Source organism: Scyliorhinus torazame, chromosome 15 (assembly GCF_047496885.1).
Source record: "Scyliorhinus torazame isolate Kashiwa2021f chromosome 15, sScyTor2.1, whole genome shotgun sequence".
Taxonomy (NCBI): domain Eukaryota; kingdom Metazoa; phylum Chordata; class Chondrichthyes; order Carcharhiniformes; family Scyliorhinidae; genus Scyliorhinus; species Scyliorhinus torazame.
In genome coordinates this window covers 95,857,056-96,145,413 of record NC_092721.1, presented here as the reverse complement: position 1 = coordinate 96,145,413, position 288,358 = coordinate 95,857,056, and the positions used below count along the sequence as shown (strand labels likewise).

Sequence of the window (288,358 nt, the reverse complement as noted above, 5' to 3'; positions counted from 1 at the left end):
TTGGGTGGGTATAGCATTCTCCTGAGAGCCCTACTCCACCTCCTCCCCTTTCAGCTGCTTGTCCTGCTCTCTTTCAGCTCACTCGCTGACATGCCTTAGTGTTAGGGGGATGTATATTATTATACCCAACGGCAGGATTTTCTGGCCCCTCCCACTGGTACGATCTTCCAGTCCTGCTGAAGTCAACAGGGAATTAAATGCATTCCCACATCTGGCACAGGAAAATTTACAGTGACGGGACCGGAAAGTCTCGGCGCAAGTATTTGAGAAAGTGATTTGTGCCAAATTCTGACAAAAGATTGGCTCTCCAAACACTTAATCTCCTGCCACAACACTTCCTGTAAGCCTGCCAACTTCATATAGACCTAGAAACCACCAAACACTTCTACTATTGCTTCACGGCCAACAGAAGTCAAATAATCATTAAACTGCAAATAGTTTATATGATCTCTTTAAATAGCACTCGTCTGGTTCCCCCCTGCTACTCAATGGTCTGTAACTTCCAAACTCTGGGAAAGTGTATCTGGGGGGCGGCACCCCAAAAATGACTGGGGAACCCACTCTCCAGACGTTTCCAGGTATGGGATTGCTTCACAATTGCTTGGGAAGTTTAAACTTCTGATGGTAATTTCCCGGCATTGCGACCCATTCAAAAATGCGATTTAAAACACAACCTTCGGATGTTTTTACAGTAATAGTTATCCAGAAAAAGATAGAAGAATTCAAACCACTTCTAACTTCTGGGTAACTCACGCACTGACTCACCACAAACCCTATGCCCTCCCATGTGCCGCAGGATTCCCCTCACTAAGTCCCAGTCCCTACCAACCCCCACTCAAGTGCCCCCGATCAGCCACAACCCCCCTAGAGGACCCTCTAACTATCACCGCCTCTGAATACATCCCAACCACCACAGGATCTCCCGGATCTCCACGGATCCCAGAAATTACACCCCACCCCTCCAGCTTCCCTCCCCACCCCTTAACTGTCCTCCCCATCCCAACTACACCCCAACCCCCTGACTACCCACTCCCCAGTACAGCACTCCATAACAACCAACTGCATCCCCAGATCCCGACTGCTCCCCGTAGATCCATCTCTTTGAGGGTAAGCAAGGGTGTAGGCTGGGGTGTTCGTTTTCCAAACGGCACTGCTGAATAAAATTAGCATGCCACACTTTTTGACAACACTATATGCCTGCTTTGCTTCTGGTTGTCATTAACTGTGCCTATGCAAATGCCCAAAACCAAATGTTTCCTGGTGTAACTCACAACAGAAATGTGTGTGTAGCACAGGTATCAATTTGGAGTTAAAACGGCCCTCTTAGCAGCAAAAAAAAGTCTAAGAAGTCGAATTCCACAGCCAGGACCCTCCACTTGAATACTGAGAGAAGAAACATTTAATTTACCTGATGGTGTGCTGAATGAGCAGAGACTTGTATTAAAAGGATCATGAAGCAGCAGGCTGAGAATTTGTACTGTAGGAAAGCATTAGGACTGTCAATACTGAAACTGTATGCCAAGTATATTTCAGGGAATTTGTTCAATGGTTTTCAAAAAAATTGCAAGATATTCTACACAGTGTGAGAGACTTCCTTCCCTGTAGTTTTAATCGCTGACCCTTGCCATTCAAATCACAGTTTCAATGGCTTGCATAATCACTCCAATTTATGTTAAAATTCAAATACAAATTTGAAAAATTCTACCTTGCTGTCATTCTTTTCATAAAAGGTATTATAGAATCTTTCCTTTTTCTGTAATTACAAGTCATTTGTCGAAAGATTTCAAGCTTAATAATATTTTAGCAGTACAAAGCAAACTGCCTGTAGAATTACCTGGTAATTAACTGCAAATAATTTATTGTAAAGCTTCCAGTAATCACACTGTGATCAGTAACCTTTTGACATAGCTATCATTATGCTTCAATGACAGAAAGCAGCCTCGTAATCCATCAGGTCAATCTTCTCCACCATATATTCATTATTTGCTATTTATAATATATCTCATCACCATATCACCGTGAAAAAAATTATATATATATATATATATATATATGAAATATATATCAGCTTGAGAAAAGAAGGTTCTTGAAATAATAGTTTGAACAGAAACACTTGATTGCTGGAAGGATGGGTCACATGAGAGGAAGTACTAATAAATAATCTTTCATGCTCAAAGCTCTGTGAAAATTATTAAACAGGAAAATGTATATGACTTGTGATGTTTGCATCAATCGTGGAGATTTTATAAATTGTTTCCTATGGCTGAAATCCTCCATCCGCAACCGTGGCTGGGATTTTCCGGTGCCGTCCACAGTGAATGGAGTTTTGGCTGGAACGGCAAATTTTACGTTCTTGTTCGTAATGTGTCCCGCTACAGATGGGACTGAGTTAATCAATAATGCTTATAAAAATCCACCAAATCTTTGGCCCTTGGCTGACCAATAATTACAGTTCCCAGGTCTGTACATTTAATCACAATTACTGTATATTTATATCAGGAGCTATCAAGAAATGTGCAATAAATACAACTGGAGAACAACTAGCTAATACCAACTACCCGCTTTAACTGTTCCACCCTCTACCCACAAAAACAAGACAGACAAACACAGAGGGATGGTAAGGAGTAAAACAATAATAAGGATGAAGGTCAAAAGATAAGAGTCGTCACTTCAAATGATGGTTATTTAGCACACTTTCCTCACAGCATGCTTACTGATTAAAGTCCCTGGTTTTCAGCTGGCAGTTGTCTTCTTTACAGAGTCACTCATTCAGGGTCCCCACAGGTTACAAATGGAGTGCTTACAGGCAGCAGGCTTTCTAAAGAGACACTTTATTTCTTATCAAACTGGGCCTTCAGCTTGAGGTTCACATTCAGGCCTGTATCTTCCTGCGTAGAGATTTTATTTCACATCAAACCTTGCTTTCAGCTCATGGTCTGACTTCAGGCCTCTACAGTCTCAAGAGAATGACACCCTGACTTGCTGGAAAGAGAGTCAGCCCTCATAGTGGCCTTCTGTAGAGGTTTAGTTGGATCTTTTTGGAGAAAACATTCCAGTGGAATCAGATCCAATCACCACCTGTTACCGGGCAGAGAACAGCCCTTTGGGCCAATTCATTGGCCATCAGCCAAATTAACCAAACCGAATCATCACTGACACTGGTCAGCCTATAATCACCAGTCTGAAACAGCACAGCTTTCTGGAATCTTCTGTTTGAATTAAAGGCACAGGCTACTGCTTAATTCTGCTAGAATTAAAGATACAAGCTGTCTTAAAGACACATGCCCATAAATCAGCCATGGATCCAAAATATAACCGCAAAAATAAAAGAAATAAGCGAATAAATAGGGAATGAGCAAGATAAAACAGGAAGGACCCTTACAACACAAACATTGGTGTCAAGACATTCCTGTTATGCCACAAGCTTCCACCCTCTTTATTGCCCCATTAATCTAAAGATTTCCACATTCTTAGTTTATACTCCACCCATGAGTAAGCCAGCCACCTAGAGGGTGCAACAACTGACATTCGTGGCTCTTTGATTTACAACCCTCATTTGCAGCAACATCATGGAAGCTTTTTCCTTGTTGCCAACATCAAGATGGTGGATTCTCATATAAGAAGATGTCAGGTGTTAATTGTCACCTCCATTATAGGCCTGATCTTAACTCTGAAAAAATGACATATTTTGAATAAGTTAAACTGTCACTCTATATCTCTGGTGGCAATAGGGAAATAATAGACAGCATTGGTGTATTGGCTACAAGACCATTTTGGGCATGATAAATGCTGATGTATCTCAAAACCTTTGTGATCTAACAGCTGCCATTAGACGAGACATTCCTACTGATTCAGGTGGCCACAGGCCCTTGGGATGGAAATGGTGGAAGTTCACCTGCCTGAATCTGCCATCTCTCAAGGCAGCTGCACATCCCAGACCTCTGATTTTTTTTCCCTCAGAGAATCACACAGAAAAATATAAAAGGTTGGCAGGGCACTTCACCAACAGAGAAAGCTGTAGTGGTCTCTATTTGTGCATGCACACAAGGGGTTAATGTGTAATCAGTAGCACCACATGATCACTAGAGGGCCGGACCAACAGGGGTATAAAAGGCAGCCACATTGGGTCTCGGGCTCTCTCGAGGGTGCACTGTGACCAGGGCAATAGCAGAGTAGTTCAGATGGCTAGTGGAGTTACATATAGTTACTGTAGTTAGATCTTGTTAACCTTATCACCAGTGTCAAAGTTAAAGTAAAGGACTCATGCAATTATTATTATAGTTACTCAATAAACCTTTTGTTACTACTGGATGAGTTTGAGTCTTCTTCATCGAGATTCAGAAGACATCTTCATTAGCCAAGGATTGAGTAGCACATGTTACTTACCACACAGGTAACAAAACATGGTACCAGGCGTATTGGCTTTAACAGAACTAGTTAGATTAGGTTAGACAAAAAGAGAAGAAAATTCAGACCGGATATTCGACTGTGGAAGAATTCACAGCAAATGGATCCTCGACGACTAACTATGAGACTCATTGGATCTCGAGGGCAGCTGGAAACAACCAGTAATTTAAGTTATAACTGGAAAAGATTTGAACAGATATTCCAAATATTTATCGCAGCTAATGATTTAAGCATGGTTTCTGATGCAACGAAAATAGCACTACTTCTCTCAATAGGAGGGCATGAAGGTAGCGAAATCGATAATTGCTTTAATTACTTAGAAGGTGAAGACAACACCAAAATAGAAGTGATACTCAAAAAGTTTAATGAACACTGTAAGAGTCAGTCTGGAGGGATGCTGGAAAGATTTAACTCTTGTCATAAATGCCAGAGAAATGGAGGGCCCATCACTGATTTTATCACAAATCTAAAGTTAATACCACAAGGCTGTGATTATGCTGATTTCAGAGACACTATGATAATGGATCAATTTCTGGACTATCTGACAAAAATATGAAGGAAGAACTTTCACACGATAAGTATCTAACTCTAGAAACTGCTATACAAAAATGCCTTACTTATGAACAAAAACAAAATCAATACTGTGAGTCTTTACAAACACAGAATCAGTATCTAGAAAATAAAATCGGTAAAAATGACGCAAACACTCACCATGAGGCAGAGGCAGGATCTCACTTGATGCAACAGTGCTTTTTGATAGGCAGCCATCTTGAGTGAGAGCGTTCCGGCCAGTATGCACATGCGCACTTCTCAAAAAGAAGAAAAACGGCAAAATACACTCGAGAAGCCGCGCATGCGTAGTTGCGAAAAGAGCGCACAGTAAAGGAAACTCGAATTGCGCATTCACAATCGATTCCTATGCATGACATCACGAGCATCATGATGTCAGAGGACCCGGACCACACCCACTTAAAAGGGAAATGCGCGAAAATGAACAAAAAGACATTTAAAGCTGCAAAACCAAATGTTCTTACATCAAAAGACAGAACAATACCCGAACTTACACCAGCAGTTTAAAAATAACCTCTGCAGCACCCTGGCACAAGCAGTTTGCACCACCCAAAGAGGAGAGCACAGTGATTTGTTCATTGAAGAATACTACTCAGATGATGATTTCTTCATTGGACAGAGAAAGAACAATGACAAATCCGAAACAAAAAGAGATGATTTGTTCATTGAAGACTACTGCTCAGACATGGATGAGTTATTCGGAATTGATGATCATTGCATCAGCAACACAGTTGAAACCCTCAACACGACTCTTCTCATGGTAGATGAATCCAATACCATGATGCCATTGCAGATCGTCGATACATTGGATGACAGCAATACCCAAGAAGAAGACGACGCCACACAGAGAGCACAGATCGACTCTACAGCGAGAACACTGCATGACTCCACAGAGAGAGCGATGAAAGACTCCACAAAGAGAGCGATGAAAGACTCCACGGAGTGAGCGATGAAAGACTCCACAGAGAGAGCGATGAAAGACTCCACAGAGAGAGCGATGAAGGACTCCATAAAGAGAGCGATGAAAGACTCCACAGAGAGAGCAATGAAAGTCTCCAGAGAGAGAGCGAAGAAAGACTCCACAGAGAGAGTGACACAAGCCTCCACAAAGAGAGCAACGCAAGTCTCCACAGACAGCTCGGTGACAGACACAAGAATGGAAGCAAGCAAACACTCCATAGCGAATGCCATGCATGAACAAGACTATGAATGTCTATCCACCTTATCTGCACAGCCAGCAGCAGACTATGAAAGTCTACAAAGCTCATGTGAACAATAAAAAGACTATGACAATCTACCCAGCTTATTTGAGCCACCAGAACCCAGCTCATTTAACCAACAAGAAGACAGTCTACCCAGCTTATTTGAGCCACCAGAAGAAGCCTATGAAAGTCTACTCAGCTCATTTAACCAACAAGAAGACACTGAATGTCTACCCACTGTATGTGAGACAAGTGATGAAGAAATCACAATTCCAATACAGGATGTGCAGGATCACAGCGAGACTGACAGATCTCAGCTCTTCTGCACAGACGCACTGAACAATCAGAGGAGGGCTACGCATGAGTCCCGAGAGACCACGTCAATTGAAATCTTGAAGATTTTGACTCCAGAAGAGGAGAACCAAGAAACCAATGATGATTCAAGTGAACCAGAAATGACTCTAGAAGAGGAGTACCAAGTAAGCAAAGAAGAGGAATCAAATCCACCACAAAGGACTGATGTCACCAACATCAATGCAACATCAGATCATTCTCACACTTCTCAAGAAGAAACACTCAGTGTAATAGATGCCACAACGGACACTGACACCAATAACTGTGACAATGACTCAAATCATCCACACGGAACACTCATTTAGTGCAACAAGAACAACAAACACTGCAAGCTGCACAGCAGAAACAAGAACAATGACAGCAACGACAAAAACAACTAGAACAACAAAGACAACAAGAAGCATAACAGAAACAACAAGCACAACAAGAAAAACGACATGAACAGCAACGAAAACAACAGAAACAGAAACAACAAGCATGACAAGAAAAACAACAAAAACAACAGCAAAAACAACAAAAAACAGAACCAACAAGCATGACAAAAACAACAACAAGAACAAGAACAACAACGAAAACAGCAAACACAGAAATGACAGAACAACAACAATGAAACAACGACCTATACAACATGGTAGAACTCTGCACATGAAGGACAATGCCACAGCACACTGCAAAACAATGACAAGACTAAAAACATGCCAAAGCATTACAAAGAATCTCACAAATTCACATCTGTTCCAGAACAAGCAAGCACGCCAGCTTTCAAGGCAGATGACACATGTCATGTGTGAGTACCTTTAAGAAATGGGTGTTTAAGAAATGTACCTTTAAGAAATTGGTGTTTATCAGTGATGTCAGAGTTTGGGTGGAACTGGGCTGTCTGTCAGCTTTTTACTTTTGTTTTAGGCTGTTTGCTGCAGGGTGTGTTTTAGTTTTGTTTTCAATGTTGGAGCTGAAGCCAGACAGAGAAGGTGTACTGTTGATCTCTCAGCCATGAAAGACTATCTCTTGATCATTTGGTGAATTCAGAATTATAAATGTTTTCAGTAGTGAATGTAAACTGATGTGCTTCTGTTAAAAGGTGTTTCTTCTGTCTTCTGGATGTTGTTTGGGAAGTTATTAAGGATTACTTAGTGTTGTATTCTTTGGGGGTTGTATTTGAATTGATGGTTGCTAAGATGTTCACTGTATGTTTCAAAAAGGTTAACTTGAGTTCACAGAATAAACATTGTTTTCCTTTAAAAATTACTTTTCCATTTCTGCTGTACCACACCTGTAGAGTGGACCGTGTGCTCCCCAAACCACAATCTATTAAAAGTTGTGGGTCAGGTGAACTCCATGATACACTTTGGGGTTCTCTAAATCTTGGCCCATAACAAATTGGGGGCTCGAGGGGGATAAAAGTCTATCTATTGGATTGGCTTAGGGAACTTAAAGACAGTGAGGGGTGAGCATATTGTGGTTTCTAGTTTAAGTGGGGAGTGTGTTGTGTACAATGGCTCTTTCAGAGGCTCTGATGTTTTTGGGGGTGGAGACGACCACACGCAGTACCTTACGGACAGAGACTAAACGCAGACTGTAAGATTTGGCAAAAACATTGCAGTTAACATTACCTGACAAAATGCGAAAAGATGAGGTAATTATGGTGGTGGCTAAGCATTTAAAGTTGCCTGAGATACAGTTTGACTCTTTGGAAATCGCACAAATTCAACTCAAACAAATGGAACATGAGAAAGAATTAAAGCAGCTTGAATACAAAAGAGATAGAGAGGAAAAAGAAGAAGAGAGAGAAGAAAGAAGAAAAGAAAGAATAGTCCTCGCAGAACAAAAAGAAAGAGAAAGGGAGATACAGATCAGGGAAAAAGATAAAGAGAGAAAGTTTGAACTTCAGAAAATGGCCATGAAACATGACAGTCAGTTAAAATTGGCAGACGTAAAGGGAAACGTACAGTTGGATGATAGTGATGGGGATAGTGAGAAAGAGCGTTATAGTCGAAGGCTTGGTGAGGATCTATTTAAATATGTCCAAGCATTGAAGCATTGCCAAGGTTTGACGAGAAGGAGGTAGAAGCCTTTTTCATTTCATTTGAGAAGGTGGCTGAACAAATGAAATGGCCACAAGACATGTGGGTATTACTGATTCAAACAAAGCTGGTAGGTAGGGCGAGTGAAGTGTTTGCATCACTACCAGAGGAGGTATCTGGGACGTATGAGGAGGTGAAAAAAATCCATCTTCGGTGCATATGAACTAGTATCTGAATACTACAGACAAAGGTTTAGAAATTTAAGGAAAGAATTTGGTCAAACATACATGGAGTTTGAAAGGATCAAACAGAGTAATTTTAATAGGTGGATAAGGGCTTTGAAAATAGACCAAACGTATGAAGCTCTCAGAGAAATTATACTTTTGGATGAGTTTAAAAAATCACTTCCTGATGTAGTGAGAACTCATGTGGAAGAACAGAGGGTTAAAACCGCGAGATAAGCAGCAGAAATGGCAGATGATTATGAATTTGTTCATAAATCAAAGCAGTTTCCGACATCAATTTCAGCCTGTGAGGGATAGAAACTGGGGACATGAGACATACTCTAGTGGTAAAAGTAAAGGTGATCTGATGGGCGATAATAAGGAGAGTGTACCCCAGATTAAAAAAGAAATCCAGGAGAGTGGAAGAGACGTGGAAAGTTTCAAATGTTTTCACTGTAATAAACTAGGCCATGTAAAGTCACAGTGTTGGTGGTTGAAGAAAAGCACTGGGAAGACTGTTGTGGTAAAACAGGATAAGACAGTGGGGTTTGTTAAAGTGGTAAAGGAAAGCCCAAGTGAAGCGAAGGAGGTCCAAAAGATTCAGTTCTATGTCTAAAAGATTGTACAGCCTAATATAGAGGTGATTGATAAGAAGATGCCAGATCTCTTTAAAGAATTTACTTGTGTGGGTAAAGTTTACTCATGTGTATCAGGAGGAGCAGGCAAAGAAGTCACAATTTTAAGAGATACGGGAGCTAGTCAATCTTTAATGGTAAGAAATGAGGAGTTATGTAGTTTGGGAAGAATGTTGCCAGAAAAGGTGGTAATATGTGGAATTCACGATGAGAGGAGTAATGATCAATTATATAAGGTAAGGTTGGAAATTCCAGTGAAGAGTGGTGAAGTGGTAGTAGGAGTAATAGAGAAACTATCTTGTCCAGCAATACAGTTTATCTTGGGTAATAATATAGCTGGATCGCAGGTGGGAGTGCTGCCTACAGTGGTTGATAGGCCAGTGGAAAATCAGACAACTGAAGTGTTGAAGGACGAATATCCTGGGATTTTTCCGGATTGTGTAGTAACAAGGTCGCAAAGTCACAGGTTAAGATAAGAGGAGAAATTAAAGAGTGAAGATAAAGGCAAAATGCAATTATCAGAAGCGATTTTTGATTAGATGGTTGAAAAAGAACAAGAACAGGTGGAGGATGAGGCGGATATTTTTAGTTCAGGAAAATTGGCGGAGTTGCAACAGAAAGATATAGAAATAAAACGGATGTATCAGACAGCAGATAAGGAAGAGGAATCTGAGTGTACACCAGAGTGTTATTGCCATAAAAGTGATGTCTTGATGAGGAAATGGAGACCTTTACATATGCAGGCGGATGAAAAGTGGGCAGAAGTTCATCAAGTAGTATTGCCGGTAGGGTACAGAAAGGAGGTGTTGCGAGTTGCACATGAGGTCATTTGGGAATAAGGAAAACACAAGCTAAAATGCAAAAACATTTTTATTGGCCTGCTCTACATAAAGATGTAGTTAAATTTTGTCAATCATGTCACACATGTCAAGTGATAGGGAAACCTCAAGCAGTGATAACACCAGCACCCTTAATACCCATTCCAGCATTTGAGAAACCTTATACATGGGTCCTAATTGATTGCGTAGGACTGCTTCCTAAAACAAAAATTGGGAATCAATATCTTTTGACAATAATGGATGTGTCTGCTAGGTTTCCAGAGGCCATTCCAGTACGTAATATTACAGCTAAAAGGATTGTGGAGGAGTTACTTAAATTCTTTACTAGATATGGACTACCCACAGAAATACAATCAGATCAAGGTTCAAATTTTACCTCCAGGTTCTTCAAAGTTATGGATAGCTTAGGAATAAAACAATTTAAATCAACTGCGTACCATCCAGAATCGCAGGAAGTGTTAGAAAGGTGTCATCAGACATTAAAGACAATTTTGAGGGCTTATTGTCACGATTATCCAGAGGATTGGGATAAAGGAATTCCATTCGTACTGTTTGCAATTAGGGATGCACCTAATGAGTCAACCAAATTTACTCCTTTTGAACTCATTTTTGGTCATGAGGTAAGAGGACCACTTAAAATGATTGAGGATAAATTTGTGAGTGAGAAATCGGAAATTACATTATTGGATAATGTGTCAAATTTTAGTGAACAATTAAATAGAGCAGGTGAATTGGCTAGACAACATTTAAAAGTTGCATAAGATGTGCTAAAACGGGTAGCGGACAAGAAATCCAAAGTTCGTAGTTTTGCCATTGGAGATAACGTTTTAGTATTGTTACCAGTGGTCGGTGAACCTTTAAAAGCAAGGTTTTGTGGACCTTATCAGATTGAAAGAAAATTAAGTGAGGTGAATTATGTGGTAAAAACACCAGATAGAAGGAAGACTCACCGAGTATGTCATGTGAATATGAAATGAAAATGAAAATCGCTTATTGTCACAAGTAGGCTTCAAATGAAGTTACTGTGAAAAGCCCCTAGTCGCCACATTCTGGCGCCTGTTCGGGGAGGCTGGTACGGGAATTGAACCGTGCTGCTGGCCTGCCTTGGTCTGCTTTCAAAGCCAGCGATTTAGCCCTGTGCTAAACAGCCCCGGCATATGCTTAAAAGGTACTTTGAAAGGGAAGGAGAGAATAAGCAGGAGGTTTTAATGATTCTAACTCAAAGTGACGAATCAAATCCAGATGACTGTGAATTTGACCTCAAATTAAATTGGGAAACGAGGATGTTCTTAACAATTGGGATACATTGTTGAGTTACTTTCCAGAGGAAACGCAGACTGACCTGAAAGAGTTATTGATGTCACGTGGGCAAGTTTGTAGAGATAAATTGGGAAGTACTAAAATGGCTATAAATGATGTAGATGTGGGAAATGCTGTTCCAATCAAACAACATCCATACAGACTTAACCCTTTAAAATTGGCACAGGTTAACAAAGAGATTGAAAGTATGCTTAAAAATGGCATAATTGAAGTGGGTTGCAGCCAATGGAGCTCACCCATAGTGATGGTACCTAAACCAGACGGTACCCAACGGTTGTGTGTGGACTATAGAATGGTTAATGCAATTACAAGAACGGACTCTTATCCTATCCCATGTTTGGAGGATTGCATTGAGAAAGTGGGACAATCAGCTTTTATTTCCAAACTGGATTTACTTAAAGGTTACTGGCAGGTACCTTTATCCGAAAGGGAAAAGGAGATTTCAGCTTTTGTGACTCCAGATGGTATATACCAATTTAAAGTTATGCCATTTGGCATGGAAAACACCCCAGCCACATTTCAACGGTTAACTAACAAAGTCGTTTCGGCATTACCCAATTCTGCGGTATACATCGACGATCTGGTAATTTTCAGCCAGACATGAAAAGAACATTTAAAACATCTGATGGAGTTATTCAATCGACTTCAGGAGGCGGGTTTGGTGATAAACCCAGCCAAAAGTGAATTTGGAAAAGCCCAAGTCACGTTCCTTGGCCACACAATTGGACAGGGTCAAATGGTCACACGGGATGTGAAACCAACAGTTATTGAGGAGTTTTCTATACCCTCAAGACGATGGGAAATAATGCGATTTCTTGGCATGAGTGGATTTGATCGAACATTTGTGCAAATGTTTTGTCGCGTGATTGCTCCACTGATGGACTTGCTGAAGAAACGTCAAATATTTCAGTGGACAGCGGACATTCAACATGCATTTGATGGCCTGAAAGCTGTGATAACCAATGCTCCTGTGTTGGAGAATTACAAGGGACTCTGTGATCAGATTGAACTAAAGTATCTGACTTTAAAGAGAAATGCCGAGGCGTAGAGAAATGGACGGATTGTGCAAGGACCTTCTTGTTCAAAGAGACTGCCAATCAGGAAGGATTTCAGTTGGAGGAAGAACAAAAATGGACTATATTATTGTCCCTGTTTGCGTGTTGTTTTATTTGAAACAAAAAAGTATATTTACTGTGTACATTTCTTAAAGGATAGTGAAAAGGTGAAAAATGAAACCATCTTGAAGTTGATGGTTTATTATTTTTCTTGGGGGGAGGTGTCATGTGAGAGTACCTTTAAGAAATGGGTGTTTCAGAAATGTACCTTTATGAAATGGGTGTTTATCAGTGATGTCAGAGTGCGGGTGGAGCTGGGCTGTCTGTCAGCTTTTTACTTTCGTTTTAGGCTGCTGCAGGGTGTGTTTTAGTTTTGTTTTCAGTGTTGGAGCTGAAGCCAGACAGAGCAGGTGTACTGTTGATCTCTCTGCCACGAAAGACTATCTCTTGATCATTTGGTGAATTCAGAATTATAAATGTTTTCAGTAGTGAATGTAAACTGATGTGCTTCTGTTAAAAGGTGTTTCTTCTGTCTTCTGGATGTTATTTGGGAAGTTATTAAGGATTACTTAGTGTTGTATTCTTTGGGGGTTGTATTTGAATTGATGGTTGCTAAGATGTTCACTGTATGTTTCAAAAAAATTAACTTGAGTTCATAGAATAAACATCGATTTGCTTTAAAAATTACTTTTCCATTTCTGCTGTACCACACCTGTAGAGTGGGCCATGTGCTCCCCATACCATAATCTAGTAAAAGTTGTGGGTCAGTTGAACTCCATGATACACTTTGGGGTTCTCTAAACCCTGGCCCATAACACACACTAGATCAATACCGCAAGCACAGGAAAAAGTCCAGGTCAGACGAAAAAGATGACATACAGAGTCAATACCGCAAGCACAGAAACAAGTCCAGGTCAGACAAAGGTGTAACACAGAATCGCTACCACAAGTATAGAGAAAAAAAGAAAGAAAGTCTAAATCGGACAACAAAGTGATTTGACCATTCGTACACCTCATGATGACTTGATGGTCACTTAAACACAAGAACATTGACGACGTTCACAAAGAAATAACGACATCAACATCACCCCTTCAACAACAGAAGACGAAAGCAACTCAAACGAACAAATTCATAAAGTTTGGACTCACAATTTTTTAAATTAAGATTGGACTCATAAATATTAATTGGCTTTGTATAATCCATCAAGATCATCACAACTTGTACATAACATCATTTGTCTACCTATTTCACGCAAGCAAAAAAACCTTAGAGACTAAATGTATTCACATCTGACAGACTAACTCATTGGTTTTATGTAATGCATTTGCAAACTGCATCCATTATGTTTGTTCAATTTTCTTCACAACATACAGAAAATATGTAACACGAAAAAAGGGGGGATGGAGTGATCTCTATATGTGCATGTACACAAGGGGATAATGTGTAATCAGTAGCACCACATGATCACTAGAGGTATAAAAGGCAACCATATTGGATCTCAGGCTCTCTCGAGGGTGCACTGTGACCAGGGCAACAGCAGAGTAGTTCAGATGGCTAGTGGAGTTACATGTAGTACTGTAGTTAGATCTTGTTAACCTTATCACTAGTATCAAAGTTAAAGTAAAGAACTCATGCAATTACTGTTATAGTTACTCAATAAACCTTTTGTTACTACTCGATGAGTTTGATTCTTCTTCATCGAGATTCAGAAGACCTCTTCAATAGCCAAGGATTGAGTAGCACATGTTACTTGAAATGAAAAATGAAAATCGCTTTTTGTCACAAGTAGGCTTCCAATGAAGTTACTGTGAAAAGCCCCGAGTCGCCACATTCCAGCGCCTGTTCGGGGAGGCTGGTACGGGAATTGAACCATGCTGCTAGATTGCTTTGGTCTGCTTTCAAAGCCAGAGATTTAGCCTTGTGCTAAACCAGCCCCTGATGTATGGTTACTTACCACACAGGTAACAAAACAAAAGCTTGGCAATCTGAGCTTGTGCATATAATTGCTCTATTTGAAGTCTTAGCAGGTGATATTACATTAATAAAAACAGTATTGTCTTGGCATGAAAAATCATTTCGTTCCATTTACTGGGCGAAAAAAACCAGCAGCCAAAATCAGTTTTGATTATCTCTGGCTATTAGGTGTTAGCATGGCAGAAACATCCCGTGAAGGTTTCCTTTGTTTGCTATTTCTCACAAAATCATAAAAGTTTTTTTTTGAAGGAGACAAAACTTCACCTCATAGTTCAAGCAATAACTAATGCTCTGGTAACATGCTCTCTCTTGTGGGAGCTGGGTCCAAAATAATGGGGATGAAAGTCTCTATATGATAGCTATAAAAAGCATGAATGAAATGATTTTGTACAATCTCCAACAGTCCCTTCTACACATGTGCCTGCAGAACAATTTGTCAAGAATTAATTGCAAGCTTGCAGTATCACAAGAGATTGTGAGGATATCTATTGTGGGAAATTCATAGTAATGATCTCACAAGGTTCAGGTCTAAAGCAGATTGTTGAGGCACAATTGAGTAAGTTCCGTCGTGGTCTGATAAATGTTATATCCATTCTGGGAGTTCTTAATGCAATGTTGATAAATGAGGTTGCTATTAGAAGCTCACCAGTCAAGTATTAGACCTGGCTGTGTAGATTAGAGTTAACATTCCTTCCTTAGCAGTAATATACCTCACTTTAATGAACACCAAAATGAAGATTGCAAAGCACATACCAATTACTCTTTCTTAAACATAAAAGAACTTTACAATTCACATATCTCGGAGAGTTATTGACTTCTCACTTTGCACAATACCATTTATCTCTTTGAAGTATTCGTAGTTAATAGGATCTGTTCATATGCATAGGAAGCAGAATAGTGCAGCTGTAATAGACTGGGCTAACAATCTAGGAATCAGAATGTCAAATATATTCTGTGAAGAGCAATTTGTGTTCAGCAGCAGTTTTTTGTTTAATTTATCTTTAAGGATAGGGAGTAACCTTTTCCTTGCAGGTGATTGAATGAGGAGGGTTCAATCAATGGTGGACACAAGGATAAGTTTAATGAAGTTGCACAGCTGTCCCCAGCGAGGCACTCTCCAGAAACATTAATTGGAGAACCAGGTGCAGAGTTTAATGTGTTCAATTCAAGATACGCTGCATTTTAGGCTTATTAATTAAATATTGTCCTCGTGTCCCACCATGGAGAGAGGAGATACTTATTAATATATTTAAATTGGGCTCCTAAAGTGCAATATGGAGTCCAATTAACTTGTGCTGCACAGGCCTCCTGGGGGTCAAGCAACTTGGCAGTGAAAGGGAAATAGCAACTGCCAGCTCCTTGATCTAAATGATTCATTCAGCACTGCTTGCAGCCCAGGAGGAGCCGGTTGTGTCCTTCTGCTGTTAGTGAACTCTTCCATTTGCTGGCCTAGCTGTCTATGTAATCAGCGCTCAGACAGAAAGTGGAGCTATATTAGCCTTGATCTTCCGAGGAGCAGCCAGCATCATCAGATTGCTGCTTTGCCTGAACCTAGATGATGCTCCGCATTTCCTACCGGGCCTTCTGAAGCCAGTTTCTACAGAGATGCAGAGTGTACAGCTCCTCAAACAGCTTCAGGGCAGCACTGGTGCGTTTGAGAGATGATAATGTGGTTGCATAGTGGCATTGTCACTGGACTGGTAATCCCAAGATCCCGGGTAATACTCTGGGGATCTGGGATCAAACCCCACCATGGCAGATGGTGGAATTTGAATTTGATTAAAAAGAAAATCTGAATTAAAAGTATAATGATGACTATGAAACCATGGTCGTAAAAGTCCATCTGGTTCACCTATGTCCTTCCAGGAAGGAAAGTTGCCATCCATCACGTGGGTTGGCCTACATGTGAGTCTACACCCATAGCATTGTGGTTTGACTCTTAAAATGTCGTCTGAAATGCTTGAAGCAAGCCATTCAGTCTGAGGGTAAATAGGAATGGGCGATAAACCTTAGTCCAGCCAGCAATGCCCACATAGAATAATAGAATCTTTACAGTGCAGAAGGAGGCCATTCAGTCCATTGAGTCTGCACTGACCCTCCAAAATAACACCTCACCTAGGCCCACGGCCCCACCCCATCCCCGTAACCCCACCTAACCTTTGGACACTAAGGGGCAATTTATCATGGCCAATCGCCAGCCTACATATTTGTGGACTGTGGGAGGAAACGGGAGCACTTGGAGGAAACACACATGAACACAGGAATAATGTGCAAACTCCATGCAGACAGTCACCCAAGGTCGGAATCGAACCCAGGTCCCTGGTGCTGTTAGGCTGCAGTGCTAACCACTGTGCCACTGTCTCCCCAAATCTCATGAATAAATAAATTTCAAAAATAAAAATGTTAGTGAATAGACAAATCTATGAATGAGTGACTGTGCAAGGTGGGTGATTGGATGAGCTGAGTGGGTAAGTAGGTAGGACGAGTGTGATAAGTTGGTGGGTAACAGGTGGGTAAGGTGGTAGGTGGGGTCAATGGATCAGGGGTAATTAGGTTGGGTTCAGAGCAGTGGTCAGGCCAGAGAATAGTCAGATCGGGATGGGAGGATAGTCAGGCAGTGGGGGGTGTATCGTGGTTGGGAACCATATTGCCAGTGGCCGTAGTTGAGTCATGTCGGAGGGGCAGTAGTCAGGTAGTGAGGGGATGGGGGATAGTCGGGGGGGGGGTGAGGGGGAATCGTGGATCAGTGTAACTGATTTGGTGGGGTTGGAGGGGGGGGGGGCGGGGTGCGGGGGAGTGCGGTCAGTTCTGTAGTTAGCCAGGAATTAGACTGGGAATTTTCTGTCTCTAAACATTTCCGAGATAATTATCCAGGTATGTCCAGCAGAAATGGCCTAATACTCCGTCTATAACTCAGAGTTAGAGACTTTTGGGGAGGGTCCTTGGCAGGCGGGGAATTGCCTGTCAGAAATTCCAATTTCCTGGGCATTTCCCGCAGAAGTCAGTGCATCAGGATTTCTGTGGAGTCCCAACATGAATTTTGGACTCCATGTCCGGTCTCCGATGATCCAGAGACTGGATGATCCACGCTTTTATGTTGACGAGGTTGATGTTACAATCAGGGCTGGCTGGATTCCATAGATGTTTTCGTGTTCCTTTCTCCTCCCTGCCTCCCGTGAGAATCAAGGCCTCTGGAGGAGCGAACACAAGATGGTACGGACAGAAATGCCACCAGGCTCAATCTGTTCAGGTTCATGCATAAAATCCTCTGCGACTACTTTTTAACTTCCTCCTGTCTTTGTTAAAACATCCATTTTTTTTTTGGTTGCTTCAATGAAGTCTGCTTTTATTCTGCTAGGTGCCAATATTAAAAGGAACTCTATCCTTTATCAGATCTGCAACTTCACATATGATATGAGTACTGTTTTTAGGATTCTAAAGGGAATTGATATTTAGACCATGACAAGCTGTTTCGCCTTCTCCAGAATAGTAGTACTGAAGGACACAGCTTGAGCTAAAAGAAAAGAATTTAGAAAATATTTCAGTGAGAAAGTAGTAAGTATATGGAACAGGCTTCCCAGCAAACAAGATGGATTGATTTCAAAAAATAATATTTCAAGATATAGTACAGATACCAGTAATTAGAGACAAGTGCTTAGGAGGAACAGTTGACGTTGGAGCTATGGCTCACAACACTTTGTCTCACCTCATCACTTTTCCAGTTGAGAGAACAAAGAAAGGAAACAATACCTTAGGATGTCAAAAAGCACTTCACAGCCCGTAAAAATGAGGGTACTATCAGCTAGAGAGGGCAGAGAATTCTTAATGACTAGCAGACTTCCGAGGAATCCATTACATTATGAATGGAATCACGTGGGGATCAAAGTCACATTCACCAACCTAAAGTATACATCAACGGGAAACGATTCCTAAGTGTCCAGGTGGCTTCTCACCAAACAAATCCTGCACATTGCTATCCATTACATTCATGGAATGTGGGTATTGCTGGCTTCCGGCATTTATAGCTCTTCTCTAATTGTCTTTTAGAAGATGGTGATGAGCAACCTTCTTGAACTGCTGCAGTCCATCTGGTGTAGGTCCACCCATGATGCTGTTAGGGATGGAGTTCCAGGATTTTGATCCTGCAACAGCAACATCGTTCCAGGTCAGGGTGATGAATGGCTTGGAGGGGAATTTGAAGGTTGTGGTGATCCTCTGCTGCCTTTGTTCTTCTAGATGGCAGAGATTATGGGTTTGGAAGGTGCTGTCAAAGGTGCCTTGGTAAGTGATTGCAGTACACCTAATGGATGATGCACACTGCTGACATTAAGCACCAATGGCAGAGGGAGCGACTGTTTAAGGTGTTGGATGGGATGCTGATCAAGCGGGCTGTTTTTTTCCTGAATGACATCAATCTTCTTTCATTTTTTGGGAGCTGCAGTCATCCAGGCATTCCATCACACTCCTGACTTGTGCCTTGTAGATGGTGGGCAGGCTTTGGAGAATCAGGAGGTGAGATACTCATTACAAAATTCCCAATGTTTGTCTGGTCCAAACGAGGTACTCATTGCAGAATTCCAACGTTTATCTGTCTGGTCCAGGCGTGTTCCTGGTCAGTGGTGATTCTCATGATTTTGATGGTGGGGATTCAGGGATTGTAATATCAATACCAAAGGGAAATTATTAGAACTTTATCTTCTTGGAGAAAGTCATTGCCTGACACTTAAATGCCACAAATTTTACTTGCCATGTACTAGCCCGAGCCTAAAGGTTTTCTGGGTTTTGCTGCATTCAGGCACAGAGCACTTGACTGTCTGAGGAGTTTCAAATGCAGTTGAATGCTGTGCAATCTTCTGTGAATATTTTCCCTTCTGACCTTATGATGGATGGAAGGATGAAACAGCTGAAGGTGGTTGGATTTTAAATTATGTTTTCCTTTGCATAAAGAAGTTGAGAATGCGTTATCTTTCTGTTATAACCTGCCTGCTTGCCATTGGCTGGGGACTAAGGGCAATCCCACAATCCTTAGGGAGTATGAACTTCCCCAATGAGGGGGGGGCAGAGAAATCATTAGCAGATTCCCTGCATAAATAGAGCAGGCCAGTTTGGAACCAGCTAGAGAGGAGTGAGCAGCAAGGGAGTTACTGCTGCTGTTGTATATGTTATTGTAAATAAATGTTATTTCTTTCTATCTTTCAACTCGTGCTGGATTCTTCATGGCCCTCGCAAAACTGGCGACGAAGGTTAAAGTGGATAGCTGACTATGCTGCTGAAGCCACCTCCCTGGATTTTTGTTGGATATAGGTTGGAAGTTTTTTTTCTGTTGCACCATGCCTCTTTATGGACGTTTGGATGTCTTTGATGCTGCGCTGGAAAGCTGGAATGCAACGGATGCATTACTATTTCCGGGGAAACATCACCGAAAATGAGCGCCAGGTGGTCATTTTGCTCACCGCCTGCGGCCCGCATACATCTGGGGTGATTAGGAGTCTTACATACCCAGCTGCGCCGGATACCAAGATATTTGATGAACTTGTGAACTTAGTGGGGCAACATTTTAACCCAACCCCGTCCACAATAGTCCAGCGTTACCAGTTTAATACCGCTGAGAGGACCCCAGGAGAATCCCTTGCAGAGTTTCTATCGAGGCTACGCAGGATTGCGAAGTACTGTAACTATGGTGAGACCTTGTCAGAAATGTTATGTGACCGTTTGGTTTGCGGCATTCACAATGCGGCCACCCAGAGAAAGTTGTTAGCTGAGCCAACATTGACTTTTTAACAGGCCAAATAGTATTGTCCCGAGAGAGTGCAGAACGGGGAGTGCAAGAGCTACAGGGAATGGAGGTGCATGCCTTGGGGTGCAACCCCTTCCGTCCAAAAGCATCTATCCACACCCCTGCGGTACCTTGAACGCCAGTGGCCGCCGGACATTTCTCCCCGAAGGGAGACTTCTCCAGAACCGATGTATGAGGAGCCACGTCAGTGTCAGACTTGTGGGTGCCGACCCCGTCACGGACGCCGGTCCTGGGGGCACCGAAGGCGCCATCGTTCTGATAGAAACTGGGGCCAGCCCAGGGGCCGTACCTTCCATTTGGATGAACCTGCGGCGACTACTCCCGAGGACGTGGAGACGGAGGACGACTGCCTGCAACTGCATTGTGTGACAGCTCCCTGTATGGCCCCCATTAAGGTGACAGTACGGGTCAATGGTCACCCGCTTGAGATGGAATTGGACACTGGTGCAGCAGTCTCCGTGATCGCCCAGAGGACATTCGACAGCATCAAGCAGGGTATACAGACCCTTACATTAACCGACACACAGGCCAGGTTGGCCACCTACACGGGGGAACCATTGGACATTGCAGGAACTATGATGACCCCTATTGTTTATGGACGCCAGAAGGGGTGTTTCCCACTTATCGTGGTGCGCGGCCATGGGCCCAGCCTGTTGGGTTGGGACTGGTTGCGCCATTTGCGGCTGCAGTGGCAGCAGATCCTTCAAACAGGTTTCTGGAGGGTTGATGGAGGTACTAGGGCGTTACCCAGATGTATTCCAGCCCAGATTGGGGAAAATAAAAGGGGCCATAGCCCATATTCAAATTGAACCAGGAGCCACACCGTGCTATTTCTGGGTGCGCCCGGCGCCTTACGCCTTGCTCAAGGAGGTAGAAGGGGAGCTCACTCGTTTGGAGTCCTTAGGTATTATCAGGCCCACCCGTTTCGCTGACTGGGCAGCGCCAATTGTACCTGTAATGAAGCCAGATGCCACAGTTTGCTTGTGCAGAGAATATAAACTTACAGTGAATACGGCTTCCCGGCTCGACCGATATCCAATGCCTTGCATAGAGGACCTCTACGCGAATCTTGCAGGTGGACTCTCGTTCACAAAATTAGATCTGAGTCACGCCTACGTACAGTTGGAGCTGGACCCTGCCTCCCGACCATATGTAATTATTAATGTACACCGGGGCCTGTATGAATATACATGGTTGCCCTTTGGGGTATCCTCTGCCTGCGCTATTTTTCAACATGTCATGGTGGGCATCTTGAGAGGTTTACCGCGTGTCGCTGTCTACTTAGATGACGTGTGACCAAAATGAAAATGTTGGCCCGGAGTTATGTCTGGTGGCCAAGCCTCGACACCGACATTGAGAAGGTGGCCCAAAACTGCTCCATTTGCCAGGAGCATCAAAAGCGTCCGCCGGCCGCGCCCCTACATCACTGGGAATGGCCAGGGCGGCCTTGGGCACGCTTACATGCAAATTTCGCTGGCCCTTTTCAAGGATCCATGTTCCTTCTATTAATCGATGCCCAGTCTAAATGGTTAGAGGTGCATAAGATGGTAGGCACAACGTCCTACGCAACAATCGAGAAGATGCGTTTGTCTTTCAGTACGCATGGCCTCCCCAAGGTGCTGGTCATGGACAACGGCACTCCGTTGACAAGTGAGGAGTTTGCGAGGTTCATGAAGATAAACGGCTTACGACATATCTGCACCGCTACCACCCGGCTTGCAATGGATTGGCGGAGCGCGCAGTGCAGACATTCAAAAAAGGCCTAAAGAAGCAGTCTTCCGGGTCCATCGACACGAGACTGGCACGTTTTTTGTTTTCATACACCACTCCACATGTGGTGACTGGGGTATCACCCGTGGGACTGCTAATGGGCTGGAGACTTCGCACCCACCTTAGCATGGTTTTCCCGGACATTGGCGCAAAAGTACACCACACTCAAGAATGGCAGGGACATGGCTTTTCTCGGTATCGGCCAATTCAACAGTTTGCGCCCGGTGACCCAGTGTTCATTCAAAATTTTGCTGTTGGTGCCCAGTGGATCCCTGGCATTATCGTTCGCTGAACGGGCCCTATCTCTTACCAGGTGCAAGCCCAGGGTCATCTCCAGCGCAAGCATGTAGACCGTGTTCGGTCCAGAAGACCATCCCTTCCAAAGATTCCCCGCCCCCGGAGATCATTTCTACAGCCACAGAGACCAGACACAGTGGAAAGTATTCCTCACAATCTTCCTCTGGTGCCGCACTCAAAGCCTGCGCAGGTCGTTGCAGAACCGCGTGGAGATAGAGACGCCGAGATGACGGGGGCAGCGGACTCCGACTCCGACTTCCACATTGTGGCAATCCCACAATCCTTTGGGAGTATGAGCTTCACCACTGAGGGGGGCGGAGAAATCATTAGCAGATTCCCTGCATAAATAGATCTGGCCAGTTTGGAACCAGCTAGAGAGGAGTGAGCAGCAAGGGAGTTACTGCTGCTGTTGTGTATATATATATATGTTATTGTAAATAAATGTTATTTCTTTCTATCCTTCAACTCCCGCTGGATTCTTCGTGGCCCTCACAAAAGTTTCCATCTTGTGTTTTAAAGCAAAGTGAATTTGCACAGGTTTTTGTTTTAAAGCTATTGACTGCTGGCATTCAAGGTGGATATTAAAGCCAGATGAGTCAATTTGTACATGAGCTTGTGTGTATGATTCTGTGCCAACTCCCGCCCACACCACTTCCCCCGCTCCTGTGCACACAGGCCTAGATTCCCACACTGATTGACACCCAACTATCAATCAATCTCCTCCTGATACTCATAACTTTTGGTGAGTCAGAAACCCTTGATTGTTTGATGAAATATACTGAAAACCACTGCTAACAGTGATAGTTCAAATAATGATTATTTGCTTGCTGCAAGATGATAACCATGTTAGACGAACATTATAAATTGGAAATCTTTACATCATTCTGTCATTTTCAATAATCATATTAGATCATTTCTGTTCATAAGAAATATGAAAACAACTAAACAGTTTGCATTAAAATTCAACCATACATTTTGTGTGGTCTAATAAACACCAGTATGCTGGTTAGAAACTCCATGCACATTTCCCCAAATATCAAAAGAACTGTAATGTCATAACTCCTACAAGGGATATGGCGTGGTCTATTATTTATATGGCAGTAGCGGGACCTATTCCTTTTGTTGTGTATCAAGGGCACTGTTTGTCAATTAGGCAACATTTAAGAGGGGTTTGAGGTAAAACCGTTTTACCCAGAGGGTGGTGACGGTCTGGAATGCACTGCCTGGGAGGGTGGTAGAAGCAGGTTGCCTCACAACCTGTACAAAAGTACATGGAAAGGGCGGCATGTGGCGCAGTGGATAGCACTGGGAATGCGGCACTGAGGACCCGGGTTCGAATCCCGGCCCTGGGTCACTGTCCGTGTGGAGTTTGCACATTCTCCCCCTGTCTGCGTGGGTCTCACCCCCACAACCCAAAGATATGCAGGTTAGGTGGATTGGCTATGCTAAATTGCCCCTTAATTGGAAAAAAATGAATTGGGTATTCCAAATTATTTTTTTTAAATTACCTGGATGAGCACTTGGTATGCCATAACATTCTATGGGCCAAGTGTTGGCAAATGGGATTAGGTAGGCAGGTCAGGTGTCTTTCATGCTTTGGTGCAGACTCGATAGACTGAAGGGTCTCTTCTATACTGTATTATTCTGTGACTCCGAAGAAACCTGGACTGCTTGGGGTGGGGTTGTGGTTGCTGAATTACCAAAAAGAAATCAACTCCTAGTAACCTTGTTTTTTTGAATCATAGAATAGAATCATAGAATCACTGCAGTGCAGAAGTAGGCCATTTGGTCCATCGAATCTAGACCGAGCCTCTGAAAGAGCAACCTACCTAGGCCCTAGCTCCCCACCCTATCCCAATAAATCAGCAACCCCACCTAATCTTTTTGGAACCTAACCTGTACATCTTTGGACTATGGGAGGAATGTGGAGCACCCGGAGGAAACCCACATAAACATGGGGAGAATGTATAAACTCCGCACAGACAGTGACCCGAGGCTGGAATTGAACCCGGGTCCCTGGCACTGGGAGACAGCAGTGCTCACCACTGTGCCACCGTGCCGCCCTTAAAAAGAACATGGACCATCACAGGAGGGCAGATACATTCAACTCAGTGGGTAGGCCATGGCATTTGGAATTGTGGTCATAATCTTATGAGCATATCACAGACATGCTGGAGCAGCTGATGGAGCTGCTGCGGTACATTCCAGCTGCCTCTTTGTTGGGAGGTATTATGAAAATTGTTTCAACATTGGTTGCTTACAGTTGAGCATGTGTTAATCTGTTCTCAGTGCAGTACACAAACAGAAAAGTGGCAACAAGGCTTGGATGGAATTCTTTTTACATTTATTTGAGAAATTAAAGACTGAAGTACGCTTTTCAGAACTCTTTAAAGTTTATTCTGAGGACGTTTTAGCCATTTGAAAAATTGCTGCATGTGTATATTGTCATGTGAGAATACCTTTAAGAAATGGGTGTTTATAAATGGGTGTGTATATAAATATCTGCAGTGAGAGTACCCTTATGAAATGGGTTTTTATTACTACAGTAATGTCAGAGAGTGGGTGGAGCTGGGCTATCTGTCAGCTTTTTACTTTTGTTTTAGGCTGTTTGCAGCAGGGTGTGTTTTAGTTTTGTTTTCAGAGCTGTATAGCTGCAGTCACAGCCAGAAGGTGTATGAATCTTTCTCTGTAATCTAAAGACTGTAAATCGATCCTGGTGATTTAAAATTAATTACAGTAGTGACTTTAACCTGATGTGCTTCTGGTAAAAGGTGTTTTAAGTCATATGGATGTTAAAAGGAAAGTTTAAAGGTTTACTTAGTGTTGTAGTCTTTGGGGGTTGTATTTGAATTGATGGTTGCTAAGATGTTCACTGTATGTTTTAAAAAGGTTAACTTGAGTTCATAGAATAAACATTGTTTTGCTTTAAAAAAAATACTTTTCCATTTCTGCTGCACCACACCTGTAGAGTGGGCCGTGTGCTCCCCATTCCACAATCTATTAAAAGTTGTGGGTCAGGTGAACTCCATGATACACTTTGGGGTTCTCTAAACCTTGGCCCATAACAATATCATGATCTGATATAGCTCAATGTGTCAGCATGGTAAGCAATTGGAAGAAATGGCACTGAAGTCATAATGGCCAAACAGATGACCTTTGGGATGGAAGGGTAACCCAGAAACCTGGCTTCCAGTAAGTGATCAAATGACCAAGCTGGCTGGGAGGTAAACAAAAGGAAAAGAATCAACAAGAAGTTATTTATCGGGCTGAGTAGATTGTGGATGTGGTCAGAGGCAGACTTACACTTTTGAGGGCCATGCACTCTCCCTCTTTTTGGGGGCCCAATATCACACATCACATCCCACCCCTGGTGACATGCTGGCCTGCTCCAATGACGTTGTGCCACACCCCCAATGACATTGAACCTCGCCTCAATGAGGACTGGTCCCACCCACTACGATGCCAGGCCCCACAAAAAATGACGTCAATGCCTTCCTGACCCCGCTCAACCTCAGCTCACACAATGCAAGGCACAGAAACCTAAAATCTCACCCTCGCTACCCAGTCCGGTTGCTGCCCAGCTCAGCCCTCTCACTCTTAGCCCTGCTGCCTTCTTGGCCTCTTGCCCTGGTCGAGTCGCCTCGAGACACAAAGCCGCTTGCCTGAGCTTCTTCGCATCTCCCGAAGAAGATGCTGCTCTGCTCACCTCTCGCTCAGGTTGCAGGACCTCGAGCCTCGACCCTTGATCCTCGATGACCACATGTGCTCCTGGCTGGCTGCCTTGCTGCTGCTTCTGGCTATCTAGCCTGGAGGCCTCTGTTCCTTTTGATTGCTTGCCCACCCACCCTCCTCAGCCCTGGCCTAGAAGTCAGGAGTTCCCCCACTGCTGCCCTCGAGGGCCATTGGCAAGTGATCCATCCTCAACTTTGCTGAAGACTTTGCAGTAGAGGCAGATTTACACTTTTCCAGGACAGACACAGCCACCGCTCAGTACGAGAGTCCCCCATTGGCAGAGGCTCCACACTGCAGCACTGTCTGTCTCATGGTAAGTCCACCTCTGGGTGTGGTTTTGTTTCAAGCAGGGTTTTTGAGGGGGGTTTGGCGATATCTGGGTACTGAACAGGGAATGTCTTTTCCGTGCTGAGTTCATTTTGGTTGCCTTATTTAAGAAAGGACATAATTGCATTGAAAACAATTAAGAGGCAGTTCACTTGACTGATTCATAGAATCCCTCGAGTGCAGAAAGAGGATATTCAGCCCATTGAGTCTGCACCAACCCTCCGAAAGAGCACCCTCCGTAGCTCCACATTCCCCCCCTATCCCAGTAATCTCACACATTGACCATGGCCAATCCACCTAACCCGCACATCTTTTGTCTGTGGAAGGAAACTGGAGCACCAGGAGGAAACCCACACAGACATGGGAGAACATCAAAACTCCACACAGATGAGGGGTTGACTACAGAGAAAAGATTATACAGTTTCGGTCTGCATCCATTGGAGTTTTGAAAAATGGGAGGTAGTTTGATGGAAGCATATAGGGCGCGATTCTCCGTTCCACATTCTAAGGGCTAGATTCTCTGATTCTACGGCTATGTCCGCAGGATCGGTCTGGCCTTACGACCAAAATGTCGGCGGCGCCCCCGCACCGATGCTCCATCTGGTGGGGGGCTAGCAGCCGTGCCACGTAAAACCCACCTTTACCTGCCGATACGGACGCAGAATGGCCGGGTCGGTGGCTGCGCTTGCGCACGGCGGCGGCCTGCGTCTACTGCACCGTACAACATGACGGCGGCTGCGTGCAGACCCAGCCTGCCAAAAGCTACCCCCCTATAGCCGCCCTCATCACCCCTGGACCACCGCCCACCAGCCCCTGCCGAAGCCCTCCCTGTCAGGGGGAACGGCACCCACCCCCGACTGTGACGCCGCTGGACACAGGCCGCAGCCACCAGGCGAGGTCCCCGAAAAGTGAGAGGACACACGACTGACGCCGTTGGGGACTCGGCCCATCGGGGCCGGAGCATCGGAGGAGGGCCTCAGGTGATGTCCTGAGGCGTACTCCTCGAGTATGCTGTTTTTAAGGGAGTAGAGCATCGGAAAACAGTGCTGTCCCCGGTTCCAGCGTAAAAATGGATTCTCCGGCCGATCGCCGAACGCGATTTCAGTGTTGGTGATCAGAGAAACCCGCCCTAAGTGTTGGCATCAGCAGAGAATCAGGACATATTAATGCTTCCACTGGGAGCGGCAACGAGACACGGATCATGGTTTTGTAATGGGCCAGCAGGGTAATGCATCCCGCACAAGTCCTGAATCCCCAGGCGTCTGATTTGCTGGTGTCGGGAATCCCATTGTGAGCCTATCAAGCTGGAGCAGCTTTTAAGTGCTCCACTCACATCAGACTCTCATTCTAGCCAAGAGGATGGCTGCTAAAAGACCAGCTTTTTCTGGATGCGGACATCCATAGGATACTGGACGCCATTGCGATGAGGAGGGACACTGTCTTCACCAGGGTGGGGCAGAGGCAGCAACCAGTGATCATGAACAAAGCTTTGGGGGAGGTGGCAGAGATAGTAAATTCTGGCATCCTCACCAAGAAGACCAGCACGCAATGCCAGGAAAGGATGAACAACTTCCTTCGAGCAGCTTGGGTGAGTAACCACCTGTGGGCTCCTGGCATTGCTCCTGTCCCTGACCCCTGAAAGCTTCCCCAATCCTCCAACTGCCTGTTACACTCCACCTGCCATCATGACCCTCACAGCTCACTGAGCAGGAACCCCAACACACATGTATTGCCCTCTATGGTCAGATGCCTTGACTATACATGCCACAAGCTAGAAACCCAACACTATCCTTTTATTTACATAATGGAAAAGGCCATGGCTGCACCTAACAGAGCACAAGTCCAAACCCGGGGACCTACAGAATACCTGAAGCAGTGGGTTTTAAACTCGCACCTCTTGCTTCCCATTAGGCAAACTCCCATCTGCTCAATAGGGAAGTTTAATCTCCACACAGCCCACAGGGCGATCTATTGTTGATCCCCAGTATCCTTTATGGCCACCATAACATCATCCCCTCCTTAAGTCAGTTTCTCCCCAAGTACCCACATTGTGAGGAAGTCCCTTCCACCGTTAGCGATCAGCCTGAACTCAGCTGACGGCGGGATCATGAATTCCAGCCGGTTCCCCCGCCACGCCAGGGCACAGGGTAGAGAGGTTGATCTCCACCTCACAGGATCTGCCTTTGGGTGATCAAGCTGTGATCACCAATTCTCCTGTATTGGAGAATTGCAAGGGACTCTGTGGTCAGATTAAACTAAAGTATCTGATTCTGAAGAGAAATGCCGAGGAGTGGAGGAATGGATGGATCGTGTAGAGACTTTGTTCAAAGAGACTGTCAATTGAGAAGGATTTCAGTTGGAGGAAGAAGAACAAAGAAAAATGGACTATATTATTATACCTGTTTGCATGTGTTGTTTTTTTAAAAAACGAAAAGGTATATTTACTGTGTACATTTCTTAATTGATGGTGCAAAGGTGAAAAAAGATGAAACCATCTTGAAGTTGATGGTTTTTTTTTCTTGGGGGGAGGTGTCATGTGAGGGTACCTTTAAGGCATGGATGTTTAAGCAATGTACCTTTAAGAAAACAGTGATGTCATAGAGTGGGTGGAGCTCAGCTCAGGTCAGCCATTTTGCAGTTTAATTTTTAGTTTCAATTTTGAAAAGAACATGGCTGGTTTTGCTGAGAGCAGCTAAAAAAAGAACCTGGCTGCTTTTGTTGAGAGCAGTTTAAAAAGCAGTTTGAAAAGCAGCTTGTTTTGCAGTGAGCTGGAGTTGCTGTGACCTCTGTCATAAAAGACCATCTCTGGATCATTTGGGTGATTTAAACTCATAATTGTAAAGCCTTTAACCTGATGTGATTTTGTTTAAAGGTGTTAAGTCTGTTGGAAGTTTGAAGGAACATTTTAAGGAATTATTTACTGTTGCAATATTTTCTAAGTTATTTTGAAGTAAGGGGTGTTAAGAGATCCAATGTTTATTCAAGATGTTAAGTTGAGTTCATGGAATGAACATTGTTTTGTGTTTAAAAACCCACGTGTCCATAATTGTAATCCCACTCCAAGGGAAAAAGCCGTGTGCTCGGAAAAGCAACAAATACATTAAAGGGAGAGGTTGGTTGAACTCCATGATACATTTTGGGGTTCTAAAAACGCCTCTCCCAGAACAGAAATAGAGTTTACCCAGTCTGTAGGCTCTTCTGTGCGCTCAGATACGCCTGAAGCTGTCATCCTCTCTAGCTCGGCCTTTAATTTATCTCTTAATGGAGCTGGTACACACCCCAGCCCGTGAATCATTGGCTTTGCGTTCTCCTTTAATTGGATTTTGTACATGTATGGTAAAGTACCAAAATCTTGGAAAATTTCAGGGAAATCATTTAGTATGGAGTCTCCTGAGGCATGTGGGCTTGTTGCAGAGCTGTCTGCACAGTTGACCCATTAGACTAGCTGCAGTTCCTCACACGCTTTTACACCAATCAAATATTTGTGTTCAACCGCCACAACAGGAAATTTCAACTTGTGAATATGACATTGAGCTCGCATGCTCCTAGCGTTGTGATTTCATTACCATTGTAATCTCTTAACAATACTGTTCTGTTAACTACTTTCAGTTCAATTCGCAGCTTTTTCCACATCGGACAGATTGATGAGGTTGGCCCTCGTACCTGCATCGAGTTTGATTGGTACAACTGTGTCATTTATCTTTAATGGCACTGCCCATTTATCCATTTGATTATTTGCCTTTAATTCATTATTGTTAAAAATTGTTACAAACGCATTGTTGTTTGGCCTGACTTGAGTCTCCTTGTCTTCACTGGAAATCATGGGCTGGATTCTCCGCACCCCGACGCTGAAATCGGGTTTGGTGATGGGGCGGAGAATCCAGTTTCACGCATGGTCTCGGGACCGGCGCCGGTTCGCCAATTCCTCGCCTCCCGAAAAGCTCCGTACTTGGGGAGTACGGCACGCCGCGTATCCACCACCTGAGGCCATTGCTAGAGGCCCGCCCCACTATTCTCCATCCCCGACTAGCTGAATTCCCAACGGCGTATTTCTAATGTGGTCCTGCCATTCGGGATACTCGCGAGGCAGCTGTGGATTCAGTCCGTGGCCGCCACAATCGGGGGGCGGGCCGATCGTAGGGCAGGGGGGGCCTCATTGTGGACAAGGCTTTTATTAAGTGGGCGGTCTGGGTTGGGCGCACGGCCGATCAGGGGCACTATTTCCGTTGTCCCGGTCGCCTCCGGCTGGAGGCCGCCATCATGCGCATGCACGGACTCTGATCCGGAAGTGCGGGGGTCCGTATTGACAGCTGGAGCTGCGAGCTCCACGACAGCTGCCTGCTAGCCCCCTGCAAGGCTGTGAATCTGTGGCCTTTTGATGCCAGTTTTTCTGGCGTAAAAGACCACAACTTTCACAACGGCGTGGGAACATAGTCCCTGAAACGGAGAATCCACAAAATATGTGTCCTCGAGGCACACTTCATCAACTGTGATAATAAGTTTTGTTTGTTCAGGCTTTCTTCTGTAGGTTTCCCCCCCCCCCCCCCCCCCCAAGTAACTCTTTCCAGTCTACCTTGGCCAGATCCTGCCTTATTTTGTTAAAATCTACTCTCCCCCAATCCAAAACCTTTTTTTGCAACTTATCTTTCTTTGTCCATAACAAATATAAATTGAACCACGTTGTGGTCACTATCACTAAAATGCTCCCCCACCAACACTCAACCACCTGTTTGCTTCATTCCTCGGAATTAGGTCCAGCACTGCACCATCCCTTGTTGGATCCTCTACATATTGAGATAAAAAGTTCTCCTGTATACATTTTAAGAACTCTACTCCATCTAAGCCCTGAACATGACGGCTATCCCAATTAACTTTGGGAAAGTTGAAATCACCTAATGTAATAACTCCCTTATTATTTTTACACCCCTCCAAGAATTGCGCACATATTTGTTCCTCAATTTTCCACTGACTGTCTGGGGGTCCATAATAAACATCTAGCAATGTAGCTGTCCCATTTTTATTCCTAAGCTCTAACCACAAAGCTTAATTTGATGCCTCCTCCAAGATATCATTTCTCCTTACCACAGTATCTGCTTCCTTAATGCAATGCCTCCTCCTCTTCTAGCCCCTCCTCTGTCTTGCTGGAAGATTCTATATCCCGGGATGTTGAGTTGCTCCTCACTCAACCATGTCTCTGTGATAGCTATTATGTCATAATTACACGTGTGAATCATTGCCCTTAACTCATTTGTTTTACCTTTAATACTCCTGGCTTTAAAGTAGAGGCCATCCAAACTTGTATTACGCTCTTGAAACTTATTCCCGCTGTATTCCCTCTGACCTGATTGCTTTTCTATGTTATACTGTGTCCCTATTCTGCTAACAGTCTGCGTCTCCCCTCCCTGCCAAACTAGTTTAAACTCTTCCCAACAGCACTAGCAAACCCACCAGCAAGGATGTGAGACCTGCTCTGGGTTAGATGTAGACTGTCCCATTTGTACAGGTCCCCCCTTCTCCCAAAACAGTCCGAATGGTCCAAGAATCTAAAGTCCTCCCTCCTGCACCAACTCTTAAGCCATGCATTCACCTGTGCTATTCTCCTATTCCTGTACTCACTAGCGCCCGGCTGCAGCTTGTCAGCCCTCTCAGTGTCAATCGCAAATCTGGAGAATCCAGCATTGTTTTTCTTTGGAATCGATTGTGTTCCACGTGGCGCCGGGGCTAGCCCCGCAATGGTTCCTGAATCGTTCCAGGTGCTGTGCCAGTTTTGCTATTGGGGAAGCCGATTAATCCCGGAGCATCTCAGGAACAGAGAATTCTGCCAAAAGAGTTTAATATTGTATTCATAATAAAATTTTGTTTGAAAAATACCAAATCCCTATTTATTCATGCAATCACTCCCTGAGCGAATCATTCTTTCTGCATAGTTTTACAAAATAAACCAAAATATTGGGGTTTTGGTCCAGTATCCTAGATACTGTTGGAGTCTGGTCTGAGATGATAATACTGGTAGTGGGTATACCTGCATGGTCTGGACCAGTACTGGCCTTGCCTTCTTCTCTGAATGGCACGCATTTTGCTTATTCCTATAACTTTATCTTGGCTTTGACCTTTGACAGTGCTTGCAATAACCCATCATCTGACATCTGCAACCTTCCAGGATAAGTTCACGAGCATCCTTGGGGCCGTCATTGAATTTTATTGACTGCCAGGTGATGCGAGCTCAGCTCTGATATTATAATGAACTATCTGACATATTACTAACACAAGCACCCACAGATAAGGAATGCTTACTGTTCCACAATGCCCCTCCCCTAAATAAAAGATATTGCTGTCTGACACCTGTTGTAGCTCCTGAGCCCCTTGTTCTGCATTTTCCATTGACGAGCTATTTCAATGACTTTTTTTAAATCCAGGTTGCGTTCTGCCAATAATATTTTTTGGTTGTCAAGTTGTTTACTCCACATGCCAATCTGTCACGTTACATTTCATTCAGGGATGGTCCAAATTTACAATGTTCTGCCAATTTTCATAATCTGGCCAAATATTCAGTGACAGGTTCCCCCAGGGTTCTCCCTGCTGTGTTAAAGCGGTATCTCGAGAGTATAACAGAGGGCTTCAGATCATAGTGCTTTTTTACCAAGTCTGCTAACTCATCAAAAGTCTTCAAGTCAGGGGCATCTGGATATGCCAAATGTGTTTTATCACACTGACTGTCAGGGCCCCGCATTCTGTCGGTAGGATCACTTTCTGTTTTTCATCTCCCTCAGTATTATTAGCCTGGAAGAAATAACGTATGTGCTCTATGTATTGGATCAATCGTCTAGGCTTACATCATAGGGCTCAAGTTTACCAAAGAGAGGCATTTTGTTTCTTACTGGAGAAACCGCTTGTTCTCAACAATGAAGGTTGTTAGGGAAAAAAACATTGATTACTCCTCGTCGCCAATGTAATAATCTCGCCGAGGCCAGCCTTCCAACCACACCCTTCTATTTACATAACAGAAAAGGCTACAGCCGTGGCTTACAGCACACAAGTCCAAACCCGGGGATCTATAGATTACTGGCCCAACTAAAAGCAGCAGGTTTTAAATTACTGCTGTTTGCTTCCAATTGGGTGAGGTCCCGCCTGATCAATAGGGATGTTCGTACTCCACGAAGTTCATATTGATTATCCCCTGTGTCATTTGTGGCCACCATAACACCATACAACTGGATTGCAACTTCAGCGTTGACTTATTGACACTCTTCACAGAGATTGACTGTCCAACCGCTTTGCAGGAGGATTTCCGGGAGGCGATAAGTCCACTCAATCATGATAAATGTACAGGGAAAAAGTTAGATCACAGAAAATACAAGAATGATAATGATCAGTCATCAGCCTGTAGTCTTACTGTGAAAGTGGAAAATGAAAATCTGGTGATGGAATACCATGTTCAAATATCACTTTCATCCAACAGCAGTCACCTTCTAGAAAGCACATCTGTACCTATCCATCCACCAAAAGGGTTGTCAAGGGTGCTAGCAGTCAAAGAAGTAAAAAACTGGACATGGAGCCAGTCATGCAACGTCCACCTTTTCGAAAAAAAATGAGCTTATTGAGAAATCATGTCTGCAGGATTTTGAGGGAAACCAAGGCATTGATCAAGTGGATCACTTCAGCTTCAGCTTCTTATCTTAACCAAATAATTTCTTCTGGGGATAGACAAATTAACAGTTCAAGAATGAAAAATTATGAAGAGTCATCATTCCAGAAGTAAGAAAGGACAGAAAAAATAAAACAAAGAAAAGAGGGTAAACTCAAGAAGAAAGCATAGAGAGTATGCAAAATGCAAAGAGTGGAATAAACCACCAAAATCAAATAAAGAGAGAACATAGAGCATACAGTGCAGAAGGAGGCCAAGCACCGACCTGCTTAAGCCCTCACTTCCACCCTATCCCCGTAACCCAATAACCCCTCCTAACCTTTTTGGTCACCAAGGACAATTTAGCATGTCCAATCCACCTAACCTGCACGTCTTTGGACTGTGGGAGGAAACCGGAGCACCCAGAGGAAACCCACGCACACACGGGGAGAACGTGCAGACTCCGCACAGACTGTGACCTAGAAGGGAATCGAATCTGGGACCGTGGTGCAGAAAAGACACAATGCTAACCACTATGCTACCGTGCTACCCCAAAGGAAATGCAATTGAGAAATGTATAACAGTAAAATAGGGAAGAAACTCAAAGTCCAGACCCAAAAGTTGAACCAAGGACAAATAAGGAGTAATAGTCCAGAGAAATGACGATGAGAGATTTTGGCCGGGATGCTCCAATAATGGGGCTATGTCTCCATGCCTGACAGAAAGCGAGCACGATCACTCCGGACTTTGTTCTAAAATGTCCGGGGTGATGCTTCATTTCTAAGGGGGTTTGCAGGGCCCCGGCATGCACCGCGCAGCTCCTGCTACCGATACCCGGCCCTGCACATCCGGCCACGGGTGCGGCGCCACCGCGCGCAACATGGCAGACCCACACAGCGGGCCGGCGTGGAAGAAGGTAGGACCCCCCCAGATCGCGCACGCCTGCCGATTGGTGGCCCACAATCGCGGGCCTTGCCATCGTGGAGGCCCCCCCAGAGACTGATAGCCCCGCCCCCCACTAGGGCAGTCACCGTAGCCGCGACACCGGGCTCCTGCCGGTGGAACCATGAGAGGATCACGCTGGCAGTAACTCGGCCTGTCGACCATGGAGAATCGCCACGGGGGCTTCTTTCAACGGCCCCCGACCAGCGCTGTGTTGACCGCACGCGCGCGGCTAGGGGCGAGTCTCCAGTCGCCGGAGAATCGCGCAAAGGCGTCGCGGGTCTGGGGCGAAATTCTCCGTAATCGGCGCGATGTCCGCCGACCGGTGCCAAAAACGGTGCAAATCAGTCCGGCATCACGCTGCCCCAAAGGTGCGGAATCCTCCGCATCTTGAACGGCCGAGCCCTAACCTTGAGGGGCTAGGCCCGTGCCGGACTGATTTCCGCCCCGCCAGCTGGCGGGAAAGGCCTTTGGCGCCCCGCCAGCTGGCGCGGAAATGACATTGTCGGGCGGCGCATGCGCGGGAGCGTCAGCGGCCGCTCACAGCATCCCCGCGCATGCGCAGTGGAGGGAGTCTCTTCCGCCTCCGCCATGGTGGAGACCGTGGCGAAGGCGGAAGGAAAAGAGTGCCCACAGCATGGGCCAGGCCACCGTGCGGGCACCCCCCGGGGCCAGATCGCCCCGTGCCCCCCCCAGGACCCCGGAGCCCGCCCGCGCCGCCTTGTCCCGCCGGTAAGAGAGGTGGTTTAATGCCGGCGGGACAGGCATTCCAACAGCAGGACTTCGGCCCATCTGGAGAATCGCCGGGGCGGGGCCGGAGAATTCGGCAACCAGCGGGGGCGGGATTCACGCCAGCCCCCGGCGATTCTCCGACCCGGCGGGGGGTCGGAGAATCCCGCCCCTGATGTCTCATTCTCCGCCCCCGCGCCTGGCGCGATTGCGGCATGGGGGCTCAGATTATCCCGGCCCACATTTGGTACATAGTTCAGAAGATGCTATACCGAGAAACTGGATTAATTTCTTTCTATTTATCAAATACGACAATCAGTCAATAATTTGGAAGAACCAGATATTAAGTCAGAACTTGATAAGAACCAGGCACTACAACTCTCAATGAAGAAGGTTGGGGCAGCACGGTAGCATAGTGGTTAGCACAATTGCTTCACAGCTCCAGGGTCCCGGGTTCGATTCCCGGCTTGGGTCACTGTCTGTGCGGAGTCTGCACGTTCTCCCACGTGTGTGTGCGTGGGTTTCCTCCGGGTGCTCCGGTTTCCTCCCACACCCCAAAGATGTGCAGGTTAGGTGGATTGGCCATGCGAACTTGCCCTTAGTGTCCAAAATTGCCCTTAGTGTTGGGTGGGGATACTGGATTATGGGGACAGGGTGGAGGTGTGTGCTCTTTCCAAGAGCCGGTGCAGACTCGATGGGCTGAATGGCCTCCTTCGAAAACCAGTATGTAAATATAAATGTAAAACATACGGACAAAGACTTGGAGGCGATGGAGTATCAGGGTTTGTAAAGGTTAACGTGTGGGATTGTGTACAAAGTGCCTCCCATAATGATTATTTAAGAGAATATACAACGAGGAGATGAAAGGGAGAATGTACATGACTTCAGCAGTGGAGCACCCAGTCATCGGTTTAGTTGTATATAATAAACCAGTTATTGTTGGACATACCAGTAATCATTCCAAAGCTAAATTAACCACATACAACAGGTGCTGCTGAGGAGCACTGGCACCCAGCTCTCTGTGGGTTATCATTAGCCCCTCCTGCCCTCGGCAGTGACCCTCTGGCAGTGCCGACACATCACCCTGGAGTGATGTCACACAGACTCTGCGAGGGTGGGAAATAGGGAGGGGGCGGGGGGCTGAGAAATGGAGAATGGGGCGGGAAGGGAGGGTTGGAGAGAGGGAAATGACGGATGAGGCCACATCCTCTGTGACGTGGGCTACGATAGGGGCCTCCCTCGCCTCTGCAGCCTGTCCTCCATCCTCTGGCTGGTCCTCCAGCCCACCCTGGTCCAGTGCCTCCTCGTCCTCGTTGTGGAGGACACAGCTGACCACCACAAAGCGGCAACCCTCTGGAGGGTATACTGCAGTGCACTACCAGAATGGTAGAGGCATCGGAACCGCACCTTGAGGAATTTGATGAACAGCTCAATGACAGCCTGAATGGTTATATGGGCCTCATTGTACCGGGTCTCTGATTCAGTCACTGACCTCCCTACTAGCATCCTTAGCCAGGCCCTCAGCAGGTACCCTTTATCCGACAAGAGCCAACCGGTCATGCTGGGGTGGAAGTCAAAGAGGCCAGGAATGTCCGACTGCCCTAGGATGCAGCAGTCTTGCACACTCCAATGCGGGGAGCACATGGGATGAGAGCACGTAGGGTGCACGAAGGAACAGTGCTCCGATAGCTAGTGTTTGAAACAAACCTGTTGGACTTTAACCTGGTGTTGTAAGACTTCTTACTGTGCTCACCCCAGTCCAACGCCGGCATCTCCACATCATGGCTACCACCGACACCGCAAACTGCCGGCTCAAAGTGGAGAGGATCTCCAGGAAGATCGCACATATAGACACTGACATTAAGTTTCTGCAAAGATGCAAGAAAGCAGACAAGATCCCGAAAGGGCTACAGATCACAAACCCACTCAAGTCGACCTACAACACAGACTACGCTGAGAGACTCTGCCGTCGCATCTCTCTCACACTCCTCAACCACCTCGTACGCCAGCTCTATAGAAGACAACGCAACCTTGAGACCAAGATAGAGGCCATATTCTCAACTTGCGCTCAGGATGCAGCAGACCAGCTGCGGAACACCGCCAAACAGATGAGACAACAATACTATGCCACCTATATGCACACCAAGAACAGGAAGCTTGAGAAACGCGGCATCACCACCAGCAGCAACCAAGCCACCCCCGGTGCCACAGTAGAAAACAATACAGGGAAATCTATGTCAACTTGTCGGATTATACCCTTCAACTAGATGAAATCGAAGTCCTCAGCAGAGGACTCAATTTCTGCACCACCACCAAAATGGACCCCATCAGTCTCGCGGCAGACACGGAGGAATTCATCAGGCGAATGAGGCTCCGGGAATTCTTCCACAGACCCCAAGAGGCTGGCAGCGAACCCAAGGAGACTACCAATGAACCGGAACAGCAGGCCGAGAGATCTGCGGTGCAGCAACCAAAGAGGAAAGAGTCGAATTGGACCCCTCCGGGAGGCTGCTGCCCTAGGCTCGACATGTATGCTCAAGCCGTCAGGAGTCGCGTCAATGCCAGATTCATCAGTCGCATTCACAAGACAGCCCCGAACATCACCCAAGCACAACGCAATGCCATCCGCACTCTCAAGACCAACCGCAACATCGTCATCAAACCAGCAGACAAAGGAGGGACCACCGTCATACTGAACAGATCGGACTACTGCAAAGAGGTATACCGACAACTCAACAATCAGGAACACTACAGACAGTTACCCGCACATCCGACCAAGGAACACATCCGCCAACTCAACAGACTGATTAAGACCTTGGATCAGAGCACCCTACGTGCTCTCATCCCACGTACTCCCCACATTGGAGATCTCTACATTGGAGATCCCGAAAATACACAAGGCCAACACACCAGGCCGTCCTATCGTTTCAGGCAATGGGACCCTGTGTGAGAACCTCTCTGGCTACATCGAGGGCATCTTGAAACCTATCGTACAAGGTACGCCCAGCTTCTGTCACGACACAACGGACTTCCTACAGAAACTCAGCACCCATGGGCCAGTTGAACCAGGAACATTCCTCGTCACAATGGACGTCTCGGCACTCTACACCAGCATCACCCATGACGACGGCATTGCTGCAACAGCCTCAGTACTCAACACCGACAACTGCCAATCTCCAGACGCAATTCTGCAACTCATCCGCTTCATTCTGGATCACAACGTCTTCACCTTCGACAACAAGTTCTTCATCCAGACGCACGGAACAGCCATGGGGACCAAATTTGCACCCCAATACGCCAACATCTTCATGCACAAGTTTGAACAGGACCTACTCGCCGCACAGGACCTTCAACCAACGTTATACACCAGATACATCAATGACATTTGTTTCCTTTGGACCCACGGCGAAGAATCACTGAAACGACTACACGATGACATCAATAAGTTCCACCTCACCATCAGACTCACCATGGACTACTCTCCAAAATCAGTTGCATTCTTGGACACATCATCTCCATCAAGGATGGTCACCTCAGCACTTCGCTTTACCGCAAGCCCACGGATAACCTCACGATGCTCCACTTCTCCAGCTTCCACCCTAAACATTAAAGAAGCCATGCCCTATGGACAAGCCCTCCATATACACAGGATCTGCTCAGACGAGGAGGAGCGTTACAGACAATGAAAGATGCCGTTGTACGAACGGGATATGGCGCTCGACTCATCGATTGACAGTTCCAACGCGCCACGGTAAAAAACCGCACCGCCCTCCTCAGAAGACAAACACGGGACACAACCGATAGAGTACCCTTCGTCGTCCAGTACTTTCTCGGAGCGGAGAAACTACGACATCTTCTTCGCAGCCTTCAACACGTCATCGATTAAGATGAACATCCTGCCAAGGTCATCCCCACACCCCCCACTACTTGCCGTCAAACAACCGCGCAACCTCAAACAAACCATTGTTTGCAGCAAACTACCCTGCCTTCAGAACAGCGACCACGACACCACACAACCCTGCCATGGCAATCTCTGCAAGACGTGCCAGATCATCGACATGGATACCACCATTACACGTGAGAACACCACTCACCAGTTACGCAGTACATACTTGTGCGACTCGGCCAATGTTGTCTACCTCATACGCTGCAGGAAAGTTTGTCCCGAAGCGTGGTACATTGGCGAAACCATGCAGACACTGCGACAATGAATGAACGGACATCGCGCGACAATCACCAGGCAGGAATGTTCCCTTCCAGTTGTGGAAGGTTCCTCCAGTCGTGGAACAGTTTAGCAGTCAAGGGCATTCAGCCTCTGATCTCCGGGTAAGCGTTCTCCAAGGCGGCCTTCAGGACACGCGACAACGCAGAATCGCCGAGCAGAAACTTATAGCCAGGTTCCGCACACGAGTGCGGCCTCAACCGGGACCTGGGATTCATGTCGCATTACATTCACCCCCCACCATCTGGCCTGGGCTTGTGAAATCCTACCAACTGTCCTGGCTTGAGACAAATCACACCTCTTTAACCCTCCACGTTGTGCCAAGTCCGGGAGGACATTGCACAGGTGCCGCACTATCCTCTTGTTGAGGCGGAGCCTCCTGCGGCACACGCTGTCAATATACCTGTCTACCTGCACACCTTGGGCAGTCGCGAGCCTCCCCCTCTGTGTCCCTCCCTGGCCTGTTGGGTGGCTGGGTTCATAGGGTATGGGGCAGGATGGAGCGCTGCACATGGGCCATTGCCTCGAGACTCTGACGACTTTGTTGCCGCTGCTTTCTCTGGCGCCTGGCCTCCTGGCTTGCCAGCACCAGCACTAGGGCAACTTTTACGAGGTCCAAAATGTTGTCCATACCGTTTAGTATCTGTAAAGAATTGGCAGAGGTGTGAGACTGACAACCAGCGGTGTCTTCCACCCCAGAGACCCTGTCCCCCCATTGCTTCCCCCAACCCGGCACGCCCTGCCCATGCACTGCAGCGGGGGCCCTGGCTCATCGGACCCAGACCCTGTTCCCCAGACACCCATACGCAACTTTACCTGGAGCACGCACTGGTCCCCTCCACGGTACACACACACACCCTCTGGTCGCCAAAATGTTCCCAGTACTGGCGCCCAGCTCCTGGGTGTTTGGACGTTGACCGCTGCATCCTGGGTGTTGCCTCCCACAGTGTTCCGGCACAGTGTCCAGTCATCATTGTTTGATCAGGATGCAAGACACCCACCTCCTCCCCCCCAGTTGAGGCTGACCACCCCCCACTCTGCAAACTACCCTCCCGATGGTCGCCCATCCCGACCAAGGTTGGACCCCCGCGGGGCTCTCTCACCCCCCTCCAAGCACTGGAGTAGAAACCCCAGTGCCCCCGGGCTCTTTGCTTGGGAGTGAAGATGGCTACTCACCTCCTCGACATGCCGCAGCAGCCCCTCTGCAGCTTCGCGTATTTGAAAAGGAGTACTAATCGGCATCTGTGTGATCACTTGCTGGGGTGGCCATTAGATCACCCTCTGGTCGCCAAAATGTCCAGAGGCTCACTGCCATTAATTGCATGGAGATTGGACTTAAGTAGTGATTATTGGTTTCTCGCTGTGCTATGGCGGAATCCCGTTTTCGCCAACGGAACTGGGATGGTTAGGTCGCAAACAGATCGGCGTCCGCATGCAGTTCTCGATTTTGGTCTCTCCCGTGACTTAGTGGCCTTGTTGCACTCTCACTTAAGCACAACGTGGCCATTAAACTGCTACGGTAGTGGAGAACACATTTCAGATAAACTCTATGGCCTAGGTTTTCTAGTCAACACTTTTGCGTTGTAGATTGTTGATGGGGATGGGTGGCTTGAAGTTGATTCTACTTTCATGTGTTTTTGCTGCAATTTTATTTGAAGTGCCGAGGATGAACAAGCATATCATGGAAAGTTAAACTGCTCTTCCATCCCCTGCAACGATGCAACACAATAATGAGAAAGTGCTGATGAAAACGTTTTCCCAGGCGGCATCTGCAATCGACATCCTGCTTCTCTAACACATAAGAAAGGTAACATAGCTCCAGGGTAATCCTATTCGCACTTTCAGAATGAAGTCTATAGTTGTTAATACTGTGAGAAAAAACTTCTTAACCCCTCTATCGTAACAGGCACCAACAAGCACCAACACAGTGATAGAGATCTGTTATCCTGACTCTCATTCCTCCATTTGCACACTAGTTTTATTGCCTAATTGCAGGGAAATTAACCTACACAGACACTGTTATAACCCTACAGGAGGTCAAGGGATCTGCAACCTCAGTGTCCCTAGGGCCTCACCGGAGTATGATCTCCCCAGAACAGGGGGGACAGGGCTACCTTCAGGTGCATCTGGGACATAAATACCCCAGCTCAAGTGTACGCTGGGCAGGAGACTCTTCAGGGAGCTGGAGGTGTAATATAGTAGGTATAATAAATATTTGAGTTTCTTAGTCATCGCTTCCAAGTGATCGCTTGTCTGGGACTTTAAAGACACATTGGGGGAGGAATTTGGGAGAACCCATCTTTCAGAGTGATTGAGTGTAAAGTGGAAATTGGAATATTGGGAGTTAATTCAAATTGACTTAGGCTCCCCCTGTGGTATCATTGAGACTTGAGGATTATACTTTCCCTACATACAGCTGAGGGAAGGGAGCACATCTCACTTGGCTATGGAATATTCAGTCATCTTTAAAGTGATCTTAAACCATTAGCATAAGAAATAGGAATATGTGCATCATTTGAATTAAATAAAAGTATTTACACTATTTAAATTTGCAATGTTTCATGCACCCTGAATTTCATTTGACTATCAATTAGCTGCTTTTAAATTCTATATTAATAACTATAAATATGGTATAATTGTATATAAACATGGTAATATTTTAAAACCACAAAACATCAATTGTGGAAGCAAGTTATTGAATTGAATATAGACTGCAACTAAAATGAAAGGTCATTGGTCTGAAACAATAGCCCTACTTTATTTTCTCCGTAGATACTGGCTAACCTGCCAAGTGTTTCCACCATTTTGTGCTTTAAGCAAGTAACTCTTACAAAATACAAAGCTTCTTCCTAGTGTCTATCTGTACTGCTCAGTCACTATAATTTCCCATCATGCTCCTGATAATATATTTGTCTAGATATTTGAAAGAGTTAATCTGCTTTCGGTGAAAAATAATTAGTCTCCAACCTCACTTGAGGCTTATTCATTTTAACCTGTCATCTTCTTCTGTACTCGATCTAAGTCAAATAGTGTGGTTACATTTTCATAATCGATATCTTCCAGCAGTCCGAAGACCCGAATTACATCTCCCTTCAATCATCTTTTTCCCTTTGGAAACAAGTTCAGCTCTGCAAGTTTTTTCATAAAACCAGTGCCTCAGATTTCACCTGTTCTTCATGCTCTGATATTGAGTAATCATAGCTGCCGATACTCTTAGGAATCATTTTTTATGCGTGCAATAAAAGAATGTAAAAACAGATGCTGTGATGTGAAAGGGTTTACAGTTTTTCTGCGTTTAAATGGAAAAAATAAATATCGGGATTTCTATCAAGAAAGGAATTCTATTGGCCATTTGCATTATAAAGCAGCTCCGGATCCAACCCGAGACTGCCTTTGGTAAGTACTGCATGAGCGCAATTGCTTTAGTATATTTTAAATTGGTTGAAATTTTAAGATACATAGGCCCGGACTTTCATTCCCAGGATGGGTGCGCAGAGTGGGACATATCCCAGCTGGATTCGAAGTCGGGCATGCCATTCCTGGGACAAAGATGCCAGATCCGGAGGCAAGCTAGCCGATTGGCCTGCTTCTGTGTCTAGGCACTTTGTTGATGTTATTTAAAAAATTACTTGATGTGTTCGGCAGGTCGGTTCGGTGTGGACTGCACTTGATGCAGCGATGCGAGAAACAGACCTCTAACACTGCAGAAGATCCAACACGGTTTTATTGAATGATAGAACTAACATACATATTTGACTGTGGGTCGACACTATACTGAACTGACTGGAGACTTCTGGGTAACTGGAGAAGTAGACCAGGAGTACTTAGTCACGCATCTTGGCGTGGAAAAGGTCTACACCGACTTTGGACCACGGAGAGGTCACAATCTCGTGCTCTTTGGGTTGAGCTGATGTAAACAATTGAGGACTGTATCGGCAATGTCCTGGCTGATGCCCGGCCAATAGACCGCCTCCCGAGCTCTGCGTCGGTATTTCCCGACCCCAAGGTGACCCTCATGGAGTTGGCCCAGCACCATAGCACGCATACTATGAAGAATTACGATTCTGTCGAGTTTCAGAAGGATTCCCTCCACCACCGTAAGGTCGTCTTTTACGTTATAGAACTGGGGATATTGTCGCTTCTGCCAGCCATTGCTGAGGTGCTGCATCACACACTGCAGCAGAGGATCCTTGGCTGTCTTCTCACGAATTTGGACCACCCATTATTCGGAGACCGCAAGGTTCGAGGCACACAACTGCACTTGGGCTTCTATATGGCAGATGAAGTCACTTTGTTCATGCGGTGTGGTAATGGACCTGGACAGGGCATCTGCAACGATCAGTTCTTTACCTGGCGTGTAGACCAGTTCGAAGTCGTAGCGGCGTCGCTTTAGAAGAATACACTGTAACCGAGGTGTCATGTTGTTTAAATCCTTCTGGATTATGTGGACTAGAAGCCTGTGGTCCGTCTCTACCGTGAATTTCGGCAGGCCATAAACATAGTCATGGAACTTGACTATCCCTGTTAGGAGGCCCAGACACTCCTTTTTGATCTGGGCATACCGTTGCTCAGTGGGCATCATGGCCCTGGAGGCATATGCCACTGGAGCCCAGGACGCAGAGTCATCCCGCTGAAGGAGCACCACCCCAATGCCGTCCCGGCTTGCATCAGTCAATATCTTGGTTTCCTTGGTTGGGTCGAAGAACACTAGGGCCGGGGCTGTTGTGTTTTTTGCTTTCAGATCGTGCCATTCCTCTTCATGCGTGGGCAGCCACTGGAGTTCCGTCGACTTTTTGACGAGATGGCGGAAGGCCATGGTGTGAGATGCCATATTGGGAATGAATTTCCCAAGGAAATTGACCATTCCGAGAAGCCGGAGGACTGCCTTTTGTCCTCCGGGGTCTTCATGGTGTTGATTGCCGAGACCTCGTTGGCGTCTGGCCGTACGCCCTGCTGCGAGATGTGGTCACCTAGGAATTTGATCTCCGATTGAACAAATGAGCACTTGGCCCTGTTGAGCTGAAGACCATGTTCATGGATTCTTTGGAATACCTGCTTGAGGCGAGCGATGTGTTCCTGGGGCGTTGTGGACTAGATAATGACATCGTCAACGTACACTCGCACCCTCTCAATGCCCTCCATCATCTGTCCCATGATGCGATGAAATACTTCGGAGGCAGATATGATGCCAAAAGACATTCCGTTGTAGCAGTAACGACCAAACGGGGTGTTGAACATGCACAACGTGCGACTGGATGCATCCAGTCGTATTTGCCAAAAACCCTTGGAGGCGTCGAGCTTAGGAAAGAATTTGGCATGAGCCATCTCACTGGTCAACTCTTCTCGCTTTGGTATCGGGTAATGCTCCCTCATGATGTTGCGGTTTAGATCCTTAGGGTCAGTGCAAATGCAAAGCTCCCCTGACGGCTTCTTGACGCAGACCATGTAGCTGACCCAGTCTGTGGGCTCTGTAACCTTTGATATGATATCCTGGTTTTGGAGGTCCTGTAATTGCTTCTTCAGACGATCGTTGAGGGGCGCCGGCACCCGGCGAGGTGCATGAATTACACGGGTGGCGTTCGGCTTGAGCAGGGTTTTGTATTGGTATGGGAGCGTGCCCGTTCCATCGAATATGCTGTGGTACTGCGTGATGATGTCATCCATGTCGGCTTGCAAGTTTCCATTGGGCGAGGCCGTCGCTGGTGATGAAGACATGGTGTGGACGCGTTGAATAAGGTTCAGGAGCTTGCAGGCACGAGCACCGAGCAGAAATGCTCTGTCAGGCCCGACGATTTCAAACCGCAGCGTCGCCTTGATCGCCTTATTGGATACCCCCAGTTGACACGAGCCACTGGCAGCTATGGCATTGCCAATGCAGTCAAGGAGCTGGCAGGCCGGTGGAAGAATGCTTGGTTTGGCGTGGATGGTGTCGCGGTCGGATATCGAGATGAGGTTCGCCGATGCGCCGGTGTCCAGTTTGAACCGGATGCGGGCCTTGTTCACTGTGAGGACAGCAGACCACTCATCGTCGGGATCCACACTGAGGATCGAGAGGCGTTGCGTAGGTGAGGTGGAAGGCAGCGCATGTGTAGTTATGATGCCCACCCGGTATGGGGACTTGAGGCACTCAGCATCAGGGTCCGTTGGGCTGTCGGGATCATAATCTTGCATGCCTTGTTGTATTGAGCGGACACTTCTGCGCCGCATCTGGGATCGCTGGCTGCTGAGCGGTGGGGCAGATCTGCAAAGGGCTGCCTAGTGGCCAAGCTTGCCACACTATAGACACCGGCGTCCTTTTGCCAGACATTGCCGTTTTAAATGAGCGGAGCCACAATTCGGACACGTCATGACACCGATGTCAGCGCGTTCCATGCATCATCGCGCATGCACAGTGCGGTCGGTCGACATATGCACCTGCGCAGTCAGGTTGTCGGGCTCGTCGTCCACTCGGTCGTGGCGCGCATGCGCAGGGACCCGTGAAAAGGGCGCGAACGGCCACTCTCCTCGATGTTCGGGCCCTGCATTTGTGTAATGGCCTGCACCCGTTCCGCCTCGTGGAAGGCCAGCTTCGCAGTTTCTGCCGCCCTGATGTGGGAGTAACGATTCTTAGCATGCTCATGGACAACGCACGTCTCGATAGCAACAGAGAGGGTCAACTGTTTGACTTTCAGGAGCTGCTGCCGATGGGAGTCGGAGTGGACCCCAAAAACTATCTGATCCCGGATCATGGAATCAGCCGTCGAGTCATAGTTACATGACTGCGCTAGGATGCGGAGATGGGTGACGAAGGACTGAAAAGGTTCATCCTTACCCTGAAGCCTCTGCTGGAAAACATACCGGTCAAAGCTCTCATTCACTTAAATGTCGCAGTGGCTGTCAAACTTTAGCAGGACTGTTTTGAATTTTGTTTTGTCTTCGCCGTCAGCGAACGTGAGTGAGTTGTAGATTTGGATGGCGTGGTCCCCCGCGGTGGAGAGAAATAGCGCGATCTTCCTTGCATCCGATGCTGCTTCGAGGTCGGGGGCCTCGATGTACCAGTGGAACTTTTGCTTGAAGAGCTTCCAATTTGCGCCGAGGTTGCCGGAGATGCGGAGCTGCGGAGGAGGCTGGATGTTTTCCATTTCACCGGGTGGCTGCTTGCTGGTCAATGCTGATTCACTCGAGGTAGGTCCGTCAGTTTTCAGTATCACTTCGTGGTACCATGATGTGTTAGGCAGGTCGGTTCGGTGTGGACTACACTTGATGCAGCGTTGCGAGAAACAGACGTCTAACACTGCAGAAGATCCAACACGGTTTTATTGCACGATAGAACTAACATACATATTTAACTGTGGGTCGACACTATACTGAACTGACTGGAGACCTTGTACTAGCCTGACCAGACTTACTAGCTACCGCATGGTGTTTGCACTGTGCTAGCTCGTGGACTCTGACTGTCTCAGTGGCTGGGTTCAGAGTGCGCGGGAAACCTAGTGCCCTCTGGCTTTATAGTGGTGGTGTCCTGTCTGGTGATTGGCTGCACTGTGATGTGTGCTTACTGGTCATTGTGTGTGTCAATCACTGCCTGTCTGCACTTCATTATATACATGCGTGGATATTATGACATTACTAAAACAAAAAACATTCCTTCAGCCCTCATTTCTCACACCCCATCACCGCCACCCCCACACATATACACACACATGCACATACTCCCGTTGTCCTCCAAAGGATCTATGCCATCCCATGCCCCCACCCACTCCCATGGTTGGTCATGAAACACATCAACTCCATGTTCCCAGGATGCCTAGATCCACTGAAATTTGCATACTGCTGCAACCGGTCCACAGCAGACGCCATCTCCCAGGCCCTACACTCATCCCTGGAGCATCTGAACAATGAGGACTCCTACATCAGACACCTATTTATTGACTACAGCTCTGCCTTCAACACCATAATCCCAGCCAATCTTATATGAAAGCTCCAAAGCCTAGGACTTGGCTCCTCACTCTGCCATTGGATCCTTGGCTTTCTGACCCATAGACCACAATCAGTAAGAATAAATAACATCTCCTCTACGACAGCCCTCAATACCAGGGCCCCACAAGGCTGCGTACGTAGCCCCCTACTATACTCCCTATGCACACACGACTGCGTGGCACAATTTGGTTCCCCCAACTCCATCTACAAGTTTGCTGATGACACGACCATAGTGGGTCGGACAATGACGATTCAGAATACAGGAGGAAGATAGAGAACTCTCCCTCAGTGTCAGCAAAATTAAAGAGCTGGTCATTGACTTCAGGAAGCAAAGTACCGTACACACCCCTGTCTGCATCAACGGGGCCGAAGTGAAGATGGTTGACAGCTTCAAATTCCGAAGTGTGCACATCACCAAAAATCAGTCCTGGTCCACCCACTTCACTTTCCACCTTTATCTCCCACCATGATGGTCTGAGGGCTTTCCACTTTCTCCTTGAATAGAGGCCTTACAATTGCCCTTCACCGCCATGCTCCTTTGATTTGCTGAACTTGTCTCTCATTGAATAATTTCTCCTTTAACTTGCATCACTGCTTCCATGTAAAAGGTGTTATGAGTGGATGATCCATCTTGGCATCCTCTGGAGTTCTCCAGCATCACAGATGCCAGACTTCAGCCAATTCAATTTACTCTACCTGACGTCAAGAATCTGATGAAGGCATCGGATATTGCAAAAGCTATGGGCCCTGACAATATCCCTGCAATAGTACTGAAGACTTGTCTTCCAGAACTTGCCGTGTCCCTAGCCAAGCTTTCCAGTATTTATGATCCCCACCACATTCTCTTTTCACCTTAGCAAGGTAAAAATATCCCTGCTAGACACAGTATTCAGGTTAAAACTAATTGCCAAATTTGGTCTGGACCATCTTTTCCAATGTAACAGTTCATTTGGACAAAGTAACGCGGTCTATTTGTCTTTCCCCTGGTCTGTGGAAATAGAATGTTCCACATTTCACACGTGGTCACACACGCTCAGGGAGTTTTATCTCTTTGTTCAACAAAAAGCTATTCCACTATTTTTACTGTTAATCTTTTTGAGGAAAATGTTATCCATTATTCCTAATCATCTGTGCACAATATATCAAAATCATTGTGTTGGATGCTGATATAAGTTCAATACACGTCACTTGGATCTCAAGCATCTCTACTGTACATAACATAATTGCACACCTAGATCAGAGCAGCTTTATTTTAATCAATTACCTGATCAACAACTTTTCCTGATTCATACAGATGTAGTGGGATGAATTTTAACAGGAGTGTCATGATATCCACATTAACATATCATGGTGCAATCACACACACACACTGATGGACGGGTAGTTGGACCAACCAACACACACACAACATCGCAGCCAATCATCAGTGAGAGCACACGCACTATAAAACAGGGAACACCACAGCTCCCGTTCATTCTACCAGGAGCTAGCTCAGAGCACAGAGCTCACAGTGTGCCACTCAGACATACACCATGGGCTGAGTGCCTCACTAAGATAGTGCTAGGGCTGGGTCCACAGGTTAGCTGGTGAAGTACGAACCACAGCCAGAAGTTAATAGTTATTATTGTAGAGAATAATAAAACAGAGTTGTACCATCCACAACCGTGTTGGTTCGTTTGTGTATCGGAACACCTAACATGACATGATACCAGGGCTGGAAACTCGCCAGCGACTGTGAGACCTACCTGCACCTGGTCAGAAACCCTCCCTCCTGCGCCATGGAAACCACCAGCCCGCCGCAGCCTCTCCGGATCACTGGAAATCTTGGCGTCAACTGGAGGCTGTTTAAACAGCGTTTCCAACTCTTCCTAGAAGCCACAGACACGGAGAATGCATCGGACACCAGGAAGATCGCCCTCCTCCTCTCCACGGCGGGGCAACACGCCACCCACATGTACAACTCCCTAGCATTCGCGGCAGGCGAGGACAAAATGAAGTACAAGACGGTCCTTCTAAAATTTGAGGAACACTTCAGCAAGTTAATGAAGCTTTGAGAGGTACCTCGTCCAGCAGCGCCTTCAGTGTAAGGATGAGCCTTTTCAATCTTACTTCCTGCAGAAACTCAGCACCCATGGACCAGTTGAACCAGGAACATTCCTCGTCACAATGGACGTCTCGGCACTCTACACCAGCATCCCCCATGACGACGGCATTGCTGCAACAACCTCAGTACTCAACACCGACAACTGCCAATCACCAGACGCAATTCTGCAACTCATCCGCTTCATTCTGATCACAACGTCTTCACCTTCGACAACAAGTTCTTCATCCAGACGCACGGAACAGCCATGGGGACCAAATTCGCACCCCAATACGCCAACATCTTCATGCACAAGTTTGAACAGGACCTACTCGCCGCACAGGACCTTCAACCAACGTTATACACCAGATACATCGATGACATTTTTTTCCTTTGGACCCACGGCGAAGAATCACTGAAACGACTACACGATGACATTAATAAGTTCCATCCAACCATCAGACTCACCATGGACTACTCTCCAAAATCAGTTGCACTCTTGGACACACTCGTCTCCATCAAGGACGGTCAACTCAGCACTTCGATTTACCGCAAACGCACAGATAACCTCACGATGCTCCACTTCTCCAGCTTCCATCCTAAACACATTAAAGAAGCCATCCCCTTTGGACAGGATCTGCTCAGACGAGGAGGAGCGTAACAGACTTCTACAGACGTTGAAAGATGCCCTCCTACGAACGGGATATGACACTCGACTCATCGATCGACAGTTCCAACGCGCCACAGCGAAAAACCGCACCGACCTCCTCAGAAGGTAAACATGGGACACAACCGACAGAATACCCTTCGTCGTCCAGTACTTCCCCGGAGCGGAGAAACGACGTCATCTTCTTCACAGCCTTCAACACGTCATTGATGACGATGAACATCTTGCCAAGGTCATCCCCACACCCCCACTACTTGCCTTCAAACAACCGCGCAACCTCAAACAAACCATTGTTTGCAGCAAACTACCCAGTCTTCAGAACAGTGACCACGACACCACACAACCCTGCCATGGCAATCTCTGCAAGACGTGCCAGATCATCGACATGAATACCACTATTACACGTGAGAACACCACCCACCAGGTACGCGGTACATACTCGTGCGACTCGGCCAACGTTGTCTACCTCATATGCTGCAGGAAAGGATGTCCCGAAGCGTGGTACACTGGCGAGACCATGCAGACGCTGCAACAACGAATGAACGGACATCGCGCAACAATCACCAGGCAGGAATGTTCCCTTCCAGTCGGGGAACACTTCAGCAGTCAATGGCATTCAGCCTCTGATCTCCGGGTAAGCGTTCTCCAAGGCGGCCTTCAGGAAGCGCGACAACGCAGAATCGCCGAGCAGAAACTTATAGCCAAGTTCCGCACACATGAGTGCGGCCTCAACCGGGACCTGGGATTCATGTCGCATTACATTCATCCCCCACCATCTGGCCTGTGAAATCCTACCAACTGCCCTGGCTTGTCACAATTCACACCTCTTTCACCTGGGGTTACCCCATCTCTGGATCTGTAAAGATTTAATCACCTGCTAATGGTCGCATTCCAAGCATTGTTTGGCATCTTTGAATCTGTCTATATATGTGTTTCTGGAACATACCTCTTCATTCACCTGAGGAAGGAGCAGCGCTCCGAAAGCTAGTGACATCGAAACAAACCTGTTGGACTTTAACCTGGTGTTGTGAGACTTCGTACTGTGCTCACCCCAGTCCAACGCCGGCATCTCCACATCAATCTTATTTAACACACCTCCGTATCCTTGCGCAGTCCTGCGGCTATGAGGCCACCTCCGACTCCATGATTCGTGATCTGATCGTTTTTGGGGTCACCTCGGATACCCTGCGCCAGCAGCTCCTCAAAATAAAGTGCCTCACCCTAGCCACCGCCATCGAGACCTACGTCCTCCATGAAAACGCAACGAGCCGGTACTCCCAATTCCAGGCGGCCGAATCGGCATGGCAGGGGTCCTACGGGGCCGAGCGGGTCCAGTCGATCGGGTTCATCCCAGCCCACGGCCCTGACGAGGGCAGCCATTTTGCGCGCTTACCGAGGCCTCCCGCGCTTGTACGCGCCAAAAGAGGGGACGTCGACGCAGAGGGACAGGATGCACAGGCGCGCTCTCCGCAGGACCGCACCGCGCATGCGCGGTGGTGCAACGAATGCCATGACATCACGACGTGCGGCAATTGTGGATCCGCACACTTAAAGCGGCAATGTCCGGCCAAAGCGCGACAATGCCTCCGCTATGGCAGGATGGGCCACTATGCTGCCTGCTGTCGAGCAGCTCAACCTGCCAACTCTCTGCAATTCCGCCAGCCTCGCAGGGACGTGCAGGCCATTCAGCCCCCATACACCGAGTCATACTCTGACAACGTGCAGACCAGTGATACCGACGACCGGGAACCCTTCCGCGTTGCGGTAATAAACAAGAACCGGATGTCCCCAAGTCGGACCCACCAGCCGATGCCAGTGCACAGCATTAATCCGGGCGATGAATGGTGTGCCATCCTAACGGTCAACCGATCACCAATCACATTCCGCTTAGACACTGGTGCCTCCTCCAATCTCATTGCATGGTCAGCCTTCCACACCTTGAAGGTTAAACCATCGATTCTGCCATCCCACTGTCAGCTGGTTGATTATAACGGAAACGTTATCCCGGCCATGGGGTCCTGCCAGCTCGAGGTTGCACACAATTCACATACAGCCGCACTGTCTTTTGAGATAGTTGGATCCTCGAAGGGCTCTCTGTTAGGCGCACAGGCGTGCAAGATCCTCCACCTCGTTCAGCGGGTACACACTTTGTCTCCAGATGGCACGTCCGATTTCCCAGATGCAGACTTTAGGACGCAGCTCCACTCGCTCCTCGCCCACAACCAGGAGGTTTTCGAGGGCATGGGCACACTGCCCTACACTTACAGAATACGGCTCAAAACGGACGCCACCCAGATCATTCACGCACCTCGTAGAGTCCCAGCACCACTCAAGGACTGCCTCAAGCAGCAGCTGCAGGACCAAGGAGTGCTTTCCCGGGTCACGGAGCCAACGCCATGGGTCAGCTCCATGGTGTGTGTAAAAAAGCTCTCCGGCGAGCTCCGGATCTGAATCGACCCGAAAGACCTGAACAACAACATCATGAGGGAACACTACCCCACACCCAAACGGAACGAAATCACGAGCGAAATAGCCCGGGCTAAAATTTTCACCAAGCTTGATGCCTCAAAGGGTTTTTGCCAGATTCAACTGGATCAGTCCAGCAGGAATCTGTGCACTTTCAGCACTCCCTTTGGAAGATAATGCTACAATAGGATGCCGTTTGGCATCATCTTGGCATCCGAGGTGTTTCATCGCATCATGGAACAGATGAAGGAGGGCATCGAAGGGGTACAAGACTATGTTGACGACGTCATCATCTGGTCCACCACACCACAGGAGCACATCAGTCGTCTCCAGCGTGTCTTTGCACGGATACAAGATCAGGGCCTACGCCTCAACCAAGCCAAGTGCTCTTTTGGCCAAACTGAGCTAAGGTTTCCGGGGGACTACATAGCCCGGTCAGGGGTGCGGCTGTATGCCGACAAAGTGGCAGCTATCACAGCCATGCCGCAGCCGGCAGACAAGAAGGCAGTGTTACGCTTTCTCGGGATGGTCAACTTCCTGGGGAAGTTTATTCCCTACCTTGCCTCGCACACAACAGCTCTTCGCTACCTGGTCAAGAAGACAACGGAATTCCAGTGGCTGCACGCACACCAGAAGGAATGGGAGGAGCTCAAGATCAAGCTCACCACCGCCATGGTATTGGCGTTCTTCGACACTACTCGAGACACAAAGATCTCGACTGATGCCAGCCAGTCCGGCATTGGGGCGGTACTCCTGCAACGGGACGACACTGCATCATGGGCCCCGGTCGCCTATGCCTCGCGGGCCATGACCCCCACAGAACAGCGCGATGCGCAGATTGAAAAGGAGTGCCTGGGTTTGTTGACCGGCATCGACAAATTCCACGATTATGTGTATGGTCTTCCGCAGTTCACTGTGGAGACCGACCATCGCCCCCTGGTCGGCATCATTCAGAAGGACCTCAACGGTATGACCCTCTCCTCCAGCGCATTCTGCTCAAGCTCCGGAGGTACAACTTCCAACTTGTCTACACCCCAGGAAAGGACCTCATCATCGCGGGTGCCCTGTCAAGAGCAGTGAACACACTGCCCGAATCGGAGAGGTTCATTTGTCAGGTCCATAAGACCATAAGACGCAAGGTCGACGTACAAGTAGCCTTCACATTGGACAATCTGCCGGCTACTGATGCACTTCTGGCCCACATTCGCCGTGAGACTGCAGCTGACCCCCTTCTACAATGTGTGATGCGCCACATGACGGAAGGGTGGCTCAAGGGGCAGTGCCCACAATTCTACAATGTCCGAGACGACTTGGTCGTCATTGATGGGTCCTCCTAAAGTTGGACCGGATTGTGATCCCACACAGCATGCACCGGCTTGTCCTCGAACAATTGCACGAATGTCATCTCCGAGTTGAAAAGTGCAGGCGGGGGGCCCGAGAGGCTGTGTACTGGCCGGGCATCAGCGACGACATCGCTAACATGGTGCTCAACTGCCCCACCTACCAGAGGTTTCAGCCAGCGCAACCTCCTGAGACGCTTCAGCCCCATGAGTCCCCTGGGCAAAGGTGGGTGTGGACCTCTTTCATGCGCTCGGCAGGGACTACGTCATTCTAATTGACTATTTTTCAAATTATCCGGAGGTCATACTCCTGCACGACTTGACATCATCAGCTGTCATCAGAGCATGTAAAGAAACCTTCGCTCGCCATGGAATTCCGCTCACCGTCATGTCTGGCAACGGGCCCTGTTTTGCGAGCCAAGAATGGTCTTCTTTTGCCGCTTCATATGACTTCACACACGTGACGTCCAGCCCTTTGCATCCCCAGTCGAATGGCAAGGCGGAAAAGGGCGTCCATATCGTGAAGTGGCTCCTCTGCAAGGCTGCTGATGCCGGATCTGATTTCTGTTTAGCCCTGATGGCCTATCGCTCGGCCCCACTGTCCACGGGCCTCTCGCCAGCCCAGCTGTTGATGGGTCGCACCCTCAGGACCACTGTGCCGTCCATTCATGTTCCGAAACCCGACCATGCTCCAGTACTGCAAAGGATGTGACAGCAGCGTGCTCAGCAGGAGGTGGCACATGACGCTCGGGCAACTGATCTTCCTGCCCTGGCGCCTGGAGACAACGTCCGCATACACCTACCGGAGGGTGGCTGGTCGGCAACCGCCGAGGTTCTCCGCCGCGTGGCTCCCCGCTCGTTCCTGGTTCGCCTGTCTGATGGCTCCATTCGCCGGCGGAATCGGCGGGCCCTTCGGCTGCTTCCGCACTCGCTACGTGATCATGCACTGGTGCCACGCCCTCCTGTTGTCCCTGATGTCGACTTCGTTGAGTTTCCTGCCACTCTGCCTATTCCTCTCTCGCCCGTGGCCATGCCTGTTCCTCAGCCGGTGGATCCTGACCCACTCTTGAGGCAGTCAACCCGAATTCGTCGCCCATCTAATAGACTGGACTTATGAGCCTGTATGCACATTGGACTCACTGAATTGTTTTGCAATACTGTTAACTTGTTTCTCTCTTGTCGTTCCAGAAGTTCTCTTTTGATATTTGATGATTGCACTTGTTTTGTTTATGGTACAACCTCGTTGCTCTGTTGCACCTGACACCTTCCTATGTGTATAGTTTAGCCTCATGTACATGTTGTAAATATTGCACACACATACTCAGATGCACTCAGTACACACCAATATTTATTACCATGTCGGCACATATTCTTGTGAAAAGGGGGATGTCATGATATCCACATTAACATATCATGGTGCAATCACACACACACACACTGATGGACAGGTAGATGGACCAACCAACACACACACAACATCGCAGCCAATCACCAGTGAGAGCACACGCACTATAAAACAGGGAACACCACAGTTCCCGCTCATTCTACCAGGAGATAGCTCAGAGCACAGAGCTCACAGCGTGCCACTCAGACATACACCATGGGCTGAGTGCCTCACTAAGATAGTGCTAGGGCTGGGTCCACAGGTTAGCTGGTGAAGTACGAACCACAGCCAGAAGTTAATAGTTATTATTGTACAGAATAATAAAACAGAGTTGTACCATCTACAACCGTGTTGGTTCGTTTGTGTATCGGCACACCCAACACGACAAGGAGGAATAAAGCCGAGGGTGAGGGTGAAAATTAAAACTTGAGTAGCCTGACCCCAATCTGGAATATTTATGGTGGCAGGTTGAGTGGAGTGTCTGTCCTGCAATCTTAAAATATGACAATTCATTATAAAATTTATAACAGACTCTCACATGCCGTGAGAGTCAAATTAAACATTGACTGGTGGATTTCCTCGAGTTCCGTAAGCCCAGCAGCAAAATGGACGACCTGCCAGATATAATAAAAACAAATAACTGCAGATGTGGGAGACTTAAAATGAAAACAGAAAATGCTGGGAAAACGCAGGCGGTCCGTCGGTATCTGTGGCGAGAGAAACACAGTTAAACTTTCAAGTCAACTTGAGAATTAAAAGATAAATCATTCAGAAAATAAACTGTGGAAGTGCTTTTTGTAGCACTGCACCCGATGTAGAGGAGGTGGAGGAGTGTTTCCTCAGACCTTCAAGCTAATCTTCTGCCAAGATCAGCTGCCAGTCTCCCTTCAAACTTTCAATTCAGCGCCCATTGCCCTACAATCTCTCCATCCATCCTGACTGCCACCCTGAAGCCCCCATCCCCTAAATCTTCTGCCCCATGATGTCTTCCGATAATCGTTCTCTCCCAATTGCTGGTCCAAATCCCCCTTCATCACTAACCCCCAATGTTTCAAAGCTGCCTGGGGCCTTCTGCCACTCTCTTTCCTGCCCCGCCAGTTGACAAGCCTGTCAATTTCGCTAACCACAGGATATGAACAGAGTAAAGCAGTGAAAATTAAGTCCCATCGTTAAGTTTTGTTCCCAGCCTTTCCTAGCTCCCCTCTGCAAATATGCATCCCCCACTCCCTCACTGTAAATAGTAAGGCTACTGTGTCCTACATCCTGAATCATGAAGATGTTTGTCTCCTATCTTCCAACCTGCAATGTACTAAAAAGAAATTAGCCTCAGTTTTAACTCTTGCTAGTTCAAGCTATATGAAACAGAAATTCCCATTTTTGTTGCAACTGAATTTACACATTTTGCACAAAATCAAACTATACAGTGATACAGCTACAACATTGTCTTGTTAAACATAGGGTTGAAGTGGTAATGTGATGCAGCTAATGTTGAATGATGGGAGACAGGTGTCATAAGGTGTTAAAAAATAAAACAAATGAAAAGAAAGCATTTAACAATATACACCCTTGTACAAACCTGACAGGAGGGTATACATTTGCAACAATTTATAATGAATTATGGACAGTTTTGTGGTGTGACTTAATGCATGGAAATGCAGCTTTCTCCGGTAGTGCATGAGTGCCTTATAAAAGCACACATGGCAAGCAAATCTGCCAAAAACAGATATTTGTAATACTGAAGTGCCAATCAAAAAACCGAGTATTAAAATTAGAATTTTCTGCTGTACAGGTTGATTATGAACACACCTGGGCGGGATTCTCCGTCGCCAACGCTGGAATCGGAAAACGCTACTAGGCGGAGAATCGGTTTTTGCAATGAAATCATAACAGGCGATGGTCTCACACCAAATCGTAATCCCCGGTGCCTTGACAGCAGTGCCAATGCGTTCCACTCTGCATGTACAGTAAACGCCATTGGCATATTAGCGGGCCTGACCCAGTATTCTCCATGATTCTCTGCCTCCACCGGGGCGAATTCCCGACAGCAAGGTTCACTTGTGCTTTTAAAAATCGAGAAACAGGCACCATGACTGATGAGGGAGAGAGAGGAGGTAGGACACGGTGAGCTGTGATTGTGGGCTGCCGGTCCTGACACTGGCCGGGCTGGCTGGGGTAGGGGGCCTTACCAGGGCCTGCTGTGACTGGGCCATGCTCAGAGCGCCGCCACATTGCCCAGGTGGCTCTGGCACATGGCTGCCTGTGAGAGGGTAATCCTGTTCTGAGCCTCGGTCATTGCCTGCACAGATTGCTCCAGGCATTGGACATGCTGATCCATAGCCAAAACCCTTGCCGCCAAGGCCTCCATCGTGGATGCCACCCATGCGGTGTTGGCCTGGGTGGCATGCCTGGCAGGCTGGATGCTCGCCGACAACCCCTCATGCAGTCCCTGACTCTGCAACTGCATCTCCACGATCAATGGGACTGTACATTCCAGCTGGAAGTGCCCAACTGAGGTGAGTGTCTCTGGGGTGATTGAGGGTGATGGAGACAGCTGTGACGGGAAATCCATGTCATCCTCGAACTCGAGCTCCGGGGTTTCCTGGGTCTCGGGTATATAGCTCCCCTTCGTGTCGGTGTCCTCGTCGCTGCTCGGAATCTGGGGCTCTGGTTGTGACTGGGGTGGGAGACACCAGAAGGACCCGCTCCACTCCATCACCAGCAGGTCCTGCAAGACACAAGACAGGGTGTATGATGGGTCCGGGGGGCGAGTGGGAGTGTGTGGAGCGTGGGTGAGCGGGTGTGGGGTGATGCGAGGGTGGTGTGGAGGTGAGGCTGGTGTTGGGGGGAGGATGACACAGATGTCACAGGGAACCGCAACCCGGCAAGGTCTCACTTCCTTGTCCACAGCTGATCTCCACCCCGGCGACTGTGCTTTCCTCGGGTCTTCCGATCACGTCCACGGTCCACCTCCGCCACAGTGAGGTGCCACAGGTCCAGCGGTCCTCCTCCAGTCTTTGCTCATTCCCAGGTTAAGTGCAGCCTTCTCCTGGGGGTGGGAACGAACAAGGAAACTAACAATGTTAGACCGTCCGACACATGCAGCCCAGGGGGTGGATAACTGGTGGCTTTGGTGCCCAGGGGACCCGTCATGGAGTCCGGTATGGGTGCCGGCATGTGGCGCAGGTTGGGGGTTTAGCCACTCTCTGGGTGGGGGGGGGGGGGTGGTAGGGTTACGGGTGTGTGGGGGGTTTTGGTGCCAGGGGCACAATACTGCCTGGCCACCCTGAGGAGGTCATGCAATTTCTTACGTCATTGCTGGCCGGTCCGGATGGTGTTGCTCGTGGCGCTGACGCAGTGAATGGCGGCAGCTGGTAGCCTCCTTACTGGGCTGGAGTACAGGGTGGCCTGCCTCTCCTCTATTGTGTTCAGGAGGGTCTCAAGCTCGGCATCAGTGAATCTCAGGGCTGATCTCCTTGCTGCCATCTTGTTGGCTGAGATGGTGTGCATTGGGAGTGAAGGGTGTATATGCGGCTGCAGTTTGTCAGCCTCCTGAGTGTCAATCGTGAACCTGCCGAATCAGACACCATTTCTCATTGGAGTCGATTGTGTCCCACATGGCACCAGTACTAGTCTCTGAATCAGTCGATGGAGCGGCGCCAGTTTTGCTGCTATGGAAGTCCACGAATCATGCCCCGGCATCAACACTTAGTCACAGGAACGGAGAATTCCGCCGATGATTTCCGCCGATTGTCTCCTTGGTTAGGAGTGGACCGATTCATTCATTTCAGCCAAGTAGATTGTATGGAGGAATTTATAAAATTATTTTTCCAGAATTTCCCAACAAAACGTTCTATTTTAATGAAATATAGTCATGCTTTAAAATAAGGTATTTTCACCCAGATTTATCACTCCTGTCAATTAGTCCAGCTGCTAGGCAGGAAGTGTAAAAATATAATGAGATCATATGTTTCAGCAAATGTGCACCAATGCCTGGCCGGAGCATTCCCTGTTGTGGGGATTGGTTCGTAATGGAGCAGGGGTGGGGGAGCAAATCGGGCTTCAAACCCATTAATCAAATGGAAATGAGCAATTTGCATCCTCCCGCCAGCACAGGGTGGGAATCCCACTGAGGACAGCAGTGGGGGAATCAAATCATCGCAGCAGGGGACCAAACCCATTTTTCCCTCGACGTTCCATCCTCCACCCGATCCGAAATCCCAAAACTGGCATCAGGCGATGGGGAATTCACCCAACGGCATTATAGGAAATATAGATTGGGCACAATTCTCTGGCCTCGTTGCACTCGAGTGAGAGCACAAAGAGGCCAGTGAATAGCGGGAGAGGCCAAGAACAAGAGCCATGCCAGGTGCCAAACAGTTTGTGTTCCAACCAGCCCGTCCCCATTGGCGAAGTGGGGATCCCACCATAGTGTGGCGAGAAGCCATTAATCCCCACTTCAGCCCTATTTCAGCCATTAATCCCCACTTCAGCCATCTCATATCCAACAGCCTTCCATGATCCAGCGGCCTCCCCAGCCAGTGGTCACGCTGACGCCGTGACCATTACCCATTCCGGGGCAACCTTTGTCCCTGTCCGTCTGCCCCGCTGACCACCCATAGCCCCACCGACTGCCGTGTGGCTGACGGCTATTGCAGAATTGGCAACCCTAGTTAAGTGAGCACTTCACACACCCCAAGTGGGTTTCCAATGGATAGGCATGCCATGTGGGAGTTATTGCCAAGCATACCAATCAGACCGTGATGCCTGGACATGGTGCTGAACACTGTGCGGGCGGACACACCACGGATGCAGCAGCCAACATTCGAACACCCAGGGGATGGGATTCAGCTACGGGGGCATGTCCATGGCCGGAGGATGGGTGAGTGCAACAGGGAGGAGACCAGCGCCCGGTCCAGGTAGCGTTATGTGCAGGGTGGGTATCTGGGGTACAGGGTCTGAGGTCCATAGCCCACAGGTGCATGCGACAGGTCACGGATGCCTTGTTTGCCCAGACGGACATGGATCAGGTCCAAAACGATGCCCAGGCAGCAGGATTTTCCGCCATCGCTGGGATACCCCCAGGTCCAGGGGCTGATAGACTGCACGCATGCCGCCTTGTGCGCACCAGGCCAGCTGGGAGTGTCCTACATTAACAGGAAGGGGTTCCACTCCCTGAACATACAGCTCGTGTGTGACCACCACATGCATGTGTGTGCGCGCTTCACAGAGAGTGTGCAAGACAGCTACATCCTGGGGCAGTCAGACATCCCCAGCCTCTTTGAAGTCCTGCCCAGGATGGTCGGCTGGCTCTTGGGGCATTAGGGGTACCCGCTGAAGACCTGGCTAATGACGCCAGTACAGAGGCCGGAGACTGAAGCGAAGACCCGATACAACAAGGCCCATGTGGCCACACCGGCTGTCATTGAGCGGTGCATCAGACTGCTCAAAGTGTAATTTCCCAACTGCTTAATATGCTGTTCTGATGCCTCATCCGCTCCGGTGGTGCTCTGCAGTACACCCCCCGGAGGGCCGCCTGCTTTGTGGTGGTCTGCTGTGTCCTCCACAACCTGGCACAGCAGCGGGGCGATGTTCTGGAGTTGCGGGATGAGGAACATGTAGCCAGCTCCGAGGAGGAGGAGGATGATGAGGAGGTGCCGGACCAGCAGGGGCTGGAGGACGATCACAGGGATGAACTGGGGTCCAGCCAGAGGTTGCAGGGCAGGCGGCAGCGGCGAGGGTCTGGCAAGCCTAGAGAGTCATGGAGGCCCTCATACTTGCCCGATTCACAAAGGACATGGCCTGGTCCGTTGTCAATACCTTACCCACACCCCTCGTACTCGTACACTGCCCCTCTGGCCCTCGGCAACTGCTCCACTGCTTCTCCGTGGACACCAACCCAAACTCCACCGTGAGCCTCTGCCTTCCCTTCAGCACTCCTGCCTCCTGGACCTCCGAATACCTTCTATACACCAGCAGGATCTCGTTCACCAGCCTTACCATCACTGCTCGCTCCACCTTTTCCCTGTGCGCCTGGATCGATATAAGCTTTCCCCGACCACTGCTTTGAGCGCCTCCCATAGCGGGATGGCCGAGACCTCGCCTGTACCATTCACTTCCACATATCCCCGAATGGCAGCCCTCACCCGCTCACACACCTCGTAATCCGCTAACAACCTCACGTCCAGTCTCCACTGCGGGCACTGAGCCCCCTCTCGATCCAATTGCAAGTCCGCCCAGTGCGACGCGTGGTCTGAAACCACGATCGCCGAATACCCTCAATCGACAACTCCCGCCAGCAGTGCCTTGTCCACCACAAAATAATCAATTCGCGAATACACCCTGTGCATATAATAATAATTGTTATTATTGAAATGAAATGAAAAAAATGAATGAAATGAAATTAAAATAGCTTATTGTCACAAGTAGGCTTCAAATGAAGTTACTGTGAAAAGCCCCTAGTTGCCACATTCCGGCGCCTGTTCAGGGAGGCTGGTACGGGAATTGAACCGTGCCACTGACCTGCCTTGGTCTACTTTCAAAGCCAGCTCTTTAGCCCTGTGCTAAACCAGCCCCGATTGTCACAAGTAGGCTTACATTAACACTGCAATGAAGTTACTGTGAAAATCCCAACATTCCGGCATCTGTTTGGGTACACAGAGGGAGAATTCAGAATATCCAAATTACCTAACAGCACGTCTTTCGGAACTTGTGGGAGGAAACCGGAGCACCTGGAGGAAACCCACGCAGATACAGAGAGAACGTGCAGGCTCTGCACAGACAGTAACCGAGGCCAGGAATCAAACCTGGGACCCTGGAGCTGCGAAGCAACAGTACTAACGACTATGCTACCGTGCAGGTGGGAAAAGTGCGAGAATTCCTTCGGCCCCGGCTTCCCAAACCTCCATGGATCTACCCCCCCCCATGTGGTCCCTAAACCCCTTCAGCTCCTTCACCTCCGCCGACACCTTCCCCAACTTCAGGCTCGACCGGTCCAGACTTGGATTAATGGCTGTGTTAAAATCCCCTCCCATGATCAACCGGTGTGAGTCCAGGTCCGGGATCTTCCCCAGCACCCGCTTCATGAACTTCACATCGTCCCAATTTGGGGCAAAGACATTCATCAAGACCACTGGCATCCCCTCCAGCTTCCCGCACACCATCACAAAGCTCCCTCCCTAATCTGCAACAATATTCCCCACCTCAAACGCCACCCGTTTGTTTATCAGCAACCCCCCCCCCCCCCCCCCCCAGGGTCTTCATATCTAATCCTGAATGAAAGACTTGCCCTACCCACCCCTGCCTTAGCCTAGTCTCATCTCCAATCCTCAACTGTGTTTCTTGCAAAAAGACCATGTCTGCCTTCAAGCTCCTCAAGTGCCTCAACACATGCGGATGGCCCATTCAGCCCTCTTGCATTTCATATGGCCAACCTGGTCGCCAACCCCCCCCACCCTCCCCCACTGCTGATCAACCATATCCCTTCTTGCACCAGCCCCCGGTCCGTATCACACGCCACCATCACACGATGGATACAGAACTGGCTAGATCATAGAAGGCAGAGAGTAGCAATGGAAGGGTGCTTTTCTGATTGGAGGGTTGTGACTAGTGGTGTTCCGCAGGGATCAGTGCTGGGACCTTTGCTGTTCGTAGTATATATAAATGATTTGGAGGAAAGTGTAACTGGTCTGATTAGTAAGTTTGCAGACGACACAAAGGTTGGTGGAATTGCGGATAGCGATGAGGACTGTCAGAGGATACAGCAGGATTTAGATCATTTGGAGCCTTGGGCGGAGAGATGACAGATGGAGTTTAATCTGGACAAATGTGAGGTAATGCATTTTGGAAGGTCTAATGCAGGTAGGGAATATACAATGAATGGTAGAACCCTCAAGAGTATTGAAAGTCAAAGAGATCTAGGAGTACAGGTCCACAGGTCACTGAAAGGGGCAACAGGTGGAGAAGGTAGTCAAGAAAGCAGACGGCATGCTTGCCTTCATTGGCCGGGGCATTGAGTATAAAAATTGGCAAGTCATGTTGCAGCTGTATAGAACCTTAGTTAGGCCACACTTGGACTACAGTGTTCAATTCTGGTTGCCACACTACCAGAAGGATGTGGAGGCTTTAGGGAGGGTGCAGAAGAGATTTACCAGGATGTTGCCTGGTATGGAGGGCATTAGCTATGAGGAGAGGTTGAGAAAACTCGGTTTGTTCTCACTGGAACGACGGAGGTTGAGGGGCGACCTGATAGAGGCCTACAAAATTATGAGGGGCATAGACAGAGTGGATAGTCAGAGACTTTTTCCCAGGGTAGAGGGGTCAATTACTAGGGGACATAGGTTTAAGGAGCGAGGGGCAAGGTTTAGAGGAGATGTACGAGGCACGTTTTTTGCACAGAGGGTAGTGGGTGCCTGGAACTCGCTGCCGGAGGAGGTGGTGGAAGCAGGGATGATAGTGACGTTTAAGGGGCATCTTGACAAATCCATGAATAGGATGGGAATAGAGGGATACGGACCCCGGAAGTGCAGAAGATTTTAGTTTAAACGGGCAGCATGGTCGGCACGGGCTTGGAGGGCTGAAGGGCCTGTTCCTGTGCTGTACTTTGTTCTTTGACCCTCAAGGCCCACCCTCGGATCTCCACCATCACCACCTCCCTTCTTGCTTCGTTTCAGCTTGACTTCTTTGTCAGCTGCCCCCCTCCCCCTCCCCTCAGCAAAACAACAATCCCATATCCCTCTGCTACACTAACCCCCTGCTCACCCCCCACCCCACCCCATTAACTAGTCCGCCCAGCTGGCTTGGCAGCACCTGCCCATGGTGCCAAATCTCCTACCCCCTTCCGAATCCCCCCCACCCCCGCTCGCACACCTCCATATCAAAAACAACATTGAAATAAGAAAAAGATGCACTCACCCTCCGTGTTTCCCAAATACCTCACCACAGAACCCAACAAGTCCTCTCAAAGAAGAGAGGTTTTCCCATAATCAACAAACAGAAGGCAACATAAACGTAAAAGACAGGGGAAAAAGGCCAACTCACCTCACACCTCCTCCACAGTTCAATGTCCACCTTCTCCTGCCAGTCTATTGTCCCTTAAAAATTCCATCGCCTCCTCTGGTGTCCCAAAATAATGTTCTCAGCTGTTGTGAGTCACCCATAGGCGAGCCGGGTACAGCATTCTAAACTTCACCCCCTTCTTAAAGAGGGCAGCCTTAATCCAATTAAACACGGCTCTCCTCTTCGCCAATTCCACGCCCAGGTCCTCGTACACCCAGAGCTCATTACCTTCCTAGGTGCACCTCCTTGTCTGCCTTTCCCATCGCGATATCTTCTCCTTGTCGAGGAATTGGTGGAGCCGAACCACTATCGCCCTCGGCGGCTCGTTCGCCTGCGGCTTCCTCATCAGCGCCCTATGCGCCCAGTCAACAACCAGGGGCCGGTCAAAGGCCCCCTTTCCATCAGCTTCTCCAACATCTTGGCTACATATGAGCCAGTGTCTGCTCCCTCGATGCCATTGGGCATCCACGCGATCCTTAAGTTTTGTCTCTGGGTGCGGTTCTCCAGATCCTCCACCTTCTCCTTTAGCCGCTTCTGGGTCTCCCGCATCTTCCCAATCTCAGCCGCCAAAGAGGTAAGCTGATCCTCATGCTCCCTGACTGCCTCCTCCACCTTCCGAGTAGACTGGCCCTGGGACTCCAGCCTCTGTTCCATCCGATCAATTCCTGCTTTTAGTGGTTCCACCGCCTTGGTTAAGTCTTCCTGGGCTTTTCTCCTCTGCCGGATGAACTTCTCATTTAAGAGGTCCACCAGCTGCTCCGTTAACCACTGGGCAGGCAGGACTGGCCCTTTACCCTCCTCTGGCGCACAAAGAATTTCTTGCTCCAGCAGCTCCCTTTTTCTCAACCGACTTCTGGTCCATGGATTCATCCACCAGCACCATCAGTGGACTTTAACTTCCCTCGACCACCTCTGCACATTTTCCACCAAAACATCCTCCCAACGGGGAGAAAGACCAAAAAACTGCCTTGAGCGGGAGCTGCCAAATGTGCGACCACTTATTCCATGGCCGCCACCGGAAGTTCATTTTTAACCATTAACACTCTTCAACTCCCCCAGCATTACATTCTCTCTTCACATGGTTACCGTCAGCAGCAAGTGGAGCTGAGGGTTCAATCCTCTCAGAGTTAGTTGACTTCACATGCACCGTTCCTTGTGTGACAACTTTTATCTCCTCATCAGAGTTTACGTAATCACAGTCCTTATGTCCATTTGCTAATATGGACTGAAACAATTTGTGCTTTCATGATTTCAATTGTCCTTTACTTACAGTGTCATGCACTTTCTGCTTTTTGTTAACAGATACGGTAGCAGAATCACTACATGGTCCTCCATCCACCTTCCTCCTAATTTTTAAAAGGAATTAATTGCTGACCATCTCCTATCCTTCGCTATTGGCTTATTTTACTTCGAAGAGACGCCGTGGACCCTTAAAAGATTGTGGGTTAACCAGCCGTTCACTTGATATCACTTCACAGTCCCTAATGCCCTCGTCCTGACTAACTAATACCATGCCACCATGTACACTTTCCTTCAGAGCAGGCATGCTCTGGGAAATATTTGCACCTAAAGTGAATGGCAATGGGTTTATTACAAGAGGCAGTAATAAATTACTTTTAGAAAAGTCCAAGTCACTTTCTTCCTCCAATTTGCTATCTTCTTTATTAGCTTTGGAAGAATTACTTGCCAATTGTTCAAGATTAGTTAGTGACAAGATCAGAGCTGTTTATCATTACTTCATAATCAGAACCAAGATCAAATTCAAAACTCTCGTCTGACTCTTCATCACTGTCATTACTAATGGATTCAGACTCCTCTTTCTTATGGCTACATTCAGTCTTAGAATTCTCTTCGAGGAATTATTCCCACGCAGATAATTTCATCTGTGTGAGCCGAATCACATTCACTACCATTGTCACTTGATATGTGACCAATGTCTTTCAACATTACCTTTGTTGAGTCACTTACTACCCAATGGGCTTTCTTAACTCCCACATGCCCTACCATTGGCATCTCATGTGCTAGCTGCAGAACCTTCCTTCAAACTCTCTGTTATCATGGTTGAAACTACAAACATTATTCCAGCCAAATCATTCCCCAAAAGTAAGTTTATTCCATCCACTGGGAATTTCTAACCACCCCGACCATTACTGGACCTGACACCAAATCACACTCCAGTTGTACTTTATAAAATGGAACTGGGATACAATTTCCTCCTATCCCATTCACTAATACTTCAGCTTTTGTTGAGCTCTGTGTAGGGAAAACCAAATCCTTCTCCAGTATGAGACTTTGAGTAGCATCTGTGTCCCTAAAGATTGTTCTGGGTTGGCCATAGAGCCATTGGCTATGGCGTTAAGAGCCTCTAGGAACTGGAAAGGGCTGGTTTGGGGGAGGGGCGGGTGGAGCACCTGGTCTCGCTTTACGCAGATGACCTGCTCTTGTATATTTCAGACCCGTTGGAGGGGATGGGGGAAGTAATGCGAATCCTGGGGGAATTTGGCAATTTTGGGGGGTATAAATTGAACATGGGGAAAAGCGAGATGTTCACGATCAAGTCAAGAGGACGGGAGAAGAGACTGGGAGAGCTGCCGCTTAGAATGGTAGGGAACAGCTTTTGATATCTGGGAATCCAGGTGGCCCGGGAATGGGAGGCACTGCATCAGTTAAACCTAACCCGGTTGATAGAACAAATGGAAGGGGACTTTAAGAGATGGGACATGCTCCGGCTATCACTGGCGGGGAGGGTACAGACTGTGAAAATGACAGTCCTCCCCAGATTTCTGTTTGTCTTTCAGTGCCTCCCCATCTTCATCCCAAAGTCTTTGATCAAGTGGGTGAATAAGGTTATTTTGGGCTTTGTGTGGGCGGGTAAAACACCACGAGTGAAGAAAGTTACTGGAGCGCAGTCTGGGGGAGGGTGGGTTGGCGCTGCCGAACTTCTGCAATTACTACTGGGCGGCTAATATAGCCATGATTAGGAAGTGTGTAGTGGGGGAGGGGTTGGCATGGGAGCGGATGGAGGCGGCGTCATGCAAAGACACCTGTTTGGGAGCACTGATAACGGCACCTCTTCCGTTCTCGCCGGCCTGGTACTCCACAGGTCCGGTGATGGTGGTGGCTCTGAGAATCTGGGGGCAATGGAGGAGATATAAGAGAGTGGAGGGAGCATCGGTTTGGACACCGATTTATAACAATCATCGGTTTGTACCGGGCAGGCTAGATGGTGGGTTCCGGAGTTGGCAATGGGCAGGAATTAGGAGGATGGGGGATCTATTTCTAGATGGGAGCTTTCCCAGCTTGAAAGCCTTGGAGCATAAATTTGAATTGCCAGCAGGGAACAGGTTTAGATATTTGCAGGTGCGAGACTTCCTGAGAAAACAGGTGCTGGCCTTTCCGCTGCTGCCATCTTGGGGGATACAGGATAGAGGAGTCTCCAGTACCTGGGTGGGAGAGGGGAAGGTTTCAGATATTTACCAGGAGCTTTCGGAGGTGGAGGAAACTCCGGTGGAGGAGCTTAAGGGCAAGTGGGAGGACGAGCTAGGAGGAGAGATAGAGGCGGGTATATGGGCGGATGCCCTAAGCAGGGTTAATAGCTCCTCATCATGTGCCAGGCTTAGCCTGATACAATTTAAGGTAGTCCACCGGGCACACATGACAGCAGCAAGGATGAGCAGGTTTTCGGGGTAGAAGATAGGTGTGCGAGGTGCGCGGGAAGCCCAGCAAATCATGTTCACATGTTTTGGGCATGCCCGAAGCTTAGAGGGTTTTGGCAGCAGTTTGCGAAGGCAATGACCACGGTGCTAAAAACACGGGTGGTGCCGAATCCGGAGGTAGTGATCTTTGAAGTGTCGGAAGAGCCGGGAGTTCAGGGGGCGAAAGTGTCTGACATCTTGGCATTTGCCTCCCTGGTAGCCCGGAGACGGATCTTGTTAATGTGGAGGGACTCGAAGCCCCTGAGCGTAGAGACCTGGGTTAGTGACATGGCTGGGTTTCTCAATCTCGAGAAAATAAAGTTCGCCTTAAGAGGGCCAATGTCGGGTTCATCCGGAGGTGGCAGCCGTTCGTCGACTTTCTCTGGGAATATTAAGATGTCAGCAGATGCAATATTCCAAGAGGTGGGGGGAGGGGGCGGATTGTTGTTTTATGGTTGGGGTGTGTGAAGATTGAGATGGGGGGGGAATGTTTATTATACCATGTTGATGTCATTGTCTATGTTATTTTTATAAACATTTTCAAATACCTTAATAAAAATATTTTTTTTTTAAAAAGATTGTTCTGGGTTTAGTTATATTGATGAGGAAAATGGGTGACATTCCCCTTAGACACAAACCTGGTATATCTCTCATCTGGCAGGTCTGAAATACCAAAAATTGTGACCAAAGGGCAGGGCGACATCTTCACCCCAACTATTTCTGTCAGACTCTTGAAAACCGATTCTCCCGGTCGTCCACTTTCACCCCCAACATCTTGCAGGCCTCCGCCAGCATTGCCATCTCTGCCTCCAACGACATTACTGAGTCACTATGATCCAACACCACCCTTTCCACCTCTTGGATGGTCAAATCTTGCAACTCCAGGCACTTCTTCACCCAGTCTAGTGTCTCGTGAAGAGGGGATACTCCTCCCTCATTCACCCTGGACTAGTCCCCCTGCATCTCTTATCGCCGTTGCCGAAACTTCCCTTTGATAAAGTCCATTACCTGCTCCACAGGCAGTGTGGCAGGTGACGGTGATACTTCCCCCTCTGCCATTTTCTCTGTTGCTGCTGTGCCATGTGTGTCCTCCAACATTTGAGCCAGGACACTTACCGACTTTTGCCGGGTGTGATAACCCGCTGATGTTCTACTCTGGGGGACAAACCAACACCCTCTTCACACTTTTTGCACAAAAATCACCCATTAATAATAATAATCTCTATTATTATTAACTGTGTAGAAAGGGCCAAAACGAATCCTCCAAGCAGGAGACACCTTGTGGGCTATCGATCATAGCCCCCACTGGAAGTCGGTGTCTCTTTTTAATTTATATTGTAACCCAAACTTCGCCATCTACTATTCCAAAAATCCAGGACCCAAACCCCAGTTTACATTACGACTCCCTGGGCTAGTGTATGGCCAATTCCAGCACACATGCCCCAGATTCACAACACAAGTGAACTAACTAATAATTTGTATAAAAATACCCCAAATCTTTGACCCTTGGCTGTCCAATAATTACAGTCACCAGGTATGTAAGTTTAAACACAACTACAGTTTATTTATAACTAGAATAAATATCACGTAGACAGTAAACACAGCTGCTTAATGTCGAACTAATCAAAGACCATTAAAAATGTATATAACCTATGCTCTCGTGTCTGTAAGCCGAGATAGGTTTTGTCTGTCTTCTTCCATGGAAGTCAGGGCAGACCTCTTCTCCTGGCCACCTCGCGATCTCTAATAAAGTCTATCAACAGAATTCATCCAGCCTGATCCTTGTCTACTTTTTTAAGTCTAACACCTTTACCTGCCCACCCTCTTTCCACACATACAAGACTGACAAACACAGAAGGGGGAAGGGGGAAAAACAATAAGGATTAAGGTCAAAGGATTCTGGGCTGGATTCTCCACCCCGCCCCGCCACATTTCTGCCCCGATCCGCCGGCGGGATTCTCCATTACGCTGGCCGGTCAATGGGGTTTCCCATTGTGGGGCAGCCCCACGCCTTCGAGAAACACCCAGGTGCCGGCAAAACGGAGAGCCCCGCCAGCGGAGAATCCCGCTCAAGAGTCCTTAGCAAAAATAAAAGAAGGGGGAAATAAGGAACTAAACAGGGAATAAACAGGAACAAACAGGAAGGACCCTTCCAACAGTTACTCAATTTTTCCATGTGCTTAAACAATCATATAGCCTGGGCCCACAGTTTCCCAATATGCGCCACTCGCACTCTAAAACTAGCCAAACAGAGAATTATCTTTCAGCTCTTCATATATTCTTTATGTGCAATGTAATTTCAGGGGGTGTGAAATGAATCACAGTAAAACTAAAAATATTTGAAAGCACTTTGGAGACAGTGAGAGTACAGAGAGATGGTTTTGGAGGATGAATTTGTTGAGAGTTTTCTCCACACTTTTCTTGAGGGTAAAGGGCATTTTGATCGGGCTCACATCATGATCCTGCTCATGCATTTCCAGTGGAAGTCACCAGAAACTGACGGACTGATTGATTGGTCAAGAATTTGATGCCTGGTATAAATTTCAAACAATTCTCGGCAGTTTGCTGTCAGTCACTTGGCGCATACTACATGGCAGCACCTCTACCAATCAAAGTCCACTTGCCAACTAATCAGCACTCCCTTCTCATACCATATAAATTTGTTGCCTTCCTTTACATTGGCATTATTGTGAATTGCCCAGATGAGAGCAAGATTAAAAGCTTCCACAAAAAATGTCTCCTTTTTTCAGAAATATTAAGGTTCTGTACTGCCAAACAACTATTAATATCACAGTCAAAGAACCATCAAGCAATAACCTTGTAGCTTAATAAACATGAAGGCTCTAATTCTGCAGCAAGCTGCTGATTCATTCAGTTCTTTATTTACTTGAGGAACATCGGCATAAGACTAGAGACCATTTAGCATTTTGATAAATGTTCTCTGTAAATAAAAGCTTGTAAATTGTGTATAATGTTATCCTTCACCACCTGGCTTTCTGGAGTTCAGCAAAGGCCATGATGTTAATGCAGTCTTCCACAATAACTTACGGAAGACAAAGGCCTTGTTCACAATTGAACAGATGATTTGAAGGGAGTTGTAGGGAGGGTGGTAATAGCTGCTTTGCTGGTGTGATCCATAGGGGTAAATGGGACAAGAGGGAGGTTAGGAAGATTAGCTCCGAGTGGTCCTGCTGGACAGGAAGGCTGATGAGAGAGCAGTTTGGAATTGTTGCTATAAGTGAAATGAGAACATAAGAACTAGGAGCAGGAGTAGGCCATCTGGCCCTTCTAGCCTGCTGATCTTTTGTGGACTCAACTCCACATTCCCGCCTAAACAACATAACCCTTTATTCCTTTATTCTTCAGAAAACTATCTGTCTTTATCTTGAAAACATTTAATGAAGGAGCCTCAACTACTTCACTGGGCAGGGAATTCCACAGATTCACAACCCTTTGGGTGAAGACGTTCCTCCTAAACTCAGTCCTAAATCTACTTCCCCTTATTTTGAGGCTATGCCCCTAGTTCTGCTTTCACCCACCAGTGGAAACAACCTCCCGCATCTGTCCTATCTATTCCCTTCATAATTTTATATGTTTCTATCAGAACCCCCCACGCATCCTTCTAAATTCCAAGGAGTACAGTCCCAGTCTACTCAACCTCTCCTCGTAATCCAACCCCTTCAACTCTGGGATTAATCTAGTGAATCTCCTTTGCACAGCCTCCAGTGCCAGTATGTCCTTTCTCAGGTAAGGAGACCAAAGCTGAACACAATACTCCACGTGTGGCCTCACTAACACCTTATACAGTTGTAGCATAACCTCCCTAGTCTTAAACTCCATCCCTCTAGCAATGAAGGACAAAACTCCATTCGCCTTCTTAATCACCTGTTGCACCTGTAAAACAACTTTTTGGGACTCATGCACTAGGACACCCAGGTCCCTCTGCACAGTAGCATGTTTTAAGATTTTGTCATTTAAATAATAATCCTTTTTGCTGTTATTCCTACCAAAATGGATAACCTCACATTTATCAACATTGTATTCCATCTGCCAGACCCTGGCCCATTCACTTAAACTATCCAAATCCCTCTACAGACTTCCAACATTCTCTGCACTTTTTGCTTTACCACTCATCTTAGTGTCGTCTGCAAATTTGGACACATTGCCCTTGGTCACCAACTCCAAATCATCTATGTAAATTGTGAACAAATGTGGACTCAACACTGATCCCTGAGGGATACCACCAGGGACTGATTGCCAACCAGAGAAACACCCATTAATCCCCACTCTTTGCTTTCTATTAATTAACCAATCCTCTATCCATGCTACTACTTAACCCTTAACGCCTTGCATCTTTATCTTATGCAGCAACCTTTTGTGTGGCATCTTGTCAAAAGTTTTCTGGAAATCTAGATATACCACATCCATTGGCTCCCCGTTATCTACCGCACTGGTAATGTCCTCAAAAAATTCCATTAAATTAGTTAGGCACGACCTGCCCTTTATGAACCCATGCTGCGTCTTTCCAATGGGACAATTTCCATCTAGATACCTAGCTATTTCTTCCCTGATGATGGATTCCAGCATCTTCCCTACTCTCAAAGTTAAACTAACTGGCCTATAATTACCCGCTTTCTGCCTACCTCCTTTTTTAAACAGTGGTGTCACGTTTGCTAATTTCCAATCCGCCGGGACCACCCCAGAGTCTAGTGAATTTTGGTAAATTATCACGAGTGCATTTGCAATTTCCCTAGCCATCTCTTTTAATACCCTGGGATGCATTCCATCAGGGGCAGGAGACTTTAGCCCCATTAGCTTGCCCATCACTATCTCCTCAGTGATAACAATCGACTCAAGGTCCTCACGTGTCATAGCCTCATTTCCATCAGTCACTGGCATGTTATTTGTGTCTTCCACTTGAAGACCGACCCAAAAAACCTGTTCAGTTCCTCAGCCATTTCCTCATCTCCCATTATTAAATCTCCCTTCTCATCCCCTAAAGGACCAATATTTACCTCAGACACTCTTTTTTTGTTTTATATACTTGTAGAAACTTTTACTATCTGTATTTATATTCTGAGCAAGTTTCCTCTCATAATCTATCTTACTCTTCTTTGTAGCGTTTTTAGTAGCTTTCTGTTGCCCCCTAAAGATTTCCAAATCCTCTAGTCTCCCACTAATCTTTGCCACTTTGTTTACTTTTTCCTTCAATTTGATACTCTCCCTTATTTCCGTAGATATCCAAAGTCGATTTTCCCTCTTTCTACCGTCCTTCATTTTTGTTGGTGTAAATATTTGCTGAGCACTATAAAAAATCGCTTGGAAGGTTCTCCACTGTTCCTCAACTATTTGACCACAAAATCTTTGCTCCCAGTCTACCTTTGCCAGCTCTTCTCTCATCCCATTATAATCTCCTTTGTTTAAGCACAGAACACTAATGTTTGATTTTACCTTCTCACCTTCCATCTGTATTTTAAATTCCACCATAGAACATAGAACGATACAGCGCAGGACAGGCCCTTCGGCCCACGATGTTGCACCGAAACAAAAGCCATCTAACCTACACTATGCCATTATCATCCATATGTTTATCCAATAAACTTTTAAATGCCCTCAATGTTGGCGAGTTCACTACTGTAACAGGTAGGGCATTCCACGGCCTCACTACTCTTTGCGTAAAGAACCTACCTCTGACCTCTGTCCTATATCTATTACCCCTCAGTTTAAAGCTATGTCCCCTCGTGACAGCCATTTCCATCCGCGGGAGAAGGCTCTCACTGTCCACCCTATCTAACCCCCTGATCATTTTGTATGCCTCTATTAAGTCTCCTCTTAACCTTCTTCTCTCCAACGAAAACAACCTCAAGTCCATCAGCCTTTCCTCATAAGATTTTCCCTCCATACCAGGCAACATCCTGGTAAATCTCCTCTGCACCCGCTCCAAAGCCTCCACGTCCTTCCTATAATGCAGTGACCAGAACTGTACGCAATACTCCAAATGCGGCCGTACCAGAGTTCTGTACAGCTGCAACATGACCTCCTGACTCCTGAACTCAATCCCTCCACCAATAAAGGCCAACACTCCATAGGCCTTCTTCACAACCCTATCAACCTGGGTGGCAACTTTTAGGGATCTATGTACATGGACACCTAGATCCCTCTGCTCATCCACACTTCCAAGAACTTTACCATTAGCCAAATATTCCGCATTCCTGTTATTCCTTCCAAAGTGAATCACCTCACACTTCTCTACATTAAACTCCATTTGCCACCTCTCAGCCCAGCTCTGCAGCTTATCTATATCCCTCTGTAACCTGCTACATCCTTCCACACTATCGACAACACCACCGACTTTAGTATCGTCTGCAAATTTACTCACCCACCCTTCTGCGCCTTCCTCTAGGTCATTGATAAAAATGACAAACAGCAACGGCCCCAGAACAGATCCTTGTGGTACTCCACTTGTAACTGAACTCCATTCTGAACATTTCCCATCAACCACCACCCTCTGTCTTCTTTCAGCTAGCCAATTTCTGATCCTCATCTCTAAATCACCCTCAATCCCCAGCCTCCGTATTTTCTGCAATAGCCTACTGTGGGGACCTTATCAAACGCTTTGCTGAAATCCATATACACCACATCAACTGTTCTACCCTCGCCTACCTGTTCAGTCACCTTCTCAAAGAACTCGATAAGGTTTGTGAGGCATGACCTACCCTTCACAAAGCCATGCTGACTATCCCTGATCATATTATTCCTGTCTAGATGATTTTAACTCTTATCTCTTATAATCCCCTCCAAGACTTTACCCACTACAGACGTGAGGCTCACCGGTCTATAGTTGCCGGGGTTGTCTCTGCTCCCCTTTTTGAACAAAGGGACCACATTTGCTATCCTCCAGTCCTCTGGCACTATTCCTGTAGCCAATGATGACATAAAAATCAAAGCCAAAGGTCCAGCAATCTCTTCCCTGGCCTCCCAGAGAATCCTAGGATAAATCCCATCAGGACCCGGGGACTTATCTATTTTCAGCCTGTCCAGAATTGCCAACACCTCTTCCCTACGTACCTCAATGCCATCTATTCTATTAGCTTGGGTCTCAGCATTCTCCTCCACAACATTATCTTTTTCCTGAGTGAATACTGACGAAAAATATTCATTTAGTATCTCGCCTATCTCTTCAGACTCCACACACAACTTCCCATCCCTGTCCTTGACTGGTCCTACTCTTTCCCTAGTCATTCGCTTATTCCTGACATACCTATACCTGCCAAATACTTCTCATGTCCCATCTTGTGGTCGCTCCTTCTGAGAGGATCCTTAACTATGAGATCATTAATCAATCCTGTCTCATTATACAGGACCAAATCTAGGATTGCACGTTCCCTCATAGGTTCCATTACATACTGAGTGGGATTCAACCTGATCCTCCATAGCACCGATGTCATCCCTCACTACTGCCCGGATGTCATCCTTAAATAACAGAGCTACACCACCTCCCTTACCATCCACTCTGTCCTTCCGAATAGTTTGATACACTTGGATATTTAACTCCCAGTCATGACCATTCTTTAACCATGTTTCAGTAATGGCCACTAAATCATATTCATTCACGATGATTTACGCCATCAACGCAAAGCTTCAGTGGCAAGTCCTCTAGATGATGCCAAGAAATACAGTGAGGGAAGCTGAAGGCATATCCAGGCAGACATCAAGGCAGGAACAGCAACAGGAGAGCAGGAAGACAGAGAACTGATGAAGAAGTGAGGTCGGAATTTTGGAGTGGGGTTTACCTGAGTGAGGGGAAATGAAAGGAGGCATGGCATCAGGAGAGAGGAGCTTTGGAAGGGGGAAAAGAACAGAAAGAAAATGGAAAATAGAAGTGATGGGTTTGGTCCTGAGTAGACAGAGGATAATTCATGATACATGGGCTGGTTGCTAAGTGGATGCGTCTGAGCCAGTGAGTGAATAATAATGATTTTGCGACAGAGCGCTAGATGCGCTGTTGCTTCACAAGGGAATGCTTTCTGCAGACTCTCAATAAATACAAGAAAAGAACAGTGTTATAAGAAGTAAATTAGTTAATAATAATCCTGAACTGGCGTAGGCAAGCTCATGACATAGTGTAACTTCTCAGAGAAAACCAAGTGTTTTTATTATAAAATGCTAAAGCACATTAAACCAAACATTAAATGCAGCTCCCAAAGCAGGGGCAAGCAATATAAAGCTTCAGACAGGTCGCAGTAAATTTTAGTCATTTACAACCTAAAGTAACATAACAAACCTCAAGGTCACTAAAGTCTGGCATTCAACACCAAGCTCTTCAAAAGATCTGGGCAGAATTCTCCATTGCCCAACACCGATATCGTAATCGCCGATTGGGCGGAGAATCAACTCTGACGGCCAAATCGGGGCCAGCGCCGGTTTGATGCAGGTCACCATGCTCCGCCACCTCGAAACGATGTCATTGCATTGCATGCCGTTGCAACAGCATTGGCATGTCATCGGCCGGCCCTCCCGTGATGCTCCGCTCCCGATGGGCCGAGTTCCCGACGGCACGGGACACGCGAGGTCCCAGCTGTGCAGGAACCCAACTGTGTCCAGCACCGCCACACTCGGCGGGATCCGTGCCACTGGCTGGGTGGTGGGTCGGATCTGCGCAAGGCCAGCGCCATGTTGTACAGCGCGACCGATGCAGATCGTCAGCATTCGCATGCACGGCCAGGGATCCGGCCATTCTCCAGCCGTTTTTTCCGCGGGAGCCGGGAGTTTCACCCGGCGCCGCTGCTAGCCCCACACCGGTCCTGGAATTGGTGAGGGTTTCACGCAGATTCTTTGGTCTTAAAAGACCACACATGCTCCGCTGGCATCAGCACTTAGCCGGTGAAACGGAGAATCCAGCCCTCCATCTGTTTTGTCTTTAAGAACCCCAAAATACCATGACCCTTCACTCAATAGTACATCACCTTTTACAGTCAATGCCCAATCATTGTGTTCAGTGTACACCCAGTGCAGTATCATGGGCAGGATTCTGTTGAGGCCGATGCAGAATTCGTGGAGGTCCATAACAGCGCCACACCTGGACCGATTCTGCGGCTGTTGAGAGGCTAGCACCGGCGCCACGTGGAACACAATCATTCTAATGAGGAATGTTCCGGGGTTCGCTGGTTTCACAATTGACATTCAGAAGGCTGACAGGCTGCAGCTGCATATAAAGTCTTCACTCCCCACACACACCATCCCAACAACAAGATGGCGTCAAGATCCGTGGCCCCACGTTTCGCGGACACAGAGCTCGAGACCCTCCTGGACGTTGTGGAGGAGAGACAGATGATACTGTACCCCGCCTGGGAATGAGACTGGTAGCCACCGTCATTCGCGCCGTTGGCAACAATGACCGGACCGGCTAGCAGTGTCGAAAAAAGCTGCATAACCTCCTCACGGTGGCGAAGGTGAGTAAGCAGCACTGTGCCCCTGGCACCAACACCCATCCCACACATCCATTACCCTACCCAGCCTACCAGGAGGGCGTCCGAACCCCCACACTTCACCACATGCCAGCACCCATTCGGGGTGGCATGGCCAGCTGCCCTGGCACTGAGGCAACCAGCCACCCACCCCCAAGGCTGCATGTCTTGGATTGTCTAACACTATCGTTTTCTCTTTCCCCCACCCCGCCCAGCAGAAGACTGCCCACAACTGTCGGGAGGGCGAGAAGACAGGAGGGGGACCGCCGGACCTGCGTCCCCTAACTATGGCAGAGCAGAGAGCCCTGGATGTGGTCGGCAGCCTGGAGGAAAGGGAGGTCGTCGGCATGGCGTTCGGCCGCTGGTGAGGAAGTGAGACCCCATTTAGTTGCGGTTCCCCTTGACACGTGTGTTAACCCCACCTCAACACCACCCCCACCCCACCTTCACCCCACCCTCACCCTCACACCACCCTCATCCCAACCTTACCCCCACACCACCCTCATCCCCACCACCCTCACCCTCACCCCCACTCTGATCCCCACACCACCCTCATCCCCACCCTCGCACTCACACCACCCTCATTCCAACCTCACCCCCACACCACCCTCACCCCCACACCGCCCTCATCCCCACCACCCTCACCCTCACCCCCACTCTGATCCCCACACCACCCTCATCCCCACCCTCACCCCACACCACCCCACACCACCCCCATACCACCCCCACACCACCCACAACCTACACCACCCTCTCACCCTACGTCACCCCCATCCTTACGAACCCTGAGCCCCACCCAGGCGCTGACTTCCACAATCCTCGGCGCACGGTCTAATAACGTGCCTTATCTTTGCATCTTGCAGGAGCTGCTGGTGATGGGGCGGGCCCATCCGGTGTCCCCTGCCCCCAGCCAGTGCCACAGCCAGAGCCTCCCTGTGAGCCGAGCAGTGACGGAGAGCAGCTCGGACAGCAGCCCTCTGCCCGAGACTCAGGAGTCCCCGCAGCTCGAGTCGGGGATGACACGTCTTTCCATCACAGCTGTCTGCACCACCCTCCACCATCCCAGAGACTATCACCTCGGTTGGGCACATTAGCGAGGAGGCTCCTGAGACACACTCTGGTGCACACTACACAGCTGCTCCGGGACAACAGGTGGAGGAACACCCGAGGGGGCGAACGGTTGGAGGGCAGGCCGACCCCAGGAACAAACTGCCATCCATACGGATTTCAGGCTTCTGGAATAGAAGGTCCCATCGATTGTGGAGATGCAGTCGCAGAGCCAGGGACTGCGTGAGGGGTTGTCGGTGAACATCCAGTTCCGGCCGGTGCAGTTGGAAGAGTCCAACCGCGTGCAGGAGCAGGAGGTGGTGCCGACAATGTGTGCCACCCAGGCCAACAATGCACAGATGGTGACCGCGGTGGAGGCTTTGGGGTGACGGTTTTGGCCATGGCCTGGGGCATTCTGTGCAGCTGCAGGCTGAGGCCCAGGACAGGGCTGCCGCCTCACAGGCAGCCATGTCCCAGAGCCACCTGGAAATTGCAGCGGTGCTCCTGAGCGTGGGCCAGTCACAGCAGGCCAAGGCTGGAACTGCATTGCCCAGGCTCTGGCCAACGTGGCACAGACGCAGAGGACACTGGCCCAGTCTCAGAAGGAGATGGACACAGACCCAGAAGGTGGTAGCACACTCAATGAGTGATGTGGCACAATCCCACATGGAGATGGTCCTCCCTGTGCTCCATGGCCGCCAGCGTGGTTGAGACCAGAGTGGGCCTCCAGGCCTGGCAGTGGCAGGTGGCAGGGAGCCTCAGGGGTTAGCTTCGCCCACATGGAGTAGCCTGGGGTCATCGTACTCCCCCCCCCCCCCCTCTCCTGTGCCTGTTGTATCTGGCGGACAGCGGAAGAACAGAGCAGCACCATGCCATCTTGGACACCTGAGCAGCAGCAGAGCGCATCCAGGCCCTATCGCCCCAGACGACGCCTGCCAATTGGGACCCAGGTCACAGGGCGGGAATCACAGCAGTCCACCTCCACTCCTGCTATAACATCTGGGGACCCACCTAGTCATAGAGTTAGGGTTCATAAGGCCTGAATGTTAGACACCAGCTACATTGGCACAGATGCAGGGCACAGTTTAGTTATAGGGGCTAGGGCACAAACCTGTATACATTATCACATTAAACATCTGTTCACACCGTTACAACCTGCCTCGGTTCTCCGTCTGATGGGTGTGAGGGGTGGTCTTGTCTGGGCTGGCCAGAGAGCGGGTATGGGAAGGGGATGGGTGCATGTTGTGGGTGGCACATGCTCCTCACCCTCCACCCCCGCCCACTCCGATTGTCTCCACCAACATCACCCCAGGGATCCGATGGGACCGTGTGATGGAATGGCCAGCTCACATGCAGGGAGCACCCAAGTGGATGGTGGAAAGTGCGACCGTGGGCAGGAGTCAGACTTCGTCATACGATGCGGAGCACCAGAGCTCATCACAGAGTGGGTTGTCAGCATTGTCCATCCCATTGACCATATCCACTGTTACTGTCAACCCAGATCCAACACCCCCATAAGTCGGCAGGTATGTATCACGGAGGGTGTTGTAGGTGGAGGGAGGCCAAGGGGGAGGAGTGAGGGGGTTTGGGGATGGGATGCGGAGTCTGTGCCCCTGTCGAGTACCCACCGCCCCCAGTTGGTGAACTTGGAGGCAATCAGAGTGTCCCATGCACCTTGGCCCTGGTGCACATGTTATGCGGCCTCCCGTGCCTGCCTGAGCCCTTTGTCCTGCCGATCCTACCCCTCCCCCTCCTCCTCTAACACGTCGCCCCTCTGCCGCTCGATGTTGTGAAGGGCGCAGAAGGCCACCACAATGCGGGAAAACCTCTCAGCATAATACTGGAGGGTTCCTCCAGAGTGTTCCAGGCATCTGAACCGCAGGTTGAGGAGGCCAAAGCATCAATCGATCACAGTCCTGGTCGCTGCATGGGCTTCGTTGAAGCGGTTCTCAGCTTCGGTCTGTGGCCTCCGGATAAGTGATATGTGCCATTAGCCACGACCGCGGCACATCACCCCAGTCACCCAGGAGTCAACCCCCCCCCACCCCCCCACCGGCGTCTCAAGCATGTCAGAAATCATTGATTGTGCCAGAATGAAAGCGTTGTGCACACTGCCCGGGTATCGGGCACAGACGTGTATGCAGCGCTGCTGATGGTCACATATCAGCTGCATGTTTGTCGAGTGGATCCCCTTTCGGTTTGTGAGGAATGGTCTGTTATCCACAGGTGCTCGTAAGGGAACATGTATCCCGTTGATCACTCCCTGGACCCGGGGCATCCTGTTGATGGTGGCGAACCCCGCTGCCCGGGGTGGACTCGGTTCACATTGAAGTGGATGTATTGAGTCATCTGGGCATATCGGGCCTCCATGACGGCGCAAATGCACCTGTGCACCGAGGTCTGTGAGATCCCGGATAGGTACCCACTCAGCACCTGGAAGAACCCTGTCGCTTAAAAGTCCTCTTGACGGCCACCGGGAGCAGGTGTCTTCCCCCATACCCCCGCGGTGCCAGGTGTGCCATGATCTGGCAGATATGTCACACTGTGTCTCTATTCAGTCTTCGATGGCATGCCCGGTCCGGCAGGTCCTCGAATGACAGGCACTGCCAGTGCACACGAGGCCTCAAGCGGCACCTCCTCCTCCTCGGTCTGTTGTGCAGCCAGCTCTCCATCCTGGGTGGCTGCCTCTTGACCCTCGACGGCACACTCCACTGCTGCAGCTTCCTCCTCCTCCTCGAGCAGCGAAAGCTCACATGGCTGCATTGGGCATCTTCCAGGGCTGCGGCGACTCGCAGGAAGGTCACCATTTCTGGTTGAATTCCAATATCCATTGTTTGCAGGGGGCAAAAGGCCAACACATTAGCATGGTGCATACCCCGTGCCAAACCTGGTCCAATGGACTCAATGGTGGCCCCGGTTGGCACTACGCACTCTGCACCTGCATGTCCACCCCCCCATCCCCGTGCCCCTGATCCCGTTCGTGCCTGACACTGTGGAGGCCTCTGGCCCTGGCACCCATCCCTGATGCCAGGAGTACCATCGGCTGGCACTTCCCTCGCCTGTCGTACGATTCACGGCCCCTGCCCAGCGCCCCCATATGGGCTACAGTGGACATTGCCCTGGGCCGGCCGCCAGTTGTCCCGGCAGGTGGCGGCTGGGAGGGGGTGTATGTCAGAACGTGATGTGCGAGGATGGGGGCACCCATATGGCCGGTGTCACTCTGCGGAACCAGGGGCTAATGTGATTGGTCAGTGAGGTGCGCAGCAAGGTGGCTGCCTTGCAAACGCGATAATAACGGTCCTTGATCACTCTGGCCACTCGGCCCATTCCTCCCTTACACCTCTTCCCCGGCCCTGGCAGGGCCCCATCCCCCCCACCCCCACCACCCCAGCCAGCCCGGCCAGTGTCTGCTCCGACAGCCTACGGTCACGCCTTTCCATGTCCTACCTCCTTTCTCTCACTCATCAGCCACAACGCCAGTTCACGATTTTTAAAAGCACAAGTGCACCGCGCCATCAGGAATTCGGCGTATCGGAGGCGGAGAATCGCAGAGGCTCCGGGGCAGGCCTACTAATGACTTGCAAATAGTGTTTACTGTACATGCGTTCCAGAAAGCATTGGCGCCACTGTCGAGGTGACGGAGAATTGTCAAATTGGCGTGCCGCCGCGATTTTGGCGACAGAACCGATTCTCCACCCAATCACGTTTCGCGGTTTCAGCGTCTGCCAATGGAGGATCCCACCCCACATGTTAAAAGTGGCCTGGTGAACCAGATCACCCCCAGGCAGCACTCTTACCGTACAATCAGAACTCTGTTCTTAAACCCATCATGCCACGTACTGGTTGACACTGAATAAATAAAAATACAGATTTTATTTCACCAAGTATCAGCATGGTTACAATAAACATTATTGTGTTATTTTGATGAACTAAGAGCTGCTTGAATCTGTTGCAGCATAAAATGTTTTGGAACATTCACTACAATCTTTCAGTCATGGGGCATTCAGGCAAAATGAATTGATTCTCATTCCTGCTGTACGAAGAAAGTAAATTCAGTATCTTGCTAAAACTCCATCATCTATTACACAGTATTGCATATTTTATAAGCTGTGAACATATATATCAACTTTAGAGACAGACAATCAGAAACAAGTCTCACAATATTAACAGTCAAATCACAAAAATCAGGGAGCAAGAAATTGGAATGAGTAAGCACAGTGCCAAGCTAAAGATTAAACCATGGGACCTTATTTAAAAAAGAAATGAGAAAGCTTCACATTTCTGCCTTTACCAGTGTGGCAGGTGGCATATGTCTGGTGTGTAATGAGCCAACACACCACAAGAAAACAAGAATTAAGAGTAAGATAGGCCACTCCGCCCCTCACGCCTACCCCGCCATTTGATAAGACCTGATTTAACTGATCTTACGGTGGCCTCAACTCCACTTTTCTTTGTGCCTCCCCATAATCCTTGACTCCCTCGCCAATCAAAAATCTGTCTAACTCAGCCTTGAATATATTCAATAGCCCAGCCTCCACTACTCGCTCTGGAATAGAATTCCACAGACTAACAATCCTCTGAGAGGAGGTTTTCTCCTTATCTCAATCTTATATGGGAGACCCATATTTAACATGTGGGCTGGATTTACCATCCCTGCGGTGTGTTTTCTGGCAGTGGAGGTGGCCCACTATTGGCCACCAGCAGGACCTTCTTGGTGCCGCAGATGTCTATGCCGTTTTCTGTGGTCCCCCGTCCCGTTGCTGGGGCAACCGCCATGCGGTGGAGGGGGAGGGGGGTGGGGTGGGGGGGGTCCTTCGGCAGGACTGGAAAATCCCACTGGAAGGAATGACTGGAAAATCCTGCCCTGTGTCTCCTCGTTCTCGGGGAATTATCATATTGTGTGCTTAGGCGTCCCATTTAATTTCGAGGTCAGGAACTCTTCTACTCTCAGCCCTTGAGACCCAAATTTCATATTCATATGTGACAAAAAAAATCAATCTGTTAAATCCATAGCTGCATGAGGCTTCAATCACGGGCAGTATCTGTTAATGTGTCATTTTCCTTTCCCCCGCCCCCATCCTCCTCTCTCTCCCTCACTCGCAGTAGGGAAGGCAAATTAGCTGTGGACGTCAGCTGATATATGGGTTTGAACTTGATATTATTAGGAGAGAAGTGAAGACTCATTGTTCACACTGAGATGTTTGGTCCACCTGAGATGTTGAATAAAATGGGAATCACAAATAAAGCAGCAGTGAGTTACTGCTGGTTGAACAACCTGAGTGAGGGTTATAAGGAACAAAACTTTGTATTAACTTTTCCTCTATCTCAAGTAACTCATTTTTATCTAATCAAACCAATAATCTAAAACAAATGAGCTGTCATGTGCCTATGTGCTATAACAGCATATAACTCTGCGCCGCGGTTTATTAAGTGTCGTGTTTTGTTCCTTGAGAATTGATGAGACTGTCTGACAAAGAATACTAGCCATTCACTGTGAAATTTATTACAAGACAAAAGGCTATCATGATACGAAGCTATTCTGAATTATCATTTTAATAATCAGTCTTGGCATTATTTGTCATTTTTTCGTGGCATCGTTTATTCAGAAGTCTTTTAGTGCCATTGTTTGTTCCCACTTTCATTTTGTCCCGCGAAGGCAGGTAATAAACAGTACAGAAAGAACAGCCTCAAAATAATTCAGTCATATCAGGCCACATAAATTATGACAATATTCCCAGTCAATTCAGCAGTATTCATTTGGAATTCTATTTAAAAGAAAATGAGAATGTAAATGAAACTCAAATGATTTTTTTTACCATTCCAGAAGTAGTTTGAGAAATTGCTAAGTGCTTGTCGAGATAAAGATGAAATCATCTTCTCTATTCACATCCTTTCCCTACCATAATCACCACCAGTACCACCACCACCCCTTACTGCCAAGGGAATCATAATTTATTGTTAGGCTTTGTTCTGCCCATATGAGAAGTATATCGAGCTAATAAAAGCAGCTTTTACAACAAGAAATGTTGGAAATAATATACCCTCCTTCAGTGAATGCCCTTGAATCAAATATAGTGATGCTCAGATTGATTTATTTTATATTTGAGCTTACATACGACACAAAATGTTGCCAGTCACAGAGATTTATGTAACCTTTTGAATACAAACACAGCATCACACCGTTTTAATTATTTGGTTATTCTAATAATTTGGGGGCCTTTGACTGCAGATTATAGTTTTTTTCAGATAGGCTGTGTTCCTGCAATAACAAGAAACATATTGCTCCATAAGCTCTCTTCAAACTACACTGGCTGTGCTGCAGAGACAGGTAGTTCTGTCCCGGTGTTATATCTGCAGCAGCAGGATTATCTGTAAAGTTATTAAAATCCTCATCCTGGTTTTCAAATCCCTCTAAAGCCCTTTCATCTGTCAGTTTATGCATTCCTACAAACTTTTGAGATCTTTGCACTCTCCTGATTTCGATCACTCCACAGTGGTAGCAGTCAACAGTCTTGGCCCTAAGCTGGGAAATCCTCTTTCTAAATCTCTCCACTTCCCTAGTTGTCTCTTCTAACTTCTGATGTTCCTTAAAACTGACCTCTTTATTTGTCCTAATATCCCCTCCTGTGTCTCGCTATCAAAATGTTTTTTTACTAATAACACACTTGTTAGGCGCCTTGGGACATTTTTCTCAATCAAAGGTCGGAGAATCGCTGGAGGGGGGGGCACGATTCACGCGACGGCGCTCTGACTATGGTCCGCCGATCCTCCGGTCACCCGAGAATCGGCGCCATTGACGCCGGCACGGTTGGTGCGGTGCCGGTCGGGGGCCACTCAACGCGGCCCCCCCAGCGATACACCCCGCGCGATGGGCCGAGGGCCCGCTGAGTTAGGCCGAGTCCCCCCGACGCCGTTCTTCTATGGTCCTACCCGCCGGGACCTTGGCACTCATGTTGCGGGGGGCAGCCTGGTGGAGGGGAGGGGGATCTGACCCCAGGGGGAGCCTTCACATTGGCCTGGCCCGCGATCGGGACCTATCGATCGGCGGGTGGGCTTATCCAGGTGGGGGCTTATATTCCTCCACGCCGGGCCCCTGTAGCTCTCCCCCGTGTTGCGTCGGGGCCGGCGCGGAGAAGGCAACCCATGCGCATGCGCAAACTCGTGTGGCCATAGCGCGCATACGTGGTCCCGCAGCGCCCGTTCTCCAGCTCATATCGGCAGCTGGAGCAGCATGAGGCTCTCCAGTGCCGTGCTGGCCCTTTGTGCAGCGCAGGATCACTGATCCTAGGGGCCAGGTGATGCCGTCGTAAAACCCTTCGGCGTTTATGATGGCGTCAACACTTAGCCCCAGGATCAGAGAATCCTGCCCTTGGTTTCTGAGCCAGGCACATAGAGCAGAATTAAATTCTCCCCCACCACATTGGGCTGGAAGGTGGGGGCAGAGCCATATAACGGAGAAGACTCAGGGTGGAGAGCTCCTCATTTCCCCAATTTCCCCTGATTAAGTGTGGAGAAGAAGGAACTGAGAATAGCCTTCCTACCGGAAGCCAATTCTGATGGTCCTCCACCCAACTACTGTACTGGCATATAGGATTTGAATGTTGTTTTTCAATGAAGTTTGATAATAATTAATATCAAATTCATACCCAGCCATGGGTAATTTGAGAATTCAAGTCGCTTTTCACAGCATGCAAAACTGTCCCTTTGGGCGGACTGGAAATTCATGCTCAAATTGTCCGTCCCATCTGCGACGATTCCCACGGAAATTCTGTCCCTTTATTAACGGGAGTATATTCCAGCCCCGCCCACCATTGGGTCATTCGGTCCCACCGAATGAACGTCTGGCTGGCCCGTTGAATCTCCTGAGCAATTCAGCTTTCGCCAGCAGCTTGCTCATTCAGAAACAGGACATTAAAAATAGCACATCAATTTGAAGTGTTTTCACCACTTGTTAAGGAACTGGCCAATTTTCAGCAGATTTTTGTCAATTTTTTTAGAGTCTATGAGCTAATAATGGAGCAATGCCAAACTAAAACCATCAGATTTGCAGAATCAGCTGGAGAACTATTTCTGCAGAAAGTGGACTAAGCAACTTAGTCCTTTTTAACACTCAAAGGCAACCAGTAAAGTGGCCAACACAGCATGGCAGAAGTTGACACAACATGAATTACTCAATGACCCTAGTATCAAATTCTGAAAACGTTTCCCGGTCTGAAGAAATTCGCCAAGGTAAAGCCAACCATTTGAAATGAAATGAAATGAAAATGAAAAAATGAAATGAAAATCGCTTATTGTCACAAGTAGGCTTCAATGAAGTTACTGTGAAAAGCCCCTAGTCGTCACATTCCGGCGCCTGTTCGGGGAGGCTGGTACGGGAAATGAACCGTGCTGCTGGCCTGCCTTGGTCTGCTTTAAAAGCCAGCGATTTAGCCCAGTGATTGGGCACATGACATGCATCAGCAAAGGGGCCTCTGGTGAATTTCCTCCCAGTAAGAGGTTTCACAACACCTGATGAAGGAGCAGCGCTCCAAAAGCTTGTGATTTAAAATAAACCTGTTGGACCTTAACCTGGTGTTGTGAAACATCTTACTGTGGTCACCCCAGTCCAGCGCCGGCATCTCCACATCATGGTGACCAGAATTTCCTCCTGGGAGTTCCAACATCTCATAAGAACTTAAGAAATAGAAATAGGACAAGAGTAGGCCCTCCAGCCTCTTCCTCCATTCAATAAGATAATGGTTGATCATCTGCATCAACTCTCCTTTCCTGCCTGCTGCCATGATTGTCTTATTGTGGGTATTGGAAGGGGCACCAGGGGTGTTGTTAAATGTGTATGCCCCAAATTGGGATGATGTGGGTTTTATGAGGGGGTTGCTGGCAGCAATAGCGGATTTGGCCACACACCAGTTGATCATGGGAGGAGATTTCAACTGTGTCCTAGAGCCGAGGGTGGATAGGTTGAGCCCCAGGTCGATGGGTAGGGTACGAATGGCGAGGGAGCTGGGGGGTTTATGGAGAGGTTGGGTATGGTGGATCCATGGCACTTTCAGAACCCAGGGGGAAGGGAGTATTCCTTCTTTTCACACGTCTATAAGGTGTATTCGAGGATTGATTACTATGTAGTGAGTCGGGAGATTTTGGTTGGGGTGGAGGGGGCAGAGTATGCGGGGATAGTTATCTCGGACCATGCACCCCACTGGCTGGATATTCGGTTTAGATTAGGATGAGAGCAGAGGCTGGGGTGGAGGTTTGATTTGGAGTTGTTGGCAGATGGAGGCTTTTGTGATAAGGTGCAGGCGGCGATTAAGGAGTATGTGGAGTTGAATCAGAATGGGGAGGTGTCGGCGGCCATTTTTTAAAGCACTGAAGGCAGTCCGGGGAGAAATTATTTTGTTTAAGGCTCATGCGGATAGGGAAAGGAGGGAGGAACATGACCGTCTCGTTAGCAAGATGGTGGAGGTGGACAGGGAATATTCGAGGGTGCCCACTGTGGATGGATGGGCGAGGAGGAAAAAGTTGCAGGGGCCGTTTGACAGGCTGACAACAGGGAGGGCTGAGGGAGGTGCTGGATAGTATCAGGGGCATAAAGTCGGGGAAGTCCTGTACCCAGAGGAATTATATAAGGAATCTGCGACTGGAGAAGGGGGAGTTGCCGGAGACGATGACTCAGGCAGTAATCACACTAATTCCGAAAAAGGGGAAGGACCTGGTAGAATGTGGGTCGTATAGGCGCATATCACTATTGAACACGGATGTGAAAGTATTAGCTAAGTTGTTGGCGGGGAGGATGGAGGAATGTGTCCCTGGGATGGTGTCAGAAGATCAAACAGGCTTCGTGAAGGGCAGGTAACTCGCGAGTAATATAAGATGGCTGTTGAATGTAGTGATGAATCCGTCAGGTACTCTGATACTGGAGGTGGTGGTGTCCATGGACGCGGAGAAGGCATTTGACCGGGTGTAGTGGCGGTACTTGTTCGAGGTTTTGGGAAGGTTTGGGTTGAGATTTGTGGCATGGGTGCGGTTGCTGTATGTGGCACCAAGGGCGAGGGTGAGGACGAATGATATGAGCTCACAAAGCTTTGACTTACACAGGGGTACGAGGCAGGGGTGCCCACTGTCACCGCTGCTGTTTGTGTTGGCCTTAGAGCCATTGGCGATGGCTCTCGGGGGTTGGCAGAGTGGCAGGGGATTATGAGGGGACAGAGGGAGCATCGGCTTGTCGCTCTATGCCGATGCCCTCTTGCTGTATGTTTCGGATCCGTTGGAGAATATGGGAAGGATTATGAGCCTGCTGGAGAGATTTGGAGGTTCCTCAGGGTACAAGCTGAATGTAGGGAAAAGCAAGGTATTCCCGGTGAATGGGCTGGCACAGCGGGCTAACTTAGGGGGGATGGCATTTACGGTAGCGAAGGATAGGCTTTGGTATTTGGGGATTCAGGTAGCGAGGGAATGGACGGGGCTCCATAAGGGGAACTTAACGAAGCTGGTGGAGGAGGCTAGGGAGGATCTTAAGAGGTGAGAAACACTGCACTTAACGTTGGCGGGGAGGGTCCAAGTGGTGAAAATGAATATTCTGCCAAGGTTCTTGTTTATCTTTCAAGCTCTACTGATCTTTATACCAAAGGCCTTTTTCGGAAAGTGGACATGATCGTTTCTGACTTTGTATGGGCAGGGAGGTTGGGGAGGACCCTGCTACAGAGGCAGAGGCAGCAGGGGGGTTGGCTTTGCCGAACTTGCTTCATTATTATTGGGCGGCGAATGTGGACAAGGTGCGGCCGTGGTGGGAAGGAGAAGGGGTAGAGTGGGTTAGGATGGAGGAGGAATCTTGTAAATGGTCTAGTTTGAGGACTATGCTGTCATAATATACACCAGTATATCATGATGCAGACACACACTGATGGACACAGTGGGACCAATCAACATACTGCAATTTGACACTCACTGCAACGTAGAGGTGAATGAAAATTTCGAACGCTACGTGTTCCAGCAGCGTTTGCAGGGTAAGGACGAACCTTTCCAATACTTTTTAACGCACCTCCGCATCGTTGCGCAATCTTGCAGCTACGGGCCCACCTCCGACTCCATGATACGCGACCAAATCGATTTTGGTGTTCAGTTGGACCCCCTACGTCAGCAGCTCCTCAAAGTAAAGCAACTCACCCTAGCGACCACCATCGAGACCTGTGTCCTACATGAAAATGCCACCAGTCGGTACACCCATATACAAGCAGCTGAAATGGCGCGGCAAGGTCTCCACGAGGCGGAACGGGTCCAAGTGATTGAGCACCTCCAGGGCCTCAGCCTGGATGAGGGCGGCCATTTTGCGCGCTTTGCACGGACTCCCGCGCTTGTACGCACCAAACGAGGGGATGGCGACGTGGAGGAATGTAATGCGCAGGCGCGCACTACGCAGGACCGCACCGCGCATGCGCAGTGGCGCAGCGAACGTGCTGACGTCATGACGTGCGGCAACTGTGGCTCCGCCCATTTAAAGCGGCAATGCCCCACAAAATCTCAACAATGCCTACGATGTGGAAGACTTGGCCACTATGCTGCCTGCTGTCGAGCAGTTCAGCTTTCCAATTCATATTGCTTCAGCCAGCCTCGCAGGAATGTTCGGGCAATTCAACCCACGGTCACCGAGTCCGATTCCGACCTCCCATACAGCAGTGACACCGAGGACCCGAAGGCGCCTTTTCGAGTCGGTGTCGTCACGAAAAACAGGCTGTCCCCGAAGCAAAGTCACCAGCCGCTGTCGGTATACAGCATCGATTCAGATGATGAGTGGTGTGCCACGCTGACGGTCAACCAGTCCCAAATACGATTCCGCCTGGACACTGGTGCCTCCGCCAATCTCATGGCGTGGTCTGCTTTCCAAAGCCTTTCCAAACCAACCATTCTCCCATCAGCCTGCCAGCTATTGGACTACAATGGCAACATCATTCCTGCTACTGGCTCATGCCAACTCGAAGTGACGCCCAAGTCACGAAAAGCCATCATTCCTTTCGAGAACGCGGGCTCCTCGAAGGACTCTCTGCTTGGCGCACAGCCGTGCAAATTGCTAAACCTCATTCAAAGAGTTCACTCTCCTCTCCTGATGACACGTCTGCCTTCCAGGATGCTGACTTCAGGGCGCAACTCAACGCCATCATCGACCAGCACCGCGACGTCGTCGAAGGCATGGGCACGCTCCCATATTCTTACAAGATCCTACTCAAACAGAACGCCACGCCTGTGGTGCATGCACCTTGCAGAGTCCCAGCACCCCTGAAGCACCACCTCAAGCAGCAGCTGCAGGACCTCCAAGACCAAGGAGTGATCTCCAGAGTTACGGAACCAACCGACTGGGTCAGTTCCATGGTGTGCGTAAAGAAGCCTTCCGGCGAGCTCAGAATCTGCATTGATCCAAAGGATCTGAATCGCAACATAATGAGGGAGCATTACCCAATCCCCAAGCGCAAAGAGATCACATGCGAGATGGTTCGGGCCAAGCTCTTCACCAAACTTGAGGCCGCGAAAGGATTCTGGCAAATTCAGCTAGACAGATCCAGCAGGAAACTGTGTACCTTTAACACCCCTTTTGGCAGATATTGTTACAACAGGATGCCGCTTGGGATCATATCGGCGTCGGAAGTATTCCACAGGATCATGGAACAAATGATGGAAGGCATTGAAGGTGTTTGCATCTATGTTGACGACATAATCATTTGTCCACCACCCCGCAGGAGCATATCAGTCGCCTCCAGCGCATGTTCAAACACATACGGGAGCAGGGCCTACGCCTCAACAGAGCCAAATGCTCCTTCGGCCAGACGGAACTCAAGTTCCTAGGGGATCACATCTCCCAGTTGGGTGTGCGGCCGGATGCGGACAAGGTGGCTGCAATCACAGGCATGAAAAAGCCAGAGGACAAGAAGGCGGTCCTCCGATTTCTGGGCATGGTCAACTTCCTAGGGAAGTTCATCCCTAACCTCGCCTCTCATACCACAGCTCTCAGGAACCTGGTGACATCGAAACAAACCTGTTGGACTTTAACCTGGTGTTGTAAGACTTCGTACTGTGCTCAGGAACCTGGTCAGGAAGACGACAGACTTCCAATAGCTTCCTGCCCACGAGCGCAAATGGAGAAAACTTAAAACCAAACTTACCACGGCCCCGGTATTGGCTTTTTTTGATCCAGCGAAAGAGACAAAAATGTCGACCGATGCCAGCCAATCTGGCATTGGGGCAGTGCTCCTGCAACGCGATGAAGCCTCATCATGGGCCCCCGTTGCATATGCGTCATGCGCCATGACCCCCACGGAACAGCGCTACGCGCAGATAGGAAAGGAGTGCCTGGGCCTGTTGACCGGTGTCTTCAAATTTCATGATTATGTGTACGGCCTTCCCCAATTCACCGTCGAGACCGACCATCACCCGCTGGTCAATATAATACAAAAAGACTTGAACGACATGACGCCTCGCCTCCAGCGCATTCTGCTCAAACTCCGGCGATACAACTTCCAGCTCGTATACACCCCGGGCAAAGACCTGATCATAGCCAACGCTCTGTCCAGGGCTGTCAACACCCTGTATGACCCAGCGGGATTCGTCTGCCAGGTTGACGCCTATGTGGCCTTCGTGGCCTCCAATCTACCAGCCACGGATGAACGCCTCGTCCAAATTCACCGCGAGACTGCGGCTGACCCCCTGCTACAGCGTGTCATGCGCCACCCAACAGACGGGTGGCTGGCTCTGAGTAGGTATTCAAGGAGCCCAGTGGTGCAGTCCACAGTAAAGATATGGAATCAGTTGAGGAGGCATTTTAGGATGGAAGGGACGTCGGTGCTAACGCCGCTGTGCGAGAATCACGAGTTTGAGCCGGGGGGGATGGATAGTGTTTACGCGAGGTAGAGGGAAGTGGGGTTGGTCAAGGTGAGGGATCTGTATTTGGAGGAAGGATTTGACAGTCTGCAGGAGGTAAGGGAGAGGGTAGAGTAGCCGAGGGGGAGTGAGTTCAAGTATCTTCAGGTTAGGGACTTTGCACGAAAGGTCTGGAGTGGGTACCCTAGGTTTCTGGGATACACCCTGCTGGAGCGACTGCTGCTTCCGCATGTGGAAAGGGAGGGAAGAATTGGGGATATATACTAGTGGGGATATATGCAAGTGGCTGGGGGAGCAGGTAGGCGAGCGGGTGATGAAGATCGAGGAGAAATGAGAAGTGGAGTTGGGAGGGGAGATCAATTGGGGAGTATGGAGTGAGGCACTGCGAAGGGTAAACGGGACCTCCTCTTCTGCAAGGATGAGCCTGATACAGTTTAAGGTGGTGCACAGGGTGCATATGACTCGGGCGAGAATGAATGGGTTCTTTCCGGGGGTAGCAGATGAGTGTGAGAGGTGTGGGCGGGGACCAGCGAATCACGCGCACATGTTTTGTGGTTGCGAAAAATTGGGAAGATTCTGGGCGGGAGTGTTCGCGGTCTTAGCCAGGATAGTGGAGGAGGAGGTGGACCCGGACCCTTTGGTTGCGATATTTAGGGTTTCAGAGAAGCCGGAGTTCATGATGAGGAGGAAGGCCGATGTCTTGACCTTCGCCTCTCTGATTGCACGGCGGTGAATTTTGCTGGAGTGGCGGTCGGCATCGCCACCGGGGGTAGCAGCTTGGTTGGGTGACCTGTACGACTTCCTGCGATTAGAGAAGATAAAGTATGTGTTAAGGGGCTCAGCAGGGGAGTTTGAGAAAAGGTGGGGGATATTTGTGACCGTGTTTGAGGGACTGTTCGTCGCGGGGGGCAGGGGGGGTGGGGGGGTGTGTGAAAAAGATGAAAAATCTGTACGGACTGTATAGCTGATTGTAGCATGTTTCCCGGGGTGTTGTTCACTGTAACCTGTTTTGATACATGTTTGTAATAAAATACATTTTTTTTTAAAAATGATTGTCTTATTGTCCAAACATCGGGCAATCTGGGGGCAGATTATCCAGCACTTCTAGCCAGCAGGTTCTTCTGGTCTCGCTGAAGGCGATGCCCCCCCGTGGCAGGTTCCCTGGTGGCAGATGAGTCATGCAAAATAGCGTAAACATCAACAGAACAGGGAGATCCCACCACCGAGCCGCCTCTTCCACCAGAAATCACACTAGGGGAGGGGGGGGGGGTAGAAATTCCTGCTTCAGTCTTGAACACGCCAATGACTGAGGTGGTGAAGGTGAAGTTGTCATATCCCAGATGACCATGGGCTGCTTTCCCCTTTGGGGGGGAGAGCTGACTGGTGGTGATTAACCTGACAATCAGCACAGCTCAGGCACGGGGCAAGGTTGAGAAGGTGGAGCCTCCATGAATAACTTGAGGTACGGGAATTGAACCTGCGCTGTTGGCCTTGCTCTGCATCACGAACCAGCTGTCTAACCAAGTGAGCTAAACCGGCCCCGGTTTAAACAAGGGGCAAACGGGGATTAACAGGAGGATCCTTACAGATATGCTACAATGTAAACTACTCAATGCATGCTTCAAGTTTTTAAAAGATAAAGGAGTGCAAAATAAGAGGGAAATGCTTAGAATGGGAGGTGGACCAACAAACCAGTATCTTCTCTGTATTTTTGAAGAATAAACCCACGAAATTAAACTTTGAAATAGCAGATGGACAAGTAGAAGGCCTGGCACCATCTAACATGGATTGCAGCGATTCAAGAAGACGGGTCACCACCACCAAAGGCAATTGGGAATGGGCAACAACTGCTGCCCTCACAGCAAAGCCAACAACCCATATTTTAATAACAAACAAGTGTTAATCATGAGGAAAAACTAGTATTTATGAAGCACCTTTCATTGGGCAACAAAAAACAATTCACAGCCACCAAAGCACTTCTGGAGTGCAGTCGCTCTTATAATGTAAGAAAATAGATGAGCCAATTTGTTTGCAATACGATTCCATATTGACAAAGAGATCAATGAGGAGTTAATTGGTTTTGTTATGATGTTGGTTAGAGGAAACATATTGGTTTTGTTATGATGTTGGTTAGAGGAAACATATTGGCCAGAGTCTCCATCTTATTGAGTCATACACTGAAGCATATATTGAACAACAGATCTGTGCCAATAGTTTAGATGAGGCTATGTGTCACCAAGTTGCAATGAAAAGATTGGGTCATACATAAGAACTAGGAGCAGGATTAGGTAATTCAGCTCTCGCGTCTGCTCCGCAATTCAGTATGATCATGGCTGATCTCATCATGACCTCAACTCCACTTTCCTGCCCATTCTCCATAACACTTCAACCCATTACTGATTAAAAATCTGTCTATCTCCTTCTTTCTTACATTGTACGAAGTCTTACAACACCAGGTTAAAGTCCAACAGGTTTGTTTTGATGTCACTAGCTTTCAGAGCGCTGCTCCTTCCTCAGGTGAATGAAGAGGTATGCTCCAGAAACACATATATAGACAAATTCAAAGATGCCAAACAATGCTAGGAATGCGACCATTAGCAGGTGCGTTAGCATTAGCATTAGCACCTCCCATTTCTTACATTGAACAATGCATCCCACCAATCTCCCACATTCTGACATGCCCATTTATCCCAGACAGTTTAGGAAGTGGACTTGAGAAGAGTTCAGTGGATGGAATGTGATGGAACACAAGTGATTTAGAGCAGATGGAGCTGGAACATAGAATGAAACATAGGAGGAGCATGAAGAAGCAGATCAGAGAATATGATCAATCCCATCTACCACTGATGAAGACAGCAATCCTGATCTCTAAGGTTCAGCCTTTAAAATAAGGATATATTTGAAGCTTTGATGAGTGTTCGAGCCACTGGGGATCTTTCCTTACCAGCAATTATCACATGACAGATAATATAATGTATCAATACTTTGGAGGGAAAGTATTCTGTCAATCTCGATTGTGTGACATCTCCAGGAATATTTGTTGCAGTTTCCCATGGCAGAGGCCGTAATGCCAGTAATAACATCTGTCATGAATACTCAGAATGCTGCTATTTAGGCATTGACAGATTAAGTGATTCATTCCAAATTGAATAAAAATATCCATATTTAGGAGCTTCAATCATCATAGAATTTACAGTGCAGAAGGAGGCCATTCGGCCCATCAAGTCTGCACCGGCTCTTGGAAAGAGCACCCTACCCAAACCCACACCTCCACCCTATCCCCATAACCCAGTAACCCCACCCAACACTTCGGGCAATTTTGGACACTAAGGGCAATTTAGCATGGCCAATCCACCTAACTTGCACATCTTTGGACTGTGGGAGGAAACCGGAGCACCCGGAGGAAACCCACACACACACGGGGAGAACGTGCAGACTCCGCACAGACAGTGACCCAAGCCGGGAATCGAACCTGGGACCCTGGAGCTGTGAAGCAATTGTGCTAACCACTGTGCTACCGTGCTGCCCAAAAAATTCATTATTGCCTTGAAGTCTGTTGGTTCACAGAGCAGAGTGAATGAACAATAATAATATTTATTGTCACAAGTAGGCTGACATTAACACAGCAATGAAGTTACTGTGAAAAGCCCCTAGTTGCCACATTCCAGCGCCTGTTCAGGTACACAGAGGGAGAATTCAGAATGTCCAAATCACCTAACAGCACGTCTTTCAGGACTTGTGGGAGGAAACTGGAGCACCCTTGGGAACCCACGCAGACACAGGGAGAACATGCCTACTCCGCACAGACAATGACCCAAGACAGGAATCGAACCTGGGACCCTGGAGCTGAGAAGCTTGCAGGACCCCACTGGAGCAACAAATGTAAACCACCATTGATGTTTCTCTTGATGACAATACATCTTTACTATTTCAGCATTCTTCTTCCATGACTTCACAAGTTTCAGAAATGGAAGAGTTAGACTATGTCGTCAACTGAATTTAATTACATAGGCTGGGATCTTCCAACCCCCCACATGGCAGGTTTTCTCATGTGGATGAGGCAAGCCATTGGTCCCACCAAAGTATACGGGCCTTTGCATGGCTCACGCGTGCCACCGCCGGGGAGCCAGCCGCAGGGGGATCAACGTGAGTGGAACTGGAAGATCCAGCCAGCCAGGAAGGCCAGAAAATCCTGCCCATGGAATTTACAGCACAGAACACAAGCCATCAGACAAACTAGCCCGTGCTGGTATTTAAGCTCCACATTCAAACTCCTTACGTCTTACTTCATCGAACCCTATTAATATTATCTTCTATTTCATTCTCCCTCATGGATTTATAAAGCTTCCTCTTCAGTGCATCTATGTTCATCGTCTCATTATAGAAATTATGCAGCAAGTAGGTAGGAGTATTATGGGGTTTGTGTGGGCTAATAAGACCCCGAGGGTAAAGAGAGGGTTCCTGGAATGCAGTAGGGACCGAGGAGGGCTGGCGCTGCTAAACCTAGGGAGCTACTACTGGGCAGCAAATGTGGCGATGATCCGCAAGTGGGTTATGGAGGGAGAGGGGGCGGCATGGAAGAGGATGGAGATGGCGTCCTGTAAAGGAATGAGCTTGGGGGCGTTGGTGACGGCACCGCTGCCGTTCTCGCCATCAAAGTATACCACGAGCCCAGTGGTGGTGGCAACGTTAAGGATCTGGGGCCAGTAGAGACGGCACAGGGGTGCAGTGGGAGCCTTGGTGCGGTCCCCGATCAGGGGTAACCTCCAGTTTGTCCCGGGGAAGATGGACGGGGGGTTCCAGGGCTGGCATCGGGCGGGGATTAGAAGAATAAGGGACCTGTTCATTGACGGGACATTTGCGAGCCTAGGGGCACTGGAGGAGAAGTTTGAGCTACCCCCGGGAAATGCATTTAGATATATGCAGGTGAGGGCTTTTGTGAGGCGACACGTCAGGGAATTCCCGCTGCTCCTGGCACAAGAAATTCAAGACAGGGTGATCTCGGGTGTATGGGTCGGGGAGGGCAAGGTTTCGGCAAGAGATGAAAGAAGAGGGGGGAGCCCTAGCAGAAGAGTTGAAGGGTAAATGGGAGGAGGAGCTGGGGGAGGAGATCGAGGAAGGTTTGTGGGCTGAGGCCCTGGGTAGGGTTAATTCCTCCTCCTCATGTGCCAGGCTCAGCCTGATACAATTTAAGGTGGTTCACAGAGCGCACTTGACGGGGGCGAGGTTGAGTATTTTCTTTGGGGTAGAGGACAGATGTGGAAGGTGTTCAGGGAGTCCAGCGAACCATGTTCACATGTTTTGGTCATGCCCGGCACTGGAGGGTTCTGGAGAGGAGTGTCGGGAGCAGTATCTCAGGTGGTGAAAGTCCGGGTCAAGCCAAGCTGGGGGCTAGCAATATTCGGAGTAGTGGATGAGCCGGGAGTGCAGGAGGCGAAAGAGGCCGGAATTCTGGCCTTTGCGTCCCTAGTAGCCTGGCGAAGGATCTTGCTATTGTGGAAGGAGGCGAAGCCCCCTAGCGTGGAGGCCTGGATAAACGACATGGCTGGGTTCATAAAGCTGGAGAGGATCAAGTTTGCCTTGAGAGGGTCTGCGCAGGGGTTCTACAGGCGGTGGCAACCGTTCCGAGACTACCTCGCGGAGCGTTAGAGGAAGGTCGGTCAGCAGCAGCAGCAACCCTGGGGCGGGCAGGGGGGGGGGGGGGGGGGGGACGAGAGATTGTTTGAGGGGATGGAGGAGCAGGAGATAACATGGAGGGTGGGGGAAACTGGCACGTGCGGGCGAGAGCCAGTGTATAAAACTATGTAAATATACCATTTTGCCATGTATATATCTTGCTCAGTTCGATTTTGTGTTATTTTGTTACGGGGGGGGGGGGGGGGTTATTGTTTATAAGGGGGAAAAAATTGTGTTGTTAAAAAACTTTAATAAATATATTTTTTTTAAAAAGAAATTATGCAGCATGTCACTGGACTATCTGAAGCCCATGGTCAGAGAGGTACAATGCACCTCAAGTTTAAGAGTAGCACATGGACACTTGGCTGTCAGTCATCTCACAGACGCACAGCACCAAGCAGTGAAAAGAGGCACAAGATTTCAGCAAGACACACACACACATAATATTTGGCACAATAGTGTTCAATGGAACTTGAGTGACAGAGTATGCAGAGAGTTTCAGTTTAATGGCTCAGGAAGCAGTTGAGGGGGAAAATGTGGCTGGTTAGCTCTTTAAATATAGCTGTGGTGATTGTTTTTTCCAGCGCAAAGTAAAAGATGCGGCAGCTGTTCATGCAAGGGGTAAATGGGTAATTGATGGGATAATTATTGAGAAATCTTTGTGAGAAACTGCCAAATGATTCTCACACTTGGCAAAGCTGTTTGTCCAGCTGAATTCCCCTGTTCCTCAAGCACCTGAATAATAGACTCGGTGATGTTCAGTAACATGTCACTCCAGCAAGTTCATGTTGATTCTTCATTGAAGAGCAAAGATACAAGTTATTCAGCAGATGGCAATTCATGATCTTTTCTCCAGGCTTGTTGTAGGACAGCTCCTGAACTAACCAAGCATCAGAAACATTGTTTGATCAGGTTTTTTTGGTGCGTTTGCTGATTTTGCTTGTGGCTTCATGCACATCATTGCATCTGTGTTCAGCAGCTGTATGCAGCTGCCATATTTCTGTCCTGTACGAAGATAATGGTCTCTTCTTCCAGGTCGCATCTTAAGGGAGAACAGGAACACTCATTAACAAAAGAAAGCAGCTGCCAAACATAGCACTCTTCCTGCTCCAAAGCAAATCCTCCTTATGGTTAATGAGATCATGCACTTTAGAACCAGTTTTCTGCAAATCAGTTATAGAAATGAACGCTAAATGTGCATTAAAGGATAGCCTTCATCTCTTCCAGCAGTCAGCTATGCACGTTTCTTTGCAAATAAAAATAAGAATGGGAATGAAAGATGAACAAGGAACAACAGATTGCCTTTAAATGGGGCCATCACTGTGTTACTAGTGAAAAAAACAGTTACCCGCATGATTCTGTTCACACAGTTGCAAGCTGCTAAAATATTGATCGCAAGATAACTATTTCAGTTGATTAATGTGTACAAGCGCTTTTATTTACAATTAATGATGTCCCGGACAATGGGAAATCCAACCATGTGGAAAATACGAAAGCTTTCTTGTGCTTAGATCAATTGCCCACAGGCAAAGTGATGATGTTTCTAGCTCTAACAAACTGAACACCAGTCACCTGCTTGATACATCCAGAGTCTGCAGACAGATTGATGTTACAGATGTCCCCTGCATAATCTGGGACGAGATAAAGGTGAAAAGGTTCAGGGCTAAAGTGACCTTGACAGCCATTGGCCTTACCAGCTCCAGAACTCAGCTGGAGATCATCTTGAAATATGTAACTCAACTCTATCACCACTTGGTGAACCTAAGGCTTTGCTTGTATTAGTCAAAAGACAAGCCAGACAAGTTTACTGTTATTGATAGATGTTGTTTGAAGGGTAGTGGAGGGTTAACAGCCATCCTTAACCTGTATTTCCTATATATTTCCCATCAACTTACTCTCTTTTTCTAAATAACACAGTAAAAGTAATAAAGACTTATCCAAAAGCAGTTCTAAAATAACTCTCTGAGCCACACGCCTGGGGAGAAAGAAAAAAAACACCCAAAGTTGAAGAAATTAAAATAAGTTGGTGGCAGCATCTCTGTGTAGCCCCATGTAACAGGAGCTTTGGATCCAGGGACTGATGGGAGCTTCACAACAGCAACAGGGCTTGGAAGTGATTTCAATTCACCTTTCATAGTTTTGTGGCCATCACAACAGTGCAGCTTCACTTTTGAATCTTGGCCTCAGAAAAGAAGAATTAATAGTTGCAATTTTACGAAAAAGACTGTCTTCAAGAGGGAAGGTGGGCACACCTTTGAATAAATAATGAGATACGCTCACTGGGAACCTCTAACAGTGAAATGGGCAGGCTTTCCAGGATCAAAATAGAATCGCTAAGACAACCCCATGAGGGTAGATTTATGGGAACACTGACTTAGGCAGTCGTTATCCCTAGCCCCATATTCTCTTTCAACAATATAAATTGCGGGCCTATGGATTTCAGCCATTCCCATGGATTTCTACCTAAGTCAGAGTTGGAGCGAGATGGAACAGCCGAAGATTTTCAGGGCCATTGTGATAGTTAAACGAATGTGGAAGTAAGACATGGAGTTTGTGGTCAAGTGAGGCAGTACAGCTTCCAAACCCCTTGGCTGAAGGATGGTGGCGGAAGTGCATATGCAGGGAGTACATTCAAGTAAAGTTGTTTTCTCTTCCCCTCAAATGCACCCTCCGAAGAGTAGTACATCTGGATGTAAGTGATAGCCAAGGTTAATGCATTGCACAGTGCTCACAGAATCCAGGAAGAATTGTGGAAGGAGGTGACTCAGCTTATAAAAAGGCTATGCAACAGTCCCGGAAGTCAGTAAGTGACCTAAATATGCTTACCTCAAGTTGTACACTGTTGTGTATTGAAACCAATGCCCTCTGTCTAATGTTTCACATGATTATGTTGTGACATCATCAGAGGCACTTGGGAAATTTTCCCTCTTTTCTATCTAGACTGTGAGCAAACATGACCTCTGTAAATAAAGTCTGACAACTGGTTAAGTAACTTACCGTAGGGGCGGCACGTGGCACAGTGGTTAGCTCTGCTGCCTACGGCGTTGAGGACCCGGGTTCGAATCCCGGCCCTGGGTCACTGTCCGTGTGGAGTTGGCACATTCTCCCCGTGTCTGCATGGGTTTCACCCCCACAACCCAAAGATGTGCAGGTTAGGTGGATTGGCCACACTAAATGGCCCCTAAATTGGAAAAAAAAATAATTGGGTACTCTAAATTTATTTTTAAAAAGTAACTTACCGTGCGGCAACCTGATTATCTTTTATCTCTACTGGGAAGTTAAAGCAAAACCCCTTAAAACATAACTGTAAAAGACAAATCTGGCGATGCAGATGTTTTTCCAGTAAAATAGTCAGAAGAAACAACTTAGACCTGGACCTCGAGGTGAAGATCGATTTTCAGGAGACTACTCCACCATCCATAAATGAGCGGTAAAACTGACCGTCGGGAATGATTAGTAAGTTTGCAGATGACACAAAGGTTGGTGGAATTGTGGATAACGATGAGGACTGTCAGAGGATCCAGCAGGGTTTAGATTGTTTGGAGACTTGGGCGGAGAGATGGCAGATGGAGTTTAATCCGGACAAATGTGAGGTAATGCATTTTGGAAGGTCTAATGCAGGTAGGGAATATACAGTGAATGGTAGAACCCTCAAGAGTATTGAAAGTCAGAGAGATCTAGGTGTACAGGTCCACAGGTCACTGAAAGGGGCAACACAGGTGGAGAAGATAGTCAAGAAGGCATACGGCATGCTTGCCTTCATTGGCCAGGGCAAGTCATGTTGCAGCTGTATAGAACCTTAGTTAGGCCACACTTGGAGTATAGTGTTCAATTCTGGTCGCCACACTACCAGAAGGATGTGGAGGCTTTAGAGAGGGGCAGAAGAGATTGACCAGAATGTTGCCTGGTATGGAGGGCATTAGCTATGAGGAGCGGTTGAATAAATTTGGTTTGTTCTCACTGGAACGACGGAGGTTGAGGGGCGACCTGATAGAGGTCTACAAAATTATGAGGGGCATAGACAGAGTGGATAGTCAGAGGCTTTACCCCAGGGTAGGGGGGTCAATTACTCGGGGGCGTAGGTTTAAGGTGCGAGGGGCAAGGTTTAGAGTAGATGTATGAGGCAAGTTTTTTTACACAGAGGGTAGTGGGTGCCTGGAACTCGCTACCGGAGGAATGAAAAATGAAATGAAAATCGCTTATTGCTTATCTTCAAATGAAGTTACTGTGAAAAGGAGGTGGTGGAAGCAGGGACGATAGTGACATTTAAAGGGCATCTTAACAAATACATGAATAGAGGGATACGGACCCAGGAAGTGTAGAAGATTGTAGTTTAGTCGGGCAGCATGGTCGGCACGGGTTTGGAGGGCCGAAGGGCCTGTTCCTGTGCTGTACTTTTCTTTGTTCTTTGTTCTTTGAATGGCGTTTTTAGCCTTGTTAAGAGTGCATATTAATTTTAGAAGTGATAGGAAGCACTCATGAGCATTCCTTAATTATTTTGTATGCAACCGTGGCCTGGGGACCCTCAGAGAGTCAGAAGCAGGAATAGAAAACAGTTTTTCAGGCAGAGCGCCAACTGTGGTGCCAGTCGATTTACGCAATCTGTGGGCACAGGAAACAAAACCTCCTAAAAAAGAGAAAGCCAGGAAATAAGTGGGGTAGGCTGTAAAAAAGTTATTTATCACGCTGGGGAGTTCTCCAGCCTTCGCACATAGCGGGCCACAACATCGATCCTCAAACTCGGGGGGAGAGAGAGAGGTCCGCTTTTGGGAAATAACTGCCCAAAAAGGAAAAATACAGCGATAGTAGCCAATATTAAGCTGGATAAAAGCTGAAACGGACGGGTGTTTTCAAAAGAAAAAAAAGTTTCTTCTTAAAGTCTCAGTCCAAACAAGAAAAGAAATGACCGAAGTCAAGGCACGACTTAAGATAAAACCTGATAGCACCTCCAAAGGCAAGAACTGTGCCATATTGCATATGCTGTCAGACCAAAAGTCGAAGGGGAACCTAATCAAAGATGAAATGATCGTGACTTTGATGACTAGTAATTGGGCAACCCCAATTGTTCCAGTTATCAAGCCAGATGGTGACTTTAAAATGACAATCAGCCCACAATGTGCTGACCGATATCCTTTACCATTAATAGAGTACCTATTTGCTGGATTGGCAGGAGGACAACAGTTTGTAAGATAGATTTGTCCCAAATATACATCCAGGTGAAGGTAGCAGCTGAGGTTGCAACGTCTTCTAACTATTCTAAAACACAAAGGACAGGTGAGGTACCAGCACCTACCCTTTGGAATAACATCAGAACAGGTCCTATTCCAAAAGTCCACGGATCAAATCCTTAGTGACCTCAACATTGTTCAGTGTTATTTAAGACACATCTTAATTCCTGGCAGGACTGAACAGGAGCACCTGAAGAATTTAGAAGACACATTGGAGCATCTTGAAAGACACAGGGTGGGATTCTCCATTTGGGAGACTATTCTTCTGCTGGAGATGAATTGTAACCTGTTTTGTTGCCCCTGGGGGTGCAAACTGGCAAGTAATACCATATTCCTTGCCATACAAATGTATGGCATGCAATACAATGGATTTCCAAGGGAATCGTGCTATCAGGCCACCATTTTGAGCAGGTGGCCTGATAGTGAGGTCCTGCAGCCTCCACCACCCCCCCCCCGCACCCCAAAGCAACCCTGAACCCCTCCCCTGTCCGCTACACAGAAGCCCTCCACCCCCAGATTACTTGGGTGCCCCCCTACCTCCAGGTACGGGGGTGACCCCCCCCTTCCGCCCACCGCCCAGGGACCCTGTAATAGGGGGACCTCCACAGGGACCTCTGTAATTGGGAAATCCCTACGGCAGCCCCCAATAGGGTATTAAGGAGACCACCCACAAGGGCCCCTGTAATAGAGATACCCACCACAGTGATGCCTGTAAAAGGGTGACACCCCCAGGAATACCTGTAATAGGAAGACACCCCACAGGGACCCCTGTAATAGGGAGATACCCCAAGGAGCCCTATAATAGGGAGATCCCCACAGGGCCCCCCTGCCTCAAGGGATCACTCGGTGCACTCCCCCCCCCCCCCCCCCCCCCCACACAGAGCCCCCATACACTTAAGCGTGTGGTTGCACTGCACTTACTTCTCTTTGATGTGGTTAATATTTATAAACATTGAGGTTTCACCACTTCGGCCACTGAACCGGGAAGGGAGATGAATGAATCAAAGTTGCAGATGGTTAGTTGAAGCTGTCAATCACAGAGCACCACTAAAACACGATGAGTGGCTTGCAGCTAATGGATCTGTGGTAACCAGATGTAGATCAGAGCTGTACTCCTTCGAGGAATGGACATGTGGAGCTTCAAGGTAAGTCTCACAACTGTAATTGTTCTGACTGACCCTCTCTGGACTGCTGTCTAGTTTCCAGACAAGGTCTATTTTCCAGGGGGGGGGGGGGGGATCTGTGTGAAGGAGTCTGTGGGAGCTGCAGTTAGGCAAGGGGTCCCTGTAAGGGTTCCTCCTATAGCAGTGGTCCCTGTGAGGGCCCCTTTGGTAAGGAGGTCCCTGCGTGGCCCCCCTATTACAGAAGTCCCTGTGTGTGGGTCTCCCTATTACAGGGGTCATTGGTGGGGAGGTGTGATGGGGGGTCTGGTAGAGGGGGGAATGGGCAGGCAGTGCATTGTGGAGGGGGTGGACCTCTGTTGGGCTTGGGTGGTCTCTACCAGCATGGCCCTGGCGTGGTGGACCTTGTGGTGGGCCAAGGGCGTAACTCCTTTGGTTTACATGATTGAATATAGAAGATCTGAGCAACATGCTAACACCAATGCTCTATCATGTTTACCAATGGAGGACAAAGCCAAATCACAGGAGAACTATGTGTACTATTCCCAGGTGGATAGTGTACCTATTGCTGCATCCCAAGTGCAAATACACATGAGGTCAGATCCAGTGTTGGGGAAGGTCATGGAAATGATCTTGAAAGGTATACCACTGGACAAAGAGAAGAGGAATCCGAATTCAAGCCCTAACAAACAAGGGAAATTAAACTAATGGTACAAAATGAAGTACGTATATGGGGAATCCTATTCATTATTCATCACTCGTGCTTGCAGAGTGTGAACTGATTAACTATATACGGGACATTCAGTCATCATATGGATGAAATAGCGTGCAAATTTTAATAGCCAGGACTAGACTCAGAGATTAATGGAAGAGCAGGTCAATGTCGGTATTGTGCTAGGATTACAAACATTCCACCTCTTCAACCACTTCACCTTTGTGATTCGCCAAAACAACAATATTGATTTTGCGGGGCCAACTAGAGGATATGTATTTCTTATCCTCATGGATGCACATTTCAAATGGTCCAAAATAATGATACGAAGTCGACAACTACTGAAAAGACAATCGAATGACTGGACAAAGAATTTGCACGGTTTGGCAAACCGGAACAATTAGTTAGCGATAAAGGGACTCAGTTCATGTCAAAGGAATTTCTGGGCTATCTTAGGAACAATGGCATACAGCATAAAGAAGCTGTATCTTATCATCCTTCCAAACACGAATTGGAGCAGAGGTTGGTCCAGTCATTGAAGAGTGCCATCAAAGCACCAAAGGACAATTAGTTAAAAGAGTAAACAATTTCCTCATATCCGAGAGAAATACAGCCCATGCGACAACCCAAAATTCACCGGCAATATTGTTTTTAAAACGGAAGTTGAGAACCACGTTTGATTTGCTCTTACTGCCTGACAGGACTACCATTGTAGATCAACAACAACAAAACCAAAGTTACTTGCTGTAAACAGACATCGAAACCAATAATAATAATAATCATCGCATATTGTCAAAAGTAGGCTTCAATGAAGTTACTGTGAAAAGCCCCGAGAAGCTTTGATCAAGGAGGAAGAGTTTCATCAAGAAACTACTCTTCAAATGAGAAGTGGACACCGGCCATAACACTTGCAAAGGTGGGGGCCGTGATTCTCCGATCCCGTCCCTGGTCGGAGAATCGCCGAGAGGCGCGCGAATCCAGCCACGCCGCTCCGACGCCGGAACTCCGATACGGGAAAAACCACGCCAACGCGGAGTGCGCCACGTCTGTCGGAGAATCTGCAGAATTGATGCGGCATGCTGGTACCTGGCCTGCAGCGAATCTCCAAGCCAGATGGGCCGAAGTCCCGCCGGTATGACCACAGCTCACGCTGCGTGAATCAAACACCCTTTTGAACGGCGTCAACCAATCATGCTGGCTGACGCCGACGAAGGAGGTGGTAGGCATCGGCGTGGGGGGGATGTCGATGTCGAGATGTCGAGAAGGCACGGTCATGGCTGCGGGGGGGGGTGCGGTTGTCGGGAACGGAGGCCGCCAGGAGTGCAGGGCGGTGTTGGTGTTGGTGTCGGGATGGGTGGTGGGGCGTGTCGGGATGGGGGGGTGGTGGGGGATGTAGGGGAGGGAGGTGGGGCATGTCGGGATGGGGGGGTGGTGGAGGGGGTCGAAAGGGGTGGTGAGGAGGGTCGGCGAGGGGGTCGGGGTTGGGAGGGTTTGCTTGGATAGGTGCCAGCTGGCAACAGTGGCGACCATGTAGCCATGGCATCTGGTTGCGGAGGGGGGTATGTGCAATGATGAAATGTCATCTACCCCCACCACATGCAGACCGTTATGTTTGGCCATCACCCAGCGATGTTGGTCGCCATGGTTGGAGCCGCTGCCCTGCATGTAGCCCTATGGGAGCTGCAGCAGGGGTGTGCCAGGGAGGCATCAGAGAGTAGTGTGCCACAGAGGGGCAGGTGGCAGCTGCTCAGGCCACCTGCCCGACAGGATGAGGAGGAGGAGGAGGAAGCGGTGCCATGGCGACGGAGGCGCCCGATGAGGCCTCGTGTGTACCGGCGCCGCATATCCTTCCAGGACCTCCCGGACAGGGCATGCAGGAGGAGACTTTGGATAAGCCGGGTAACCGTCGCCCATATCTGCCACCTGATGGCACATGTAGCACCGCATGGGATTGGGGGTGGACAGCCTCTCCCAGTGGCCGTCAAGGTGCTGGTCACCCCCAACGTCTACGCGACGGGATTGTTCCAGTCGCTGAGTGGGGACCAGTCCGGCATTTCCAAGGCATCGGTACACAGGTGCATCCGTGTAGTGACCGACACCCTGTACGGCATCGCGGTCCGGTACGTTCAGTTCCCTGTAGACTGCGCCCAACAGGATGCCCGGGCAGACGGCTTTGCCGCGGTTGCCAGGATTGCCATGGTACAGGGAGCGATCGATGGGGTGCACGTCGCAATGTGGCCTCCATCGGATAATAGGGCTGTGTTCACGTACAAGAAGGGGTCCTACTCCATGAATGTGCAGGTGGTCTGTGAGCACCGGATGAGGATCCTGCAAGTCTACGCCCGGTACCCGGGCAGTGTACATGACTCATTCATATTGGCACAATCGTTCATCCCCGCCATGTTCGAGAGACACCCCACCCAGCTGAGGGGCTGGTTGCTGGGCGACAATGGTTACCCGTTGCGGTCATGGCTGATGACACCTATACGGAGGCCACAGACTGACGCGGAGACCCACTACAATGATGCCCATGCAGCAACCAGGGGTGTGGTCGAGAGGTGCATGGGGCTGCTGAAGATGCGTTTCAGGTGCCTGGACCGCTCTGGAGGGGCCCTCCAGTACCCGTCAAAGTGGTCAGCCGCATTGTTGTTGTCTGCTGCGTCCTGCACAACATATCCCAGCAGAGGGGCGATGTGTGGGGAGTAACACAACGAAGGGCATGCCTCCCCAGATGAGGAGGAGTGGATGGCAATATATGGGACATATGGGCTGGACAGGGACGGGAGGCTGCCCAACGATACCGTCTGGGCCAGCTGGCATGGCAGGAGGTGATAGTCGCACGGTTCACAGACTAGGAGGGGGGGGATTCGCTGAGCATGGGCATGGACAGCACAGTACGGCGCCACCCTCACCCCGCCCACCACTGACCACACTCATCACACCCACCACCAACCCTCTCAGCCCACCCACCACCACCCACCCGCATGCACACCACCCCTCCATTGCACATCCACCTGCGGCACAAGGGGCAGGGCTCACACGGTCGCCAGTGGAAGCGGGTCTATTGCATGGCATGGAGGAAGATGACAACCCGCTCTGCGATGAGCTCCGGGCTCTACATCGTTAGACAATGTCTGCCTCATGGCCACAGTACCACCCTCGACCTGGGTGGTCCCTGCATGTGGCCTCGGCACTGCAGAGCACGGACCCGTTGTCTGCCTGGGGGCGGGGTTGCGAGGACGACCCGGGGGGGTGGGGGACGCACCACACTCACCTGAGCTCGACGTCTTATCACCCCTTACACACACTGGCACCCACTTCTCACCCCACCCCCGCACGCATCGGACAGAGCACAGAGGCAGCTTTCATAGGTGTAACAGTGTGTTTAATGAGAGAACATCTGTACATGTGCCCCAGCCCCTATAACTAGTCTCTGCCCTGCACCCGTGCCAATTTACTCAGTGTCTACTTTTCTGGCCTTATGGGCCCTATGATTACGTCGAGGTGTTTCCCCAGATGGTACAGCAGATGTGGAGGCGGAATGCTGTGACCCCTGCCCTGTGACTAGGGTCCCCTTTCGCAGCTGTTTCCTGGCGCGGCCCTGCCTGGATGGGCAGGCTGTGCCTCGGGGAAGCGGGATGGCGTGGTGCCACCCTGTTCTACCTGTTGCCCACCAGACGCACCTGGGATGGAAGGGGGGGGGGAGTCCGAGGTGTCGCGGTATTCCGGACCTCCCCTACTGGGTGACACGGAACGGGCCCAGCACTCCTCCTCCCTCTGGGCGCCCGATGGCCCCGGGGGCTCTCCATGGGACGGGGTGTGAACGGATCCAGCAACCGAGGCACCCCCGGCACCTGGCGCTGCCAGTCCTGGAGGCCCACCCTGGTATCGACAAGGGTCTACAAGTTTGCAGCCATGGAGCTCAAGCAGTTGGCCATTCCTGTCTGTGTCTGGGCGACGGTGGGTAGCACCTGGGCAATGGCGTCGATGCTCCCAGCCATGGCTCGCTGAGACTGGGCCATGGCCTGTTGAGACTGGGCCATAGTGGTGAGCGCCGCTGCGATCTGTAGCTGGCTCTGGCTCATGGCTGCCAGTGAGAGGGCATCCCTGTCCTGGGCCTCGCCCCCGTCTGCACAGAAAGCCCCAGGCCTTGCATACTGCGACCCATATGGAAACACCTGTGTGGCCATTGCCTCCACCGTGGATGCCACCATGTTTCGGCCTGGGTGGCATGCATGATCGGCACCACTCCCTGCTCCTGCACGCGGGTGGACTCCACCACCTGCGTCTGCAGCTGCTGCAAGCCAGCCATCATCTCCTTCACTTGTCCCTGGGTCCCTGACTGCATCGGGTCTGTGGGTGGGTGTGGGAACTCCAGGAACCTCATCGCTAAAGTGATCAATCGAGGTGAGAGTCTCTGCGATGGGGGAGGGTGTAGGAGATAGCAATGGCATTACGTGCAGGTCCTCATTGGACCAGAAGTCTGGGGTCCCCTGGTGCTGTGTCCTGTCCGTCCGTCCCCTGTGTTTGGGTGTCCTGTCCGTCCGTCCCCTGTGTTTGGGTGTCCTGTCCGTCTGTCCCCTGTGTTTGGGTGTCCTGTCCGCCGTCCCCTGTGTTTGGGTGTCCTGTTCGTCCGTCCCCTGTGTTTGGGTGTCCTGTCCGTCCGTCCCCTGTGTTTGGGTGTCCTGTCCGTCTGTCCCCTGTGTGTGGGTGTCCTGCATTGGTATGTCCTGTGTGGCCGTGTCATTGGTGTAGGTCCCCTGTGTCGTGGTGTCCCGCCCGTCTGTCCCCTGTGTTGTGGCGTCGTCAGTTGACTGGGACGGGAGGCTGATGGACCCGCTCATTGGACCCGAAGTCTGGGGTCCCCTGGGGTGCTGTGTCCTGTTCATCCGTCTCCTGTGTTTGGGTGTCCTGTCCATCCGTCCCCTGTGTTTGGGTGTCCTGTCCGTCCATCCCCTGTGTTTGGGTGTCCTGTCCGTCCGTCCCCTGTGTTTGGGTGTCCTGTCCGTCCGTCCCCTGTGTTTGGGTGTCCTGTCCGTCCGTCCCCTATGTTTGGATGTCCTGTCCGTCCGTCCCCTGTGTTTGGGTGTCCTGTCCGTCCGTCCCCTGTGTTTGGGTGTCCTGTCCGTCTGTCCCCTGTGTGTGGGTGTCCTGCGTTGGTGTGTCCTGTGTGGCCGTGTCATTGGTGTAGGTCCCCTGTGTCGTGGTGTCCCGCCCGTCTGTCCCCTGTGTTGTGGCGTCGTCAGTTGACTGGGACGGGAGGCTGAAGGCTGATGGTGTGGCTGCCCCCCTGATGGTGTGGCTGCCCCCCCCCCCGGTCGCTGGATGAGTCCCTAGAGCGTGGGGGGATGGGAGGAGGGGTGTGAATGGGGGATGGAGGGAGAAGCGGGGATGGGAGGGGGGGCGGTGGAGGAGAGGGGGGGCAGGCAGGGGAGGTCTCACTTGGTGGTGCGCCCCCGATCTCGGCATCCGCAACCTCCCCGTCGTCGGGTCCACCTGCGAGGTCCAGGGCCCTCTCTTCATGCATGGTGAGGTGGCGCAATTAAGGTGGACCCCCTCCGGTCCTGGCTGTTATGGGCGCGCTTTTCCTGGGGGAGGGGCAGGAACAAAAAGATCAACAGTGTTAGGCGGACATATACTTGCAGCCCAGCGGTTGGGTGTATGTTGGCATGGGTTCACAGGCCATCCTGCCAATGCAGTTGCATGGGTGGGTGCAGCCATGTGGGCCTCAGCTGGGGTAGTACTGCTCCCCCCCCCCATGCGGAGGGGGAGCAGGGCCACATGTGTGGGAGGTAGGGGGGTTGGTGCCATGGGCACAGTGGGGGGTACTCAACCTGGCTGCCCTGACTACGTCATTGAGCTTCTTGTGGCTCTGGCTGGGTGTTATGCCCACGGCGCTGACAGCTTCTCCCACCTCCCTCCACAGGCACCGGGTGGTGTGGCAGCGGCCCTGCGGCCGTGTCCAGGGTACAGGGCCTCCCTCCTTTGCTCCACGGCGTCCAGGAGCATCGCCATGTTACGGTCCTGGAACCTCGGCGCTGCGCGGCGGGCAGCCATCTTCCTGTGTTGGCCTGTGTCTGTGCGGGTGGTGTCAATTTCAGAGCGACATAGCGCAGGGTCAATTACGCCGTGCGTGTCTGTGACACCGTTCCGGCCTGCTCCGTCGCGCTTCCCATGACACCCGTGCTGGCCCCTTCCGTGAAGCAGAATATGCGCACTTTTGATCAGGTCGCTCGCGCCGGTTTTGACGCCGGGCTCAGAACTTGGCGATATCGGAGAATCCCGGCCAGGGCCTTTTTCTTATACAGTGCAAGCCAATGACAAGAGAGTTTTAAGGAGACACACCGATCAAATCCTCACTTCAAAAAGAGAATTAGTAGAGTCAGCATCTGAAAGGGTAACCTCTGACATTCAAGGTCTGGAAATCCTTGAACCTGTGATCATGACTGAGTTGAATTCAGATTTTACACCAGTTGAACCAACAGCATCTGGAGAAGCTGAAGAAGGACCAATTTTATCAGATGATATGCCTGTGATATGTCTGATCCAAGGGGGGAACAGACTACCAAGAATGTGAAAACAAAGATTCCTGAATGACGGATTCTATCTATGCTGAACTGACATCAACCTAAAAGACGTTTTTACTGATGTATATGTAAAATTCTATAATAAAAATACTTGGCTAAATCATCAGTGTTCAGGGCAGCACGTTGGCGCAGTGGTTAGCACTGCTGCCTCACGGCACCAACGTCCCACGTTCGATCTCGGCCCTGGGTCACTGTCAGTGGAGTGTGCACATTCTCCCCATGTCTGCATGGGTTTTACCCACACAACCCAAAGATGTGCAGTATAGGTGGATTGGCCACACTAAATTGCCCCTTAATTGGAAAAAATGAATTGGGTACTCTAAATCTATTTTAAAATATAATCACTGTTCACCATGAGTAAAAGGTAAAAGTAATATTAGTTGTCACAGTACAGGAGTAAAAGGGGAGGAATGTTATGGATTATTATTTTTTCAAATAAATTTAGAGTACCCAATGCATTTTTTCCAATTAAGGAGCAATTTAGTGTGGCCAATCCACCTAACCTGCACATCTTTGGGTTGTGGATGCGAAACCCACGCAGACATGGGGAGAATGTGCAAACTCCACACGGACAGTGACCCAGAGCCGGGTATCGAACCTGGGTCCTCGGCGCCGTGAGGCAGCAGTGCTAACCACTGTGCCACCGTGCTGTCCCTGAATGTTATGTATTATAACCAATGACCTCTGTATAGTGTGCCACATGACTTTGCGGTGGCATCATCAGAGGCACTTGAGAGAGATTTTCCCTCTCTTCCATATATAGACAAGGCCAATGATGCAAGATGATACTTTGAATGCGAGTCTTTGCAGTAATTAAGTCTTTACCGACCCAGACAGTGCAACTGGAGAGAGGGATAATCTCAAGTTAAAGAGGTGTAAATTGTCTCAAGCCAGGACAGTTGGTAGGATTTTGCAAGCCCAGGCCAGATGGTGGGGGTTAAATGTAGTGAGACATGAATCCAAGGTCCTGGTTGAGGCCGTACTCATGCATGCGGAATCTGGCTATTAGTTTCTGCTCGGCGATTCTGAATTGTCGTATGACCTGAAGGCCACCTTGGAGAACACTTACCCGAAGAGCAGAGGCTGAATGCCCTTGACCGCTGAAGTGTTCCCTGAATCGAAGGGAACATTTCTGCCTGGTAATTGTTGCGCGATGTCCATTCATCCGTTGTCGCACCATCTGCATGGCCTTGCCAATGTACCACGCCTCGGGTCATCCTTTCCTGCAGCATATGGAGTAGACAACATTGGACGAGTCGCACGAGTACGTACCATTTACCTGGTAGGTGGTGTTCTCACATGTAATCGTGGTATCCATATCGATGGTATGACACGTCTTGCAGAGGTTGCCATGGCAGGGATCTGTGGTGTCATGGATGCTGTTTCCCTGAAGGCTAGGTAGTTTGCTGCAAACGATGGTCTGTTTGAGGTTGCGTGGTTGTTTGAAGGCAAATAGTGCAGGTGTGGGTATGGCCTTGGCAAGATGTTTGTCTTCATCGATGACGTGTTGAAGGCTCCGAAGAAGATGTTGTAGTTTCTCCGCTCCAGGGAAGTACTGAACGGTGAAGGGTAATCTGTCGGCTGTGTCCCATGTTTGTCTTCTGAGGAGGTCGGTGCAGTTTTTTGCTGTGGCGTGGTGGAACTGTCGATTGGTGAGTCGAGTGACATATCCCGTTCTTACGAGGGCGTCTTTTAGCCTCTCTAATGGTCTGTTATGTTCCTCCTCATCTGAGCAGATTCACATTCAAAGTATCATCTTGCATCATTGGCTTTGTCTATATATGTGTTTGTGTAACCCACCTCTTCACTCACCTGATGAAGGAGCTACACTCCAAAAGCTAGTGATTCCAAATAAACCCGTTGGACTTTAACCTGGTGTTGTAAGACTTCTTACTGTGCCCACCCCAGTCCAATGCTGGCATCTCCGCATCATGGGCATCAACGAAAGGAGGGAGATGGATATCTCTGCCAGGCACTGATACAGTTATTCATTGCACATCCTCCCAATTTCATAAAGGAGAACTGCCACAGGTAAACCATTTCTTGATTCTCCAAATGTCCTAAGATGAGAATTTGCTGAACTTTCTGGTCAATTTACCTCATTCATGCATTTACTTTGCAAAAATTACATCCCACTTTCCGCCTTTTTAAGAACCTGGTGGGTTTGCACATTTATTGCCCATTAAGTTCATTGCAGAAAGATTAATGATGAAATTACATTTTTAATTATAATGCAATGTCAATCAACCTCTCTGCCACAGGAAGGGAAAAAATAAAACAGTTCACTCTCATTTTTGGGCAGCACGGTAGCACAAGTGGATAACACTGTGGCTTCACAGCGCCAAGGTCCCAGGTTCGATTCCCCACTGAGTCACTGTCTGTGCGGAGTCTGCACGTTCTCCCCATGTCTGCGTGGGTTTCCTGCGGGTGCTCCGGTTTCCACAGTCCAAAGACGTGCAGGTTAGGTGGATTGGCCATGATTAAAAAATTGCCCTTAGTGAACAAAAGGTTAGGAGGGGTTATTGGGTTATGGGTATAGGGTGGAAGTGAGGGCTTAAGTGGGTCGGTGCAGACTTGATGGGCCGAATGGCCTCCTTCTGCACTCTATGTTCATTATGCCATATTGTCATTTGTTGTTCCAGATTTTTTAAATGGCATTATATTTCTATTTTCCTCTCTGTCTCTCCTTTCCAAACCTAATTGTTCTTTCCCTCTCTTTTGTTTTCTGTACTGATTTGAGATCCACCCATTCTAATTTCTTTCCCAATTTTCATATCTCATTGGTTGAGGAGATACATTTTCAGTTCCACTATTAACTATTATGCTCTACTCCAGAAAGATCAGGTCCGTGTTTGAAATTATTTGCTTTGGAATGAGTTTTGTTGCGAGTCATGAAAGAAAGGTGCCAGATTTTCATTCGCCCTCTGTTTTTCCCTAAACGTTCCATGGGATTTTATACAGCAAGTTGCTGTCAACAGTCAGCCTTTGCATGGCATCTGGGACCAATGTGAATAGGGAAGTAACCGTACATTTCCTTAACCAATCAGGTTGAAGAATCGTGAATGAACAGTGAGGAGTTTGAATCAGGAAATGTAAATTAGGATAATGAATGTAATTTCAAATCATGCACAAAAAATAAAATAAAGGCTGGAATTCAATGCAGAGGTGGTGACCCTTTCTGCCGCCTCCGCATGATTGGGATCACAGAATCCATACATTGCAGAAGTAGGCCATTCGGCCCACCAAGTCTGCACTGACCCTCTGAAAGAGCACCCTACCTAGGCCCACTCCACATCCTATCCCCGCAACCCCATCTAACCTGTTCATTTCTGGGGCAATTTAGCATGGCCAATCCACCTAACCTGCACAACTTTACAACAAAGAACAAAGAACAAAGAAATGTACTGCACAGGAACAGGCTCTTCGGCCCTCCAAGCCCGTGCCGACCATGCTGCCCGACTAAACTACAATCTTCTACACTTCCTGGGTCCGTATCCTTCTATTCCCATCCTATTCATATATTTGTCAAGATGTCCCTATCGTCCCTGCTTCCACTACCTCCTCCGGTAGCGAGTTCCAGGCACCCACTACCCTCTGCGTAAACAACTTGCCTCGTACATCTACTCTAAACCTTGCCCCTCTCACCTTAAACCTATGCCCCCTAGTAATTGACCCCTCTACCCTGGGGAAAAGCCTCTGACTATCCACTCTGTCTATGCCCCTCATAATTTTGTATACCTCTATCAGGTCTCCCCTCAACCTCCTTCGTTCCAGTGAGAACAAACCGAGTTTATTCAATCGCTCCTCATAGCTAATGCCCTCCATACCAGGCAACATTCTGGTAAATCTCTTCTGCACCCTCTCTAAAGCCTCCACATCCTTCTGGTAGTGTGGCGACCAGACTGGGAGGAAACCAGAGCACCCAGAGGAAACCCATGCGGTCACGGGGAGAATGTGCAAACTCCACACAGACCGTCCTCCAAGGCTGGAATAGAACCTGGGTCCCTGGTGCTGTGAGGCAGCATTGCTAACCACTGTACCACCGTGTCGTCCCACCCAGATTTAATGGCCGTTGGTCCATTAAATGATTCAGGATGAAACTTATGTCCCCAGCAAAATGGCCAACAGCTATTCAGTCCCAATTGCATCACTGAGATCAGTGGCCACTGCTGCAAGTGCAATCAGTCCCAATGAAGAGCACTGCTGGAGCTGCATAACAAGGTAAGTGGGAGTGCTTGGCAGTCCAGTCTGACACCCCTGGCAAGGAGGGTGGGGTCGTCAGCATTGCAAGGGCGAAGGGGAGCTTTTTGGGCAGGGGACAAGATTTTCTGGCCCTGCTGTAGCTGGACCAGCCACGAGAATTGATTGGGGCAAGCCAAAATTCTCATGGCTTTTGGCGGCACTGGAAGATCCCAGCCCTGTCCATACTGGGATGTAGTATTAATAACGTTACGCACTTTTATCTCACATTATTTTTGTAGCAGCATCTCGTCCATAATTGTGTGCTTAACGTCATTATTGTCAAAGGTATGCTGTAGGATGTGACACACAACCTTTGTTGTCAGAGGAGGTGATAATGATGCGAAATTGACAAAACTGTCAAGGTGCTGCCTTTGCACATTGCCTGAAATAGTAAGAAGCAAAAGGCTGATATAAAAAGCAAAACAACCAGATTTGGGTCATGCGTCATTATGACCTATTGAAATGATAGACATTTGCTGTATTTTGTTAACTAGTTTCTCTGAGCTACGATTCAAAGATGTGCAGCATCATTTCTGCAGGATAACAAAGGAAATCTCAAACAGAATGTATACAGTTTAAATTTATTTCGATGTTTCAGGCTTTTTAACTAACTTGATTGAATCATCCCTTGGCAGTTAGATTACAGTAATCACTAATCATGGTTTGACGACATCATCAGCAGTGTGAATTAAATTTATTAGTCACCGAGGGCGAATTTAAGATGTGAGATTTCCGTTAGCTGATCCGAAAAAGGATCTGCCAACTCGCTAGCTGAGTGGCTATTTAACCCTCCTTGTAGGCTAGTCTTCACTTTTCCCACTCTCCATATTCCCACTTGCCACATCTCTGCAAGGTCCTCCCAATTGCCCCCCACCATCCCCCCCAATCATGGTCCAGAGCCGATGGTCCATCCTGATTGTTGGGGCTTGACCCCAAGGGTATCTGGCTGCTAACTCCTGCTCCTAGTGTTCACTCCAGTCTGGTGACCATGCTGTCTGTTTGGTCTCATGTTGGACATTTATAAGGTTTGAAATCTGATGTGTTGCCACTCTCAGCATTTTGGTTTGATTGTGGACAATTCGGTGTCGTGGGCCCACGTTTACAGTCATTGGTGTTCATGTGAGGAGGCCAGGTCGTGAATGTCTTATTACAATGTGTGTTTTCATACAATGAGGCTCATTCTTATTCAGCCATATGAATGTGACTGAGTCAAACTCGTTGATGTCTCTTCTCTGCCTATAGAGGAATGTGCGGACTCTTGAGTAATTGTGAACTCCATGTGCAAAGTCCTTTGGGTGGATGCCACCAGGGACTTGCTGATGACAACTGTGATATCAGAGGACCTTGTGAGACATTATTTTGCACAAGGACCAGTCTGATGATGATCCCCTCCTGCACAATAGTTCAGCCCAGGCTACATGGCCATGCGTCCGAGCTGCTACGCAATTGGCGGCCTCCTCATTTTCATCCATTTCAGAATGTTCCACATGGACAGAGATTTCCTCCTCCTTCGCAATGCTGTGCAGCACACAGAAAACCACTAGTAATCTTGATACACTTGCTGGGGCATATTGCAGAGGCATCTCATGTGCAATTTATCTATGAATTTATCTATGATAAATTCTATGAATTGCCTGTCCATTGGTGGTCCTAACGATGACATGGCTGATGTTGTAGCTGTTCGCTGCTCTGTTTGTGAATTCCTAAAGGTGGTCATTATCCATCTTGTGAAGATGTAGCCCTCATTCCCGAGAAGCCAATCACAAATCAGCATTAGTGACTGAAATAGCTGAGGGAGTTGGAAACTCCTTAATGTGAAGGATCATGGCAGCTGCCAGAGAATCTTGCACACACATGAAGGAAGACATTGCCATGATCAAAAACCACCTGTACATTGACCAAGTAGAAGAACTTCCAGTTGACAAAGGTGTTCACATGTTGAGTTGGGGCTGTTATGACAACATGAGTGTGATCAATAACACCTTGCAACTGGGGGAAGCTGACAATTTGGCAAAGGCCAATTCCATGAAGAAATTAATGTGATTTGCTACACGAGTAAACAGATATTAGTTGCAGCCTTGAAGCTAGACCAGACATGTCTCCTGGTGATCCCTGGAAAGATTCTGAGGCACAGAAGCGAAGAGCGACAATTACCTTCACAGTCACTGGCAGAGAATGGGGTTGATGGATTGGATCTCGAGTGGCTGTTGGGCCATATGACACACTTCTATCACCATCTCACGGTTTAACCTCAGTCACTTTTGCCACTATATCTGCATCATGTTGAGGTAAGATGTCCTAGGTCTGGTTCCCTTCCCATATGATAGGATCTGTTCCCTTGCCCATCCTCCTTCCTAATGCTCATGCAGCAGTCTCTTCCTCACTACCTTTCGCTCTCCCTCCTCCAGGTGTTCACAGTGACTGACTTCTATTGTCTCAATGTGCTGGAGGATGACCATCTTCTATGTTCCATCATATTGAGCCTAATGTGCCATCCTCCAGCACAAAGTTATTCCTGGCACATCGGTCCAGTAGGGGTAAAAATGATTGCGCTCAACATCAGGAGCTCCACTCTCCAATCCCGTGGGTTAAAGTAAGACAGCTGCAATTTGTTTTGTGTCATTTCTAGGAGTGTGAATAAATTATTTAAGTAAATTCAACAGGGATATCCGGGCCGGGATTCTACGAGCCGGCCCCGGGTCGGAGAATCGCCGGGGGTGAGCGCAAATCACGCCATGCCGCTCCAACGCCAGACCACCGATTCTCCGACAACCGGAGAATCGGCGGCAATCGCGCCGGTGCGGTCACCGCAGTCACCACGGCGCCGGTCGGGAGCCATTGAAAGCGGCCCCCGCGGCTATCTGCGCACTCGATGGGCCGAGTGTCCGCCAAGTTCCGCTGAGTCCCACCAGTGTCATTTGCAATGGTCCTACCTGGCGAGACCTCGGCATTCTGGCTGTGAGGGCCGGCCTGGTGGGGGGGTGGGAGGGGACGACTCCCAGGGGGGGCCTCCACCGTGGCCAGGCCAGCGATCGGGGGCAACCGATCGCGGGCGTGCGAATTCCAGGGGGGGGGCCTATGTTCCTCCGCGCCAGGCCCTTGTTGGGCTCCGCCATGTTGCCCGCTGGCCGGTGCGGAGACGGCCGTGGCGTGCATGCATGGCCCCGCGCCGGCCGTGACAGGCCGACTTTCGGCGCCGGAGCAGCGCACAGCACTCTGGCACCGTTTTAGCCACCCGAGGACGGGGAGAATGACTGGGCCTGGAGGCCCGTTGATGCCGGCGTCGCTCACGCTGGTTTTGACGCCGGCTCTATCTCTCCAAACGTGTCCCCTATCTATCCCAAAAATATGCCAAGTTTGCTCTTATCAGGTCTTCTTTGCCTCTTTAGGATTCCACACACCGAGGCGACCAATTACTAACTGGAGTGGAGGTAACTGATGATTTAAATGGCAGCTGCCTCATGTATGCACGAGGTGCTGTGTTCAGGGGCAGGCATTAGGATTTTCAGGCAGTTATGCTATTTCTTCCATGACAGAGCAGCTCTCTGTCATGGCAAAAATGTGGATCTTAGCATTTGTTGGAGGAAAGTCAATTTTCCTTCCCATTTTCAATCCCACACCATTTACCTCTAATCATTTTGTGGGCTGGGGATGCCTACTCCCAGATTTTCATTCCCAGATCAGAGCATTATGTAATTGTTCACATGCATGACAGTAACTTTCAAATAGATAAAGCAACATGATGTAATGAAAAATGTAAAACAAAAATATATATATCCTTTACTGTCATGTTTTTCTGTTCTGGTTTAATTGAATTGTCAGATCTAGCTGTGTTTTTAATGGTTCTAAAGGTAGGAAAAATGCTTTTCCCCTTCTTCCCCTCCTCTGATTGATAGGCACTCTGCCTTCAAATGGAAATAGATGCCTGTTCTGTCAATGGGGCTAGAAGTTTTTATCATGGCAGTTGCTTCATTATGAATGCATGGCTAGGTTTCAAAAGCTTCAGCTCAGCAGCTCGTTTCATAGCATTTTATAGAATATACAGTGCAGAAGGAGGCCATTCGGCCCATCGAGTCTGCACTGGCTCTTGGAAAGAGCGCCCTAACAAGGTCAACACCGCCACCCTATCCCCATAACCCAGTAACCCCACCCAACACTAAGGGCAATTTTGGACACTAAGGGCAATTTATCATGGCGAATCCACCTAACCTGCACACCTTTGGACTGTGGGAGGAAACCGGAGCACCCGGAGGAAACCCACGCACACACGGGGAGGATGGGCAGACTCCGCACAGACAGTGACCCAAGCTGGAATCGAACCTGGGACCCTGGAGCTGTGAAGCAATTGTGCTATCCACAATGCTACCGTGCTGCCCCAACAAAATACAAGGAAGAACCTTTCTTGGAACCTTTTTGAAATTCATTCTTGGGATGTACTAGGCTAGCATTTACTGTCCATCTCTAATTGCCCTTGAGTAGGAGGTGGTGAGCTGCCTTCTTGAACCGCTGCATCCATATGGTGTAGGTACAGCCACAGTGCTGTTAGGGAGGGAGTTCCAGGATTTTGATCCAGAGACAGTGACGGAATGGTAATACACTTCCACACCAGAATGGTGAGCGGCATGGAGGTGAACTTCCAGGTGGCGGTGCACCATGCGCCTGCTGCCCTTATCTTTCTAAGTGGCAGTTCATGTGGGTTTGGAAGGTGCTGTCTAAGGAGGCTTGGTGAATTCCTGCGATGCTTCTTGTAGATGGTGCACACTGCTGCCACTGTGCACCAGTGGTGGAGGGAGTGATTGTTTGTGGGTGAGGTGCCTAACAAACAGGCTGATTTTTCCTGTATGGTGTTGGCTTTCTTGAGTGCTGTTGAATGGAGCTGCACTCATCCAGGAAACAGGCGAGAATTCCATCACACTCCTGACGTGATCCTTGTAGATGGTGCACAGGCTTTGGATAATCAGGTGAGTTACTTGCTGCAGGATTCCTCATCTCTGACTTGCTCTTATAGCCATAGTATTTATATGTCTAGACCAGTTCAGTTTCTCGTCAAACTTTACAACAAGGATGTTGATAGTGGGGATTCAGTGATGGTCACGCCATTGAAACCTTTACAGAGAATGTATCCTTGGTGTAGTTTCATATTTGTTTACAAACCTAATAGGTGCTTCTAAGATTACAAGTTATTTCTTCCTTGTATTTTGTCCATGATAGTGTTTTATCAGTTTATTAGGGGCTAGATCCTTAATAGTTGTGATTCTCCATTGCACTGGTAGCGTACCCGCACTGGGATTTCCCGACGATGTGGGGCTGCCCACAATGGGAAATCCCATTGGTCGGCTGGCGGGATGGACAATCCCACCATCGGCAGGGGCGCGGCGCATGGGGCCGGATTCTCCGCCCCGCCGCACTACATTTCTGGTTCAGCATGCCGGCGGGATGCTCCGTTACGCCGGCTGGTCACTAGGGTTTCCCATTGTGGGGCAGCCCCATGCCGTCGGGAAACTCCCGGGCTGACGGCAAAATGGAGCATCCCGCTGGTGGAATGTCCAGCCCCTGGTGGGGCAGGATGGAGCATCCCGCCCCCTTACTGGTTTTCTAATAATCTTTAAGTAATTCCCATTGTTTTTGCATGGTATCTGAGGAATATACATAGTGTGTATTGGGTGAGTGGCTGCGGGGCATAGAGGTGCCATGGGGTGGGGCATGGGTGATCTGAGGAGACATGGGCTGGCATGATGATGGGTGGGAATGAAGAAGATGAAGGATGAGATTTAGGTCATCTTTAAATAGGATTTGGAGCTTGTCTGCTGGTTTGGAGATCCGAGGCTGGTCTTCTCACTGGCCAGTCTCCACAACCGCACTCCAGCATGGCTCACAAAATGCATTGTGACCCACAACCCATGGGTAAAAAGACAAAAATGGTGAGCAAATAACATATTGGTCGGATGTGCAGTTTGTAAGCTTCAAAGGTGCACAGATCAGGGGCGAGATTCGCCGGTTGGCGGGCCCCCCGCGCGATTCTCCGGCCCGGATGGGCCGAAGTCCCGCCGCTAAAATGCCTGTCCCACCAGTGTAAATTAAACCACCTACCTTACCGGCAGGACAAGGCGGCGCGGGCGGGCTCCGGGGTCCTGGGGGGGGGCGCGGGACGATCTGGCCCCGGGGGGTGCCCCCACGGTAGCCTGGCCCGCGATCGGGGCCCACCGATCCGCGGGCAGGCCTGTGCCGTGGGGGCACTCTTTCCCTTCCGCCTTCGCCATGGTCTCCACCATGGCGGAGGCGGAAGAGACTCCTTCCAATGTGCATGCGCGGCAATGCCGTCAGCGGCCGCTGACGCTCCCGCGCATGCGCCGCCCGGAGATGTCATTTCTGCGCCAGCTGGCTGGGCACCAAAGGCCTTTTCCGCCGGCTGGCGGGGCGGAAATTCGTCCGGCGCCGACCTAGCCCCTTAAGGTTGGGGCTCGGCCCCCAAAGATGCGGAGCATTCCGCACCTTTGGGGCGCTGCAATGCTCGTCTGATTTGCACCGTTTTGGGCGCCAGTCGGCGGACATCGCGCCGTTTCCGGAGAATTTTGCCCCAGGTCTCCAGGCCTCTGTAAATAACAACTTATATTTATAAAGCACCTTTAATGTATTGAATGTCTTCGGCCCTTCACAGGAGCATTATGAAACAAAATATGGCACCAAGCACACAATGAGATATTAGCCAGGTCAGAGGATCAAAAGCTTGGTCAAAGGTGTATGTTTTAAAGAGTGTTTTAAAGGAGAAAGAGAAGAGAGGCACCAAGAAGGAATTCCAGAGCTTGGAGCCTTGGGAACTGATTAAATATTACCATATGTATTCTGATTTCAATACAGAGCAGAAAGCAATTACAAGGTAAATCTGTTCTAATTCCAATATGTGACCTAAAATCAAAAATCACTTAAATTAGTCATGCAAATTATGGCACTAACTTATTTACTGTATAATATAAATATGTAACGATAATTAGATCTCATTCATGCTCCCAATTGCCTTGAGGTCAAGCTTTCAAGTGAATTCTGCGCTTCACTGATTCTGTTGTCATGTATTTAGCATTGGATTTCATTCCTCTTATTTCATAAGGAAATATCATGGAACTACTGGCATAGTTTTACTCTCCCCAAGACTTGTTTTGAGGTGGACCGTAAAATTGAAGGGACGGGATTCCGCTGGGAACCTGCCCGCCCACATCCAGATGCAATCTCACTCTTGACGAGCAGGGCCTGTGGTGGGAAACCTGGGCCGGGATTCTCCCCTACCCGGCGGGGCGGGGGGTCCCGGCGTGATGGAGTGACGGGAACCATTCCGGCGTCGGGCCGCCCCAAAGGTGCGGATTTCTCTGCACCTTTAGGGGCCAAGCCCTCACCTTGAGGGGCTAGGCCCTCGCCGGAGTGGTTGGCGCTCTGCCGGCCAGTGGGAAAGGCCTTTGGCGCCATGCCAGCTGGTGCCAAAGGGACTTCGCCGGCCTGCAGAAATCCACGCATGCGCGGGAGCATCAGCGGCTGCTGACATCATCCCCGCGCATGCGCAGAGGGGGGGTCACTTCCGCATCGGCCATTGCAGAGGCTATGGCTGTGGTGGAAGGAAAAGAGTGCCCCCATGGCACAGGCCCGTGAGGCACGATCAATGACCACTAAAGCGAGGTTGTAGTCCAACTGAAGGCTTTAATAAGCTAGATGTTTCCCCCAGCAGCTCAGGTACAGAATGAGGGCTGCTGAGGCGGCATGGGTTCTTATACCTCACCTAGCATGGTGAAGCTATTATACACTCTCGCCAATAGCAAGCATGCAGGTTCTACCAATGGTACCTTAGCCTCTCAGGTACCGTAATACCTATGATACCACATTCACCCCCTGTTCCAGCGGGGGTGGTGGCCAGAAACTGCAAAACATAACAATATGGTATAATTAGTTATGGAGGTACCGTAATACCTCCGTACAGTGTTTAGTAACTATTTACAAGTCTGGCAGCTATGTACATTTGGTGGTTTATATTTACAGATTACAGTTAAAATGAAGCAATCAGTCGATCGGGGGCCCTGGTCATCCTCTGTGATCGTTGGAGCCTCGGTGGAGACTCCGGTGGAGGCTCGGGCGTCTGTGACTCCGGGAGCATGGCTTCGATCTCCATGGCAGCTTCGTCACCCCTAGACGACCCTGGTGGGGAAAACGGCTGACCTGGAAAGGGAGTTCCTGAGGGGGGCATCGGTGGGTGGGGGGGCTTAGAAGGGGGCGGCGGAAGGACCGATCCTCCTGTAAGGTGCTGCGGTGGAAGGGAGGGTGGGACTAGTGGCTGGAATGTGCGTGGAGTTCCGGCGGGTGGCAGGTCCTGTAGGGAGACCGTATCTTGTCGGCTGACGGGGTACACCACGTAGGCGTACTGGGGGTTAGCATGGAGGAGATGGACCCTCTCGACCAACGGGTCCGACTTGTGCACCCACACGCTTTCGGAGCAGGATGGGTCCGGGTGCTGCCAGCCAGGTTGGGAGCGAGGTCCCAGAGGAGGACTTCCTAGGGAAGACAAGAAGACGTTCGTGAGGTGTCTGATTGGTGGTTGTACAAAGTCGTGACCGGATGGAGTGGAGGGCATCCGGGAGGACGTCTTGCTAGTGGGACACTGGGAGGTTCCTGGACCATAGGGCCAATAGGACGGTCTTCCAGACCGTTCCGTTCTCCCTCTCTACCTGTCCATTACCCTGGGGGTTGTAACTGGTTGTCCTGCTCGAGGCGATGCCCTTGCTGAGCAGGAATTGATGCAGTTCGTCGCTCATAAAGGAGGACCCCCTATCGCTGTGTATGTAAGCGGGAATCCTGAACAGTGCAAAGATGCTATGGAGGGCCTTGAGATGGTGGAGACGGTCATGTCAGGGCAGGGGATGGCGAATGGGAACCGGGAGTACTCGCCAATCACGTTCAGGAAGTACGTGTTGCGGTCGGTGGAGGGGAGGGAGCCTTTGAAGTCCATGCTGAGGCGTTCAAAGGGACGGGAAGCCTTTATCAGGTGCGCTCTCTCTGGCCGGTAGAAGTGCGGTTTGCACTCCGCACAGATTTTGCAGTCCCTGGTGGCAGTCCTGACATCCTCGATGGAGTAGGGCAGGTTGCGGGTCTTGACGGGTCTTGACGAAATGGAAAAAGCGAGTGCCCCCCGGGTGGCAGAGGTTCTCGTGGAGGGCTCGGAAGCGGTCCACTTGTGCGGTGGCACATGTACATAGAACATAGAACATAGAACGATACAGCGCAGTACAGGCCCTTCGGCCCACGATGTTGCACCGAAACAAAAGCCATCTAACCTACACTATGCCATTATCATCCATATGCTTATCCAATAAACTTTTAAATGCCCTCAATGTTGGCGAGTTCACTACTGTTGCCGGTAGGGCATTCCACGGCCTCACCACTCTTTGCGTAAAGAACCTACCTCTGACCTCTGTCCTATATCTATTACCCCTCAGTTTAAAGCTATGTCCCCTCGTGCCAGCCATTTCCATCCGCGGGAGAAGGCTCTCACTGTCCACCCAATCTAACCCCCTGATCATTTTGTATGCCTCTATTAAGTCTCCTCTTAACCTTCTTCTCTCCAACGAAAACAACCTCAAGTCCATCAGCCTTTCCTCATAAGGTTTTCCCTCCATACCAGGCAACATCCTGGTAAATCTCCTCTGCACCCGCTCCAAAGCCTCCACGTCCTTCCTATAATGCAGTGGCCAGAACTGTACGCAATACTCCAAATGCGGCCGTACCAGAGTTTTGTACAGCTGCAACATGACCTCCTGACTCTGGAACTCAATCCCTCTACCAATAAAGGCCAACACTCCATAGGCCTTCTTCACAACCCTATCAACCTGGGTGGCAACTTTCAGGGATCTATGTACATGGATACCTAGATCCCAATGCTCATCCACACTTCCAAGAACTTTACCATTAGCATGTGCCACGGGACAGGGCATCAGGAGGCTCATTTTGCTTCCCGGGACGATACAAGATCTCGTAGTTGTAGGTGGAGAGTTCGATCCTCCACCGCAAGATCTTGTCGTTTTTTATCTTGCCCCGCTGCGCATTATCGAACATGGTCCGTGAGGAGAGTGAATCTCCTGCCGGCCAGTTAATGCCTCCAATGTCACACAGCTTCTACTATGGCCTGGGCCTCCTTTTCGACTGAGGAGTGGCGGATTTCGGAAGCATGGAGGGTACGTGAGAAGAAGGCCACGGGTCTGCCCGCTTGGTTAAGGGTTACCGCCAGAGCTACGTCGGACGCATCGCTCTCGACGTGGAAGGGGAGGGACTCGTCGATGGCGTGCATCGTGGCCTTTGCAATGTCTGCTACTTTGATGCGGCTGAAGGCCTGGCGGGCCTATTTTGACAGGCGAAAAACTGTGGATTGGACCAGGGGATGGGCCTTGTCCGCATAGTTAGGGACCCACTGGGCGTAGTAGCTAAAAAACCCGAGGCAGCGTTTCAGGGCCTTAGAGCAGTGAGGGAGGGGGAACTCCATCAGGGGGCGCATGCGTTCAGGGTCGGGGCCTATAACTCCATTTCGCACTACATAGCCGAGAATGGCTAGACAGTCGGTGCTAAACACGCTTGATTTGTGATGAAAGCATACCTGTCACGAAAGCGTCCCGGACTATGAGTTCCGTGTGTTCACTCGCCGAAACGTGCGGGCAGCTGCAGCTTCTTCCCAGCACAAGGAGTGCGCGGTAGAATTCCTCCAACGATTCCCATGGGGTTTGCCACTTGTTGCAAGTAGGTGCCAGGCGTAGACCTGTTTTACCGGGCAAATAAGTTGTCCCTTTAATAGCTCGATTGCTGCATCGAAGTCTTCCGCTTCCTCGATGAGGGTGTAAATCTCCGGGCTCACCCTTGAGTGCAGGACGTGCAGTTTCTGCTCTCCCGTGGGTGTGTTTTCAACCATCTCGAGATATCCTTTAAAACATGCCAGCCAGTGCTTAAAGATTGCCGTTGACTTCGCCGCATGGGGGCTAAGTTGCAGACACTCCGACTTGATTCGGAGCGCCATCATTTCTTCTTAAAAATCTAGCTTATTAATTTGATGCATGATCAATGACCACTAAAACGAGGTTGTAGCCCAACTGAAGGCTTTAATAAGCTCGATGTTTCCCCCAGCAGCTCAGGTACAAGATGAGGGCTGCTGGGGCGGCACATGTTCTTATACCCCGCCTATCAGGGTGGAGCTATTATGCACTCTAGCCAATAGCAAGCATACAGGTTCTACCAATGGTACTTTAGCCTCTCAGGTACCGTAATACCTATAATACCACAGCCCGCCCGCGGATCGGTGGGCCCCGATCGCGGGCCAGGCCACCGTGGGGGCACCCCGGGGGCCAGATCGCCCTGCGCCCCCCCCCAGGACCCCGGAGCCCACCCGCGCCGCCAGTCCTGCCGGTCAGGTAGGTGGTTTGATTCACGCCGGCGGGACTGGCATGACAGCAGCGGGACTTCGTCCCATCGCGGGCCGGAGAATCGCCGGGGTGCGGCCCGCCGACCGGCGCGGCGCAATTCCCGCCCCCGCTGAATTTTCGGTGCCGTAGAATTCGGCGGCCGGCGGGGCGGGATTCACGCCGCCCCCCAGCGATTCTCCGACCTGGAGGGGGGTCGGAGAATCCCGCCCCAGCTCATTCACCTATTAAGTGGCCACTTAATGACCTTATCCTGCCTAGTCTAGTGTGTTTAGGTAGGGTAGGAATGTGACATTTGTACCTTTCCCCATCTCGAGCTAGAAGTGTTCGGGTGCGCATGCTTCTGAAGAGTTGGGGTGCCCTCCCTCCTGGGATGGTGGAGTTTAGGGACCTCCTACCACCCTGGGCCACCCGTCAGTACCACAATCATCCTCATCCCAAACCCCCCTGGGCATCCACTACCCTCCCACTCGCGTAAACCCAGGACTTACCTTTTCAACAGTCCCAGGGCTTCGTCCCAGTCAGAGCGCTGCAATACCACTTCTGGCCACTGCAGCGCTGCGCCTGACCAGGTTCAAGAGCTGTCGGCGAGTCTGATCACCGGCCGGGACTTCCTTCCAAGGGCGGATGGAAGACTCGTCAACTACCAATCAACGCTCAAGCTATCGTTAAATGGCAGTGGGAGGTAGAGAGGTGGGAGCTGCGCATTCGGTGCTGATTCCCAATATGGCAAGCAATGATCACCCACCATCCTTAAAATTCTACTCTATTAAAAGCGGAGGTGAAAGCAGACATTGAGGCCACGGTGAAGGCAGCGGTGGCCAAGACTCTGGTTGAAATACAGCTCGCCATGAGCAGGGCAGAGAAGAGACTGGAAGCCCAAGAGGCGACCATTAAAGAGTTGGAGAAGGCCGCAACTGACATGAGCGAACTGTTCACGATACTGGAAAAGGAGGTGGTGAGCTGGCCATGACGCAGGGAAACCTGAAGGGAAAGGTAGATGACCAAGAGAACCGCTCAAGAAGGCAAAACATACGGGTTGTGGGACTGCTGGAGTGTATCGAAGGCAGGGACCCCATGGTATACGTGGCTGAGATACGTGGCAACCTAGTGGGGAGGAAGACTTTCCCCAACCCACCAGAAATGGACAGGACTGGTTGTGTGGTGTTCCCCCCCGCCCCCCCCCCCCCCCCCCGGCCTAGCACCGTCTCCCATGTTGGGGGCGCGCCACGGCCCTGCTCTGTTGCGTACCACTGGCGCTAGTTTTCCTGCTAGTGCGATGACTCTCCTCCCGGGAGTTACTGTCTCGCTTCTCCCTCGCCCTTTCTTTGCGGTTCCTGCCTGTTCTTACCCCATCTTACCCTGTATTCCTCTCACTTGCTTCCCCTTTTCCGCTATGCTCGTTCCCTCGTGCTGGTCCCCGGTCTCCCACCTGACATGGTCCCTCGGGTAGTGGTTTGCCTTTTGTCATTCAGGGTGTATTTTCTGTGGAAGGGGGGGCGGGGGAGGGGGGGGGCCAGGTGTTGCCTCATCCTTCCCCCCCCCCTCCACCCCTGTCGGCATGCTATTGCTCCTTGCAAAGGGCCCCTTATTTCTTCCCCTGCTGTCGGTTTTCCAGCCCGCATTCCTCGACGAATTTGTTTGCCTCTTCGGGGGCTGTGAAGAAATACTCTTTGCCTTGATATGTGACCCAGAGTTTCGCTGGGTACAGCATACCAAAGCATACGCCGTTCTTGTAAAGGGCTGCTTTCGCTCTGTTAAATTCAGCCCGTTTCCTGGCTAGGTCCGCCCCAATGTCCTGGTATATCCTCATACTATGTCCTTCCCATTGGCAGTTCTTGGTCTGTCTGGTGCAGCGCAGGATTGTTTCCCGGTCTTAGTACCGATGCAGTTTGGCTATTACTGCTCTCGATTTCTCCCCAGCTCTGGGTTTCGGGCGCAGCGACTGGCGCACACAATGGGGGGGGGAGGGAGAATAAACAGGGATAGGAGCGGGGAAAGAGAGACACAAGAGGGGTAAATGGGAGAGGGGGGAAGGGGGGAAGGGATGGATTGGGGGGGACGGAAAAATAGGGCTAGAACAAGAGCAGCAATATAATAAAGCTACAAAGGGCTACAACCAGGGGCTCGGAACAAGGAGGCACTACAAGCAGCCACCCAGTCCAGTTTCCGGGCGCAGGAGATCCTGGAGTGCAGGGGCAGACCCACGTGGCGGACGCAGCATTGGCGGCCATGTTGGGTGTCTCCTGGAGAAAGGGAAACCCCGGAGCGCAGGGACCCGACCGCATGGGGAGAGCAATGACAGCGGCCATCTTGGACGGCCCCCTAACATAGGGAAGCCCCCCGGTGCAGGGGCGCATCCACAAGGTAAGTATGGTTAATCCCACAGGAGCGGGGGGACAGAAGCCCCCACCAGGATAGACTTCCTGGGGAAGGCAAACATACGCTCATGAGGAGTCTCGTTAGTGGCTGTACACAGGAGCGACCGGATGGAGTGGAGCGCATCGGGGAGGACCTCCTGCCAGCGGGAGACTGTGAGACCGTTCGACCATAGGGCCAGTAGGACGGCTTTCCAGACCGTCGCGTTCTCCCTCTCCACCTGTCCGTTTCCCGGGGGTTATAGCTCGTCATCCTGCTGGGGGCGATGCCTTTGCTGAGCAGGAACTGACGCAACTCATCGCTCATAAAGGAGGAGCCCCGATCACTGTGGATGTAGGCGGGGAACCCGAACAGGGTGAAAAGGCTGTGCAGGGCCTTGATAACGGAGGCAGCGGTCATGTCAGGACAGGGGACGGCGAAGGTGAATCTGGAGTACTCGTCAACGATGTTGAGGAAGTACACGTTACGGTCAGTGGAGGGGAGGGCCCCTTTGAAGTCCATGCTAAGGCACTCAAAAGGTCGGGAGGCCTTTACTAGATGTGCTCTGTCTGGCTGAAAGAAGTGCGGTTTGCACTCCGCGCAGACCTGGCAGTCCCTAGTCACGGACCTGACCTCCTCGATGGAGTAGGGCATGTTGTGAGCCTTGATAAAGTGGAAAAAGCGGGTGACCCCCAGGTGACAGAGGTCATTGTGGAGGGCCTGGAGTCGGTCTACTTGTGCGCTGGCACATGCACCGTGGGATAGGGCATCTGGGGGCTCATTGAGCTTCCCGGGTCGATACAAGATATCATAGCTGTAGGTGGAGAGCTCGATCCTCCACCTCAGAATCTTGTCATTCTTAATCTTGCCCCGCTGTGTGTTATTGAGCATGAAGGCAACCGACCGTTGGTCAGTGAGGAGAGTGAATCGCCTGCATGCCAGGTAATGCCTCCAATGTCTCACAGCTTCTACTATGGCTTGGGCTTCCTTTTCGACGGAGGAGTGTCGGATTTCAGAGGCATGGAGGGTACAGGAGAAGGAAGCCACGGGCCTGCCCGCCTGGTTGAAGGTAGCGGCCAGAGCAAAGTCCGACTCATCGCTCTCCACTTGGAAAGGGATGGACTCGTCCACAGCGTGCATCGTGGCTTTGGCGATGTCTGCTTTGATGCAATCGAAGGCCAGTCGGGCCTCAGTCGTCAGGGGAAACGTGGTGGACTTGATCAGTGGGCGGGCCTTGTCTGCATAGTTGGGGACCCACTGGGCAAAGTAAGAGAAGAACACCAGGCATCGATGCAGGGCCTTGGGGCAGTGGGGGAGGGGGAGTTCCAGGAGGGGGTGCATGCAGTCGGGGGAGGGCACTAGGACTCCGTGTTCCACGACGTAGCCGAGGATGGCCAGGCGGGTTGTGCGAAAGACGCATTTCTCCCTATTATAAGTTAGGTTCAGGAGTTTTGCGGTGTGGAGGAAGCGCCGGAGGTTCTCGTCATGGTCCTGCTGGTCACGGCCGCAGATGGTGATGTTGTCTAGGTACGGGAGGCCCGCAGCCCGTACTTGTCAACCATTCGGTCCATCTCCTTTGGAAGACCGAGACCCCGTTGGTGACGCCGAAGGGAACCCTGAGGAAGTGATAGAGGCTGCCGTCTGCCTCGAAGGCAGTGTATTGGCCGTCCTCCGGGCGGATAAGGAGCTGGTGGTACGCAGACCTCAAATCGACTGTAGAGAAGACTCGATACTGCGCAATCTGATTGACCATGTCAGATATGCGGGGGAGGGGGTACGCATCGAGCTGCGTGTACCGGTTGATGGTCTGGCTATAATCGATGATCATCCGGTGCTTCTCCCCAGTCTTGACAACCACCACTTGGGTCTCCAGGGGCTGTTACTAGCCTCAATGATCCCCTCTTGCAGGAGTCGCTGGACCTCTGACCTGATGCAGCCCCTGTCCTAGGCACTGTAGCGTCTGCTTCTGGTAGCGACAGGCTTACAGTCCGGGGTGAGGTTTGCGAAGAGGGAGGGTGGGGCAACCTTAAGGGTCGCGATGCTACAGACGGCGAGAGGGGCAGGGGTCCATTGAACTTTAGGGTAAGGCTCTGGAGATGGCACTGGATGTCGAGCCCCAGTAATAGGGCAGCACAGAGATGGGGGAGGACGTAGAGCCTAAAGTTGGTGTATTCTACGCCTTGCACAGTGAGGGTCGCGACACAGTACCCCCGGATTTCCACTGCGTGGAATCCGGAAGCCAGGGAGGTTTTCTGGGTCGCGGGTAGGATGGGGAGGGAGCAGCGCCTTACCATATCTGGGTGTATGAAGCTGTCTGTGCTCCCGGAATCGAAAAGGCAGGCCGTCTCGTTCCCGTTGATCCGGACGGTCATCGTGGACTTCGTGTGGTGGTGCAGCCGGGACTGGTCGAGTGCGACGGAAGCGAGTGTCGGAAGGCGGTCGGTAGGCAGGTTGGAGGTGACAGCGGCCAGCGGACGGTCGGGTGAGCAGGGCTCCCGGGAGGCCGCGGAGTGGTCCCAAGCTGGCGGCCCCCATGAGTCGCCCGAGGCAGGTGAGGTGCAAGATGGCATCCAAGGTGGCGGCCTCCGTGGGTCGCACGTGGCGGGTGAGGTGTAAGATGGCGTCCAAGATGGCGGCCCCTGTGGGTCGCACGTGTCAGCCGAAATTAATGATGGCAGCGCCCACGAGTCGCACATCTGCGGGTGTCACGGCAGCTGGGGGTGGCCCCGACAGGCAGCAGGCAGTGCTGCTGGGCCTAGAAGATTTAGGGGCTGCGGGCCAGGCAGGCTTTTGCGAAGTGTCCCTTCTTCCCACAGCCATTACAGGTCGCGTTCCGTGCGTTGTCGGGGGTGATTACTCTGGCCACAGAAGTAGCACTTCGGGCCTCCGGCATTGGCGGGCTGCTGCGCGGCACAGCCTTGCGTTGCACCTGGGTCAGTTGATGGCTGCGCCCACGAGGGTGCCGCATGGTCGGAGGTGTCAGCCCCTATGTTCTGGGAGGCCACCTCCAGTGAGTTGGAGAGTTGTACTGTCTCTGGGAGGCCGAGTGTCCCCCCTTCTAGTAATCGCTGGCAGATATAGTTAGAGTTCATGCCTGCGACATAGGCGTCCCTGATCATCAACTCCGCGTGCTGGGTATCCGATATCGCCCAGCAGTCACAGTTCCGGCAGAGGATGCGCAAGGACACAGGAATTCTGCGAGTGATTCCCCAAGGCGTTGGCGTCTCGTGGCGAGGAGGTGCCTAGCATATACCTGGTTAACGGATTTCACGTAATGTCACTTTAGCAGCGTTATTGCCTCCGTATATGAGGAGGCGTCCCTGATGAGGTCAAAGACTCTTGGGCTCACCCGTGCATGGAAGACCTGTTACTTCTGGAGGTCTGTGAAGCCTTTGTTGAAAGATGCGAGGTACGCCTCGAAGCAGCTTAGCCAGTGTTCAAACGTCTCTGTAACGTCAGCTGCTTGTGGGTCCAGTTGCAAGCGATCAGGCTTGAGTGAGGAGTTCATCTTGAGTGAAGAGTCCATCTTTAGAGGTTTAGTGTATTAAATTGATACACCATCAATAATAGATGACGAGTGATAAACGTAACTGAGGCTTTAATACACTAAACAGCAAGCCTCCTGCCTCTGGACCCGAACTGGGTCTGGAGGCGGAGACTTGCCACTTTTATACAGAAGCCTGAGGCAGGAGCCACAGGCGGAGCCAGCCTGGACAAGCCAGGCATGTACAATACAGCACAGTGAATAGAAGACAATAACCTGGTTTACCACAGTGTGTCAGACCTATCATTTCTGTTACGGGACGAGAGCCGTGGGGTAGGAATACTGATCATCAAGTGGATGATGTTTAGGGCGACGAAGACGGTTACGGACCCAGGGGGACAGTATATCATGGTTAGCGGGGCACTGGACGGGGCACCGGTAGTACTAGTTAACGTGTATGCGCCCACCTGGGACGACACAAAATTAATTTAAAAGATCGTGGCGGAAATCCCCAACATAGCGACAGACCGACTGATCATGGGGGGGGACTTTAACTGTGTACAGGACCCAATGACTGACAGATCAAACCCCAAAACAGGGAGGATTTCAAACATGGCGCAGCTACTCGGTCGTTGGATGGAACAGATGGGATGGAACCCTTGGAGGTTCACCCACTCAGGGGAGGAGGAGTTCTCCTTCTTCTCCTCAGTATGCAATGTATATACCAGAATTGATTTCTCCGTGGTGGGGAAAACGGTGCTTCCAGGGCTGATCAAAACGGAATACTCCGTAATTGTAATCTCCGACCATGCTCCACATTATATGGATGCGAGGTTGGAGACGGGCAGGGCCCAACACTCCACATGGAGGTTGGACACTGCCCTACTAGCCTATAAGGCTTTCAACAACCGGGTATCGCAGGCCATAGCGGAGTATACGGAGAACAGCCAAAACAAGGAGGTCTCACCCTCCATGTCCTGGGACACGCTAAAGGCTGTAATTAGAGGGGACATTATCGCTTTCAAAGCGCAAAGAGATAGGGAGGAAAGGATGGCTAGGCAGCAGCTGGCCAACTCCATACTGGAGGTAGACTGTAAATACTCCGAGGCCCCGACCGTAGATCTCCTGGTGGAGAGGAAAGAGCTACAAAGGAACTTTGACCTGCTCTCCACCAGGAAAGCAGTGCACCAACTCCGCACGGGGGACCCTCTACGAATACGGAGACAAAGCCAGCTGCCTGCTGGCACACCAGCTGAGAAAGCAGGCAGCCACCAGGGAAATTACACAAATTGGGGACAATAGAGGCACATTAGAAACAGAAACAGAAAACGTCAACAAAACCTTCAATGTCTTCTACCAAGGGCTGTACACCTCAGAACCCCCAGCGGGGGAGTCGGGGATGAAACGATTCCTCGATGGACTGGACATGCCAGTCGTGGGGGAAGACAGAAAACAAAGCTTGGAAGCACCACTAGCACTGGGGGAGATCATGGACAGTATTAGCTCCATGCAGGCAGGGAAGGCGTTGGGACCGGGCGGGTCCCCGGCGGACTTCTAAAAAATTAGCGACAGCACTGGCCCCACACCTACGGGAGATGTTCACAGACTCGCGAGCTAGGGGCACACTGTCACCTAGACTAGCACAGGCCTCAATCTCGCTGATACCTAAGAAAGACAAAGACCCAACGGAATGTGGGTCATACAGGCCCATCTAAATGCAGACGCCAAAATATTGGCCAAAATCCAAAAGTTTAGAAGACTGTGTACCAGAGGTGGTCGCAGAGGACCAGACGGGCTTTGGCAAAGGTAGACAGTTAACTTCGAACATCAGGCGCCTGCTGAACATAGTAATTACCCCATCCGGGGAGAGAACACCAGAGGTGATCGTCTCCCTGGACGCCGAAAAGTCCTTTGACAGAGTCGAGTGGAAGTACCTCATAGAGGTACTGGAATGGTTCGGGCTCGGATCAGGGTTCACCTCCTGGGTGAAGCTCCCATACAACGCTCCCTTGGCAAGCGTATGGACAAACAACACCAACTCCCAGTGCTTCCAGCTGCACAGGGCACCAGGCAGGGATGCCCACTGTCCCCGATGCTGTTCGCTCTAGCGACCGAAGCATTAGCAATCGCTCTCAGAGCAGCAAAAAACTGGAGGGGAATCCAAAGGGGAGGCAGAGAGCACAGAGTCTCACTCTATGCAGATGACCTGCTCCTCTATATCCACAAGGCAGCATGGAATTAATTATCGCGCTCCTGAAAGAGTTTGGGGCTTCCCAGGCTACATACTCAACATGAGCAAAAGTGAAATCTTTCCTGTACACCCACAAGGAGGGAGTGCAGCACTAACGGGACTGCCGTTCAACCAAGCCCAACATAAATTCCGCTACCTGGGGATCCAAATCGCTCATGACTGGAAGGGGATCCACAAATGGAACCTGACCAGTCTGACAGAGGAAGTAAAACAGGACCTGCAAAGATGGAACACGCTCCCACTCTCCCTCACGGGGCGAGTGCAGAAGATCAAAATGAACATACTACCCAGGTACTGGGGGGGGGGGGATGCTAAGTTCTCAAAGAAGGTCTTCCAAAAAAACAAAGGGAGGACTAGCCCTCCCAAACCTACAATTCTACCACTGGGCAGCGACAGCCGAATGAGTAAGAGGATGGATCAAGGAGCCAGATGCCGAGTGGGTGCGGGCGGAGGAGGCTTCCTACTAAGGGACCTCTCTCCGGGCCCTCACCACGGCGGCACTCCCAACCCCACCAAAAAACACTCCAGCAGCCCAGAGGTGGTAGCCACCCTCCAGACGTGGAACCAACTATGGCAGCAATTCGGCCTTACCAAAATGTCAGACCAAGCCCACATCTGCAATAACCATAGGTTCGCACCAGCGCTGACTGACGCCACCTTTAAAAAGTGGAGACAGGGCGGGGGGGACACTGACAGTCAGGGACCTATACACCGACGGCAGGATCACAACACTGAACAAACTGACAGAGAGATTCCAGCTAGCTAGGGGAAACAAACTAAGGTACCTGTAACTTAAAAACTTCCTACGGAAGGAGACAAGGACGTACCCATGACCGCCACGAAAGACGCTACCGGAGGAGCTATTTGACGCGAACATCCGAGGTAAAGGGAACTGTAGCGACATGTATGAACGACTGGTAGAGGGGGCCGACACCATACTGGACGCAACAAGAAAGAAATGGGAGGAAGAGCTGGAGATCGAAGTAGGGTGGGGACCCTGGAGTGATGCACTGCATAGGGTCAACTCCACCTCCACGTGTGCGAGGCTCAGCCTGATGCAACTAAAGGTGGTACATAGAGCCCACTTAACAAGAACCCGAATGAGTAGGTTCTTCCAGGAGGTGGAGGACAAATGTGAACGGTGCCAAGAAGGTACAGCCAACCATGCCCACATGTTCTGGCCTTGCCCCAGACTTGTCGGGTACTGGACAGCCTTCTTTGAGGCAATGTCCAAAGTGGTGGGGGTGAGGGTTGAGCCATGCCCAAAAGTGGCGGTGTTCTGGTATCAGACCAACCAGATCTATTCCTGGGGAGGAGGGCAGATGCCCTTGCCTTTGCCGTGCTGTTCGCCCGCTGTAGAATTCTGCTTGGCTGGCAGTCAGTAGCACCACCCAAAGCTGCGGACTGGCTGTCCGACCTATCAGAATCTCTCGAACTGGAGAAAATCAAATTCGCCATCCGAGGGTCGGACGACGGCTTTTGCAGAGCATGGGAGCCATTCAACCAACTGTTCTGGGACCTGTTTGAGGCCAACGAACAAGCTAAAGAATAATCAAGTAGCCATGAGCCAAGGGAAAGTAGCCAAGGCATAAGAAGGAGGGAAAAACCCGGTAAGGGGAGGGGGGGTGGAGGAGCAGTGCAGGGGGATAGCTAAACTCAAGAGAATGGACAGGTGAACTGCAGGGAGGGGGGGAGGAAGAAGGATAGAGAGAAAGCAAAAAGCAATAGAGGGGAGCCAGAGTGGGGGAGAAGGACGAGGGTACACAAACTGGAAGGAGAACATAGGAAACGACAACCACCACAGCAAACACAGCAAAAGAGAGTACAAAAATTCAGGAGGAATAAGTGACTAACGGCCGAAGCAGAGGCGAGCACGCAACATCAGCAGCAGCGAGGGCTGACCGGGAGAAGCAACAACATCGGCGCCCCCCCCTCAGATATACAGTAATTGTCTCTCCAGTACCTCGCTGTATATACACTCCCCAGACTCCCCCCCCCCCCCGGAAAATGTTTCCTTTTACTTGTTGAATACAGGGTTTTGCGAACTATATTGTTTTTATCTTGTGTATAATATCTTCTCAGTTTATTTATTCTTCTTTTAGTGTCCCCCTTCTTTTTTATAATGGGCGGGATTCTCCAACTCCCCACCGGGCCGGAGAATCGCCTGGGGGGGCGGCGTGAATCTGGCCCCGCTGCCCCGACGCCGGCTGCCGAATTCCCAAGCGCCGTTTTTTTGGCGAGGGCGGGAATCGCGCCATTGCCTCAGGGGCCGTTGGCAGCGGCCTCCCCCTGGTGATTCTCCGCTCTGCGATGGGTCGAGCTGCCGCCCATTTTCGGTCTGTCCCGCTGGTGTAAATTACGCCAGGTTCTTACCGGCGGGACCTGGCTCTGCGGCAGCCTGTGGAGTCCTCGGGGGGGGAGGGGGGGGGGGCGCGCGGAGGGATCTGGCCCGGGGGGGGGGGTCCCACGGTGGCCTGGCCTACGATTGGGGCCCACCGATCTGAGGGTGGGCCTGTGCCATAGGGGCACTCTTTCCCTCTGTGCCGGCCACTGTAAATCTCCGCCATGGCCGGCGCGAGAAGAAACCCACTGCGCATGCGCAGGAATCATGCCAGCGGTTCTGGGAACACGCTGGCGCTCCTGCGCATGTGCCAACTCACGCCGGCCGGCGGAGGCCCTTCGCCACCGGTTGGCGTAGCTCCAATCACTCCAGCGCCGACCTAGCCCCCGAAGGTGCGGAGGATTCCGCACCTTCTGGGCGGCCTGACACCGGAGTGGCTCACGCCAGGTACAATCTCCGCAAAGCCATCCGAGATCCCAAGAGAGAATTTCAAACCAAGCTTGAGTCACAGACAGACTCTCGGCGATTGTGGCAAGGACTAAACAACATAATGGGCTACAAAGCGAAGCCAAGCAGTATCTCTGGCAGCAACGCACCCCTCCCCGATGAACTCAATTCATTCTATGCTCGGTTCGAGCAGGCAACCAACAATCCGCTGTTGAGTGCCCCAGCAGCCCATAACTCACCCATACCCACCATCACAGCTTCCGAAGTCAGATCGGCCTTCCTGAAAGTGAACCCTCGGAAGGCGGCGGGCCCGGGCGAGATCCCTGGTCGTGCACTCAGAGCCTGCGCGGACCAGCTGGCAGAGGTGTTCGTGGACATCTTTAACCTGTCCCTACTCCACTCCGATGTCTCCACCTGCTTCAAGAAGACCACCATTATACCGGTGCCAAAGAAGAACCAGGCAACGTGCCTCAATGTCTACCGTCCGGTGGCCCTGGCTTCAGTCATAATGAAGTGCTTCGAGAGGTTGATCATGAAGCGCATCACCTCCATACTCCCAGAACGCCTTGGTCCACTGCAATTCGTATACCGTCGCAGCCAGTCCACAGCAGACGCCATTTCCCTGGCCCTACACTCATCCCTAGAGCATCTCGACAACAAGGACTCCTACATCAGACTCCTATTTATTGACTACAGCTCCGCCTTCAACACCATAATCCCAGACAAGCTCATATCAAAGCTCCAAAGCCTAGGACTTGGCTCCCCACTTGGCTAATTAATGTAAGGTTAAGAGACTCATCCCGCTGCCAGTGGTATTTTACCCTCCCTCCCCACCACTCTGCGGTGGGAGTAGGCCGACACCATGCAGGAAGCCTGACAGCTTTAGTTGCACCTCCTTTGCGGGTCCTCGAGGCCCATTGGAGGCACAGCACACCCCACACAACCCTGCCTCTGACCTTTTAAACCCAGCTGTCCACTCCTCCTTGCCCGCCCACCCTCACCAAGTTCCATGACCCTGGACTTAACTGGGCTCTTTGGCAATGGTAGTCCCAGAAGTGGCCACTACTGGAACTATGGAGCTGCTGACCATATAGTAGCTCTCCAATGCAGAACTCTATGTGAAGATGGGGGGCTGGAATCTCCAGTCACCCAGCTGTGTGTTTCTGGGCAGCGTATCGTTCGCTGATGGTGGGATTCTCTACACCTGCCAAATCAATGGGATTTCCCATTGTAGCCACCCCAACCCGCCGGGAAACCTGTGGACGGGGGTGCACTGCCGGCGGGAACAAAGAATCCTGATGGCGGAGAATTCCGGCCAGGCTCACAAGGCTTGCCTTAAAGCAATCAACCCTGTTCCCATTGTAAAAATGCTGCAGTTCACCATTGACTTTAAAGTCAGGGGTGTGGGATTGCAGGGTCCTGTACTGTAAACTCCAGCTTTTGGTATTTTACCATATCTGATAAAAATTCTGCATTTAATGGGACACTAGTGTGATTAAATTACTAGAAGTGGAGCTTTCAAGGTAAATGAAAGCTTTCCCCATGAATTATTTTCACTTTATTTTCCCCCCCCAAGTTATTTTTGTAAATGTTGGACCAGGGTATTTTTCTGAGAAATCCTTGGTTGCTGCAATTATCATTTGCACTGCAGGCATTGCAATGATAAACCCATTTCTGTCATTTGGGGGAGGAAAGCAGCAATGTAAGGCAAGTGAGACTGCATCTGAGGTGAACTGCCTGCACTTGTCTTTACCCACAGACTCACAACCACTTACATAATAATAATAATAAAATTAATAATCGTTTATTGTCACAAGTAGGCTTCAATAAAGTTACTGTGAAAAGCCCCTAGTCGCCACATTCCGACGCCTGTTCGGGGAGGCTGGGAACCCATGCTGCTGCCTTGTTCTGCATTACAAGCCAGCCGTTTAGCCCACTGTGCTAAACCAGCCCCCAACCCTAACATGCCTAAGGACAAGTATTGTCGGAGCCTGCACATCGCTCAAGAAGCAGTGACGACTTTATGCCAGCTCCTGGAAACGGATCCCCAGGCAATCTCCACCACCGTGCAAGTTGCTGTCAGGAGCATGAGGAACATCAATCAATCTGTGGTTCACATATGTATCAAGCAAGTGATTGATGCGTTGCTGCCGAGATTGAGTAATTTTATAATTTTCCCCATGGACAATCTGCAGCAGAATGAGAAGCCAATGCATTTTCTTTCAAATGACAGGATTTCCCAACACTCAGGTGTCATTAACAGCATTGATGTGACCTAACTATGGGCTCCTGCAAACCATTCTTTTCATTTAATAAATTTGTTCCACTCCATTGACATGCAAGTCATCTGTAACCATTAACATAGAATCAATCAAGTGAATGCCTGCTGGCAGAATAATGATGCCTCAAATTTAAGGTATTCCATGGTGCCAGGATTACTCAAGTCGCACAAAATAAAGCAAGGTCGAATTCTAGGAGACCAAGGTTATCTACATGAGCGCTGGATGATTACATCTCAGAGACATCAATTAACAGCAGGAGAGAATAGGTACAGTGGGGCTTTTTGAGACCTCAGGCTTATCATTGCAGACAAGATAGGCGTCTGGATACATAAACAGATCAGGCTGTCGACAATATGGGCCCACCTTAGCATCCAATGTGTCCTGCAAAATTTGTCATCCAAAGAAACATTATCATGGAGAAGCTGGAAAAGAAGCAAATTCACTCAGAGCTAGGAGCTAAGTGAGATGAAAAAAGGACCCTGAAAGTGTTTTCGATGTTTTTATAGCTAGAATATCCTTTATCTGAAACCCCTCGGGTCAATTGCGTTTGCACATTGGGATATTTCTGGTATTTGGATTTATAGTTCGGATGAGTAAAGTAGTGACTTACAGAAGCCGAGCTTGTAATGAGGAGTTGGAGAAAAGTTTTTGGGTCCCTCTGCAGTATGTTAAGCAGTTTGTGAAGCAAGGGAAAGCAGCCTCAGGCAGACTGGACTTAGCACCGGTACTTCCAGAGACCTGCATATTCCATTTGATTCCTGAGGGGAAGGTTTGGTTAAATATAGTTGCCATGATGGGGTTTGGATCAGAAGTAAAGACATTCACGGCAGCTGGGCACAAGATAAGAAAACAACTAGACTCTACTGAAGGTCAGAAGTGATTGTCGAAGTTGGCGCTGTCTATATTGAGTTCCTGAATCTGGCTGTACTACTTTTGCTGTTTAATAGTGTCCTAGTTCCTCCAGCTGTCTGCAGCGCCTCCTATCATTCAAAAGGAAGACGTCAATATTGTCAAGGGGTAGAAACTGCATCTGTAACAACTCTAGCCATGCCACCACAGCTGGCTACCGGGAGCAGGTGTCTTTCCCCATACCCCCAGGATTCCAGGTGTGCCATGATCTGGCAGATATGTCGTACTGTCCCCTGCTCAGCCAGAACCTTCGTAGACATGCCCGGTCCGGCAGGTCCTCAAATGACAGGCACTGCCGGTACTCACAAGGCCTCATGCGGCGCTTCCTTCCCACCTCTTCCTCGGCCTGTTGGGTGGCCGGCTCTCCATCCTCACTGGCTGGCTCCTTTTTTCTTTCTTCTTTCATGGGATGTGAGCGCCACAGGCAAAGCCAGCATTTATTGTCCGTCCCTAATTGTCCTCATACTAAGTGGCATTTTAAGAGTCAACCACATTGCTGTGGATCTGGAGTCACATGAAGGCTGGCCCAGGTAAGGATGGTAGATTTCTTTCCCTAAAGGACATAAGTGAACCAGATGGTTTTTTGAAGACAATCGACAATGGCATCATGGTCATTATTAGACTTTAAATTCCAGATTTTTTATCGTCATGGCGGGATTCGAACCAGGGGACCCAGAACATTGCCCTGAGTCTCTGGATTATTAGGCCAGTGACTATACCATTACACCACCGCCTCCCCTGTTCTTCTGGGGCAAGCTCCGCTGCTGGAAGGTCCTCCCCGAGCAGCTCCAACTCGTACAGCCACAGTGCATCCCCTGGGCTGCGGCGACTAGGAGGAAGGCCACCATTCCTGGTTGAATTCCGAAGTCCACTGACTGTAGGGGGTGTTAGCATGGTGCCATGCCTCCATGCCCAGCCAGGCCGACCGGGCTACACGGTAGTCCTAGACTGCACTGCAGATCCTGCCCTCGCATGTCCCCCTCCCTCCCCCATCCACACCCCCACCCCCGGCTGTCCCCCTGAAATTCTGCCCTCTGTCTGGTGCCCATCCCTGCTGCCAGGAGTAAACAAAAGTAAAGAGTTTCCCTCTTACCCACCAAAACTTTGCGATGAGTGGAAGAAAATAGTTAATCTCGAGACTCTATAATTTCTATACCCATGCCAATGGTGAGCTTTGCAGCCCCCATCCGGCGCCCTCCTGCAGAGGCTACTGCCCTTGGGTGGGCCACAAGCTGCCCTGCTGGCGGGTGTCGGCCAGTTGGGGGGGGAAGTGTTGGTGGGTGTGGTATTATCAGGTATTGCAGTACACGAGAGGCTGAAGACCATTGGTTAAACCTAGGAGTTTACCATTGGTTGTTTGGTCTGTAGCTCCGCCCTGACAGGCGGGGTATAAGAACCGGTGCCGTCCCAGCAGCCCTCATTTCTGTACCGAAGCTGCTGGGGAACAGTTCTAGTCTATTAAAGCCTTCAGTTATGTTACTACTTCGTCTTTGATTGTAATTGATCTCGCATCAATTTAATAGACTACACTTAAGCTGAAAGGATGGATCTCCGAATCAAGCCGGAGTGTCTATAACTCAGCCCCCACGCGGAGAACTCGGCAGCGATATTTAAGCACTGGCTGGCGTGCTTTAAAGGCTACCTCGAGATGGCCGGAGGCACCTCCTCAGGAGAACAGAAACTGCATCTCCTGCACTCAAGGGTAAGCACTGGGATCTACACCCTCATCGAGGAGGCGGAGGACTTCGATGCTGCGATTGAACTGTTAAAAGGACATTATATCCGCCCTGTAAACCAGATCTATGCACGTCACCGCTTGCAACTAGACGGCAAAGCCCCGGGGAATCGTTGGAGGAGTTCTACCGTGTGCTAATGGTGCTGGGCAGAAACTGTGGCTGCTTGCAAGTTTCGGGGAGCGAGCACACGGAATTCCTAATCGGGGTGCCTTCGTAGCAGGTATGAGCTCCTCAGAGATTCGCCAAAGACTCTTAGAAAAAGACACCCTGGGACTTAGAGAGGCACGGGACCTGGCAATGTTCCATGGATGTTGCCTCCAGAAACACACAGCCCTATACGCCCGACCGCGCGGCGGCCCCCTCGGCTGCGTGGCATCCCACAGCGGCAGCCCCACAGACCTTCCCCGTGTCCCCGCAGGCCTGCGCTATAAGATGGCCCGCTAACTCTGTCGGGCCCCGCTATTTCTTCTGTGGGCAGGCGAAGCACCCCCGCCCGCGCTGCCCGGCCCGCACCTCCACCTGCAAAGGGTGCGGCAAGAAGGGCCATTTTATGGGGGTCTGCCAGGCACGAGCCGTGGCCGCGGTCCCCAGCGACTCCGGACCGGCGCGGCAACCTTCCCTTCGGGCCCCAGGCAGCCAGCACTCACCGCCACCCCCCTATCCTAGGGCCATGTGCCACCCATAGAAGTGGCCATGTTGCCCCTCGGACACCACGCTGGACGGATGGGCGCCGCCATTTTGCCCATCCCCGCCATCATTTTGTCCATCCCCGACCACCATGTGCGACCCATGGGAGCCGCCATCTTGGATGGGGCCCTAGGCCCCCAGCACGGCCGACTACACGCTGCCCGATCAAAACCCGCAACAACTTCATCTGGCCTCGGTGACTCTGGACCAAAATCGACCTCGGACACTCGCAACAGCAACGACGACGGTCTTCATCAACGGCCACGAGACATCCTGCCTGATTGACTCTGGGAGCACGGAGAGCTTTATACACACCCCGACACGGTAAGGCGCTGTTCACTTGTTACCCACACTGTAAACCAAAGAATCTCTCTCTCCTCCGGGTCACACTCGGTGGAAATAAAGGGGTTCTGCATAGCAAACCTCACTGTCCAAGGCAGGAAATTCACCAAGTTCCGCCTTTATGTCCTGCCGCCACCAGGAGCAGACAGTGCAGCGCCCAGGAACGGACCTTCATCAGGTCAGATGTCCAAAGGCTACTGAGGGAAGGGGTCATTGAAACTAGCAACAGTCTCTGGAGAGCTCAAGTACTGGTGGTAAAGACCGGGGAGAAACATAGGATGGTCATTGACTACAGTCAGACCATCAACAGGTTTACGCAGCAGGATGCGTACCCTCTCCCCCGCATATCCAACCTGGTAAACAGGATCGCGCAATACAAGGTCTTCTCCACGGTGGATCTCAAGTCCGCCTACCATCAACTACCCCTCTGTACTAGTGACCGCAAATACACTGCCTTCGAAGCAGATGGACGGCTCTATCAATTTTTAAGGGTTTCCTTTGGTGTCACCAGTGGGGTCTCGGTCTTCCAACGCGAGATGGACCAAATGGTTGACCGGTACGGCTTACGCGCAACGTTCCCGTATCTTGATAACGTCACCATCTGCGGCCATGACCAGCAGGACCACGACACCAACCTCCGAATACTTCTCCAGTCCGCGAAAATCCTTAACTTAACGTATAATGAGGATAAATGCATATTTAGCACCGACCGCCTAGCCATCCTTGGCTACGTGGTGCGAAATGGAGTTATAGGCCCCGACCCTGAACACATGCGCCCCCTTATGGAATTCCCCCTTCCTCACTGCCCCAAGGCCCTGAAGCACTGCCTCGGGTTTTTCAGTTATTACGTCCAGTGGGTCCCTAACTACGCAGACAAAGCCCGTTCCCTGATCCAATCCACAGTTTTTCCCCTGTCGACGGAGGCCCGCCAGGCCTTCAGCCGCATCAAAGCAGACATTGCGAAGGCCACGATGCGCGCCATCGACGAGTCCCTCCCCTTCCAGGTCGAGAGCGATGCGTCCGACGTAGCTCTGGCCGCCACCCTCAACCAAGCGGGCAGACCCGTGGCCTTCTTCTCCCGTACCTTCCATGCTTCCGAAATTCGCCATTCCTCGGCCGAAAAAGAGGCACAAGCCATAGTAGAAGCTGTGCGACATTGGAGGCATTACCTGGCCGGCAGGAGATTCACTCTCCCCACTGACCAATGGTTCGATAATGCACAGCGGGGCAAGATAAAAAATGACAAGATCTTGCGGTGGAGGATAGAACTCTCCACCTACAACTAAGAGATCTTGTACCGTCCTGGGAAGCTAAATGAGCCTCCTGATGCCCTGTCCCGCGGCACTTGTGCCACCGCACAAGTGGACCGCCTCCGAGCCCTCCACGAGGACCTCTGCCACCCAGGGGCACTCGTTTTTTCCACTTCATGAAGACCCGCAACCTGCCCCACTCCATCGAGGAGGTCAGGACAGTCACCTGGGTCTGCCAAATCTGCACGGAGTGCAAACCGCACTTCTACCGGCCAGAGAGGGCGCATATGATAAAGGCTTCCCGTCCTTTTGAACGCCTCAGCATGGACATCAAAGGCCCCCTCCCCTCCACTGACCGCAACACGTATTTCCTGATCGTGATTGACGAGTACTCCCGGTTCCCATTCCCCATCCCCTGCCCCGACATGACTGCAACCACCGTCATCAAGGCCCTCCAGGGTATCTTTACACCGTTAGGTTTCCCCGCGTACATACACAGTGATAGGGGGTCCTCCTTTATGAGCGACGAACTGCGTCAATTCCTGCTCAACAGGAGCATTGCCTCAAGCAGGACGACCAGTTACAACCCCCGGGGAAATGGGCAGGTAGAGAGGGAGAACGGAACGGTCTGGAAGACCGTTCTACTGGCCCTACGATCCAGGAATCTCCCAGTCTCCCGCTGGCAAGATGTCCTCCCGGACGCCCTCCACGCCATCCGGTCTCTGCTCTGTACAACTACAAACCAGACACCTCATGAACGTCTCCTTATCTTCCCCAGGAAGTCTCCCTCTGGGACCTCGCTCCCAACCTGGCTAGCAACACCCGGACCCATCCTGCTTCGGAAGCACGTGCGGGCGCACAAGTCGGACCCATTGGTCAAGAGGGTGCACCTGCTGCACGCTAACCCCCAGTACGCCTACGTGGCGTTCCCTGACGACCGGCAAGATACACTCTCCCTTCGGGACCTGGTGCCCGCCGGAACCCCACGCGCACCCGAACCATTACCCCACCCCCCCCTCCACAGCACCTCACAGGAGGGTTGGTCCTCCCGCCGCTCCTGCCTAGCCCCACCCACCCACCGACGCCCCCTACAGGCGCGCCCCTCTTGTGTCAACCGTTTGCCCCACCAGCGCGGTCTAGGGGTGACGAAGCTGCCATGGAGACTGAAGCCACGCTCCCGGAGTCGCAGACACCCGGACCCCCACCAGAATCGCCACTGAAGCCCAGACGATCCAGGAGGATGACCAGGCCACCCGACCGACTGATTGCTTCACTGTAACTGTAACTGTAAATGAACACTGAATGTATATATCTTCCACGCTTGTAAATATTCTCGACGACTCTGTAAGGAGGTATCACGGTACCTCCATATCTGATCATACCATGTTAGATGCAATTGTAACCACTGGCCACCACCCCCGCCGGACTCTTTTTTAACAGGGGGTGAATGTGGTATTATCAGGTTTTGCAGTACCCGAGAGGCTGAAGACCATTGGTTAAACCTAGGAGTTTACCATTGGCTGTTTGGTATGTAGCTCCGCCCTGACAGGTGGGGTATGAGAACCGGTGCCATCCCAGCAGCCCTAATTTCTGTACCGAAGCTGCTGGGGAACAGTTCTAGTCTATTAAAGCCTTCAGTTGTGTGACTACCTCGTCTTCGATTGTAATTGATCGCGCATCAGTGGGATGGAGGGTCGGGGGTGGAGTGCAGGGATGGTAGAGTGAAGGGTGGGGGCTGTGGTGCGGGTGGTGGGGTTGAGGCACCCATACGGCTGGTGTAGCTCTCCATAACCACGGGCCACAGTGTGCGGTCATTGGGGTGTGCAGCAAGATGGCTGCAATGCAGGCTGCAGCAATGGCGGTCCATGTCTGGACAGCCCAGTCCTATGAGGGGTCAGTCAATGGGTCACATCCCATTGCCTCCCCTGAGCTTGGCAGATGTCCCCCTCCCCCTAACTCCAGCCAGCCCTGCCGGCATCAGGACCGGCACCCACTATCGTGCCTCTGCGTGTCCTACCTTCTCTCTATCTTCCTCATCAACCATCACCGTCGGTTTCCTTTTTTTTAAAGCCACAAGTGAATCTCGCCTTCAGATCAGAACCCAAAAATTTGAATTAGAGATCCAATTGGGAACAGAAAACCACAAGTGTTCAAGCAGTTCTGATCAATCCTCATAATTCGGAAGTGTGTGTATGCATGCGTAACTAACAGGGCTATAAGGTAAACTGATAGATTTTTTGTTGCGACAAAGCTGTCGGAAGTTTGTATTTCGGAAATTAGCGAAAGCCGTACCCGTAATTACAGCACCGCCTTAGTCCCCCTGTTCCAAATTTAAAAGGAGCATTCGGATAAGAAAGATGGCAATGCAGGCAATGCAACGCCTCATGAACCCAGAAGAATTTGCGGTCGCAGCGACCAGCAGCAGTAGAGTTTGACAGTGCCCGTATGGGAGGAAGAAATTAGGAAGTACCTCAAAGGGAAAGGATGGCCCCTTTGGAGCGAATTCTGCAACAACGAGGAAACAGGTCCCGGGAGTATAGGACATACTTGGTGGAAGAACCTGAGTGAGATTCACAAGAAGAGCTTAGGGAAAGCTCGCAAGCCGATGGCTATCGTGTCCTGCTTGGCACAATTGCGAGGCACAGAGGAGGTCGTTAGGACGCTCCGGAAAGAGGTAGAAGGCATACATCGAATGAGTAAGGTCGATGTAAGTGAGGTAGAAAGAGAGAACTTAGAGTTGAGGAGGAAGTTGGCAACAAAAGATGGAGAGGTGAATGATGCCAAGTGGGCACACCAGTCTTGTCTGCTGCACTTAAGCAGCTTCCAGTCCCAGTATGAAAAGGCCTATCAGGACACACAACGTGCAGTCCTGGTACGAGGAGAAACCGAGAAGAAGGTAGAAGCATTGCAGAGGCAGTGTAGTGACCTGAAGGCAGCGTTAAGAACACTCCATGCTGCCACCACGGAGCAAAGACAAAGCTCATTAGACCACGCAAAGTGCCGGAAGCAGATTGCAGAACTGCAATCTCTGCTTTCAGTTCAGAAAGGATTCCAGGAAACCTTTGGAGCAAAGTTAGATGAGGAAGACGGCCCTGATTGGGAAGAATTAAACGAGACAGCGCAGAGATATGTTCAGGGAACATGTGCGCAGGGAAAGCCCCAAAAGAGGAAAGCGCCCCAATCCCCCACAGAGCAGATAGTTCAGGCTCCAATGAACCCAGTAATCACCCACCGCACAGCCACAGCAGACGACACGGAATTTTTGTATACCATGCCCTTAACAGTGACCCAATTACGGGACGCATGCGAGAAAATCACACCATTCCTCCTCAACTCAGACCCCCACCATTTCTTTGCCAGAGTAAAGCAGCTGGCGACCATGTACGGCCTGGATGAGCGAGAGCATGTAAAGTTCACAGTTTTGAGTTTAGACCCTTCAGTCGTAGCAGCCCTTCCCGACCCACAGAATGTAGGAGGAGGCATCCTTGCAGAAATGCATACCGCGGTCCTAGATGCGATGGAGTATAACCGGGGTGACCCCGTAGATGGCCTCAACAAATGCAGGCAAAAGAAAACTGAGCACCCCACAGCGTGCGCTGGATGCCTGTGGATCCATTTTGCAGCACTTTTTGTAGACTTAGACCACGCCCATTTGTCCCCAGACAACATGGCCAAATGGACCGCACCCTTAGCTCCCATGCCACAGAAACAGGACAAAAAGCTTGCACCAATTATGATCCCTCAGAGGAGGCTCATAACGAGAAATGGGTCGTAAAAAGATTGTCCCGCGCCTGGGAGCAGTTTGTACAAAACAAACCCGCAGTTAAAAATCCCGAAGAAAAGCAGGCAGAAGCAGACATACAAGCAGTAAAATCACATCAGAACCCCGCATGGGTGAATGAAGGCAAGAACAGCCCCACATCCAGGTCACAGGAGTGTAACAACTGTGACCATTTGGGACACTTTGCAAGAGAGTGCAATGCCCCACGAAAGCCACAGAGATCCCAGCACACGGGCACTCTAAGTAAGAATAAGACAGCTCATTCATAGTGTTAGCACCCGTTCAGATCAGACGGACCTGACCGGAATGGACTGACGGTGTTCGGGCTCCCCCAGTTGTGTCTGCGACACCCTTTGGGATAGGTCCGGACGACCGGTAGTTGCAGCAAGAATTCGGGGACAGCCCATCGAATTTCTATGGGACACAGGAGGGTCCCGCACCACAATAAATTCTTCCACCATGTTCCAGAAAGACACGTGGCCCACTACAGCCACTATCACCCTCAGCAGCTTTACAGGCCACTCACAGCAGGGACACCTCACAGCCCCTGTACCCATTCAAATCGGCACCATCACCACCAAGCACCCCATAGTCTTAGTCGATCTGCCCCACACAGCAGAACACTTTCTGGGAATCAATTTTATGAATTCCCACAACCTATCATTTGATCCAGTCAACCAGTGTGTCTGGAAAATGGCAAAATCCGCAAGAGCCCCCGCAACGCTCAACATAGGCGAATACGCGAACAAAATTAGCACAGTAGGCGAATTTTGGTTCAACCCGACCACGCTTAGCACAGACAAGCAGGTTAGGGCAGTTTTACAAAAGAACAGGACAGCATTTGCGACCCACAAACACGACTGTGGACGGATGACTGTTCCGTACAAATCACAGGACCTGACCCTAGACCCCAAAAGCAGTATGGATTTCCCCAAGAGGCAGAGGGAGAAATTGCGAAAGTAATCGACAGCTTATTAGAGCAGGGCGTACTTAGATCAGTAGCCTCCACTAATAATGCCCCGATTTGGCCAGTGAGAAAGCCCGATGGATCATGGCGACTGACCATCGAATACCGGGAACACAACAAAATCACCCCCGCAGCAGCCCCCACAGTAGCAACAAGTCCCGAGACCATGCTCAAGCAGGGACTCAATTCCCGATACTTCACGGTTTTGGATGTCAGTAATAGATTCTGGTCCATTCCATTGGCAAAGGCGTGCCAGTACAAATTTGCCTTCACCTTTAAAAATCAACAGTACACGTTGACATGCCTGCCACAAGGATTCCACAACTCCCCCTCCATTTTCCACCAACAGCTAGCAAATGGTTTAGCCAAATTTTCTCGCTCCGAATGTCTGGTCCAGTACGTAGACGACCTACTACTGCAGACAGACACCAAGGAAGAGCACATCGAGCTTCTGCCCGAACTCCTGGAACTCTTATATTCAATTGGTTGTAAAGTTAACCCCAAAGAGGCCCAGATTTTGGAAGATAATGTGATATATTTGGGTACAATTATCACACATGGTAAACGCGAGATCGAGCATAAAAGGATTGACTCGATTGCTAAATTGCCCCTTCCCCAGAACGTTTCAGCCCTCCGGTCGTTTTTAGGACTGGTTGGCTACTGCCGAAACCACATCGACGGTTTCGCCAGCAAGGCAGCACCCCTCTCAGACCTCCTAAAGAAAGGAGCCCCCTGGGAATGGCTTCCGCAGCATACGGAAACTGTGGATGCATTGAAAAGAGCACTCATAGTAGCCCCCGCACTACAAGTTCCAGACCCGTTTTCCCCTTGCACTGTAGAGGTAGCAAGCACAGTCCGCACCCTTTTGGTCGTGCTCCTTCAGGAACGGCACGAACAGTTAAGGCCCGTGGCTTATGCCTCCAGAGTTTTAGATGTTGTGGAGCAGGGATTTTCAGCCTGTGAGAGGCACCTGCTTGCAGTTTTTGGGGCAGTACAGTTTTTTTCGTACATTACCGGACTGAACCCCATCACAATCTTCACGGAACACACCCCCACCCAACTTTTACTGGACGGACGACTCAAGGACGGTACAGTCAGTCAGATTTGGAGCAGCTAGATGGACCCTTCTTTTGCAGGGACGGGACATCACTGTTGAAAGGACAAAGACCCACACTTTTTTAGCCGACAACCTACAGTACCCCGGAACCCCCCATGAATGTGAAATTATCTCTCCACACCACAACACAGGCCCCTTTATTGTGAAAACACCCCCCAGAAAGATAGGTAGTTCAACCCAGAGCCCCAAGCACACAGACACGTGCGACCCCATAAGGATATATGTGGATGGATCTTCCACAATATTAGAAGGGAAGCGCATAACAGGATGCGGTATTTATGTCGAGGACACGCAGGGACGCGCCCTAGAATAAATAGCAATAAAACTTCCAGGACACATAGGCGCGCAGGCAGCAGAACTTGCGGCCATCGCATACATAGTGGAACACCCAGATTCCTTCCACAGCCCAGCAGACATATACTCGGACAGCCTCTATGTCTGCAACAGCCTTACGGAATTCCTACCCCTGTGGAAAGCAAGAGGATTTGTTTCCGCAGATGGAAAACCCCTCCCCTCAGCCCCATTACTCCGTCACATTTTAGAGAGAGCACAAAACAGGACTTTTGGGATAGTCAAAGTTCGAAGTCACCATCGTTCCTCCCCCCCTGGAAATGTGAAAGCCGACGCACTGGCTAAAACAGGTTCCAGGCATGGATATTTTTGGACACCCCCCGAAAGTGCACCAGTGAATGCAGTTCAGGTCTCGCAGACTAATATCGAGGATTTAGTGCAGGCCCAGAAGCAGGACAGCAATTTCAGGGAGATTTTAAAAGGAAACTATCCAGCACCCTACGAGAGGTTTAAAAATGCTCTGACCACACATGACGTTGTGGTGTTAAAAGACACCCTTTATGTGGTTCCTGAACAGGACAGGAATCAACTGATTTGTTTGTTCCATGACAGTCATGGACATCAGGGAATCGATCCCACTACAGCCCACCTCAGGCAGCTCTGCTGGTGGCCGAGTTTAAAAGACAATGTTACTCACTACGTTGAGAATTGTCTTATCTGTGCCCAGAACAACCCAGACAGATACGCCAAAAAGGCTCAACTCAGTCACACCCGACCCGTTAATGGCCCCTGGACTAACCTCCAGATTGATTTTATAGGACCATTGCCCCCTTGCAGGAATGGTTATAAATATGTACATGTGGTGATAGACACATTTACCAAATGGGTGGAAGCATTCCCATCCAGAACTAACACGGCAAAGACCACAGCCAAAATTTTGACCCACCACATCTTTACAAGATGGGGACTCCCCCGCAGCATTGAATCCGACTAAGGTTCCCATTTTACGGGACGTGTCATGAAGAACGTCCTCACGATATTTGGCATCACCCAAAAATTCCACATTGCATATCACTCACAGTCTAGTGGTATCGTGGAGTGCATGAATCGGACCCTAAAATCCACCCTCAGAAAAATGGTCCAGCAAAACAACACCACTTGGGACTTGGTCCTCCCTTTTGCGCTGATGTTTTTGCAAAACACAGTTTCCACATCCACCGGTTACACCCCACACACCCTCATGACCGATCGCCCAATGAAAGGCACAGAATTTTTATTCGGCTTAGATTTGGCCAGCCCCGAAGTGACGGCCCTCACACACGAGAAAGCAATGGAACAATTAGTGGTGAATGTTAAAACGGCTCAGCTAGCAGCCGCAGTGAAATTGGGCACAAGAAAGAAACAGAGCAAGGCCTGTTTCGATAAGACAGTGCATGCGACTGAGTTCAGTGTAGGACAGCAAGTCATGCTCTCCGTATACAACCCCAGCACATTCCTGTCACCAAAGTACTCGAGTCCGTACTCCATTGTGGACAAATTAAGCCCTTCCGTCTACAAGATAAAGTACCCCAATGAAAAGACTGCGTGGTTCCATATCAACCAGCCAAAGGCATATGGAACACAGTCTAATCACGCACATCACGTCATGCTCGACGCAGCAGACCACGCCCCGCCCACAGCCAACGTAACCCTACCCTCCCCCAACACGTCCAGCCCAACCACGGACTCAACCCCAACTCCACCCCCGAACTATAGACTCTGCTGCGGAACGCCCACAGACTGCAGCAGCAGCGACAGCAACTGTGACTCGGATGATAGCCACAGCACGCCTCCCTACTATCCCCATGCAACAGGACCCACACCCAGCGAATCTGACCACGATTCGAGTGATCTCTTCACGGTCACTTTCCTAAACAAACCCCACCACCGACCACCGACCTACAATGACGACCCCGATTCCGTCCCCACAGAACTAGACACCACCTATTGGCACCAAGATAATTCGTACAGACTCGTCCGGAATGACGAAAGCGATCCAAAATCATATCAAGCAGCCCTATCCGCCCTGATACATTCGAGAGTTTGGCTCCGGGAGAAGATGACGACTTTGAGTCTGACTCCCAAAACGAGAACCCCTTTGCGACCCTGTTCGCAACCGATAACTGAGGTGTCCAGATGATGTTTTAAAAGGAACCGCTTGGGAGAAACGGTGTCCTTTCTGATGGAACCTGGAGCATGTTTGATGTTGTTTGTACTTGTACTGATAAATGTTGTATGACAGACCGGAAATTTTTTTTTCCTCAGCCCCACACCCTTTCGGCTGAAACCTCTGAGAACTTGCCTGCAGAGACTTGGTAATGTCCCAGACTCCAGTTCAGAGGAACTCGTCTGTTGACAGATACACAGACCCCCATTTGTAAATGCCCGTCTGGTTCGAAGGAAGAACCAATACGGCAACCCCCCACGATGACTACATTTCTTGCCCGTTCTTGTCGGTTGCTCAGGCAGTGGAGAAACGGCTTGGGACCCGCCCTGCCTGGGAACCCCCCCCCCCCCTGGTCAGCTACGCTCGTGTAGGGAACACACGGCATTGGTCGCCGTCCTACCCGGGGACTCCATCCAAATCGTAACCGTCGCGGCCCATACGCACCTCATTTTGGCAAGTTTTGTTCAAAAAGTTTTGTTTTGTTTTCAGGTGACCCTTAGGTTGCCAACCTTATGCTATTTACATCCTCAAACATTTGGATGGTAAACTGCACAGTCTGCAAGACAGCTCACACTGGTTCATTATTTGTAAGTGTGTCTTGTTCTGAAATTCGTTTTTTGGGGGGAAAAAATGAGGGAGTCACACATAGTGACCAATTATAAAGGGAGTAATTGGCACTAAAGGACAGACAGGCTATCATACGAGATATTAAACCAAGATAGTAATAGACACTATGCTTGATTCCACAGAACCACAGAAGCTCCAGGACCAGAGAAGAGAAGAGAAGTGAAAGAAGAAGAACCATGAGGACATCCTCCGTGTGGCTCATCGTTATAATGGACATTGTGGTTGCGTGCGAACGCGAACCCCATGACCTCAACCCCCCCCAGCCGTTAATGATTCACTTACCCACAGTACCCAGAGCCCAGTCACAAGCGACACCACACCATCTTGGTGTGACAGGTTTATAACCTGGTACTCCCTGTCCTACGTGATAGAATCCCTATTGGTATTGGCGATACTCTGCTGCATCGTGCAGACTATGCGTCTGAGAAAACGGAGAAGGAGAGCCTACCGCGCTCGCACCCCGGTATATAGGATCAGATCCCCTATTTTCGGATATGACCAGACCCCCGACGCCCGCGATCTATAATAAAGAGCATTCGTTTGCGATTTGTTGTAAATAAAGAAATGTTCATGAGCAATTGTACAATCCTGAGCTTGACTGCCAAGCCAGAAAAATGTGTATAATGCTGCTATGATTTTGTTTGTATGGTTTAGGAAGTTAGTGTGATGAAATGTTTAAGTGAGTGTAGTTTATTAAGGATAGTTAGAGGTTCCGAGATTCTTGTTTTGTAATGCATGTCCCTGTTTGACATAGCGCCCCTCAGAATTGTCAGTTAAAAATTTTTTGCATAGTTATGGTCAGTGTAGAGGCCATAGAAGAGTGCTCGCCGGGTCAGGGAATGAAAACAATGCAGTTATGTGATCCTTCACGCTTCGCATTAGGATCATAAGGAGGGAGTGTAGCCACCTGGGTTGGCCAACTCCCGATGTAAAATGGAGAACAGCAAAGGCTGCAGGGAAATACAGCCAACACAGGCAGAAACCAGCAGGTGCAAGTTTACTGTGTATTAAACTCTGCAAAAGCCCAGACAGCATTGATACAAGCAGCCATCTGCATAATAATGTAACAGCCATCTACATACTAATAAGCAATCCCCGGGAACAATCGCCACATTTGGGACAAACAAAGCTAAGCCAGACTCCCCGGCGCCAGCAGGAGCCAACACAAAAGAGGTTAATGGACACCTCAAGACCGCCCATCGATCAGGGAACCGCTCCAGTATTGGGGAAATCGAACCAAGCGATTGGAACGAAGTCCAATCACCTAGAACCAGGTACAGGGTCCGCCCTGAAAGGCGGGAAGCCCCGGGGGACTATAAAAGTTAAGCCCCAAGTTCAAATCGTCCTCCTTGACCGGGTCACTCAGCAACGCGAAGCAACCCCTGAGAGTGAACGGTCCAAGCTGCCGCATCCCTGAAGTAAGTCTCAAGTCAACGCTCGCTACGAGATTGGCGCTCCTAGCTACCAGTCCATACCAGCTTTGAATCCCGCAGTTGCAGATTCCGAACGAAAGGCCATTTGTTCCCCTGACCTGGTGGGCCAGTTTGAAGTTAAGTATAGGCCTGTTAGTTGCAGAAGTAGCTTAGACATAGAATTTGTGCATGAGTAGCGATTACTGTGTATAATAAATGTGCTTTGATTTGAATCTTACTAATTGGTATGTTGAGTTATTGATCATTACTTGAACTTGAACCTCGTGGCGGTATCATAAAGATACCTGGCAACTCGAGAGCAAAGGTTATAAAACAGAGCCAATTGAAGCAACCAAAAGTTAGCAACAATTATGCCAATAATCCACCATTGTATTTGTATCTGTGCTATGCTGTTGTCCTTGTGGGTTCCTCCTATGGGCCATTGTATGGCATTATCCATAGGGGAACATGTTGGGGCCTGTATGGGCTCCACCCATGGCTCCTCCCCTTGAAGGAGGTATAAAGAGCAGTCAACCTGTAGGCGGTTCTCAGTATTGGATCAGTCGCAGGCAGGCACTGTTCTAAGTTGATTAAAGCCACAGTTTACTTCTACTCCCGTCTCGAGTGAATTGATAGTCGCATCAGGCTCCATGGCCGATTCCCCGCCCAATCGCATTTCGCAATTCCGGCGTCGGCCGATGGAGAATCCTGCCCAGGATCTATACATGGGTGACATTGAACAGAGAACATACAGTGCAGAAGGAGGCCATTCAGCCAATCGAGTCTGCACCAACCCACTTTAACCCTCACTTCCACCCTATCCCCATAACCCAATAACCCCTCCTAACCTTTTTGGACACTCAGGGCAATTTAGCGTGGCTAATCCACCTAACCTGCACGTCTTTGGACTGTGGGAGGAAACCGGAGCACCCGGAGGAAACCCACGCAGACACGGGGAGAACGTGCAGACTTTCGCACAGACAGTGACCCAGCGGGAAATCGAACCTGGGACCCTGGCGCTGTGGCGCCACAGTGCTGGCCACGTGTGCTACCGTGCTGCCCAAGGAGGAATAGTTAGGGCAAGTGGGAAGCTATGGCACAGGAGCCAGTTTGCTGGAATGCAGAGTCACACGTCAGTTCTGTTGCAGAGGAGGAATTCAATGTGACTGCTTAAAGAAGAATGCTGATGGATATGCACAACAAAATGCTTGGTGGATTGGGGAGCCTGCCAGAAAGCTTGCTGACAGTCAAAGCGTAAGGACGATTGTGGCATGGGGTTTTCACAGAGGTTGGAGACCATCCTTCCCAAGATGGAATTTTAATAGCACGCATGGAGAAACCTAACCGTGACACAGCATCTGATTGTTGGCGTCTCAGTTTCCATTGCAGCACAGTCAGAAGCCAAATATGTCTGAGTGCCCTGCAGCCTGTCAGCCTCCCAAGTGTCAATCACGAACCCGGCGAATCCTGCACCGTTTCTCATTGGAATCGATTGTGTTCCACATGGCGGCGGTGCTAGCCCCGCCACAGTCGTTAAATCGGTGGTCCAGGTTTGCACCCGTTTCACTGTAAGTGCACGAATCCTGCCCCGCCATTCCTCTGTCTTTGCTCAGGATGATAGTATTCACCCTCTCACAACTGCCATTCTGCAAGTGCTCTATCTGTTGCATATCAACCAGCCACGTCAGACAGCTGCCACCCATGCAGAGATGATGCAGTCCAAAGCCAGGGCTTCTAGACCCCGAATGGAGGTCATCCTGCAGCCTCTTGCATTGAAGGTTAGCAGCCTTTCCCCAGCCATGGTGTAGCCCATGGTTATTATTTTTACATTGTGGACAAGCAGAAGGTAAAACGTGACACTGTTGATGATGTAGAATTGTGGAGCTGACTTTTTAATGTTGTCTGGGAGCTGGATGGCAGGAGGGGTGCTGTCATAGAGTCATAGAGGTTTACAGCATGGAAACAGGCCCTTAGGCCCAACTTGTCCATGCCGCCCAGTTTTTACCACTCAGCTAGTCCCAATTGCCAGCATTTGGTCCATATCCCTCTATAACCACCTCACCCTTATAACTATCTAAATGTTTTTTAAGAAACAAAATTGTACCCACCTCTACTACTGCCTCTGGCAGCTCATTCCAGACACTCTACATCCTCTGTGTGAAACAATTGCCCCTCCGGACCCTTTTTGTATCTCTCCCCTCTCACCTTAAACATATGCCCTCTGGTTTTAGACTCCCCTACCTTTGGGAAAAGATTTTGATTACCTTATCTATGCTCCGCATTATTTTATAGACCTCTATAAGATCACCCCTAAGCCTCCTCTGTCCTAAAATAGGGCGCCATGCTAGCGACACCATTCCTGCCACTGACCCAACCACCACTGCCACCCGCTGCAATTTTACCTGTGGTGGGGAAAGTGTTGGGAAGCCTGCTCATCCGTGGGTTAACTAAGGTCCTTAATGAGACAATTAATGCCACTTAAAGGGCCTCTTTCCACCACCACTGTGAAACCTGAAGGGTTTGTGGCTTGGCAAGGTGCCTCCTTTACAAGCCCCTGTGTCAATTAGAGGCCTGCCCCCAAGGAATTCCTCTGTCCTATGTTTCTCCTTCACCACTGCCCTGTACCCCCACCCCCCCTCACCGAGGCCTGCCAAATTGACCCCAGTGAGACCCAGACTTACCTTGAAGTCTGGTAGCTTTGCAGCAGGTAATCCCAGCAATGGCCATTGCTCCTGCCAAGGAGCTGTCAAACATTTGTTTGGCCAGAAGCTCTTGAGGGTAGGACTCCATCCTGAATGGGGCAAGAAGTACCACCTCAAACTAAGTAATGACTTGATGTTTGTGTCCAGTGGGGTTAGTTGGGGTGGTAGGTGGCGAAGATCAGTGAGGTACCCTCAATAATGATGCTTAGAGATTAAACTGTAAAGAAGGCTTTATTAGGCTAATAACTATGCTACAGATTTGGACGAGAGCTGACTGCTATACAGACCATGAGGCAGGCCTTTATGTATGGCTCCCAGATGGGCGGAGCCAGAGGCGGAGTCCCCAGGGTTCCAAGCCTGGTCTTAAAGGGGACATCACCTTACATGATGATAAGGCAGTAACCGTTCATCACATTCACCCCCTGTTTAAAAAGGAGTCCGGCGTGGGTGAAGTGCCATTATAGGTCCATCCGTCTCGGCGGCCGGATCGTGCTCCTCAATCTCCTCAGTTCGGGCGGTGGTGCGGCGGGCACGGACATCCCGGTTGAGGGCACATCCGGGAGGACAGCGGTCGGAGCTTCAGTGCGGGTCGGGGCAGAGGAACTAGGCAGGGCCGGGGGTAGCGGTGGCGGCGCCGGCGGGGTGTGTAAAGGGGGGGCGCACGGTAGGAGCTCACCAACGGGTGGTAGGGCTGGAAGGGGGTGTGTTGTAGGGGGCGATGGGTCCTGCAGGGGAGCGGCGCGGGAAGGGGCGTCTGTGGTGGAGGATCCAGCGGGCGCCAGATCCCGGAGGGAAACCATATCTTGCCTGCTGTTGGGGTACTCCACGTAGGTGTAACTGGGGTTGGCGTGGAGCAGTCGGACCTTTTCAACTAGGGGGTCCGTTTTATGGCTCCTCGCGTGCCTCCGGAGAACAGGTCCCGGAGACATCAGCCAAAGTGGAAGCGAGACCCCGGAGGTGGACTTCCTGGGGAAGAGAAACAATCGCTCATGAGGGGTCTCATTTGTGGCCATGCAGAGGAGTGACCTAATGGAGTGTAGGGCATCGGGTAGGACCTCCTGCCAGCGGGTGGTTGGGAGATTTCTCGACCGCAGGGCCAGAAGGACAGCCTTCCACACGGTCGCGTTCTCCCTCTCCACCTGCCCGTTTCCCCGTGGGTTATAGCTGGTCGTTCTGCTCGAGGCGATGCCTTTGCTGAGCAGATACTGACGCAGTTCATCGCTCATGAACGATGTACCCCGGTCGCTGTGGATATAAGCAGGGAAACCGAACAGAGTGAAGATGCTGTGCAGTGCCTTAATCACCGTGGTTGAGGTCATGTCGGTGCAGGGAATGGCGAATGGGAAATGGGAGAACTCATCGATCACGGTGAGGAAATAGGCATAACGGTTGGTGGACGGGAGGGGCCCCTTGAAGTCCACGCTCAGTCGCTCAAAGGGGCCCGAGGCCTTCACGAGCCGAACCTTGTCTGGCCGATAGAAGTGCGGTTTGCACTCCGCACAGACCTGGCAGGCCCTGACCATGGCCTTGACCTCCTTGGTTGAGTAAGGTAGGTTGCGGGACTTGATGAAATGGACGAGCCGGGTAACCCCCGGGTGGCAGAGGTCATTGTGGATGGCTTGCAGGCGGTCCTCCTGCGCGTTGGCGCATGTGCTGCGGGACAGGGCATCTGGGGGCTCGTTGAGCTCCCCTGGACGATACTTGATATCGTACGAGTAGGTGGGGAGTTCGATCCTCCACCTCAAAATTTTATCGTTTTTTATTTTGCCCCGTTGCGTGTTATCGAACATATAGGCGACCGACCGTTGGTCGGTGACGAGGGTAAACCTCCTACCGGCGAGGTAGTGTCTCCAGCACCGCACAGCCTCCACAATGGCTTGTGCCTCCTTTTCGACTGCAGAGTGTCGAATCTCGGAGGCGGTGAGGGTTCAGGAGAAGAACGCTACTGGTCTGCCTCCTTGATTGAGGGTAGCAGCCAGGGCGATGTCTGATGCATCGCTCTCTACCTGGAAAGGGATGGTTTCGTCCACCGCGTGCATGGCGGCCTTGATGATGTCGGCCTTGATGCGGTTGAAGGCCAATTGAGCCTCAGCCGAGAGGGGAAAAGTGGTGGTCTTTAGGAGTGGGCGGGCTTTGTCCGCATACTTGGGGACCCACTGGGCGTAATAGGAGAAAAGCCCCAAGCACCGTTTGAGGGCCTTGAGGCTGCGGGGGAGAGGGAGTTCCTGAAGGGGGCGCATGCGGTTGGGGTCGGGACCTAGGACCCCGTCTTCCACGACATAGCCGAGGATGGCCAGCCGGGTGGTGTGGAAAATGCATTTGCCCTCGTTATAGGTCAGGTTAAGGGCTCGGGCGGTCTGGAGGAACTTTTTGAGGTTAGCGTCATGGTCCTGCTGATCATGGCTGCAGATGGTGACATTGTCCAAGCACGGGTATGTAGCCCGCAAACCGTACTGGTCCACCATTTGGTCCATCGCCCTTTGAAAGACGGAGACCCCATTTGTGACACCAAAGGGGACCCTGAGGAAGTGGAAGAGCCGGCCGGCTGCTTCGAAGGCAGTATAGGGGCGGTCTTTTGGTCGGATGGGGAGCTGGTGGTAGGCAGATTTGAGGTTGACCGTGGAAAAGACTCGGTATTGGGCGATCCGATTTACCATTTCCGCGATGCGAGGAAGGGGGTACGCATCAAGCTGCGTGAATCGGTTTATGGTCTGTCTATAATCCACAATCATCCGTTTCTTCTCCCCGGACCGGACTACCAACACTTGCGCTCTCCAAGGGCTGTTGCTAGCCTCGATGACCCCCTCTCCCAGTAAACGCTGGACCTTTGACTTGATAAAAGCCATTTCTTGGGCACTGTAGCGCCGGCTCCTGGTGGCGACGGGCTTACAGTCGGGAGTGAGGCTAGCGAATAGCGAGGGGGTTGCGACTTTCAGTGTCGCAAGGCAGCACACCGTTTGGGGGGGCAAGGGTCCGTCGAACTTCAGTGTCAGACTTCGGTGGCTGCACTGGAAATCCAGTCCGAACAGCAGGGGGGCACAGAGGTGAGGGAGGATATAAAATTTGAAACGGGTGTATTTGGCACCCTGGATCGAGAGATCCGCAATACAGTACCCCGTGATTTGTACCGAGTGGGACCCAGATGCGAGGGCTATGGTTTGGGATGTGGGATGGGTGCGTAGGGAGCAGCGCCTTACCGTTTCAGGGTGGATAAAGCTCTCCGTGCTCCCGGAGTCGAAGAGGCATGCAGTGTCGTGCCCGTTGACCTGGACCTGCATCATGGAGTTCTGCAGGTGTTTTGGCTGAGTTTGATCGAGGGTGATCGCACCCAGTCGTGGGTAGTCGGAGTCGTAAAATGGCCGCTGCCGTCGGTCGCACGTGTCGGGTCGAGAAGATGGCCACCGACCAGATGGCCGCTCCCATGATTCGCACGAGGCTGATGACGCGTCAGAAGAGTACGTGTCGGGTCGGTGCGCAGCAGCATTGCGAGGCCTGCGGGCCTGAGAGCCTGAATTTCGGGCCGGCTGTTCTTTGTCTTTCTGGCACCTGGGTCTGGCCAGGCAGACCCTCGCAAAGTGCCCTTTCTTCCCGCAGTCGCTGCAGATCGCGGAGCCGGCTGGGCAGCGTGGGCGTGGGTGATGGCCCTGCCCACAGAAGTAGCAAGGTGTGCCACCATGGTGAGCGGGTCGCCGCGTGGCGCAGGCCTGTAATACGGGCGAGTCTGAGGAAGTCCCGGGGGGGCTGGCAGAGTCCGCGGGGTACGTACCCAAGTTATGTCGGGCCACCTCCAGCGAGGAGGCGAGCGTTAGCGTCTCCTGGAGGTCTTTTGCCCCGTTTTCGAGCAGTCGCTGCTGGATGTAGGTCGAGCGGATGCCGGACACGAAAGAATCCCTGATGTGCAGGTTCATATGGACTTCCCCTGTCACATCCTGGTGGTCACAGTCCCTGGCCAGCGCGGTGAGTTTCTCAACAAACTCGTCGAGCGATTCCCCCGAGCGCTGCCGGCAGGTAGAGAGCAGATGCCGGGCGTGCACCTCATTGACGGGTTTGACAAACCGCTTGCGGAGCAACTCAATCGCTTCCTCATAAATCGTCGCCTTTTCGAGCGTGGCGGAGATTCTGTGACTCACCCGGGCGTGGAGTAGACGCAGCTTGCGTGGCCCCAGGATGGGAGTCTCTGCGGAGTCCAGGTAGGCCTCAAAGCACCGCAGCCAGTATTTAAAAATTTCCTTTGCCTCCGGCGTTCGTGCTTCCAGATTGAGCTTCTCTGGTTTTCGGCCTGCGTCCATCCTGAATCTAGTTTAGCCTAATAAATTGAGGTACCCTCAATAATGATGCTTAGAGATTAAACTGTAAAGAAGGCTTTATTAGGCTAATAACTATGCTACAGATTTGGACGAGAGCTGACTGCTATACAGACCATGAGGCAGGCCTTTATGTATGGCTCCCAGATGGGCGGAGCCAGAGGCGGAGTCCCCAGGGTTCCAAGCCTGGTCTTAAAGGGGACATCACCTTACATGATGATAAGGCAGTAACTGTTCATCACAATCAGAAACTCTGCCCCTAGTGTAAAATTCAGGCTTCTTTTACTAGTGTCACACCACAAGAATTGATCATGGTCAGCCAGCAAGAAGGGAACGTGATAGTTACAGCCTCAATTAACCATCACAAACTGGGTGCAAAGGCTCCTGCTGGAGGGGTTATGCAGAATACACTCCCCCAGGTACTGCACGGTTCCTTCAGGTCCATACACCTGAAGCATTTTGTAAGGACCCCAGTTAGTTATATTTCCTGTGTGTGCACGTGTGTGTCTCTGTATGAGTGCGGGTATTTGTATGAGTGCAAATGTCTCTATGAGCGCATGTGTCTGTCTGTGAGTGTGTATATCTGTATGAGTGCATGTAACTGTATGTGAGTATGTTTGTCTGTATATGAGTGCGTGTGTCTGTATGAGTGCACGTGTGTATATGTGAGTGCAGATGTCTGTATGTGAGTGTGCATGTCTGTACATGAGTGTACGTGTCTGTATGTGAGTGTGTGTGTCTGTATGAGTGCACGTGTGTATATGTGAGTGCAGATGTCTGTATGTGAGTGTGCATGTCTGTATGAGTGCACATGCCTGTATGTGAGTGCACATGCCTGTATGTGAGTGCATGTGACTCTATGTGTGTGTGCTTGTCTGTATGAGTGCGTGTACCTGATTGCACGGGTAGTTACGTGAATGCACGTGTCTGTATGTGAGTGCGCATTTCTGTATGTGAGTGTGCATGTCTGTATGAGTGCACGTGTCTATGAGAGCATGACTCTGTACTTGAGTGCGCGAGTCTTAGTGTGCACATATCTGTATGTGAAGGTGCATGTCTGTAAGGGTGCACGTGTCTGTGAGAGCATGTGTCTGCATGTGCGAGTCTGAGAATGCACATATCTGTATGTAAGGGTGTGTGTCTGCATATGAGTGCGCGTGTCTGTATGTGAGTGTGCATGTCTGTATGAGTCCACATGTCTGTATATGAGTGCACGTGTGTGAATGTGTCAGTATGTGAGTGTGCATGTCTGTAAGGGTGCACGTGTCTGTGAGAGCATGTGTCTGTATGTGAGTGGGCGAGTCTGAGAGCGTACGTATCTATACGTAAGGCCGTGTCTGTATGTGAGTGCATATGTCTGCATGTGAGTGCACATGTCTGTATGAGTGCGCGTGTCTGTATGTGAGTGCACATGTGTGTATGTGAGTGTTTGTGTCTGTATGATGTGGGTCTGTATGTGAGTGCACGTGTCTTTATGTGAGTGTGCATGTCTGGATAAGTGCGAGTGACTGTATGTGAGTGAACTTGTTTGTATGTGAGTGTGTGTATCTGTATGTGAGTGCACACATCTGTATGAATGCACACGTGTGTATGAGTGTGTGTATCTCTATGTGAGTGCACATATTGATAAGTGCATATGTCTATATGAGTATGCATACCGGTGAGTGCACGTGTTTGTATGTGAGTGTACGTATTGGTGAGTGCACGTGTCAGTATGAGTGTGTATGTCTGAGTGTACATGTCTTTATGTTAGTGTGCATGTCTGTGTATGGATGTGCATGTCTGCATGTGAGTGTGCATGTCTGCATGTGAGTGTCCATGTCTGTATGTGAGTGCATGTCTGAGAGTGCACATGTCTGTGTGTGTAACGTGTCTGTATGTGAGTGTGCATGTCTGTATGTGAGTGCACATGTCTGTATGAGTGTATTGTCTGTAAGTGCACATGTCTGTGGGTGAGTGCGTGTGTCTGAGAGTGCATGTGTCTCTATGTAAGGGCACGTGTCTGTATGTGAGTGCACGTATTTGTATGTGAGTGTGCGTATCGATGTGTGCAAGTTTCTTAATGAGTGTGTATGTCTGTGTATGAGTGCCTGTGTCTGTATGTGAGTACGTGTGTCTGTATGTGAGTGTGCCTGTCTGTATTTGAGTCGATGCCTGTATGTGAGTGTGCATGTCTGTGTGTGAGTGCACTTGTCTGTATGAGTGCACATGTCTTTATGAGTGTGTATGTCTGTGCAGGAGTGTGTGTGGCTGTATGTGAGTATGTGTGTCTGTATCTGTGTTGGTGTCTGTATGTGAGGGCACATGTCTGTATGTGAGTACGTGTATCTGTATGTGAGTGCACTTGTCTGTCTGAGTGTGTGTGCCTGTATGAGTGTCTATGTCTGTGTACGAGTGCACGTGTATGTGAGTACATGTGTCTGTATGTGACTGTACATGTCTGGATGTGAGTGCATGTCTTTGTATGTTAGTGTACATGTCTGTGTGCGTGCGCGTGTCTGCATGTGAATGCACATGTCTGTATGAGTACACGTGTCTGAGAGTGTACGTGCCTGTAAGTGTGCATGTCTCTTTGTGGGTGTGCGTGTCTGTATGAGTGCACATGTCTGTATGAGTGCACATGTCTGTATGAGTGCACGTGCCTCTATGTCATTACACATGTCTGTCTGTGAGTGAACGTGTCTATATGTAACTGTGCATGTCTCTATGTAAGTGCGTGTGCACAGGGATCTGATGGAGTGGGAGGGAGCCCCAATAGGGGAGGTGAAGAGAAAGTCAAAAGAGGAGTTGGGTGGGGAGTTGAAGGCCGGATTATGAGAGGAGGCCCTGAGGCGAGTCAATGCATCCTCGTCGTGTGCCAGGCTAAGCCTGATACAATTTAAAGTGGTCCATAGGGCGCTCATGACAGTGGCCCGAATAAGCAGGTTCTTCGAGGGGGTGGAGGATAAGTATGGGCGCTGCGCGGGGTATCCCACAAATCATGTCCATATGTTTTGGGCATGTCCGAGGCTGAGGGGTTTCTGGTAGGGGTTTGCTGACGTCATGTCAGAAGGTTTAAAGGTGAGGGTGGTGCCGAGACCAGAGGTAGCGATCTTTGGTGTGTCGGAAGACCCAGGAGCCCAGGGGGTGAGCGAGACCGATATCCTGGCCTTTGCCTCTCTGGTGGCCCAGAGACAGATCTTACTAGGATGGAGGGACTCGGAACCCCCAAAGTTGAACGTATGGGTTAGTGACACGGGGGGTTTCTCAGACTCGAGAAAATTCATTCCGCCGGGAGGGGATCGCTGCAGGGGTTTGCCGGAGGTGGCAGCCATTCATCGATTTCTTCGAGAAAAATTAAGCTGTCAGCAGGGGGCGGGAGGAGAAGGGGGGAAAGGGGGCATGGCGGGGCGGGTAAGGGCAGGAAAACCAGTGGAAAGGAGGCTGGGGAATGTGGTCCTGTTTGTGTAAGCCATGTTGGCTGGGGTTTGTTACTGGGGGCTTGTGTTGGTTCTATTGTTTTGTTCTTGTTGAAACCTGGGGCGAAATTCTCCCCCAACGGCGGGATGTCCGCCGACTGGCGCCAAAGCCGGCGCCAATCAGACGGGCATCGCGCCGGCCCAAAGGTGCGGAAGGCTCCGCATCTTTGGCGGCCTAGCCCCAACATTGAGGGGCTAGGCCGACGCTGGAGGGATTTCCGCCCCGCCAGCTGGCGGAAATGGCGTTTGTTTCCCCGCCAGCTGGCGCGGAAATGCGGCGCATGCGCGGGAGCGTCAGCGGCCGCTGTCAGTTTCCCAGCGCATGTGCGGGAGTGTCAGCGGCCGCTGTCAGTTTCCCGCGCATGCGCAGTGGGGAGAGTCTCTTCCGCCTCCGCCATGGTGGAGGCCGTAGCGGAGGCGGAAGGGAAAGAGTGCCCCCACGGCACAGGCCCGCCCGTGGATCGGTGGGCCCCGATCGCGGGCCAGGCCACCGTGGGGGCACCCCCCGGGGTCAGATCGCCCCGCGCCCCCCCCAGGACCCCAGAGCCCGGCCACGCCGCCTGGTCCCGCCGGTAAATACCAGGTTTGATTTACGTCGGCGGGACAGGCAATTCCTGGGCGGGACTTCGGCCCATCCGGGCCGGAGAATCCAGCGGGGGGTCGGAGAATGACGCCCCTGATGTTTAAAATTGTTAAAATTATAAATGCCTTAATAAAATATTTTTTTTAAAAAGTGTAAGTGCGTGGGTCTGTATTTGAGTGTGTGTACCGATGAGCGCACATGCCTATGAGTGTGCGTGTCTGTATGTGATTGTACAAGTCTGCATGTGAGTACGTGTGTCTGTACGTGAGTGCATGTGTCTGTGCGCATGTGCGTGTGTCTGTGTGTCCATGTGTGGGCTGTGTCAGCGTATGCGAGTGTCTGTGTGTTATGCACCAGAGACATGAACAATTTAATCAAAGGATACCCCTTGCTTCCAAGTTCTCATTTGTTGTTGTGGTTCAAATGCTGATGGCACAGTGTGGACTGCTGAAGAATGAATACATCATGACTGCTACCAAGATACCGGGCATTTGTTTGCATAATAAGCTGCATATAGTCACACACTAGCTGAGGGAATGGAATCCCATTCGGTTGCGGTACATCTCAGATTTGTAGTACCCACAGAACACTATGCATTCAGTCAGTTGCACCCTGCCCCCCCGAGGAAGTTCACTGCTGCTTCTCTGTGACAAAAGAGAATGAAATGTATTTGACTCACTTGGAATATAGTCTCAGTAATCTCGCTACTGTCAGAGTGGACAGCAGAGTGGAAGATGCTGCAAATGTCACTTTCAACCCGGAAGGAGCCAGGTGCACAAATGTTCATAGCAATGATCACCTTCATAACCATTGACAAGAACATTCCTTGCCCTGTGAGGCTGTAGTTGTGGTTGCAGATTTGTTAAAGGGCGACACACTGGCACATTGCTGCCACTGATGTTCAGTTAGAACAATTGCTCCCTTAACACCCTGGGTGGATATGGTCTTTTGCTGGGAGCCTATTCCCCTCTCCTCCTCTTCCCTCTTTTTGCAGCTTTCCCTACTCTCTTCATTCTCTCTGTCCTGCTAAAGGCCAACGGTAATGCATACTATTATCCCCATGTCTGGGGCAAGTGGTTTTGTGCAGAATTCTTGATGTCCAAAGAAAGTCTTAGAGGCTGTGCCATATTCATGTTGGAATCATGCTATAATGGAGCACATCTTTAGTTTGTAATTGAGAGCAGCTGCCACCAAATGTGGAATGATTAAGGTATTATTTCAAGTGTATTAACAACAGTTTACGCTGGGTGAGGGGAGAAAACAGGGAGTTGGTGCTTGTGCTCTATGGTTTTGTGAATAAAACTGTGAAGGAAAAGACTGGTTCCAGATTCACCCTTTACTCAATGTATAAACAATGACGTTGATATGCCATGCCACACGCTGTAAACTTAATCAATTTTAATCAACTCTGCAATCCTGCAAGCATTTCTTTAATAAAAACAACAACCAATAGAAAACAATCAGTGAAGATACTTGTAAGTATAGCTGATGCTCCCTTTAAGTATCGGGATTCCTTCCCCATACTGACTGCATGTTCAGCTGTGGAAGACGAAGAGAGGGCGTTAGCTGAAATGTTGAGTTCCAACATCACAGTGCTGGTGTCAAATCAGTTTTACCCCCGAATGAGGTCTCGATCTGCCTACTCTGCCTACTTCTGGCAGATATGCCTTGTACATTAGCTAACACTCTTAGCAAAAAGGCATCTGACATGGTGAACACCAGAAGTGAACACTGTGTTGTCGACAAAACCACAATCAGCGCACCAAAAAAATGTGTGCCACGGGGTCTAATTTCACAGCCAGTAAGTTTATTGGAGGGTTGTGGGTGATTGCACAAGATTTGCATCGAAGCAGCCAACTGCACTAATGCCGACTGAACAAGTAATATATTTGGCTATTAATACTCCATGCTGGAAATGTTGGCCCATTAAGTAAACTGTGTCGTATTTCCACACAGTATTTGCAGAGAGTGTAAAACTTGTCTGGTGTGCAGCTCTGTACTGTTTCTATTCAGGTTTGTTTCCAGTATGCATTTGAAAATTCGATTAAAATTTTGAAAAACACCTTAAATCGGGGAGAAAATATTACTTTTTCAAATAATAAATTAATAATGCAGTTAAAATTATTAACTTTGCTAAGATAATATAACATTCACTTACCATCTCTACTTCAAGGCCACTGTATTACTTATGTTTTAGCCTGCTAGCTGATGTTTAAATAAATGGGTTACATCCTCATTAAAATAGTGGACAAACAATGTACACGTAAATCAACTGTATATTAACGTAACAAAGAACACTTTCAAGGGTATTATTTTTTGTTGCAAGACATTTATTGTCACAAGTTTTTAATTTCAACGAATTGAAGAATTGGCTGTAAGTTATGGTGCTACAGTGAACTGGGAGCTCTCTCAGTGAAATGAACCTTAACCTTGAACTTTAAACCACTCTGTATCAAAGAATCATCATAGAATTTACAGTGCAGAAGGAGGCCATTTGGCCTATTGAGCCTGCACCAGCCTTGGAAAAAGCATCCTATTTAAGCCGACACCTCCACCCTATCCCCGTAACCCCATGTAACCTTTTTTTTGGACATTGAGGGCAATTCAGCATGGCCAATCTACCTGGCCTGCACGTCTTTGGAGGAAACCGGAGCACTGTGAGGAAACCCACGCAGACACTGGGAGAACGTGCAGACTCTGCACAGTCAGTGACCCAAGCCGGGAATCGAACCTGGGACCCTGAAGCTGTGAAGCATCTGTGTCAACCACTGTGCTACTGTGCCACCCCTGTATCCTCAGGAAAATAAAATAAACATGAACCTCATCCATCCAGTTCTTTCTCTGGTTTACTTATATGCCTTCTTACTTCTATTCAATTAATTAATTCTCAGTTGCTTTCCTTCAACTCTCTTTTTATTGTTCTCACTTGATGTATGGATTTTAAGGAAAGTATCCTTTCCTTCACGGATAGACACATTTGAATTATTTTTAACAGTATAATACATTATTTTTACGTTGTAGTGTGTTGCAATGATTGAGTCAGTGCATCAGAGAACGTCAAGTTCGTGACTGGTTAAGATTTATTAAATTACAATAACATGGGAAGGAAAACAATACTAATACCAATGAACTGTTGAGAACTATAATATGAAAGCTAAAACAAAACATAACTATCCAGGACGATTCCTAACCCCAGACTCCTCGAGGCTGCAATTGCACATGGTACATCTCTACTGCCACCTGCTGGTTGGAGGTCTGACATGTTAACATACAGAATTGCTCATGCATATAATTACATTCCCTTTCCTTTAGAATTTAATAAAATTAACATACATCATTTAAATCAATTATGATACCGATGATATGCATAACATAACAATTCCGATTATTCACAATTTCAGTGTTCAGTCTGTCCGGCTTCTTTCGTTGTCTGGTAGACCTTCAAAGTTTTTGTTGATGCGCTGAATTTGGGTTGCATTCGAGTGGTTCTGAAGATGTTTCTGGTGGAATTACCTTACTATGTGCATCTTCTGATTGTTCAGGTTGCATTAGTTTGGATAGACAGAGGTGGTCACATACATCATCTGCTGGCAATGAAGTAACAGATTGCTGAATCTTTAACAAAGCTCTCCTGTTCCTTCTGAGTACTTGTCCTTCTTCTGTGATGACTGTTTATGACTTTGGATCTATCATTTGCCTGACTTTTGCATATTTCGACCAGCCATCAGGATCCAGCACCCTTACGATATCATTGTGTTCTAAAGGTTCCAGAGACCTGGTTGACCTGTTAGAGTATCTCTCCTGCTTCTTCTTTTGAGACTTCAGTTGATGTTATTTTACAACTAGTTGGCTAGTTTGAAAGATATGGCAATGTTGTCCTTATCTTCTTGTTCATCAATAACTGAGACGGTGATAAACCATTGCTCCATGGTGATGCTCGAAAGCTGAGCAATGGCAGATATGAATCATCCTGGCTGTCCATCGATTTTTTTTAGTAACTGTTCACAATTTGTACATCTTTCTCTAACTTTCCATTTGACTGTGGATATAAAGGACTGGATGTGATATGTCTGAAATCGTACTGCTGCGCAAATTCCCTCCATTCCTGACAACTGAAACATGGACCATTGTCACTCATGACAACCTGTGGAATGCCATGACGAGCAAAGATAGCCTTAGTTTGTGTGATGACACACCTGGATGACGAGCTGGATAATTGTGCCACTTCAGGAAATTTGGAAAAGTAGTCCACGACCAACAAATTTTCCTTTCCTTCGAGATAAAACAAGTCTATCCCTACTTTCTGCCATGGAGTGTCACTTTGTCACCCATCTGCATTGGTTCCTTCATTTGTCTGTGTTGAAATTATTGACATGTTGCGTACTCTTCTACCATCCGTTGAATATCCTTGTTGATCCCTGGCCAATGTACTGTGTCTTGTGCTCTTCTTTTACACTTTTCAATTCCGAGGTGGCCTCATGAAATTTTTGTAAAATTTCAGTTCGCAGAGACTGTCTTGTTACTATTCTTTGTTGCCTTATTAGGAATCCATTGGCTACACTTAGTTCTGCTCGAATGCTGTGATACTTTGAGCATGACCCTTTTGGCCATCCCTCGATGACATTCTTGATTATCATCTGCAGAACTTCATCTTTTTTCATTTCCTCGAATAGTAGCTTTGATTTTTCATCCGATACCGGCAGTGCCTCTGTTATCAGATTGACATGCACTCGCACATCTTTGTCAATATGGTTTTCTTCCAGCGCAGCTGTAGCTCTTGATAGTGCATCCGCAACTACGATGTGATTGTCTGGAGTGTAAATTAGATCAAAATCATACAGCTGGAGCTTCATCATCATTCTCTGGATACGCGGTGACATCTCACTTCAATATTTTCTGACAATGGCTACTCATGGCCTGTGATCCGTTTTGACCAGAAAAGTCGGTAGGACACACACGCAGCTATGAAACATTTCCAAGCCATTAACTAGTCCGAGACATTCCTTCTCAATTTGAGCATATCAACAATCAGAATCGGTCATTTACTTAGATGCATTGGCAACTGGCTTCCAATCTTCTCCATCTTCCTGCTGTAACATCACTGCACTTAACCCATCCTTTGACACATCAGTCGAGATATGTTTTCTTGCTCGGGTCAAAAAATGTTACCACTGGAGCTGTTGTCAAAGCTGTCTTCAGAGTAAGCCATTCTTGCTCATGTCTTTCTGACCATTCAAAAGTATTCGCCTTCTTTGTAACTTCTCTCAGGCACGTTGTCTTGGCGCACAAATTTGGAATAGGTTTGCCTATAAAGTTGATCATTCTGATGGTCGTGGTATATTCATTATTGCCTGTATCTACACTTGATCTGGTTGTATGCCTTGAGCAGACAAGTGGTCCCACAGAAACATAATTTCTTCAACACCAAATTGACACTTGGCTGTGTTCAACCTTCGCTCATACTTCTTAACACTCTGTAGTACTTTGATGAGTATGTCATTGTGTTCTTCCTTCGCAGAACCCCATTATATCGTCAAGATACATACAAACTCCTTGAATATCTTCCATAAATGTGTTCCATTGCCCTGTGAAAGATTTCAGATGCAGATATTATCCCAAATGGCATTCAAAGAAAACAGTAGTGCCCAAATGGAGTGTTAAATGCACAAAACATTGTACTCTCTTCATCCAGTTTGAGTTGCCAAAAATCCTGCGATGCATCCAGTTTACTGATGCATGTTGCACAATACATTTCGCTCGTAATTTCTTTTGGTACATTTTGGTATTAGATAGTGTTCTCGTTTAATGTTGGCATTAATTAATTTCAAAATTAATTTTGGCCTGGGCATTTATGGATTTTTGCGCTTGAGCAGGAGGAGGCCTTATGGCCCTTCGAGCCTGCTCCGCCGTTCATCACGATCATGGCTGATCATCCAACTCAATAGCCTAATCCTGCTTTCTCCCCATAGCCTTTGATTCCATTCTCCCCAAGTGCTATATCCAGCCTCCTCTTGAATATATTCAAAGTTTTAGCATCAACTGCTTCCTGCGGTAATGAATTCCACATACTCACCACTCTTTGGGTGAAGAAGTGTCTCCTTATCTCTGTCCGAAATGGTTTACCCTGAATCTTCAGGCTGTGACCCCTGGTTCTGGACACACCTATCATTGGTAACATCTTCCCTGCATCTACGCTGGCCTAACATCTAACATCCAGGCATTTTCCTCTGAGGCAGGAGAGCCAAGCTGAAAATGTTCCTGACTCCCGCTGCCCACCTTGAGGCTGAAAATCAATCCTAATGTATCTGTTAGGTATAAAGAAGGGTTAGGTCATAGTTTGGCATGATTGAGGCAGTAATTGAATGGCTGAAGGATGGAATTTTTCCTTTATATATGGCAAAACATATCAGCTAAGATTTTAATGCTACGGTACCTGCATTGAAATGGTGGAAATGTTCATTCGGGCACTACTCCACGTTTAATTCCCCAACTATAAAACCTCAATTTACCACTTCAGCATTTGCAAAATTCAACTTTTTCTGATAGTGGTTACAACAGAAAAGTAATTAAAATGCAAGAACACCTTGAAAGATTTTATTTTTGCAACATGAATCAAGAATTTCTAAACACAAATGATTGGAAACTGCAATCCAGCATATTTGGGTAAATGAATGACTTTACAGAGAGTTTGCTTTAACCTGGTCATTATTATTTATTGCAGGTGATGGTTTTGTCTTCTGTGCCTCAGTTCCACGTTTGGATGTTTCTTGAAACAAACGGCGTGGTGTCCACAAGGACATTATGATTTTTTAATATTCTTTTCTGAAGTTTTGGTTCAGCAGTCCATGTATAATTGCATTAAGGCAACTGTTAAAGTAAGCCATGAAGTAACTAAGGACGAAGAGCCACTCTGGGATTTTTGGTGGCATCTTCTGTGGATTGATAGCCACAGCTAGACCAATGAAGTTCAGGGGTGCCCAGCAAAATGCAAAAAGTACAAATACTAAAAACATAGTCAGAAAGTTTCTGAAGTCACTTTGCTTCAGTCCTGGCCTCACATCCGTTTTGACTCGCCTCCTTACTTGAATCACCAAAATCCAGATTTGCAGGTAACAAAATGACACAACTGTGATAGGAACTAGGAAGTGAATTACCACAACAGCAATGGTATAAGAGGAACGAACTGTCTGAACAAATGTACAGGAATAGACGTGGACATCATACTTCAAGGATCCAACAAAAGCATTTGGTACTATTGCAAGAACTGTTAATACCCAAATCAGAAACACAAAGATCAATGTGTTAACATAGAACATAGAACATAGAACAATACAGCGCAGTACAGGCCCTTCGGCCCACGATGTTGCACCGAAACAAAAGCCATCCAACCTACACTATGCCATTATCATCCATATGTTTATCCAATAAACTTTTAAATGCCCTCAATGTTGGCGAGTTCACCACTGTAGCAGGTAGGGCATTCCACGGCCTCACTACTCTTTGCGTAAAGAACCTACCTCTGACCTCTGTCCTATATCTATTACCCCTCAGTTTAAAGTTATGTCCCCTGATGCCAGCCATATCCATCCGCGGGAGAAGGCTCTCACTGTCCACCCTATCCAACCCCCTGATCATTTTGTATGCCTCTATTAAGTCTCCTCTTAACCTTCTTCTCTCCAACGAAAACAACCTCAAGTCCATCAGCCTTTCCTCATAAGATTTTCCCTCCATACCAGGCAACATCCTGGTAAATCTCCTCTGCACCCGCTCCAAAGCCTCCACGTCCTTCCTATAATGCGGTGACCAGAACTGTACGCAATACTCCAAATGCGTCCGTACCAGAGTTCTGTACAGCTGCAACATGACCTCCTGACTCCGGAACTCAATCCCTCTACCAATAAAGGCCAACACTCCATAGGCCTTCTTCACAACCCTATCAACCTGATTGGCAACTTTCAGGGATCTATGTACATGGACACCTAGATCCCTCTGCTCATCCACACTTTCAAGAACTTTACCATTAGCCAAATATTCCGCATTCCTGTTATTCCTTCCAAAGTGAATCACCTCACACTTCTCTACATTAAACTCCATTTGCCACCTCTCGGCCCAGCTCTGCAGCTTATCTATATCCCTCTGTAATCTGCTACATCCTTCCACACTATCGACAACACCACCGACTTTAGTATCGTCTGCAAATTTACTCACCCACCCTTCTGCGCCTTCCTCTAGGTCATTGATAAAAATGACAAACAGCAACGGCCCCAGAACAGATCCTTGTGGTACTCCACTTGTGACTGTACTCCATTCTGAACATTTCCCATCAACCACCACCCTCTGTCTTCTTTCAGCTAGCCAATTTCTGATCCACATCTCTAAATCACCCTCAATCCCCAGCCTCCGTATTTTTTGCAATAGCCTACCGTGGGGAACCTTATCAAACGCTTTGCTGAAATCCATATACACCACATCAACTGCTCTACCCTCGTCTACCTGTTCAGTCACCTTCTCAAAGAACTCAATAAGGTTTGTGAGGCATGACCTACCCTTCACAAAGCCATGCTGACTATCCCTGATCATATTATTCCTATCTAGATGATTATAAATCTTGTCTCTTATAATCCCCTCCAAGACTTTACCCACTACAGACGTGAGGCTCACCGGCCTATAGTTGCCGGGGTTGTCTCTGCTCCCCTTTTTGAACAAAGGGACCACATTTGCTGTCCTCCAGTCCTCTGGCACTATTCCTGTAGCCAATGATGACATAAAAATCAAAGCCAAAGGTCCAGCAATCTCTTCCCTGGCCTCCCATAGAATCCTAGGATAAATCCCATCAGGTCCCGGGGACTTATCTATTTTCAGCCTGTCCAGAATTGCCAACACCTCTTCCCTACGTACCTCAATGCCATCTATTCTATTAGCCTGGGGCTCAGCATTCTCCTCCACAACATTATCTTTTTCCTGAGTGAATACTGACGAAAAATATTCATTTAGTATCTCGCCTATCTCTTCAGACTCCACACACAATTTCCCATCCCTGTCCTTGACTGGTCCTACTCTTTCCCTAGTCATTCGCTTATTCCTGACATACCTATAGAAAGCTTTTGGGTTTTCCTTGATCCTTCCTGCCAAATACTTCTCATGTCCCCTCCTTGCTCGTCTTAGCTCTCTCTTTAGATCCTTCCTCGCTACCTTGTAACTATCCATCGCCCCAACCGAAACTTCACACTTCATCTTCACATAGGCCTCCTTCTTCCTCTTAACAAGAGATTCCACTTCCTTGGTAAACCACGGTTCCCTCGCTCGACGCCTTCCTCCCTGTCTGACCGGTACATACTTATCAAGAACACGCAGTAGCTGATCCTTGAACAAGCCCCACTTATCCAGTGTGCCCAACACTTGCAGCCTACTTCTCCACCTTATCCCCCCCAAGTCACGTCTAATGGCATCATAATTGCCCTTCCCCCAGCTATAACTCTTGCCCTGCGGTGTATACTTATCCCTTTCCATCATTAACGTAAACGTCACCGAATTGTGGTCACTGTCCCCAAAGTGTTCTCCTACCTCCAAATCCAACACCTGGCCTGGTTCATTACCCAAAACCAAATCCAACGTGGCCTCGCCTCTTGTTGGCCTGTCAACATATTGTTTCAGGAAACCCTCCTGCACACACTGTACAAAAAACGACCCATCTATTGTACTCGAACTATATCTTTTCCAGTCAATATTTGGAAAGTTAAAGTCTCCCATAATAACTACCCTGTTACTTTCGCTCATATCCAGAATCATCTTCGCCATCCTTTCCTCTACATCCCTAGAACTATTAGGAGGCCTATAAAAAACTCCCAACAGGGTGACCTCTCCTTTCCTGTTTCTAACTTCAGCCCATACTACCTCGGAAGAAGAGTCCCCATCTAGCATCCTCTCTGCCACCGTAATACTGCTCTTGACTAGCAGCGCCACACCTCCCCCTCTTTTGCCTCCTTCTCTGAGCTTACTAAAACACCTAAACCCCGGAACCTGCAACATCCATTCCTGTCCCTGCTCTATCCATGTCTCCGAAATGGCCACAACATCGAAGTCCCAGGTACCAACCCACACTGCCAGTTCCCCTACCTTGTTTCGTATACTCCTGGCATTGAAGTAGACACACTTCAAACCACCTACCTGAACACTGGCCCCCTCCTGCGATGTCAAATCTGTGCTCCTGACCTCTATACTCTCATTCTCCCTTACCCTAAAACTACAATCCAGGTTCCCATGCCCCTGCTGCATTAGTTTAAACCCCCCCAAAGAGCACTAACAAATCTCCCCCCCAGGATATTTGTGCCCCTCAGGTTCAGATGTAGACCATCCTGTCTGTAGAGGTCCCACCTTCCCCAGAAAGAGCCCCAGTTATCCAAAAATCTGAATCCCTCCCGCCTACACCATCCCTGTAGCCACGTGTTTAAATGCTCTCTCTCCTTATTCCTCATCTCACTATCACGTGGCACGGGCAACAACCCAGAGATAACAACTCTGTTTGTTCTAGTTCTGAGCTTCCATCCTAGCTCCCTGAATGCCTGCCTGACATCCTTGTCCCCTTTCCTACCTATGTCGTTGGTGCCAATGTGGACCACGACTTGGGGCTGCTCCCCCTCCCCCCTAAGGACCCGGAAAACACGATCCGAGACATCACGTACCCTTGCACCTGGGAGGCAACATACCAAACGTGAGTCTCTCACGCTCCCACAAAATCTCCTATCTGTGCCCCTGACTATAGAGTCCCCAATTACTAATGCTCTGCTCCTCTCCCCCCTTCCCTTCTGAGCAACAGGGACAGACTCCGTGCCAGAGGCCCGTACCCCATGGCTTACCCCTGGTAAGTCGTCCCCCCCACAAGTATCCAAAGCGGTATACTTGTTTCTCAGGGGTACGACCGCAGGGGATCCCTGCACTGACTGTTTTTTCCCAGTCCCTCTTACAGTTACCCACCTATCTCCAATCTTTGGTGTAACTAATTCCCTGAAGCTGCTATCTATGACCCCTTCTGCCTCCCGAATGATCCGAAGTTCTTCCAACTCCAGCTCCAGTTCCCTAACTCGGTCTTGGAGGAGCTGGAGATGGCAGCACTTCCTGCAGGTAAAATCAGCAGGGACACTAACTGCATCCCTCACCTCAAACATCCTGCAGGAGGAACATTGCACTCCCTTCCCTGCCATTCCTCTAACTTTCTACCAAGATCTGGCTAAAAAATAATAATAATATAATAAAATATGGTACTTACCTCAGACCAATGGGTTTTATTATTAGGTTAGAGGAGCAGGGCGGGTGGGAGACACTACACGTGTAGTGTCTCGGGTTTCCTCTCCACCAGAATTTATTGGGGAGGGTCTTCCCAGACGTCCGCGGGTCGACTTCCTGTTCCCGCCTAAAAAACTAATTTAAAATAAAAAAAATAAAAAATTCTCAGCTCCTGCTGAAATTGACTAACCAGCCAGCTGTTCTCACGCCGCCGAAATCGACTGGCCTGCCCCTGCAAAGACAAGTGCTTTTAAAGGTTGACTTACCTCCCAGCAACCTCCTTCCGCAATGCTCCCGCTGAAACTGACTCACCACTCACCAGCTGTTCTCCCGCCGAAATCGACTGGCCTGCCCCTGCAAAGACAAGTGCTTTTAAAGGTTGACTTACCTCCCAGCAACCTCCTTCCGCAATGCTCCCGCTGAAACTGACTCACCACTCACCAGCTGTTCTCACGCCGCCGAAATCGACTGGCCTGCCCCTGCAAAGACAAGTGCTTTTAAAGGTTGACTTACCTCCCAGCAACCTCCTTCCGCAATGCTCCCGTTGAAACTGACTCACCACTCACCAGCTGTTCTCCCGCCGAAATCGACTGGCCTGCCCCTGCAAAGACAAGTGCCTTTAAAGGTTGACTTACCTCCCAGCAACCTCCTTCCGCAATGCTCCCGCTGAAACTGACTCACCACTCACCAGCTGTTCTCACGCCGCCGAAATCGACTGGCCTGCCCCTGCAAAGACAAGTGCTTTTAAAGGTTGACTTACCTCCCAGCAACCTCCTTCCGCAATGCTCCCGCTGAAACTGACTCACCACTCACCAGCTGTTCTCACGCCGCCGAAATCGACTGGCCTGCCCCTGCAAAGACAAGTGCTTTTAAAGGTTGACTTACCTCCCAGCAACCTCCTTCCGCAATGCTCCCGCTGAAACTGACTCACCACTCACCAGCTGTTCTCCCGCCGAAATCGACTGGCCTGCCCCTGCAAAGACAAGTGCTTTTAAAGGTTGACTTACCTCCCAGCAACCTCCTTCCGCAATGCTCCCGCTGAAACTGACTCACCACTCACCAGCTGTTCTCACGCCGCCGAAATCGACTGGCCTGCCCCTGCAAAGACAAGTGCTTTTAAAGGTTGACTTACCTCCCAGCAACCTCCTTCCGCAATGCTCCCGTTGAAACTGACTCACCACTCACCAGCTGTTCTCCCGCCGAAATCGACTCTATAGCTGTTGCGACAGCTATATCATTTGTCATAAGCCAGACTTTGACAGATGTAGCAGTATCTGTTGATTGCAATTGCGATGATGTTAAAAATTGAACCTATCACACTTAGTCCCATCAAAAAGCCACTCACTTTACAGTGAATGTCACCAAGGAGCCATCCATTGTGAAACATGGCAAAGAGTATTAGTGGATATGGATACACAGCCACGACCAGGTCAGCAAACGCCAAGCTTACAACAAACACATTACCTGCAAAAGAATAAAAGAAAGAGCTGTTAAACCAAACTTAATCAGCATGCTCTCTATGCTCTCAACTTAATCTTACCGTGGGCAGCACGGTAGCATTGTGGATAGCACAATTGCTTCACAGCTCCAGGGTCCCAAGTTCGATTCCGGCTTGGGTCACTGCCTGTGCGGAGTCTGCACATCCTCCCCGTGTGTGCGTGGGTTTCCTCCGGGTGCTCCCGTTTCCTCCCACAGTCCAAAGATGTGCAGGTTAGGTGGATTGGCCATGATAAATTACCCTTAGTGTCCAGAATTGCCCTTAGTGTTGGGTGGGGTTACTGGGTTATGGGGATAGGATGGAAGTGTTGACCTTGGGAAGGGTGCTCTTTCCAAGGGCTGGTGCAGACTCGATGGGCTGAAGGGCCTCCTTCTGCACTGTAAATTCTATGATAATCTAGTCCTGATAGAATTTTATAAGTCTCAATGAGATCCCCCCTCATTCTTCTGAACTCCAGCGAGAACAATCCCAACCTAGTCAATCTCTCCTCATATGACAGTCCCGCCATCCCTGGAATCAGTCTGGTAAACCTTTGCTGCACTCCCTCGAGAGCAAGAACATCCTTCCTCAGAGAAGGAGACCAAAACTGCACACAATACTCCAAGTGTGGCCTCAGCAAGGCACTGTACAATTGCAGCAACACATCCCTGCTTCTATACTCGAAACCTCTTGCAATGAAGGCCAACATACCATTAGCCTTCTTTACCACCTGCTGCACCTGCATGCTTACCTTCAGCGAATGGTGCACAAGGACACCCAGGTCCCGCTGCACACTCCCCTCTCCCAATTTACAACCATTCAGGTAGTAATCTGCCTTCCTGTTTTTGCTTCAAAAATGAATAACCTCACACTTATCCAAATTATACTGCAACTGCCATTGGTTTTCCCACTCGCCCAACATGTCCAGATCTTGCTGTAGGATACCTGCATTCTCATCACAATTCACCCTCCCACCTAATTTGGTATCATCTGCAAACTTTGAGATGTTACATTTTGTTCCCTCATCCAAATCATTCATATATATTGTGAATAGCTGGGGTCCCAGCACCGATCCCTGTGGTACCCCACTGGTTACTGCCTGCCAACTTGAAAAGGACCCATTAATCCCTACTCTTTGTTTCTTCTCTGCCAACCAGTTTTCTATCCACCTCACTACATTTCCCCCAATCCTATGCACTTTAATTTTGCACAATAATCTCTTATGCGGGACTTTGTCAAACGCCTTCTGAAAGTCCAAATATACCACATCGACTGGCTCCCCCTTGTCGACTGTACTGGTTACCTCTTCAAAGAATTCCAACAGATTTGTCAAGCATGATTTTCCCTTCATAAATCCATGCTGACTCTGACTGATCCTGCCACTTCTTTCTAAATGTTCCGCTATAAAGTCCTTGATAATGGATTCAAGCAATTTTCCCACTACCAATGTTAGGCTTACTGGTCTATAATTTCCTGCTTTCTCTCTACCTCCCTTTTTGAATATCGGAGTGACGTGAGCTACCCTCCAATCTGCAGGGACAGTTCCATAGTCTATAGAATCCCAGAAGATGACCACCAATGCATCCACTATTTCCAGAGCCACCTCCTTAAGCACTCTGGGATGCAGATTCTCAGGCCCTGGGGATTTATCCGCCTTCAATCCCATCAGTTTTCCCAGCAAATGTTTCTACTAATGTTGATCTACCTCAGCACTTCCCTCTCACTAAACCTTTCATTCTCCAACATTTTTGGGGTCTGATTTGTGTCCTCATTTGTGAAGACAGAACCAAAGTATGTATTTAATTGCTCAGCCATTTCTTTGTCCCTTATTATGCATTCCCCTGTTTTTGTCTGCAGTGGGCCGACATTTCTCTTTACCAATCTTTCTCTTCACATATCTGTAGAAACTCTTAGTGTCAGACTTTATGATCCCTGCAAGCTTCCTTTCGTACTGTACTTTCCCCTTCTTAACCAATCCCTTCATCCTTCTTTGCTGAATTCTGAACTGCTCCCAATCCTCAGACCTATTATTTTTCTTGGCCAAACTGTGTGCTTCTTCCTTGGATTGGATACTATTTCTAATTTCCTTAGTAAGCCATGGATTGGCCCTCTTACCACCTTTGCTTTTGTGCCAGATAAAAATGAACAGTTGCTGTAGTTCCTCCATGCGTTCCTTGAATGTTTGCCATTGTCTATCCACTGTCATCCCTTGAAGTAACTCTCCCCAATCTATCAAGGCCAACTCACGCCTCATATCCTCATAGTACCCTTTATTATGATTCAGCACCCTCGTCTCTGAATCAACTACTTCACTCTCCATCTTGATAAAAAATTCTATCATGTTATGGCCGCTCATCCCCAAGGGGTCTCGGACAGCCAGATTGGCAATAATTCCCATCTCATTACATAGTACCCAGTCTAAGATGGCCTGCTCTCTAGTTGGTTCCTCCACATATTGGTCAAGAAAACCATCCCGTATACACTCCAGGAATTTGTCCTCTACGGCATTGTGGCTAATTTGATTTGCCCAATCTATGTGAAGATTAAAATCACCCATGGTCACCGATATTCCCTTATTACATGCATCACTAATGTCTTGTTTAATGCCATTCCCAACCTCACCAGTGCAGTTTGGGGGTTTATATATGACACCCACTAATGTTATTTGTCCCTTGGTATTTCTCAACTCTACCCATACAGATTCCACATTGTCAGAGCTAATATCCTTTCTCACTATTGTGTTAATTTCCTCTTTAACCAGCAGTACCACGCCACCACCTTTTCTTTTATACTGAGAACCCTGGGACATTCAGTTCCCATCCCTGTTCACCCTGCAGCCATGTCCCCGCAATCCCAATTACATCATACCCATTTATATCTATCTGCGCGATTAGTTCATCCACTTTATTGCAGATGCTCCATGCATTAAAGCACAGAGCCTTTACGTTTGTCCTTTTCACAATGCTTGTCTTGCTCCCAATATTTTTCTCTACTGCCCCGTTTGAATTTTGTCCTTGGTTTCCCCACCTATCGCTTTCTTATTCACTTTTCTACCTTTTGCTTTTGTCCTTGCTCCCTCTTTCTCTGACTCCTTGCTTAGGTTCCCATCCCCCTGGTATTTTGATTTAAACCCTCCCCAACCGCTCTAGCAAATAGGATATCATGGTCGGACATCAGTTCCAGTCCTGTCCAGGTGTAACCCGTCCAGTTTGTACAGGTCCCACCTCCCCCAGAACCGGTCCCAATGCCCCAGGAATCTGAAACCCCCCACTGACACCATCTCTTCAGCCACGTATTCATCCTATATATCCTGTCATTTCTACTCTGACTAGCATGTGGCACCAGTAGTAACCCTGAGATCACTACCTTTGAGGTCCGATTTCTGAACTTCCTTCCTAGCTCCCTGTATTCTGCTTTTAGGACCTCATCCCTTTTTTTACCTACGTCGTTTGTACCGATGTGTACCAAGACCACTGGCTGTTCACCCTCCCCCTCCAGAATGTCCTGTACCCGCTCCGAGACATCCTTGACCCGGCACGAGGGAGGCAACATACCATCCTGGAGTCTCATTTGCGGCCACAGAAACGCCTGTCTATTCCCCTTACAATTGAATCCCCTATAACTATTGCACTGTCACACTTATCACCCCTCCCTCTGCAGCAGAACCAGCTATGGTGCCACGGGTTTGGCTGTTGCTGTTTTCCCCTGAGAGGCTATTCCCCTCAACAGTGTCCAAAACTATATATCTGTTCTGCAGGGGAATGGCCACAGGAGATTCCTGCACTACCTGCCTAGCTCTCTTGCTCAGTCTGTGGTCACCCATTCCCTTCATGCCTGCGGAGTCTGAGCCTGTGGTGTGACCACCTCTCTATACGTGCTATCCACGATACTCTCCGACTCACGGATGCTCCACAGTGTCTCCAGCTTCCAGGAGCTGTAACTGGAGACACTTCCTGCACACATGCTGACCCTGGGGACTGGAACTGGCCCCAGCCTACCACATGGAGCAAGAGGAGCAGACCACGCTTTGGAGCTGGCCTGCCATGAATTATTCCTTTAAATTAAACCTGTGAAATTAAACTTTAGAAAGATGTTTTTGTGTCAGATTAAATCTAATCTCCGTATACTATTTAATTCAATTTATTTTTAAAACTGAGTATTTATCCCTCTTGATCTGGCAATAACTTTAAAATAGTTATTTAATTGAAATTTAAAAAGTTATTTAAATCAACTTAAAAATAGTAATTTAAATCAACCCAAAATAGTTATTTAAGTCACATTAAAAAAATAGTAATTCAAATCAACTTAAAAATAGTAATCTAAGTCAAATCAAAACTAGTATTTAAATCAGGAGCTCCACAGATGTTCACATTTAGCCCAGTCTGCCTTTCAGCCAATCAGGTCACAGTTTCGTGTGATGTCACTTTATCGGGTTTTTTTCAATTTTGAAACAACCAGCTGTCTTACCCGACAGCGCTCTTTATTGAAGTCTCGCCCCTCTCTCCGCGCTCTTTATTGAAGTCTCGCCCCTCTCTCCGCGCTCTTTATTGAAGTCTCGCCCCTCTCTCCGCGCTCTTTATTGAAGTCTCGCCCCTCTCTCCGCGCTCTTTATTGAAGTCTCGCCCTTCTCTCTCCGCGCTCTTTATTGAAGTCTCGCCCCTCTCTCCGCGCTCTTTATTGAAGTCTCGCCCCTCTCTCCGCGCTCTTTATTGAAGTCTCGCCCCTCTCTCCGCGCTCTTTATTGAAGTCTCGCCCCTCTCTCCGCGCTCTTTATTGAAGTCTCGCCCTTCTCTCTCCGCGCTCTTTATTGAAGTCTCGCCCTTCTCTCTCCGCGCTCTTTATTGAAGTCTCGCCCTTCTCTCTCCGGGCTCTTTATTGAAGTCTCGCCCCTCTCTCCGCGCTCTTTATTGAAGTCTCGCCCCTCTCTCCGCGCCCTTTATTGAAGTCTCGCCCTTCTCTCTCCGCGCTCTTTATTGAAGTTTCACCCCTCTCTCTCCACGCCCTTTATTGAAGTCTCGCCCTTTCTCTCTCCGCGCTCTTTATTGAAGTCTCGCCCTTCTCTCTCCGCGCTCTTTATTGAAGTCTCGCCCTTTCTCTCTCCGGGCTCTTTATTGAAGTCTCGCCCTCTCTCTCTCCATGCTCTTTATTGAAGTCTCGCCTCTCTCTCACCGGGCTCTTTATTGAAGTCTCACCCTTTCTCTCTCCGTGCTCTTTATTGAAGTCTCGCCTCTCTCTCTCCGGGCTCTTTACTGAAGTCCTGCCCTCTCTCTCTCCATGCTCTTTATTGAAGTCTTGCCCTCTCTCTCCTCTGCGCTCTTTATTGAAATCTCGCCCTCTCTCTCTCCATGTTCCTTATTGAAGTCTCGCCCTCTCTCTCTCCACGCTCTTTACTGAAGTCTCGCCTCTCTCTCCGCGCTCCTTATTAAAGTCTCGCCTCTCTCTCCGTGCTCTTTATTGAAGTCTCTCACTCTCTCTCTCCACGCTCTTTACTGAAGTCTCGCCCTCTCTCTCTCCGTGCTCTTTATTGAAGTCTCGCCCTCTCTCTCCATGCTCTTTATTGAAGTCTCGCCCCTCTCTCTCACTTCGATTTTCTTGCTCGAAAAACACTGTTTAGAAAAGTGGTTTTGCATTCGCATTTCGCACAAATTTTCCCAAAGGCGGGATATTGCCCCTGCAAGTCCCTATTTCCACACTCCTTACACAAAATGGTGGCATCTGGCAATTATTTAAAATGGCTGCCGCTGTTGAAACTACGTTATGTTTTTGGGTGCATCATTACGTGGGCTTCATTCTCGATTTCCATGCCGAAACTTCTCATGTTTAAAGTATTGATTTACTGTGCAGCTAACTCACTGGCATGGCAAACTTTTATTGCATCTTCAAGCTGGAGCTCATTCTCCCTCAAAAGACGCTCATGGACTTTATTGTTCTTATGCCAAAAACAATTTGATCCCTGATCATTGATAACTGTAATGTGGCAAAATTACAAGTCTGAGCCTTTAATTTAAAATCTGTGAGTAATCTGTCTAATGACTTGCCTGCCTGCTGCATGCGTGTTCTGAAAATGTACATTTCAAAAGTTTTGTTCTTCTTTGGGGTGCAATGCTCATCAAACATTTTAATGACGGCATCAACATTTTCTCTATCTGCCTCTCTTTCAAATACAAATGTATTAAAGGTTTTGATCGCCTGTGGACCTGCTACAGTAAGCAACAACACTATTTTGCGCTCATCAGGCTGTGCCTATAAATCTAGAGCCGCTACATATAAAATAAACTGCTGCTTAAAAGCATACCAATTTGCATCTAGGGGCAGCATGGTAGCACAAGTGGATAGCACGGTGGATTCATAGCACCAGGGTCCCAGGTTTGATTCCCTGCTGGATCACTGTGCGGAGTCTGCACGTTCTCCCCGCGTCTTGTGGGTTTCCTCCGGGTGCTCCGGTTTCCTCCCACAGTCCAAAGACGTGCAGGTTAGGTGGATTGGCCATGATAAACTGCCCTTAGTGACCAAAATGGTGAGGAGGGGTTATTGGGTTACGGGGTGATGCTCGATCAATAACTCCAGAAGCGAGATTGGAAGGCAATTGAAGGCTTTATTGGACTAGATGTTTCCCCCAGCAGCGCAGTTACAGAATCCAGCTGCTAGGGAGACACAGGCTCTTATACTCCGCCTTATTGGGCGGAACCAGCAGGCAGGCTTCACCAATGATATTGCTGTCTCAGGTACCTCCCACACCAATGGTCTTACAGCATCAACCTGGGTACCGTAATACCCCTAATACCGACTACCACACGGGGATAGGGTGGAAGTGAGGGCTTAAGTGGGTCAGTGCAGACTCAATGCGTCGAATGGCCTGCTTCTGCACTGTATGTTCTCTGTTCTATGTTACCAATGATATGAAGACTTTGTGGTGTTTTCAGACTATCCATCTTGTACTTCGGTGGCCAGTTGAGCATTGAGATGTGTTCTTTTGTTAGTAGATTTTCTTTTAGTAGTACTGTTTCCTAATTCTTCACATTAGATCATCAATCTGTAGATCACTACTGCTGGTACCATGTTATGCTCTGGTGCGTTGCAAAGATTGATTCAGTGCACTAGAGAATGTCTAGTTTGTGACTTGTAAAGATTTATTAAATTACAATAATGTGGGAAGGAAAACAATACCAATACTGCTAAACTATGAACTGTTGATAACTATAATATGAGAGCTAATACAAAACACAACTATCCACGATGACTCCTAATCCCAGACTCCTTGAGGCTGCAGTATCACGTGGTACATCTCTACTGCTACCTGCTGGTTGGAGGTCTGACATTTTAACATACAGAATTGCTCATGTATATCATTACAGTTATCATTTTTTTAAATTAAGGGGCAATTTAGCATGGCCAATGCACCTACCATACTCATCTTTGGGTTGTGGGGCTGAGACCCATGCAGACATGCAAGCTTTTAACACAGAGGGTAGTGGGTGCCTGGAACTCGCTACCGGAGGAGGTGGTGGAAGCAGGGACGATAGTGACATTTAAGGGGCATCTTGACAAATACATAAAGAGGATGGGAATAGAGGGATACGGACCCAGGAAGTGTAGAAGATTGTAGTTTAGTCGGACAGCATGGTCGGCACGGGCTTGGAGGGCCGAAGGGCCAGTTCCTGTGCTGTACATTTCTTTGTTCTTTGTTCTTTGTTGACACGAGAACAGTGACCCAGGATCGGGGTCGAACCCGGGTCCTCGGCTCCATGAGGCAGCAGTGCTAACCACTGTGCCACCATGCCGTACATACGTTATCATTCATAACTATAAAAATCTCATGAAAATATTGGTAGAATTTATAGGAATGTTGCCTATCATGATATTCAAACACACACATCATGATAGATAGACCAACAGACCAATTAGCACACATAACATGACAGCCAATCACAGACAAGAGCAGACACAGTATAAGACAAGAAACACAACACCATGTGGACAATCCATCTGGAGACAAGGACAAGGAAAGGACCTGATTAACAAGACACTCACATGGTCACCACTGAGTACCAAGACAGATCTGTAAATAACAAGTTGGAATAAAACTTTGTTGTACCAATCGCAACCGTGTTGGTTCATCTGTACCTCAGAGCACCCAACACCACATGATACCAGTGAGTGGATCGATACCTGCCGGCAAATCTGCCATCCTGAGCCATGGACACCCACAACAAACCGCAGCCGTTGCAAGTCGCTGGGAACCTGGGCACCAATTGGAAGCTCTTCAAGCAGCGATTCGAACTGTTCATGCGAGCCAACGATAAACAGAGTGCCTCGAACGAAACAAAGATTGCCATGCTCCTCACTACCGCAGGTCAGCACGCCATCGATGTATACAACTCCTTGGTGTTCGCGGAAGACGAGAACAAATCTAAATATGACATGGTCCTCCTCAAGCTCGACCAGCACTTCAACGTTGAGGTCAATGAAAGCTTTGAGAGGTATATCTTTCAGCAATGCCTGCAAGGTAAGGATGAGCTCTTTCAACCCTTTCTGACGCACCTCCGCATACTCGCGCAGTCCTGCGGTTACGGCACCACCTCAGAGTCAATGATCCGGGATCAGATCGTTTTTGGCGTTGCCTCCAGTGGCCTACGCCAGCAGCTTCTTAAAATTAAAGGCCTGACCTTAGCATCTGCAGTGGATGCCTGTGTCCTGCATGAAAATGCGACCAGCCGCTTTGCCCAATTTCAGGCGACCGAATCGGCACGGAGAGGGTCCCAAGTGATCGAATCGGCAAGCCAGGCCGCCCACGAGGCCGAACGCATCCAGGCAATCGAGTTTCTCCCGGCCCGCGGCCCGGACGAGGGCGGCCGTTTTGCGCGCTTTATGAGGTCTCCCGTGTTTGTGCGCGCCAAAATCAACGGCAACATTGAGGGACGCACTGCGCAGGCGCGCCCGACGCAAGACCGAACTGCGCATGCGCAGTGGCGTAACGAACGCCATGACGTCATGACGTGCGGCAACTGTGGAGCTGCACATTTAAAAGGGCAATGTCCTCCAAAAACCCGACAATGCCTACGCTGTGGCAGGATGGGCCACTACGCTGCCTACTGTCGAGTAGTTCAACCGATGGATCCTCCACATCTCCGACAACCTCGCAGACACGTGCTAACCATCCAGCCTCCACATCAGGATATCCAACCCAACGACACAGATGGCCAAGACGCCTTCCGAGTTGCGGTCATTGATGTGAACCGGGTCAACATCATCAATCCGGCCGATGAATGGAGTGCCACCCTGACGGTCAACCGATGACTTTCCGCCTGGACACTGGCGCATCCGCCAACCTCATAGCATGGTCAGCATTCTATGCCATGAAGGTCAGACCACCAATTCAGCCATCCCGGTGCAAGATGGTCGACTACAACGGGAACCGTTCTCCCGGACATGGGATCCTGCCAGCTCCAGGTGACACACAGAACACACACGGCCACACTCTCGTTCGAAATAGTTGGCTCATCGAAGGACTCCTTGCTGGGCACACAGGCATGTAAGGCTCTCCACCTTGTACAACGAATTCTGTCTCTCTCTCCAGACGACACATCTGACTTCCCGGATGCTGAGTTCAACGCACAGCTCCAATCGCTCCTCGTCCACAACCAGGAGGCATTCGAAGGCATGGGAACACTGCCATACACATACAGAATTCGCCTCAAACCACATTGCCTTATAAATTTTGATCTCTACAAAGCAGCTTAGTAATCACGTCTTTGATGTAAATTACACCAACCAAATCTCAGAAAAATGGCAAGGGTGAAATCTATTTACCATCAGAATGCATATGATCAATAGTAAAATTGGTGATTCATAGAGTCGACAACTAAATTAGACATGTACATATGTCAAACTGTGTGGTATATGTAGTGGAAATTAATTATACTCCTAGACACATTCTTGGTTCTTTTCAAGTATGGCATCAAAATATATAATACATCACTAATTTCCCCATTCTCCTGCAAGTATAATTGCTGCTGTGTTGGCCCTGACGTAGTGAATTGTTCAAGAGTGCAATTACAGGCTATAGAAGACTGTAAACATTCCCATTGTGGGCTATATTTACCAGGCACATTATAAGTAAGAAATTGGCCACAGATTAAGCTGACTGTTCATTGAACACACAATGAATAATAATGACCTTGAATGCAACTTCCCAAGTCTGAGAGCAGAGTATTGGGGCACTAGATATTAAACCACTGAGTTTGCACTCGGCAGCTTACATTGTTTATTTTAAATTTTTTAATGTAATTTTAAGACATTTTAACTAAATATAGTTTCAGTAAGTAACAGCAGTACACTTTTTTGACGGATATACAAGAATAAATATTGGGTGGGATTTAGTGAGCCTGTGAACCAAGGGCGGAACTCCTGTCATGGCGATAAAACTTGCCCTCCCCGTAACGTAATCAGCTTCATGCCCACAAAGGACGTGACCTGAATTGCATAAATGTTAATGCATTACAAGTGTGGTGTTGGGCGTTCTGACACACAGATGAGCCAACACAGTCGTATTTGGTACAACGCTGTTTTATTCAAACTTACTATCTATAGTTTTGTCTTGATACTCTGCACGTGGGGACTCCCTGTCTGTGATGTTAAAACAGGTCTTGTCGTTGTCCTTGTCCCCAGATCTACTGCCCACCAGGTGTCGTGTTTGTCCTTTTATACAGTCCCTGTCTTTGTCTGTGATTGGTTGTGGTGTTGTGTGTTCTGATTTGTCTGTTGGTGTGATTATCATGATGTGTGTGTTTGAATATCATGACATCCACCCTTTTTACAAAGATATGTGCCTACGTGGTTATAAATATAATCGTGTCGTGAGTGCATCTAAGAGTGTGTGTGTGTGTGTGTTGTGTACAGCGTGTGTATATGACGTAACTATTTACATGGGGCGATGTCGGGTGCGTCATGCGAACGAGGTTGTACCATAACAAAACATGAATGCGGAAAAAAAACTTTGAATAGTGGTCCGGTCAAACGATATCTGGAACGATAAACAACAACAGGTTATAATACAGTAGTGTTTAACTTTTTAAACATATGAACAGTGTTATAAGTCCAGTCTAATGGGTGTGCGACGAATTCAGGTTGACCGCCTCAAGGGTGGGTCAAGAACCACCGGCTGATGTGCAAGCCTGGCCATGGGTGGCGATGGAAGGGGCGTGATCTGCGGCAGCTCCACGAAGTCATCCCTGGAAGCCTGTTGAGGATCCGGTGTGTGTGTACAGTGTGGCTGCGAGCGTGGAAGTCGGCGAAGGGCGCGCCGATTGCGGCGACGCACTGAACCATCCGGCATACGTATCAGGGACGAGCGGGGAGCCACACGGCGGAGAACGTCGGCCGGTGCTGACCAGCCACCATGCAGTAGATGGATGCGTACTTTGTCTCCGGAGGACAGGGGGGGCAGGTCCGTCGCTCGTGTGTCGTACTGACTTTTCTGACGATCACGCTGCATTTGCATCTTACGAAGAACCGCATAATGATCCGTTGTTGGTGCCAGGATGGATGGCACCGTCGTCCTGAGGGAGCGACCCATCAGGAGCTGTGCTGGCGAGAGACCCGTGGCTAGCGGGGCCGATCGATAGGCCAGCAAGGCGAGGTTAAAGTCCGATCCGGCAGCAGCCGCCTTGCAGAGGAGCCGCTTGGCAATGTGAACGCCCTTCTCTGCCTTCCCATTCGACTGTGGATGTAGAGGGCTGGACGTCACGAGTGAAACCATATGCTGCGGCAAAGGACGACCATTCACGGCTGGCGAAACAGGGTCCATTGTCCGACATGACAGTCATTGGAATGCCATGGCAAGCAAATGTTTCCTTGCAGGCCCCAATGACTGCGGACAACGTCAGATCATGTAGAGGTATGACTTCCGGGTAATTGGAAAAGTAATCTATAATAATGATGTCATCTCTGCCGAGCGCGTGAAATAGGTCAACACCCACCTTCGCCCAGGGGGACGTCACCATCTCGTGTGGTAGAAGCGTCTGCGGAGGTTGCGCCGGCTGAAACCTCTGACAGGTTGTGCAATTGAGCACCATGTTGGCTATGTCTTCATTAATACCCGGCCAATATACCGCCTCTCGGGCCCTCCGTCTGCATTTCTCGATTCCCAAGTGGCCTTCGTGTAGTTGATTAAGAATCATCTGGCGCATGCTGTGCGGAATGACAATCCTGTCTAACTTCATAAGGACCCCGTCAATGTTGATAAGGTTATCTCGCACATTATAAAACTGCGGGCACTGCCCTTTGAGCCACCCTTCCGCCATGTGGCGCATCACTCGCTGTAGAAGGGGGTCAGTCGCTGTCTCTGCGCGTATGCGGGCCAGACTTGGGTCGTCAGCCGGCAGATTTGCTGCTGTCAGAGTAACGTGTGCCTCAATTTGACATACGAACCCCTCCGCATCTGGTGGTGTACTCACTGCTCGGGAGAGCGTGTCTGCCACGATGAGATCCTTCCCCGGAGTGTAGATCAGTTCGAAATCATACCTCCTGAGTTTAAGTAAGATGCGCTGGAGGCGAGGGGTCATGTCGTTCAGGTCCTTGTTTATTATGTTGACCAGGGGGCGGTGGTCAGTTTCGACCGTGAATTGTGGAAGACCATACACATAGTCGTGGAACTTGTCCAATCCAGTTAACAAGCCCAGGCATTCTTTTTCTATTTGCACGTAGCGCTGTTCCGTAGGGGTCATGGCTCGTGAGGCATATGCAACCGGGGCCCATGACGACATGCTATCTTTCTGCAAGAGTACTGCTCCAATACCAGATTGGCTGGCATCCGTTGAGATTTTTGTGGGGCGAGCCGTGTCAAAGAACGCCAACACTGGTGCCGTGACCAGTTTGTGCTTGAGCTCCTCCCATTCCAGCTGCTGCGATTGTTGCCATTGGAATTCTGTTGATTTCTTCACGAGATGGCGCATAGCCGTTGTATGAGAAGCAAGGTTGGGAATGAACTTCCCAAGGAAGTTGACCATGCCCAAGAATCTTAGGACAGCCTTCTTGTCAGCCGGCCGTGGCATGGCTGTGATGGCGCTAATTTTGTCTGAATCGGGACGGACCCCTGATTGTGAGATGTGGTCCCCGAGGAACTTCAGCTCAGTCTGGCCAAAAGCACACTTGGCGCGGTTGAGACGCAGGCCATTTTGTCGTATGCGGGCGAAGACACGTCGTAGACGATGCATGTGCTCCTGCGGAGTGGTGGACCAAATGATGATATCGTCCACATATACACGTACCCCTTCGATGCCTTCCATCATCTGCTCCATGATTCGGTGGAAAACCTCAGATGCCGAGATGATGCCAAATGGCATCCGGTTGTAGCAGAATCTGCCGAAAGGGGTGTTAAACGTGCATAGCCTTCGGCTGGCCGGGTCCAATTGGATCTGCCAAAATCCTTTGGACGCATCCAGTTTGGTAAATATTTTGGCTTGGGCCATCTCGTTGGTGATTATCTCTCGTTTGGAGATGGGATAGTGTTCCCGCATAATGTTGTTATTTAGATCTTTAGGATCTATGCATATGCGGATCTCGCCAGAGGGCTTTTTTACACAGACCATGGAGCTGACCCATGGCGTGAGCTCCGTGACCCTGGATAGGACCCCTTGGTCCTGAAGAACCTGCAGCTGCAACTTGAGGCGGTCTTTGAGTGGCGCAGGAACCCTGCGAGGTGCGTGAACGACCGGGATGGCGTCCAGTTTGAGGCGAATCTTGTAAGTGTATGGCAATGTCCCCATGCCTTCAAATACCTCCTGGTTGTGAGCAAGGAGGGAATGGAGATTTGCGTGGAACTCAGCATCCGGGAAGTCGGATATCTCATCTGGAGAGAGAGACATAATGCGCTGTACCAGGTGAAGGACCTTACACGCCTGTGCGCCCAGTAACAAATCTTTTGATGAGCCAACAACTTCGAAGGGGAGTGTGGCCGTGTGCGTTTTGTGAGTTATCTGTAGCTGGCAAGAACCCATGGACGGGATGACGTTCCCGTTATAATCAACCATCTTGAGCCGGGATGGCGTGATGGGTGGTTTGACCTTCATGGCCTGGAATTCAGAATATGCAATCAGGTTGGCGGATGCGCCGGTGTCCAGACGGAAGGTGACGTGCGATCGGTTGACCGTTAGGGTGGCACTCCACTCATCGGCCGGATTGATGGCATTGACCCTGTTTACATCGATGACGGAAACCCGGAAGGCATCCTGGTCACCTGCATCATTTAGCTGGAAGTCTTGATGTGTGGGCTGGACGGTCCTGACGTGTCTGCGAGGTTGTCGGAGATGTGTAGGATCCATGGGTTGAGCCGCACGACAGTAGGCAGCATAGTGGCCCATCTTGCCACATTGGAGACACTGTCGGTTTTGAGCAGGACATTGCCCTTTTAAGTGTACAGCTCCACAGTTGCCGCACGTCACGACGTCACGGCGTTTGTTGCGCCACTGCGCATGCGCAGTGCGATCTTGCATTGGGCGCGCATGCGCAGTGCGATCTTGCCTCGATGTTGCCGTTGGTTTTGGCGCGCACAAAACCCTGTCTTTGTCTGTGATTGGTTGTGGTGTTGTGTGTTCTAATTTGTCTGTTGGTGTGTCTATCATGATGTGTGTGTTTGAATATCATGACAATAAGGTTAAAGTCGAATCTCCAGGCCTCATCCAATTTTCCCACCCAACAGGCATGATATCATGTGGGCGTGAATTACTGCTGCTTTTTAAAAACAGGAACCAGGCGCCATGACCTCCGAGAGGGAGGAAGGAGGTGAGCACCCCTCTCCACTTCATACCAGCGAGTCCAGGGAGCCAGAATCCACTTGCCAGCTCCAGGGCAGGAGGAGGAAAGGGTTTTTGGGGGCCTCCAGGATGGGGGTAATAACTGGTGTGTGTTGCCCTGAAGCCTGCTGCCTGTGTCATTTAAACATTTTTTTAGAGCACTGTGTCAGTCTGCTGCCTGTGTTGTTAGTAACGTTTAATGAGCGCTCAGTTCGTCAGTTGTCAGTGACATGAGGTTGTGGGGGTCTGTGTGATGAGACTGAAGGAGGTGCGCTGAATGGGCTGGATGAGACCCCAAAAGAGAAGACAATATGGTGCCCAGCCTGGGTGATGGAGGGGACTGTGGGGTAGGGTGGGGGCAATCGTTAAAAATGAATGGGTGTTTGTCCTGGAGACAAAATGTAAAGGCATGATAGCAATGAGGGGCTGGATTCCTCATTTGGGAGACTAAAGGTGGGATATTTTAGCCGTGCCCACCCGGCGATCGGAAATTCCTGCCCGAGGCCAATGGACATTTATGTGGCCCCCGTTGCGTCCATGGCGATCATGCGGCAGGCACTGAGGAATAAATCAGCCCTAAGTGTTCCCACTGGAACTGAATTGCGCTTTTTGAACAAAATGCAGGCAAAGTGGCCAGCACTCTGTGCATGTGAATTGCAAACAATTCCCAGTCCCTCTGGCACCTAGCCCCCACCCCCACCCCTGATTTCGGGAGTCTGAGGTGGATCAACTGCTGGATGCCATAGAGGGGAGGCTCTTTCCCAAAGAGCCTCAAAGAGAGATTCAAGCCCGCCCTCCTAAACAGCACATGAGAGGAGGTGGCAGAGGCAGTGCTGCCAGCATCAACAGGACCTGCACACAATGCCGGAGGAAGATGAATAACCTTTTTGGGCAACTCCAGTGAGACACTTCGGTGCACCTGTCATTACTCCAGTCCCATTCTCCTCACATCTGCTCCCAATTCCCTAGAGGCCAACAACACCCCACCTGCCTGCATGTCCCTCACATCCCACCCTCCACCAAACCTCAAGGGCTTTGCACACACATGCAACCAGCCACAGACCCCCTCATAGAACTCACCTCCCAAAGCCTCACTGTGTCTTTTCTGTGTCCTCAAGGATACGGTGACCCATAATGGGTGTGATTCTCCGGCATCGTGACATTCTCGCCCGAGCAAAACAAGGCCGGTGAATTGCGGGAGTAGCCGAAAACGAGAAGCGTGCCAGGCGGCAAACAGTTTGCAATGCAACTGGCCCACTCCCGTCGGCAAAATCAGGATCTTGCCGTAGCGTAGCGAGGAACAAATTATCACCACTTAAATCTTATTTCCATACAATTAATGAGAGCCACCCCATATCCAATATCCTCACGTCATTCATCGTCCTCCACAGCAAGCGGTCATGCTGCCACCGATTAGTACTCTATTTGAAAAACATTGGTGGATCCTCTGCACCCCAATGCCGAAATTGCGGCCGGCGCCAGGGCAGAGAATCCATTTCCTCGCACGGAATCGAGACCAGCGGCGGTTCCCCGATTCTGTGGGCCCCGAAAAGCGCCAAACTTGGAGAGTACGCCGCGCCGCCCAGCACCTACCTGGGGTCACTGCTCTAGGCCCGCTCTGCCATTCTCCGCCCCGAATGGCTGAAACACCAATGGCGTGAATCTAATGTGGTCCTGCCGGTCGGGATACTAGTGTGGCGGCTGTGGACTCAGTCTGCGACCATCCTGGTTGGGGGCGGGCCGATCGGAGGGCAGGGGGCCCTAATGCGTGGCCGGGCAATGTTTGGATGGGTGGTCAGGGTCGGGCGCGCGGACGATCAGGGGGTCTATTGTTAGTGTCCAGCTCCGCGGTCCGAGTCTGCCATGGAGCACGGCGCGGCCGCTGGAGGCCGCCGCCGTGCGCATGCGCGGTCTCCGACCCGAAAGTGCGGGAGCCTGTGTCTGCAGCAAAAGCGGTTAGATTTATGCCGGGTCCCTATTAGCCCCCTGCAGGGCTAGGAATATGTGGCCCTTTCACGCCAGTTTTTCTGGCATGAAAATCCACAGTTTTGACGCCGGCGTGGGGACATAGTCCCAAAAACATAGATTCCAGCCCATTAACCTGGTGGAAGGGCTTCTGTGGGGAGCCGAGGAGGTGAGTAGCCATCGTTGCTCACAGGCAAAGAGCCCAGGGGTGCTAGACGTGCCACCCCAGTGCTCAGCAGGGGGAGGGGGACCCTCTGCAGGAGTGGGATCCCCTCCGCAGAGGTGGGCTGCCATGGGAGAAACTGGGGGGGGGGGGGAAACTGGGGGGAAACTGCGTGTGGTACCACCATGCCAACCCTAGTGTCATGTGTATCTGTTCCAGGGCAACCCTTGTCGCTGCCCATCAGCCCCACCGACCTTCCATAACCCACATCGACTGCTGAGGCCTCAGACCGTGTGGTAGAAGGCTATTGCAAATAGGGACAAAGGGTCATCTGGACTCAAAACGTTAGCTCTTTTCTCTCCCTACAGATGCTGCCAGACCTGCTGAGATTTTCCAGCATTTTCTCTTTTGGTTTCAGATTCCAGCATCCACAGTATTTTGCTTTTATTTTATTGCTAATAGGGATTAGGTTATTGTGGTTAAGTGAACAATTCACACAACCCAAGTGGATGTGTGGACAGGCCATGTAGCCTGTGCAGCTCATTGCCTAGCATCCCAATCACACCTTGATGCCTGGACACTGTGCTAGAACATTGCAGGAGGCAACACCGCACACACAGCAGCCAACATCCATGGGCCGGGTAGCCACCCAGCACCCCCTCCTCCCGATAGGTGGGCATAGGGCCCTGGGATTCACTTTGGGATGGAGGACAGCTGGTTCGAGCCCTGGCTGCCCTGCATCGTCTGGGTCAGCCAGACCTGACGGTTCCCATGGCCTGCACCATCATGTCGCCACCCTCAGCGATGCTTCTCAATGACTGGGACATGCTCTGTATTGCCTCAGCCATGCCCACCTGTGACTGGGACGAGCTCCACAGCGTCCCAGCCATTTCCATCTGAGAAATGTCCCGTAGAACCTCATCAAGAATCTCAGCCTGATACTGGGTGACATCCCCCAGCAAGGTGGTCATTCTGCCGAGACCCTCAGCCATGGCAGTCACCGACTGCAGAACGCCTTGGACACCTTCACTGATGGCGCCGACGCCGTGCACCAGGCTCTCCGCTGCGGTCACCACCCTAGTAGTGTTGGCATCAGTGCAACACATTGCCGGTGCCATCTCCTGCGCCCGTAGCCTCTAGACTCCTCCAAGCTGGAGCGTCGCTGACATATCCCTCTGAATATCCCGGCCACACCTCAACATCTCCATCAGCTCCGGGGTGACATCTTCCACAGGCTCAGCATCAGGTTGGGATCCAGCTGGGTCATACGATCCAGCAGACCTCTGACTGCTATCTTGCCTGGGGGTTCCTGCCTCCACCTGATGTACGCCAGCAACTGTGTGGTGCTCGGCAGGCTTTCCCTCAGAAGCCTGACCACTAATATTTCCCACCGAGGAGCGTGTATCTGCGCTGGTGGAAGGTGGGGATTACAGCTGTGCCATGACTATTATGGTGACATCCTCGGAGCTCTCCAACAAGGTATTCTCCTTGGAGACTGGAGAGGGGGCCACTTGGGATGGGCCGGCGTCTGGAGGAGCGTGGGAAAATAGACATGTGGTCAGTGAGAGGGATGAGTCAGTCAGTAAGGCAATAACAACTTACTTTTGACAGGTCTTTTGGCTGGGCCCGGTGGTTCGTCACCTCTGCGGCATCCGCCAGCCTTTGCGTTGGTCACCGCTCTGTCCTTGAAGGTGGTGAGGTTCTTATGTCCTACCACCAGTCTGAACTGTCACCCGGCGATTGTGGGAGAGTGTTTCCTGAGGAGGCAAGAGAGGGCATCAATAGCCACAAGCATGGTTCACAGTGGTTGGATGGGTTGGGGGGTTGAAGGGAGAAGGTGTGAAGGTATGAAGGAAGGTTTGGGGGGGTTGAAGGGAGAACGGGGGTGGAGGGAAGGTTGGGGGCCGTATGAAAAGTTGGGGGGTGGATGTTCGCATGGGGCGGAAGAGTCTCGGGGGTCAGTGGGCATTGGTGTGTACTCACTTGTGCTGCTCGATATAGATCGTTGATCTCTTTCCGGCACTGGAGACAAGATCTCCTGTTCACAGTCCCGGCGCTCACAGCTGCTGCCACCTCGTTCCGGGCAGCACTGGCTGCCCAATGACACAGCTCTACGGGTATGTCCATGACCGGAGGTTGGGTGGGTACCATCATGAAATGCTTCATGAGATCGATCAACGCTAGCCTCCCAGATAGTCTCGATCCATTGCATTTCGCCTACCGCAGCAAACGATCCACAGCAGATGCTATCTCTCTGGCCCTACAATCAACACTCGAACATCTCGACAACAAGAACACCGACATCAGACTGCTGTTCATAGACTACAGCTCCGCCTTCAACACCATTATCCTGACAAGACTAATAACCAAATGTTGCAACCTTGGACTTGACCCCTCCCTGTGCAGCTAGATCCTTGACTTCCTCACCAACAGACCGCAATCTGTCAGGATAGGTAGCAGCACCTCCTTCACATTAGTCCTCAACACCGGGGCCGCACAAGGATAACACACATGACTGTGCGGCACGATTCAACTCCAATTCATTCTATAAGTTTACAGATGATACAACTGTGGTGGGTCGTATCTCAAACAATGACGCATCAGACTACAGAAGGGAGATTGATCACTTGGTTGCATGGTGTACCGAAAACAACCTCTCTCTAAATGGCGGAAAGACCAAGGAACTGATCATCGACTTCAGGAAGCGTAGAACGACAGCCCCCCCCGACCCCTGCCGGCATCAATGGCTCCGAAGTGAAGATGGTCGATAGCTTTAAGTTCCTGCGGGTCAACATCACCAACAGTCTGTCCTGTTCCACTCACGTTGATGCAACTGTCAAGAAAGCCCAACAATGTCTCTACTTCCTATGGAAGTTAAAGAAATTTGGCACGTCTGCATCGACTTTCACAAACTTCTACGGATGTGCCATAGAGGGTGTTATATTTTAAATAATGACTTATCTAAAATATACATATTACTCTTGAATCTACCAGGATGATAAAATGACCAATAGTCTTCTTGTTGAAAGATGAACTATTTAATGAGTAATAAAATAATAAATGGAGCTTATATCAATTGTTGTTTCAAATCAGTCCATTCTGCAATACGTTTGTCAGTCCATATGAATTCTGTGTTCTTTCTGATCAATTGACGTCGAGAAGTTGTTCTCGCGGATAGATTTGAAATGAACTTTCCTAGAAAGTTGACAAATCCGAGAAAGCGTAAGACAGCCTTCTTGGGCGAAATTCTCCCCCAACGGCACGATGTCCGCCGACTGGCGCCAAAAACGGCGCCAATCAGACGGGCATCGTGCCGGCCCAAAGGTGCGGAATGCTCCGCATCTTTGGGGGCCGAACCCCAACATTGAGGGGCTAGGCCGGCGCCGGAGGGATTTCCGCCCCGCCAGCTGGCGGAAATGGCGTTTGTTGCCCCGCCAGCTGGCGGAAATGGCGTTTGGTGCCTCGCCAGCTGGCGCGGAAATGCGGCGCATGCGCGGGAGCGTCAGCGGCCGCCGACAGTTTCCCGCGCATGCGCAGTGGGGAGAGTCTCTTCCGCCTCCGCCATGGTGGAGGCCGTGGCGGAGGCAGAAGGGAAAGTGTGCCCCCACAGCACAGGCTCGCCCGTGGATCGGTGGGCCCCGATCGCGGGCCAGGCCACCGTAGGGGCACCCCCCGGGGTCAGATCGCCCCGCGCACCCCCCAGGACCCCGGAGCCCACCCACGCCGCCTGGTCCCGCCGGTAAATACCAGCTTTGATTTACGCCGGCGGGACAGGCAATTTCTGGGCCGGAGAATTGAGCGGGGGGTCCCGCCAACCGACGCGGCCCGATTCCCGCCCCCGCCCAATCTCAGGTACCGGAGACTTCGGCGGGGGCGGGATTCACGGCGGCCAACGACCATTCTCCGACCCGGCGGGGTGTCGGAGAATGACGCCCCTTATCTTTGGGAATTTGCATTGCCTTGATAGCTTGGACTTTGTCTTTATCTGGTTTAATGCCTTCAGCCGTTATGTTGTCACCTAGGAATTTTAAAGATGAGGCTGCAAACATGCACTTGGCCTTGTTTAACTTTAAACCATAGTTGTCAATTCTCTGGAAAACCTCCTGAAAATGCTTGATATGCTCTTAGGCATTGTTGACCAGACAATTATGTCGTCAACATAAACCCAAACTTTTTCTATGTCCTCGGTCATCTGTTCCATTGTTCTGTGAAACATTTCAGAAGCAGATATGATACCAAAAGGCATCCTATTGAAACAGTACCTTCCAAAAGGTGTATTAAAAGTACAAAGAAGTTTGCTGGAGTCTTCTAACTGCATCTGCCAAAATCCTTGAGACACATCAAGCTTGGTAAATATTTTAGCTTTTGCCATCTCAGCAGTGATATCTTCTTTCTTTGGTACTGGATAAAGCTCTCTCTTGATACTTTTATTGAGACCTTTTGGGTCCATACAGATTCTTACTTCACCTTTACACAGACCAGGGAGCTTACCCAGTCAGTAGGTTGACTAACCTTAGAGATTATTCCTTGAGTTTGAAGTCTTGACAATTCAGCTTTCACTCGATCTTTAAGTGGAGCAGGAACACGTCTAGGTGGATGGATCACCGATTTGGCACCCTTTTTCAGTTGGATTTTGTACTGAAAAGGTATCGTGCCCATACCTTGAAAAACATTTGGGTATTGCTGTAAGAGCTGCTGAACATCATCACTAAATGCACTTGATTGACATGTATTCATGAAGATTCTCTGTGTGAGTTGCAAATCCTTGCATGCTTGTGCTCCAAGTAATGATGAACGAGTGTCATTGACAATCTCGAACCTTACTTGTTGTTGAATGTCTCTGTTTGTGACACTTAGGTAGCAGGATCCATGTGAAAAAATGGGGTTGCCATTGTAATCATGCAATGAGCATTCTGGAGGAATAATTTCATAATGACTCTTGATCTTGGACAGGTCCTTGGAATTCAAAAGATTAGCCCAGGCGCCAGTATCAAATTTAAAAGTGATTGGAATTGTGTTAACATACACAGTAGCCATCCACTCGTTGTTTACTAGGTTGACGTTTTGTTCTTCCGTTGCTTGAAGATTTTTCTCATAGTCTCAATGAGATAACTTCATTGTTTTAAGATGATCCTTGCTTGCTTGTAGATCATGCTTGATGGACAAATCAACTACACCAACGAAGAAAGTATTTTCTATTGAGACAATCTTGTCACCTTCCATGAAATCTTCTTGAATGTTGATTTCTTCCGTTTTGTCCACAGCTCGTACTTTGAAATACTTTTTGAGTGTAGGAGGAATGTATTTAGCAGTTGATTGACACTGTGAAGCATAATGGTTGAGTTTTCTGACATTTTAAACATAGCTTGCCAAAAGCTGGACAATTCCCCTTTAAGTTGGCGTTACCACATCTGTGACATGTAATTTAATTGTCATCATGACATAATTGTGATGTACACACATGCGCAGATGTCTTCTTGAACGTCTCGCATTTTGGTGCATAGTGCGCATGTTCAGAGCTCGAAAATACTTGCAGAGGATAGCTTCCATTCCTTACAGATTTCTGCTTTGCTTGCGACACCATTTTAATTTTCTCTGCCTCGTGGTAGAGATTCGCGCTTTTTTCCTTTGGATAAAAAGCTAGATACTGGCTTAGAATCATAGAATCATAGAAGTTTACAGCATGGAAACCGGCCCTTCGGCCTAACCAGTCCATGCCGCCCAGTTTTTACCATTAAGCTAGTCCCAGTTGCCCGCACTTGGCCCATAACCCTCTATACCCATCTTACCCATGTAACTATCTAAATGCTTTTTAAAAGACACAATTGTACCCGCCTCTACTACTACCTCTGGCAGCACATTCCAGACACTCACTACCCTCTGAGTGAAGAAATTGCCCCTCTGGGCCCTTCTGAATCTCTCCCCTCTCACCTTAAACCTATGCCCTCTAGTTTTAGACTCCCCTACCTTTGGGAAAAGATGTTGACTATCTACCTTATCTATGCCCCTCATTATTTTATAGACCTCTATAAGATCACCCCTAAGCCTCCTACGCTCCAGGGAAAAAAGTCCCAGTCTATCCAGCCTCTCCTTATAACTCAAACCATCAAGTCCCGGTAACATCCTAGTAAATCTTTTCTGCACTCTTTCTAGTTTAATAATATCCTTTCTATAATAGGGTGACCAGAACTGCACACAGTATTCCAAGTGTGGCCGTACCAATGTCTTGTACAACTTCAACAAGACGTCCCAACTCCTGTATTCAATGTTCTGACCAATGAAACCAAGCATGCCGAATGCCTTCTTCATCACTCTGTCCACCTGCGACTCCACCTTCAAGGAGCTATGAACCTGTACTCCTAGATCTCTTTGTTCTATAACTCTCCCCAACGCCATACCATTAACTGAGTAGGTCCTGGCCTGATTCGATCTGCCAAAATGCATCACCTCACATTTATCTAAATTAAACTCCATCTGCCATTCGTCGGCCCACTGTCCTAATTGTTCAAGATCCCGTTGCAATCCTAGATAATCTTCTTCACTATCCACTGTGCCACCAATCTTGGTGTCATCTGCAAACTTACTAACCATGCCTCCTAAATTCTCATCCAAATCATTAATATAAATCACAAATAACAGTGGACCCAGCACCGATCCCTGAGGCACACCACTGGTCACAGGCCTCCAGTTTGAAAAACAACCCTCTACAACCACCCTCTGTCTTCTGTCGTCCAGCCAATTTTGAATCCAATTGGCAACCTCACCCTGGATCCCGTGAGCTTTAAACTTCTGCAACAACCTACCATGCGGTACCTTGTCAAAGGCCTTGCTAAAGTCCATGTAGACAACGTCTACTGCACTGCCCTCATCTACCTTCTTGGTCACCCCCTCAAAAAACTCAATCAAATTTGTGAGACATGATTTTCCACGCACAAAGCCATGCTGACTGCCCCAAATCAGTCCTTGCCTCTCTAAATGCTTGTAGATCCTGTCTCTCAGAATACCTTCTAGCAACTTACCTACTACAGACGTTAGGCTCACCGGTCTGTAGTTCCCAGGCTTTTCCCTGCTGCCCTTCTTAAACAAGGGCACAACATTCGCCACTCTCCAATCTTCAGGCACCTCACCTGTGGCTGCCGATGATTCAAATATCTCTGTTAGGGGACACGCAATTTCCTCCCTAGCCTCCCACAACATCCTGGGATACATTTCATCAGGTCCCGGGGATTTATCTACCTTGATGCGCTTTAAGACTTCCAGCACCTCCTCCTCTGTAATATGCACACTTCTCAAGACATCACTATTTATTTCCCTTAGTTTCCTAACATCCATGCCTTTCTCCACCGTGAATACCGATGAGAAATAAGCCTCTAAGCTTCTGGTCTGTTCTGCTACTATACATTTGTTAACTCATTTTGACGAATAAACACTTCTCTGACATTATCATCAAGTATACAATATACCATTTGGTTTCTGACAAGTGAATCATGCAGATTTTCATAGTTACACGTTTTAGCTAAGAGCCTGAGATCCGTGATAAAATTATTCACAGGTTCACCAGTTTTTTGAATTCTCCAATTAAATTTCAATCTCATTTGTCTGCATTTTCCAATGTTCATCAAACTTCGCAATCATTTGATTAAATTTAGTTTTATCTTTACCAGCACTAAAATGAAATGAGTTGAATATTTTGATTGCTTGCTGTCCTGCCAGGGATAGAAATAACGTGATCCTTTTCGCTTCTGGTGCTGCACTTAAATCACTAGCTTCTAGGTAAAGTTTAAATTGTTGCTTGAACAACTTCCAATTTAAATTTAAATTACCAGTGGTCTTTAGATGTCTTGGTGCTTGAACTTGGTCCAGTGATAGGTCGTTTGCGTCAAAGTTTTCAAAGTTGCGATGATTGCTATAGTCGAATAGTTGAATCCATTTGTTCTTTTTTCTTTCTTCTTTTCTACGCTAAGTTTTCGCGGGTCTTTCTTAAAAGATTTCAAACTCGCTGGTACCATGTTATATTTTAAACGCTAGGCAGAAGCAGCCATTACATGCAAAATATGTGGAAACAGGCACCTACCGAGGCAATGTCCAGTTTATGGCAAAATCTGTACAAATGCAAAGGAAAAAATCATTTTGCAAAACAATGTTTCAGAAGCAAAAAAGTTAATGCAGGGAAGTCAATTTATACAATTGATGACATTAATTTGGAAGGCACATTTGTTTGTTGATTGAGTCTCAGATGAAGATAGGGCAAACACAACCAAAAAGAATAAAAAGTTGCCTCAAAGAAAAAAAAGTGATAAAAGTGATACTGGAATAGTGACAAAGGCCAAATTTATCTTTGTTGATAGATCGATCGCTTATCAAGGCCCAGGAGGTGCTTCAGCGGTTCCTCTTCCCTCCGGGTGCTTATGGGCTCCTGGGTTACTCCATGCGATGGAGGGACAGCTGGAGTGAGCTCCAGAAACCAGTCTATTGTTTGGACCATGGTGTTGAAGCACTCAGCCAAGGTGCTCAGGGACTGAGCCAAGCCTTGGAGTTCAGCAGTATTGGATCTGACATTTTGCCCCAGGCTTTCCACGGAGGCCGCCACCCTTGCAGTGTTGGCATGACTGCCAATCATTGCCGGCAATATCTCTTGGGACAGGAGGCTTTGGAACTCCTCCATTTGGCCTTGTAGTCACAGGAATGCCACTGACAACCTCTCCTGGTATTTCCAGCTCTGCCTCTGCCAAGTGGAGACAAGGAACACTTACCCTTGCTAACTGTTTAAGGTCATTCATCTTCTTCTGACACTGCACTCCCACCATGTTGACCAGGCTGCTGGCACTGACCAGGGCTGCCACTGACTCCCAGGTGGGATTCGTGACAATCTGAAGTTCGAGAGTTACCCTTTCTGTCTTCCATGGCATCCAACATTCTGGTGATGGACACCTGGAGCTGACTTCTTAGTTGCCATCATCCTAGTTTGACTGTGAGCAGGTGCTGTGGAGCCATTTAAATGCAGCGGCCTTTGATTGTAGTGCACAGATGACCCTTGGGGTGGACGAATCAGACGCTTGTTGCCTTAGGCATGACATTTTTCATGTGGGGTTATGGGTGTATGGGACGGCAGTTCGTGCTAGCGGCACAGTGCTGCATACTCACCCTGGCCACCTTGAGGAGGTTGTGCAGTTTCTTACGGCACTGTTGGCCGGTGCTGATAGTGTTGCCCATGGCACAGGCCACCTCTGCCACTTGTGCTCAGGCTTGGCGAACAGAGGCGGCTGGCAGCCTCCTTCCCTCCATGGGGTACAGGGTCACCCGCCTCTCCTCCACGGTGTCCATCAGGGTCTCCAATTCTGAATCGGTGAATCTCAGGGCCGTGTTTCTTGCTGCCACCTTGTTGGGCTGGGATGGTGCATGTGGGGAGTGAAGTGTGTATATGCGGCTGCAGCTTGTCAGTCATGGACCCGGTGGATCCGGCACCCTTTTTCATCGGAATCAATTGTTTTTTATGTGGCACCGGCACTAGCCCCTGAACTGTAGCTGAATCGGTCCAGATGCAGAGCAAGTTTTGCTGTCGTAGAAGTCCACGGCGTCAACACTTCGTCTCAGGAACGGAGAATCTGGCCGCCTTGGTTTGAGGGACTGGGTGGAGTTAGAGAGAGAGAGAGAGAGAGAAGGAATGTTGTTTTGAACAGTTAGAGGGAGAGGGATTTGGAAATTGATAGAGTAGGTCATGAAGTTTGCCAGCGAGGCAGGCTTTGGAAAACGGTTCAGAACAAATGACGCTACCAGAAGGAAAATTGCATTGTAAATCAAAGTATTGCCTTTGTCTGCCTGTGAAAGATGGCATGAGAGCAGCATGTTCTGTCACAATATTGTTTAATGGGAACTAGTGTGTTAAGGTTAAGAAACTGCATGTAATTTGTTACTGTTAGGGTTGAAGCTTAAAAATGTAAATATTAGGCGTGATTTAGCCATGCTTCGCCCAAAGGTAGCTCGCCGCAGTGCAGCGAAGCCGATAGAAGCCGGGAGATCCTGCTCCCACAATTTACCCGGCTCACAATGCCTCGTATTGTGGATGGGATCACCTTTTAGCAATCTGCATATTAAAGCCAGACAGCTAGTCTCACTTTAATGTGCAGATTCCAGAGTTACCAGAGGCGTGGGATCAATCTCGCATGCCTCGGAGACCTCGGGTGAGAGCTGTTCAATTCTGGTCTCTACAAACAAGGACAAGAACTTGTGGGGGTCTCCCAGGTGATTGGAGGCACCCAAGTGCATGCCCTTTGAGCAGGGTGGAACTCTGGCTCAACTGGTGCCACCTGGACACCCTGGCAGTGCCACCTGGGTGACAGTTCTGTTGTGCATGCAGCCCTTGAGATGCGGCGATGTCAAGAGCGGGGGATTCAGAAGAACTGGAGGTACCATTGTCTCCCTGATGACAGGCCCTGGGTTGGCCTCCAGCACCTCTCTCTTCCTGACAGTGCCCATAGAACCCTGGGGGTTTCCATGGGATGGAGGAACAGCTGGAGTGAGCTCCAGAGGTTTTTGCGTCACAAGGGTCTGCCAATCCTGGCAGTTCCCCATTGTCTGCACCCTTGGATGTTCCTGCTCCACCCGATGTGCATCAGCAACTGTGTGGTGCTCACCACATTGTGCTCCAGCCGCCTGTCCATGAAAGTTACCCACCAAAGTGCGCTGGTGCAAGGTGTGGGCGATAGCTGTGATGTCTCGATGCTGATCTGCTCAGAACTCTCCTCCGAGGTGGTCTCTTGGGTGTCTGGGGGAAGCGCCTCTGGATGGCCTGGCCCCATCAGATGGAGACCGTGTGAGAAACTGGATATGTGGTCAATGAGAGGGATGAATCATTTTGTCCAGCATGAACAACACACTTGAGACAGGTCATCTGGGTGAAGGGGCGATGGATCCTTATCTCTGCAGCACACACCAATCTCACTGTTGGTGACTGCTCTCTCCTCAGACCACCCCCTGATTTCCAGTGCCCATTCCTCATAGTGGGTGCGTACCCGAATCTTTAGTACTCCGCCCCTCCCGTCATTGCCATTTCCCGCTTATTCTGCGCTATCTTCTCCTACGGGGACAAAGAGAGGGCATTGTGAACCCCATTGGGGTCAGGGTCGGGGGGTCTATGGCAGGCAACATGTGGGTTCTGAGGAGCAAACATAAAAATCAGATATGGGGAGGCTACGAGGTGTCAACCAGTGAATTGTGTGGGAGGGGTTGGGAATTTTAGGGGTGGCAGGTGGAACGGATGCCAGGAGGAAGGTGGTAGTCCTTGAAGCTCAATGGAGGTTGTTGGTCTTCTTCTTACATTGTACCGCAGTCCTCCTTATCAAGCTACCCGCAGTGACAGCTATTACCACTGTCTCACAGGCAGTATTGATGTTGCTGGTCTTCCGACCTACCGAGAGAACAGGATGTCCCTGATGCATGATCAATTACTATTAAAGACGAGGTTGTAACATAACTGAAGGCTTTAATAGACTAGATCTGTTCCCCAGCAGCTTCGGTACAGAATGAGGGCTGCTGGGACGGCACCGGTTCTTATACCCCGCCTATCAGGGCGGAGCTACCTACCAAACAGCCAATGGTAAACTCCTAGGTTTACCCAATGGTCTACAGCCTCTCGGGTACTGCAATACCTGATAATACCACAGCCCCATCTTGCATCCACAGCGTCAAAAAGCCTGGCCGGGTTGGCATCCCAGTGTGAGGTGCAGCTGTACGCACTGCCGTGCTTGTGTGTTGACTGGCGTGGGTTGTGAGGGAGTATTTAAAAAAAGCTCCCCCTTGTTAGCGGTGAGACACTGAGTCTTAATCTGGCAATCAGACAGCGAGACAGCCAGTAATGACGAGAAGCTAAATGGCATTAATTATCGGCCGCGATCTCGCCAACATGGCCGTCGAGAAACACTCCACCAATTGCGCCCAAAATGACATTTAGAAATGTTTGCATTAAATTGTGCCCTGTTTCTCTCCACAGGTATTGCTTGAAAGGCTGAGTAATTCCAGAATTTTCTGTTTTTACTTTTATTTCAGATTCTAGCATCTGCAGCATTTTGCTTTTTGTATTTGAGTTTGTTAAGGTTCATGCTAAATTTCAGCAAAAGAGTAGAGAAACAGCGAGAGAAAGAGAGCTGCAATATCTAGAGGGAGAAATAAGTCAAGCAACCCTAGATAAACATTAAAAAACAAGAAACACGATCGATCTTTCAATTAAAAACACACAAATATATATTTTCAGCCCATCAATTGGAGAATATTTTGCAAAGTTACTAAAGCCTATTTCTGCTTGTCTCAATAAAAAACAACGGACTGATTGATCCATGATAAATCTGTGCACTTTCATTAAAACACATTGTCCTGCAAGCAAATGATAGTCATGTTGAGTATAACTTAAAATCAATGTGTATGCTTAATATTGATAGATAGGTACAGAGTTCCTGCCTGGCTGCCCCAGTTATAGGGAAAGCAAGATGAGTTTTATTTAAAATAAAGATACTGTTGTTAGGTAAAGTGACAGCTATAATAATTAATAATCCGACAGCAGTCTATGGTTTATCATGCCCTTCACAGTGACAATGCTGGTTAGTATACTATTGAGTGACATGTACATTTAGTAAATGATTAGTTCTTATTTATGTAAATCGGTTTGTCATTTAATAATTGACTAATGGCAGTGATTGATACAGCTACATGGATTTTCTTTCTTCGGTTTATGTGATGTGATGCGGGCATCATTGGCTAGACCAGCAGTTACTGTCCATCCTTAATTTTCCTTGAAAAGGTGGTGGTGAACTGCCTTCTGGATCTGCTGCAGTCCATGTTGTGTAGGAATACCATAGTGATGTTAGGAGGGGAGTTCCAGGATTTTCATCCAGCAACAATGAAGAAATGGCAATCCAGTTCCAAGTCAGGATGGTGTGCGACTTGAAGGGGAACTTGGGAGCAGTGGTATTCCCATATGCATTTAATGCTGTTGTACTTCTACATGATAGGTGTCACGGATTTGAAAGGTACTGTCAAAGGAGCCTTGGTGAGTTTGTGCAGTGCATTTTGGAGATGATACACATTGCTGCCACTGTTCATAGGTGGCGAAGGGAGTGAATGTTTATTGTGATGAATGGGGTGCCAATCAAGTGGGTTGCTTTGACCTGGATAGTGTCAAGTGGTGTGCCACAGGGATCAGTTCTGGGGCCTCAACCTTTTACAATTTATATAAATGACTTGGATGACGGGACTGAATGTATGGTTGCTTAATTTGCTGCCAACACAAAGATAGGAAGGAAAGTAAATTGTGAAGTGGACACAAGGAGGCTCCAAAGGGACGTAGATCATTTAATGAGTGGGCAAAGATCTGGAAATAAAGTATAATGTGGGCAAATGTGAAATTCTCCATTTTGACAGTGATAATATCTCACTTATTCTTTCGGACAGGAAGAATTAAAATTATCTAAATGGTGAGTGATTTTAACATGGCCAAGGCCATAAGAGTAGAGATTGATTTGGGACGGCATGCCCTGCACGTCTCAGAGTGACGTTTGATACGAAGGACTATTATTTCAATATGCCAGAGGAGGCTGATGATTTTGTTAAGAAGCATAGACTGGGGGCAAATCAATCGTAATTTTCAGGAGTGAGGGCATGTGGCTATGGGGATTTGTTGGGGTTTCTTGTGCCAGTTTGTGTTTGCTTGTTCTTGTGTGGATTGGGTGTTTCCTCTTTGATTATTAAAGTTTGATTTGGGTGGGGGGCTGGTGATTATGTTTATTTACTTGTTTTCACTCTCGACGGTGGCGGCCCTGCTGGCTGAAGAGTTAGCTAACCAGAGTTGTGGAGGTATCTGCAGCTCATTATTTTAGTGTAGTTTTAGATAATGAGCTGAGTGTTTTGTTTGAAGTTGGAGGTAGTAGAGGTAGGAAGGTTCTCTGTTGATTATTCTCCTTGTCTACTATATACGTACTGTGTATGTTCCCTTGGCCGCAGAAAAATATTATTCACTGTACTTCGGTACTTGTGACAATAAATCAAATCAAAATTAAAGGGTTTTTGTTCGCCTTTTGGTTGTTTGATTGATTATTTGGGTTTGGTGTTGTTGGGAGGGGGGGAGAGAGGTGGTGGGAGGGGATGGGGGTTACCGATAGTTTTCGGATGGTGACTACAGTTTTTTATGTTTTGTGTTGATGGGGGGGTTTGGCAGTCATCTTGGGTGTACCTGGGGCCTGTACTCTTTGAGTAGTTGCTGGATTATCCCCGTTTGGTGGAAATGGCTGACTCTGACTCCCAGAGGCCAGCATTAAAAGAATCCAGGTAACATTTAACCAGTCAATTCCATACATAGTAGATGTGCAGCCATTGTCCAATATAGCACAGTTGAAGGATTCTGCAACCAACGCCCTCATTACTGGAGTAAAACTGCTTGTTAATAGGACAATGCCTTCTTTCTGGTCACTATCTTTTTCCTCTTCTGATTCTTCCGGTTCGTGTATAGCTTCAAACACTCTATTATAACATGTTGGACAGTTGAAAGCACATCGATTTATCATACCCCGGGCATTTCTGGGGTTCATTTTCCTATTTCCAGTCTCCATGTCCCTCCTCCTATTATAGGTTTTAAATGGGTTTCTGTCCTCATAATTTCCGGGTCCTGATCTCCTTCCATATTCTCAAAACCTGTTCGGAGCCGTACAATCTCGCCATCCTGTCAGTAGTTTATCTTCCATAGTCTATTTTATTGCTGACTGACCCATTTGTGACATAAGAGCCATAGGAATTGAATGTTTCCCCAGGAACTTCTTTAAGGCCTCTATTATCTGGTCAAATAAGGTATCATTATCCGCAAACTAAACTCCTGTCAAAACCAGGAGCCTATCCATATTGGACACTCTAGCACAGTTCAGTAACTTAAATGCCAACACAGATTGTGGAAATTCCAGGCGGTGTTTGTGCAGCCTTCTGTATAGTCTGTTAAATTCCTCAATAGAGATATCTTCTTTTTTCCGGAATCTATCAAATTATGACCAGGCTTCATATGCACTTAACAAGTCATCCTTTTGATAAATCTTATCCATAAAATGTGATAGAGTCTCCAGATCTTCTTCTGAGTCTAACTCTTCCAATTCAAAAAACATTTTGCTTCGGATTTTACTCTCATAAAGGTAGAGGATTAGCCAATGTCATACCTTGTTTCCGCTTTCCCATGGCAGTTTACCTTAGTCCACATAACAACTTCTCTTCTCCATTGGTCGTATGATCCCCTTTCAGAAAATAATGGTGGATAGTCATATCCGGCCATCTTTATCCTAGGTTCAGCCATATTTTCTTTTCCTTTTTTTCCTTCTCACTCACTCCTTGGTTGATGCTTTTTTTTCAGTATCTTTCAACCCTTTACATTTATACAGCAACCATCCTCTGCTACCACTGTTAGTATCTGGCTGCTGTTGAGTAAAGAGTCAAGAGATCTGCTCCTTTTCCCAAACATCTTTATTTCTCTTTGAACACAGTCAGCACCAAACTCTATCATCACATCACATGCTCCAAAGGCCACTTGTAGCCTCTATACATATTAGTGCCAATTATTGGGTCAATGAGACATCTAATTGGAATGTTTCTTAACCCATTCCTTAACACCTAGTGCCTCTGTGCAGAGCTGATGGTGTTGGTCTGAACGCTTGCCCAGCCCAAATTGCTCCAATCCCTCTATAAGGTACCCCTATTCCACTCTGCCGAAGGCCATTTCTGCGACCAGGGAGACAATCATCACTGGTGTTCTCTCCCCGGATGGGGTCAGTATCACATTCAGCAGTCGTCTGATGTTCGCAGTTAGCTGTCTATCCTCGTCAAAGCCCGTCTGGTCCTTCCCGGCCACTTCTAGTATGCTGTTCTCCAGTCTCTTGGCCGGGACTTTCACGAGTTAATCAGTGTTAAGCAGTGAAATGGGTCCATATGATCCGCATTCTGTCAGGTCTTTGTCTTTTTTGGGTATCAGCGCTATGGTGGCCTGTGTTAGCAGGCAAGTGCCCCTTGCTAGCAAGTCTGCGAACGTCTCCCGTGCGGGGCAAAAGCTGATGCAGGTTTTTTCTGGAAGTCCGAAGGGAAGCCATCCGGTCCCGGCACCTTCCCCACCTGCATGGAGTTGATGCTTTCCATGACCTCGCCCAATCCTAGTGGTACTTCCAGCTCCTCCCATCCATCGTCCCCCATGACTGGCACGTCCAGTACATGGAGGAACTGTTTCATCCTGAGTCCCCGTTAGGGGGCTCGGAGTTGTACAGTCCCCGATAGAAGGCCTCAAATTCTTGGTTGACCTCTTTTAGTTTGGCTAACCAGTCCACCTCTGCTGTTCTTTACCTGTGCTATTTCCCTTGTGGCTGCCAGCTTTCTCAGCTGGTGAGCCAGTAGGTGGCCAGCCTTGTCTCCATGCTCATAAAAGGTCCTCCGTGTCTGGTGGAGTTGGTGCACTGCCTTCCTGGTGGATAGCAGGTTAAAGTCCATTTGTAGCTTTTTCCTCCCTGCCAGAAGCTCTATGGTCGGGGCCTCGGTATATCTTCTGTCGACCTCCAGGATGGAGTTGATCAGTTGTTGCCTAGCCGCGCCCTCTTCCCTATCTATATGTGCCTTGTAGGCTAAAATTTCTCCCCTAATTACCACCTTTAGTGCCTCCCAGAATGTGGAAGGTGAGACTTCCCCTATCGGGTTGTTAGTAATTTACTTACCTATGCTCTGTGACGTTTCCTGGCAGAAGACCTTGTCGGCCATGTTGCCTGTTTCCAACCACCATGAGGGGTGATGGGTATGGCCCGTCTCCAACCTCACATCCATGTAATGTGAAGCGTGGTCGGAGATGACTATCGCAGAGTAATCTGCTCTTACCATTTCTGGGTGCACTGATTTCCCCACTGCAAAGAAGTTGATACGGATATATACCTTGTGTACCGGTGAGAAGAACGAGAATTCCTTTTCACCTGGGTGCAGGACCGCCATTGGTCCACTGCCTGCATCTGCTCCATGAACGTTCCCAGTTCCCTAGCCATGCCTGTCTTTTTCCCGGTTCTGGGGTTTGATCAATCTGCCAAAGGGTCCTGTACGCAGTTAAAGACCCCCCCATGATCAGCTGGTGTGTGCCGATGGCGAGTATTTCTGCCTTGGACTTCTTTATGAAATCTGTGTCGTCCCAATTGGGCGCGTGCACGTTTACCAGGTCTACCGGTACACTTAGATCGATTCTCCTGGTCCTCGACCTTCCCCTTCAGGCTCCCCTGGGTCGACACCAATCTTTTAATTTCAGCCTCCAGACAACAATTCTGTTGCTCTGGTCCACCAATGCCTTTTCAAGCTCTAGACTTGTCTTTCCCTGAGCATTCAGTTTTTTCCCCTTCTGACTGTCGCCATCTGCATGGCGACCAACGGCTTCGTCAACATCACCTTGACCGCCACCTGGATCTCCACTTTAATCGCCTCTCTCATCGTCATCAATTCCTTCATCAGGAATGTCTTCCATCCGTCTCCAGGTTTGGGGGGGAAGGGGGGGGCGGAGCCGTTGTTCGAGTCATTGGTTTCCCTCTCTCCGGGATGGCCGGGGACCCCTCGCCTCTTGGGTCCGCCGACTCGCTCACCCAATACTCTTGATCTTATCCCTTGCTTCTACCTTCTCCGCGGTCTCTCGAGCTCTCATTTGCTGGCATGCTGTACCTATTCTCTCCCTTTCTGACTTGTGGGTGAAATAGGTCCTAATTTTCAGGCTAAATTTGTCTAAAAGTGCCTATTTCATTGTATCCTGGAGGAGTGCCACCTGATGTGTTACTGCTCAGCACATCATCATCACCAGTGGTCCTCGATTCATGTATAAGTCTGATCCATCATAAAATCCCAGTGAGCTCAATTGTACCTGTATATAAGTGGCCCCTTATTGAGCCTATTTGCGCACATGACGGACCCCATTTTGTTTTAGAAAGAAGGCGAACTCTAGCCTTGTAAAAGCGGTGCCATTGTCCAATGCGAATACTTTGGGAAGTCCCTGGACACTAAATGTTTGCTAGAGCCGTTCGGTGATGGCTTGTGATGTCATCGTGGTCATTCGGTGAATATCCATCCACTTCGAATGTGCATCCATGCTAATTAAATGCATTGCCCCTTAAAAAGGCCCGTGAAATACACATGCAGGTGTCCCATCCCTCCTCGGCACCAGTGTAAAATCTCAGGCAAGCTAATAATCAGAAATGACGACTGGAGAAAAACGTAAGATTTATTTCCTTATATATTTACACTCTTACTTCTAAAGGGTCTCCCACACCCGACCCACATTTGGGCCAGTGTATTTATGTCCTAGCAGTCCCTCGTTCAAGTGGTGGCTCCACCCCCACCCCCCAATCAGGGTAGTTCGTACTCAGGGGCCACTCTGTGGTTGCAGATCCCTGGTCCTCCTGTAGGGTTACAACAGAGTGCTTCTGATTGACTTGAGTAACAAGAAGAAAAAGTTTTCCCTTCTCGACATTCTCATCTTCATTAACAAAACAATTCACCGTGGCATTCAGTCGGCATATGATCCTGTAATTATAATGAACAAATTTTAAATTTGGACTTTATTCCTTAAATCAAACCCATATGTGTAGTTAGGTTATACATCATTGTTGAACGCTTCAAAAACAAGCAATTCAAATCTCAATATTTATACTGATCTTTAGATGAATATTCTGGGGTGCAATTCCAATTAAACATTCTAATTCGAATTAGGACAGCTCAGTAATCTAATTATATCTTTGCTATTTTAAGGGGTTTCCAGGATTTTGGAAGAGACATCGGAAACAATTAGCTCCAGATATTCCAGACTTTTTTTAAAGTGAAAACAATAGGGCAAGTACTGCAATGTTCTTTCCCCACTGGAGATCTGAGATGAAAGGGATTCAGATGTTTCTCTCTCCCTTCATATAATAAGATTTCTAATTGAAATCTGTTTGTTGGGTCAGCTCAGTTTCTGATTGCAAGGTTACATATGTTGCAGAATACAGCACCGATAGGCATTCAGTCTTGCTTTCATTCAGAAAGGCCATAAGGGAACTGGGAATGGCACTCCAATGTTGTAAGAAGTATTCCTATGAGGTTTGCGTTGTGCTGGAAGAGCTTGGCGTTAATACTGGTTTAATATTCTGGGGATATATTCCCTTCCCCATCATGCATAACCCTCACTTGAGCACAATTTATTTCAAGAAAACTATCCATAATCGTTATGCTCTAATCTATCCAACTGATAATTGACGCAATTTAGTGGCCTCATTGCGCCCGTCTTGGTGATGTGACAAGGTCATTGAATCTCGCGGCAGGCCTCTCGCATTATTTACAATGCTCAAAACGCCCTCGTGAGATTTAACGTAATGTCGCAAGATGCCACGATTTGGATCTCGCTCTTGCTGGATGGCGCCCTGATCTTGTGAATGCTCTTCCTGTACTGGTGTGCGGAGTTTGTCAGTGCAGGAAATGAGGTAAGTGCGGCCTTAAAAGGCCAAACAAAACGGCAAAGTCCAGTTAAACAACAGTGTCGTTCTCGATGCTGCAGGCACCAAGAAGCAACCCACTAAACACACCCAAAACAGGACTCTGTTTTTATCCTGTAAAATTGTGTCCAACATCTCGAAAATAGGGAGATTTTTTTGCTTCCATATATTTTCCTTTCGATTCACCTTTAATTATTGCAAGAAGTTGGATCACTTTAGAAAGCTGTCAAAACACAACTACTTACAGATGGCTTTGCGCAGTCACATCATTTTTGTCTACTTTTATTACTGTTAGCTGCATAAAAGTTTGAACGTGTCCTTATTGTAAAATATAGCTTTAAGATGGATTGCAAGTAGACAATTTGGAAGGTTTGTTGTTAGTTCTTTGATCTTGATCTTGCTAATGATTCATAGCTGCACTAAGCTTGATGTACATTCTGGGAGGCAGAGTATCCATGTTGGAAATTTTTGAAGTGGTGAAGAACTACGGCCCTGTGAGTCCCCACATCCACTTTGGTTTGGAAGACTGCAAGCTTATCAATGAATTTCAGAATGAAATGAGCTTTCTGTAAAGTGAGACAAATGGTGTCCCCTTCCAAGGTTAAAGGGAATAAAATTTGCTCCCCCAGGAGCTCTTACTTCACAGTTGAGCTGATAATTAAAAACATTTCTGTACAGAATACTAAAAGTGCTTTCTGTTCTAAGAAAGTCTATAAATGATGTATGTTGCGCAGTCTCTAATAATGTTTTCCCAAGCACGGTGGTACATATTCTGCATGCATAAGCATTAATAAAAAAATGTTATTGAGCATTAGGGACAGTTCACGCCAATCTAAATCAGTATGGAACAGTATGCCTGCCCACCAATTACTCCTGTTGTTTATTTGCACAGCTTTCTCACTCAGGGAAAATAATTGCAGAATGCAGATGTGGGATATCATAAGAACTAAGTGCAAATCAAAATCACTCATTTTTGGTGAAACCTGGCAAGCACGATCTTTGAAACTGGAGTCGTATTCCTATTAGGTCAGGTAAACACTACATCACTGCAATTTTGCATGGGGGCACGTAGCCTTGGGAGTTAGTGTCAGTTGTGAAATGAAGTGTGCTGCGAAACAGCATATTTTATAAAAAGGAAAGTAATTGATAAAAGAATATTGCACTGACAGCAGCTCATGTAGTGAGTGCCAGGCTCAATATAGTTTGCAACATCAGTTCCCACACTGAAGTCTCTATTTTAACCTTATCTACCTCACAAGAACATGGTGCGCCTGGGTGGGATGCCTAGTTTAGTTTTACAATCTGTCCAATTTTACTCTCCATTGAAGTAAATAGAGAATAAAATTGGACAGGGGGTCCATCCTGAATCCAGCCCATTCCCACCGGATAGATTAGGTTAAAAATCAGTGCATTCATGCTATGTTGATTGGATTAGGTCTGCCCCTGTATTCATTTTACAGGCATGAGATAAACATTTGACCAGTCCTGTCACCTGGTCTAAGTTGGTTTCTTGAAGTTAGGCTTCTGTCACTATCACCACAAAAGATGGTACTTCTATCCCGTTCTACCATAATCTGTTCCTCCTCCCTCCCTTTCAATTAATCCAAATCACTCACCTTCCCCTCCATTCTGCCCCATTTCCTATCTTTTTTCCTAAACAGAAGAAACCCCTGCACTCCATCACTTAATCGTACTGTCCTTTTAATAAAAACATGCTTTGGACTGGATCTATTGGAGGCAACAGAAGTTTCACCCTCTGCTTCTTCTTCATTTGGGAGCACCGCCCGAATTAAGCGCCACTCAGGGACTTAAATGCACCGTGACAAGCTGGCCATTTCCCAGGATCGAGGACCCCAGGAGCTGAAGTCCCACTCCCAGGAGCTGCTGGCCAATCAGAGGTTGGTGGTGCTATTGGGGATGTGATGACTGCTGCAGAAATGACACCCAGCCAAGGCTAATATTGTCGCTGGATCCCACGTCAGAAGTGAGTGATGGCAGGAGGTGGATCGGGGAAGGGGGCGTTATGAGGGAAGGATGTTGGGAGCAGAGACAGTGGGGTAGTTTTCAGTGGGCTAACCCCTTCCCAATACCACCTTCTACAATCAGGCACTCGGAGCTTTTGAACGAGAGAACACCCGCGCCACCGAGAGCCCTCAAGCAACCCTGCACAGGTTTGCTTACTGTATGTCCCACATAGCAAGTGCCCACCCTCCATTAATTGTTCACTTACGGGTCTCAATTTGTAGTGGGAGAAGATGGCCATCCACATACTTTGCTGACATGAACTTAATCGAGGTGGATGTGGGATGGTTCCTTCCACCTGATTACTTTCCCCTCGTCACAAGCTCGCCATGGGGGAGGGCACTAAATTCCACCCTTTGAGTCAGATCACCTTTTTCCTATAACTGTATAAATCTATCTTTAGATTTTTATTAATGCTCCTCAGATGTCTCCATTCTACATCCTCTTGAATCAACTCCATATTCCCCTTCATGATGTCAGCATCCATCATGTTTACCCGTTAGCTAAAGAACAGAATAAGTCTTTCAGAGTTTTGACCAACTTTCAACATAAAATATTATTTAGGTTCAGTGCTGTCTTTGCTATCATATTTTCTTATTTTTGGTCTGCATATATTGTCAGCAAATAATCTCCTAGTTTTCATTATTACTGTATCATATCAGTAGTCCACAGCAAATTGCAATATTTAGGCAAACCCAATGTAATTTTGTTCAGTTGATCTCTCAGTCTCATTACTTTGCTGAACACAGCATTGATCAAACCTTCTATTTTCTTTCCAGAAGCTATCTTCTTCAATTACCTGCGACACCAGTGACAATATATGTCAGAATCTTCCAACCACTGTAAGTTTTAATCGATACTACTTTGCTTCCTCGTTTCAGCAGTCTCTACTAGAAAGTATTTGTGTATTTGTCATGCTTCTTTTCAATAAAGCAATCCAAAAATACTTCCAAAATTTGTGCATCTCCATAGTAACCTTCATTGTTGTCATTATGGTCTCCGGCTTATAATTAAATAGTTCAAGTTGTACGGATAAGAGGATTAATGTTAACTATCAAATGGATTTACAATCCTAGACCAAACCACAACAGTGGCTAGAATACTGGACATAACTCCAACATTTTATTTTTAATTTTGTAAGCCTGTGAGGAAAGGATACTTCACTCCAAGAGTGATTGCATGAAGAAATAGGGATATGCCAAATTAAAACAAACTTTATTACTAACACAGTATTAAAATCTTTAACATCGCACCAGAAAAAACTGACATTTACCCCTTAAATAATACTACTCAATACAATGAATACAACCCTTAATTGCAACCGTTATTCCCACTTAAATAACAAGAAAATAAAACCCATCCCAGCTCTCAATCCACCTTTCATAACTTAAATACTAGTAGCACAGAGGATTACATGCTTTACAGAAATATTCTTTGAGAAAGACGGATCTCTTCATACTACTTTAAAGACAAGGGGCAAAATTCTCCCCCAACGTCCGCCGACTAGCGCCCAAAACGGCGCCAATCAGACGGGCATCACGCCGCCCCAAAGGTGCGGAATGCTCCGCATCTTTGGGGGCCGAGCCCCAACATTGAGGGGCTAGGCCGACGCCGGAGGGATTTCCGCCCCGCCAGCTGGCGGAAATGGCGTTTGTTGCCCCGCCAGCTTGCGCGGAAATGACATTCGGGGCGGCGCATGCGCGGGAGCGTCAGCGGCCGCTGACAGTTTCCCGCGCATGTGCAGTGGGCAGAGTCACTTCCGCCTCCGCCATGGTGGAGGCCGTGGCGGAGGCAGAAGGGAAAGAGTGCCCCCACGGCACAGGCCCGCCCGCGGATCGGTGGGCCCCGATCGCGGGCCAGGCCACCGTGGGGGCACCCCCTGAGTCAGATCGCCCCGCGCCCCCCCTCAGGACCCCGGAGCCCGCCCACGCCGCCTGGTCCCGCCGGTAAATACCAGCTTTGATTTACGCCGGCGGGACAGGCAATTTCTGGGCGGGACTTCGGCCCATCCGGGCCGGAGAATTGAGCGGAGGGGCCCGCCAACCGGCGCGGCCCGATTCCCGCCCCGCCCAATCTCCGGTACCGGAGACTTCGGCGGGGGTGGGATTCACGGCGGCCAACGGCCATTCTCCGACCCGGCGGGGGGTCGGAGAATGACGCCCAGGATCTGACTCCTGTCAGACCCATGCAAAAACTCTGACTACGGGCAGCATGGTTGCACAGTGGTTAGCATTGCTGCCTCACGGTGCTGAGGTCCCAGGTTCGATCCCGGCTCTGGGTCACTGTCCGTGTGGAGTTTGCACATTCTCCCTGTGTTTGTGTGGGTTTTGCCCCCACAACCCAAAGATGTGCAGGATAGGTGGATTGCCCACACAAAATTGCCCCTTAATTGGAAAAAATTGGGTACACTAAATTTATAAAAGAAAAAAATCTCTGGCTACATATCTTCAAAATATGTTTCAACTAGCTTGATTCAGCTCTCCATTGTCCTCAGACTTGTCTGCATTGCTTTAATGACTGTTAATCTCTTTTTAACTAAACTGCCGAGGGAAAGTCCTGACTTGTGGTCCCAGCTTTATCTAGAACAGAACTGAACTGAAAATGCTTTCTCAAAAAGCCTTAGCTCCACCCAGCAGTGACATCATCTCACCAAGCTGAAAACGAATTAACTCCCCAGGGAAATACTTTAACCAAGCAAATTCCATTAGCCCGAGCTTTTTACAATGGTTAATTACACCTCTGGTTCCCAAAAGCTTTGCTGTCTTTCAACCTAAGAATCTTCTAAACTATGATTTCAGCAGTCAAACCCACTCTAACCCAGGGTTTTAATGCTTACTTCACCAAATATATATAATACAATATATCTGAAATTCCTACATTCAGCACAATGGGCACACTTATTACCCCTCCGCAGTTCCCATTCACTACAACTTGGTCTAATACTTGGATAAACACCATGACTTCCATCTTGATTTGCACCATATGTGATCTGTCACTTGAATTTCCTCATCAAGCCTGAACTCCTCATGAAAAATGAAATGAAAATCACTTATTGTCACGAGTAGGCTTCAATGAAGTTACTGTGAAAAGCCCCCAGTCGCCACATTCCGGCACCTGTCCGGGGAGGCTGGTACGGGAATCAAACTGTGCTGCTGGCCTGCCTTGGTCTGCTTTAAAAGCCAGCGATTTAGCCCAGTGAGCTAAACCAGTCCAACAGGGATGTCAGGAACCTGGAAACATGGATGCAAGAACTATCATTTCATGAATAGAAGCTTTAAGTTTTTATATTTTCCATAAAATTACTATAAATATTTAATTTTTTATCAATAAATAATTGAGTACAGCAATTATTTCACCTAAAATATTTTTGAACTGAAGTGCTCCGCTAATAAAACATTATAAAATGTAGAAAGTAATTAAAAATTAAATTAATGAATTAAAAGGCAGAACACGAATACACGGTAGCACGTGTCGCATAGTATGGTAGCACGGTAGCATAGTGGTTAGCACAGTTGCTTCACAGCTCCAGGGTCCCAGGTTCGATTCCCAGCTTGGGTCACTGTCTGTACGGAGTTTGCACGTTCTCCCCGTGTCTGTGTGGATTTCCTCTGGGTGCTCTGGTTTCCTCCCACAGTCCAAAGATGTGCAGGTTAGGTGGATTGGCCATGCTAAATTGCCCTTAGTGTTTAAAAAGGTTGGGTGGAGTTACTGGGACAGGGTGGAGGTGTGGACTTAGGTAGGGTGCTCTTTCCAAGGGCCAGTGCAGACTCGATGGGCTGACTGGCCTCCTTCTGCATTGTAAATTCTGTGATTCTATGACAATTGATTTCTGGTGTGACTCCATCTCTATAACATCACTCAAAACTGCACTGCGTCACAAGTCATCTGCTACTGAAACCCTTATTCGTGCATTCATCACCTCTCGGCTGGACTATTCTAACATACTGTCCCACATTTTCCTCTCCGTCCCCTCAACCAAAACTATTTCTGTTGCAACTGGGACAAAGTCTTGTTTGCCTGTCATTCCTGTGCTCGCTAACCTACCTTGGCAACCAGTCAAGCAACATCTTGATTTCAAAATGTGCTCCTTGTTCTCAAATCCCTCTATAATCTTGTTTCCACACCACACCCCTTCTGCAACCCCCCCCCCCCCCCCCCCCCAGCAACACCTCCACCACCCATTGTTGCCTTTTTGTAAATATGGCAATCAATGAGGTTGCCCTCCTTCCTTTGGATATCTATACTATATTGCACAGAGTTGCCAGGTATCAAATGATACCACCACAAGGTTCAACCAGCTATCGATCAAAGAGCCAAACACCAGTTAGTTAGTTCAAGGCCAAGGGTACTTTATTTACACACACAATGAGTCATGCAACATAAACACTACTAGTTAAACTACACATATCGACTATGACAACCTGTACCTAACTTCAGGCACCCGGCTTAGGTCAAAGGAACAGTGGCCATGGTTCAGATCTGTAACCATCAGGTCTGTAGATGTAACTGCTGCTCAGCTAGGCTCATCCGTCTGGTAGCGGGCGTTGAACTTGAACTTGCTTCTGGTGGTGCTGCACTTGGACGTGGACGTTGCCGGAGCGCCAGGTCCAAGAGAGGCCGAACACATGGTGGTCTCTCTTTTTATTCTTGGGGGTTTTCGCGCTCTTTTGGGTGGTCCTTCAGTTTGGACCCCACTAATTGGGTGATTTCCTGATCACTATGTTCGATTCAAACCAACAAATGGACGGGTGAATTGATGGCTGGGAGTGTCCCAGGCGGTCATTGACCCTGTTGTTGACGCTTCCCTAGTACAGGGAGTGGCACCGAAATGTCTGGGATTGTATCAGTCGCTCAAGTACCAGTCCTTTGTCTGGTGGAGATGGGCCGTCAAGTGCTAATCGGTTGGGGGTTTCGATACCGTCCGGATTCCTCACTTGCAAATATACATTCAGGCTCTGAGCCTGCCTGAATCTCTCATTGTCCTATGCTTTGTGACCTTACCTGTTCCTGGTTGCAAGTGGCCATCCCAGATGGCGACACCATCCCCCGCCTTTCAACAAGTCTCTGTTTTCTCCTCCACTCCACAATCCTCCACGATATCCACACTCCTCCGATTCTAGCTTTATGTGCATGCTCAATTTTAGTTGCTCCGCCATTACTGATTGTGCTTTCAGCTACCTATGTCCACCTCTCTAGCTCACTTTCCTCCTTTATCACACTTCTTAAAATCTCCCTCTTTGATCAAGCTTTGGCCATTTGCCTGAATATTTATTCATGTGGGTCAGCGGCATAATGTGTTTTATGATCCTCCTGGGAAGCATCTTAATACATTTCATTATGGTAAAGTTGTTAAATAAATATACATTTTTGTTATTGTTGTTGGACTACTGTTTGGTTTCTTTTGATTTACTTGCACAATGGACTGTCACACATTATTTGTTATAGAACAGAGAAAGAACTCATGGGAATCACAACATTTGCACATTGGAATAAAGTCTCGGTAGAAATATTTTCATGCATAAACAACAGCTCAATTTAAACATTTGCAGAATTTGAAAACCCATGAAAACATGTTCAGATGCGATAGTAAAGTTATTGCACAGCGTCAGTATGTGATTGTTGAAGTATGGCCCTTAAGATTGTGCAAGCTGCTGATGGCAGATAGAGATAGAATACCTACAACACAGAAGGAGGCCATTGGCCCTTGGAAAGTCTGCATCGGCCCTTGGAAAGAGCACCCTACTTAATCCCACGCCTCCACCTATCCCCGTAACCCAGTAACCCTACCTAACCTTTTGGGCACTAAGAGGCAATTTAGCATGGCCAATCCACCTCACCTGCACACCTTTGGACTGTGGGAGGAAACCAGAGCACCCGGAGGAAACCTACGCAGTCACGGAGAGAAAATGCAAACTCAAGAGGTAGACCATAACACAGGGGTCTGGGTGGGAGGGAGGGAGGACCAGAGTGCCAGGGCCCTTGGGGCAGGCCAGAGTGCCAGGGCCCTTGGGGCAGGCCAGAGTGCCAGGGCCCAGGCGGCAGACCAGAGTGGCAGAGCTCCGAGTGTGGATCAGAGTGCTGGGGTCTGGGGGAGGAAACAAGTTTGCCAAGGACCCTGGGGTGGGAATGAAATGCTGCTAAGAGTGGTGTCGGAGAAGGAGGCATGGGTGGTATGTGTGAGAGCAAATGAATGAGTGAGTGTATGTGCGTCAGAATGGTAGAGTGAGTGAATGTTTGCACGTGGGAGTGAGAAAGCTTGTGTGGGGGAGTGAGAGATTGCATTTTTTTGGCGGGTGTATGTGTGTGTGTGTGACTATGTGAGTGTGTTTGTGTGTGTGGTAATAAGCGAATGCGTGTGTGTCTTTGTGTGGTTATGAAGGAGAGTAAGTATGTGCATGGGAGTGAGAGTGAGTGAAAGAGAGAGTGAGTGAGTGTCTGTGGTAGTGAGTGTGTCAGTGAGTGATTGTGTGTGTGCGGGGGCAAGAGAGTATGTGTGTGTGAGTGAGTGAAGGCATGGGAACAGGAGATTTCAGTGTAGGGAGAGTGAGTGAGTGGGTGGGAGAGTGAGTGAGTGAGTGAGTGAGATGTTCTAACACCCTGGGAAAGTGCGCAGTCAATTCCATCTCTACACAACACAAGTGAATTAACCAATCATTCTTATTAAAATACCCAAAGTCTTTGGCTTTTGACTCCCCAATAATTACAGTCACCAGGTTTGTAAGTTTAAACACGATTACTGTTTATAACTGGATAGAGTTACTACCCAACCTCTACTCACACACAGACAGGTGAACACAGAGGGGGGGGGGTGGAAAGGGTTAAAAAAATAATAAGGGTGAAGGTCAATAGGCAAGAATCTTTGCTTCACAGAATAATAGAATAATTGAATCATAGAATTTACAGTGCAGAAGGAGGCCATTCGGCCCATCGGGTCTGCACCAGCCCTTGGAAAGAGCCCCTACCTAAACCCAAACCTCCACCCTAGCCCCATAATCCAGTAACCCCACCAAACCTTGTTGGAGATTTTTTTTAATTTAAAAAAAATATATTTTTATTCTCCTCCTTTTTCACATTTTCTCCCGCATTTACACCCATCAACAATGAACAATAATCAGCAACAGATATATCAATCCCCATAACAATAACAACGATCCCATCCTCCCACCAACCCCCAAACATCAGCCCGCATGTTTAATAAACAAATAAGAATGACAAAAAGGAATCAGGGATTACCCATAGTCGCCCTTAATATACACAGCCCCCCTCCCCCCCAACCCTCCCACCCATCCCCCCCCCCCAACTAATGTTCGATGTTATCCAGTTCTTGAAAGTGCATAATAAATAGTGCCCATGACTTGTAGAACCCCTCCGAGCTTCCCCTCAGTTCAAACTTAACCTTCTCAAGGGTCAAGTATTCCAACAGGTCCCCCCGCCACGCCAGGGCACTGGGTGGAGAGGCTGCTCTCCATCCCAGCAGGATCCGCCTTTGGGCGATCAACGAGGCGTAGGCTGTGATATCTGCCTTCGCAGCCGTTTCCAACCCTGGCTGGTCCGACACCCCGAATATGGCCTCCCGGGGACCCGCGTCCAGTTTCACACGCACCACCTTGGAAACTACCCTAAACACCTCCTTCCAGTACTCCCCTAGCTTTGGACAGGACCAAAACATATGAACGTGATTAGCAGGGGCCTCCCGCAACGCTCACACACATCCTCTACTCCTTCACAAAATTGGCTCATCCTCGCCCTCGTGAGGTGCGCTCTATATACCACCTTCAGCTGTATCAGCCCCAACCTCGCACATGAGGTGGAGGCATTCACTCTCCAGAGCACCTCACACCAGACCCCCTCCTCTATAACCTCTCCCAGCTCTTCCTCCCACTTTGCTTTGATCCCTTCCAGTGGTGCCTTATCCTCTTCCAAAATAGCTCCGTACACCGCTGACACTGCCTCCTTCTCCAGTCCCCTTGTCGGCAGCACTTCCTCCAGCAATGTGGAGGCCGGTTCCTCTGGGAAGCTCTGTATCTCCTTCTTGGAAAAATCCTGAACCTGCATGTACCTAAACACTTCTCCCTGCTCCAGCCCATACTTCGCTTCCAGCTCCTTCAATCCTGCAAACCGACCCCGAAGAAACAAATCTTTTAGCGTCTTAATCCCCCTCTCTTCCCATTTCCGAAAACTTCCATCCCACCTCCCTGGCTCAAATCTGTGGTTCCCACGAATCGGCATTTCCCTTGACCCTACCCCCAACCCGAAGTGTTGCCGAAACTGCCTCCAGATTTTCAATGAAGCTATTATTACCGGACTCCCTGAATATTTCCCCGGAGCTATCGGGAGCGGCCTTGTTGCTAGTGCTTTCAGCCCCAATCCCCTGCACAAACTCTCCTCCATTCTGACCCACTGGGAATCAACCCCTCTGACCCAGCTCCGCACCCTCTCCACATTCGCCGCCCAGTAGTAGTACAACATGTTTGGGAGACCCAAACCCCCTGCCTGCCTTCCCCTCTGTAGCAGCACCTTTCTCACTCTGGCCACCTTCCCGTCCCATACGAACGAGGAAATCCTTCCCCCAATCTCCCTGAAAAAAGACTCTGGCAGGAAAATCGGTAGGCATTGAAAAATAAACAGGAATCGCGGCAATACATTAATTTTAACCGCTTGTACCCGACCCGCCAGTGACAGAGGAAGGTCATCCCACCTTGCCAGATCGGCTTTCACTCTCCCCACCAAACTCGTGATGTTGTACCTGCGAAGCCTCCCCCACTCCCGGGCAACCTGCACCCCCAGATACCTAAAGTGAGTCCCTGCCCTACGGAATGGCAGCCCCCCCACCCCTGCCCCCACCCCCGGCCGAGACACCACAAAATACTCACTCTTGTACCCCGAGAAAGACCCAAATACCCGCAGTAGCTCCAATATTCCTCCTATCGACGAACTCGGCTCCGACACATACAGCAGCAAGTCGTCGGCATGTAAGGACACCCTATGTTCTATCTCCTCCCCCCCCGCACTATTCCTTTCCATGCTCCCGAACTTCTCAATGCAATGACCAATGGCTCAATCACAAGTGCAAACAGCAGGGGGGACATAGGACATCCCTGTCTTGTCCCACGGTGGAGAGAAAAGTATCTCAAACTGATATTGAATGTGCGGCCATTCGCCTTCGGCTCCTTATATAATAGCTTTACCCAGTTCACAAATCTTGGTCCAATCCCAAACCGCTCCAGCACTGCCATCATGTACCCCCATTCTACCCAATCAAACGCCTTCTCCAGGGATACCCGCCCGCGAATATAGCCACAGTGGAGGCACAAACAGTTGGGTCGGACGACTATCTTGATCGTGGCCAGGCCCAGGTTCATGAAGGATCTGCTTCCTTTCCCACCGGGTGCTTGTAGATCATGGGGCTAAAGTGCAAACAAAACCCCCCGCTGACTGCAAGTGCCCACAACCATTTCACATTCAAATGTGTGTCAAGTGGTTGCAGATTGGACTTCCTTCCCTCACTCAGGAGGAACTCTTGCCTTTGAGAGCTGCCAGACAATCGAATTGCCACCAACTCTGTAGTGACGGCGCTTCAGTGGATAGAAGAAGAAATGCACGAGAATGCCTGAGACTAAGCCCAAGCACTGGAGGCCCAAGTAAGTTCAAGAGGTCCCAGGGCAGAGAGGGCAGGGAAGATTTTGGGAGCACAAAGGGAGCGACTGAGGTCTGGGGTCAGAGGCCGTGTTGGAAGGGGTCCGGAGGCCACTGGACATTAAGGAGAGGGCACTCGGCTTCACTTTCCTGCCCAAATTCTAACTCCATAGATTTTTAGCTTTACCTGACAAAAGTTCAATCGTCCCACCAGCCTATAATTGAAAGCAATTATTCGTGACCTATGAGCATGAATCAGGAAATGGTGGGCTTTCTGTCTGAGATCATGCCTACCCCGGTGTAAAATTGCTGTATGGTTGGGGCGGATGGGAAGCCAGAATGAATCCTATACCTTCAATTTCATTCTCCATCTCACCCCCTCACTCGCTCCCCGCCACCAAAAGACCCTCCAATGGGGGAGCGTGAAATTCTGACCAGTATGTGTGAAAGTGAGTGTGTGTGGTGGAATGAGAAAGTGTGTGAGTGAAGGAGGCAGGGGGTGGTGGGGGGGGGGGGGGGGGGTGGAGGAATTGAGAGAGTGTGGGATAGAGTGTATTTTCGTTTTTTCCAATCAAGGGCTGTGGGTTTCGCTGACTAGGCCAGCCCATCCCTTATTGCCCTTGAGAAGGAGATGGTGAGCTGACTTCTTGAACGATGCAATCCATGCAATGTAGGTACACACTGTTAGGGTGGGAGCTCCAGGATTCTGACCCAGCGAATGAAGGAACGGTGAATGGTGAGTGACTTCAAGGGGAATCTCCAGGAGGTGATGTTCCCCTGCATTCCCCTTCCAAAAGGCCTTTGATAAGGTGCCTCACGGGAGACTGCTGAGTAAAATAAGGACCCATGATATTCGAGGCAAGGTACTAACATGGATTGACGATTGGCTGTCAGGCAGAAGGCAGAGAGTTGGGATAAAAGGTTCTTTTTCGGAATGGCAATCGGTGACGAGTGGTGTTCCGCAGGGTTCAGTGTTGGGGCCACAGCTGTTCTCTTTATATATTAACGATCTAGATGACGGGACTGAGGGCATTCTGGCTAAGTTTGCCGATGATACAAAGATAGGTGGAGGGGCAGGTAGTATGGAGGAGGTGGGGAGGCTGCAGAAAGATTTAGACAGTTTAGGAGAGTGGTCCAAGAAATGGCTGATGAAATTCAACGTGGGCAAGTGCGAGGTCTTGCACTTTGGAAAAAAGAATAGAGGCGTTGCCTATTTTCTAAACGGTGACAAAATTCATAATGCTGAAGTGCAAAGGGACTTGGGAGTCCTAGTCCAGGATTCTCTAAAGGTAAACTTGCAGGTTGAGTCCGTAATTAAGAAAGCAAATGCAATGTTGTCATTCATCTCAAGAGGCTTGGAATATAAAAGCAGGGATGTACTTCTGAAGCTTTATAAAACATTAGTTAGGCCCCATTTAGAATACTGTGAGCAATTTTGGGCCCCACACCTCAGGAAGGACATACTGGCACTGGAGCGGGTCCAGCGGAGATTCACACGGATGATCCCAGGAATGGTAGGCCTAACATACGATGAACGTCTGAGGATCCTGGGATTATATTCATTGGGGTTTAGGAGGTTGAGGGGAGATCTAATAGAAACTTACAAGATAATGAATGGCTTAGATAGGGTGGATGTAAGGAAGTTGTTTCCATTAACAGGGGAGACTAGGACCCGGGGGCACAGCCTTAGAATAAAAGGGAGTCACTTTAGAACAGAGATGAGGAGAAATTTCTTCAGCCAGAGAGTGGTGGGTCTGTGGAATTCATTGCCACAGAGGGCGGTGGAGGCCAGGACGTTGAGTGTCTTTAAGACAGAAGTTGATAAATTCTTGATTTCTCGAGGAATTAAGGGCTATGGAGAGAGAGCGGGTAAATGGAGTTGAAATCAGCCATGATTGAATGGTGGAGTGGACTCGATGGGCCCAATGGCCTTACTTCCACTCCTATGTCTTATGGTCTTATTGCTGCCCTTGTGCTTCTGGATGGTAGTGGTCGTGGGTTTGGTAGGTGCTGCCTAAGGAGCCTTGGTGAGTTACTTCAGTGCATCTTGTGGTTGGTCCATACTGTTGCTACTGTGCGTCGGTGATGGAGGAAGTGAATGTTTGTCGAAGATATGCCAATCAAGTGGGCTGCTTTGTCCTGCATTATTTCAAATTTCTTCAGTATTGATGGAAGGAAGGTCAAGAAGCAGCTGGACATGTTTGGACCTGGCACAGTCACCTGAGGGACACCTGCAGTGATGTCCTGGAGCTGAGATGACTGACCTCCAACCACGACAACCATCTTCTGTTGTGCTACGTGTGACTCCAGCCACCAGAGGAGAGTTTCCCCCTGATTCCCATTGACTCCAGTTTAGCTAGGACTCCTTGATGCCATACTCGGTCAAATGCTGCCTTGATGTCAAGGGCAGTCACTCTCACCTCACCACTGGAGTTCACCTCTTTTGTCCACATTTGAACAAGGCTGTAATGAGGTCAGGAGCTGAGTGGCTCTGGCGGAATCCAAAAGGAGCGTCAGTGAGCAGGTTACTGCTTAGTAAGTAGTGTTTCATTGAACTGTTGATTACCCCTTCCATCACTTTACTGATGATCGAGGGGGCACAGTGAATTCCAGCCCCCATTGAGCCCAGAGTCGCAACGCAATTGTGTTAACCAGTAATTCTTTTTTAAAAATACCTGAATTCTTTGGCCCTTGGCTGCTCAATAATCACAGTCACCAGGTTTGTAAATCTGAACTCAATTACTTTTTATTTTTAACAAGAACTATAATGAAATATGCAGCAATACAACTGATTAGCTATTATCCAATTCCTAATACCCCACTTTAATTTTCCCCCAACTTCAACACACACATACACAGACAGACAAACACAGAAGGGAAGAGAGGGGTGCAAATAATAAGTAAAAGTATAAAGACTCTTTGTTTCAGATGGCTATCTTTTTAAAAAATAAATTTAGAGTACCCAATTCATTTTTTTCCAATTAAGGGGCAATTTAGCGTGGCCAATCCACCTAACCTGCACATCTTTGTGTTGTGGGGGCTCAACCCACGCAAACACAGGGAGAATGTGCAAACTCCACACGGACAGTGACCCAGAGCCGGGATCGAACCTGGGGCCTCGGCGCCATGAGGCAACAGGGCTAACTCACTGCGCCACCGTGCTGCCCTCAGATGGCTATCTTTAAGCACATTTTCCTTCAAACTAGGCGTTCAGGTTGAAATCTCTTTTCTCAGCCTGAAATGGTTCTCACTGCAGATTCATTCAGATTCTCTGTAGGTTCAGAAATACAGCAGCCCACGGCATCTGGAGAGAGAGAGAGAGAGAGAAGAGTGGGATAGCAGGCACTCACAGATCCTTCTTCCTTAAGCATCCAGGATCCAACTCTGCTATCCTTAGGTCTCTGTAAATCATCCCACTTGAATAGAGCCCAATTCTCAATCTCCACCTGTTACTGGGGAAAGTACGACCTTTTTGCTAATTCATTCATAGCCAACTAAATGGGCCGAGTCCCACCCCATCGCCCAGGTGCCACAAAACCTGGGTTCTACCGCTCGAAACTTAGCACCATGTGCTATGTTGCAACAACTGAATTCCTCATTCTCTCGACTGCTTGACTTACAGATACATGTCCATTAAGATCAAAATGATAATGGCAAAAGAATAAAGGAAGAGGAAATAAAGGAATCCACAGGAAGGACCCTTACAGTGGACTGATGGGGCTGTAATTTACTGGGTTTGATTTGTCCTAATCTTTCTGTACAGGATACACCTGGGCAATTTCTCACAGGTAGATGCCAGTCTTGTAGCTGTGCTGGAATAGCTTAGCTCGGGGTACGGCAAATTCTGGAGTCCAAATCCTCACCGCTTTTGCTGGAATATAGTCAGGCCCCATTGCCTTTTCAGTATCAAGTGCCTTCAGCCATTTCTTGGTACCATGTACAGTGAATTGAATTGGCTGAAGACTGACATCTGTGATGCTGGCGACTTCTGGAAGAGGGAGTGTGTGTGCTTCTGCCTTATTCCCAGTTTCAAGTTACTCACTCGCCCTCAGCACCACACATCAACTCATACACACACCCACTCACAGTGAGTGTGGATGAGCGAGTGTGCACCCTGAGGCAGCCTGGCACACACAGTGGTCATTTTTTATTAATTGCACTTTTTTTACCTCAACAACTTATTGCTTTGACATTGCTTTATTTTGCACAGCAATCGTTTCTTTTCTTAATGCCTCAACTTTTTAAACAATTATGTTTAATGTTGTGCCAAATATATTTCTAAAATTTGCTTATTGGCTCCTTGAGTGTGAAAAAAACCTTGGTGATGCCACACCTTGGATATTGTGCAATTTTGGTCTGCTTATTTATAGAAGGATATGCTTGTCATAGATGGAGCACAACAATGGTTTGTCAGGTTAATCCCTGGGACAGCAAAATTGTCTTGTGAAGAGAGACTGAGGAATCCTCTTGAGAGTTTTGAAGAATTAGAGGCAAACTTATTGAAACCTACAAAATTCTTACAGGGTGTGACAGGGTAGATATGGCTAGGTTGTTTCCCCTGGCTGGTGAGTCTAAAATCAGGGCCCCATTCTCAGAATAAGGGGCAAGCCATTTAAGATTGAGGAGACATTTCTTCAGAGAGTTGTGAATCTTTAGAATTCTCTACTGCAGAGGACTGTCGAAACTCTATCACTGAACATGTTCAAGACAGAAATCAGTAGATCTCTACATACTAATGACATCAAGAGAAACAGAGTAGTCCGAAAAATGGCATAGATGCCCAGCCATGATCTGTTTGAATGGCAGAGCAGGCTTGAAGGGCCAAATGTCCTACTCCTATATTCTTATGTGTTCCTAAATGGACATTGTTGGTAGGTGAGTGCTAAATTAATCAATGTGTGAGGCTAGTGGTTCGTTTGTAAGGTTATGACATGCGAAAATGCATTCACTGACCTTGTCCACTCACAGGAGGTCATTGAACCTCCTACAGCACTGCTTCCAGGTCTTCAGAGCTAGACTTCTAGCACTGAAGCTGATAGCTATCTACTCACTCTGCCTTTGTAATGTCTGTCTGAAGGATATCCTGGGAAAGAGGAACTCGCTTCTCCTGTCTACTACTGCATTCCTGCCTCCAGTGCTGCATGGGGCATGCTCTATGGCCTGTTGCACAAGTTTAATTCCTGTCTCTTTTCATAAACTCTTCTTTAATCAATGCATCTACTGCAGCCAGATTACAGCTTGTCTCTGAGAGCTACTGGCTGGTTTTAAGTAATGCAGACTTACTTTAAGTGGGCTAGCCAATATAAAAAGAATTTTTTTCATTTTCCATGCTGTGGTGACTCAATATGGTTCTCCAATGTGTCAAATGCTTAACACTTTTATGCAAGAGAAAGGTTAATTGTAATCAGATGTAACATTGCTAATATCTCTACTTGGGGTCTAAACCCTTCCACTGGTATCATAAAACTATATTTCAGTTTGAACAAAGCATTTCATCTATGTTAATCCAGTGAATGAAGAGCTATTGGATCAAATGCACTTAAATAGCAAAATGATGTAACCTCTAACATTGTCATAGCATTGCAGTATGTATGCGAGGCACAACATCTGCTTCATACAGTGATGCAAACAGTGTTTACATCTGCGCTAGCATCTTTGAACTTAAGACTGGAGAAGGTAAAGGATTTGTTGCAGTACAGAATAATGTGATGCTTTTGCTTCTGGTAAATGCAATACTTTTTAATAGTTGTCATTTGTGCTATATGCAAGTGATGGATATCTGAAAGCAATATAAGTCAGCACTTTGTCAAGGACATTACCCTGGCTTCCTAGTCAGAATAAATAAAAGGACAGTTGTTGAACTGCTGCCATGAATTGATGATTCTGTGCTGCAACAGCCGCCAATGTTGAATTACAATAACAAACCAGGGCTACGTCCGTGCTGAAGGGTGGAAGCATCAGAGAGGGCTAAGCAATTCCATGAGAATGGAACAGGTCAACGCTCTGTATTCCTGCCACATCCAGTTTTGAATGGTGGTGGACAATTAAGCAACTAACAGGAAACCTTTTCAACTACCTTCAGCCAGAATGGCCAAGCGAATGACCTTTCTAGGCCTCCAACTGAGGTCCCCAGCATCACAGATTCCAGACTTCATACAATGTGATTCATTCTTCACGATATCAAGAAATGGTTGAGTGCAATGGACACAGAAAGGCTACAGGCATCTAAAGATCTCAGCTGTAGTACTGAAAGCTTGTGCGCCAGAACTAATTGCTTTCTAAACAAGCAGCTCCAGTACAGCTTCAACAAGGCAGCGGGCTGAAAGTGTGGAAAACTGTCTGTGGTAGTCTGTGTAGAGTATTACGGTACCTGGTAATGCTGGAACACCATTGGTAGATATTGTATGCTTCCTATTGGTCAAGCTGTATGGTAGCACCACCCTGCTAGGCAGGGTATAAGAGCCTGTGCCGCCCCAGCAGCCTTCATTCTGTACTTGAGCTGCTGGGGGAAACATCTAGCTTATTAAAGCCTTCAGTTGGACTACAACCTCGCTTTAGTAGTCATTGATCGTGCATCAATTTAATAAGCTAGATTTAAAAGGATGAAGCTCCGAATCAAGCTGGAGTGTCTGCAACTCAGCCCCCACACGGCAAACTCTGCGGCAATCTTCATGCACTAGCTGCCGTGTTTTAAAGGATATCTCGGATCAGCCGAAAACACACCCACGGGAGAACAGAAAATGCAAGTTCTGCACTCGAGGGTGAGCCCGGAAATTTACACCCTCATTGAGGACGCAGAAGACTTCGATACGACAATAGAGCTGCTAAAAGGACATTATACCCGCCCAGTAAACCAGGTCTACGCCCGACGTCTGCTAGCAACGAGGAAACAAATCCCTGGGGGATCGCTGGAAGAATTCTGCCGTGCACTCCAGGTGTTGGGGAGAAACTGCAGCTGCCCAAGTTTCGGTGAGCAACCACACAGAACTCTTGATCCGGGACGCTTTCATGGCAGGTACGCTGTCCTCCCAGATCCGCCAGCGATTGCTGGAAAAAGACACCCTAGGCCTCAAGGAGGCACGGGCCCTTGCCGGCTCCCTGGACATGGCCTCCCGAAACGCCCGCGCTTACGTTCCCGATCGCACGGCAGCCCCCTGGGCAGCGTGGAACCTCTCCACAGCCGACTCCGAGACATCCCCCCACAAGCTTGTGCTGCAAGGCAGCCTGGCAACCCCGGGGGGCCCCACTGCTACTTTTGCGGGCAGGCTAAACACCCCCGACAGTGCTGCCCATCCCGCGCATCCACCTGCAAGGGATGCGGTAAAAAGGGCCATTTTGTGGTGGCATGCCAGACCCGTGCGGTCGTCGCGGTCTCCGACGGCGAATGTGGACCACCACCACAAATCTCTCCTCGGTCCCCGTGCGGCCAGCGGGCACCACCATCTTCCTACTCCAGGGCCACGTGCGGCCCCCGGGTGCCGCCATCTTGTCTCGTACGCCACGGTCGATGGATGGGCACCCCCAGCCATGTGCGACCAATGGGAGCCGCCATCTTGGATGGACTCCCAGGACCCCAGCTCGGCTGACCACACACCGCCCGAAGAGAACACTCAACTGTTGAGATTAGCCTCGGTGACTCTGGATCAGTCCCGGCCTCAAACACTCTCAACTGCTACAACGACAGTACTAATCAACGGGCACGAGACAACCTGCTTAATCGACTCTGGGAGCACGGAGAGCTTCATCCACCCCGACACGGTAAGGCGCTGTTCTCTCCTCATCCACCCCGTTAATCAAAAAATCTCCCTGTCCTCCGGTTCCCACTCAGTAGAAATAAAGGGGTTTTGTGTAGCAAACTTCACAGTTCAGGGAAGGGAGTTTAAAAATTACCGGCTCTATGTCCTTACCCACCTCTGCGCGGCCATATTCCTAGGTTTAGACTTCCAGGTTATCTCCAAAGTCTAACTTTCAAATTTGGTGGCCCTATACCCCCCCCCCCCCCCCCCCCCGCCCCCCTCACTGTCTGCGGCCTTGCGACCCTCAAGGTCGATCCGCCTTCCCTGTTTGCGAACCTCACCCCGGATTGCAAACCCGTCGCCACCAGGAGCAGACGGTACAGTGCCCGGGACCGGACCTTTATCAGGTCGGAGGTCCAAAGGCTACTGAGGGAAGGAGTCATTGAAGCTAGCAACAGTCCCTGGAGAGCTCAAGTAGTGGTGGTAAAGACTGGGGAGAAGCATAGGATGGTCATTGACTACAGTCAGACCATCAACAGGTTTACGCAGCTGGGCACGTACCCTCTCCCCCGCATATCCGACCTGATAAACAGGATCGCGCATTACAAGATCTTCTCCACGGGGATCTTAAGTCCGCCTACCACCAGCTCCCCATCCGCACTAGTGACCGCAAATACACTGCCTTCGAGGCAGATGGGCGGCTCTATCATTTCTTAAGGGTTCCCTTCGGTGTCACCAACGGGGACTCGGTCTTCCAGCGCGAGGTGGACCGAATGGTTGACCGGTACGACTTACGGGCAACATTCTCGTACCTCGATAATGTCACCATCTACGGCCACGACCAGCAGGACCACGACACCAACCTCCGAAAATTCCTTCAGACCGCAAAGATCCTTAACCTTACATAAAACGAGGACAAATGCGTGTTTAGCATCAACCGCCTAGCCATCCTTGGTTACGGAGTGCAAAATGGAGTTATAGGCCCCGACCCTGAGCGCATGCACCCCCTCATGGAGTTCCCTCTCCCTCACTGCTCCAAGGCCACGAAGCGCTGCCTAGGGTGTTTCAGTTACTATGCCCAGTGGGTCCCCAACTATGCGGACAGGGCCGTTCCCTGATCCAACCCACAGCTTTTTCCCTGTCGATAGTGGTCCGCCAGGCCTTCAGCTGCATCAAAATGGACATTGCAAAGGCCACGATGCACGCCATCGACAAGTCCCTCCCCTTCCAGGTCGAGAGCGACACATCTGATGTAGCTCTGGCGGCCATCCTCAACCAAGCGGGCAGACCCGTGGCCTTCTTCTCATGTACCCTCCATGCTTCTGAAATCCGCCAGTCGAAAAGGAGGCCCAGGCCATAGTAGAAGCTGTGCAACATTGGAGGCATTACCTGGCCGGCAGGAGTTTCACTCTCCTCACTGACCAACGGTCGGTTGCTTTCATGTTCAATAGTGCACAGCGGGGCAAGATAAAAAACGATAAGATCTTGCGGTGGAGGATCAAACTTTCCACCTACAGCTACGAGATCTTGTATCGTCCCGGGAAGCTAAATGAGTCTCCTGATGCCCTGTCCTGCAGCACACGTGCCACAGCACAAGTGGACCACTTCTGAGCCCTCCACGAGGACCTCTGCCACCCGGAGGTCACCCACCTTTTCCATTTTATCAAGACCCACAACCTGCCCTACTCCATTAAGGAGGTCAGGACAGCTACCAGGGACTGCCAAACCTGCGCAGAGTGCAAACCGCACTTCTACCGGCCAGAGAAAGCGCACCTGATAAAGGCTTCCCGTCCCTTTGAACGCCTCAGCATGGACTTCAAAGGCCCCCTCCCCTCCACCGACCGAAACACGTACTACTTGAACGTGATTGACGAGTACTCCCGGTTCCCATTCGCCATCCCCTGCCCCAACATGACCGCAACCACTGTAATTAAGGCCCTCCATAGCATCTTTGCACTGTTCGGGTTCCCCGCTTACATACAGAGTGATAGGGGGTCCTCCTTTATGAGCGACGAACTGCGTCAATTCCTGCTCAGCAAGGGCATCGCCTCGAGCAGGACAAGCAGTTACAACCCCCGGGGTAACGGACAGGTAGAGAGGGAGAACGGAACGGCCCTACTGGTCCTACGGTCCAGGAACTCCCAGTCTCCCGCTGGCAGGAAGTCCTCCCAGATGCCCTCCACTCCATCCGGTCACTGCTTTGTACCACAACTAACCAGACAACTCACGAACGTCTCCTTGTCTTCCCCAGGAAGTCCTCCTCTGGGACCTCGCTCCGGACCTGGCTGGCAGCTCCCGGACCCAGCCTGCTCCGAAAACACGCACGGGCGCACGAGTTGGACCCGTTGGTCCAGAGGGTCCATCTTCTCCACGCTAGCCCCCAGTACCCCTACGTGGCGTACCCCGATGGCCGACAAGATACGGTCTCCCTACGAGACCTGGCGCCCGCCGGAGCCCCATGCACACCCCAGTCACCAGTCCCACCCTCCCTTCCACCAGTGCACCTTACAGGAGGATCGGTCCTCCCGCCGGCCCTGTCTAGGCCCCCCCACCCACCGACGCACCCTGCAGACGCTCCCTTCCCAGGTCAACCGTTTTCCCTACCAGCGCCGTCTAGGGGTGTCGAAGCTGCCACAGAGTTCGAGGCCATGCTCCCGGAGTCACAGACGCCCGAGCCTCCACTGGAGTCACCACCAAAGCTTCGACGATCACAGAGGACGTCCAGGGCCCCCGATCAACTAATTGCTTAATTTAAAAATGTATAGCTAATTATGAATCATAAATTGTAAATAGTTAATAGAATTGTAAATAGTTACAAAATGCTGTACGGGGGTATTACGGTACCTCCATAACTATAATTCTACCACGTTACCATGTTGTAGTATCAGGCCACCACCCCCACCTGATTCCTTTTTAACAGGGGGTGAATGTGGTAGCCTGTGTCGAGGTATTACGGTACCTGGTAATGCTGGAACACCATTGGTAGATATTGTATGCTTCCTATTGGTCAAGCTGTAAGGTAGCTCCGCCCTGCTAGGCAGGATATAAGAGCCCGTGCCGCCCCAGCAGCCTTCATTCTGTACCTGAGCTGCTGGGGGAAACATCTAGCTTATTAAAGCCTTCAGTTGGACTACAACCTTGCTTTAGTAGTCATTGATCGTGCATCACTGTCTCGATCCTTTCTGTTCACAAATAGAAGGACAAATCCAATCCAGCCAATTACTACCCTTTAAGCTTACTCTCTAATATAATAAAGTGATTAAATGAGTTGGCAACAATGCCACCATGTAGAACTTACTCCCAATGACTGCTCACCACTGCTGAGCATACGTTCCACCAGAACCATCTTCCTGTTTACCTTTCTGCAAAGACACTTATGCCATTAGTTTTTAGGAGGAGCTCATCCCATCAGTCCAGCTCATTCCTATCCCACTACCTGTGGCAGTGCTCTATGAAAAAAAACCTCTTTTCCACATCAGCCCATTGAATCCATGTTAACTCACTTGATCCCTTTTCACTACTGCATTTCCAGTCTATTATTTTACCCTTTTGATAGCCTTCGGAGCCACAGTGTCTCGGTTCCCATTGTAGATGACCGCCTTGCCGTCGTTCTCCTTGTCTTTACAGGCAGCAAGTACATTGCTCCCTTTGGACAGGACGAGTGTCAAGCTTTCCTAAGTCTGCGGGACCAGGTTCTCTGGCAGTCACATCCTCCCCTACCTGAACCAATGCTTCCTCTAGGGTGTGACTGTGTTCTGAATAAAGAAACTAGATTGTTGTGACATTAAGTTCTGGAATGAATGTGGCATTTGCAGTCAACTAAGCCACTTCTGAATGCCTCGTCTCTCTGCATCTATCATCTGGTGGAGGCGCTGCCCACATTAATTGTGTTTATGCACCAACCTTGAATGGCAGAATCTCAGACAAAGATCAATCACATGACTCTCTGTGTCTGAGGCACATTCCAAATGGCAAGAAATGATTCAATCCAGGTGATTTTGATGCATGTATTGAACCATTTAGAGATTTGTGGTCAAAGTGCAGCAGCCATCATCGAGTGGGCAAAATTAATGACAACAGACAAAGGCTTCTTGAGCTTTCTGCCCAAAATATACTGTGAAACACCAACACTTTATTTCAGGGCAACTTTGTCAGAAAGTATAATGGCATCATCCAAATTCTAGCCATCGGCATCAACATGACCTGATTATCACCAACAATATGCTCTGCCTAATGTTTTCCATACCCGCATCTACCACAGCACAGATTACAACGCGGAACAACCACTCTCTGGTCAGTAGAAGAACGAAGGTGCAATCCTGAAAGTTTCACAGCTCCAAAATGACAGCCTGTCACAATTCAACACCCTGGTACAAGGAATTATTTCAAATACCAGCATTTCACATTGACAATCACTCAATTGTTTCCCTGCAGCGGCTTGCTAGGAAGTGCTAATGTGGTTTTGGTGAAGTTTAGAAGTCGCTGAGTTCAATCATTATGACACAACAGCAGCAAAATTTGGCAAAGGTGGAACATGCAACAAAGGCTGGTTTAAGAAGTACTCAGCAGAAATGACATTGATCATCAAAGCAAAAAGCAAAGCCTAGCTGGTGCATAACATTAATCCAACTGCTAGGCAACTGCATTACTTGAAAGTAGCCATGACTGTACTACTAAAGACAGGGAGATACTGTGAATATAAACACAGTATCAACCTATGTCAAGAAATCCAAATTGCCTGTGGCAATAAAAACCTACATGCTGTGTATGATAGGATTGAGAAGTCTCTTGGTCCTACCATCACTAAAGTTGCTCCCATGAAATTGGCAGATGGTGAATTACTCACTGACAGAAGTAAACAGATGTCCCACTGAGTTGAAAACTACTGCAAGCTGTACTCCCCTGAGATAGACATCTCCCAGTCTGCATTTGACATTCCTGCAGTTTCCAGTCATTGTTGAGTAATGTGACGTACACTCATTACTTGAGCTCGAAAAGGCAATTGAATTCTTAGCAAGCAGAAAGGCACCCTGTAATGATGAAAGTCCAGCTGAGCTACTCAAGCACATGAAGTGCCATCTATGGCCACACCTTCATGACCTTCTCCTTCTCTGTTGGAAGGTAGGATCTGTTCCTTAGGGTATGTGTGATGCGAAACTCAGCACACCACACAAAAACAAAGGTGACAGAGGAGAGGGAATAACTACAGGGCATTTTATTCTTCAGTACACTAGTAAGGTTCACTTTGTATGGATCATGCTTAAAAGGTGCTCTCGATTCGTAGACTGAGTGTATCCAGAAGCATAGTATGGTTTCTGTGCTGGCAGAACTACAGCAAACATAATCTTTTCCCTTCTCGAGCTACAAGAGATATAACTCTTCATCTCCACTTTGTAAATTTCACTAAAGCATTTAATACTATCAGCAGAGCAGGGTTTTACAACATTTTGGGGAAATTTGGTTGTCCACCAAAGCTCCTCAATCTCAACAACTTCTTTCATGAGAACATGTAGTGTACTGGACAGTTTCAGGGTGAAGAATGGAAAGAAACAGGGCTGTGTCCTATCTCCCACTTTGTTTGGTATTTTATTCTCCATATTCCTGCTCTGTGCCTTCTCTGCAAATATGGAAGGAGTTTGCCTGCAGACTGAATCGGATGGCAAGCTGTACAATCTGTCCAGTATGAAAGCAAAGAGGAATGTCGGTCATATCTTGATGATAATGCCACGCTAGTCGCTTACATGGAAACTCAGCTACAAATACTCATGCTTTGTCTCACCATGCTTGCAACTTGTTCCCCCCTCCTATAAGCTTCAAGAACATCGCTGTCTTGATCATTCTAAATAACACTTTGCTGGAGGGGTCCTGAAAATCCTGCTAACATGGTGATAGACAATCTACCTCTTGATGCAAACTTGATACACATTTAGGGAAAGCAACTACCTTTGGTTGACTTAAATGGTGTGCATTGAACAATATCAAGCTGACTCCAAGGGTCAAGATGCTGGTTTATGAGGCCTCTGCCGTCAGAACCTTGTTGTATGACTGTGAAATATGGACAACATAGAGCTATGAAAAAAGGGGGATGGATTCTCCATTTGGGAGACCAAGTCCCCAGGCTGCCATAAAAACGGAGGTCTTTTACGCCAGGAAAACTGGAGCAAAATGGCCTCCAATTCCCTGTTTTGCTGGGGGCTAGCAGGGAGACAGCATAGGGTTCGCAGCTCTAGCTGCTGATATGGCCCTGAGCATTTCCAGTTCCGTGGCCACACATGCGCACGGCAGCGGCCTGCTGCGGCCGCGCCATGCTTCGTGGCAGCCTCAGCCCACAGGCCCGGACCGCAAAGGTAGTGCCACCTGCGCGCCCTGGACCGGCCTCCCTCAGTACCCCCAGCCCTGAATGAAGCCCCCCTGCCCGTGGATCGGCCCTCCCCCAACCGTGGTGGTGCCGGACTGAGTCCCCAGCATCCATGCAAGGTTCCGAACGATGTGAACACACGTAACCCACGCCGCTGGGAACTCCTAGAGTATGCCGCTTTTCAGGGGGCGGAGAATACGAAAACCGGCGCCGCCCCCGATATTGGTGTCAAAACGGATTCTCTGCCCTGTCGCCGAATGCGATTTCGGTGTCAGGGAGCGGAGAATTCAGCCCAGGAAGTTTGACAATTTCATCTTCGCTATTTGCAGCACATTCTGAACATCTCATGGAAAGGTAAAAGTGTGAATACGGCAATCTTCTCAAGGGCAAATCTCCTACACATATTGACAGTGATCAAGCAGAGTTAATTTTTCTGGATGAGGCCCTTTGGTGGGATGAAAGATGGATGTATATCCAAGGAATTTCTGTCCAGCAATGTAACCAGAGGTAAAAGACCAGTAGGAAACCCAAAGAATGCTGACAAACATAATATGAAGGCCTTTATGATGAATGTAGCATTTTTAAAAATTCTTTAATGGGATGAGAGGGTCGCTGGCTGGGCCTGCATTCATTGCCCATCCAGGAGGGCATTTAAGAGTCAACCACATTGCTGTGGATCTGGAGTCACATGTAGGCCAGACTAGGTAAGGACGACAAATTTCCTTCCTTAAAGGATATTAGTGAAGCAGTAGGGTTTTTATGACAATCGACAATACTTCATGGTCATCTTTAGACTTTTTGACTGATAGATTTTTTTATTGAGTTCATATTTTACCATCTGCTATGGCGGGATTCGAACCTTGGTCCCCAGAGCATGACTCTGGGTCTCTGGGTTACTAGTCCAGCAACAATACCACTGCGCCACTAATTCCCCCAATATATATATTGTATTATAAATATTTGGTGAAGTAAAGGTTAAAAGCTTGGGTTAACGTGTGTTTGAATACTGAAGTCATGTTTTTAAAAAAATCTTGGTTTGAAAGACAACAAAGCTTTCAAGAATCTGAGGTGCAATTAACCATCAGAAAAGCTTGGGCTAATGCAATTTTCCTTTAGGAGATAGATAGGAGATAGAACATACAGTGCAGGAGGAAGCCATTCGGCCCATCGAGTCTGCACCGACCCACTTCAGCCCTCACTTCCACCCTATCCCCATAACCCAATAACCCCTCCTAACCTTTTTGGTCACTAAGGGCAATTTATCATGACCAATCCACCTAACCTACACGCCTTTGGACTGTGGGAGGAAACCGGAGCACCCGGAGGAAACCCACACAGACACGGGGAGAACGTGAGGCTCCACACAGACAGTGACCCAGCGGGGAATCGAACCTGGGACCCTGGCGCGGTGAAGCCACAGTGCTATCCACTGTGCTATCGTGCTGCCCACAATTGATTAAGGGACTCCCTGGGTGGTTAATTGCTTTCAGCTTGGTGAAATGACATCATCATTGGATGGAGCTAAGGCATCAGGCATTTTGGGAAAGCATTTTTCAGTTTCAGTTCTGATCTGATTGAAGATACGTACAGTGAAACAATTCTGCTTTCACTGTAGATTAGGTAAATACATTGGGCAGGATTCTCCATCTCGCCAGCCGGCCAATAGTGTTTCCCATTGTCGGCAGCCCCATGCCGTCGGGAAACCCCTGGACTGCCGGCGCAATGGAGAATCCCGACACCGGAGAATCCAGCTTATTGGCCGTGATTCTGGCCTCGTTGCCCTCTTGCTCGAGCAAAATTAGGCTGTTGAATAGCGAGAAAGGTGGAAAATCAGAATGGCAACAGGCACCAAACAGTTTGCAATGCAACTGGCTCGCTTCCGTAGGTGAAATCAGGATCTCGCCGTAGTGTGGACCTGGCAGGAGGGCTTCTGTGAGGCCAAGGAGGTGAGTAGCCACCTTTGCTCACAGGCAAAGAGCCCGGGGGTGCTGTGCTTGCCATCCCAGTGGTCAGTGGGGATAGGGTCCCTCAGCTGAGGGTCGGGGACCCTCCACAGGGGTGGTCTGCCATGGAATGCTGGGGGGAGACACTGGGGGGGGGGGCAACCGCGCATGGTACCTCCCTGGTAACCCCTGATCGTGTGAACCTGTTGCAGGAGACAACCGTTGTCCCTGCCCATTAGCCCCAATGACCACCCTTAACCCCATTCACTGCCAAGGCCTCTGATCATGCAGCTAAAGGCTACTGCAAATAGAGAATTGGCAATCCTGATTAAGTGAGCATTACACACAACCCAAGTGGATTCGTGTGTGTGGGCGGGTCAAGTAGCATGTGGGAATCATTGCCTAGCATCCCAATCAGACTACGATGCCTGGAAATTGTAGGAGGCAACACCACACACGCAGCAGTCAACATCTGAACACCCAGGGGATGGCACACAGCACCGGGAACATGTCTATGGCCGGAAGGTGGGTGAGTGCCCCAGGGAGGGGGGATGCCTGGAGAGATGGGCCGAGTGTTCGGAGGTCGGCCCGCATTGCAGAAAAAAGTGACAGAGGCATCACACAGGTTGTGCACAAGGGTGTTTATTTTGTGCAGCAATTCCTCACTCTCCTGATGGTGCCACATCCCCTCCTGCCCTCCTCCTCCTCCTTCCCCTGGTCCCCTCAGTGATCAGATGGAACGGCAGTCATGAGAGTCCCCAAGGGGATTGGAGGCTCCCAGCTTTATGCCGTTTGGGCAGGGTGGTGCCCTGGTGCTGCTGGTGGCACTGTCAGCTGGCATGGGCATTGACAGGTTGGCATTGCCAAGGTGCCAGACTGGTATTTTTTGCACATGTGTAATCAGGCTGTGGTTGCCTGGTGTTAGGGGTTTGGGGGGGCAGGGGCCCTCCCATATTGCGCTCGGGCTGTGGGCCTTGGAGATGGGACGCCTCTAAATGGCGTCCCATCTCTCACTACAATGGGGAGATCCGGCGAGCGGAGTTCCCCATTGTAAAAAATGGGACCATGTGCAGCCTTAGCCGCACGTTCCCCATTCAGGCCCCTTATTCAAAGCGAGTCGCGTGCCAGGAAACACGCGGCTAAACGCGCTCGCTAGGGGACATTGCACCCTTTTGAGAAGATCGTGCCCGTAGTCTTGTTTCACGATCAAGAGAAGGAATTACAGAGCTGCTGAACCATTTTCCAGTTGTAGTGGAGAGTTGGTGCCTGAGGATGAATATGTGACTAAATTTTTAAATCTCAAAGATATATTGTTGCTTTTGGTGCATCGGTTTGAAAGTCTGTTTTTTGTTATATTGTTGTTGGAGAGAATACTGTAAGGTAGTAAAACTTCTGGCTACCTTACTGACAGCTTATTAAAGCTTTGTTACATCTGCCCACTGCGCCTGATTCTTTATCAAAGACTCTGCATGTACCTTTTTGTGAGCAACTGTGGACATCCCCACAGGTATACTTTTTTATTTGCAGATTCTGCACAAATAGCAGGAGGATCACAGGAGGGTGCAGCAAGCAAATGACTTTGCATCATAGGCACTCAAATAAAAGCTGTTCTTACTCTGTCAGTGATGTGTAAAGAGCCAGGCTCTCAAACTAGGGCATGTACAAAGACATCTGCATGTGGAGAATATAATTACTGTGGGAGACCACCTTAGCACGATGCAAATCCTGCAGACTTCACAACACTCCCCAGTAGGAAGAGTTCTGCCAGTTACTGTGAAGTTAACAATTGATTTGATTTTTTTTAATGCACAAACTCATTCCAACCAGCCATTAAAGATCTTTGCAAAATCTCCCACCTTCACTTTAGACTTGAAATATGGAAGTTACTGATAGGTTGTTGATCAAGGCTAGAAAACTCACCAGTTTTAGCTTGACAATAGCCAGTGGCAGCAACAAAGCCCTCAGCTTCTTCCATGTGGTAGGGTTCTCTAAATTACAGGGAGTTATTAACTGCTGTCATGTGGTCATGTGTGCCAATACCCTGAGCATTGCTAAATTTGCAGGACTAAAATTATGCACCTAAATTCCCATTATCCTGTTGTCCTTCTGAAGCAAATGACAACGCCAAAGGTAGTTGAAGGCCCAAATGCATTGCATAGTTGATTGCTGGGGGCCAAAGATGCACATTATAAATATTGCTGATGACATCACCACAAAATGCAAGGACAAGACCTGAGCTCAGGTACAATGAATGAATGTTTTGATTAAGATGTTAGCCGAGCAGCCCAGACAAATATTAATGAATGCTATGTTACAATCCAGCCAATTGTAGACTTCTATGTGTTGCACAGATTTTCCCACCAAAAATATATAGACATGGAGCAAGTGGGGACATTATGGTCAGGTTGAAGGGGTCTCACCACTGGTCAGAGAACAGGCAATGAATTCCCCCTCAGTTATGTGGGGGACAGCCAACAAAATCGTGCCTTTTAGGCACTTACGTGACCACTGTCCCAACAGCAGCACCGCCCACTGAGAGCTGCTGGCCAATTAGAGGCAATGCATTTACCAGAGGCTCAGAATCATTGAGAGATCCCAGACCAAATGTTAGTGAGGGTAGGATGGTATTGCAGAATGCGGATCATGGTAGTGGACTCAGAAGCAAGGGCAAAGAGATGGTTTTCAGCTGGGTCCCTCGATCAGGCACAGAGTGCTTGATAATGAAGGAACCCCCCCCCACCCCCCTCCACCCCAGGGGTTTTCTGGGTGGCCTTCGGGAGGACGAGGGGAAGCCTCTATTGCTCCCCCCCACTGGCATGCTCTGCTCATGCACCCCCAGCCGCAGTGGGGGCCCCCTGCACACTGGACCCCACTTACTGTACCTCAGACATCTGCACGCACCTTTACCTGGACTAGACCGCTGGTCCAGTTCACGGTGCACACACCTACCTGGTCACGGAAATGTCCCCTGGTGCTGTGGCGCAGTCCCTGGGTGTTCAGATGTTGGTCGCTGCATCTTAGGAGTTGCCTCCTGCAGTCTTCAGGCATAGTGTCGAGGCATCATGGTCTGATTGCGATGCTGGGTAATAACCCCCACATGCTCCATGGCATGCCTACCTATGGGAATCCACTTAGGATGTGTGAAGTGCTCACTTAAATAAAATTACCAATTCTGCCTTCACAATAACCTTCAACTGCGTGGGCAGAGGTCTGCGTGGCCAGTGGGAGTTATGGTTGGTCAGTGGGCAGGTGGGCTGGGGCAGAGATTTCCCCAGAACAGGACCACATGGTCCAGGGTTGGCATGGTGGACCCGCGGGTGCAGAGACTTCCTCTCCCCCCATTTCCCACAGCCCAGCTACCACCCGCCCCCCCCTGCTCTGCAACACCTCCCTCCCACCGATGGTGGCCTACCCCTCCAGTGGCTCCCCCCTCCCCCCAGCGAGCATCAGGCAGCAACCCCCGTGCCCCTGGGCTCTTCACGTGTGAGCAAAGATGGCTACTCACTTCCTCAGGTCCCTGCAGCAGCTGTTCCCCTAGCTTCACATTTTTACAAAGGTGTACTAATTGACATCCAGGGGCTGGTTTAGCACACTGGTTTAAATCGCTGGCTTTTAAAGCAGACCAAGCAGGCCAGCAGCACGGTTCAATTCCTGTACCAGCCTGCCCGAACAGGCGCCGGAATGTGGCGACTAGGGGCTTTTCACAGTAACTTCATTGAAGCCTACTTGTGACAATAAGCGATTTTCATTCATTTTGTTCATTTAATCTGTGTGACCACTTGCTGGGGAGGCCGTTATATCATGGAAGGCCATTAGATAGGGGGTCGCTCCCGCTAAAGCGCAACACGGCCATTAAATTGTGCCCCCTGTGTTTTACTTTTGCGAAAAAGGGCACAGGCAGCAAGTTTCTCGACCCAGGTCTGAGGGCCGGCCAGCCAGCAACACCGATGCGAAACATGAGGCACCAGACGAAAGCCACGAGTCAAGGTGAGCCAAGCAGTCATCGAGCAGAGATGGGAGCAGGCGAGTGCCAACTCTGCCCAACCAGGTTTGAGGGCAGACCAGCCAGCACAGCGAGGAGCTGAATCAAGTCTTACCAGCATAAGCAGATGACAAGTGAGGCAGGAGGCTGCCTTGTAGATCCCAGGCTAGTGAGATTAGTGAGAAAGTAAAAACAGTGCAGACGTGCAGACTCCACACAGACAGTGACCCAAGCTGGGTTCCTGGCGCTGTGAAGCAACAGTGCTAACCACTACGCTATCGTGCCGAGGCACTTTAATGTTGGAAAGGGACCTCCTTGGCTATTACAAAACTCCACTTAACAGGAATTTGGAGGCTGATCCCTCGGGATTCGGCTCATCGAGATTTCACTGAATAAGCAAGACAGAATGGAAAAGCAGTTTTTTTTCAATTACTCTAAATTATTAAGACATTTACTTAAAATTAAGCCCTTAAAAACAGAATCATATATTCCAAACAGATATCCACCCTTTTCATTTATTCTATAATTAAATCATAAATCAATTCCTTTTTAAATGTTCTCATTGATTTTTGGGGGAAATAAGGTCCCGGATCAATCCAAGGAAATCCATTATAATTTTTAAAGACAGCCCCAAAGCAACAAAAGATTGAAAATCTTCACCAGTTGAAGTGTAGAGTGGTTCCATATCATCAATCTCTCAAGTCAGTTACCTGATTAGTTTTTGCCTGCAGTGAGACGTCTGAGAGCTTCCCAATGAAATGTGGCTGTATTTTTGTTTTCAGTCTTCTGCAGTTGAGCTGGGTAACAACCAACATTATTCATTAACTTAAAAAGGGTTTTTATGAAAATAACAGAAAAGCTTACATCTTATAAAAACGGAAAAATGTTATTTCAATGCGGATTATTTTAGAGGATGGATTTTGCTGATATTTTGGGAACATAATGACAAGTCACAAATATCACTTTTTTAACACATTTCTGTTTCGCAGTTCACCATGATACTCATTTTGATACTTACATGGTGCTACTGATTTCAGTAGGTGTCATGAGAATAAAGTGTTATCAAAAGAAATAACTTTTTTTCTGAAAATACATGTAGCTGATTTTTGTTTGCTTGTCTCGTACCTTCACACATTTGTTTCCCAAGAGGGAATAGCGAGGAAGAGTTGGAAGGATCAGCAAACTGTTTATCAGCCTGTTGAACCAAATCATAAATGCTCCTTCCATGAGATATCTGATGGAATTGCTGCATGCATTTAGGTTGTTCAGCTTGTGCACAGATTGGGAACAATATGCTGTTTAGAGGGTAAAGTTGATCCCAGGGCTTGGTTGGGTTATCATTACAATAGTAATACCTATACCAATGCAGGACGTGCAGGCAGTAGCACCATAGTCGTATACAGGGCATTAACTGAGGATTATTGTCATTTTGATCTTCTAATCTGACATGATCCATTCTTACTTCTTGAGGATTGGCCCGAGATAGGTCAGAGAATGTCTGGGTTATGCAGGATTTCAGGAAAGGTTCCAGGTTGCCTGATACTGGCCAGGTTTCAGCTGGAGTCTATGGGCGCGATTCAGCGACCCTTCAATGGGTGAATCGCACGAGAACCCAAATCGGCTTCCATGCCGGGTACCGGGCCAATCACAAGTCACCTGATTTGCTTTACCCGACGAATATTTATTCCTGGACAACGGATTCACTTGGCACCCGGGACTCACCGGCTGAGCCTGGGAGACCTCGCCAGGGATCTCCTAGGCCATTAGACACCCCAGACACCCCAGGTGGTCAGGGACAGGATAGGGTGGTACCCTGACACTCCCTCTGGCACCCTGCCAGTGCCCCTGGCACACTCATAATGCCACAATGGCACCCTGGCAATGTCAGGTTGGTACTGCTAGGGTGCCTAGGTGGCACTGCCAGGGTGCCAGGGACACAGCCAAGGTGCCAGGCTGGCAGCGTCAGTGTGCCCAGGTTAGCACTGCCAGGGGTCAAGTCTGGGGGTGCCTTGGCAAGTAGAGGCAAGTGAAGGGGTCTCCAGGGGGTCTTCCCAAGGTTGGGGGAGTGAGGGGGGGGTCAGCAAAATGGTTATTATTTGGTTCAGTCCTACTCAGGTCACCTCATTCACCTCTTTTTCTGGTACATTGCTGAACGTAGTGTGCCATTTTCTGCTCTCACCGAAACTGATATTTTTCCGGTTTCCACCTTTCTCTCACCTTCACCATTGTCTATCACCAGCAATTCCTTTCCATTCCTTGACTTCTGTCTCTGTTTCTGGGGATAGACTATCAACCAATATTCACACAAGACCACTGCAGCTACCATGACAGCACTTTCTCACGGCCTATTTCCCATTTTCTCGGACACATCTGTTTAGACCTTGCTGCCTTCCAAATTAGCTTTTCCAATATGTTTCCCTTTTTCCTCAACTCAGGACTCCTCTACTGTGGTTGACTGAACCATTGATCATGTCTGCTCTATTTGACCAGCTCCACCTCTCACTCCATCCCCTCATTCGTAGAACCATGTAGGGTTTCCCTTGACCTCCAGCCTCCAATTTTAATATAACAACCTCCAACATTTCTATCATCCCCAGCAGGATGCCACCACCAAACACATCTTCCTCCTGCCTCCCCTGTCAGCATTCTGAAGGAACTTTTCCCTCTATGACACTCTGGTCCATTCCTCGACCATCCAGCGCTGACTCCATTTCTGATGGAATCTTCTATGAAAGCACAGGAGATGAAACACCTGCCCTTTTACCTCGGCTTTTCTCACCATCCAAGCCCTAAACTCTTGTTCAGATGAAACACTGACTTAACCACAATCACAAGCCACAATCGATGTTCATGATGTGACCTCTTCTACACCAGGGAGGCCAAATGCAGATTGGGTGACTGCTTTGCAAAAGATCTCTGTTGAATCCACAAGCATGACCTCCGAAATTTAAGTTTTCTACCTTGTCCCCACTCTGATGTTTCTGTCCTTAGCCTCCTGTGATGTCCCATTAAATTCATTGCAAGTACATCTTTCGGCTGGGCACTTTCCAGTCAACTGCATTAGGTTGCACAATTTTATACCATAACCTCTACCAGCATTTTGCTTCATGTTTCCCAACTGTTTTTTTTACTCTCTTGTATCCCGCTTATTTCCTTTCCTTCGCTTGTGGACATCAGCTACTCAGGATTTTGCCATTTCCACACCGTCTCCTGACACAACTTCTGTTTCTTTACTTGTCCCGTTATCACTCCTTTTGTCTTTGCACAATGAAACCTTCTGCCATTTAATCTGTCCTGCATTCCAACCTATCTCAGATCTTCCCTTTTGTTATTTTCCACCTCCCTCCCCAATTTACTTGCTCAAAACATATTAATGTTTCTCAGTTCTTTGTAAAGGTCACAGACATTTAATTAGTCAGGGAAGCCTGTAGGACAGAGGGTGTCTTCCCCTGCTGCCATTGTGTCGCTCCAGTGGACATCAGGTGCCAAGAAGGAGAGGCCCTCTACCAGGTTGCATTCAAACCCACCAAGGTTTACCAGGCAGTTTGCTTGCATGGTGTGGCCTCTGTCATGCCATAGGCTGACGATCAACAGTGGTGGGATAGAGCCATAAAGCCATAAGATATAGGAGCAGAATTAGGCCATTTGGCCCATTGAGTCTGCTCTGCCATTTAATCATGGCTGATATGTATCATATCCCAATTCCCCTGCCTTCTCCCCAAAACCCCAATCACCTTGTTAATCAAGAACCTATTTATCTCTATCTTAAAGATACTCAGTGATTTGGCCTCCACAGCACTCTACAGCAAAGAGTTCCACAGATTCACCACCCTCTGGCTGAAGAAATTCCTCCAGGAGCCCTTAGATACTGCCAGATCTACTGAGTATTTCCAGCATTTTCTCTTTATATTTCATATTTACATCAAGCATAACATTTTGCTCTTGTGTCTATGGCCAGGATTTTCCAGCCCTGGTGCAACAGGCTCCGCCATGGCAGATGCACCGAGCCAGCCAAAAGTCTATTGACTTCCGCGGGACCAAAAGATTCCGCCGACTGGCGGGGCTGGAAAATCCCACCCCATATCTTGTCTCTTCAAACTTTATATTCCACAGCTTCAACCACTTTTCATTGTAGGAAAAGGTTTCTGATAGAATTCTAATGTGATTTGTTGGGGCAAGTAGTGGCTGTTGTATTCGGTTCTGCTTGTAGCAAAGCTAATTTGGTAGTAGGTAAAAGAGGCATAGCCCTTGGTCTTCAGAAATTGTGAGCCGCAGCAAACATCCTGTTGACTCTTGAACTATTGTCCAAATATTAAATGGAAAGCAATGCATAGCAGTGAATAAATCTGATTGATCCTCTTCCAAAACCATTCTAAATAGCAGTCCGCTTTCAAAATTGACAGTTTTATTAACTATCTGTGAGGCAATAAATTTAATTCAATGACATACATTATCTTGTCAACAAACCTGACTCTGTTGACATCTTCATTCATAAACACAAAACAGATCTAGAAATACTTTTCCCCAAATGAGGAAATGCTCAACTAGCATGTAATCATTTATATTACAAACATATATAGTAGTTAAAGTGGCACTTCTCAGGAATTGAACTCTGGAGTTATAGGCTTCAATTCGGTGCACTTTACATCATTGCGAGATAGTTTTAGATGCACATCAATGTGAAACTGACTGCTTGATTTGAGAGTTTGTTCCTGATTTAACACCAAACAAATTAAGGTCCAGTTGCGTGAGGCTGCTCATGTCAGTGAATTCACACCTTGCGTAGCAGAACACCAACTCAGTTCAAAACATTTTAAAAGTCCTCAAACGTGGTATGCTTTTAATGCATTTCTGCCCACATGTACCGAACATTAAGAGTTAGAAGCTCAGGCAGTAAAGTTCTGCATGTGCGCAGGCATGAATACACAACTACTTTCTGACTGACCTGGAGTGATGTATAGCTAGCAGCAAAATTCCTACCGACCAGCCAGCCTCACAATCTAACTGGATTGTCCAAAGAAATGGGAAACAGATTCAAAATCTGGCAATCTGTTCACAATGGTAAATATGGTAGCACCTGAAAGAAACCCATTCACCCAGGTTTCCTTCTCATGAAATGGAATCCACCTCCACTACCTCCTAGCCTCCCCATAATGATTAGGGCCTTTGCATCAGGCTTCATGGTGGAGGATATGCCTGACTAATAATGAATCAGGACTGGATTACAGTTAATGCAAACAAGGAAATGATATTGAAATAAAACGGCATGAAAAACTGGCACGTTCCCAGGATCGGATGATTTCCACAATGTTTTTGAAGGAAGTATGTGAAGAAATTCATCTTCTATGGGCTCTCTTGGGTCATGAATTGTCTTTTTAGATTGGAAAATTAGGAACATAATTCCATTATTTAAGAAAAATGAGAGGCAGAAACCAGGAAATTAAAGACTTGTTACTCCAACATCTGTTGTCTGTTGTGGTGAAATTATTGGAATCTGTAATTACAGAACAAATGTGTATTGAGCAGTTAGAGACATTTGAATTGATTAGAGAAAGCGAACATGGAAAGGGAATGTAGGGACTGGAGCATGCATTTATCTTTTCAAGCCTGTTCCACCATTCACTGAGAACTCATTTGATCTGGGATCTAAATCCATTGCCCATATCCCTTAGTACCATTGCTTAATAAATATCTAGCAGTCTCCAATTTAAAATTGATATGCCATCAATTGCCATCTGCATAACAGAGTTCCAGTCTTCTACCCAACCCCTCTTAGAAATAGAAGTTTTTCCTTATATCCCTCCTGAAATATCTGGGCCGGGTTCTCTAAAATGGTGGCTAAGTGTTGACGCCGGTGTAAACACCAGAGTGTTTCACGCCGGCGTCAACTGGCCTCCTGGCCCAGCGATTCTGTGGCCCACAGGGCGGCGGAGTGCTGCATGCTGTGCCGGCGCCGATACACAGCCCTGCACTGCCGGTCGCGGGTCCGTGCATGCGCGCGGTGGCCGCTCCCGCGCCAGGGCCGCGGAGCCACACAGCAGGCCAGCGCGGAAGAAGGTAGCCCCTCCTGGATCGCGTGCACCCGCCGATCGGTGGCCCCTGATCATGGGCCTGGCCGTCATGGAGGCCCCCCATCCCGGAGTCTGATCCCCCCCTGCCCCCCTCTAGGACGGCCACCGTGGACGCGGGTCCGAGGTCCCGCTGGGTGGAACAATGTTAGAACCACGACGGCGGGAACTCAGCCGGTCGACCGTGGAGAATCGCCGCGAGGGCCTCTTTCAATGGCCCCCGACCGCCGTCGCGTCGACCGAGCACGCGCGGCCGGCGGCGATTGTCCGGGCGCCGTAGAATCGCGTCCCGGCATCGTGGCCCGTCTCGGCATTCTCTCTGATTCTCCAAGCCAGTGCTGGCTCGGAGAATCCCAGCCCTGATTCTAATTTTGGGGGTTGCACCCTATTTATGGATTCTTCAAACAGTGGAAACAAGTTATTCTGTCCATAATTAGCCATAGTCCGCAAGGGACCAGAGGCATTTATTTTCCCATGTTTCAGGAGAAATCAGTGATTAAAGCTTGAGGCGCACCCGTCTACATTAAGCAGGGGGATGATCAGGGATCTCTCCTGGTCTTACCTCCTACCGTGTTGATAGGATTTGCAGGCTAATTAAAAACTTGCTTGGTCATGTTGTGAACACGCCTTCTGTGGAGTGGGACTTAAACCCAGAGTTTCTGGCTCGGAGGAAGGGGTTCCATCCATAAAGGCACAAGACCTAATCCACCCTATCAGTTCCTTAAATATCCATATATATATAGACACTAAAATGTTAGAATTTAAAAAATCATAAAGGCAAATTGTACATTATACTTTATAACCAGAGGACTAGAATATAAAGGAGAGGAGGTTTTGCTACACCTATACAAAACCCTGATTAGGCAACAACTGCAGTATTATGTACAGTTCTCAGCACTGCACCTTAGAAAGCATATATTGACCTTGGGAGGAGTGCAGTGCAGATTATCAGAATGTTACCAGTGTCATATTATACACCAGTATATCATGGTACAGACACACACTGATGGACACACAGTACAACCAATCAACACACACAACACCGCAGCCAATCACCAGTGAGAGCACACGCACTATAAAGACAGGGGGCACCAGAGTTCCCACCCATTCGAGTTGCAGCTAGCTAGGAGGACAGAGCTCACAGCCTGCAACACAGACATTCACCATGTGCTGAGTGCGCCGACTGGTTAGGACAAGGCAAAGGTCTTTAGTTAAAGCTAGTATCGTATTCACCCACAGTCTGAGTATGTTTAAACAGTTAATGATTCAATAAAATAGTGTTGCACTATTTCAAGTGTTGGTGACCTGTATGTGATCCAGAACACCCAACACATCAACCAGGACACCAATTATGAGGAGAGGTTACATTAATCAGGCATGAATTCCCTGGAATATAGAAGGTTAAAGGATGACTTTATAGATTACAGGAAATTTGTAATGTACTTAACTATAGATTACAATACCTTTCTTACAACAGATGTTAGATTAACAGGTCTCTAATTACCAGATTCAAGTTTTTGAATTTTGTAAGCAATTTTCGGGTACATTGAGGGAATCTCTTACAGCAGCTTTCTCAGACAAGGAGAAATAACATTAACATGGAAGCCAGGAAATTCAGGAGAGAAGAGAGGAACCATTTCTTCATGTAAAGGATGCTAAAAGTGTGGAACTTTCTCTCAGAGTAGATTTTTGTGAGCCAGAGGTACAAAGAGATATAAAGCTAAGGTGACGAGAAGGAGTTTGATTAGCTGTGGTTTTACTGAATGGGGGAACAGGCTCAAGAAGCCCAATGGCCCACTCTGATTCCTATGAGTCACAGAAATACCATGGTTACTGGAACAGGTCAGAGGCTTGGTGTTTCTGCAGCAAGCGACTCACCTCCGAATCTCCTCAAGCCTCTCCACCACCTGCAAGCAGGTGAAGTCAGGAGTGTGTTGCAAAGTCCTCCACCTGTCTGGATGGGTACATCTGCAAAAACACCCAAGAGGCTAATGAAAAGATAGCCTGCTTGATCAGCAGCTCATCTGCCATCATGAACCTCTACTCCCTCCACCACCTAGGTAGGCACTGCCTGCAATGATGTTCAGCTGCAGGATAAACTGCAGCAATTTACCAAGACTCCTTCACGGAATCTCTCAAACAAGCAACCCCCGCCACTTTCCAAGAGGATTCTGACTTTGAGGTGTTCAATCATAATCCTACAGATGATAGCTTCGAAACATTGATTCCTCGGTACTGTAGTCAATGAAGAGTCCTGAAAAGGTGAGTCAAAATTAATTTATTTCATACTCATGGGTAGGAAATACAGCAACTAATCAACAGTCAGGACCATCCGGAGGTGCTGGCTCCTTCCTGGGCTGGATTTTATCTCGAGGAATTAACAAACCCGCTGTTGGGCCTCTGTCCCTCAGTGGGGGAGCTCAGACTCCACAAGCCCCACAGGGAGATCAATCAGATCATCCCCATTGGTCTCATGGGGGTCATAACACTCAGCCAAGCACATACCAGCCATACCTGACACTGGTTCCTGTAGTAAACAAGACTATGATCACAACTACACAATCATCAGCAGAGTAAAGCTAACCAATCTCTTGGTGGTCTAATCCTAGCAGTGCAAGGGGACATCATCCCAAGTTTCCCCTGAGGTCACAGCCCATCCCAACTTGAATGATACCCAAAATGTGGGGCTACACCCTTCAGGAAAGGAGGAACAGATTATGTCCCTTTTTCTCTTGGAAAGAGAAGTTTGAAGATTGAGTGGCCGAGTATAAATCTTTAAAATGATGAAAGGTTTTGATAGAGTAAACACAGGCCAGATTTTCTCATCCTGAATTGAGATGAAATGGAGAAAGAAATGGCCACCGAGCAGCACAGATGGAGGATCTGGCACCATCTGTTTCCAGTAGCTCAGGAAAGGGCACGAGCCTCAGACCAGCTCAGCTCCTATTTTGTGCCCAATTAAACCTTCTAAGGCCTTAGTAAAAGGCCCAAATTGAACCGGTACAATAATTTTTAGGGAATAGACTGGATTCGAGAGACTTCAGTAACTACACTCAGTGAGTGAAATCATGAATGGAAATGGAGGTGAGTCAGAGGAAGCTGAAAATGTTAACTCCATCGACTGAGAGGTTAGAGGATCTCACCAAAGAAGCAGGAAAGAGGTCCATACCACTTCAGAAGCTGACCATCTCCTGGCTTGGACTGGTTACTTGACCATTGAAGCAGACTGTTTCGACATCGTCTGATCAAGGGTGCTCTTGTAAATGGTCACTGCACCATCGCACATAGAGGCTTTCCAAGCAACTGCATGCAGAACAAAGAAAAGCATCAGGAGCACAGACTGTAGGCATCAGGAGCACAGCAGAGGGATGGGGCTAAGCAGGAGAAGGCGGCAGGGCATTATGTGGAGCACTGAATCTACTGGAACAGGGAAAGTCACCTAGACATGAAGGATAGCCAGTTCAGCAGGAGACTGCGATGCTTGAGGCAGGTGATCACAGGCATCTGTACCCTCGTCATTGAAGAGTTCACACCTCACACCGTGCATAGCTGAGCCCTGCCAGTAGCAGTCAAGGTTACTGTGGCCTTGAATTTCTTTGCTGCTGGGTCATTTTAGGGCTCAACTGCAGACTTTTGCGGCATCTCACAGTTGACTGCCCATTGCTGCATTACCATGGTGACAGAGGCCCTGTTCACCAAGGCTGGAGACAACATTAAATGTCCCATTGATGGGACCTCCGAAACTCGCTGGTGGTGCAAAATTCACCATATTACCCAAAGTTCAGAGAACATTGGCTGAACTCAGTTCCATTATGACACCCACTGGCAGACTGGAGAGGTTCATGGAGAGGGGCATGGACAGGGTGGATAGGGAGCAGCTGTTCCCCTTAACTGAAGGGTCAGTTACGAGGGGACACAAGTTCAAGGTGAGAGGCAGGAGGTTTAGGAGGGATTTGAGAAAAAACGTTTTTACTTAGAGGGTGGTGACAGTCTGGAATGCACTCCCTGAGAAAGTGTTAGAGGTGAGTTACCTCACAGCCTATAAAAAGTATCTGGATGAGCAGTTGGCATGTCATAACATTCAAGTGCTGGCAAATGGGATTAGGTAGGCAGGTCAGGTGTCTTTCATGCATCGGTGCAGATCGATGAGCTGAAGGGCCTCTACTTCACTGTATTATTCTGTGATTCTGTGATCAACAGAAAGGCCTACCACTCCCTGAATGTGCAGCTGGTTGGTGCCCACAGGAAGAACTTTTTGTAAGTATGCATATGCTTTCTCGAAAGTTACCAAGGTGTTTTCATTCAATTTCCAGTCAATGCTTCCTCATTCCTCTGTGAGCACCTCATACAAACATTCGCACAACACATTGGCCATCTCCAATCAGAGAGAAATAATCATCTCCCCTTGAAATTCAATAACATTACCAATGCTGAATCCCCACGATCAACATCCTCGGGATTATTATTAACTGGAAATTGAACTGGATCAGCCATATAAATGCTGTGGCTACAAGAGCTGGTCAGAGACTCAGAATTAGGCAATACTTAACTCACCTCCTGACTCCCCAAAGCCTGTCCATCATCTACAAGACACAACTCAGGTGTGTGATGGGTACTCTCCACTTGGATGGATGAGTGTGGCTCCCAAAACATTTAAGAAGTACAACACCATCCAGGACAAAGCAGCCCACTGATTGGCACCCCATTCACCAACTTTGACATTCATTCTCTCCACCACTGACACACAGTAGCAGAAGTGTGCACCATCTGCAAGATACACTGCAGAAACTCACCAGGGGGCCTTTAACGGCACCTTCCAAAGCCACAACCTCTATTGCTTAGAAGGACAAAGGCAGCAGACTCATGGGAAGGCCACAACCTTCGCATTCCCATCCAAATTGGATGGAATCCAACTTGGAACGATGTTGTCATTCCTTCACTGTCACTTGATCAAAATCCCTGAAATTGCCTCCCCAATGGCACTGTGGGGGTACAATGGGCTGCAGCGGCTCAAGAAAGCAGCTCACCGCCACCTTCTTAAGGGCAATTAGGGATGGGCAATACATGTTGGCCTTGCCAGCGACACTCACGTTTCATAAATGAATTCTGGCACCATCCATTTCCAGTAGCTCAGGAAAGGGCACGAGCCTCGGTCCAGCTCAGCTCTTATTTTGCACCCAATTAAACCTGCTAAGGCCTCAAAAATCGGCTGTGTTGGATTTGTCCTGCTTTTTATGGGCAGGGCATACCTGGGCAGTTTGGAGGGTAGATGCCAGGGTTGTAGCTGTATTGGAACAGCTTGGCTAGTTTTGGAGCACAAGTCTTCAGAACTACAGCTGGAATTTTGTCAGGGCCCATAGTCTTTGAAGTATCCAGTGCCTTCAATCGTTTCTGGATATTAAGTGAAGTGAATCGAATTGATTGAAGACTGGCATCAGTGATGCAAGGGACCTGAGGAGGAGGCCGAGATGGATCATCTACTCGGCATTTCTGGCTGAAGATTGTTGCAAATCTTTCAGCCTTATCATTTGTACTGACGTACTGGGCTCACCTAACAATTGAGGATGGCGATATTTGTGGAGACACATTTTCCAGTTAGTTGCGTAATAGTCAACCACCATTCATGACTCACTTATCACCATTTAGTCTATCTATGGAGGATGCTTGGTGCTCTGAAATGTGGGCGATCGCAGTACACTTGGCCTGGATGGGCACCTCCACAGTCTGGGCCACATGCGCAAACCCTCTGCTATACCCGCCTAAATCTTCACACACCTCCCATTGTATACCCAGCATCTGCTGCCTTACGGATGACTTCAGAGGCTCATCATTCGACTTAAAATCAGTCTCTGAATCACCCCGGACACCCCTCCAGTGTCTACAGCCTGTTTCACCACACTGACTGGCAGATGCACGTGTGACTGTAAAGCTCCCTCATAAGTCTGGTGGCATGGCAGCAGTGGAAGAGTCTTCATCTGTGACAGAGAGAAATTATGCAGGGGGTTAGTGGGCATTACAGACTGTGCCACATTAGCGGAATGACAATAAACTCTGCAACATTACACATATCCAACATGAGAGATGAGATTCTACAAACACAATGCATTTGAACAATCATCTAAAGTTTCCAATAATGAAGCTTTACAGGGTTTCAATGTCTGAACTATATTAATGGGGTTCATTGAATCATGCCAGCCTCCATTCACCTCCCACTTGTATGTCACCCTTTTATCTTCATCTGTACCTCTTGCCACCTCACCAGACCCAGTATCTCCACTAATCTCACTTCTGCCAATGGCCCTGGAGAGTTCTGTGTCAGTGAGCGTCAACACCTCCTCTTCAAATGGATTCAGGATCACCTCTGCCTGCCTGCCTTCACATGCAGGCATTGCAGGCTCGCTTCTCATGAAAAGATGTGTGAGATTGTACTCATAAAGTTTTCCAGCTAATTACGTGGCATGCTCCACTGACCTTTTATTAGTAAGGTGCCTGTCACCCTGGATGCTGTGCTCATCCCTCGTCTACATATTCTGCCAATACCCCCACCTTCTAACTGAACCAAATCTTTAAAAGTACGAATAACAGTGTTACTGACAGCTGTCAGGCGAGGGAGATATTAGGAAATTGGATCAAGAAATGAGACCGCAATGTAGCAGGCAATTTAGAGGTTAAACAGGCGGATGGGGGAAAAACCTGCTAGCACAGAGTCAGAGGCATTTGCCCACATAAGTTACATTGTTCCATTCAGACTCAAACTCGTTGTGGGAATATACAGGATTGCTCAGTCCAGCAAAGGTGGATCACTCAAGATCTATTGTCCTTCAAAACATTCCTGTCTGACAAGCTATTAGTCCATTACAGAGTCGGATGGCCCCTTTATCCCCCAATGGGAAGTTAGTTGCATATCAATAGCATGGCTCTGTTCTTTTGTGTGAAGGGCTGGGCGGAGTTTAGAGAGAGAGGGAGCAGACATTGGAAATCGACTGAGAAGGTCATGAAAGTTATCTTCGAGGCAGGCTTAGGAAAAAAGGTTCAGAACTAATGTCCCTGCCAGAGGAAAAATTACTTCGGAAAAACAAGTATTGCATTTGTCATCCTATGAAAGTGGTATGAGAGATGAAAGTTCTGTTACAGTGTTGTTTAATGGGAACCAGTGTGTTAAGGTTAAGAAGCTGCATGTAATCTGTTATTGTTAGGATTGAAGTTTAAAAGTTTTATTTTAATAAAGTGTGTTTGTAAAAAAAAAAACCTTAAATGTATTTTATTACCAAACATGTATCAAAACAGGTTACAACACATAAACACCCAGGAAACATACTTCCCGCAATCAACTATACAGTCTATACAAATGTTTTCCCCTTTTTCACCCTCCCCCCAAGTTTGTTTATAAAATAACGAAGCCCTATTTCTTACATTATCACCCCTGAAATGAATCGATCTTTCCGCACCGTCTTAAAACGTAAAAATGTTATGGTCCTGGTTCAACCTCTTAGCCACTGTTGAGAGCTGACAAGTCACTCGTAACACAACAATGCCCTTGTTGCATCATGTTGCCTTAGACATCCAGTTTAACCCATTTTCCTTCAACATTTGCAAGCACATCCTATGCACGCAGGCACAAGATTGCACATACTGAGGCCTTTCTCTGGCCACCCTCATGAGGTCATGAGCCTTTTCTGGCATTGAGATCAGGTTCACCTGACGAGCCCAGTACTGCTGACCTCCCCAGCCACCTCCTCCCAGACAGCATGTGTTTGGCTCGGTTTCCTCCTCTTCCCACCAGTAGGCATCAGCTGATCGCGTAGTTTGGACGCTGCACATAGGAGGCACTGAGGGAGTTCTCGTTGAATCAAAGAGCTGGGGCGGGATTCTCCGACCCCCAGCCAGGTTGGTGAATCGCCGGGGGCTGGCGTGAATCCTGCCTCCGCCGGTTGCCGAATTCTCCGGCACCAGAGATTCGGCGGGGGCAGGAATTGCGCCGCGCCGGTTGGCGGGCCCCCCCCCAGGCGATTCTCCGGCCCGGATGGGACGAAGTCTCACTGCTGGAATGCCTGTCCTGCCGGCGTGGATTAAACCACCTCTCTTACCGGCGGGACAAGGCGGCGCGGGCGGGCTCTGGGGTCCTGGAGCAGGGCAATCTGGCCCCGGGGGATGCCCCCACGGTGGCCTGGCCCACGATCGGGGCCCACCGATCCGCGGGCGGGCCTGTGCCGTGGGGGCACTCTTTTCCTTCCGCCTTCGCCATGGGCTCCACCATGGCGGAGGCGGAAGAGACGCCCTCCACTGCGCATGCGCGGGGATGCCGTGAGCGGCCGCTAACGCTCCCGCGCATGCGCCGCCCGGCAATGTCATTTCCGTGCCAGCTGGCGGGGCACCAAAGGCCTTTCCCGCCAGCTGGCGGGGCGGAAATCAGCCCGGCGCGGGCCTAGCCCCTCAAGGTTATGGCTCGGCCGTTCGAGATGCGGAGGATTCCGCACCTTTGGGGCGGCGCGATGCCGGACTTATTTGCGCCGTTTTTGGCGCCGGTCGGCGGACATCGCGCCGATTACGGAGAATTTCGCCCCTGATGTTGCCCTTCTCCCTGTCCGTCCCCTCACTCCAATATTACAGACATTTCTAAGGGAAACAAAATAATAATAATCTTTATCAGTGTCACAAGTAGGCTTACATTAACACTGCAAAGAAGTTACTGTGAAAATCCCCGAGTCGCCACACTCAGGCACCTGTTCAGGTATACAGAGGGAGAATCCAGAATGTTCAATTTACCCCACAAGCACGTCTTTAGGGACCTGTGGGAGGAAACCGGAGCTCCCGGAGGAAACCAACGCAGACACAGGAGAACTTGCAGAATCCACACAGACAGTGACCCAAGCCTTGAATAGAACCCATGCCCGTGCCGCTGTGAAGCAACTGTGCTACCGTGCCACCACATGCAACAACTAGACAAGTCCTTCATGCAACTATATGGGAAACCTGTTGAGGTTACAAAAGAATGCTACCTCTGCTTAAATTTTGCAGAGAGCAGAATTGAAAATAATAAACGTTCACCTTAGAAGCCTGGAAGCGAAGGGTGACACAGTGGTTAGCACTGCTGCCTTACAGAGCCAGGGACCCGGGTTTGATTCTGGCCTTGGGTGAAAGCCTGTGTGGTGTTTGCAAGTTCCCCCTGTGTCTGTGTGGGTTTCCTCCGGTTGCTCCAATTTCATCCCACAGTCCAAAGATTTGCAAGCTAGATGGGATTACGGAGATAGAGCAGGGGAAAGAGCCCAGGTAGGGTGCTCTTTCTGAGGGTCTGTGCCCATTCAATGGGCTAAATGACCATGCACTGTGCTGCAGGAACTATATGGATTCTGTAGCGATTCTAAGGTACTGAAGTACAAATTATACTACAAAATGTGAACAATCCAGGCTTTTACTGGGTTCCCTGACACTATCCCATGCCAGGGGGCCCTTTAAATTAATGACCGGATGGCTGCCCGCCGCTCAGCCCCAAGGTTCCAGTCCTGCGACATTGAGGCGTTCCTGGACGCAGTGGAGCGGAGGAGGGAGGCCCTGTATCCCGGACACGGCCGCAGAGTCTCCCCACGCCACAGCCGGCGTCTGTGGAGCAAGATGGCAGAGGCCATCACTGCTGTGGCCCTGACACCACGGACAGGCACCCAGTGCCACAAGAAGGTGAACGACCTCGTTAGGGCAGCCAGGGTGAGCCCCCCCCCCTGCCCGATATCCATATACCCCATATCCCTCCTCCCCATATTCCCCATATCCCCCTCCCCCATATCCCCCCTCCCCATATCCCCCATATCCCCCCTCCCCATATCCCCCCTCCCCATATCCCCCCTCCCCCATATTCCCTCTTCCCCATATCCCCCTACCCCATATCCCCCTACCCCATACCCCCCTCCCCATATCCCCCTCCCCCATATCCCCCCTCCCCCATATCCCTCCTCCCCATATCCCCCATATCCCCCCTCCCCATATCCGCCCTCCCCCTTATCCCCCCTCCCCCATATCCCCCTTCCCCCCTATTCCCCCTCCCCCCTATCCCCCCTCCCCCATATCCCCCATATCCCCTCTCCCCAATATTCCCCTCCCCATATCCTCCCTCCCCATATCCCCACTCCCCATATCCCCCTCCCCCATATCCCCCATATCCTCCCTCCCCATATCCCCACTCCCCCATATCCCCCCTCCCCATATCCCCCTCCCCATATCCCCCCTCCCCCATATTCCCCCTCCCCCATATCCCCCTCCCCAAATCCCCCTCCCCATATCCCCCCCATATCCCCCTCCCCATATCCCCCCTCCCCATATCCCCCTCCCCCATATTCCCCCTCCCCCATATCCCCCATATCCCCCCTCCCCCATATCTCCACTCCCCATATCCCCCATATCCCCCCTCCCCATATCCCCCCTCCCCATATCCCCCGCCCCCATATCCCCCTCCCCATATCCCCATATCCCCCTGCCCATATCCTCCCTCCCCCATATCCCCCCTCCCCATATCCCCCCTCCCCATATCCCCCCTCCCCCATATCCCCCCATATCCCCCCTCCACCATATTTCCCCACCCCATATCCCCCTCTCCCATATCCCCCATATCCCCCCTCCCCCATATCTCCCCTCCCTATATCCCCCATATCCCCCCTCCCCATATCCCCCTCCCCATATCCCCCTCCCCATATCCCCCTCCCAATATCCCCATATCCCCCTCCCCATATCCTCCCTCCCCCATATCCCCCCTCCCCCATATCCCCCCTCCCCATATCCCCATATCCCCCCTCCCCCATATCCCCCCATATCCCCCCTCCCCCATATTCCCCCTCCCCATATCCCCCTCCCCCATATCCCCCATATCCCCCCTCCCCATATCCCCCTCCCCCATATCCCCCATTTACCCCTCCCCCATATCCCCCTCCCCCATATCCCCATAACCCCCTTCCCCATATCCCCCATATCCCCCTCCCCCATATCATCCCTCCCCCATATTCCCCCTCCCCATATCCCCCCTCCCCCTTATCCCCCAGATCCTCCCTCCCCATATCCCCCCTTCCCCATATCCCCCCTCCCCATATCCCTCTCCCCCATATCCTCCCTCCCCCATATCCCCATATCCTCCCTCCCCCATATCCCCCCTCCCCCATATCCCCCTCCCCATATCCTCCCTCCCCCATATCCCCCCTCCCCATATCCCCCCTCCCTCATATCCCCCCTCCCCCATATTCCCCCACCCCCATATCCCCCATATCCGCCTTCCCCCATTTCCCCAAGTGAATCCAGCCCTAACCTTAACCTCTGCAATACACACGCAACCGATGGCGTGCATTCATATACCTGTCCAACAGTGTTGCCTTTTACCCCTGCAATCCCCCCCCCCCCCCACAGGAGAAGCGCGCACACTACACCAGGGAGCATGTGAGGACTGGAGGGGGCCCAGCTGATGAGAGGCCACTGACCGAACATGAGGGAAGGGCCCTGGAACTGGCTGGCGGACCTGAGGACCAGGAGGTTGCTGATGCAGAGGTCGGGGGCCCACCAGCAAGTGAGCCACCGACAGCCCGTCCCCATATCCCCCCTCCCCCATATCCCCCTCCCCCATATCTCCCCTCCCCCATATCACCTGATCACTGCCTGCGTGTCTAACCATGCATGCTTCATTGTGTATCGCAGGAGCAAACGTCGAGGCACCCATCCCCGCAGATGCAGACCGCCCGCACGATGCCCCTCGGAGACCACGGGAGACGGAGAGACCCGGACCCTCTGGCATGCGACGTCCGCACAATGCCCCTCGGAAACCGCTGGAGACGGAGAGACCCGGACCCTCTGGCAGGCGACGCCCGCACGATGCCCCTCGGCGACCACTGGAGACGGAGAGACCTGGAGCAACAGGGAGACGGTGCCCCGTCTCATGCGGGTGCGGCAACGCAGGCGTGTGCCACCCAGCGACGAGAGGGGCAGCCACAGGCCCCCATCACAGCCGAGCCATGAAACCACAACCCAGGACACCCCTACCCAGGAAACTGAAATACAGGACAGTGACACAGATTGGATGGGTGGAGACGAACCGCCACCCCAAAGTGCCATGGACTCAGAGTCGGACGATGCGCACCACACAACGCCACTGCTGTCACCAACACCCTCCACCATCGCAGAGACGCTCACCTCGATTGGGCACTTTAGTGATGAGGCGTCTAGTACACTCACTGGTGCGCACAACACAGCCGTCCTGGTACAGCAGGTGGAGGTAGGAGCAGCAGAGGGGCCGGGTGGTCGGAGGGCAGCCCGGCGCAAGCGAACATCTGCCGCCCAGATGGATCCCGGGTTCCCGGAGTTACCACACCCACCCATAGGTCCGATGCAACCACCGAACCTGAGACGAGCGAAGAGTGAGACGGCCAGCTTGCGGCGGCTGCAGTCGCAGGTGGAGGAGTCCACCCGTGTCCAGGAGCTGGCAGTGGTGCCGGTCATGCGTGCCACCCAGGCCAACACCGCACGGGTGGCTTCCGCGGAGGAGGCAATGGGTGCAACGGTGTCAGACATGGGGAGCGGTTTGCGAGGCCTGGGGCTTTCCGTGCAGGCGGCGTCTGTGGCCCAGGACATGGCTGCCCTCTCACAGGAGGCCATGATCCAGCGCCAGCGGCAGATGGCAGAGGGGCTCAACTCCGTGGCACAGTCTCTGCAGGCCATGGCCCAGTCTCAGCAGGCCATGGCCCAGTCTCAGCAGGCCATGGCCCAGTCTCAGCAGGCCATCGTTGAGGGCATCGGCGCCATTGCCCATGTGCTAGCCGGCGTCGCACAGTCACAGACAGGGATTGCCAACTCCCTGAGCTCCATGGCTGCAAACCTGCAGACCCTTGTCGATACCAGCACGGGCCTCCAGGACTGGCAGCGTCGGATGTCGGGGGGGGGGCGTCGGATGGCCAGTCCGTTCGCATCCCCCACCCATGTAGAGGCCTGGGGGCCATCGGGCATCCCGAGGGAGGAGGAGGTGCTGGGGCCTGTTCCGGGTCCCATTGTAGTGGAGGTCCCAGAACCCTCAACACCTCGGGCTCCCCCCCTTCCGTCCCAGGTGCATCGGGTGGGCAACGGGCAGGATAGGCTGGCAGCTCGCCATCCCAGTCACCTGGGCCGCAGCCTGGCCCATCTAGGCCAGGACGCCCCAGGAAACGGCTGCCAAAGGGATCCCGTGTCAGAGGGTAGGAATCACAGGAGTCCACCTCCAGTTCTGCTGTACCGTGGGGGAACCACGTAGACGTAGTCAAAGGGCCCGGAAGGCCAAACAATTAGACACTGAGTAAGTTGGCACGGGTGCAGGGCACAGATGAGTTTTAGGGGCTAGGGCACGTGCATGAACTCCTTTCGTTATTAAAGTGAATGTTACACCTACAGAAGCTGCCTTTGTGCTCTGTCCAAAGCGTGCGGGGTGTCATGTACATTGAGCGCAAGTGTGAGTGTGAGGGGTGGTCTTACCTCAGCCCCAGGTGAGTCTGCCCCCTTCTCCCTGGGCCGCCATCAACATCCCCCGGGCAGAGGACGGGACCGTGCGCTGCAGTGTCACAGCCGCATGCAGGGTTGGTCCGGGTGGATGGTGGTACTGTGGCCATGGGTCAGACATAGTCCAACGATGTGGAGCCAGGAGCTCATCGCAGGGCGGGTTGTCATCATCCTCCATGGCCTGCAATAGACACGCGTCCACCGGCAACTGTGTGAGCCCTGCCGTTGTGCCGCAGGTGGATCGGCAATGGGGGTCTGGTGTGCATGCGGGTGGGGTGGGTGGGGTAGGGGAGGGGGGTGAGGGTGCTGGGTGTGTGGATGGGTGGGGGGTGTGGGTGGTCGGGTGTTGCCATGGTGTGCGGTCTGTGGCCATACTACCCGATTCCCACGCCCATCTAGTCAGTGAAGCGGGCGTCTATCAGCCTGTCCCGTGCCCGCTGGCCCAGCCGGTAACGGTGGTCAGCCACCCGCCCGTGTCGAGCCCGTCTGCCCTGACCATTGCCCCCATCCCCCTCCCCTGGGGAGGACTGCGCCTCTTCCTGCTGCTCCTCCACTCCGCCGTCCTCTGCCTGCGGCACATCGCCCCTCTGCTGGGCTAGATTGTGCAGGACGCAGCACACCACAATGATGCGGCCGACCCTATCTGACCGATACTGGAGGGCAGAGAGGTCCAGGCACCTGAAACGCATCTTCAGCACGCCAAAGCACCTCTCCATCACTCCCCTTGTCACTACATGGGCATCATTGTAGCAGTTCTCCGCCTCATTGCGTGGTCTCCGTATAGGCGTCATCAGCCACGATCGCAATGGGTTGCTGGTCGCCCAGCAACCAGCCCCTCAGCCGGGGATGGCGTCCCTCGTACATGCCGGGGATGTATGACCGCGACAACACGTATGAGTCGTGTACACTGCCCGGGTAACGGGCACAGACGTGCAGGATCATCATGTGGTGGTCGCAGACCACCTGTATGTTCATTGAATAGGTCCCCTTCCCATTGGTGAACACGGCCCTGTTATCTGCAGGTGGCCGCACGGCGACGTGCACCCCATCAATCGCGCCCTGGACCATGGGGAACCTGGCCACGGCAGAGAAGCCCATGGCCCGGGCATCTTGGCTGGCCCGGTCCACAGGGAAGTGGATGTAGCGGTGCACAATGGCATATAGGGCGTCTGTCACTGCCCGGATGCACCGGTGCACCGATGTCTGCGATATGCCGGACAGATTCCCACTCGGTGCCTGGAATGGCCCCGTTGCATAAAAGTTCAGGGCCACCGTAACCTTGACGGACACGGGGAGAGGGTGTCCCCCGCCAGTGCCACGCGGTGACAGGTGCGCCAGCATGTTGCAGATGTGTGCCACAGTTTCCCGGCTCATCCGGAGTCTCCTCCTGCATTCCCGGTCCGCGAGGTCCTGGTATGACAGCCGGGGCCGGTACACACGGGGCGTCCTCGGGTGCCTCCGTTGCCATGGGGCCGCAACGTCCTCCTCCCCCTCCTCGTCCTGTCGGTCAGGTGTCCCTCCAGCCTGGCCGGCTGCCGCCTGCCCCTGTGCGGGGGTGGGTGGGGAACGACGACATGTCATCATTGCCCATACCCCCTCCTCCCCCCGCCCCCCCCCCCCCCCCGCCAGGTGGCATGGACCGCATGGGTCCGACTGTTGGAGGCTGGCACCTGGCCAGGTGGACCAACTCACTTGCCCTCCCACCCCCTCTCCCCGGCACAGACCCCGTCCCCCTCCCCGGCACGGACCCCCCTCCCCCCCCCCCGTTCCCCTCCCCGGCACGGACACCCCCCCGTCCCCCTCCCCGGCATGGACCCCCCCCCGTCCCCCGTCCCCCTCCCCGGCATGGACCCCAACCCCCCGTCCCCCTCCACGGCACGGACCCCCGTCCCCCGGCACGGACCCCCCCGTCCCCCTCCCCGGCACGGACCACCCCCATCCCCCTCCCCGGCACGGACCCCCGTGCCCCGTCCCCCTCCCTGGCAGTCATCCTCCCGTCCCCGGCACTCACCCCCACTCCCAGCACTCCCCCGGAGCCCAGCCCACTCTAACCACCCCCCCCCCCTCCCCCCGCCGCACACACACACGCACACACACAATCCTACGCACACCTCTCCCCCACACATACAGACTGCGGCCACGCCATCGCCTCTCCAGCGGCCAACCCCCCAGGCCGTCACCCACCTCCACGCTGGTCGGCGTCAACCATGAGCACTGGTTGACGCCAATTAATAGGTGGTTTGATTTACGCCAACGTAACCCGTGATCACGTTGGCGGGACTTCGGCCCATCCGGACGGGAGAATATCGGCAGCCCCGAAGTCCATTGCCTTGCGCCCACCCGTGCCATTCTCCGAGGTGTGCGGTGCGATTGACGCCCCACCGACTTTTCTCCCTTCGGAGAATTCGGCGGGCGGCGGGGAGGGATTCACGACGGCCCACGGCGATTCTCCGACCCGGTGGTGGGTCGGAGAATCTCGCCCCAGTTGCTGGAATGATTAAAATAGCTTCTTTTTCTCTATTTTGGACGGCACGGTCACAATGGGCTGAATGCCCTTTCTGTACCGTAACGTATTTGTGGGTCTATGGATCTAACTAACGCCGTCCCCGGCACGGAGCCCCGTCCGGGGGTCCGTGCCGGGGAGTCGATTTCAGCGGGAGCGGTGGGCAAGTGATTTCTGGGAGGTAAGTGTATCCTTTAAAAACTCTTACCTTCACAGGAGCAGGCCAGTCGATTTCAGCGGGAGCGGTGGGCAAGTGATTTCTGGGAGGTAAGTGTATCCTTTAAAAACTCTTACCTTCACAGGAGCAGGCCAGTCGATTTCAGCGGGAGCGGTGGGCAAGTGATTTCTGGGAGGTAAGTGTATCCTTTAAAAACTCTTACCTTCACAGGAGCAGGCCAGTCGATTTCAGCGGGAGCGGTGGGCAAGTGATTTCTGGGAGGTAAGTGTATCGCCATCTTGTGACCCCCTCAGCCACGTGCGATGTATGGGGGTGGCCATTTTGTCCATCCTCGACGCCATCTTGGATGGCAACAACGGACCCCACCCCACTACTACAACCACGGCTCGCTTCGGTTACACTCGATCAGGCTCGGCCCCGGACTCTCCAGACGACGACGACAACGGTCCTAATTAACGGCCACGAGACGCCATGCCGAGTCGACTCCGGGAGCACGGAAAGTTTTATACATCCCGACACGGTAAGACGCTGTTCCTTAACTACCTTCCCCAGCGCACAAAAGATTTGCCTAGCTGCAGGATCCCACTCGATACAGATCCAGGGATTCTGCATAGTTACCCTAACGGTACAGGGGAGGGAATTCAAAAACTACAAACTTAACGGCCTTCCCCAACTCTGTGCCCCCACCTTGCTGGGCTTAGATTTTCAATGTAACCTACAGAGCCTTACGTTTAAATTCGGCGGCCCCATATCCCCACTCACTATCTGCGGCCTCGCAACCCTCAAGGTGCAACCCCCGTCCTTGTTTGCGAACCTCACCCCGGATTGCAAACCCGTCGCCACTAGGAGCAGACGGTACAGCGCCCAGGACCGGACCTTCATTCGCTCCGAAGTCCAGCGGCTACTAAAGGAGGGCATAATCCAGGCCAGCAATAGTCCCTGGAGAGCGCAGGTGGTAGTAGTGAAGACAGGGGAGAAACAAAGGATGGTCATTGACTATAGCCAGACCATCAACAGGTACACACAACTAGACGCGTACCCTCTCCCCCGCATATCCGACATGGTCAATCGGATTGCCCAGTATAAAGTCTTCTCCACCGTGGACCTCAAGTCCGCCTACCATCAGCTCCCCATCCGCCCAAGTGACCGCAAGTACACAGCCTTCGAGGCAGACGGGCGATTAATACATTTCCTACGGGTCCCTTTTGGCGTCACAAACGGGGTCTCGGTCTTCCAACGGGAGATGGACCGAATGGTTGATCAACATGGGTTACGGGCCACGTTCCCGTACCTCGACAATGTAACCATCTGCGGCCACGATCAGCAGGACCACGACGCCAACCTCCAAAAATTCCTCCAGACTGCCAAAGCCTTGAACCTCACGTACAACGAGGACAAGTGCGTTTTTAGCACCGATCGGCTAGCCATTCTGGGCTACATAGTGCGCAATGGGATAATAGGCCCCGACCCCGAACGTATGCGCGCACTCATGGAATTTCCCCTCCCGCACTGCCCAAAAGCCCTGAAACGCTGCCTGGGGTTCTTTTCATACTACGCCCAGTGGGTCCCCCAGTACGCAGACAAGGCCCGCCCCCTAATACAGACCACGACTTTCCCGCTGTCGACAGAGGCTTGCCAGGCTTTCAGCCGCATCAAAGCGGACATCGCAAAGGCCACGATGCGCGCCATCGACGAGTCCCTCCCCTTCCAGGTCGAGAGCGACGCCTCTGACGTAGCTCTAGCGGCTACCCTTAACCAAGCGGGCAGACCCGTGGCCTTCTTCTCCCGAACCCTCCACGCCTCAGAAATCCGCCACTCCTCAGTGGAAAAGGAAGCCCAAGCCATAGTGGAAGCTGTGCGACATTGGAGGCATTACCTAGCCGGCAGGAGATTCACTCTCCTCACTGACCAACGGTCGGTAGCCTTCATGTTCGATAATGCACAGCGGGGCAAGATCAAGGACGACAAGATCTTGCGGTGGAGGATCGAACTCTCCACCTTCAACTATGAGATCTTGTACCGGCCCGGAAAGCTGAACGAGCCGTCCGATGCCCTATCCCGCGGCACATGTGCCAACGCACAAATTGACCGCCTCCAAGCCCTCCACGAGGACCTCTGCCACCCGGGGGTCACTCGGTTTTACCACTTCATCAAGTCCCGCAATCTCCCATACTCCTTAGAGGAGGTCCGTACAGTCACAAGGGACTGCCACATCTGCGCAGAATGCAAACCGCATTTTTTCAGGCCAGATGGAGCGCACCTGATTAAGGCTTCCCGCCCCTTTGAACGCCTCAGTCTCGATTTCAAAGGGCCCCTCCCCTCCACCGACCGCAACGCGTATTTCCTTAATGTAGTGGACGAATACTCCCGCTTCCCTTTTGCCATTCCCTGCTCCGACATGACCGCGGCCACAGTCATTAAAGCCCTGAACAGCATCTTCACGCTGTTCGGTTACCCCGCATACGTCCACAGCGACATGGGGTCCTCTTTCATGAGTGACGAGCTGCGCCAGTTCCTGCTCAGCAAGGGCATAGCTTCAAGCAGGACGACCAGCTACAACCCCCGGGGGAACGGGCAAGTAGAAAGGGAGAACGGCACGGTCTGGAAGGCCGTCCTACTGGCCCTACGGTCCAGGGATCTCCCAGTTTCACGGTGGCAGGAGGTCCTCCCGGACGCTCTCCATTCCATCCGGTCGTTATTATGTACAAGCACTAATCAAACGCCTCACGAGCGTCTCCTTGTCTTCCCTAGGAGGTCCTCCTCTGGAACGTCGCTGCCGACCTGGCTGGCGGCTCCAGGACCCATCCTGCTCCGAAAGCACGTGCGGGCACATAAGGCGGACCCGTTGGTCGAAAGGGTTCACCTCCTCCACGCAAACCCCCAGTACGCCTACGTGGAGTACCCCGACGGCCGACAGGACACGGTCTCCCTGCGGGATCTGGCGCCCGCCGGCACCACGCACACCCCCCCGACACCATCAACCCAACCGCCCCCCTTCCTGCCACCGCCGCACCCCGCGACCGCCCCCTTCCCAGAAGGATCAGTCCCCCTCCCCTTTGCACCGACAGCTGAAACCGTGCGGCTCCCGGAGGCGACAACGCTGGTACAAGCACCACCACCACCGCCGGGGCCGAGGCGATCGACACGGACGACCAGACCGCCCGACCGACTCGTGGCGTCGATGTAAAACAAAGATGGACTGTCCAGTGAACATTTTGTTTTTCCTATACCCTCTGTAAATAGTTGTAACAGGACAATACTGTCCAATACTGTACTACCATGTAACTGTTCTATCCTCCCAGGACCAGCCCTGTAAACCCTTACCACCATACGAAGCATCACCCCGCCGGGTTCATTTTTGACAAGGGGTGAATGTGGTAGTATGTATTGGGGGTCATGTGGGACTGGAAGCCCTAATGTCATTGGCTGACAGATCCCGGGTCCTGGTTGGCCGTTGACCTCATACTCCCTGAAGGCGAAGTACAAGAAGCCGGTGCCTTCCCCCGCAGGCCAGTTTACTATCGGGCTGCTGGGGAACAGACACGCTTAATAAAGCCTCATCGACTTCACTCTATTCGTCTCACGGAGTCTTTGTGCGCCACAGTAAGTGATTTTTACTCATTTTTACTTTTATACCTTTTTCAAATTGTGTGTGTCAGGGGAAACTGAAGTGACATCACAGAAAAGCTGTGACCTGAGTGGCTGGTTGGGAATCTACACTTAATTTAAAAAATTAAGCATTGGTAACTAATTAAAGATCGGAGAGTACTATATTTAGCTTTCGCATTTCTATTAGAAATCTAGTGCTAGGAAACAGATAGTTAGCAGTAACTTTGAAATTTTTAAAAAAATATATATTTTTTTAAAAAATTTAATTTTAATTTTAATTAATTGACGCAATGTCAGTTAGAGGGGTGCAGTGCTCTGACTGTGAGATGTGGCAGGTCCGGGAGGCTTCCAGCGTCCCGGATGGCCTCATCTGCAGAAAGCGCACCCAACTGGAGCTCCTCACAGACCGCATGGTTGGATTCACTTAGGAGCATGCAGGTGGCGGAAAGTGTCATAGATCGCAGTTATGTAAATGTGGTCACACCCAAGGTGCAGGCAGAGAAATGGGTGACCACCAGAAAGGGCAGGCAGTCAGTGCAGGAATCCCCTGTGGTTGTCCCCCTCTCGAACAGGTATACCCCTTTGGATACTGTCGGGGGGGATAGCCTATCAGGGGAAAACAGCAGCAGCCAGAGCAGTGGCACCATGGCTGGCTCTGATGTTCAGAAGGGAGGGTCAAAGCGCAGAAGAGCAATAGTAATAGGGGACTCTATAGTCAGGGGCACAGATAGGCGCTTCTGTGGACGTGAAAGAGACTCCAGGATGGTATGTTGCCTCCCTGGTGCCAGGGTCCAGGATGTCTCCGAACGGGTAGAGGACATCCTGAAGGGGGAGGGCAAACAGGCAGAGGTCGTTGTACATATTGGTACTAACGACATAGGCAGAAAGGGGCATGAGGTCCTGCAGCAGGAGTTCAGGGAGCTAGGCAGAAAGTTAAAAGACAGGACCTCTTGGGTTGTAATCTCAGGATTACTCCCTGTGCCACGTGCCAGTGAGGCTAGAAATAGGAAGATAGAGCAGCTAAACATGTGGCTAAACAGCTGGTGTAGGAGGGAGGGTTTCCGTTATCTGGACCACTGGGAGCTCTTCCGGGGCAGGTGTGATCTGTATAAGAAGGACGGGTTGCATCTAAACCGGAGAGGCATAAATATCCTGGCCGCGAGGTTTGCTAGTGTCACACGGGAGGGTTTAAACTAGTATGGCAGGGGGGTGGGCACGGGAGCAATAGGTCAGAAGGTGAGAGCATTGAGGGAGAACTAGGGAATAGGGACAGTGGGGCTCTGAGGCAGAGCAGACAGGGAGAAGTTGCTGAACACAGCGGGTCTGGTGGCCTGAAGTGCATATGTTTTAATGCAAGAAGTATTACGGGTAAGGCAGATGAACTTAGAGCTTGGATTAGTACTTGGAACTATGATGTTGTTGCCATTACAGAGACCTGGTTGAGGGAAGGGCAGGATTGGCAGCTAAATGTTCCAGGATTTAGATGTTTCAGGCGGGATAGAGGGGGATGTAAAAGGGGAGGCGGAGTTGCGCTACTGGTTCGGGAGAATATCACAGCTGTACTGCGGGAGGACACCTCAGAGGGCAGTGAGGCTATATGGGTAGAGATCAGGAATAAGAAGGGTGCAGTCACAATGTTGGGGGTTTACTACAGGCCTGCCAACAGCCAGCGGGAGATAGAGGAGCAGATAGGTAGACAGATTTTGGAAAAGAGTAAAAACAACAGGGTTGTGGTGATGGGAGACTTCAACTTCCCCAATATTGACTGGGACTCGCTTAGTGCCAGGGGCTTAGACGGGGCGGATTTTGTAAGGAGCATCCAGGAGGGCTTCTTAAAACAATATGTAGACAGTCCAACTAGGGAAGGGGCGGTACTGGACCTGGTATTGGGGAATGAGCCTAGCCAGGTGGTAGATGTTTCAGTAGGGGAGCATTTCGGTAACAGTGACCACAATTCAGTAAGTTTTAAAGTACTGGTGGACAAGGATAAGAGTGGGCCTAGGATGAATGTGCTAAATTGGGGGAAGGCTAATTATAACAATATTAGGCGGGAACTGAAGAACATAGATTGGGGGCGGATGTTTGAGGGCAAATCAACATCTGACATGTGGGAGGCTTTCAAGTGTCAGTTGAAAGGAATTCAGGACCGGCATGTTCCTGTGAGGAAGAAGGATAAATACGGCAATTTTCGGGAACCTTGGATAACGAGAGATATTGTAGGCCTCGTCAAAAAGAAAAAGGAGGCATTTGTCAGGGCTAAAAGGCTGGGAACAGACGAAGCCTGCGTGGAATATAAGGAAAGTAGGAAAGAACTTAAGCAAGGCGTCAGGAGGGCTAGAAGGGGTCACGAAAAGTCATTGGCAAATAGGGTTAAGGAAAATCCCAAGGCTTTTTACACGTACATAAAAAGCAAGAGGGTAGCCAGGGAAAGGGTTGGCCCACTGAAGGATAGGCAAGGGAATCTATGTGTGGAGCCAGAGGAAATGGGCGAGGTACTAAATGAATACTTTGCATCAGTATTCACCAAAGAGAAGAAATTGGTAGATGTTGAGTCTGGAGAAGGGTGTGTAGATAGCCTGGGTCACATTGAGATCCAAAAAGACGAGGTGTTGGGTGTCTTAAAAAATATTAAGGTAGATAAGTCCCCAGGGCCTGATGGGATCTACCCCAGAATACTGAAGGAGGCTGGAGAGGAAATTGCTGAGGCCTTGACAGAAATCTTTGGATCCTCACTGTCTTCAGGGGATGTCCCGGAGGACTGGAGAATAGCCAATGTTGTTCCTCTGTTTAAGAAGGGTAGCAAGGATAATCCAGGGAACTACAGGCGGTGAGCCTTACTTCAGTGGTAGGGAAATTACTGGAGAGAATTCTTCGAGACAGGATCTACTCCCATTTGGAAGCAAATGGACGTATTAGTGAGAGGCAGCATGGTTTTGTGAAGGGGAGGTCGTGTCTCACTAACTTGATAGAGTTTTTCGAGGAGGTCACTAAAATGGTTGATGCAGGTAGGGCAGTGGATGTTGTCTATATGGACTTCAGTAAGGCCTTTGACAAGGTCCCTCATGGTAGACTGGTACAAAAGGTGAAGTCACACGGGATCAGGGGGGAGCTGGCAAGGTGGATACAGAACTGGCTAGGTCATAGAAGGCAGAGAGTAGCAATGGTAGGATGCTTTTCTAATTGGAGGGCTGTGACCAGTGGTGTTCCACAGGGATCAGTGCTGCGACCTTTGCTCTTTGTAGTATATAGAAATGATTTGGAGGAAAATGTAACTGGTCTGATTAGTAAGTTTGCAGACGACACAAAGGTTGGTGGAATTGCGGATAGCGATGAGGACTGTCAGAGGATACAGCAGGATTTAGATTGTTTGGAGACTTGGGCGGAGAGATGGCAGATGGAGTTTAATCTGGACAAATGTGAGGTAATGCATTTTGGAAGGTCTAATGCAGGTAGGGAATATACAATGAATGGTAGAACCCTCAAGAGTATTGAAAGTCAAAGAGATCTAGGAGTACAGGTCCACAGGTCATTGAAAGGGGCAACACAGGTGGAGAAGGTAGTCAAGAAGGCATATGGCATGCTTGCCTTCATTGGCCGGGGCATTGAGTATAAGAATTGGCAAGTCATGTTGCAGCTGTATAGAATCTTAGTTAGGCCATACTTGGAGTATAGTGTTCAATTCTGGTCGCCACACTACCAGAAGGATGTGGAGGCTTTAGAGAGGGTGCAGAAGAGATTTACCAGAATGTTGTCTGGTATGGAGGGCATTAGCTATGAGGAGCGGTTGAATAAACTCGGTTTGTTCTCACTGGAACGAAGGAGGTTGAGGGGAGACCTGATAGAGGTATACAAAATTATGAGGGGCATAGACAGAGTGGATAGTCACAGGCTTTTCCCCAGGGTAGAGGGGTCAATTACTAGGGGGCATAGGTTTAAGTTGAGAGGGGCAAGGTTTAGAGTAGATGTACGAGGCAAGTTTTTTACGCAGAGGGTAGTGGGTGCCTGGCACTCGCTATCGGAGGAGGTGGTGGAAGCAGGGACGATAGTGACATTTAAGGGGCATCTTGACAAATACATGAATAGGATGGGAATAGAGGGATACGGACCCAGGAAGTGTAGAAGATTATAGTTTAGTCGGGCAGCATGGTCAGCACGGGCTTGGAGGGCCGAAGGGCCTGTTCCTGTGCTGTACATTTCTTTGTTCTTTGTTATCAGGCACATTTTGAAAGGAGGCCTGGAAGTGAGAACACCACCAACTTCGAGGGAGGGCACCCATCTTCGGCATCCCAGCCTATCGTGCAGTCCATTAACTCTGTTTATCTCCACGGATGCTGCCTGACTTGTCGATTTTCAGCATTTTCTGTTTTTATTACATAGCAAATGACCTGGTCATTATCACACTGGTGTTTGAGGGAGCAAATTGGCTGTCGTATTTCCCATGTTTCAATAATGATTGTACTGAAAAGGTACTTCATTGGCTGTAAAGTGTTTTTGGACATCCTGTGGTCAAGGAAAATGCAGTACAACGCAAGTCTTTTCTTCTTTGAATTTATTCAGTCAGAAATAACAATACAAATTTCTTTCATCATAAATTTCATTCCCTGTAACGGTCATGTGAAAGCCTCTTTCCATGTTTTAACTCAAAGAGCCGCAGTAATCTCTGAAATATGAATATTAATATATGCATGCATAATATAGTATGGCTCATACACAGTTCAAAGACATAGACTGCTACCTTCCTGCTGCTGATTGCCACTTTTAGAATTTGAATAAACATCAAAGCTGATAAAACACAAAATCCAATACATTTTTAATAAAGATGTATACTAAATAGCTACATAATGTAATTGGCATCACAAAATGTGTAAAATGCTGTTCACCTTTATGCTATTTTGCAAATTGCATATGTTCAATGTCTTCATCATTGAGCTAACACTGCTGAGGAAAAAGGAGAAGGTAGGTAGGGAATGGAAAGGAGAAGGCACCCAGGAGCCCCATCACTCTTAATAGGCTGCCTGCAAGCAGCTAATCACATTCTTCCATTCTTTTTCATCCCTACATAACTGTCACTACACATTTCCCAACCTTCCCAGCCCACTGCGACATCCTTCTGGACAAAATCCTTAATTAAAATCCAAAATCAATTTATCCATAAACATCTCCAATAATACATACACAATTGAACTATTCAGCCTTAGAATCTTTGGAATCCCTACAGTTCAGGGGAAGACTATTCGGTCCATTGAGTCTACAGCAACCCTCCAAAGAGGTGTATTACCTAGGCCCACATATCCTCTCTATCCTCACAACCCCACCTAGCTTGCACATCTTTGGGTACTTGGCAATTTCAATATGGTCAATCCACCTATCTTTGGCCTGTGCGAGGAAACCGAAGCACCTACGCAGACGAGGGGAGAACATGCAAACTCCACACAGACTTTACCCAAGGCTGGAATTGAATCCCAATCCCTGGCACTGTGAAGCAATTGTGCTAATCACTGTGCCACCCTACCTGCGTGGGTTTCCTCTTGTCAATCAAAAATCTGTCTAACTCAGCCTTGAATATATTTCATGGCTCAACGTCCATTGCTCACTGAGAAAGAGAATTCCAAATACTAACAATCTTCTGAGAGAAAAATTACTTCTCATCACCATCTTAAATGGGAGACCTCTGATTTTGAAATTGTGCCCCCAAATTCTAAATCTTCCCACAAGAGGAAACATCTGCTGCATGGAGTCTTCGCTGCTGGGAGGTCCGGGCGTTTGATTCTTATACCCCTCCCGGTCCCTTTCCAGGATATTCTCCGGCCCCCAGCCGATGAGGTCACAGGGTGGGAGTGGCACCATCCAATGGAGTCACTAATGGCTACCCAGCAGGACATCAGGGGTCCATTTCCTGATGCATGTTTTATATGTAACCTTGATTACTCAAAACAATCGATCCATGAATAGAGCTCATTATCTCTTGATAGGTGATTGATTTACTCAACCAAATGAAAAGAGCCAAATGTCTCTTAATGGGTGATTGATTGGGCAGGTGCAGACATGCCTTGGCAGCTTGTCTGAGTTTCAGTGTATTCAAACTTGGCCAAGTTCACATCCCCAACAGGCTGTTTGCTGGATTTGACTGTGGTTTGATTTAAAGGGCGAGATTCTCCGACCCCCCCCCCCCCCCCACCCCTCCCCCACCCCCCGCCGGGTCGGAGGATCGTCGGGGGCCGGCGTGAATCCCGCCTCGCTGTCCCGGCGCCGGCTGACGAATTCTCCGGCACCAGTTTTTTGGTGGGGGTGAGAATTGCGCCGCGCCGGTCGGGGGCTGTTGGCAGCGCCCCCCCCCCTCCCGGCAATTCTCCGCTCCGCGATGGGCTGAGCGGCCGCCCGTTTTTGGCCAGTCCCGCCGGCGTAGATTACACCAGGTTCGTACCAGCGGGACCTGGCTCTGCAGGTGGCCTGCGGATTCCACGGGGGGGGGGGGGGGGGGGCGCGGGGGGATCCGGCCCCAGGGGGGGGCCCCCATGGTGGCCTGGCCCGCGATCGGGGCCCACCGATCTGCGGGTGGGGCTGTGCCGTGGGGGCACTCTTTCCCTCCACGGCGGCCGCTGTAAAGCTCCGCCATGGCCGGTGCGGAGAAGAAACCCCCTGCACATGCGCAGGAAATACGCCAGTGGTTTTGCACATGTGCCAGAACACGCTGGCGCTCCTGCGCATGTGCCAACCCTTCCAGCGCCAGCCTAGCCCCCGGAGATGCGGAAGATTCCGCACCTTCCGGGCGGCCCGACGCCAGAGTGGTTCACGCCACTCCTTGGCGCCAGTCCGGCCCGCCCCGCCGGTTAGCGGAGAATCCCGGCCAAAATGTCCAATATTTTAAGTTAAAGTGTCCAATTTTATCGGGCCTCAAATCCAGGCAATTCCAGATTACCAGTCACCTCTTGGAATGCATTTCGGAAATCCAAATTGTCATCTACTAGACCCCTTTTATTTACCGTGCTTGTTGCATATTCAAAGGTTTTTCATAATTTTATCAACCACAATTTCTCTTTCGCAAAACTAAATTACCTCTTTAATAATAAATTCTAGCATTTTCCCAATGACAGACTTTAAACTAGTTTCCTGCTTTCTGTATCCCTCCTTCCTTGAATGGGGGTATTACATTTTCAGTTTTCCAATCTGCTGGGACCTTTCCAGAATTTAGGGAATTTTGCAAGATTATAACCAATACATCTACTATCTCAAAAGCCACTTCTTTTAAGACGCTAGGATGCAGGCCATCAGGTCAAGGGGGCTTGTCTGCCATACTTCCTTAGGCATTCACAATACTTTTTCTTTAATGATGATTGTTTTAAGTTTTTCCATCCATTTTGCGCTTGTGTCTTCTATTGTGAAGACAGATACAAAATACTTGTGCAAAGTCTCCGGCATTTCCTTGTTTCCCAATATTAATTCCTTAGTTTCATCTTCTATTCACAATAGGGCCCAACACTCACTTTAGCGACTTTTCCCACTTTTTATATATGTTGAGAAATCTTTACCATCTGCTTTTGTATTTTTCTCTAGTTTTCTCTCATACTCCAATTTCTTCCTATCATTATTCTTTAATCACCCTTTGCTGGTTTCTCAAACTTTCCCAATCTTCTGGCTTAACATTGATCTTCACAGCATTGCATGCCTTTTCGTTCAATTAGACAGCACCCTTTACTTCTGTAGTTAACCCAGGATGGTGAATCTTTCTGCTCGAGTATTCTTCCTCAATGGAATATATCTTTGTGGAGAGATATAAAATATTTCCTTAAATATCTGTCCATGCTTCTATACTGCCTTAGTTTATAGCCTATTTATCCAGTCCACGTTAGCTAATTCTGTCTTCATATTTTTTAATTGCTTTTATTCAAGTTTAATACACTCATTATGGATCCACATATCTCACTCTCAAACTAAATGTGAAATCATATAATGCTATGATAATTCTTGCCTCGAGGGTCCTTTACTATGAGGTATTTAATTAATCTTGTCTTTTCACACATTACCAGATTCAAAATAGCCAGATCCCTGGTACATTCTAGAACATATTGGGCGCGATTCTCCACTCCCACGCCGGTTGGGAGAGTCGCCTGGGCCGCCAAAATTTCCAGGGACACCGGTCCGACGCCCTCCCGTTATTCTCCCAAGCGGCGGGAATGGCCCGGTCGAGTTTTGCGGGCCGCAGGCCGGAGAATAGCCGGAGACACCGAAAATGGTGATTCTCCGGCACCCCCGCTATTCTGAGGCCCGAGTGGGCCGAGCGGCCAGGCCAAAGCGGCGGGTTCCCCCCGGCGCTGTCCACACCTGGTCACTGCATCGTGGGCGGTGCATGAACGCTGGGGAGGCGGCCTGTGGGGGGGGGCGAGGGGGGATCCTGCACTGGGCTTTACCTGAAATATGGGGTGGCCCGCGATCGGTGCCGTCCTCTCTGAAGGAGGACCTCCTTCCTTCTGCGGCCCCGCAAGATCCGTCCCCCATCTTCTTGCGGGGTGGACTTAGAGAGGACGGCAACCACGCATGCGCGGGTTGACGCCGGCCAACCCGCACATGCGCGGATGACGCCCGTTATGCGTCATCTATGCGGTGCCGCTTTTACGCGGGCGACAAGGCCTGGCACATGTAGATGACGCGGCCCCGATCCTGGCCCATTGTCAGGGCCTGAATCGGTCGGGACCGGGGCCGTTCCGCGCCGTCGTGAACCTCGACGGCGCGGCCACTTCGGCATGGGAGTGAAGAATCGCGCCCATTATTCCAAGAGGTTGTCCTGAAAACACATTTTGAATTCATCCTGCAGGCTACTTTTGCAAATCTGATTTATCTAATCGATGTGAAGATTAAAGTCACCCATGATTATTGTGGTGGCCTTCTTGAAAGTCCCACCTAATACTTGACGGATACTCTTTCCTACTGTGTAGCCTAATATGTGATGGATACCCTTTCCTTCTGTGTAGCTATTATTAGGGGGTCTATAAACAATTCCATTTATGATTTCTTTCTGAGCTGAAGACATTTACTCAGACATGGTTACTGTGGATCACTCTGGTGATCACCAGCCCACATGCTACAGCTGCTGCACATCATCCACCCTACCATCTTTCCTGCAATTTATTTGACAAATTAGGTTTTATAACACTACTGAATGATTATCTATAATTATATCAAGTGATTTAACGAATTAAGCTATAATTTAATACGATGCTATATCTCTTCTGTACCAGATAAACCTGTTCCCCAGTAAATTAATGCCTCTGGACATACATTTAGTCATACACTTGCTGTTACAGTCACCAAATTGAAATTTATAGTTTGTGATGAAGGCAAGATTTTAGATTCAATGGATTATAAATATTTAGCAATTTAAGGGTTAAAAGCCTGGGGTTAGAGTGTGTTTGAAAGCAATAGTCATGTTTCTAATAAGGAGACCAAAACTGTACATCCAGTCACTTGACGCCTAATGATGCAGAAAACTATTTCCTCCAAAGACTCAGGAGTTACAGGCGTGCCACTGGTCTCTGCTGCACGAGGTGCAATGTGTTTGGTTGATGTGCATATTATTGCTGGATGCAGCGTGAGGTTGGTGTGAAGCAGATGGCATTTCTAAGTATGGAAAGTGAAGGAAAATCTAAATGTTAAATATGGGTTTGGATAGCAAATGCATCAGTGATGGGTGCAATAAGCAATGTGAATGATTGGTGATGCAGTGTACACAAGATGGTCATTTAAAGATGTATTCACTGACCTTCACCACTTGTGTAAGGTCATTGAACTTTTCCCCACTTCAAGGGCGGGATTCTCCGCCCCACTGCGCTGGAATCACGCTGGCGCGGGGGCGGAGATTAGCCATTCACGCCAGAAATCTGGCACGACGGCGCTTCTGCGATTTTCCCGCCAGGCGCGCGCGATGCAGCGCCGGTCGAGGGCCGTTGAAAGCAGCCCCCGCGGCAATTCTCTGCACTCGACGGGCCAAGTGCCCGCCGTGTTCCGCTGGTGTGGTTCACATGTGGTCCCACCCGGCGGGACTTCGGTGTTCTGGCTGCGGGGGCCGTCCTGGTTGGGGCGCAGGGGATCCGACTCCGGGGGGGCGCCTCCACGGTAGCCAGGCCCGCAATCGGGAGCTACCGATTGGCGGGCACGCTCATTCCGGGGGGGCCTATGTCCTCCGCGTCGGGCCCCTGTAGGCTCCGCCATGTTGCGCGGGAGCCGGCACGAAGAGGGCTGCCGCGTGCATGCGCGGACCCGTGGCCAGCCACCTTGTGTATGTGCAGCTGCGCGGGCATAACTGCAGGGCCCCGCCGGCAGCCAGAGCTGCGGAACGCACGCCGGGGCCCTGCTAGCCCCCTTGAAAACGGAGAATCACCCCGGACTTTCTAGGAAAATGTCCGGAGTGATTCCTGCCCGTTTTCCGGCAGGCATGGGGCCTTAGTCCCCAGAAGGGAGAATCCCACCCCAAGTCTCTGACTTTACAAATTCAGATGGTCTTGAGGCTTGACAGTTCTTGTACATCTCGATCCAATGTATTTTGAGGAATGGCAGTAGTGCGTTGTGTTTCTGGTACTTGTCTATTGATTTGCTTTTTGCATTCCGTCGAGTTTCATTTCTCTTTATTAACAACCTGTCTACTTTTTGCAGACACTGTCGGTCTCGATGAGAAAGCCGTGAGAATCCCGCCGACACGAACTATGGGTAAAGTTGTCGCAAATTCAGCCTCTTTAACAAAATGTTTTTTTCCATGTGTTTCACACCGCGCTTGTGGTAGCTTGCATCTGATCCACTCACTCCAGGAAAATTTATCCTCTGCAATCAATGGGGCACTCCATTTCAGAACATCCCCAGCACTCCCAATCATTTGTTCCTAGTCTAGTTGGGAGATGGCTGCCAGGAAGATTGAGGGAGCCCTCACCAAACGTCTGGATGGAGTCGAGCAGAGGTGCGGCATCTTGTACCCACGATCAGCCAGATGTCCAGCAAGTAAGGTCACCCACCCCACCTTGTAGGTTGTGGCCATGATAGTGAGTGCCAGCTCGCTCCAAAAAAGGTCAGAGCAGCAGTGCCAAAAGAAGATTAATGACATTTTGTGTGCAGCCAGGGTACATCTGTCTCCTCATTTCTCCCGTTGCACCCCTTAACACACCCATCACACCACCCCTGTGATCTCTCTCCCAGCCATTTTACGAGGTCCCAAAACTTGTCATCGCACCTGCAACCACCCCCCCCCCCCCCCCTGCACACCCCGTGTTCCCCCTAGTAGATAATTTGCTCCTCGCATCGCCCTGCTCCCACTCACCTCCCACGCACGCATGTCATCACCATCTGATCTGGCAGGACTCCCGCCCACACTCTCCCTATCTGTCTCATTGCAGGACCAACTCAAACATAATCGCCGTGAGCAGGTACAGCCTACGGAGTCATGCCAGAGCTGAGATATCTAATGCCATTGAGGAGCGAGCCCTTGGGCTGGCCAGCAAGGAGCAAGACTGCACCTGTGCAGAGGATGTGGTGGGGGTAAGTGACAAAAGTGAGAACCCTTAAAACATGCAAACATGGTGCAAGCCTCACATGAGTTAATTTTCTCCCATCAGTCTGCCCCTGTGATGCACAAATGGACCATCCTCCCACCCGCTGGAGACCACAGGCCTGAACAGCTCTGAGGAAGACATTTCTGAGACCAGCAGCGAAGAGGCATCACAGCTGTTACTCACACCCTCCACGAGTGCAATTACTCACACCGCAGTGGGAATAACTAATGGCCAGGCTTCTGGGTCACTCTCTGGTGAGCACCTCACAGCTGATGATCCACAGCAGGCGGAAGAAGAGACTCCCAGGGATCTGACACTCAGAGGGATGTCGGAGCCCAGGACTTTGCTGAGCCCCTGGCTGATGACACGCCTGCGGTTTTAGCTGTCCCAGAGTTGCTGGAGCTACAAAGGCAGAGATGCGAGCATCAACAAGGGATGACAGCATTCCTCTGCGGACTGCAAGGCCGAATGGAGGAATTCCATCACCATCTGTCCGAGGAGATGATGCCATAATTCCAACGCAACAGGGCAGCACGGTGGCGCAGTGGGTTAGCCCTGTTGCCTCACGGTGCCGAGGTCCCAGGTTCAATCCCGGCTCTGGGTCACTGTCCGTGTGGAGTTTGCACATTCTCCCCGTGTTTGCGTGGGTTTCACCCCCACAACCCAAAGATGTGCAGGGTAGGTGAATTGACAACGCTAAATTGCTCCTTATTTGGAAAAATGAATTGGATACTCTAAATTTAAAAAAAGATAACTCCAACGCAACAAGCCCAACATTGTGAGGGAGGTATCTGCAGTGGAACCTTGGTGCAGGATGTGCACTGCATGGTTCAGCTTATGACCTCCATGGCTGAGGGCATGAGTTCCATGGTGCAGGGCTTCAATAGCATGGTGCAGGTGCTGTTAGGAATCCATGAATGTCAGCACCAGAGGACGGCGGGGCTTCTGGATCTCACTCCGGCTGCCCCTTCATCCCATGGAGAAAGCCAGGGGACCCCGGGCACTTAAAGGGAAGACGATCACCAGGAGTGCGACCCGAGGCCTTCCACCCAGGAGACCCTGGCCCCTCCTTGTGAGCAACATATCTCCAGCCCCGCACTGCAACACCCATGCAGTCCATAAGCAGGCACAGACCCTCAAGTTCCTGGCCCCCAGGGGACGCCCGCCAAGGTCTTCTCAGGCAACAGGGCATGAAAGGGCCCTGCTTCACCGGGTACATAAGTCTCTGGATCGCCCCAAATATATGCAGTCCAAAGGCCATAAACAGTATGACCATCTGCGCTTGTTCTCCGTGATATTGTTGGCCTGGAATAAAACAATGCATTTGTTCAGTGTATTGGTTCCAGTCTTCAACAGTGGCGTCAAATGCATCGAACCACCCAAACAGAGGCTTGGCGAATCAAAGAAATCCAAACCTGGATCCCGAAAATTGGGAAGATGGCTCAGCGAGGTAGGTCGCAGCTTCAACAACATGCCAGTTTACTCCTCATTGTCAGTTTAATAAGGATGCGGGGAGTTCACAATGAGTAAAAATGAGAATAAAGTTTTATTTACAAACGATATACACACACTACCCGATAGACCCCTACCAGCTTTCTGTTTGGTCGGTCTTTTGATCTGACCAGGTTTTTCTTCACTCTCTGTTACTCTGGGGTTTTGCAGTGGACTCAATCAGGTGGATTCCTCTACTTCCAAGTCTGTAGCGAAGCTTCTTTAACTTTTTCTTATTTTTTCTTATTTTTAAAAAAATAATTTTTTCTTTTCCTCCTTTTTCACATTTTCTGCCAAATTTACACCCAACAATAAACAATAATCAGTAATGAATGTGGTGCACCTCACACCAGATCAACTTCTCCATACCCTCTCCCAACTCTTCCTCCCACTTCGCCTTGATCCCTTCCAGCGGCGCCTTCTCCTCCTCCACAATAGCCCCGTAAACCGCCGACACTACCCCCTTCTCCAGTCCCCCTGTCATCAGCACCTCCTCCAGCAACATGGAAGCCGGCTCTACTGGGAAGCTCTGTATCTCCTTTCTGGTAAAGTCTCGAACCTGAAGAAAGGTTGAGTAGATTAGGATTGTTTTCGTTGGAAAGACGGAGGTTGAGGGGGGACCTGATTGAGGTCTACAAAATTATGAGAGGTATGGACAGGGTGGATAGCAACAAGCTTTTTCCAAGAGTGGGAGTGTCAATTACAAGGGGTCACGATTTCAAGGTGAGAGGGGGAAAGTTTAAGGGAGATGTGCGTGGAAAGTTTTTTACGCAGAGGGTGGTGGGTGCCTGGAACACTTTGCCAGCGGAGGTGGTAGAGGCGGGCACAATAGCATCATTTAAGATGCATCTAGACAGAGAAATGAACGGGCGGGGAACAGAGGGAAGTAGATCCTTGGGAAATAGGTGACCGGTTTAGATAAAGGATCTGGATTGGCGCAGGCTGGGAGGGCCGAAGGGCCTGTTCCTGTGCTGTAATTTTCTTTGTTCTTTGTTCTTTGTTGTGTCTAAATATCTCCCCCT

General features: G+C 49.4%; 1 long non-coding RNA gene and 1 pseudogene across 1 annotated transcript; both read right to left on the bottom strand.

The window, feature by feature from the left end:
- Window positions 1-99,220: 99,220 nt before the first annotated feature.
- Window positions 99,221-169,813, bottom strand: LOC140391420 (uncharacterized). The gene is made up of 3 exons (XR_011935059.1): window positions 169,765-169,813; window positions 101,741-101,924; window positions 99,221-99,785 (listed from the first exon to the last, which is right to left on the bottom strand). It is a non-coding gene; the product is annotated as an uncharacterized lncRNA (long non-coding RNA).
- A 4,460-nt stretch (window positions 169,814-174,273) lies between these two features.
- Window positions 174,274-202,323, bottom strand: LOC140391317 (melatonin receptor type 1B-like; annotated as a pseudogene).
- Between the last annotated feature and the right edge of the window lie 86,035 nt (window positions 202,324-288,358).